The following is a 288,358-nucleotide window of genomic DNA, read 5'->3' as shown; positions in this document are numbered from 1 at the left end:
AGCCACTGGAGATGTTGTATCAGGATAAATGGTGTACGGAAGGGTTCTGCAGAGTGGCCTTTGTTGCTGGAGATCTGCTGTACGTGTACCTCTGACATGTCTTCACAGAAGGGAATGTCTAGCGTGGAGTCGTCAGCATGCCACTTGGACAGTCGAACAGTGGGCCAATGTTCTTTCCACAGACGAGTCCTGATTTGGTGTGGAGAGCGATTCTCGATGGATTTGCATCTGAAGGGAATGTGAAACAAGATTTTGGCGCTCAGATACTGTGGAAAGAGACTGATATTGAGGAGGGTCCCTAATGGTGTGAGCAGGGATTATGTTGACAACTCAGACACATCATTATGAACTTATGCCATTGAATGAGCAAGGTTTAACTGCTGTAGAGTTGTTGCGAGGTACTGTGGGCCCAGACTTCCTACTCATGGATGATTAAGCTCGACCTCATAGAGCAAAGGTGGTTGATATTTTCTTGGAAACAGAAGAATTTGCATTCATGGCGTGACCTGCTCACTCTCCTGATTTGAACTCCATACAGTAATTCTGGGATTCACTAGGGACTCAGGTTGCATCACGTTGGCATTCACCAACCACTCTCCAAGACTTGCAAGCGGCTCTGCATCAAGAATGTGCATTATTGCCTCAACATGAGATTGATGACATCATTTACAGCATGCCCCACCGTCATCAGGCCTGTACTGCTGCCACAGGTGGTCACACTCCATACCAAGCACATTAACCAATTGTTGGTAAAAAATGAAGAACATATTTGTCTACCCTTATGCATGTTGAGTATTTTGTGGCAAAATATGCAAATTTGCAAAATTTCTGTCGAAAATTGCTCTATGACCTAATTACAGATCATGATACTAAATACCACCAACCACAAACAGGATGTCAGCCTCCTTTGATCTTGCAGCCCCAAACAAAGCAGCAGGTGGCGGCATTCTGTTGATTGGCAAATTCCAGACTTGCTTCCTGTCTCTGTCTCTCTCAAGAGGCTACTTCCTGTTTTGTACATGAACCAACGTCTCCAAACACACAGACTGAGGTTTTCATCTCTCCTCAGATTAACGTGTTCCTATTGGCTAATGCTCAGGACAAAGGGAGACCTGACGCAACTTCAATATCAAATATAGACAGAAGTTGTCCAGTTGCAATGGCCTATCAAAGTAATTGTTTAACACAATCGCCTAAAACAATCACCACCACCTTACGATGATACTTCTTCGTAACAAAACATTTTCAATGTTTCAGAATCACACACAAATATTTTGCAAATCGAGTGATTAAAGTTCCACCACAAATAGATCCTAGTGATAAATATATTCGAGGTTCTGTATGTATCGATGTTTGACAACACAAGCACCCTCCTCCACCACAATGTTTCCACTAAACATATCTGGTGAAAAATTCCTACTGATCACAACTACTGAGAAACGTGGCCACGCCGCTGGCTGGGACACTGCGTTGTTGCTTGGGCGCTGATCAGCGGAGACCCGCACATGCATTGGCCCCACCAGCAGCTGCACACCCAGTCCCTGTTAACCACATGTCGGCCCTAACAAATGTTCAGAGGTTAGAGAGACTGCCACCAAATAGTCAACTGACCAATAATCGTCCAGCACAAACAACCATCCATCATACAGAAAGTGCCACTGCTGGGCAGCTGCGGGCAAGAGCTGACAGGTTGGTGCATTCTTTGTAACGAAGTCATGACTTCCGGTCGACTCAATATGATGTCATGATCACATGAGCAGAAGTGAAATAAAATTGGTAAAATTATGAAAATTAGTGGCAAATACGTATAAATTGAGGAAAATTATGACCTGCATTTTTGGAGGCACACACTGAACAGGAATCATTTCATGATGAAACCGGGAAAGAAGTGGCAAACGTAAATTCACAAGTTTTAATCAAGTTACATTTTTTTATGCCATTATTGGCATTTTAGTGTCTAGGTCGAAAACCCAATATGAAGCTGTGAAGATTTTAGGGTTTTTATAGAACCATTCAAAAATGACAGATGGTCAGGTCACAGAAGCTTGCAGGATGTTTGACAACACAAGCACCCTCCTCCACCACAATGTTTCCACTAAACATATCTGGTGAAAAATTCCTACTGATCACAACTACTGAGAAACGTGACTACCATAATGATGCCACAATGGATTTAGAAGAAGAAATTAAATATTTGAACAACTGTTTTGCCATCCGCCTCCATAAAATTCATTTTTTTTCACTTTTAACCAATTACTATTAACATATGTAAGTATAATCTGCGTTTTCATAAAAGAGAAAGGTTGGCCCTCAGTTTTAAAGAATATCACACCAGATCTAATGAGTGAATGAGAATAAGGTAATTTTATAGCAATAGCTGTTTTTGTATTAAGTGATACATAATGAGTGGCCTTAACGAGCAAGACACACAGACTGAGGTTTTCATCTCTCCTCAGATTAACATGTTCCTATTGGCTAATGCTCAGGACAAAGGGAGAGCTGACGCAACTACAGACTGAGGACAAAGCTGTAGAGGTTATGTTGTTAAATAAACAGAAGGACGTAAGTGAGATTGGTTCTGCAGATGATAGTGATTATAAATCAGACATGAATATAACTTTGAATGATGGGGATGAAAGTCTTGTTTTAGATAGAATGATAAAAGTGACATAGACATTGTATGGTGATGTGAGCGAAATGGATGACAACAGTACTGAACTGGATAAAATCTTTAAGGTTAAGAGGGAGGAACTTAGTAGTGAAAGTCAGCAAGGCCAAAATTTTATGGCAGATGAAAATTTGGAAGTGATGTTAAGGCAAATTATGAGTAGTTTGAGTTATTTGAGTAATATGACTATGAAAGAAGACATTAGTAGTATGAAAAAAGGCATTAGCAGGGTGGAAAATAGTATAAAAAATGGTTCAAATGGCTATGAGCACTATGGGACTTAACATCTGAGGTCATCAGTCCCCTAGACTTAGGACTACTTAAACCTAACTAACCTAAGGACATCACACACATCCATGCCCGAGGCAGGATTCGAACCTGCGACCGTAGCGGTTGCACAGTTCCAGACTGAAGCGCCTGGAACTGCTTGGCCACACTGGCCAGTAAAATAGTATAAAAAAAGACATTATTAGGGTGGAAAATAGTACGAAACAAGACTTTAATAGGGTGGAAAAGAAAACTGATAGCATTGGAACTGACATGGTTAGCTTAAAGGGTGAACTGTAGAAAGAAATTCAAAAGGAGATTCAGGTAGTCAGTTTTAATCTTTCAGAACTAAATAAGAAGGTTGAGGCAGTAGCTAAAGACTGTGATGAAAAGATAAAGAAAGTAGTACATAACTCTAATGAGTAATTAACATTAATTAGTAGTAAATGAGTAGAAGAGAGAAACAAACTTTGTGATGACTATAGTAGGAGGGTGGAGGCTTCCAAAAAACAATGTAAAGATGAAGTCAAAACTGCCAGGAAATTTTGTGCTGGAAATAGGGTTAAAACTTGAGAACCAAATCGATCAGATGAAGAATGATTTAGAAACAGAGGCAGAAACCAAGTGTGCAGCAGTGGTAGAGGAAAAACTTTTAAAAGTAAATAAAAATGTAGATTCAAAATTGGCTGGAATAGAGAAAAAGATGGAAGAGGTACAAAATCCAAAGCATAGAGTATGTAGTGTCCCAAACAGTCCTTCATTTGTTAGTTACAAGAAATGTAATAATTTTGAACCATATGGGGAAGTGCAACCTCTGAATTTCATTAGGGAATTTAATGATTTGCCTGAAACATGGAATGACAAAGAGAAAATGTCATTTGTGAGAGGATTTTTGAAAGGGGATGCTTGTGGATGGGCAGTTCATGTAGCTGATAGTTGTACTTCATGGAAAAGCTGTGAGAAAGCATTTTTAGATGGATATTGGTCCAAAGGGAAGCAGCAGAGAATTTTGAGGATATTTTTGGAAGAAGAGAGATTTGACTTTAGGAAGGGTACTGTGAAAGATTTCTGTCACCTTTGGATAAACAAACTGAAATATTTGGACAAGGAGCAAGGTAGTGAATCAATAATTATGGGTTTAGAAACTTAGTTGCCTCAGAAAGTTTGAGCATTGCTTGTACCTGCCCCTAGGGGCAATATTAGTGATTTCTTGAATTATGTTGATAAAGTAGACAGGGTGAAGCCCTCAGTGGAAGATTGTAGGAGGAATTTTGATGACAATAATCAATCAGGGAGATAATTTTTGGTAAATAGCATGAACAGGACTAATTACAGTAGAAATCCAAGGAATAGTTGGGTAGAGGATAGCCAGAATGTGCACAGAAATGTTAGGTGAAATTCTAGCAAAAGAAATGGAGGAGATGATTTTAATTCTGGATCAAACCATTTAAACTAGCTAATGCTCCAGTTTTGGTTCGCACTCAAGCAGGTAGTGATGAAGAGCCACTTGTATATAAATGTGCTGTAATCACAGGTAAGGGTTATGTAAATGATAGTGATAAGATGACTACAAGCAAGTCAAACTCTTCTACTATCCTACCTGTAGTTTACAAGTGAATCAGAAACATTTTATCTTCTACTTTCATGTGATTTTGTACAGCAGGATACTACTTAAGTATAGAAATATTTTAGAAAAAGTTTTTCCAGTGATATATAAATAAATGTGGTGTTAGCAGCTATAAGTAACAGAGTCATAAGAGGATGGAAGAAAGTAAACTGGTACCATGATTAAAGAATTTCAGTCAAACAAAGAGGTAAGGCAAACAGAAAATAAAAGGTGTCAGCATATGTGGAATATAATTAACATGTGAAGTAATCAGCTCATTGGTGCAGCAGCAGAGGCAATATGCAGCAAAAATCATCTTGAATAATAGCTCTTAATATTAATTGTGATAGAACAGAAGTTTTTGTGTTCAGTGCAATCAGTATATGGAGGTAACTATCGGTCTGTGTCATGGTACAGCCTTTTCAAAGAGTACAGAATTACAACTTTAAACATAGATGCCTGGAGTAATGTGAGGAAAGAATAAGCAAGGTTTGTATGTATATCACCCTTCAGGCTAGAGTCTTAAGCAATTTGATGGAATACACTGAAATAATAGTTTTTCTAAGTGAAAATTTTGTCTGATCAGTAATGAGAGTCAAGTTTGCCTTAGCATAAGGATTTTTTACTGTGGAGTGTTTTTCAGTAGAGTCAATTTTGCACTGAATAAGCAGAGCAGGTGTTTATTTATTAGTTAATGAAGTGATAAGGAAATAATAAAATAATGAACAATGTTAGGTCCTAATAGTTAGGGAGCCTGTCTCTGCAGTAGGGATACTTTTTGGGAATTCACTCTACAACTTAACAAGGTAAGAAGTGTAAGTAAAATAATGGAGCTGACAGACATGATTAATGAAAAAGGTAACTGTATACAAACAAATGAGGTGTAACTGTACAGAGGATCTATTTTTGAACTAGGCAACATTGGGTACTGTGTATATTGTGCAATTCATGACAATGCAGCTGGGAATGAGAGCTCAACAGAAAGAGCAATATTTTAGTGAGGTACATGTCATATAATGCTGCATCATTGGACCTATACATTATCTGAAAAACTTCTATTTATGTTCTGAGGAATTATGAGCATAAAGTCATAATACTCAAATGAAGAACAGTAAGCTTGACGATTAACTGATAACTGTGGTGCGAGAGAGATGTGAATATTATTCAGATAGGTCAACCATTTGGTATCACTTTCTGATTTTGTGATGACTTAAATTTTCTGGTTGAATGAGAGTAGTGCTCAGAGTGGAGTAAAGAAGTGGGGCAATGATCTGGTACAACTTCCATCCCAGTAATTTTAATTTGAATAGTAATTAAGTTACGTGATAGTGACTCTATTTCTTTTTCATAATGTAATGATTAGTAAATCTATGCTACTGCACATCTTGAGTTTTTGCTATTTTGCAAATGGAAAACATCTAAATCTTTCAAGTTTAACCTGTTTCAGACAGTTATGACTTAGAATAACATATTGTAGCATAATGTGCACTTGATTTTAAATTTTTTCTAATCCACACCTTTCATACTTTAGTCAATTTTATGGCTTATTATTGTGAGATTATCAGAACTGTGTAATGTATTTATTTATGATGTAATCATATCATTTGCCATTTGTGTTAAACATTTTTTCTTAAACTTAAGCTAGAAGTAAAAGTAAGTGTACTAAAGTAGGGAATTTTTTCTGATTTTTTTCCTGTACTGTGGGGGAGGGGAACCACCTCCAATGGAACTGATAGCAGTGCATTTCCTTACCAACTGCCACTTGGACCTGTTGAAGGTGCACGTCGACAACTTGGTGAGAAAGTGTGTTAAAGCTCATTAAATGTGCGAAAGTGCTTGTGAAAAATACTAAACATTGACCAAGTGAAATTTTCTGTCAAAAAATGTGAACTGCAATGTGCAGTGTAATTTAACTTTTTGCAACCTATGAGGATTCATTATTTAAAGCAAGACAGGACTTGTATAAAGTGATATTTATCTTTGAATGCAATCCTTGCTTACCCAAAAAGGACATCACTTATGATGAAGATGCATAATTTTTATTAAAAGTATAACTTGTACATATTTTGCGTAAATGTACAATATGCTGTATTTTGTGTAGGGATTTTTCATATGGCCAGTTCATATAAATAGGAATTTGAAACACATATCTACTTTAGTTTTGATTAGATTTTGTATGTAATTTTTTTTCTGTGTAGATTTTTAACCCACTGTCTATGGTCACTTGTGGTCATTGAATTGCCGAGTTAGCTATTTGCAATAACTATCTGGTCAGTCCAATGAGGGGGTGATGTGATGAAGCAAGCTGGAATATTTTTACTTCCCCTCTTGTTTTGCCGTCTGCCTCTTTAAAATTCATTTTATTTCACATTTAACTAATTACTATTAACATATGTGAGTATAATCTGCATTTTCATAAAAGTGAAAGGTTGGCCTTAGTTTTAAAGAATATAATGCCAGATCTAATTTTGTGCTTAGTTTTATGTATGTAATTGATTTTCTAATTTATTTTGACTATTCCTACTTAATATTTTCATTATAGGGTGAAATCAGTAATTGTTTCGCAACTTAAATTCCTTTGTTGACATATAAACAGATATAAATTCTGTACTAATTATAAACATTTGAAGGATCAACTAATAATATTATTAATGGATATATTTGGCTCTATTTGAAAATGTATTGGCAAAGCCAGCCCTTAATTAATTCCAAAGTAATTAACAGTTTTGTCAAAAGTATTGTTTGCGTAACTATATTAGTTAATTTCATGATTTAAACAAATAATTTGGCTTAACCCTTCTGGATGAAACTGTTAAAAAGAACAAATTTTTCGAAGTATTCAGTTAATTTAATGAGTTAAGTTTTAATTGTAATTTCTGTAAAATTAACTTCGAACAATGTGTAGTTTCAGTACCTATTATTGTGAGGATATATAAGGGGCCGATTTTTGGTTCTGATACAGTCAGTCCATGGCAGAGTTTCAGACGAGAAACCTGTGTTGGTTAGATCAACAACAATGCATCAACTTGACTGTGAAATAAGTGTAACACAATTAGGCCATGTGTTAAAACAATGACAGTGTCTGTTTCCATACATACCTTTTTATTCTTCAAGAAATGTGAACCATGTGGTTAGGCTTTTACTGCTCATAGATGTTCAACAGCAAACTATTGTAGCAGTTTGGGGATGTTTGCCTGAAACCTATTAATGAGACTTATCAAAAGATAAACAATAGTGCACTGGCCATGTTATTATTGTGTATTATTGGGGGGGGGGGGGGGGCTGTGAACAGTGAAAGTAAACATCTGTGAAATGCAAATGTGAATGTATGTGTTTGACTTGGCAGATGAGTTGCACTTAGATGTACTGTGCCTCCAAGAACCATATCCGAAGGCAGGAAAGATCCACAGTATGCCAATAACTGCCCAGATAGTCACACAAGGGTAATATTGCATGGTAGTGATTATAGTACTTAGCAATTCCATAACAGTGACAAAAATATCACAATACTGTTCAGAGCACGTAATCTGTATGGAAATGTAACTGGTAGGGAGAGCTGCATCTTGGCTCCCATGTACTTGCAATTTAGTGCTGAGATTAACAAATATCTGCTAACACTAAATGATATTTGTCACCTAAGACAAACTAAGCCTCTTGTGTACTCCATTGATGCAAATGTGTGGTCAGTATTATGGCATAGCTGCCTAAATGATGACTGTGGGAGACAACTAGAAGTTGTCATTATGAAAATAAACCTTCAAGTACTGAAAGCACCTCACAATCCACCAAACTATGAAGGGAGGGTCAGAGCAATCTCAAATATTGATATCACTTTAGTAAATATGGCAGCAGCATGTTGTGCGAAAGGCTGGAAGGTTGAGAGTGAAATGACATTGAGTGGCCACTATATCATACACTAGACCATTGCTGGAAGGGAAATCCAAAATGCATAAGTGTGCATACGTTCCAAAAATAAGATCAAGGACACTCACTGGGAAGAACAAAGAATGGTGTTGCAGTGTCCACGAAGTCCCTAACTGGGTAATAATGTAGATGTCAAAGTGCAAGAATGGACACTGACTATACATAAACAAATGGAGGTATCAATACATGTCAGCAGAGGTCATTCTAAACCTGTACCTTGCATCTGGACCAAGATGTTGCAGAAATTAAGATGTGAAATGAGAAGAGCAAGGAAGATACACAAGAGCAGCATGGCCCAAGAAGAAAGATTCCAAAGGTTGCATAGATACAGGTATGTTAAACAATAAATGATGGTTATAGAAAACAAAAATGGAATGATGAAAGCAACTTGTGGAGGCTAGCATGGAAACCAATCCCTGGTGTGTACCATATAAAACAGTTTGCAAGAAAATATGATCACCAACAGTCTTACTGATGCTCAAAAGGAATGATGGGATGGTAACAGAAAATTGGGAACAGTCAGCTGCCTTGCTAATGGAACCACTACTTGCTGACAATGGAGAAGAGGACGAGACAGATGATCATTGTAGGCTACAGAAAATGTTATGGGAAGACTCTGGATACAATAAACTTGTGCTCCCCTAACACAAGAAGAATTTACACAAATAATTATAAGACTGAGAAAGAAAAAATCTCCTGGGCTGGACGGGATCTCTGCCAAAGTAATACAAGCATTACGTGACCAATTAAGCAGTTACTTGTGGGAACTGTACAATGAGTGTCTCTTGCAAGGAAGAGTCCCTTCACCATGGAAGAACACTGAAGTGGTAATAGTTAGTAAAGGGCAAGATAGGGAGTCAGTGATACCCAAAGCCTACAGACCAATTTGTCCTTTAAACATTCTCAACAAGATATCTAAAAAACTGTTATGCAAAAGATTACAAGATCACAGACCGCTACATGAGATGAACCCTCACCAGTACAGGTTTAGAAGAGGCAAGTCAACCAAAGATGCAATTAACAAGGTGATTCTGCTAGTGACAGATACTTATTCTACATATGCTCTACCAATGGGGAATGATGTTGCTGGTGCTTTCGATTACTGATGGTGGCTGTCTTTTTTTATTCACCTAAGGGATCTGGAGTGTCCAGAAGTGCTGTACAGCTACCTGGTAGATTATTGTCATATGTTGACATGCTTCTTTAACATGCCCAGAAAAGAAAATAATAAAGACAATAACAAAAGGCTCTTTGCAGCGATCAGTGTGTGGTCTGGAGTTTTGGGATGTAGTGCTTGAGCCCATATTGCAGAAGTTACGTGACAGCAGTAACATAAGCAAACTGTTGATATTTGCAGATGACATGCTTTTTGTTGTAAGTAGTAACTGGGAGAAGAATTGTAGAAGACAAGTGTAATATGGCTCTCCATGAACTTGAGGGCTGGTGTCCAAGTGTTAAATTGTCACTAGCACCTCACAGAACAACATAATAATTAGGAGGAGCACAGTAACAAAATATCTAGGTGTTCTTCTGGATGAATGTAGTAACTTTGCACACCATGATGAACAAAATTATATCCATTGCAAACAGGCAATTTTAGCTTCCCCTGAAAACAATCAGAGTATACCACCAGTCTATAATAGGTTTAGTCATGGGATATAGTGTGAGTGTTTGGGCTCATAGAATGTAGCCAGTGTTGTGGATTGGCAAGAGAGCCAACCCACTATGAGAGGAAGCCGAAAGGCACGCGTTTTAGCTCACACAGGCTGGCGTGAGGTCTGGAACAGGTCAAGGAAATGGGACTAGCAAAAAAAGGACTTAGCTGTGGAACACTTAACTTTAATCCATAAATGGTGAACATTGCTCTTGACGGTACATATTTTACAGCATCAATAGTAACTGGTAATGGCGCCTTGCTAGGTCTTAGCAAATGACGTAGCTGAAGGCTATGCTAAATATCGTCTACATCTACATCTACATCTACATCTACATTTATACTCCGCAAGCCACACAACGGTGTGTGGCGGAGGGCACTTTACATGCCACTGTCATTACCTCCCTTTCCTGTTCCAGTCGCGTATGGTTCGCGAGAAGAACAATTGTCTGAAAGCCTCCGTGCGCGCTCTAATCTCTCTAATTTTACATTCGTGATCTCCTCGGGAGGTATAAGTAGGGGGAAGCAATATATTCAATACCTCATCCAGAAACACACCCTCTCGAAACCTGGACAGCAAGCTACACCACGATGCAGAGCGCCTCTCTTGCAGAGTCTGCCACTTGAGTTTGTTAAACATCTCCGTAACACTATCACGGTTACCAAATAACCCTGTGGTGAAACGCGCCGCTCTTCTTTGGATCTTCTCTATCTCCTCCGTCAACCTGATCTGGTACGGATCCCACACTGATGAGCAATACTCAAGTACAGGTCGAACGAGTGTTTTGTAAGCCACCTCCTTTGTTGATGGACTACATTTTCTAAGGACTCTCCCAATGAATCTCAACCTGGTACCCGTGTTACCAACAATTAATTTTGTATGATCATTCCACTTCAAATCGTTCCGCACGCATACTCCCAGATATTTTACAGAAGTAACTGCTACCAGTGTTCGTTCCGCTATCATATAATCATACAATAAAGGATCCTTCTTTCTATGTATTCGCAATACATTACATTTGTCTATGTTAAGGGTCAGTTGCCACTCCCTGCACCAAGTGCCTATCCGCTGCAGATCTTCCTGCATTTCGCTACAATTTTCTAATGCTGCAACTTCTCTGTATACTACAGCATCATCCGTGAAAAGCCGCATGGAACTTCCGACACTATCTACTAGGTCATTTATATATATTGTGAAAAGCAATGGTCCCATAACACTCCCTTGTGGCACGCCAGAGGTTACTTTAACGTCTGTAGACGTCTTTCCATTGATAACAACATGCTGTGTTCAGTTTGCTAAAAACTCTTCAATCCAGCCACACAGCTGGTCTGATATTCCGTAGGCTCTTACTTTGTTTATCAGGCGACAGTGCAGTACTGTATCAAACACCTTCCAGAATTCAAGAAAAATAGCATCTACCTGGGAGCCTGTCTCGGCAAATGAGAGCGTATTTTGTCAGTGAACCATCGATAGCAAAGTCGGCTGTACAACTGGGATGAGTGCTAGGAAGTCTCTCTAGACCTGCTGTGTGGCGGCGCTCGGTCTGCAATCACTGATAGTGGCGACACGCGGGTCCGACGTATACTAACAGACCACGGCCGATTTAAAGGCTACCACCTAGCAAGTGTGGTGTCTGGCGGTGACACCACAGCCAGTGAAGCCAGCCTAAGTAGTGAGACGAGTTGAACAAGAAGTGCTACTAAGACTAACAGGCACCTACTGCACTATCCTGGATGATGCTTTGTTAGTAATGCTAGGAATATGTCCACTGGACATGGAAATTAGGAAAAGGAGAGTCTTTTACTGGTTAAAGAAAGACAATCAAATGGAAGTACAAAGGGCGCTTGGAACTGATGCCAGTTCGAAAAAGGCAATTATAGATAGCTTATTACAACTGTGACAAAATGAATGGGTCACTTCAGATACAGGCAGGAGAACATACAAATTTCTCCCTGACATCAGGAAGAGATTAAACATGAGATTTCTTAGCCTATTGAGTGGATTGATTCATTACCTGACTGGCCATGGCCCTTATGCTACATACCTATGCAAAATTGGAAGACAGATGAATGATAGCTGCACCCGTGCAGTGTGGACACACCAGAACACATGTTGTGGAACTGCACACTCTCATAAAGATGCAGCGAGTAATGGACATCAGTTATTAAGGATGTTGGATCCCAAAGCAGCACTAAGGGGCAAGATGTCCTGGTGCATCTTGGTTGATACTACAGCCACAGGATTCAGGAATGCCAAGTAAAACTTCATGAGACCTTCAACCATAAGTCATCATGCTGCCACCCAGGCTAGACAACATACTCTGTAGATGGAGAGAATGTAAGTGAGGTTGGTAACCAGTAGATGAAATACTGCCCAAAGATTCTACACTGTGTTGGTGCAACTGATCACAGAAGTGTGAACTTTAAGACATAACAGTGATGGGTGGAATTACTTGCTATAGTGGAAATATTGCTGATGTGCTGCCCGACGCCCAGACAATGGCTGCTAAGCATGGTAGTATGAGGGCAGGTCCAGTAGTGGAAACAGCCATCTACAAGTTGAATGCACCCAAAAAAAATGAACAAACAGAGAACAGATTCTTTCGTGCTTGTAGATCAGTATTTGGGTAATTAGTTAAGGATTTCATTGTAGTTTTGAGGTACCAAAAGTAGTTTTAGTTTTTCTTTCTTCTTTTCCAAAAAAAAAAAAAGGTATCAGAAACAAATACTTAATACATAATTTATTACTATCCAACAAACTGTGATCTGTGTGGTCCATTTTAGCTATCAGATAATACGCTGTAATTGTGAGTAATAAATAAATAAAAATGAAGTTCTCAACAAAGCACTGTGCAAGCTGGTGGCGGCCCCATAATGGCGTGGGTTGTGTTTACATGGAATGTGCTGGGTCCTCTGGAAGTTAGGCTACTTTGAGACCATTTGCGGACATTGCGTTCAAAAATAACAATGGAATTTTTATGGCTGACAATGTGCCATGTCACCAGGCCACAGTTGTTCATGATTGGAGAGAGAGAGAGAGAGAGAGAGAGAGAGAGAGAGAGAGAGAGAGAGAGAGAGAGTGTGTGTATATAATATACGAGGTGCAACAATAAAGTAATGAGACTGATTTTCTTTGCAAGATGTGGTAACCCTGCAGGCTTGTGTAGGCACAATATCTTTGACCTTGGTCTATAAACTGCATGTAGTCCAAGCAGCACATCGATGCAACTGCTCAGTCGTGAGTTCTGCTGTAATAAGTTAACACGTGTTTGTGTCTCTCATCACAGAAATGGAACTACATAATATTGCACAATGGTGTGCCATTTCTTTTTGCAATAAATTGGGTGAAAAGACGATGACAACTTACTGTAAGCTTCAGAAGGCGTTTGGAGAGGAGGTTACATCAAGAACTCAAGTTTTTCGTTGGCATAAAATGTTTAGTAAAGGCAGAACAAATGTTGAAGATGAGGACCACAGTGGACCATCATCAACCTCTTTGATTCCAAGGGAATGGTTCATAAAGAGTGGGTGCCTCCTGGACAAACAGTTAACCAATATTACTACAAAGAAATTTTAGAAAGACTTCATAAAAGAGTTCTTTGTGTCTGTGCTAACATTGCTGATAATTGGATTCTGCATCATGATAATGCGCCATCCCATACTGCTCTGTCAGTACAGCAATTTTTAACCTCAAAACAAATTTCAGTACTACCACAGCCACCTTATTGACCAGATATCATTCTGTGCGACTTTTTTCTATATCCAAGAGTCAAAACGGCGGTCAAGGGACACCATTTTCAAACAACACAAGATGTCCAAAAAGCTGTGATGAGGGTCTTGGAGGATATTACAGAAGATGAGTTCCACAAATGTTACCATCAATGGCAGAAGCACTGGAAAAAGCGTGTGGCAATCAGAAGGGAACTACTTTGAAGGAGACAACACTAAACTTGACTAAAACGGTACTTTATTGTCGCACCTCATATATATATATCAGAAATGTGAATAGGGAAAATGTGCTCAGACAAAAATTATGTACTGGAGGCAAGAAATTTAATTTTCAGTGTCAGTTCTGTAATTAGGAAGCCCACCTTTCTGCACTTTTATAGAAAAATTTTTTATGAATTTTAATACTCAAAACTAAGTATACAAATTTCAAGAAGATATTCTGTGACTTATAACAACTAACTAACTTCAATAGTTCATCATTTCCATGGTAGGAATAATAGGTGGAAAAAATCATTTAAAATCTAAATAATGAGCACTGGCTTCTGTATAGAAAATTAAACATTTGTAGACACTGTATTACTGATAATTAATGTTTATATTCACTTCTTCCATGAGATCAGAAAATACAACTATTTATAAACTTTCTTCTGTGTGTTGGAACACTTCACATTATTTCTTCAGTGGTATCTGCTTTCTAAATACAATGCAGTAACATATCACAGTCTGTATAATCTCCTCAAACGTTAACAGGCTTTGTAATACAAAATAACACTTCATCCAACATGCATCCGGCCACTGTTGCCAAGCGGTTCTAGGCACTACAGTCCGGAACTGCGCTGCTGCTACAGTCACAGGTTTGAATCCTGCCTCAGGCATGGATATGTGTGATGTCCTTAGGTTAGTTAGGTTTAAGTAGTTCTAAGTCTAGGGGACTGATGACCTCAGATGTTAAGTCCCATAGTGCTTAGAGCCATCCAACATGCAACTCAACCTAGTGCTATTAATAGTGGTTCAGCAATACATATGTGTCAAGTACTGTGCACTCAACTTCAACTTATTGCACCATAAACAATACTTAATTCATTTGAACTCTGCCAGCATTACCTCATACAAAATATAGTACCATCGTATAAACTGCATTTGTGAATATATGTTTACTGTTTAAAAAGAAGTTATACTTATTCTGTATTTTATCCCAGTGTTTGTTTTCTTTTTTATTTCCAACACTCCCCCAAATTATATTACGTTTAAATTATGTCAGACTTTCTCTAAAATAGCAATAATATTGGACTGCTATAGTTGGAGATGGGGCCCAATTGCACATCCTGCCTGGGGTACAATGTTAGCTCTGAGTGGTCCTGCCAAATACCAATTGCACTGTATTCATTTTAGTTGCTCATGTAGTTGTAGTAGTAGTAGTAGTAGTAGTAGTAGTAAAAGGAGCAGCAGCAGCAGCATGATCTTTATTCGTCTGTGATCACTTTTACAAGAGTATTGCTCATATTATGGTGCTACAATACAAGACCAAAATACATAATTAATATGTTTGTTGTGGTCTTCAGTCCTGAGACTGGTTTGATGCAGCTCACCATGATACTCTATCCTGTGCAAGCCTCTTCATCTCCCAGTGCCTACTACAGCCTAAATCCTTCTGAATCTGCTTAGTGTATTCATCTCTTGGTCTCCCTCTATGCTTTTTGCCCTCCAGTACTAAATTGGTGATCCCTTGATGCCTCAGAACATGTCCCACCAACCGATCCCTTCTTCTAGTCAAGTTGTGCCACAAGCTCCTCTTCTCCCCAATTCTATTCAATACCCTCTCATTAGTTATGTGATCTACCCATCTAATCTTCAGCATTCTTATGTAGCACCAAAGCTTCTATTCTCTTCTTGTCTAAACTATTTATCGTCTATGTTTCACTTCCATACATAGCTACACTCCATTCAAATACTTTCAGAAACGACTTCCTGGCACTTAAATCAATACTCGATGTTAACAAATTTCTCTTCTTCAGAAACGCTTTCCTTGCCATTGCCATTCTACATTTTATATCCTCTCTACTTCGACCATCATCAGTTATTTTGCTCCCCAAATAGCAAAACTCCTTTACTACTTTAAGTGTCTCATTTCCTAATCTAATTCCCACAGCATCACCCGACTTAATTCGACTACATTCCATTATCCTCATTTTGCTTTTGTTGATGTTCATCTTATATCCTCCTTTCAAGACACTGTCCATTCCATTCAACTGCTCTTCCAAGTCCTTTGCTGTCTCTGACAGAATTACAATGTCATCAGCGAACCTCAAAGTTTTTATTTCTTCTCCATGGATTTTAATACCTACTCCGAACTTTTCTTTCGTTTCCTTTACTGCTTGCTCAATATACAGATTGAATAGCATCGTGGAGAGGCTACAACCCTGTCTCACTCCCTTCCCAACCACTGCTTCCCTTTCATGTCCCTTGACTCTTATAACTGCCATCTGCTTTCTGTACAAATTGTAAATAGCCTGTATTTTACCCCTGCCACCTTCAGAATCTGAAAGAGACTATTCCAGTCAACATTGTCAAAAGCTTTCTCTAAGTCTACAAATGCTAGAAACGTAGGTTTGCCTTTCCTTAATCTTTCTTCTAAGATAAGTCGTAAGGTCAGTATTGCCTCACGTGTTCCAATATTTCTACGGAATCCAAACTGATCTTCCCCGATGTCGGCTTCTACCAGTTTTTCCATTCGTCTGTAAAGAATTCGCGTTAGTATTTTGCAGCTGTGACTTATTAAACTGATAGTTCAGTAATTTTCACATCTGTCAACACCTGCTTTCTTTGGGATTGGAATTATTATATTCTTCTTGAAGTCTGAGGGTATTTCACCTGTCTCATACATCTTACTCACCAGATGGTAGAGTTTTGTCAGGACTGGCTATCCCAAGGCTGTCAGTAGTTATAATGGAACGTTGTCTACTCCCGGGGCCTTGTTTTGACTTAGGTCTTTCAGTGCTCTGTCAAACTCTTCACGCAGTATCATATCTCCCATTTTATCTTCATCTACCTCCTCTTCCATTTCCATAATATTGTCCTCAAGAACATCGCCCCTGTATAGACCCTCTATATACTCTTTCCACCTTTCGGCTTTCCCTTCTTTGCTTAGAACTGGGTTTCCATCTGAGCTCTTGATATTCATGCAAGTGGTTCTCTTTTCTCCAAAGGTCTCTTTAATTTTCCTGTAGGCAGTATCTATCTTACCCCTAGTGAGATAAGCCTCTACATCTTTACATTTGTCCTCTAGCCATCCCTGCTTAGCCATTTTGCACTTCCTGTCGATCTCATTTTTGAGATGTTTGTATTCCTTTTTGCCTGCTTCATTTACTGCATTCTTATATTTTCTCCTTTCATCAATTAAATTCAATATTTCTTCTGTTACCCAAGGAGTTCTACTAGCCCTCATCTTTTTACCTACTTGATCCTCTGCTGCCTTCACTACTTCATCCCTCAGAGTTACCCATTCGTCTTCTACTGTACTTCTTTCCCCCATTGCTGTCAATTGTTCCCTTATGCTCTCCCTGAAACTCTGTACAACCTCTGGTTCTTTCAGTTTATCCAGGTCCCATCTCCTTAAATTCCCACCTTTTTGCAGTTTCTTCAGTTTTAATCTACAGTTCATAACCAATAGATTGTGGTCAGAGTCCACATCTGCCCCTGGAAATGTCTTACAATTTAAAATCTGGTTCCTAAATCTCTGTCTTACCATTATATAATCTATCTGAAACCTTTTAGTATCTCCAGGGTTCTTCCATGTATACAACCTTCTTTCATGATTCTTGAACCAAGTGTTAGCTATGATTAAGTTATGCTCTGTGCAAAATTCTACCAGGCGGCTTCCTCTTTCATTTCTTAGCCCCAATCCATATTCACCTACTATGTTTCCTTCTCTTCCTTCCAGTCACCCATGACTATTAAACTTTCATCTCCCTTCACTACCTGAATAATTTCTTTTATCTCATCATACATTTCATCAATTTCTTCATCATCTGCAGAGCTAGTTGGCATATAAACTTGTACTACTGTAGTAGGCATGGGCTTCGTGTCTATCTTGGCCACAATAATGCATTCACTATGCTGTTTGTAGTAGCTTACCCGCACTCCTATTTTTTTATTCATTATTAAACCTACTCCTGCATTACCTCTATTTGATTTTGTATTTATAACCCTGTATTCACCTGACCAAAAGTCTTGTTCCTCTTGCCACTGAACTTCACTAATTCCCACTATATCTAACTTCAACCTATTCATTTCCCTTTTTAAATTTTCTAACCTACCTGCCCGATTAAGGGATCTGACATTCCACGCTCCGATCTGTAGAACGCCAGTTTTCTTTCTCCTGATAACGACGTCCTCTTGAGTAATCCCCGCCCGGAGATCCGAATGGGGGACTATTTTACCTCCGGAATATTTTACCCACGAGGACGCCATCATCATTTAATCATACAGTAAAGCTGCATGCCCTCAGGAAAAATTACGGCTGTAGTTTCCCGTTGCTTTCAGCCGTTCATAGTACCAAAACAGCAAGTTTTTTGGTTAGTGTTACAGGGCCAAATCAGTCAATCATCCAGACTGTTGCCCCTGTAACTACTGAAAAGGCTGCTGTCCCTCTTCAGGAACCACACATTTGTCTGGCCTGTCAACAGATAACTCTCCGTTGTGGTTGCACCTACGGTACGGCTATCTGTATTGTTGAGGCACGCAAGCCTCAATGGCAAGATCCATGGTTCACTCATATACAAAGGCATTAACATACTCTCAGATCTAGTATGACAAGTGTAGAGTAGTTTGATAATGGCCTTGCACACTGTCTAACAAAGAGTGAGGCACCCAGCAGACATGGTCAGATGTCAATGTAACTTTGTACACATACACATCATTGATGGGTATGTATGTAAATAATTAGAGTTGTAATTGTCTATGACAGGCAGGACAGCCACCTGAGTGCATTAGTATTCTTCACATTTAGTGTTGTTACCAGGCCTGGTAGGGAATATAAGGAGCACAAACAGTATCAGTTGTTCAGTGAGCACTGCAAAGGACTTACAGATGCTGTGCACTCATGTGAGACAGCATTATCAGTGCCTGACAGAGTTTCAAAGGAGCCTCATTATGAATCACCATTTGGCCAACTGATAAAATTGTGCGATATCTAGATTTGTGTGGTACGATGTTGGACGGTATGGGAATACGCGGGCGGGCATACTCATTGTCAAGGTCCCGTTTGACCATTTCTGACAACCACAGGGAGGAATGCTGTTCTGTGCATCAAGTACAAGTTAACCCTTTCACAACCGTGACTGCAATCCATGAACAATTAATGGACTCTCTGAAAGATTTTGTGTCATCCTTCACCATTGGTCAGAGGCTAGCAGCAGCTAGATTAGGGTATCATGGTCCCTCGGGTAGACTCTCACTACCACCACAACACAAACGATTGTGTTTGGTGTGGCACCATGACTGGAAGGCGTGGACTGCTAATGAATGGCATCACATTGTGTTCAGTGACAAATCTTGGTTCTACACTACCCCAGATGACTGTCGTTGCTGAGTGTGGCAGAGACCTGGGGAGAGGTCCCATCCTTCCAATGTTTTGGAGTGCACAGCAGTGTTACTCCTGGTGTCACGGTGTGGGGAGCCATTGATTATGATTTCAAGTCACAGCTTGTAGTGATTGAAGTAACTCTGAGGGTACAACGGTATGCCATGGACAATCTGTATCCTCATGTGTTACTTTTCATGCAGTTGTATTTTGGTACCAGTTTTCAACAGGATAATACTGATCTGCATATGGCACATGGACAGCAATATCCTCAAATTTGTTGCCAGTAGAACATGTGCGGGATGAGCTCGGATGTCACCTCCATTCGAGTGCCACTATCCAGGATACCAAGGGTCTTGTAGACTAGCTTGCCTCAGGAGAGGATATAATGGCTTCATAACATCTTTCCCAACCAAATCAGTAAAATGCATCAAGGCCAAATGGGGATGCAGCTTCATATCAATAAGTGGGCTCATACTGCCAAGTTCTTTGTAACTTTGACTATGCCGCTAAACAAGCAACCCTATAGGGCACCATTAGTTTGTCTGACGTCACACACCCATGACCCCCACCTCCAAAAGCAAAAATCACTATACCAACTGCCAACAGAAATAAAATATTATGATTATATTAAAACCTTTAATGTATTACATTGTTTTTATTGTTTATAAGACATTGAAGTCTCAGCTATGAGACTGCTTTAGAATATACCTTCAAACCATGTCACAGATTTTTTCAGCATCAAAGAATATACTTCTGAGCTGCTGCTCACAAAGGAAAGCTTCAAGATGGAACAGGTTATCAAGTGAAATGGCTTACTTTCTGAACCTGTGTGGGGACAAACTGGTTAGTTTGAAAGACTGAAGAACATGTTGGAGCCCCCTATTCCCTATGCAGGTGGTAAGTGCCAAATTACAATAGCTTTTTTTTGGCAGTACTGTTTTTGCCTTACTTGAGGAGAGGAATCAAAACTACCTCCTTCCATGCATCGGGAGCAAACAAGATTGTAAAAGCTCAGGACCAGTTCTTTTGATCAATTATTCAGATGCAACAGCTTTCAATTGTGTTTCTTATCAGGTCTTGAAACCTTACTACTCACAAAATTTCTCTAGGAGAATGGGATGTTTTATATCTCTTCATTGATACAACATAGCTCCAACTGACCTTCCCCACAGCCTCCTATTGATATACTAGGTTGGTGCTCAAGTTCATAGCATTTCTTCATAGGTTAAATAAACATGAGAGATACACATAACACAGACTTCAGTCATCAATAATGTATTCTCCTTCAGTATTTATTACAGTCTGCCAATACTGGGGTAACTTTTCGATTCCACAACTGTAGAAATTATGTAGTTTTGAGATGAAGAACTCTCATCAAGCCATGTTCAGAATTCATTTTCACCCAGAGAGGAATTTCCTTGAGAGAGCAGAAAAGGTGAAAATCTGAGGTTGCAAGATCTAGTGAATAAGGTGGGTGTGGAATGACTTCCAAACCCAACTTTTGTATAGTGTTGTTTGCTTGTCTATCAGAATGCAGGTGAGCTTTATTGTGGAGTAGCATCATTTGACACAGTCTTCCTGGTCATTATTCTTGGATTGCACCTACAAGACCTCTTAGTTGTTGACAATAAATGTAAGCAGTGATGGTAACATCTTCGGTAAGCAATTCATAGTACATCGCACTGGTGCTGTTCCACCAGATGTATAACATTATCTTTTGTGGAAGCATGCAGGTCTTTGAACAGAAAACTGCTGTCTTGTTTGGGCTCAACCATTCTTTCTTTTCCTTATACTAACATAAAGGCATGTTTCCCATTGCCAGGATAGGAATGCTTGGTGTCGTTCATGAGCCAGCTGATGATGAGCAAGCAGAGTTGCACTATCACCACCAATGATTTTTGTGATTTTGGCTTAGAGCATGTGGTACCCATACATCTGATTTTTTGGACCTTCTCCACTGCATGTAAATGTTGCATGATGGTGGAATGATCACATTTGCCAATTCTCAAGTACTGTGACATGGATCATTGTGAGTTAATGCATTTAAACAATCTTCGTCAAACCCTGAAGGTCTTCCTGAATGTGGAGAGTCACTAATGTCAAAATGATCCTCCTTAAAATGAGAAAACCATTTTTTTTACAATGCTCTGCCCAGCTCTGTTATTCCCACATATGGTGCTAATGTTTCTGGCTTCCTCCACTGCTGTCATCCTTCTATTGAACTCAAACAGAAAATATGTCAGAAATGTCCTGATTTCTCCACTTGGCACTCCGTTTTATAGTGTCCACAACTTCACTCACTATCTCCAAATGACAATATGTAAACTCAAAAAGCAACAGTGAACTACAAATAAAAAATGATAGTCAATAAACAAACACACAGCAACCGGGAAGAAAAAAAAAAAAAAAAAAAAGAAAAAAAAAAACAAAAAACTACAGTCTTAAGCACCAACCTGCTATTAAATTAGGTTCGTTATTGTAGTAGTAGTAGTAGTAGTAGTAGTAGTAGTTATTGTTGTTGTTGGTGGCGGCAGTGGTGGTGGGGATTATTATTATTATTATTATTATTATTATTATTACTATTATTATTTATTATTTCTCTCCTGTCTCAGACTTTATGTCTGGTTAAAAATGGAAAGTGATGCGGACCTTGATCAAGCGTGACTTCCTTTTAACTGTACAGTATATGTTACATTGCATTTAGGAACTTTTGGGTAATTGAACATGTATCAATAATTACAGATTTCTGTAGTTGTATATATACCTTTGGATGCAGCTGTATTGCGTTGATGTACTGGTGGATATTGTGTGGTATGACTCCTGTAGTTGAAAGTATAATTCGTATGATATTATTATTATTCTTTCTTTCTTTCTTTTCTCAGATGTTATGTCTGGTCAAAAATGGAAAGTGACGCAGACCTTGATCAAGCGTGACTTCCTTTTAACTGTACGGTATATGTTATATTGCATTTAGGAACTTTCGGGTGATTGAACATGTATCAATAATTACGGATTTCTGTAGTTGTATATATAAGTTTGGATGTAGCTGTATTGCATTGATGTACTGGTGGATATTGTGTGGTATGACTCCTGTAGTTGATAGTGTAATTGGTATAATGCCAACTTTATCCTGATGTCACATGTCCTTGACTTCCTCAGCCAGTTGGATGTATTTTTCAATTTTTTCTCCTGTTTTCTTTTGTATATTTGTTGTATTGGGTATGGCTATTTCGACTAGTTGTGTTAATTTCTTCTTTTTATTGGTGAGTATGATGTCAGGTTTGTTATGTGGTGTTGTTTTATCTGTTATAATGGTTCTGTTCCAGTATAATTTGTATTCATCATTCTCCAGTACATTTTGTGGTGCATACTTGTTTGTGGGAACATGTTGTTTTATGAGTTTATGTTGTAAGGCAAGCTGTTGATGTATTATTTTTTCTACATTGTCATGTCTTCTGGGGTAGTCTGTATTTGCTAGTATTGTACATCCACTTGTGATGTGATCTACTGTTTCTATTTGTTGTTTGCAAAGTCTGCATTTATCTGTTGTGGTATTGGGATCTTTAATAATATGCTTGCTGTAATGTCTGGTGTTTATTGTTTGATCCTGTATTGCAGTAATGAATCCTTCTGTCTCACTGTATATATTGCCTTTTCTTAGCCTTGTGTTGGATGCGTCTTGATAGATGTGTGGCTGTGTTAGATGATACGGGTGCTTGCCATGTAGTGTTTTCTTTTTCCAATTTACTTTCTTCGTATCTGTTGATGTTATGTGATCTAGAGGGTTGTAGAAGCGGTTATGAAATTGCAGTGGTGTAGCCGATGTATTTATATGAGTGATTGCTTTGTGTATTTTGCTAGTTTCTGCTCATTCTAGGAAGAATTTTCTTAAATTGTCTACCTGTCCATAATGTAGGTTTTTTATGTCGATAAATCCCCTTCCTCCTTCCTTTCTGCTTAATGTGAATCTTTCTGTTGCTGAATGTATGTGATGTATTCTATATTTGTGGCATTGTGATCGTGTAAGTGTATTGAGTGCTTCTAAGTCTGTGTTACTCCATTTCACTACTCCAAATGAGTAGGTCAATATTGGTATAGCATAAGTATTTATAGCTTTTGTCTTGTTTCTTGGTGTCAATTCTGTTTTCAGTATTTTGTTAGTCTTTGTCTATATTTTTCTTTTAGTTCTTCTTTAATATTTGTATTATCTATTCCTATTTTTTGTCTGTATCCTAGATATTTATAGGCATCTGCTTTTTCCATCACTTCTATGGAGTCGCTGTGGTTATCCAATATGTAATCTTCTTGTTTAGTGTGTTTTCCCTTGACTATGTTATTTTTCTTACATTTGTCTGTTCCAAGAGCCATATTTATATCATTGCTGAATACTTCTGTTATCTTTAGTAATTGGTCGAGTTGTTGATTTGTTGCTGCCAGTAGTTTTAGATCATCCATGTATAGCAAATGTGTGATTTTGTGTTGGTATGTTCCAGTAATATTGTATCCATAATTTGTATTATTTAGCATGTTGGATAGTGGGTTCAGAGCAAGGTACAACCAGAAAGGACATTTTATTTTGGTTGTTCCAATGTGATACATGTACCTTTGTGAACTTATCATTTCTGAGAAAGCATGCTGTCTCAGTGTGATTACCTGTAAATACCACATTAATGCAATAAATGCTCAAAATTATGCCCGTCAACCTCAATGCATTTTGCAATACGTGTAACGACATTCCTCTCTACAGCGAGTAGTTCGCCTTCTGTAATGTTTGCACATGCATTGACAACGCACTGACGCATGTTGTCAGGCATTGTCAGTGGATCACGATAGCAAATATCTTCAACTTTCCCCACAGAAAGAAACCTGGGGACATCAGATTTGGTGAATGTGCGGGCCATGGTATGGTGCTTCGACGAGCAATCCACCTGTCATGAAATATGCTATTCAATACCACTTCAACCACACGCGAGCTATGTGCCGGACATCCATCATGTTGGAAGTACATCGCCATTCTGTCATGCAGTGAAACATCTTGTAGTAACATTGGTAGAACATTACATAGGAAATCAGCATACATTGCACCATTTAGATCGCCATCAATAAAATGGGGGCCAATTATCATTCCTCCCATAATGCCGCACCATACATTAACCCACTAAGGTCGCTGATGTTCCACTTGTTGCAGCCATCATGGATTTTCCGTTGTCCAATAGTGCATATTATGCTGGTTTACATTACCACTTTTGGTGAATGATGCTTCGTCACTAAATAGAACGCGTGCAAAAAATCTGTCATCGTCCCATAGTTTCTCTTGTGTCCGGTGGCAGAACTGTACACAATGTGCAAAGTCATTGCCATGCAATTCTTGGTGCATAAAAATATGGTACGGATGCAATCAATGTTGATGTGGCATTCTCAACACCGACGTTTTTGAGGTTCCCGATTCTTGTGCACATTTGTCTGCTACTGATGTGTGGATTAGCCATGGCAGCAGCTAAAACACCTACTTGGGCATCATCATTTGTTGCAGGTCATGGTTGATGTTTCACATGTGACTGAACACTTCCTGTTTCCTTAAATAACGTAACTGTCTGGGGAATGGTCCGGACACTTGGATGATATCATCCAGGATACCGAGCAGCATACATAGCACATGCCTGCTGGGCATTTTGATCACAACAGCCATACATCAACACAATATCGACCTTTTCTGAAATTGGTAAACGGTTCATTTTAACATGGGTAATGTATCACGAAGTAAATACCGTCCACACTGATGGAATGTTGTGTGATACCACATACTTATATGTTTGCGACTATTACAGCACAATCTATCACAAAGCGAAAAAAGTGGTCCAACTAAAACATTCATATGTCTTCACGTACTACACGAATAAGTAATAAAAAATGGGGGTTCCTATTTTAAAAAATGCAGTTGATATCCGTTTGACCTATGGCAGCACCATCTAGCGGGCCAACCATAGTGCCATCTGCTTCCCCCCTTCAGTCTAGATGAGTTTTGTTCTTTTTAGTTTTTCAGTTTTATGCTTATTTCATGAGATATTTGGCCCAGTCACTATCAATGGAGCACCCCGTACATAGCATTTTCAGTTGAAAAACCTTTCTCGAAACCAAACTCACATTTTGTTAAAACTTTATTTTTACAAAGGTGTGAAGCTACTGTACAATACATTACTTTTTTCAAGAATTTTGGATAAGGCAGTCAGAAGACAGGTTGGGCAGTAGTTGTTGACATCAGACGTATCCCCTTTTTAAGCAGTGGTTTAACAATGGCATACTTCAGTCTACCTGGGAAAATATCCTGCTTCAGAGAGCTATTACATATGTGGCTAAGAAGCCCACTTAACTCTTGGGAACAAGCTTTTATTATCCTGCTGGAAATGCCATCAATTCCATGTGAGCTTTTATTCTTGAGAGAGTTCATTATCTTCCTAATTTCAGAAGGAGAGGTGGGTGGAATTTCAATTGTATCAAATTGTGTGGGTAAGGCCTCTGCCATTAACTGCCTTGCTTCTTCTAATGAACATTTAGATCCTATTTTCTCTACAACACTTAAAAAATGATTATTGTGCCTCATCCCGTACTTGCCGGGTTAGTCCCTTCTCCTCGCCACTGATGCCACACAGCATGGAGTTAGTGCAGTGCTCTCCCACCATGCCCCAATGGACCCAAACACCAAATTACTTTCATTCCCAAAACTCTCACACAAGCTCAGTGCAACTACTTGCAGACAGAGAAAGAGGCATTAGCTATTAACTATGCAGAGAATAAGTTCCACACCTATCTGTACAGCATGAAGTTCCAGTTGATCATGAACCACAAGCCATCACTCGTACTGTTTAGTCCTCGGTCCACACCACCAGACAAAACAGCACAAAGGCATCAGCGTTGAGCACTGTTTCTGTCTGCATATATGTATGACATCCTCTACAAACCTTCTGGTCACCATGCATACACCGACAATCTGTCTTGACTGCACACTGGCTTGGGTCCTGAGTTTGACATTCAGGAAGTTGTCATTTTTCAACTAGAAATGGTTCAAATGGCTCTGAGCACTATTAGACTTAACATCTGAGATCATCAGTCCCCTTTCAACTAGACTCTGACTCAGTACTGACCTTTCAGGAGTTCCCCCTCGATGTGTCAGCACTGGCAGCTCAAGCATGGGTGGACCCCATGTTTGGTTCCGTTGCCCAGTCGATTCAGCTAGGTTGGTCTAAGAGATTGCCCAGAGACACCCATAGTTCCATAGCCCACAACTCTCTCTTTGTGTCATGGCTCTCTTCTAACAGATGGCACAAGACTGGCCTCGGGTCAAGATTCCATCAGCTTTGCACCCCAAGGTCCTTAATCCACATACCATCCACTGGGGTGTTTCATGTATGAAGCACGTGGTCTGTCAATATACCTATTGTCCAGCTATCAACAGGGATATCAAGTTGATGGTTTGGTCTTGTACCACATGCAACTGCCAGCAGTCAGGAACCCCCAAGGTTTTTCACTCTGGCCCCAGGCTGACCCCTGGGAGAATCTTCAAATTGACTTTGCTGGCCCTTTTTGCAGTGGGTGTAACATTTTGGTCGACTTGTTCTCCAAGTTTACTTATATCAACCCACTCCCCTCTACCATGTTGGCAAGTGTCATTTGAGCCTTGTCCCATGTGCCTCTTATTGAGGTTCTTCCATCGCCCATCATCTCAGGTAACGGCCTCTAGTTTACCTCACAAAATTCGCCCATTTCCATGAACTCCAAAGGATTACACACCCACTCACCACCCCGTTCCATCCGCAATCCAACGGGGAGGCATAATAGATGGTGCAGACTTTCAAGAAGATGTTAACCACAGCCCACTCTGCTTCAATGGATGAGGCCCTCACACTGTTTTGGCCACCTATCAGGCCACCCTCATCACTGGGAAAAGCCCTGCTTAGTTACTAAATGGGCTGCTGCACCAGACTATCCTTACATGCTGTCTCTGCAGGACCTGAGCCACCTCTACCTCATGCTTGTCATCAGTTCAAGCTAGGCAACCTGGTAAGGGCATGATTGTTCGGTCACTATCCTTCCTGGGTTTCTGATACAGTTCATGTCTCTCACTGTCACTAGATGTATGATGTCTCCACAGAGTGCTATCTTTGTTGATGCAACCAGAACCAGCTATGCCCCCGATCAATGCAGTCAGTGGTGAAGGTGACCCAATCTTCAGCAGCTGCTCTGAGCATGGCTGTCACACACACACACACACACACACACACACACACACACACACACCACTGCTCTACCACCCATCATCATAGTTGATACCATAAGGGCCACTTCCGCTCCTGTATGTCATCTTCAGGGTTTACGTAACTGACACTGACAGTGAGCGGGAATTATCACAATTGTCCAAAGTTAGTCCGTACTTGCCACCTGCAATTCTGGTGGTGCTGCAAGCTATGCATGGCTGTCACAAGATAAAGCTGGAAAGAAGCGACACACTCAAAGTGACTGTCATGTCACCTGGTGGGATCCCGTGGCTTACCTGCCTGATGTAAGCAGGTGCAGCACCAGGAATAGCAGTACTCATTGGTGCTCCACATGATTGGCATATTTCACCAGCAGCCTTGTGATGAAAACTACCAAATTGAACCTGGACAACACTTGGACTGTGTGTTTCTGTGCTTCTTGTTCACTGCTTGTGTTTCCAGTGAATACGGGATAAAGAGTGTTAGTAAGTGTAAACCTCACCATTATAATTTTCTGTCTGATCACATGCAGCTCTTTTTCAAATATTGCTGAAAGAAACTGGTAACTGTGAGATAGATCTATAGTTTCCCATTTAATCTTGTTTGCCCTTTTTAAGAATTGGCCAAACTTCAGTATATTTTAAGCAATCTGGAAAATATTCCTCTTCAAAAGACTCATCGATTCTAAGGGAGAGTGGATGTGCAGTACTATGACAGCCTGTTTTTATTATTCTAGTGGGAACCTCACCCAAGCCCACTGAGTTAAAATTTATTGGAACATTATGATTTTCAGAACATAAGAGCTTGAAAGAGGGAAAACCTAAAACGCAAGCAGTTTCTCTCTGCATTACTAGGATTTGTACTTGCAGTGAGCAATCGCCAATATTACTACAACAAATGGAGAAACCATTAAAGGATTCACACATGACACTGAGATCTGTAACAGCTCTACCACTTATCATTAGTTTAGAGCAGCATTTTCTCTCCATTTCACTGCCAGCTTCATTTCTTATAAAAGACCAAACAACTTTGCAGTTATTTTTGGCATCTGAAATGAGTGTATTGTTTGTAGTGTGCTTTGCTGGTTTAACTACTTTATTAGTTTTTTGTCTGTGGTTACATATTATAAAAATTCAAGATTTTGATTAACTTCTGGCTTTACATGCAGTTTCTTCATTTTAATGCTACACAGTCTAATTTCTTTTATTACCCATGATCTCTTTTTATGAGATTCAATCTGTACTGTTACAAAAGGGAAGCATTCATTGCATGTACTCCTGAATTTGGTTGAAAAGTAGTTGTTGTCATTTGATGAAGTGTGTTTGCTGAATGACCACATGGCAAGGCTTAGTTTGTTATTAAATAATTCTACTTTTCTTGGCTGAAGTTCCTACATCCTTTTGTTGTGCAGCCTGAATTTAATTTTTACAGTGATACAAATAGTGCTGCATGGCCTGAGACTCCTAAATCTAGAATACAGTTTTCTTTGAGACTGTAATTATAACTCTTACAATATTATCAATACATGCTGAAGTGGGTGCTGTAACTCTTGCAGATTGATCATAATTTAGATTTATCCCATTTGAGGCTATCTGGTTCTTTAAATATGAAGTAAATTTAACATCAGTTCTTACACCTATGTTGAAGCCAGCACATATAACTATTTTCTTATGCAGTTTTTGATTTATGTCACAGTGTTCCAAAATTTATCTGTGAATATAGAGCTTACATGATATCCAGGAATGGGATATATACTGATGATTAACATGTTATACTCTTTAATTCTATTCTACAAATTTTAAATGTAAGTTCTTCATTTAGATGGCTAAAATTCTGTATAATTTCATAGTTTACTGAGAAATGAACTAGTATGCAAGAGCCTCCATACCCATTAGTTCTGCAAAAGTTGGCCAGTTTGTAGCCTGCAAGTTTATGGAGAAGACTGATATTTTCAGTTTTACGCTAATGTTCATTTACACATATTACTTTTACTGAATGTTCCATACTTTCTATCAGAATTTGCGTATCATAAAGCTTGCTGGTCATTCCTTCAGACCGACCTTCAATGTTCAAAGGCATAATGAAATTACTACTGCATATATTATCAGGTCAAGTATTTATACAACTAGTTTGATTACATGATAAGGAGACTTCCACCTGTGTACTGAATACTACTTCTGGGTTGTTAGTATTGAGCCAAATCCAGTTGGAGTGGGCCCCTTTCACTAGTTACCCCCCACGTGAGCACATAGGACAATGGCTTGTTTGTTTTTGCAGCTGCTTTCATGCATTATTTTGTCAATAGGCTTCTTCATATTGAATCTGAGTCTCTTCTTACCAGATCAATTCAAGTGGTTGGTTGGTTAGATTAAAAGAGGGGGAATGGGACCAAACTACGAGGTCATCAGTCCCTTGTTCCAAATAAAACAGTGCCACAAGTGTGAGAATAAAACAAACGAGACTGACAACTCAAAACAGAATGAAAGGAAAATCACAACAATGATGAAGGGCAACAAGCATGTAAATGGACGAAAGAGAACAAGAAAACCACAAAAACACAAGAAACAGGATGAAGAGATTAAAACAACAAAACAGGTTACCACAGCTGGCTGACCATGAGAATAAAAAAGGAGAAGCCAGCCACTCTGCAACACCTAGAAGCACTAGGGTGGAGGACACAGAGGGACAAAGGACATGTGCTAAAACTTAGATCAAATGATAAAACCCACCCTCACTAATAAAATGTAAAACTAAATCAGCCGATGAGGTATTGTCAGATAAAATTAGTGGCAACGAGTCCGGTAACCCAAGATTTTGTCACTGGGCAGTCAAAGTGGGACAGTGCACCAGAATATGGGCCATTGTTAACTGGGTGCCACACCGACACTCAGGCGGGTCTTCACGGTACAGGAGGTAACCGTGGGTCGCCCAAGCGAGGACAATGTGGTGCCGGCAGAGGACAACTGATTCCCTGTGAGAGGCCCACGTGGAAGACTTCCACACATTTGTAGTCCCCTTAATGACAAACAGTTTGTTGTATGTACTGTTATGCCATTCCGTCTCCCAAAGCTGAAAAACCCTATGGTGGGCGTAAGTCAGAATGCAGGTAAGGTTCAGAGATGCCCATCTCCAGAAGCGGTTTCCGCATAGCCTGCTCGGCCAGTCTGTTGGCAAGTTCATTGCATGGAATGCCAACGTGTCCTGGGGTCCACACAAACACCACTGAACGACGGGACCGGTCCAAGGCATAGATGGAATCCTGGATGGATGCTACCAAAGGATGGTGAGGGTAGCACTGGTCGATAGCTTGTAGGCTGCTCAAGGAGTCAGTACACAGAAGAAACGATTCCCCGGGGCATGAATGGATATACTGAAGTGCATGAGAAATGGCCACCAGCTCTGCAGTGAATACACTGCACCCATTGAGCAAGGAATGCTGTTCAAAATAGCCTCTGTGGACGTAGGAGAAGCCAACATGACCATCAGCCATTGAGCCGTCAGAGTAAACAACTTCAGAGCCTCAGAACACATCAAGAATTTCAGAGCCCCAGAACACATCAAAAATAGAGAGGAAGTGACAGCAGAGATCAGCAGGAGTAACTGAGTCCTTAGGATCATGCAAAAGGTACAGACAAATCTGCAGCCTAGGTGTAAACCATGGAGGTGTATGCGGCCGGACCTGGATGGGAGGTGGTAAAGTTCTGACAGAAGGGATCACATGTGAACTGCAATCATTAGCCCTGACCTGGGCTGGTGATGCGAGAGATGAACTGCCATTGGTGGAAAAAGGAGACAGTAATTCGGATGCTCAGGAGAACTATGAATGTGTGCAAGATAACTGGCGAGCAGTTGTGCACGTCGGATCTGCAATGGAGGGACTCCAGCCTCCACGAGGACACTGGTCACCAGACTTGTTCTAAAACCTCCCGTCACTGTGTGAACACCACAGTGGTGCACTGGGTTGAGTACATGCAACACTGAGGGCGCCGCCGAACCATAAATCAGACTCCCATACTCAAGGATTGAACAAGGGCTTTGTAGAGCTGCAGCAGAGTAGAGCGATCTGCACCCCAGTTGGTGTTGCTCAGGCAGCGGAGGGCACTGAGGTGCTGCCAGCACTTCCACTTAAGCTGATGAAGGTGAGGTACCCAAGTCAATTAGGTGTTGAAAACCAGTCCTAAGCATCAATATATCTCCACTACAGTGAGTGGCTCATCATGAAGATAAAGTTCTGGTTCCAGATGAATGGAACAATGCCAAGAAAAGTGCGTGACACACGACTTAGTGGCAGAAAACTGGAAGCCATGGGCAAGAGCCCATGACTGTGCCTTGTGGATTGCTCCCTGTACGTGCCGCTCAGCAACACCAGTGCTGGTGGAGCAGTACAAAACGCAGAAGTCATCTGCATACAGATGGTGATATGGATGGCCCTACAGTTGCTGCTAGACCGTTCACGGAAACTAAAAATAGTAATACACTCAATACAGAACCCTGCGAGACCCCATTCTCCTGGATAAGGAGGGAACTATGGGAGGCACCAACTTGGACATGTAAAGTATGGAGTGACAGGAAATTCTGGATAAAAATTGGGAGTGGGCCTCGGAGACCCCACCTGTATAATGTGGCAAGGATATGAAGTCACCAGGTGGTGTCATACACTTTGCGCAGATAAAAAAAGACGGCAACAAGGTGTTGGCATCTGGAAAAGGCTGTTTGGATGGCAAACTCGACAGACTCAAGATTATCAGTGGTAGAGTGCCCCTGGCAGAAGCCGCCCTGACATGGACCCAGTAGGCCACATGACCCCAGGACCCACCCCAACCACCGACACACCATATGTGGTGAGGCTGATGGGCTGATAGCTATCCGCATCAAGCGGTTTTTTACCGGGTTTGAGCACCGGAATGATGGTGCTCTCCCACCATTGCCAAGGAAAGACGCCATCGCACCAGATCCGGTTGAAGATGGCGAGGAGATGGCACTTGTAGTCAGACGAAAGATGTTTAATCATCTGACTGTGGATCCGATCTGGCCCAGGAGCTGTGTCAGGGCAATGTGCAGGGGCACTGAGGAGCTCCCACTCTGTAAATGGGGCGTTATAGGGTTCACTGTGGCGTGTAGTGAATGAGAGGACTTTTCTTTCAATCCACCTTTTGTGGGTGCAAAAAGCTGGGGGGTAGTTCTCCGACGCAGAGGCTCAAGCATAGTGCTCAGCAAAGTCCTCAGCAATTGCATTTGCATTGGTACATAGCACCCCATTGATGGTAATGCCAGGGACACCTGTTGGGGTCTGGGACCCAAAAAGACGTCTGATCTTCATCCAGACTTGGGAAGGTGATGTATGGCACCCAATGGTCGACACATACCCCTCCCAACACTCCTGTTTCCATCGTTTTATAAGCTGGCATACACGGGCACAGAGCTGCTTAAACGCTATCAGATCCTCTAGGGAAGGGTGTCGCTTATGTCACTGTAGAGCTCGCTGACACTCTGTAATTGCCTCAGCGACTTCTGGCGGCCACCAAGGGACTCTCTTTCGCCTGGGGCACACTAAAGAGCGAGGGATCGTGTTTTCTGCCGCAGAAATGGTTATGGTAGTCACCTGCTCAACCATCACATCGATGTTACCATGTGGGGCAGAGTCAATGGTGACAGCTGAGGTGAAAGTTTCCCAGTCCGCCTTGTTTAAAGCCCATCTGGGCAGGCATCTTAGGCCTGACGCCGGGGCAGTGACAGGAAGATGGGGACGTTGTCACTACCACACAGGTCGTCACGTGCTCTCCAGTGGATAGATGGGAGAAGTTCTGGGTTGTAAATTGATAAAACAATGGCCGAGTAACTACCCTGAGACACACTGAAATGTGTGGTGGCCCCAGTATTTAAGAGGCAGAGGTTGAACTGAGACAGTAAAGTTTCGACATCTTTGCCTCGGCCAGTAAGCATGGTGTCACTCCACAAGAGGTTATGGGCATTAACATCTACATCTACTACATCTACATCCATACTCCACAAGCCACCTGACGGTGTGTGGTGGAGGGTACCTTGAGTACCTCTATCGGTTCTTCCTTCTATTCCAGTCTCGTATTGTTCGTGGAAAGGATTGTCGGTATGCCTCTGTGTGGGCTCTAATCTCTCTGATTTTATCCTCATGGTCTCTTCGCGAGATATACGTAGGAGGGAGCAATATACTGCTTGACTCTTCGGTGAAGGTATGTTCTCAAAACTTTGACAAAAGCCCGTACCGAGCTACTGAGCGTCTCTCCTGCAGAGTCTTACACTGGAGTTTATCTATCATCTCCGTAACGCTTTCGCGATTACTAAATGATCCTGTAACGAAGCGCGCTGCTCTCTGTTGGATCTTCTCTATATCTTCTATCAACCCTATCAGGTACGGATCCCACACTGCTGAGCAGTATTCAAGCAGTGGGCGAACAAGCGTACTGTAACCTACTTCCTTTGTTTTTGGATTGCATTTCCTTAGGATTCTTCCAATGAATCTCAGTCTGGCATCTGCTTTACCGATGATCAACATTATATGATCATTCCATTTTAAATCACTCCTAATGCGTACTCCCAGATAATTTATGGTATTAACTGCTTCCAGTTGCTGATCTGCTATTCTGTAGCTAAATGATAAAGGATCTATCTTTCTGTGTATTCGCAGCACATTACACTTGTCTACATTGAGATTCAATTGCCATTCCCTGCACCATGCGTCAATTCGCTGCAGATCCTCCTGCATTTCAGTACAATTTTCCATTGTTACAACCTCTCGATACACCACAGCATCATCTGCAAAAAGCCTCAGTGAACTTCCGATGTCATCCACCAGGTCATTTATGTATATTGTGAACAACAACGGTCCTATGACACTCCCCTGCGGCACACCTGAAATCACTCTTACTTCGGAAGACTTCTCTCCATTGAGAATGACATGCTGCGTCCTGTTATCGAGGAACTCCTCAATCCAATCACACAATTGGTCTGATAGTCCGTATGCTCTTACTTTGTTCATTAAACAACTGAGGGGAACTGTATCGAACACCTTGCGGAAGTCAAGAAACACGGCATCTACCTGTGAACCCGTGTCTATGGCCCTCTGAGTCTCGTGGAGGAATAGCACGAGCTGGGTTTCACATGACCGTCTTTTTCGAAACCCATGCTGATTCCTACAGAGTAGATTTCTAGTCTCCAGAAAAGTCATTATACTCTAACACAATACGTGTTCCAAAATTCTACAACTGATCGACGTTGGATATATAGGTCTATAGTTCTGCACATCTGTTCGACATCCCTTCTTGAAAACGGGAATGACCTGTGCCCTTTTCCAATCCTTTGGAACGCTACGCTCTTCTAGAGACCTACGGTACACCATTGCAAGAAGGGGGCAAGTTCCTTCGCGTACTCTGTGTAAAATTGAACTGGTATCCCATGAGGTCCAGAGGCCTTTCCTCTTTTGAGCGATTTTAATTGTTTCTCTATCCCTCTGTCATCTATTTCGATATCTACCATTTTGTCATCTGTGCGACAATCTAGAGAAGAAACTACAGTGCAATCTTCCTCTGTGAAACAACTTTTTAGTATTTCGGCCTTTAGTCTGTCATCCTCTGTTTCAGTACCATTTTGGTTACAGAGTGTCTGGACATTTTGTTTTGATCCACCTACCGCTTTGACATAAGACCAAAATTTCTTAGGATTTTCTGCCAAGTCAGTACATAGAACTTTACTTTCGAATTCATTGAACACCTCTCGCATAGCCCTCCTCACACTACATTTCGCTTCGCGTAATTTTTGTTTGTCTGCAAGGCTTTGGCTATGTTTATGTTTGCTGTGAAGTTCCCTTTGCTTCCGCAGCAGTTTTCTAACTCGGTTGTTGTACCACGGTGGCTCTTTTCCACCTCTTATGATCTTGCTTGGCACATACTCATCTAACGCATTATGTACGACAGTTTTGAACTTTGTCCACTGATCCTCAACACTATCTGTACTTGAGGCAAAACTTTTGTGTTGAGCCAACAGGTACTCTGAAATCTGCTTTTTGTCACTTTTTCTAAACAGAAAAATCTTCCTACCCTTTTTAATATTCCTATTTACGGCTGAAATCATCGATGCCGTAACCGCTTTATGATCGCTGATTCCCTGTTCTGCGTTAACTTTTTCAAATAGTTCGGGTCTGTTTGTCACCAGAAGTAGGAAAGGTTTAGGGAGTTGATCAATCATTGAAGCTAATACATTCAGGGGTATTGCACCATCAGGAGGAAGATTACATTGCAGACAGTTATTTCCTGTGTCATGCGTATTCTGACAGCCACAGCTTCAAGAGGGGTTGGAAGGGGCACAGGTTCACTACAGACTGAATTTAGGACAAACGCAAACTCCACCTGGCACTCGATTATAGTTGATAAGGTTCCTGTAATACCTGTTATAGCCACGCAGGGAAGGGGTCCACATTGCTGGGAACCAGGTTTCCTGGAGGGCAATGCAGAAAGCAGGTGTAAAGCTTAACAGTTGCCATAGCTCAGCCAGGCGGTGTAAAAAACTGCCGCAATTCCACTGGAGGATGACATCATCGTGAGACTGGCAAGGCATGGAACATTCAATGAGGCAGTTTACGCCTCAGGGTCACCTGCTGCCACTGACGTTTTGCCTGAGCAGTCTATATCCATTGTGTCTGAGGGTCCGGAGAAATCCAGGTCCTCAGCAGATGCCAGAATCTCCACCCCATCGCCAGACACGGAGCTTGTAGGTAGGAGTGGTGTGGGTGCCACCACAAGTTCCATGTTCTTAGGGGTTTTCTTTTTCGATTTCTCGCTCTGTTCCTTGGGTTCTTGGGTTTTCCTGGCTGGGAGAATCTTACTGAATCAGTCTCCGGGACTGAAGATGAGCATGAAACCCTATGACCAGCTGCTTTTGAGCTCTTCAGCTGCTGGCAGGCGTCATCTTCCCCACTAGCAGAAACCCAGGAAGAGAGTGACCCAAGGGACCACTTCCTAGCGAGAGGGGCTGAAGAAGCCTTATGCTTCTCTGGCTCAGAAGCGGGGACTGAAATCCCCATTGGTTGGGGGGGTTGTTGCTCCCAAAGTACGTGGTGCGGGAGCAACAGGGAGGGAAGTGCCCCCCACCATCAAGGGGGCAGGTGCAGTCTCCCAGTTCTGAGAGGCGACAGGAATTCAAGGAACTGATGGGGCGAGAAGTGTTCTCGTAGCTGCGGCGTATGAGGAGGTCATAGCCACAGGATGTAGGCGCTCAAATTTCCTCTTAGCCTCAGTGTAAGTCAGTTGGTCCAGGGTCTTATACTGATTTTCCTCTCTGTCTGTAAAATCCTGCAGTCTGGCTAACAAGGTGAATGATGCTCTCCACAGTTGTCACAGATGGGAGATGGAGCGCATGGAGTATTGGGATGCAATGGACGTCCACAGTCTCAACAGGTGGGGCTGGAAGTACAGCGGAAAGACTTATGGCCGAACTTCCAGGACTTAAAAAACTGCATTGGGGGATGGATATATGACTTGACGTCACAGTGGTAGACCATCACCTTGACCTCCTCAGGCAATGTGTCATCCTCAAAAGCCAAGATGAAGGCACCAGTGGCAACCTGGTTATCCCTCGGACCCCAATGGATGCATAAGACAAAATGGACTCCTCACCGCTCTAAATTGGTGCGCAGCTCATTGTCAGACTGCAAAAGAAGGTCCCTGTGGAATATAATACCCTGGACCATATTTAAGATCTTATGAGGGATGATGGTAACAGAAACATCCCCAAACTTGCCACAAGCGAGTAATGCCCGTGACAGGGCATTGGATGCTGTTATCATCAAAACTGACCCAGAGCACATTTTGGACAAGCCCTCCACCTCCCCAAACTTGTCTTCCAAATATAATATAAAAAAAAAAAAAAAAACTGAGGCTTCATGGACATGAAAGATTCCCCATCAACTTTCGTACATATGAGGTACTGGGGCGAATAAGCTTCACTGCAATCCTTAGCCTGGCTTTCCTCCCATGGCGTGGCCAGGGAGGGCAACGACTTGGGGTCATATTTCTTAGCATTAAAGTTAAACTTTCCCCACTTAGAGACTGCTGGTGGTGGACCACCAGCAAGAGATGACATGGTGTGTCACCCACCCTGATGCCACCCACTCTGACCAGGGGCCCTCCCGAAGGGCTCCACTGAGTCGCAGCAAATGCCACCTGGCAGGATGGCCATTGCCGGGAGTCCCGATGCCCAGGGTGATGGGCTTCTACTCCTTGGCATACATGGGGAGTTAATGGTGCAGGCATCAGCAGAGCAATCCCTGTGTTGTCAGGGGGGCTACAACCAACGGGGTACATGGCGGCCCCACCACAACAGACTGGCTACCATGCTGGATGTGATGTACAAAGATGTCCTTGGTCACCGTCGGCACAGAAAGTGACACTGCATAGTGCATGGTGGAAAACACACCCAGGAAAGTGTCCTCACCAAAGAGATGGAGAATGCGTGGGGCCACAATGCGACGATGAGAAAGTGGGCTAAAGATCTCACTGCACGATGGACCTGATGCACCACGTAAGATGCCCTTCCCCAATTGGCTCGCTCTTTGGGAAAATTTTGAAAAATTGAGGTCAAACCCTACAGGGGACCATCATATACAGGCCAAAACATGAGAGACTCTCTTTAGTTGCAAGGCAGGGATACCTCGGGCCTATTCTTACCTACGGACCTGCAGGGGGGGGGGGTTCAAGTGGTGTCCATGGGTTGTGAAACTAGCTTTTTCCCAACTGTTGACATTGAGAAGTCTTACATTTTTACACTTCAAATCAAATTTTTGATTCATTCATCAAATTTCTCTACTTATGTATGACCAGTTCACTAGCTCAAACTTCATAGGTATATTCATTGTTATCACATTTTTAGTCAACAGGAACTGCAAGACAATGATCACTTTTTTTAGAAATGCTTTGGCCTCATTGCAGTAAACATTATTTGATCCTGCTAAAAGACCACCACAGTCACTTTTAGTAGAATCACTGCCACTAACCCCTCTAAGTACAAATGCACTCTTCAGTATACATAGTTAATTTGCTCCCTGTCTCAGGAACAGTCTACGTACAGGAGGCTGAAATGGGGATACTCTTGGATCACAGACTACAATGCACAGTGATAAATTGAAACCTACATCTTCTTCATTGCCATGCCAAAGGTTCTATCATTTCTACTGTTCAGATCAGCATACCACCAGGGTATGCATAACAAGAAGTTAGCATATACGTTATTATGGAAGGTGGTGGGGGGGGGGGGGGGGGGCAGCTGAACTTTGAACTTCTTATCGGAGGTCTTCAAGTTGTACTGCTGCTGGTCATCCTGTTCTAGGGCAGTTCATGAGTAACCACATGTTTGGGTTGTGGAATAACGTAGGATGACAGGGGTAGCTATAATCATAATTGCATAGTTAACTAAATTTTGTTAGCACTGCCTTTTCAGAGGTGGTATTCATGCTTCCACAAGGAGACTATCGAAAGGGCTCATGTGAAAAGCTCGAGTAGACTAATGTATTCCATTGTCATGGACAGAATCCAAAAAGGCTGGAGCTGCAGGTACTACTGACCCACAAACAACGTTTTTTTATCCTAAATGGGATAAAATTAGTGCTCTCCAGAATTTTAGTAAAATCATTCCATTCATTTCCTGGGATATGTCACTGAGGGAAAGGGGATTATTGAGCTTCTTCATGCAGGTTTTCTTGAGTTGTGTATTTGGTAGCCACATTTGTAAGTTCGTTATCAAAAATAAGTCCTAGAAGACAATAACTGCTTCACTGCCTCCAGAAGTTGGCTCTCCGTATACACGAATTGATGGCTGGAAGAATGTGGTATGTTACATTTTCCCAACATTGTGTTGTTTTCTTGTGGAACAGCAAGGTACGAGACCCCTCTGCATTGTGTCAATTTGTGGTAGTTCTAGGAGACATCATTAGATGGGTGTAGTACACAGAAGCAGTGAGTGTCCACTGGAAGAATATGGTGTGTCCAGTGAACAGGCAAGTTTAAATAGGTGGAAAAGGGCTGTAAATATATTAGAGTGGAAAGATAAGAAGCATAAAAATCTAAGTGACAGTGGCAAGTCCTCCAAGGAAGAGATTCCTGTGAAGTTTGCCCTGGTCAGTGTAAGTACTCTTGCACGACATCATTATTGTACTTCGATACTGAAATATTTATATATAGGAGTACTAAAGTTTTTTAAATCTTAATATTTGTGAATTTTAGGTATCACAACAGGGCTTTATAGTTTGAGCAGTTGTCATTCTTCCTCTGTTCCAGGCGTCACGCAAAAAAGACTGCAAGAACTTAAATATGGATTTTGTAAGTGACCTATATAATAAAATTTTTACCAACTATCATATGATGAATAGTCCTAAGTTCTCCTGAAATACATTGGTATAGGTGAACCTGTGAGAAGACAACTGGGGAACACAGAACAAACACCTAGAAGACAGGCTACATTCCATTACGAATAGGATGGCAAATGAGTTTGTTTAATGACTTGCTGTAATAGTTTTGTTATAAGCTGAAAGTGAGTAGAAACTCTCCAACAGAGAATTAATGAAAGTCACAACTGCTAAAGGCAGAAGATGGTTACACACAAATAGGCCTCATACAATTTAATACGAACAAATATGAAGAGCTTCCCAAAAATTCCAAGTTGTTACAGTCAGAATGTGTCAGTAAAGGACCACTTAAGCCTGATTTATCTATTAAAGAAATGTACAGACTACTCATTAATCAAAACCCTCAGCTCACAGCCAGACTGACATTGTGTAAAAGAATATTTGACCATGACTTCACCTTAAGGTTCTGTGTACCGAGGTCAGATACATGCAGACAGTGTGACTTATACTTTATAAACTTAAAACTGCTGAAAATGAAAATCAGTTACAGATGGAGGAGGAGAGTAACCTGCATCACTATAGAGCTGGAGAAGCCCGTAAACAAATGGAAATCCATGATACAAGTGTGAGTAGTATCACAATATGTGTTGACTTACAGCAAGTACTATACTGCCCTTTCCCTTATGCATTTCAGTATGCATGTTACAATTTTGCTGTTCATAACATGAATACAGCTTGTGCTTCTATGTATTTACAGAATGAATCAATTGCCAAATGGGGCTCTAAGGAAATTGCTTCATTTGCATTAAAACATATTATGACAAATTTTCAGAAACTAACCAATGGTGAAGAAAGGAAGTTAATAATTTGGTCAGACCATTGTGTTACTCAGAACAACAATTGATGCATTGTTTTCTTACACATCTACTCTATTTGTAGTGGGTATTTTAAAGAAATACACCAGAAATTTATGGTCTCTGGCCACAGCTTCTTCCTGTGTGACCCAAACTTTGCCCTCATTGAGCATCACAAAATGTTATTTAAACCTATGGTCCCTGAAGACTGGAAACATGTCATTGCAAAATCTCAGATGAATAAAGCATTCTCTGTGATGGAAACGAACCAAAACTACTTCAATGACAGTCAGTGCATGGTGGCTGGACTAAAAAAACACGAAGTGAAAATAACAGAGTTATGTGGCCCAGAATGTCCCAAGATGACCCTGTTTCACTGTACACAAGGTTATCACCCAACATTTTGCAACCATGGAATTGTCATCCAGTGTGTCTACCTACTTACAAGTTATTTGACCCTAATCAGTTAACGGTCTACCTGATGTTGCTTCTGATCTGCAAAGAGAAAAAAAATGGATCTGATAGATATGATGCAGTTCGTGGATAAATAAGAACAGCATGACTTCTACCGAAATCTGCCTGTTCTGTTTCAATGTGTGGAAATTAGAGGAAAGGCCTAACAGCAAGTTTGATGTAATTAGTTGTGTTGAACATTACTCGGTTGATGGACAAATAAGACCACCACCACCACCACCACCACCACATTCAGAAGAATTTTCTACCATGTGTGTGTTACATTTTAAAGTGTGCTGTGTCACACGTATTGGTTAAAGCTGTATTGCTTAAAGCTGTACTGTGCATTTGAAATAATACATCTCTGATTCTGAAATGGTTTTCTGTTACAGTATTATTCCTTACCACTTTCTAAAATTGGAAACATCCACTAGACTTGAATAACATGGTATGTTGCCACTGCAGCATTCCCCAGTTCAAGCCACTTAAACACAGAACAACATTTGATGCACCTATGAACGATGCTCAAAATGGTGCGCCCAAATAAGGTGCCAATTGAAACTTTAAGGTGCAACATTTAACTTAGAGTTTGATAGATTTCTACAGGATATTTGTCTGGTAGATTACGTAGACTGTGAAGTCTGCTGTTGTGTGGCTTTGAAATGCTTTCACTACATGAAGTTAAGCAGTAAAGTATTTTACCTGTCGACATCCTACTGCTATGGAAAGTCAAGGTGTTAAATATTTTACTGATAACAGTTACTACTGCTGTGTAAATCATTAATCACAGCAGTTGAGATGCTCATAAATTAGGCATAAGGAGACCACTGAGTGAAACTTGGTAACTGATTCCGCCTGCTCTCTGATCAAAGGTTTCAGTTTTATTCCATTTTTTCAATCAACGCTTTTCTGTTAACCAACATTAGTGAGCAAGTAAAATGCTGTCAATAGCAACAGGGAGAAATGCAGTACTTCCTTCTTTCACCACACACATCATCTTTCGTAGTATTTGTACAGTTCTCTAATGAAAAATCTATCAGGTTCTAAAATATTTGAGCTTTCTCATATGCATTTCTACAGATCAGAGAAATACACTGATCATCCAGAACATTATGACCACCAAACTACTATTACCCATTCAGACTATACCAGCATCACCTGGCAAGGAATGACTGCTAGTCACACACACACACACACACACATGGTGTGTGTAGTGTCAGCAAGTGTGCTGTCCATGTGCAGAAAGGGGAAGGCATGTGATCTACCCGAGTTTGATCGAGGGCAGAATGCAACATCCCAGAGGTTTGGCACAAGCATTTTGGAAACTGCATGACTTTTCAAGTGTTCGAGGAGTGCTGTGGTGAGTGTCTTCAACACGTGGTGAAACCACGTGCAGATGTCTTTGGGGTGAACGGCCACCCCTCATCACAGATGTCAGACGTCTTAGGCTGGGCAGACTGGTAAAACAGGACAGGCGGCAAACTGTTGTGTAACTAACACAAGACTTTAAATGCTGGGCAGAGTCCAAGTGTGTGTGTGTTCACACAAAGGGCACCGAACGTTCCTAATGATGGGCCTTTGCAGCTGGCAACCCACGCATATGCCAATGTTAATACTACGACATCAGCAACTATGACTTAAGTAGGTACGTAACCATTGACACTGGATGTTGGTGCAGTGACAGAGTGTTGCATGGTTTTATGAATCTCAATACCAATGGGAGGCTGAGAATCCATCATCTTCAGGGGGAACAGCTCCTTAATGTCTGTGCTGTTCAGGATGGAGACGACTGGCAGCAGCTCCATTATGCTCTGGGGAGCATTCACGTGGGCATCAGGGATCCAGTGAAGCTCTGCAAGACACCATGATGACCAAAGAGTATCGTACACTGGTTGACCACATACACCCCTTTGTGACACCTAAGTTTCCCGAAGGCAGTGGCATTGTTCAACAAAATAATGTGCCGTGTCACAAGGCCAGGAGTGTGTGGAGTGGTTCAAGGAACACAGTGGCGAGTTACAATTGATGTGCTGCCTTCTCCCCTCCCCCCAATAGCCAGATCTGGACCTGATCGACCACATTTGGGATGTGATTGAATGCGGCATCAGAGATTTCCCCTCCCTCCAGAGAATTTATGCGAATTAGGTAACTTGTGTGTACAGATGTGGTGCCAGTTCCCTCCAGAAACCTACCAAGGCCTCATTGCTTTTATACCACAACACGCTGTTGCTGTTATCCATGCCAAAGCTGGTCATACTGGCTCTTAGGTAGGTGGTCTTAATATTCCGGCTGATCAGTGAAACAGGGTACCTTCCATTCGGAAAGCAGTTGCACTCAGCGGCTGTTAATTGACTTGTAAATTATAGATTGCAGCAATCAGTTGTCCTTTTTAAATTTTAACATGCAGATCCAGATTTTGGCTAGCAGCTAGTCATTCTCAATGCACTATTATTTTTTTCGCTCAATGAATGTAAGTCCCTGTTGATCAGGCTTCACCACAGCACTCCTCGAACACTTGAAAAGTCATGCATTTTCCAAAATGCTTGTGCCAAACCTATGGGTGAACATTCATCTATAATTTACAACTGATCAGCAAATGTCTTAGCCGGAAATGAGCCCTGTGTGTCATTAATAACATCCGCCAGGCAAATATTTCCTGGAACCATAGAAAATTTCAATTTGAACATTGAATCAACAATGTGGTTGACATTGTTATGCAAAAATAAAGTATTTATACATTTAAAATCGGAAACAAAGAATCACAGCAGTAGGAATGCCCATATGTGAGTGATGTAGAAACAGCACTAAGTAGAGTCCATAGCTGGAGTGAAACTGCTCTGTGAGGTACGATTCCAGTTTTATTCTTTTTTTATATTCACTTTTTTTAATTGGGAAAAGTGAGTGAGCAAGAACAATGATGTAATCAGCATTTTAAGGCAGACATTACTTTTTATGCCAAAGGCATTCTCTTTCCTCATATTTGAAGGATTCTATTGAAAAGTTTTTGAGAATGAAAAATTAGTGGAAAGTTTTTGGCACAGGTGACAGAAATATGTCAAGGCCACACAATAGACTACATAGTCTGCATAACCTATCAGATAAATATTCTCTAGTACTCTTTACAATTCTAAGATTCTATAACAGGCAGTCAAATGAAAATGAGGCAGAAGGAAAAAAGTAAGTAAACTCTTTATTATTTCAAAAGTAATTGCCACAACTATTAACACATTTACCCAATGTGAGAAAATGGTCAATGCCTTCATGGAAAAATATTTGCAGTTGCCAACAGAATGATGATTGTATCCTGGTGTGCATCTCTTTGTCCGAAGCAAATCGTTGACCACTAATGTCTTTTTTCAGGGCTCTTAGAATATGGAAATTGCATGGGGAGAAATTAGGACTGTATGGAGGCTGCATAAGCACTTCCCAGAAAAACTTCTGCAGCATATTCAAAACAACTTTGGCAACACGTGACCCGTATTATAGTGTTTGTAGCATGGGTGGTGGTTTTCATTGCATCTTGTACTACTTGGTAGATTATCTTCTCTGCGTTTATTGTGCTCTGTATTTTAGCAGTGGCTCTTCATAGCGAGCAACATTATAAGAAAGAGTTATGTTGTTGGTGTGGGGCTAATACAATAATCAGATAGTGGTTACTATCACAAAGATCACCATGAATATGCCATTGGATGATATGTGAGAAGTTAGGGCTGCATATTGTCGGGTCTATTGCAGAGTATGATGCTTAGGCTGAAATGTGTTGAGGTTCCTGAATTTATTAGGCAGAGGTTAAGATCAAAAGCGGAGATTAATCTCTTCACAAGTTGCCCCCTACTAGTAATCATCTTGCTGCCACTTATGTGATTACGATTATCAAGGTATAATAAAATGAAACATGTAAGGTAATCGTTTCACCAGATCTTTCATCTCTTCGTAAGTGATTTTCTGGTCATGAGGTGTACATCACTTTTCATATCAGTAACACACTGTCCCCTATTTCGTGATAATACAGAACTAGCTGTCCCTCTTCCAACTTTCTTGGTGTCCCCCCGTCAATTCTATCTGTCAAGAACCCCATATCGTCGGCAGTACTCCATAACAGGGCAGACAATTGCAGTGTATGTATCTCTCTAGTAGATTTGTTGCATCTTCTGAGTACTCTGCCAATAAAATGTGGCCTTTGGTTTGCATTCCCAATATTTTCTTTGTGATGGTTCCAATTTAAGTTGTTTGCAACTGTAATCTCTATGCATTTAATTGACACTACAACCTTTAAATGTGTGTTATTTATAGAGTAGCTGAAATTTAATGAGCTCTCTCATCAGGGAGGATTCTAGCTCTGGCAGAACTGATGAATTTGTTATTCATTTCTTCTATTCTTCTCTTTTACTTAGTGTAATTTTTAAGGTTGGAGATCTGGGTAGGAAGCAGATTGGACACTTCCACCACCCAGCATCTTAGTTTCTTTCATTCAATGGGTCAGATTTGGCAATGGGTCTATCGATTTCTGGAGAATGATGCCACGGAATGCGCCTTCCTGTCTTGTGACACCAGAGGAATGCAGTGCGTCCAGCTGTAGCAGCTGAAAGATTCATGCTAGCTCTGTAAGACTGGCAGTCAAGGGAGACAGATATCTTTCTTTTGGGCAATTTTTCGATCTGGTTGGTTATAGTTGGTGGTTTACAGCACATGGCAGACATGATTTTGAAAATTTTGTGGCAGGTATGGTGAAAGCAATGACCTCACAAAACCTGTGATCAAGTCTACCAGACTGGCATGTTCACACATTTTCCCACTTGTTTTAAGTGCTTTATATTGTGTAGCCGTGGCTGCTTTAATCATCAGTGATCAATTTTTCATTTTTTCCAAAGTTTAAACTCCTCCAAATTTACCTTCTATTTGGTTCATGAAAAATAATGGTTTAGTAGCTGTAAAAAAATCTGTTCAAGTGAATAAATTGTTTCGTTCCTTGTCTCCTGGCTTGTTCTTCCTATAGAGTAGCCAGGGTAGGGAAAGCCAAATGACTGTAATTTTCTGCTTTGAAGTCTCTAAACTTATCCGCCAAGACAGGCAGATCAGTACATCACTGTGATATAATTTAGTTCATTTCACTTGTGAATCATCAACACTGTTGCCATCTTCTCCAATCAATGACTCTCCATACTGGTGCTACACAACTGCAGCAAAGGCCTTCTGGCAGGAGCCCAGGGTTCCCAAGAAGACTGGCATCTACTCCCTGGTATGTGTTGAGAGTTGATCACTCTGGCATCAGAAGTGCAATTCCTGTATTTTCAGAGTACTGTACCGAGTGGGAACACAGCGATGTCACCACATCAAATTGGCTTCCGCATTGGTTTACAAGTGCATTTTTGTGTCTCAGTAGTTATTGTAAATAAAAAGATCTTTTATAGCATTATTTAGTTGGTGTTACTAATGAATCTTCCCCGGAACTGGTCTGTACTAAAATAAACAATTTAGGCAAGAAGTTCTGTACCAAAACAGGGGACTAAAAATTACTTCTGTCAAAAAGTCTGTGATGGAATGCGAAGTGTAATCAAAAGAAGTATAGCCAAGAGCATAGCCGCGTTGGCATCAATGACTGTCATAAAGGGTTTGAACATACAAAAAGTAAGAAAACTGAAAATGGGATATTGCAAAACGAGAAATGAAGGAAGTGCTTCAATAGCTGCAGTTCTAAGTTCACAACACTTGCAGTCGTGGAAAGTTGTGAGGCCACTGAGCTAAGGTTCCCTGTCTCATACGCTGATACACCAAAACGTTATGACCACTGCACACCATGACATTGGATGCCATCTGGTGGCATTGTGGGCATGTGATGCTGTAACAAATGTATGTAAGTGGAGCTGACATGGATGGGGGTTCATCCTGGTGAATATATGGGCTGCAAATGGGGAAATCCATTGAGATGAGCAATTTTGACAAAGGGCAGATTATTATTATTATTCATCTACATCTACATCTACATTTATACTCTGCAAGCCACCCAACGGTGTGTGGTGGAGGGTACTTTACGTGCCACTGTCATTACCTTCCTTTTCTGTTCCAGTCGCGTATGGTTCAAGGGAAGAACGACTGTCTGAAAGCCTCCGTGCGCGCTCGAATCTCTCTAATTTTACATTCGTGATCTCCTCGGGAGGTATAAGTAGGTTAGGTTAGTGTTTTTTTTAACATCCCGTCGACAATGAGGTCATTAGAGATGGAGCACATGCTCGGGTTAGGGAAGGATGGGGAAGGAAATCGGCCGTGCCCTTTCAAAGGAACCATCCCGGCATTTGCCTGAAACAATTTATGTGATCATTCCACTTCAAATCGTTCCGCACGCATACTCCCAGATATTTTACAGAAGTAACTGCTACCAGTGTTTGTTCCGCTATCATATAATCATACAATAAAGGATCCTTCTTTCTATGTATTCACAATACACTATATTTGTCTATGTTAAGGGTCAGTTGCCACTCCCTGCACCAAGTGCCTATCCGCTGCAGATCTTCCTGCATTTCGCTACAATTTTCTAATGCTGCAACTTCTCTGTATACTACAGCATCATCCGCGAAAAGCCACATGGAACTTCCGACACTATCTACTAGGTCATTTATATATATTGTGAAAAGCAATGGTCCCATAACACTCCCCTGTGGCACGCCAGAGGTTACTTTAACGTCTGTAGACGTCTCTCCATTGATAACAACATGCCATGTTCTGTTTGCTAAAAATTCTTCAATCCAGCCACACAGCTGGTCTGATATTCCATAGGCTCTTGCTTTGTTTATCAGGCGACAGTGCAGAACTGTATCAAACACCTACTGGAAGTCAAGGAAAATAGCATCTACCTGGGAGCCTGTATCTAATATTTTCTGGGTCTCATGAACAAATAAAGCGAGTTGGGTCTCACACGATCGCTGTTTCCGGAATCCATGTTGATCCCTAGAGGGTAGTTTCTGGGTTTCCAAAAACAACATGATACTCGAACAAAAAACATGTTCTAAAATTCTACAACAGATTGACGTCAGAGATATAGGTCTATAGTTTTGCGCATCTGCTCGACGACCCTTCTTGAAGACTGGGACTACCTGTGCTCTTTTCCAATCATTTGGAACCTTCCGTTCCTCTAGAGGCTTGCGGTACACGGCTGTTACAAGGGGGGGCAAGTTCTTTCGCGTACTCAGTGTAGAATCGAATTGGTATCCCATCAAGTCCAGTGGACTTTCCTCTGTTGAGTGATTCCAGTTGCTTTTCTATTCCTTGGACACTTATTTCGATGTCAGCCAATTTTTCGTTTGTGCGAGGATTTAGAGAAGGAACTGCAGTGCGGTCTTCCTCTGTGAAACAGCTTTGGAAAATGGTGTTTAGTATTTCAGCTTTACGCGTGTCATCCTCTGTTTCAATGCCATCATCATCCCGGAGTGTCTGGATATGCTATTTCGAGCCACTTACTGATTTAACGTAAGACCAGAACTTCCTAGGATTTTCTGTCAAGTCGGTACATAGAATTTTACTTTCGAATTCACTGAACGTTTCACGCATAACCCTCCTTACGCTAACTTTGACATCGTTTAGCTTCTGTTTGTCTGAGAGATTTTGGCTGCGTTTAAACTTGGAGTGAAGCTCTCTTTGCTTTCGCAGTAGTTTCCTAACATTATTATTATTATTATTATTATTATTATTATTATTATTATTATGTAGAGCCTGTGAATGAGTATCTCAAAATCTGTGAAGCTGGTTGAATGTTAACATGCTACTGTAATGAGCATCTACAGTAGGCGTTAGGACAGTGAAACTACCACTAGATGCTAAATAGTTGGACATCTACAACTCTTCATGGAGGCTTGTCTGCTCTGTGCAGGGATAGATGCCACCTAGTAGCTACCCATTCTTCTTCTACTGTATTTCTTTCCCCCATTCCTGTCAATTGTTCCCTTATGCTCTCCCTGAAACTCTGTACAACCTCTGGTTCTTTCAGTTTATCCAGGTCCCATCTCCTTAAATTCCCACCTTTTTGCAGTTTTTCAGTTTTAATCTACAGGTCACAACCAATAGATTGTGGTCAGAGGTCGTACAGGATTTGGGGTGGCAGTCATCCAAACAAAGGCATTTCTCATTGCGGAGGACCTTCACATGAAATTTCAAACACCAACTTTCTCTCAGAGTGTGAAAATATTCTGTTGGCACCCACCCACATAGCCAGAAATGATCATCATAAAAATCCACATCTGCCCCTGGAAATGTCTTACAATTTAAAACCTGGTTCCTAAATCTCTGTCTTACCATTATATAATCTATCTGATACCTTTTAGTATCTCCAGAGTTCTTCCATGTATACAACCTTCTATCATGATTCTTAAACCAAGTGTTAGCTATGATTAAGTTGTGCTCTGTGCAAAATTCTACCAGGCGGCTTCCTCTTTCATTTCTTTGAGGGATGAAGTAGTGAAGGCATTTCTTAGCCCCAATCCATATTCACCTACTACGTTTCCTTCTCTCCCTTTTCCTACGCTCAAATTCCAATCACCCATGACTATTAAATTTTCATCTCCCTTCACTATCTGAATAATTTCTTTTATTTCATCATGGTATATGGGTTTTTTCTCAGCAGCACAGCAATGAACGGCTACTAGCATCTATGCTGAAAAAACACAATGCTACTGCACAGACTAGTGTTCTGAAGCACTCTGTTCATCATACATTGTTGAACATGGAAGATTTTTTAAAATAAATGTTTATGCACAGTTGTTTCTTGTTTCAATGTGACAGATCTAACACACACACACACCCCGCCCCCTCCCCCCCCCCCCCCCCCCCCACACACACACACACACACACACACACACACACACACACACACACAAGTTCATAAAAAAATTTGTCATATATTGTATAACACTTCGTTTGCTTACAAAAAGACAAATCTGATCAAATTAATGGTTATTTAGCATTATTTAGATGCCTTCCATTATTTAACATTGAGTAACAGATAAATTTCCACAAATGTGTGTTGAAGGCTAAATGTTTTGGGTTGTTAGTGTGGAGTGTAACCCAGGCCCTGAATTCGCCTACATGAACATGGTAAACTTCTTGAAACTCACACTAAAATTGCCTGGTAGAACACACCCTTAACAGCTCAAGATTAAACCAAGACAACTCTCATATCCCCAGTTTAACACATTGTTGAGTGACTATATCAGTGACTTCTAGAATTTCTACCTCTACACTATTAACAATGTTGTCACCTTGCCACATTAACACTCCTGTATGTGAGACTTTTTTGAAATAAATTAAATTTTCAATATATTATGTTTTTTCACCTATACAATAGAAAACAGCATGGGCCACTTCTGACATACATTTGTGCCCACAGATGAAACACAGATGAGTAAACCTACTACATGTATCACATGGCAGCGATCAGACTCTACAACTGTTTACAATGTAGTCTCAGTAACCCGCCATAGGTCTTGGCTGTGAATCGTGGAGGGGTATACAGGAAACTGATGACTTACTTCATGCACTGGGATGTCTGAATCCTGCAGCTCAACAACGACATGTACAAGAGGCAACAGAAGAGTTTGGCACTGTTCTGCAAAGGCTTGCATCTGTTTCATTGTAGGGTGGCACCAAACTGGTTCCGAGCCAAAGAAAATAGAATAATTTATTGTGAACAGCAGGTGTCCCCTTCATATTGGCCTCCCTTGCAGATGTGTAGGGTTTGGGTACAATAAGAGATAAAGTGAATACAGTGGCATGTCTAACCAAAACTGGCTGAAAATCAGGGATGAGAAGCAATGTTGTAAATGTATCCAGATTTCAGGAGAGGACAAATGCCACCCACCTCCCTTGCATATGCCTATGCATCTGCTGAACCTTTGCCGCCAAAGCCTAGGCACTGTCAGGTTCTGTTTGTTGGTCTGAACCAGAGCTACCAAAACATCACCAGATTATCCCCATTTATAGAGCGATATTCATCATTCTGCTAGGGACCAGCAAGTCTCCCTAACTGAGCAGGAAATTTGAAGATGCTGGTGATAATTTCATGTCGTTCAACAACTTGGTGCAAGTCTTTCAATTGGATGCCATGACATTGATGACGATGACGACGACTTACATGTCCCTAGCCTACCCCACTAATCCTACTGAGGAAAGGGGACCTATAGTTTAATATAGAATCCAAAACACGGGTTGTTCCTGGCAAATCTTCAGACTGCTGAGAAGTAAAGGCTGAAGTTGACAGTTGTCATATGGTGACTCAGATTTTAGATGCATCCATTGTGTTCCAATGTAATTATATTTCCTATAGAGCATTCTATCTGCCCTACTTTGAGTCCATCTGGGTGGCTTCACATCTAGCACTTGTGTGTGTTGCAGATGGAGCCAGATGAGAAAGCAGTTGTTGGAATGGAGGTGAGCAGGCACTTCCCAAACAGCACTATTAGTGATGAAATGCGAAGTAAGTCCAAGTTTAACAGCAGAAGACAACTCACAGGTAGTGCTAAAGTGCCACCCCTCTGATTAACAGGCAGACATAAGCATAAATTAATGTGTCATTTATCTAGCCTTAGAGTAGAAATACATAGAGCTCCACAGTCTTTGAAGTCCATCAGTCAGAGAAATGCTTGAAGCTGGTCAATAAGTTCTGTAAGAGCTCACGTGATAAATGGAACAGACAGTGATGTTTAGAGATATGATGACTGTTTTTTCCAGTTCCTTTTTCAGTCAAAACTCATCTCATTGTACATTCTTATGCCTTTTACAGAAATGCACAAATCATATGACAGTACAAACTGTGGAACCATTCTGGGCTTTTACTCATTATTAGACAAGTTTACCCTAGCTGAAAGAGGCTGGCAGGCTCGATAACCAGTGCAAACGTGCTTGTAAAGGCAATTCAAAGTAGTGACCAAAGGTAGTGATGGAGATGGTATTCACCTGTGGATAATTTTTACAGAGATATTAGACACATAATTACAGGTTAAGAATGAGATACATAATTAATATATACATACTCTTCTGGTATCAAATGAGGACAATTTCTCACAAATAGCTTCTTCTTGTCATGCAACAAAAATAATTGTGTCACTGTGCCATAACAGCTAAATTAATTTCCATATTAGTGGAAAAGTGGTCGGGGCGCTCAACTATAAAGCTCTTGTTTCTTTAGAGGGCAGTATCCTCCAGATGCACATCAATGGAAGGTCGGAAATTTAAATTTAAGGTACCATTTTGTACCCACCAAACAGCTATGGAATAGTATGCTAGCCTAGACAATGCTCAATATCAAATCTAGTGTAATATAAATGGAGTGCAGCAGGTGCCCCAAAGCTCCTTCACTACTGACTTTTTCAATCATTCCTCAATACACCACAAAAATCAAATTCTCATTGTTTTCTGATCAATCAACAAAATTTTATTTCAGAAAGTATTAGTGTTTTTTTTATATTTCTTGAGTTGTTCTTACACATAATATATCATCTGCTGATAAAGATACTGAATGACCTACTCCTTCCTCTGTTAGCTATAAATATTTCTGCTTCTCTTTAGCCATTTGTGAATACTAACTCCTTGATATTAAAAAATTACTTAATGCATGTTTGCAATTTCTGCTGCTATCAGTAAAACATATTCATTTGCACAATTAATGAACTTTTCTCAAAGGAGAGAATTTATGAGCAATTTGACCACATTTAATGAGATTGAACAGTTTTTGTGTAGTCTGCAGCCTGTTATGTAACACTGGTGTTTCATTGTGGTTAGAATGTAATCTGCTACTGTAAGAGACATTATATTTCTCAAAAATGATGTCAGATTTTATGGGAGTGAAAGCACAATTGGTTGATAAAATATCATAAATGTTCTCTATGAACATGATAAAGCATCTGGTTTTCTTCTTAATATTTTAGTCTTTAATGGCTAAGGGAGTAATGTTAACTAATCAGACACTTCCCATTTACTCATATTTGTTTATCATATGCAACAGAAATACTCAACAGCAAAATGAAATAAACATACACTAACATTTTTAGTACAAAATGGTGCTATGAGCTGCAACACACAACACTTACTGTCACTTTCATGTATGATTTTTACAATTATAAAGCTAGACAAGGATTTGGAAAAGTATGTTTTGTAACTATTTCTGCAATCACTCCATTCACTTTAAAGATCAGAGCATTTGTGAATAATGGCACATACAATTAACACATTTTAATCATAACATAGGGTTGCCAAAAAATTTGCAAAGAGTTTCACTGCTGAATGTAGCTCAAAGTTTATTTTTTTTATTAGAAATAATAATACAGTCTCTGTTCACTTGATGATGCCTGCCTGCCTGCCTGCAACTGTCCATTCCTGTGTGAAAATGGGAAACCAAATCAACCCAGATAGAGATTTGTATTACAAAATTCCAATTCATAAATGTTTCAAAATTACCAGATATCTGTGGGCATGTAACATAAATGTATGGCACTAACAAGTAGGAGGTGCCCACAAGGCAAAGATGTTGGATAACAATCAATATGTAGACTTTGCATCTGTGACAATCCTGAATTTTCTGAACCACAGACAAGACGTAATATTGTAAGACAGTAACAGCTTAGAAAGTATTTAATAACTTCCATGTTTTTTTTCTAGGTTTTGCTCTGTGTAGAGCTGAGTTCAAATATATGTAACAATGTGGAGCACTTGGTTCTGTAAGAACCATGTGCTGCAAGACAAGAGAGAGGATCTCTTAATCTTGACACTCTCCACTGATCTCATTATCAATGAAACAGTAAACCTCAAACAACACACTTATTAACATTGAGAGTCAAATGTGATTCACATAATGATAAAGAGAAATTACAATTGTTCAAAAGCTATATAAAGAATAAAAAGGAAATTAATAGCAAATGTAAATGACAGGAAGTTTTTTGTGTAAATTTCCTAGTGACATTAAAAATTGGTTACTTGGTACATCAACCAGTCAGAGTATTATTTAAACAGTACACCAGTCAGTGCATCATTTCAGTAGTTATTCACATTCATTTAGATAGCTACTATGCTACCTTCACCCCTCACCCTTGCCCAACTTGCATCTAACATACAATGACACACAACTGTGACAGTATACACCATATTTCTTTTCCAGTAAGCAGGTGTGACACGTCATGACACCTGGAAAAGTGTCCTGAAACCAAAATTGTGGTCAGAATAAATCATCTTAGTTGAATACTTCATTGACAAAACCCAAAATGGTACTAATGAAACACAGGAATTTGTTAGACATGGACAATTTCAAACATGAAAACAATAAAAAATGGAAATTATTGTCTGTGGCTTCACTGACCTATAAAACTTTCTTCTCCTGCCACAAAACACAGTCATATTACTAATTCACCTGAGAAGACCCATGAGGTTCACATTGTTGTTAGAGGCCTGGTCCTTAGTTTAAACCCAAACAATGTGACTCATTTTCAGGGTGTTTGAGACACACTGAGATATAAGAGTAGGGTTCATCTTATTCCTCAGCATAGTGCAAAAAGTGTATCCCTGTGTTGCATGGATAATTTTTAATTTTTTTAATTTTTTATAAGCACTTGCACTTGTGTTATTACAGATGTTTACACAAATAGAAGACACAGAGAAGGTGAAATCCACTGAAGGTATATGGCCCACGCTCCGATAATAGCACGAAGAGGGTCATAGTCTCAACACTCCCACCCAGTGGGCTGATAACCATTAACAGAGGCACATGAAGAGACTGCAGATGTTTGGGATTTAACCCAGGATATTGCTGCACAGTCTGTGAAAATAAATTGTACACAGTTAACTCTCCTCCCATGACCAGCCAAACATTTACTGTGATGAAAATTCCTTCTACCATGCAAAATTGAACTAGCTGCTCCATTCAGTCATCAATGTATGATTGCAGTTCATGAATGAGGTCATTAACCCACAATTTTGTAAAAATCTTTGGCTCAAAGGTAACTGATTCAAATGCTAGTAGTGGAAGAGAGTTTTAACAGTAGGATTTAGCCTACTGATGGTGACTTGTGTGTTCTATGCCCAGCATCCTCTTGGTGCCATTCATGAGGAGTAAGCTATCTAAAGCTACAAGTTTCCATATGCGCCCTTCTCTCTATCATATCATCATGAAGTCAACACAGATGACACAACATTCCACATGTACTCTACATGGTCAGTTACTCTGAACAATCACACACGGCAAACTTGATACACAAGCTGCCAAAATTACAGCAACTAGATAGATTTACAGCACTCAGTGAGCCACAGCAATAAATATAATGCCATTTTAGTTACACAGACAGCTTTTGTAGTAATTAATACAAACTTTTCCTCCTCAACAAATGAAACTGCTGATCTGATCATAAAATCTCTTATATACAGAATCAGATCACTGGAAAAAAAGTGTGGTATCCACTTGTGAAATATGAATTAGAGGATATGTATGTATGGAACTACTGCTGTTCAGAAGTGGAACATGTTCACAGTTGCCTATTCTATTTTCCAGATTTGGGAATGAAATAATGACACTACATGACAATTCTGTTAACTGACAATATATATTTTTCAAAGGAAACGGCAATTGAAAATTCTCATTACTTACGGTAAGTCATGCCTGCACAATAAAATGTATATATAAACACAATCTATTCAATAGCCTCATAAAATCCTATAGAAGTAATGTGATTTGTTTGATATTTTGAAGTTGTATAATGAGATAGTAAACACATTTCACAAATAAATTTGAATAACAATCTTAAAGAGAATAGTAAACAGACAAGTAAAATTACTTGAGTATTTTGAAAAATGAGTCTTCTGTAAACAGAAAATTATGTTTATCGACTAATAAAATGGACTACAAAAAGAACAATGATGGTTCAATAACAAGATCCAAAAAGGTCTGATAAAATAATGTTTGGTGCATCTGTGATAAAAATAAAACAATAATTACTGAAGATACAAAAACATCTAAGAATGAAAGTAATGAGTGTGGTAACCACCCTCAGAATTCACATAATTTTCTGTTGTATGAAAAAGGATTACACAGAAGTTTCGAACTTCTAACATTATCAATGACACCTGAAAAAGCCATGAATAATTCACAAAGTAATAACAGTGATTTATAAAGATCTTGGAAACTTCCATGGTGTCCATTGCCTTGTTATCAGAGCAGACCCAGTTAATCACATTTATGTTACAACAGAAACTATTATGTCTGTCAAATATCATGGACAAAGTTGTGATATTTCAACAAAAATCAATATGATGAAGCTATTAAACCATAAAATTTCAAGCTTCCCTAATAAACAGCATAAACATGGATGCAGATATCTGAACATTGTAAAAAACTGTTACTGAAGTTCTGGAAGTAGACAGGAATGACTTGAAATACAAGGAAATTTGAAACAATGAAAATATTGCAGAACATACATAGAAAGGAAGATACATATTTACATCAGAAACTCTCACACTCAAAGATGTAAGACCTTACGTAATTCTTTTTCCCTGACGCAAATACTAGTAAGGCAGAATCTCTTGATACTTAATATTTCAGTAATGCTATTGAGTTTCAGGCAAAGAACACTGTTTCCTTATTGGGGGGGGGGGGGGGGCGCAACAAGAATCCTGTTATTGTTTAGCACAAAGATTAATTTGGTGCCCCAACTAAAGAGTATTTCATTATATTTGGTTTCCAGGCAGATCTGCTTTGTATTGTGATTAAACAGGAAAATAATTTATAGAAAAAAGTGATAATGAACAAAAAAGAATGTTATTAATGATCCAAGGTAACAGAAATGTTATACAGATTTAACTTACATTTCATAGCTTCAACTGAATACTGATATGGCAACAATACCTCTGGTGGCACGCAGGGATGTGTGCAACTTATGCATAACGGTAACATTTTAAGCTGCCTCTCAAGGTAATAACTTTTGGTAAGTAATAAGTTACTTGAAAAGAAAGCTACAATTGTTTGTCAGCTGTAATAAAACACACATGATGACAAAAATGTGTCAAAGTTCTAATCATATTCTAACAATGATATACAGCAGGGCAGCATAGTATGTTCTATTAAAAGGAGCTTCAGTCAATGTTGAGAACATGAGAACTACAGTCACTAAATATTCAAGGAAATAGCACCATTTGGATAGCATCCAAAGTAAGAAAAACATTCATATAACATAAATCCCATGATCAAAATCCATCATCAGTAATTTGCTATGTGTAATAAAATAAATGAAGCAATCAGAACTCCAAAGATACACACAATGGCATTAATGAACTAGCTACCAGCTGCCCAGTACTGAGTTTCATCTGTGGAGATGTCAATTTTGAAGTAGCTTAAAGTTTGCAGTCCACACACACTTTCTTGGCCAGTTTTATAGAAGTGCTGTAGGGAGAGAAATATTTTGGGGGTGAGCTCCATCTCCTTCACTGAATGTTATGAAGAACAAGATGTGGAAATAACCAAAACTTAAAATTTCTCATATATCAGGCTGAAATCATGTGATTAATATAATTTTTCAGAAAAATCCGAAATTAAAAGCAAAAATACTGAAAATGGCATATCGGTGCCCAGTCTCCTGCCTAGTGAGGAGTAGGGAGTCAAGTCACAAAGAAAAAGTGTGTGACTGTACACACGTTGGACAAAGTACACATCGCAATGTAGCAATTACAGTGACAGCTTTGATAGCATCAGTTTTTGCAACAGTAGGCATAGGGAGGATGGACAAGGAAATATTTCCCTTTAGTGTCTCACTGAAATGAGTACACAGCACTACATATGGGTGTAGAACAGCAGTGGTGAGGACCTGAGAAATAAAATGTTGAAGTTCTCCCAAAACCATCCAGGAACTCTAACATCATTTTTAAATATGAATCTCACATCCACACCTCTGTCATTCACATTAGTTTTTCAATGGAAGGAAGAAGATGAGATTACAGTCTTTATCCTGCCATTTTTGGTGTGTGACAGAGGGGCAACACCACTGAATCTCTGTGCACTTCCAGTGTCCATAGCTCTTGCTGCTGCACGCATGTGTATGTTCATTGTATCTCAATTAACTTTGTACTTAAATAGGCTGCAGGCATCAACGCTACAATCTCAGTGTCAGTTCACACAAACAGCACAAATATAACACTATCATACACCATTATGATATCTTGTAGGCGAATGCAAAAGGTCCGCGTACTGCAGTAACGCTTCACGAAGCGAACTTGAAACTTGTGTTGATTTTGTAGTTGTGCAGTCCACTAAATAGGGGTACAATGCAATCAGTTGTTCCCATGATGATTCATTCACTGGAAAAAAAGTTTGAAGTATTACATTTGCTTCTGCATACCTACAGAATGTTTGATTAAGGAACATAATATTTAGAATGCTTAGAAATTTGAATAATAACACTTGAATTAACAATTTACCTTTTCCTGGTGGAGCTTTCTTCAGTGATAATACCAAAGTTCCAACAGCTTTCAGTACAAAAGATATCTCTGACAACCTATACCTGCAAATACAAGTGCTTATAGAATATTGTATGTAACAATTCTCATATCCTGATTGTCATTAGTGTTAAACTTTAGCTACTGTAAATATCTCAAGAAAGAACAGTTACACCTACAGCAACAGCAACAAAAATGAAACACTTCTGAATACAATAAACTGTAAAGGGCTCCTTAATAGTGGTTACAGTGAATGGACTGCATGCATGCAATGAATTCTATTTATTACTCATTATTTAGAATTATTGAGAGAGAGAGAGAGAGAGAGAGAGAGAGAGAGAGAGAGAGAGAGAGGTGACGAGGGAGGGAGGGAGGGAGGGAGGGAGGGAGGGGGACAGAAGTGGGAGGCTAGGTGATTAGCTGATAGTCATATGTGCAATATGCATGCTTTCTCATATTTGCACTGTAACAAAGAAATATATGCACAAAGTTTATATTGAGTGCATCATTGCATGTAATAAGCAAAGCAAATTACCTTGGCAATGGGCAATTTCCGTTCTTCCTTTCATCTTCAACATACTGGTGTAGTACTTCTTGGAACCTTGTTAGAAGAGCAGTGACAGCTAATCTTCCTGCCACACCACCTTCTGTTATTTCCTCAGCACATTCATCAGCACCATCTTGTAATGAAAACTGCAGCAAAGTCTCAAAACAAGTTTTTGCAAATTCTTCTCTTAGTTTTGGTTCAGCCACATAATCTGCAGGAATAAAATATCCCTTAAGTACATTAACATATCATTTGGTCAATAGTGTTCTCTCTCTCTCTCTCTCTCGCTCTCTCTCTCTCTCGCTCTCCCCCCCCCCCCTCCCCCTATCTTCCCCCACCACCCTCCTATGTAGATAAACTTAGTCAATCAACAATATGAAATTGCCAACAAGCCATATGGTGGGAAGATATATAGTCAAGAGCAGTAAGCTGATTTGTATACGATAAAGTCTGATCTGCTTTTGTGAACTAAGCAGATTACTGATGACAAGCCACAGAAGCCGAAACAGAATTCATGGGTGGAAAAGGACAGAAATAAAATTTTCAAAACAGAAAGCAGTGTACTCCAAAAAGGACAAATATATATTTTAAATCAAGTGTGACTCTTGAGTACAATTTATATATTTTGGGAACAGAAGCAGATTTACACATAAAATGCACTGAAGAGGGCTAGGAGGGTGGGGAAGGGGATGAAGAGTGTGTCCTATGGCATAGAAAGTACCTTGAAGGTATGACATGTAGAACAGAAAAAAAAAAGAAATGAAACTAGAAAAAATGCTACAGTAAAACAGAGGGGCAAGGTTGGTAAAATAAATTACCAACTGAAAAATAAGAGAGTTCACAAACTTACTTACAACGGTGCTAACAAGACATGATGCACCCACAATAATATTGTCCTCTGCCAAAACTATGGCACCGTAGTTCTGGTACCCTAAATAAAGGGTGTAATAAATGGCAGTATTACAAGTAGTATTGGGATCATTCGAAGGGAAAGAAACATCAATTAATGTGTAAGAGAAAATTGGGTGTCTGACGACTTCTCTTTGTTTGTTTTGCACATAGTTAGAACAACACATCAGTGTGTCACTCCATTGTATATTTTAAATCCTTACAGAATATAAATTATATTTTATGATTAGTAAAAATTATTTGATCATGTCACTTCTGCTCTTCTATGTAGCCAAAGCAATTTTTCCTGTAGTTATTGACAAATGCAAAAGTTGTTTATGAATAACAGAAACATGTTTTATATATGTTCAACAAAGTATTTGAGGAATATCTAATTATATATATTATATTTGTGGAAATTGCATTTTCTAGTGCCATACAGTAAGTCTGTATTGTTTCCTTTATTTTTACTACAACATCCCCATTTCACCATTCAAATCAACAATTTTTGAATAAAACCTGAACTAAACAATGACAATTTCAATTTTGCTATAAATACTGTTTATTTTTAAGTAACAGACAGGAAGATTACTATGTAGAAGAAAGATATTCCATACATTAGCTGGCCCTTTATACATCCTCACTCACTTTCTAAGACAATTCCCGCTTCCAGTTTTTTGTGTAATGTAGTAAGACACTGATCACATACATAAAGAAAGTAATACCCAAAAGGAACGCAACACACCTAATGTACTGGGTATGCAGGTATGACCTTTATTGATTAAAGCTAGCAGGAGAACTACTGTAGTCCATGCTTACTTATGATAGCTTATAGTAGTTTAATTCTAGCCTAGAATGATGCCGCTAATATGAGGTGTAGCAAGGGAGCTTAAATCATTTAATAAAGGCAAGGGATCCGGTCCTTACTGTATACCAGTCAGGTTCCTCTCAGAGTATTCTGATACAATACCTCCATATCTAGCAATCGTATACAACTGATCACTCGCTCAAAGATCTGTACCCAAAGACCGGAAAGTTGCACAAGTCACACCAATTCCCATTTAGGGAAACAGGATAAATCTGGTAAATTACAGATCCATATCACTAACGTTGATTTGCAGTATATACTGTGTTCGAACATTATGAATTATCTCAAAGAAAACGATTTATTGACAAATACCCAACACAGAGTTATAATATACCAGTCTACTGAAACACAACTAGTTCTTTATTTTCATGGGGGTAATGAGTGCTACTGATTGGGAATGTCAAATTGATTCCACATTTTTTAGATTTCCAGAAGGCTTTTGACAATATACCCACAAGAGACTTCTAATCAAATTGTGTGCCTATGGACTATTGTCTCAGTTTTGTGAATGGATTCATGATTTCATGTCAGAAAGGTCACAGTTTGTCATACCTGATGGGAAGTCACTGAGTAAACAAAAGTAATATCTGATCTACATAAACGATTTAGGACACAGTTTGAGTAGCACTCTTGGAGGCTGTCTCCAGATGATGCTGTCATTTAATGTCTTATAGAGTCATTAGACGATCAAAACAATTTAGACAAGATACCTGTCAGGTGTGAAAAATGGCAAATGACTCTAAATAATGGAAAGCATGAAGTCATCCACAAGAGTACCAAAAGGACTCCCCAAAATTTCGGTTACAAGATAAATCTCACAAATCTGAAGTTGTAAGCCAACTACATACTTAGCAATTACAATTACAAATAACTTAAGTTGGAAAAATCACATAAATAATGTTGTGGGTAAAGCAAACCAAAGACTATGATTTATTGGTACAACATTAAGAAAATGCAACAGGTCTACTAAAGAGACTGTCTACACTACGCTTATACATCCTCTTCTGAAGCACAGCTGTGCATTGTGGGATGCACATCAGGTAGGATCGACAGAGGACATCGAAAAAGCTCAAAAAAGGGCAGCTCGTTTTGTACTACCGCGAAACAAGAGAGTGAGGACCATGGATATTATACATGAATTCGAATGGAAATCATTAAAACAAAAGTACTTTTCATTGTAGCAGGATCTTTTCATGAAATTTCAACCACCAGCTTTCTCCTCAGAGTGTTTATATGTTTTGTTGGCATCCACCTACATAGGGAAGAATGATCATCATATTAAAATAAGAGAAGTCAGGGCTCGCACAGAAAGATTTAAGTGTGTGTTTTTCTCCTGTGCTGTTTGACAGTGGAACAGTAGAGAAAGAGCTTGAAGGTGGTTCGATGAACGTTCTGCCAGGTACTTAATTGCCAATTGCACAGAATCATGTAGATGTAGATGTAGATGTACTCCAGTCAAGGGCTCTCCCCACCATCACCTGCCAGCAACAGCAACGTCCACCTGGCTTGATAGTCATTGCTCAGAGTCACAGTGCCCCAAAAGGACAGGCACCTACTCCTGGACTTGCACAAGGAGGTACCAGCTCAGGCATTAAGCATGTGGGCCCTGTATTGGCAGGGAACTGCAATCAAGAGTACCTGATAACCTCACCATGTCAGACTGGCTATTATATTGGCTTTTGGGCTGGAGTAATTGCTCATGTAATAAAGAAGCATACATTATCTTTGTACACCATGGATAGGGTGCCATACAACATGTCCTTCCCCAAACAGCATGCACTACTGACAAAATTTATAAAATAAACAAATAAAAATTGAAAAAGTGAAAGAGAAACCTGACAGTGTGAACTAGTCAGTTTTACTGAATAGGTAATAGAGGGCAGAAAGCAAGAACAATCCCAGACCAAGAGTCAAAACTTAAGGAATGGGCAGGTTGGCTCAATAAGCAGAGTGTCACAGGACTGCAACAAAGGAGAGGGAAAGAAAAAAAGTTGCAATGGCTCTGCCCCCCCCCCCCCCCCCCCCCCCATGCACACCACACACATGTACTCGTGCAGTGCTGTAAGCCAGGAGGGTGGGGGGATAATTTTACATAAATCTCATTCCCCAGAGAGCCTAAATCACAAAATGCAGCAGACAGTCTTTGCTATCTAGGCAGCAATATAACTGAGGATAGCTAAAGCACTATGGATATACAATGGAGAATGGCAATGGCAAGAAAATTGTTTTTGGAAAAAGAGAAATATTTTAACTTCCAATGTAAAATTAAGTATTAAGTAGCCTTTTCTCCAGGTATATGTCTGTAGTGTAACTTTATGCAGAGATGAAATATGAATGATAAGCAGTACAGACAAGAAGAGAACAAAAGTAAGCAGTACTATGTCAAAAAGACTTCGTATTTTCAAAATTAATATTTGGTTACTCTGATGGCACTTTAATATATTGCAACTATTTTTCTCAGTTTTACTTGTAAAATCCTAAACATTATGTTCATATTATGGAACCACACAAATTGTTAACCTACACCAACAATCTGCTGGGCTTTGCATAAACTACAATGAACAAGTTAATTAATTATAAAAGCAGACATATCTAATGGCACATTACAACTGCGTCAGAACACTGCGGTTTTGTGAATTGCCTAAAATGTGTAGATAGATAATTTCATGGACAATGGGCACAGTAAGTGTTTCATCATCATGTTACCAACCAGATTCACTTTTCAAATATTAGCAAATGCAGCAAGATAGTTTACCATAATATTATAGCCTGTAATGATGATATCATTGATACAGTGACTGCCTTACAAACCACTTTTCACCAAACACAGCAAAGTTTCTTCCATCCACTTTAACTTAAACATACTAACTACAAATTACAAATACTTATGAAATGATTTATCACACACCTATGAGCTTCTTATTATCAGCAGCCATGGAAAATTTCTCCATGGCAAAGTTTCAAGATAACCTTTTGAATTTTGTATCACCTCATTAAACTTTGTTTTACTGACATGCAGGCAACAAATAGTGCCCTTCTATTTTAATCACACAAAGAGCACGTAGCACATATTCGAGGGTAATCCCAAAAGTAAGGTCTCCTATTTTTTTATAAGTACATAGACCTGTTTATTTCTACAATGGTTTACATCAGTTTACAGCTTGAGCATTTGGCTATTTTTTGACATAATCACGATTTCTGTCAATGCATTTTTGTAGACGCTGTGGCAGTTTTCGTATGCCCATATCATACCAGCTTGCCGCCATGCTGCGAAGAAGGATGCTGCCACTGGCATGATTGTTGCTTGGTCTCAGGTGTAAAGCGGTATGCCCAGGTTTCGTCATCCATGACAATTGAGTCCAGAAAGCTGTCCTGTTCAGCTGCAAGGCAGTGAAGAAATTCGCAGGAAGCATCAACTCGTTGCCACATGTGGTCCTCAGTCAGCATGCGTGGCACCCATCTTGCGCACACCTACCAGTAGTTCAATGTTTCTGTTAAAATTCTGTAAGCGGTGCTTCGGGAAACCACAGGAACCAACGTGCAGAGATCATCCAGGGTGATCTGCTGATCTTCACACATGCTTTGCTCAACCTTCAATACTGTCTCCTCAGAAATTGACGGTCTCCCGTTCCTTTGTTCGTAGTGAATTTCGGTCCGACCAGCTGATAACTCTCTGGCGCAGTGCCCTTTTCGTTCAAAAACCGAATAACTGTGTGCAATTCGCATTTGGCGGTAACATCCAACGGGAGCTCCATTCTCAACGGCTGCCAACCCAAGACTGAGCAGCTCAGCGCGGCGTGTGCATGTTTACACACAGTGCGTGAAGCACTCTTCACAACAGTGTGACCAAATGCCACACAAACAGAGTTCTGTACTTATAAAAAAATAGGAGACCTTACTTTTGGGATTACCCTCGTATTAATATAAAGATCACTAAGAAAATGAAACATAAGCTACATTTTTAAGTGCATTAATGTAATGAAAATTCTTTGACTATCTCAGGTACTCTGTGTGTGAAAAGCATACTCATACAGACCATACTCCATTCACTCTACCCACATTAAATCTAACATGAACACACTGACACATTGAATCAAGACGTTTTCATATTATGAACATGTGTTTGAATTAAAAAATCACAACCCTTTCCACTCTAATGTAGAATCTTGTCTTACATAACGTTTTCTGCTTCTGTTCTGATGTCAGATGTGGTCCGAAACACCATTTAGGTTTTTTTTATCATCTCCCTGTTCTGCTTCATCCCACAGAACTGATTCTGCCCAACAAATAGTAGAAGCTGTCCACAATATTTCACACCAGCTCATGTGCATCAATGTGGAAAAGCGACTGTGGGTTACGACACAATTGTTGCTTGTACAAAAATGGTAGACAGAAGATGTGTACTTGATGATCATAGGTGGCTTTTGGAAGATACTTAAAGATGAGTAACAGTTCAGTGATGAGACTGAACAAGAAGGTTCTTTTCTTGTGTGTAGTGATGTAATTGTCAGTTAATCTTACCGTAATGATTTAGAAGGAAGTGATGACAATGTGCAATCTATCACATGTTAATGGCAGGTTTATCATGAGAGTGATATTATCAAGTTCTTATACACTGAAGCACCAAAGAAACTGGTATAGGCAAGCGTATTCAAATACAGAGGCATGTAAACAGGTGTAACACAGCACTACGGTCGGCAATGCCTATATAAAACAAGTGTCAGGTGCAGTTGTTAGATTGGTTACTGCTGATACACTGGTAGGGTATCAAGATTTAAGTGAGTCTGAATGTGCTGTTATAGTCAGCACACGAGCGATGGGACACAGCATTTCTGAGGTAGCAATGAAGTGGGCATTTTCCCATGTGACCATTTCACGAGTGTACTGTGAATATCAGGAATCCAGTGAAACATCAAATCTCAAGACATCACTGCGGCCGGAAAAAGATTCTGCAAGAACAGGAATGAAGATGACTGAACAGAATCGTTCAAAGTGACAGAAGTGCAACCCTTCCGCAAATTGCTGCAGATTTCATTCCTGGGCCACCAACAAGTGCCAGCATGAGAAACATTCACCAAAACATCATCAATATGGGCTTTTGAAGTCAAAGGCCCACTCGTGTACCCTTGATGACTGCACGACGCAAAGCTTTACGCCTTGCCTGGGCCCATCAACACTGACATTGGACTTTTGATGACTGGAAACATGCTGCCTGGTTGGACGAGACTCGTTTCAAATTGTACTGAGCAGATGGACGTGTACGGATATGGAGACAACCTCATGAATTTATGGACCATGCATGTCAGCAGGGGACTGTTCAAGCTGGTGGAGGCTCTGTAATGGCACGGGACATGTGCAGCTGGAGTGGTATCGTACCCTTGATACGACTCTGGCAGGCGACACGAACGTAAGCATCCTGTCTGATCACCTGCATCCATTCATGTCCACTGTGCATTCTGACAGTCTTAGGCTATTCCAGCAAGGAATGAGACACCCCAAATGTCCAGAATTTCTGCAGAGTGGCTCCAGCAACACTCTTCCGAGTTTAAACACTTCCACTGGCCATCAAACTCTCCAGACATGAACATTATTGAGCACATCTGGGATGCCTTGCAAAATGCTATTCAGAAGAGAACTCCACCCCCTCATATTCTTACGGATTTATGGACAGCCCTGCAGGATTCATGGTGTCAATTCCCTACAGCACTACTTCAGACATCAGCTAAGTCCATGCCACATCATGTTGTGGTACTTCTGCATGCTCACGGGGGCCCTACACAGTATTAGGCAGGTGTACCAGTTTCTTTGGCTCTTCAGTGTACTTGTTACGAAAGAGAGATTCACTCTTCCTTGAAACACATACCCAACAATGGAACTTCAATATTTTCAACTATTTTTCAGTACCATTTTATTAGCAAAATTCTGACTGCAATAAATGTACCAGAAAGTGTCGCTGCACACAGAGGTGCAGTATCGGCTGTAATTATCATATGGCAGTGAAACTTGGTAGATATTTGATAAGAAACTGGACATGGCTAGGAAAGGTCAAACAAGTGAGAAAGGCATAATGCTGATTATATTAACTGCTGCTTACATAATTTGTTCGATACAAGCACCAGATGTCGACAGACAGTCCCAGGTATGCACCTGGTGGTCTAAATTGGAACTTATGTTTTCCAGTTTTAATCTATTCCACATTAATGCATTAGAATATCCACCAAGTTACATTGCCATATAATAATTACAGCCCACACTGGACCTTTGTGAGTAGTTGCACTTTAATTACAAGCATCTGGAATGGAAAAAATACAAAAGGTGGCTCCACTGACAAAACATTTAATGTGACATTTATGGAAGAATGTTTCATGGGTACGAATGAAGGCATCCTTGGTCTTACATTAAACATACCCCCCAATTTGAAGACAGATTTAGGTAACTATTTTACTGAAGATTGGCTAGACTGAAGTCTGTTCTACAAGTACGTTTCCTCTGGTCACCGATTTTTCCAGTTATTTTGGACACTGCATTTAGTTTCTCCCATCATTGCTCAAGCAAGTGTGGATACTAGGAAAGGCAAAGTGAAGTTTGTCAGTGAATATATTGCTAGTAAATGTAAAGAACTTTGCATAGCAGGAAGATGAGACCATAGATGGTTTTAAAGGCAGGATTCAGTTGAAGAGCTATAATCTAATGAAGCCTAAACATTGACGTCTTCAAATTTTTTTTTGCCTCCACGATATGCATTTTCTCATATTCCATTTACAGTGACACAATGACTGACAGTCTTATTCATCATGATTTGCCATTTATCTCTTGAATAGTGATTTATTTGGCACAAGATCTGCCTGCACACACAGGTGGTACAGGTTTTCACATCTACACTGACAGGTTCTACACTTACCCTAAGCTTGCTCATGAACCAAGCAAAATGAAAATGCATGAAACAGGGACAGCTGTGCCATCTATGAATGGTTTTCCACTTGTTCTCAAAAAGAAGCAGCTTGAGGAATACAATGTGTGTGTTTATCAGTCTAATACACAAATGATGCACGTATCCCTTCACAATAAGAGGTTAGTGACCATACTGAGACATTATTTGGTCCTGAAACACAGCTGATCACTGGTTACACAAAGAAACAACCAGTTCAGATGAGAAACCTAGAATTATTTTAGAATAAATAAAGTTTACAGAGGAATGGACACAGTGTTTTGTGCATGTTACGGCTTTACATGGAAGTCATACAAATGGTGCAGTTTTTTTCTCTGGATTGTAGAAGTTACAGTTGTAAAACAGCTACATCTTTTACTCAATAGATACGGAGAAGAGAAGAGAGAAGAGGAAACATATCTTTTCTATTAGAGAAATCTCATCACAAAGCTTGTGGGCACTGTTAGAGACATTCAAGGAAGAGAGGGAATCATCTTCTGATGTTGAGGAGAGGCTGGATGGAAAGATGCATTTTGTAATGTAAAATGAAAAGCAATCTACAATCAATTGTATGGCCTGCAGCAGACAAAACGAAAAAGATTGGAAGAAAGAAACCATTATCTACCTTGAGACATGCACAAGGGGGTCTTAGACTTCATCCTGGAGACTTGTTTCAAAAAGTATCAGACAGCAAACAGTTTTAAAAAAAAATAAACAAAAATGCACATAATTCTATGCAACAGACAACAGATAATAAAGTTATCAGGAGAGCTCATATTCATGTCTTTCTCACTTCAAAATACCATAATATTGCAAGCAATCCCCTAGCCTATTCCCTGATAATATTAATCAGAGATGAGGAGATGAGAGCTGGCAAAAAAATTGAGTGGAAAGGGTTAAAATTGTGCCCAAAAAACTTGGCCAATCACTGTATGAAATAATGACAGCATTCAAAATCAAATGCATGCAAAACTGATAAAGGCCCAGGAATATGACAAACCACGCGATCTCCTTCCGTTTTGTGGTCACCATAGTTACTAAAATCCCATACAACTCAGTAACTCTGAGAACAATGGCAAAAGGCGGCCACTTGGATGGCAATAAAAATTCAATTTGTAAACACTAGTATTAGCATGTACATTTGTTTATATACGAGATGTTTCTAAATCCAGAATAGTTACAATATATTCAACAAAGACAGAGACCACTAAGTACTTGGTGGAAGTCAATTTCATTATGAATTTGCACAGACAAAATTTGCCCACTCCAGTACAACATGAGCATTTTCAGTGAAGGACAACAAGGCTACTGTAAGTATGTACATACAAGGACATACATGCAACGGCATCAGAAAGTTGTGCTTTTGATGAACAGGACAAGGATATCTTTTTATTTATTTTGTGTTTATATTGAGGTTTGTTGCATCTCATTAACTAACAATCTACTCTTCATTCAGAATCAAGGAGAGGCAGTATGCTACACTCATTACATACCCCCCCTTTGTTTCTACTTCAGAAATGTGTAGCCATCTTCTATCCACCGAGACAAATTAGTTGAGATATCCTCTTCCTTCAATGGGCAGTGACCTTTTTTGTTGGTATGTCTTGAATATTTTCATAATTAAGGATTAAGGCTGCCATTGCACCAGTTCCTAAACTGTAGGCTGTGATGGCTGATATACAGCTTTGTCTACCTTTTTCTAACACAGAGTATGGTTATGTTTATCAACAACACTGACAGTATTCACTTTTTTCACTTGGACACTGTTACTGGCAAAATATTCTACAATACATCATGGTAGTGTGACAATAAAAGGCACAACCTCCTTCTAAATACAATTAGTAGTTTAATATGTTGCCATTAATATACTTTAAGTTGTGGTAGGCTAGTGAATGAATCCTCTGCAATAGGCTGATGTGACATCAGACAGTGGGTGCAGGAAGGACTAAGAGGAGCAAGGAGCATAGTGCCAGAAGCAGGGTTATTCCGTTTTTGGCGGACAGGAGGGCAAAATTTACTGTATGTTATACTAACGAATGTGCTTAATAAAGGATCACAGTATAAGCAAACCTTTACTTAACCTATCGCAACAGTTATTCATGTATTTGAAAATGTTTACCAGTTTTCATCTATAAAACTATGGTAGATCAGGATACTATCCACTAAACTTAGTGAAAGAAAACAAAACACTATTATAAATCAGTGAACTATGAATAAAGGACTAAAAATTATGGTAATAAAAAGAAGAAGAGAAGAAGAAAAATAAGAAACATACATTACATTAATTTACTTCATTTTATTAGTCTTAAAAATTAATGAGGAAAGCAAAAGGTTTCAGTCATATCCTATTAGTAGGAACCATCCTCCAAGTAATCAGAAATTGTGGGAAAAACCATCATAAATCCATTTTTTTTTTTTTTGTTGGTATCTGGTAAATCAGCTTAAGTCCTCCTTAAATGGACAGTTACTATTCTTCTGAAAGTATTTAAACAACTTAAAATTGTTACAGCAGATTCAAGCAGAATTCAAACCCTCACACAGTAACAGTGTCATCTATTATTGCATTCATTTTAGTGAATTATATTTCCATTTCTGTGCCATCGGTGTTTACAAAAGTTATTGAAAAGGCTGTATATAGAAGGGTTATTGATTATTTCAGTTAACATAAATTATTGTCAACATAGTTTAGTTTCAAAAGTAGTTTAACAACTGAAAACCTTATATTCTCTTTTCTCTGTGAGGCACTGGATGGATTAAATAGGAATTTGTGAATACTATTGTACCTTTAACCAAGGCATTTCACTGTGCCCTCATAAGTCGCCAATGTGGTGTCACCTAAAAAGGACTTACAATACAGCAGCCAACAATGCCATACGATCATTTTATTTCACTGTAGAAAATGTACCATTATGGGATAAGAGGAGTTGCTCATCACTGATTGCTCTAGTACTTTATGGACAGACAGCAAAAAATCATTCTCCACACTAATGAGAAAGGCTATGAGGTGGTATCTGATTGGGGCATGGTTAAGTGGGGGTGCTCCTAATATTACAGGTAATTCTAAAATACTTTTGTTTGTCATCGACAATGGCTTAGAAGTGAAGGACATTGAGTAAAACATATGTAATGTACCAAATACTGCAGTTCAAGGCACACACAGTCCAGTCACATTAATATGACCACCACCTATGCTCGTCATCAACATGCAATAACCATTCAGAGAGGACAGGTGGCAGCACTAACAGTGGATGGTACATAAAGCGTTTGGGGAGGCCCATGGAAAACAGTGCAGTCGTTGTTGTAATGTGGAAATGAAGCAATTTCTCTGATGGCCAAACAGGCATGATCTTGGCTTTCGTGCCAAGGGTGGAAGTATTTCCAAAACGGCTAAGTTTGCAAACTGTTTGCATGCCACCATGGTTGAAGTATATGGTACAGGTCAAAATGGCACTACCCAAAACCAGCGTCCACACAAGTGTGGTACACCACAGGCCGTAGATGACTAGCGTGAATGATGGCTGTGGAGATGTGTATAGCCCAATAGATGCGCAAATGTAAAGCAACTGACCACCCAGGTGAACTATGGAACAACCAACAGTGTCTCCTCGACAACTGTTCAGCAAATGTTGCTTGCTCCATATGGGCCTCCACAGCTGGCACCAGGTTCCTGCACCTATATGCAGATTGTTGATCATTGGGGATGAAGGATGGAATTTGCATACCAATACCACAACTGGACATCCAATGAGAGGTGACAGGTAATCTTTTCAGATAATCATGTTTCATGCTCCACTGGACACACACTACAATTATTGTCACAAGGGTTCAGGCCAGAGGAGGCAGCATTTCATTCTGCAGAATATTTTCATAGCATTCCCTGGGTGATCTTACTTCGGAAGGCACAATGGATCAACCCAAGTATGCAGCTATCATTGAGGACTATGTCCACCACTACATGCAGTTTGTTTTTCCTTGGCATGATGGCATCTACCAGAAGGACTATGCATCATGTCACACAGCTCACAGTGTACGTACATGCTTCAAGGAGGGACAGGATGAATTTACTGTACTCCATTCACCACCAAACTGGCCGGATCTAAACCCAGTAGGGAATCTGTGGGACAGCCTCGATTGGGCTGTTTGTGCTGTGGATGTTCAACCAAGAAACCTAGTGCAGCTGGCCACAGCACTGGAGTCGGCATGGCTCCACATCCTTAACGGTACCTTCCAGAACCTCAATAACCCTTCCTGCATGTCTCGCAGCAGTGGTTATTCAGGCTCTTGACAGGTGGTCACAGTAATGTAACTGGACCAAGACTCAGTTTTTACAGTTTATACCACAAAATTCAATTAAAACTGATATTCTGATTACACAGGATGAGTATATGATTAGCAAGTCTGAACAATTATAACTCCTAGGTGCTCTGATACACAGTAAGCTGACAAGGAATGCTCATGTTCAGAATCTCATTAAAAAACTGACTGCTTCTAAATAGGGTGTTCGGAAATAACCATTACAAACTTCTAAGACTTTCAGAGAGAAGTGAGTATGTCATATTTTGAATAGGGACCCATCTCCAGAAATTTACCATTTCATTCTACGACTGTTTAAATTCAGATGTTTAACTCATCCATTCCTGCGGGAGGAATTGAATTAGGCATGACACAGTAACAATTTGAAAGAAAACTTAAAGCATCCATTTATCACTTAAGCACATTTGTTTGTATTACCACTTGAACATAATGTATTTACATTATTCCAAAACAACAAAAGAACCCAGCATACTGTACTGTGTGTACAGGTCAGTACTGATGCATTACAAGAGCAGGTCAATGTGGTTACCACCAACGTTGTTACTACAGACATTGGACCTACAAATATTTTCTTTTTCACACTCTATCTCACCTGGTGTCTGCTCAATTTCTAGTGCAGTGTATCTTCCTCTGTCTCTACAGGAGTTCTGCAGCAAGGCAGACATTAAATCATGATCAGGTGACCATCTGACATAGTACACATCATCTTGTCTACCCTACTGCATACCAGGACAAGTAATTTTCTCCTTCCCTCCACAGATGTGGATGCATTACATATCTGAACTGAAACCATTGTACAATGGAAATGGTACGTTTCTGGACATGGGTTTCAGTTCAAGATATTACGTACTCAATCCCTACTACATGTTTTCTGCATGTTTGTAATGGGAATTTCCGAACACTCCATATTTACCATTATAACAGTATATGCAATATGTGATAGTACAACACAATTATATTAGTCTACATTGCTTATTTTCAACGCTTATGACATATGGTATTATATTCTGGAGTAACTTTTTCCATTTGCAAATGCTGTTAGCTCAGAAAGTGGAAGTTTGAACAGTATGTGGTGTTATTTTGTGAATCTCTTGTTTACAGGCAACAGTTGTTAGAAATTCACGTACCCATAAGAACATCGAGCGTGAAGTGTTCAACTTCCAGCATCATACCTATGCAGAAGATCTCACTGAAAACTCTAGAGAATTCCAGTCATATGTAAAAGCACTGAGTGGATTAAGGCTTCTATTCAGTCACTCACTGACCTGTCTGGGGTGGCAATAGAAGACAACAAAATGCAAACTGAAGTTTTAAATTTCATGTTTAAGAAATAATTCATGCAGGAGGATCATACAAACATTGTTTGACTGCATCACAGACTCCCACATGGGGGATATACAAGCAGCCATCCATTGCACGGAGAAGCAGCTGAAAGAGTTGCAAACAAGTAAGTTGCCAGATCTGGATGGAATCCCAGTTCGTTTTTACAAAGAGTACTCTGTGGTACTGAACCCCCACTTAGCTTGCATTTATCACAATTTCTCACCCAGTGTGACGTTCCAAGTGACTAGAAAAAAAACACATGCGATTCCTGTATACAAAAATGGAAAATATATGAATCTGCATATTTACAGACCTATATCCTTAAGACCAGTTTGGTGCAGTATTCTCTAACACATTCCGAGTTTGAATATAATAAATTTCCTTGAGACAGAAAAGCTTCTATCGACAATTCAGCACAGATTTAGAAAGCATCACTCGTGCGAAGTTCCGCTTGCCCTTTCCTCATATGAGATCCTGTGAACCGTGGATGAAGGCAACATGCAGATTACATACTCCTAGATTTACAGAAAGCATTTGACACGGTGCCCCACTGCAGACTGCTGATGAAGATCCAAGTATATGGATTAGGTTCCCAGATATGAGAGTGGTTTGAAGACTTCTTAAGTAATGGAACACAGTATGTTGACCTCGATGGTTAGTGCTGGTCAGGAGTGCCCATGGAAGTGTTATAGGACCACTGTTATTTTGGATATACATAAATGATCTGGTGGACGAAGTAAGCAGGAGTCTGCAGCTGTTTGTTGACAATGCTGTGATGTACGGGAAGGTGCCATCATTGAGTGACTGTAGGAGGATACAGGGATACAGGATGACTTAAGACAGAATTTTCTGTTGTCACGATGGATGGCACCTGCCTCTAAATCTTAAAAAATGTAAGTTAATGCAGATGAGTAGGAAAACCACTCCTGCAATGTTCAAATAAAGCATTAGTAGTATGCTACTTGACACAGCCACATAATTTAAATATTTAGACATAACATTGCAAAGCAATATAAAATGGAACTATCACGTTAGATTGGTAGTAGGTAAGGTGAATGGTAGAGTTCATTTTATTGGGAGAATTTTGCAAAAGTGTAGATCATCTACAAAAGAGACAGTGTATAGAACACTTGTGCAAACCATTCTTGAATACTGCTTGAGTGTTTGAGATCCCCCACCAGGTCAGATTAAGAAAGACACTGAGGCCAGTCAGAGGCATGCTGCTAGATTTGTTACCGGTAGGTTCGATCGGTACACAAGTATTATGGGGATGCTTCATGAACTAAAATGGGAATCCCTGGGGAGATGATGATGTTCTTTCCATGAGGCACTGTCAACACTACTGAGGAAATTTAGAGAATTAGCATTTGAGGCCAACTGCAAAATGATTCTACTGCCACCAATGTACGTATCGCCTGAGGAGAGCCAAGATAAGATGACAAATAATATCTTTAATTGCTGTTTGGTTCTATTTACCTGTAACATGTATGTGTAAAGTAGGCACAAAGCTGTCCAATTTTTATCAGATAAGATTCATTCCATTTCTTTATTGCAGTTATAGTCTCAAATCAGCTGATTGCAAAAATATAATTTGTTTTCTTTAAAATAAAGCTTATTAAGAGTTATGCACAACTAAAAATTCTACTACAGCAAGTAATAGCGAATTTTGTGTGAGCTAATGTGTATTTATGGACTTAGTGACATCACTCATTAGAAAGACTGGCATTCTGATGTTTCAGTAACATATTTCAATTTTTGTGATACTAACATCTCCACGTTCCTCTCTCATGCGAAAAAAATCGGTGCTTGAATATTATCATGCTAACATCTCCATGAAAGTATGAGGATCAGTATCCACAAAAACAACAATGTTGGGGCCAAAGAGCTCACTAGTTAATTCTATAGCGCAAGTCTGCAATTATCTTAGCTAAATTGTGTTACAAGTAACAGAAAAGCTGGACTATCATTGTAACTGGAACAACTGATTACTGTACGTTAAGACTTCCATTAAGGACTGACTAAGTGAAATATCTCTGTATAACTTTCTTTTGATGTATTACTGCAAGATACTATGTTTACTATGGTGCATGAGGTAAATGTGAACTGTGTTCTGTGTCGCACACTATTTTGTTCTGAAGATTATAATTTATCTGATAAATTCTGTCAATGGACTGTTGTTGGGTGAAGACCTAACCTGATTAAGGCACTATTATTATTGCAAAATTAAAGAACTGGTCCTTGTCCAAACAATACGACAAAGCTTAACAAATGTGTGAAATACTGAATCCAAAAGTGTAGATTTTCATACATTATTAAGTAAACACCATGTACTGTTCATTAAGGTTTCTGGATTCATGGTTACAGTTAGGTGCGCTACTGAAGATGTAAAGGTAAATAGATGAGAAAAATGTGGTTGGTTACCTTACACACTGTGGTAAGACATTTGGTCAGTACAGGTGGAACTGTATTTAAGGGTTTACTTATTAGCTGTAGATGGAGAGTTGCTTCTCTCCAGAATAAATTGTTATACTATTCAGTTTCTGAATTGAGTCTGTAACAAATATGCTTTCATCAGCTGCAAATACAGTAGTTCAGTGGGACGCTAACTCTTTTCTATCACAAAAGGAATGTAAAGCAATTTTTATTCATTGCTGCTGTGATGAAACTGGAAGTTACCGAATGCATTACCCTCAATTTCACAAAAAACAAAAAAACAAAAATCTGTCAGGGCAAATGCCTAGATGAAAATTTGTTTTACACAAGTAATTATGAAAACGTGCTGAAAAGTACTGCTTCCCAATTTTTTGTGTGTGAGCTCTCAAAACTTTTTAAATAAAACAAACTTTTTTTAGCATTCTAAATCTTTATTCTTCCTGTCTACATATTTATTCCTCAACAGTGTCATCCTGGCAACAAACACATTTCTCCCAATGAGATACCACTTTGTTGATACTGACACTGTAGATTGATTGACTCTGTTGATGGAGCCACAACTTCACCTCTGCTTGCACTGCTTCACCACTATCAAAGTGAAGATCTCCACTAATTCAAGGTTTGGAAACAGATGAAAATCAGATGGGGACACGTCGGGACTGTACGGAGGATGATCAATGACAGTGAACTCAAGGTGTCAGATTGTTGCAGATGTCGCAGCACTTGTGTGGCCTCGCATTATCATGCTGATGGAGAGCGTGCTCCGTGTGCGAATGACCTTTTGTGCTTTCAGTTTTCTGATTGTCTCAGAGTTTATGGTGGTACCTTTAGGCATGAATTCCAAATGCGCCACGTCTTGAACATCCTAGAGCACTGTGAGGATGACTTTGCCTGCTGATGGCATGGTCTTAAACTTTTTTGGCTCTGGTGGTCCTTTTTGGCTGAACATCACTGATCCTCTCTTATTTTTGGGGCCTAAATGGTGAATCCAGCTTTCATCACCTGTCACAATGCTGTTAAGGGACCCATCACTTTCATGCTCAAAACACAAAAGAAATTGTCGACAGAAGTCCAATCTCCTCTGTTTCATGTCAGGAGTGAGCATTCGAGGCACCCACAGTTTTTTGTAATGGAGTTATGCAATGATGGTCTGTACATGCTCTCGTGGTATGCCACACTTACCAAAGAGCTGCATCTATGTTAGCTGACAATTTTCTCTGGTAAGGTCATCAATCTGATTCCAATGAGTCTTGTCAATTGTCATACATGGTCATCCACTCTGAGCTCTATCACACACATGAGGTTAGCAATGCCATTTCCTTCATTAAAAGCACAAACAATCCAACATCACCAATTATTGATGTTGATACAATCATCACTGTACACAGCTTTCCTTCTTCTATGGATTTCAATTGGAGGCACATTTTCTGTGGTTAGAAACTCCATTACAGCGTGCTGTTTTCATGCTCTGACATACCGTATTTACTCGAATCTAAGCCACACTTTTTTTCCAGTTTTTGTAATCCAAAAAACCACCTGTGGCTTAGAATAGAGTGCAAAGTAAGTGGAAGTTCTGAAAAATGTTGGTAGATGCCCCCACAACTAACTTCTGCCGTCGAATATATGTAGCGCTACACAGGCATGCTTTGCAGGCAGAAAGATAAATACTAGAGCCAAAACCTCTGCGTCAGTAAATAAATTTAAAAAAAAAGGTGAAGACGAGCTTTTTTCTCCGCCCCAAGTTTCGACCATTGCATTTTCATACATTATCCAACGAAGTAAATACAAATGCCGTATTGTTCATCTTCGAATGTGGCAGCATTTCAATGTACTACGAAAATCTGACTGGCAAGACTGTTTGGAATCTTTGTCTGTCAATATGGCTAACTTTACGTTCTGAATTTTTTTCCTACATGTGAAAAGAGATGGTTGCAAATAGGAACTTTTATGAATTGTGAATCACATGCAGTATTCTCTTCACCATAAGAATAATACAAATATAAACATTTTGCCATGTATTCTTTCGTGTTTGCTGCTATCTCATTTAAATCCTGTCTGCCTAATAAACTACGAAACTAGAGTGAGACAACAGCAAACGTGGAAGAATATACATATCATGTCATGTTTATATTCATATTATTCTTATGCCTAATAGTGATACAGTCAGAAATGAAGCACGGCAATTGACTAGATTTTTAAATCTAAGACGACTCTAATTTCTGTGCAGAATGTAATGTACGAAAGAGGCGTCTGCAAAGATTTTCAAATGGAGAAAAATTTTCGCTAAACTCTCATTCAGAACATCATCTATCATATGCAGTCTATTATTTGGTTCTTGCTGATCATTATCAAAGAAAGCAGCAAAGAAAACAAATAGCAGTCTCTTGCCATTGTTTCGCTGATGAGACGATTTTTTTTTTTTTAAAAAAAAAAAAGGAAAGAGCGGCGGTAGCGCGCAGAAAAGCAAGCCATGCCGCGAGCGGCGGCAGGTCATAAACACTCATTATCAGAATGCAACAAACAATGCATGACACAGTAAAATAATGCATTTTCAGCTTAGAGTGACGTAAACACCTATAACAAAGAGAACAGCACTTATCAGATCAAAGAAAAATAAGCAATCAATTCAAACCAGACGAAGCACGTGATAAAGGAAGGGTACCTGTATAAATATGGACGGAGCGCCTGACGCATAGCAATGGCTACCTGGTAAAGCTTAACTGCTAAGCTTACGATTCGAACCAGTAGCTGTATCGTCATTCATTCGACCTAAATTGTGTCTCATATTACTATGGACCAACTTTGTTTCGATTTGGAGGTGCGGCCAAAACTTTTCTCTCCCCTTGAATTTCGAGTCTCAAATTTCAGGTGCGGCTTAGATTCGGGAAATTTTTTTCCCCTTGATTTCGAGTCTCATTTTTCAGGTGCGGCTTAGATTCGAGTGCGGCTTAGATTCGAGTAAATACGGTAGTTACATTACACATCACCATGTTACAAGCTACAATAAGGAGTCCTCTAGTGGCAGAGGGCTGCAACTTGCATGAGCAAAACAGGAAAATCGACTGAATAATATTCCTGACATGCAATACCTCAACCAATTACAGGAACAGAATAAAAAATCCAGAGGCATTAATTTTCAGCATGCCCTCATACATGCTAAGGCATGGTCCAAAATTCTTCACTATCCTATTTCGTACCTGTTCATAATACGCTACTTCAGAGACTTTCTCAACAAATCACCAGTGTTAAGAAAGCTTTTGATAGTCTCTCTGTTTTTACTTCCCATTGCTCTCTATCTCTCCCTCTCCCTCTCCCTCCACGAGCCTATCATCCTTCCACCACATTTATTTTGAAGTGTACTTCTTTGTTGCTATTATAAATATTTGAGCAGTACGGCAGAAAAAAAAACACGAGTTCAGCGGCCACAAAATAATTACTGGGATAATGTATTTTAGTCACTACTGGCTGCTTCATGTTTAAGATGAAGCATAGCATTACTACTTAAATCTGACATTGGAAATCTATACAGCTGTCTCCTTTGGATGTTTCTGATGTAACATTTGAGAGAAAGAATGAGAATGCTGTATGGAACAGATCTTGACCTACATTTACATAATACTGCACAAACACGTAATGGTGTGTGCCGGATGGTACTTCTGGTACCACTAACGGATCCATCTTACTCTGTTCCATTCGTGAAAGGCACGTGGGATGAATGATTGTCAGTAAGCCTCTATATTGGCTCTAATTTCTTGAATTTTGTCTTTGTGGTCATTACATGAGATGTACGTGGGAGGATGTAACATGCTGTCTGACTCTTTCTGGAAAATTCTCTCTTGAAATACAATAGTAAACCTCTCCCTGATGCACAATACCTCTCTTGTAATGACTGCTGGAGTTTGTTGAGCATCTTGGGAATGCTCTCACAGTGACCAAACAATTCCATGCCAAACACTACGCTCTTTGTTGGATCTTCCCTTCCCTTCCATCATTCCTATCTAGTAAGGAATCCATATTAATGAACAATATTGAAGAATAAATTTAACAAATGCCTTATAAGCCACTTCCTTCATGGATGAGTCACATTTCTTTAAGATTCTTCCGATGAATCTCAATCTAGCATTTGCTTTTCCACTTAAAGGTCACTCTTGGATAGTTACTCCTATATATTTTATGGCAAATACCGTTTCCAGCAGTTTCTCATCAATAGTGTAGATTTCTTTCCCTACGTATGCACAGTATGTTATATTTATTTATGTTCAGGGTCAACTGCCAGAGCCAGCACCATTTACCAATCCTCTGCAGGTCATTATGCAAATCAGTACTGTCTTCTGGAGTCACTACTTTGTTACAGACAACAGCATCTGAACAGTCTTAAAAGAGCATCCGATGCTTTCTAGTAGCTCATTAATATACAGTATACACAATAATGGTCCTATTACACTTCCTTGGGATACTCTGGAAATTACCTTTACATCTGTCAATTTTGTTCTGTTAAGAATGACGTGTCGAGTTCTATCTGCGTGGAAGTCTTGAATCCAGTTGCAAATCTGGTTCAATACTCAATAAGTTCATTTTTTTCACTAAACGGTAGCGAGAGACTGTGTCAAATTCCTTTCTGAAGTTAAGGAACACAGCATCAACCTTAGCACCATTGTCAAAAGCAATGGAGGAATAGAGTGAGATGATTTTCACACGATCTCTGTTTGTGGAATCCATGTTGATTTTTATGAAGGAGATTTTGTTCCCCAAAAATGTCATAGTTCTTGAGCATAAAACATGTTCCATAATTCTACAGCAGATTGATGTCAACGATCTAGGTGTGCAATAGCGTGCATCTGTCCTGCGACCCTTCTTGGAAACTGTAATTACCTGAGCTTTTTTCCAGTCACCAGGTACCTTTTGTTGCTCCAGCAATCTATGATAAACAGCTGGTAGAAGGGGAGCAGCAAGTTCTTTTGCATAATCTTTGTAGAATCTTGTAAGTATTTCATCTGGTTCTGATGCCTTTTCACAACTGGGCGATTGTAGTTGCTTTTCTATTCCGTGATCAGCCATTTCAATATCTGCCATTTTGACATTCGTACAATGAATGAAAGGAGGGACTGTGTTACAATCTTCCACAGTGAGGAGATTTTAGACGATCAAATTCAGTATTTCAGCCTTCTCTCTGTTACCTTCTGTTTTGGTCCCAGTATGGTCTCTGAATGAATGAATAGATGATTTCAAACCTCTTAACGATTTTACATAAGACCAAAACCTCTTAGTTTTTTACTTGGATTGGGTGACATAATTTTACTTTCAAAGTCATTGAGCACTTCTCTCATTGCTCTCCCTATGCTCAGTTTCACTTTGTTCAGCTAACTCTTGACTTCTCTGGAATCTGTGATGCTCTCTTTCTTTATGTAGCAGTTTTGTAACACTGCTATTAAACCACAGTGGGTCTTTCCTATCCCTTGTGACCTTGCTCAGAACATACTTGTCTATGGCATTCTGAATGGAGCTTTTGAATTTTTTCCATTTAGCGCTAATCACTGAATATTTTATGCTGACTACTCAGAGGCTCTGTAATCTGCATCCTATCACTCTTGCTAAGCAAAAATATCTTCTTACCTTTCTTCAAAGAATGGAAAATCCAGGACTTAATGTAACAATACGAGAGAAGGAAAGTTGTCACTCACAATATAGCGGAGATGCTGAGTCGCGATAGGCACAATAAAAAGATTCCCACAATCATAGCTTTCAGCCATTAAGGCCTTTGTCAACAGTAGACACACACACACACACACACACACACACACACACACGCACACGCACACGCACACGCACACGCACACACGCGCGCGCGCGAGTGTGTGAGTGTGTGTGTGTGTGTGCGTGTGCGTGTGCGTGTGCGTGTGTGTGTGTGTACTGCTGACAAAGGCCTTAATGGCAGAAAGCTATGATTGTGTGAATCTTTTTATTGTGCCTATCGCGACTCAGCATCTCTGCTATATGGTGAGTGGCAACTTTCCTTCTCTCGTATTGTTCCTGCCTTTCTTAATATTCCTTGTAAAACCAGTAGTCATAGCTGCTGTCATAGCCTCATGATCACTACATCTTCCTCTAGGTTAACTGATTGAATCAGTTCAGGTCTGGTTGTTGCTAAGATATTTAAGACATTACCTTCATGATTTGGTCCTCTAACTAACTGCTCATAGTAACTTTTGAACAAGATGTTCAGAATTTCATCACATGAATCCCCATTTTAGGCAACAGGTTTGATAGCATGACTCTACCAATCTAAACTCGGACAAGTTGAAATCTATTCCCTCCCCTCCCTGCCACCCTCCTAACAGGAAAATTGTGAACAACATTCTTTAAGTTCACTCTGGGGCACTCTACCACTGCAGCTCCTGACACAGACGGTCTATAAAGGCATCCAGTTACCATTTTTGACTGAACTTTGATGCTTAACTTCACCCAGATTAATTCACATTTGGGATCTGTGATAACCTTGCTAGATGTTATTGAGTTCTTTATTGCAATAAATATGCTGCTAGCAATGGTGACTAACATATTGTTATGATAAATATTCCAATCTGAACTTAGGATTTTGTTGCTATTCACTTCCGGTTTCAACGAGCTTTCTATTCCTAATAATATCTGGGCATTGTAACCTTCAATATGAGATCCTATAGAAAAAAGTCCAACTAAAATTACTTGACAGTTGACATGTGTCACTTGCCACTACAGTGTCACCATGTAGTTTGCCTCCTACCACTTGGTTGTAGGTGACACACAAACATGGCAGATCAATTCACAAGTGCTGTTAATGTGCAACACAGAGCAATGTTGGAAGCAGCCACTGTGAAATATGATGGAAATGAGAGATGCGCTGTTGACAGTTGATTTTAGAAGACCATTGACCAAACTGTGGTGGTAGATGCGTTTTGTAGCCCTGAATTTAAACCTGTGCCCTAACCTAACAACCACCTTGTGATGTGCAATGTATCCGAGAAAACGGCGGTCAACAACTGGTGGCAGAAATAAAATCAGAATTGCTTTGTTCACAGCCATTAAAGCTAACCTCATGCACAAACTCAAGACAGAAAATTTTCTGTTTAAGCACTAAAAGCAAACTGCAATTTCTCACTATCATCAGTTACGTAACATTGACCTCACTCTGGATACACGGGCTGCCATTTTACCAACCAATGAGCAGCCCTGGTTGGCACTTGGTTGCAGATTATCAGGGAATCAAAGCAGATTCCAAACGAGGGAGGGAGAGAGAGAGAGAGAGAGAGAGAGAGAGAGAGAGAGAGAGAGAGAGAGAGAGAGAAAACAAAACCACAATATGATGATGAAAATGATGTGGCAAAGTATTAGATATAAAGAAATTACATTTAAACCAATTAAATAAATAAAGATAGTTATTGAAGTCTTAAAAATAAAAAACAATAAAAAATCACTGTTTTGATGAGATTCTAATCTACAACTTTCTACATGTCAGGTTTATATGCTGAACACTGCACTACCCCACTCCGCAGGATTAGAGTGTTATATTTATGACTCTGGTAACCCAGTAGCAATGATGAATTGCAGCCTTCGAAATTCAGTTTCACGCAAATGTCATACGGAGCTTATCTAATGTAATCTCTTTGATTACAATATTTGTCATGTGATGCTGAATCGAGTCTTGTGTGGAATGATCCAGCATTGTTTGGTAAGTGCCATGTATGAAATGAGTGTACTTCGTTAGCATCACTGTGTGTGTGGGGGGGGGGGGGGGGGGGTTGGTGTGGGTATCATGTGTGATGAAATACGAAATAATAGAGCCAGACCCAGGATTTGTGATACAAAACTCAAAGGAAGAATGCCGGACGAGAAGTTAGAAATGAACTGACCAGTTGTTGTGGAAGTCTGGCAAAAGTGAATGGTTTGGGTGTGATGTGATGCTGGAGGGAACTAGCTCCAACACATGAAGTGTCAACTATCACATAATCGGAATAAAATTCTAGGAACTTTCCTTGGATGCTCCTGCTGTTTACTAATATTATATTACCTTTTCCTATATATGATCATTACAATAATTTTGCAAAGGAGCTATAGTTTATATTCTTATATGCTCTTGGTATATTTTTGAATTGTAAGAAAAGGTATAAAAAATACAGTATAGGACATGTTTAATATTCTGGTTACAACAATTGTTAAACTTACCAGAGCTGGGACTACTTGCAGAATGAATTGAGCCTTTGTTTAGCAGGACGACCACTTTAAGAATAAACTCTTTCTGAATAGAATGAACATGAGGTAATACTTCATCACGCAGTAATTCTATTACTTTGCAATCCACTGCTTCATCTGCCTGGAGCTCTTCAGGGCATCGATCACATGTTGGTGCACTGAAAATTCCCACGAAATGGTTAAGATTTGTAGTACACACACTATTTTCTTCAGCAATATGTTCTTGCCTTGGTGTAAATAAACATCTGATTTGCACATCACAAAAAAGAAAAAAATATATTTCCATGTCATGCAAAACAGACAAAAAAAAAAAAAAATAATATCAGTAAGGCATATTTTGTACACAAAGTATCTCAACCAATGTGTTATCAAACACACATATGAAAATTACTTATGTTTGGAAAGCAAGAAATTTGTAATAAACACAAAACTGTTCTGAATGCTGCATCAGTTGTGGAATAAAATGCAACAGTTCTCCACATTTCTCAGTCATGACAGGTATCTGGATGTTAATAGAGTCATCTGCAATAAATAACTGATAAGTGTCTTTCATGCACAGAATTCCTTTACCAGTACAAATTTATCTCCATATGACTGCTTTATAACTATGTTTACCACTGCTGTAAATATTCTACCTATGAAATTACAGCAAGAAATTGGTGGTACATGATTTTAGCAAAACTACTACAAATAACATCAGTAACAAAAACAAACAAATGAATGAATAAACAAGCAAATAACAGCAAAGAAATAACACTGAAGACAACAACAAAAACTACTCACACCAAACAATAAAGATGTATGAAAACACCTGACATTCAAGTTACACAAATGCAACAAAAGATGTTATCAAATAATACACACATAAGACAAAAATTAAAGCATAGATACCTAACACTGTGTGGAGATCATCTCCAACTTGGCAAAGTGCAGCAGCTCAACATGTCATTAACTCAGCAAGTGGGTGGAAGACCTCTGGAAAATAATACTCAGCCACACCATTGCAGTTGCTTCATAAAACAACCTGCCATTTTTAGTACAAGTTCCTGGGTATTAACAGACCACTCAAATACATACGACAATTGCTTTGCATCATACAAATGTGGTATCTAACCATTTGTTTGAAATTATTCTGGAAGCTCATTGAGAGCAAACTCCTGCTGGAATAACCCATTGTTCCAAGGATTACAAAACTTCACATGCTGCAAATGATCTAAGCATCAGAACCCCATCTTCTTCCACACGCACCTTGCAAGCAGCTTGACGAATTCTTGTTGATAATCATGATCTAGGATATCACGTAGTTTGCATCAAATGTGACTCCAATTATCAGTTAGAAACAACTACTGTTACAGTTTGTAAAACCAAAATAAATATTTCTTGTCATCTATGGCACAAAAAGTGACTTCATAGAGTCCAGTTAAGTCCTTGGCTCCTCTACGTCAGTCTTACAATAGATAGATCACCTGTTTAATATGCTATGAAAGCTATCAAACAGCTTACTGCCCTATTCATATAAATTCCTGGCAGCTGTTTAGCATGTTAGCCAGCATTGCCTGTTGACTGATAGTGCCATTCTTGCCTGGTTGTTGATGAACATGAATGCAAAGTGCCCATGATTCATCACAAGTGACATGTAATTGCAACAAAAATAATAAAAATAAATTTAAAAAATAAGGTGCAATAATATGCAACACTACCAAAATAAAAGATTAGCAGCCCACTGAATAATTTCACATTTCAAAGCAAGCTTAGCTGTGGATTTCCCCTTCAACACACAGTGGAGTATAACAAATATGCCTCAAAGGAAACAGACATTCATTCAGTAGCCTCCAATTAGATAAAACCTTTCAGATTAACCTTGGTGATGACTATCATTGTGTGGTCTCTGGAACTATTCAACCAGCACAATTCTAATAGGTGTCTTTTTCACATTTTATGTCAGTCTGAAGAAATAAAAGCATACAGTGTTAAAAGCAAGCTTCTGTTACTGAAAAGAAGGAAAGGAAAATTGATGGCAAGGGCACAAAAAAAGTCTCTATGGCATGGGTAGAAAAAAGACACAAACAGAGGTACTGACATAGGGAAATTGGTAATCCAGTTATGCAGTCACAGTCTGACAGAATAATGAATGATTTGATCTTAAATCAAGACAGTAGGTATTGATAAGATACAGTCAGAATTACTATGATCAATGGGAAGTACAGGAACTACAGAACTACTCAATCTGTTTTACACATTGAATTAAAAATGACACATAATCAGATTTCCAGTAAAGTCCCATTATCATACACCCAATGCAGGTACATGGAGATAAACTTCAGACCTATTCAATAACCACACTGAAATTATACATTTACGAATTGTTGACTAGAATAATACACAGAAGAATTTAAGAGATGCTAAGTAAAGAAAATTTTGGCTATGTAAAAGGTAAAAGTATCTCATGCTTCATAGGGGAAGGAAGAATAAAGAAAAGTCAGGATGTGTTCATGGTATTTGTGGTCCTAAAGAAAGCCACTGAGAATTCTGGGTGAAAGACAATATCTGAAATCATAATACCACTGAATTGGCTGTCACAGTTCAGGAATAATAAACACTCCTGCTTGAAGGCCAGAATGACGGCATCAGTGTCACCACTTGTAAAATGGCATATTTCTCGACACGTCCCACTTCATCTTGTCTACACAAAGTAAAGCTGCCGCAATGCAAAGGTCAGTCTGAAAGATCACTGCGCTTTACTAGTCACAGTCCTCTGACTGCTGAACTGAGGTAACCAAACACTTATAGGGGGACCTACTGTTTAATGTTGACGCTAAACCATGGTGTAACTTGGCATTTTTTATGTTAAGAGGGCATTTCCACATGTGAAAGCAGTGAAAGGGAACCAAAAAGATATTCAGAACTGACTGTGGGTCGAACCTTACCTTTTTGGATTTGCAGGCTGACATTTTAGCACACCACATATGTAGAAACTGAAACCCTGAGAAAAATACATAAGACTGCAATGACCTTTATACTGCAGAGTCAGTCCTCAGTAAAACACAAGCGATTAAGTATACTGAACTGTACATGATCTCTGACAGGGAACTTAGAATAGTGTGAAGCATGCCCCTCCCCACAACCACATCATGAAAGGGCTGGGGGAGGGGTGGGGGGTTGAGTGGAAGAAAAAGCTTTTGTGATGTTGCAATTTCCACAAATAGCAAAGCAAAAATATTGTGCTAACATCAACTGGGAGAAAGAAAAGTGGGGAAAAATTAGAAATGCATTGTGAAGTTAGTATGCAGTTTATAACTACTGTTATTCCAAAGCAATGATGGAAGGAAAAAAAAAGTTCATAATAGGTGCATGAAAAAGAGGGATTAGAGCTTAGGTTTTCAAGTGATGTAGGCCTTGCAGCTGAAGCTAAGGAAAATTTAGAAGCTTTGTTAATAGAATGGACCACCTACACAGCACTTAATTTGGTGTCATCAATTCAAACAGCATAAGATACTTTTTTCACTTCTGGGAATTTAATGTCTGTCTCTGATACATTTTCCTTAAATAGAATGCTAAAGATACGTTAGCTAATAACTGTTTAGTTTAATTATTTTAATGCAAACAATTGCAAAGTATTTTTTTTTATGTCCAGCATTATATTAAACTTTTGACTAGCTGTTTTCTCCTCAGCCAATGTCATATGAAAAGTGTTTTGTCATGCAGGATGTGGCCAACTAGAGGTATGAGAGTCCAAGGCTTGTGCGAGAAAAAGAACAAAATGTTAAGGTACTAGCTGCCTAGTGCCACTTCCTAAAACACAAATTAGTTGTAGCCTGATGGACACAAAATGCATAAAAATTGTTAATATAATAATTATGCAGGGTATACTACAGCAATCACGTTATTCTTTGATAACAGCACCTGCAGATACAAGATAATCTTTAACTTTATTTATTCCATTTAGTCTTTTCATTGTGCATGTCTGCAACTCACTGTGGCATCTTTACGATGAGCAGTAATCTATTGTTTTCCTATATTGTTTATTCCTTTTGTATTATTTTTAGTTACTCAGACTAAATCACCACCTGTGTTTGTGAGAGAGGTGAAATCAGCAGATTGTCTGTACTCAACTCTTCACTGCCATGAAAATTATGATTTATGCTACCAGTATTCAGGTTAAAAAGCTATCTTTAAACCATCCATAGTTAACTAGCCTATCACACTACCCGCTGGCTTCTGTACCAACTTCTTCAGTTGACATTTTAAAACTATTTTTCCTAATGTTTAGGCAGCACTACTGGCTCGCTTTATTAAAGGTTCACCCTTTATTGCTGGTGGTGGGCTCGACTTGAGTGGTAGGCTGGACATGAGCTCACAGGTGGAGATTGTATATATCTGCGCCACCAACACTGAGGGCTTTTCCCTAGTCATTACTGCTTTGCATTTCTACCTGCAACAATTGTTCACTGTGTCACAGGTGGTAGGTGACTGGAGAGTTAAGGCACAGGATATCCATTTTTGTACAAGGTTGGGAGGGTAATATTTGTCTGTGAGAGGCTCAGTGAGACCTTTGGCACATTTCGAGAGGGACTGCTCATCACTACAGATGTGATGGCAACAGGTGGCTAGGCTGTATGGAAGGGACTTCTTGGTATGAAATGAGTGGCAGCTGTTGAAGTGGAAGTACTGCCAGTGGTTGGTAAGTTTGATATCGATGGAGGTACTGATATAGCCATCTTTGTGATGGAAGTCAACAATGAGGAAGGTGGCTTGTAGGGCTGAGGAGGAACGGATGAAGCAAATGGGGGAGAAGGTATTGAGATGTTGGGGAAATGTGGATATGGTGTTCTCACCCTCTATCCAGATCATGAAGATGTCATCAATGAATCTGAACTAGGTGAGTTGTTTGGGATTCTGGTTAGTTAGGAAGGATTCCTCTAGATGGCCCATCAACAGGTTGGCATAGGATGGTGCCATGTCACAGATTTATTTGTAGGTGATGCCTCCAAAAGGTGGGCATGACTACTAACAAGTTGTCTGTCCACATGAATGGCCAACAAACAGCTGCACCACACACTTGCTCAGCAGACTGCCTAACACAACATTCTACACTTCAGTGACTGCTCTACGGCCTATGCCATCTTGATCCTTCCTACCAACACCAAATTTTCTGAGCTGCACAGGTGGGAATTCTCCCTGCAGTATATCCTACAGTCCTGTAATGCCTCCACCCCACTCCCGGCCACAACCTTTTTTAGTCACTGCACTGTCCTTCACCTGACCTACCCCTTCCCTGTTCCCACTCCAGCACAATACTGCCTTCTATTCCACCAATGCACCCACAGTCTTTTTACTTCTCTCTTTTTCCACTCTGCCCTCCCTCCCAACCTCCATATAACCTCTCGACTGCAACTAGCTGCCCTACCCTCTTCCCACCATATCCCTGCACGACCATATCCCTGCATGCTACTATAAGCAGCACTTTTACTGTCCACCACCCCCACCCTGCTATCCCTCCCACTACCCACCCCAGCCTCCTCCTTACCCCCACCACCCACAGTGCCTCACAGTCTACTTCGGAAGAAGGACTTTTACTTGTTTAGCAGTCTTTTTGATGTGCCTGTTTGGAACTCAACATCTCGACTATACAGTGGGTAGCAACCTACCCTTTTCATAATACTGTCATCATTCCATCCTGGATTTTCCATGGTTTGATTTTGCCTAATGACCTTTCTTCCATCCTGTAACCGAGTGCTTTTTCCCTTTGTTACTATTTTCTAACACATTACTTTACTCTTTACTTACTGCTTGTCCTTTTCTTCCTCTTCTTCTCTGTGACTTACACGTCAACTTTCAAACTGCACCACACACACTGACTTATGAGCCATACTTTCTCAGCCATCTTGTCCATGCTCACCACATGCTATGTAACTGCGCTGATGGTTGGTTGGTTGGTTGGTTCGAGGGGGGGGGGGGGGGGGGACCAAACAGCATGGTCATCGGATTAGGGAAGGACGAGGAAGGAAGTCGGCCGTGCCCTATCACAGGAATCTGGATTCTTCCTACCATCATCAGCTTTTCTGAATTGCACCTACTTTCCTGTAACTCCTTGCCTCAACCTCTCAACCTGTGTTAGTCTCTGTCCTTCACCCACCTATCCTCTTCCCTCTTCCCTCTTCCCACTCCAGCACTACACGTTTTTGTGTTCCACCAATGAAGCCACACCACAGTCTTTTTACTTCTCTCCTTTTCCCCTCCGTCTAACCTCCCAACTGCATCTAGCTGCCCTACCCTCTCCCGAACACATCGCTGTATGTTCCCACAAGCAGCACTTAACTGTCCACACCCATACCCTGCTATCCTTCCCCCTCTCCACCCCAGCCTCCTCCTTACCCCCACCACCCAGATTGTTTCTCCAAACATGCACAGTAGCTCAGAATCTGGCCTTGGCAGACAAACAATGGACATATTTGTGCATTTTGTGTTTTGCATAAATGTGTGTGTGTGTGTATGTTGTCTACTTTATCAGAAGGCCTTTTACTTGTTTAGCAGTCTTTTTGTTACATCTGTCTGTGACTCAACATTTCCACTATATGGTGAGTAGCAATCTGTCTTTTTCATAATATTGTAATTATTCCATCCTGGATTTTCCACTGTTTTATTATATGGTCAATGTCACACAGTGTGTGCTCCACAATGGCCCATTTCTCAATCTGTCCCAACTTGCAATACCATTTATGTTGGGTGATCGTGATATTGATGGATCGTCCAGTGATTCCAAGACAGAGGTTTCCACGTGTACATGGTATGCAGTATATTCCTGACACTATAAGTGGGACCTTTTTTTTGTACATCTTAGACACTCCTTGATCATCTTGATTATTTTGTAAAAAGTCTATACACCATATCCATACCATATACAGTCAATTTTATCCATCACCCTGGGGATGTATGGTAAGAAGGCTGTACTGACATTTCTTCTTCTTCTTCTTCTTCTCACTTATCACTTTGTCAAGAGTTAAATGTCATTACATTTATCATGCAATGAGTACCCCTCGCTGCTCAGAATGCACTCCAGGTTATACCTTGGTCCGAGGTGCTGCAGTTCATATATTCACCTTGTGCATTACGAGCATATTAATCATTCCTCTTTTGTGGCTCAGGTGACGATTTGACAGTTTGTGCAGGTATTGGGCAATGCATGTCGGTTTTTGATACATGCTGTGTTCCAGATACATGCTATGTTCCAGGTTCTCATTCCTCATAACTAGCACATCTAGAAATCATAGCAGTTGATCCTTTTCTACAACAGTAAATTTCATGTTGGCTTGAAGACTGTTCAGATATCTTAAGGAGCCATAGGGCTATTCCTCGCCATGGTTTCACTCGACAAAAGTATCATCATTGTACCTGTGCCACACGTTAGGTTTTCAAGGTGCCAAGTTCAGCACCTGTCTTTCAAAATGCTCCATGAAGACTGGCAACCAGAGGACTACGTGGACTGCCCATGCTGATGCCTTCCAGCTATTCGTAGAAATCATCATTCCACACAATGTGGCTGATTGTAAGTTGGCGATCCCTGAGGAAAAAAGGAACCAATCTGCTTCAGAGTGTCTCCAAGTGTCACTTTAGTAAACAAAGGAATAACATCATAGCTGACCAGGACACTGTTAGGACCAAGTTCCAGTTTCTTCAGCTTCACAAATGAAATGTCTCAGCCCTTTGTTTGTCTTTCCCCCACACAGCTCAAACAGAGTGGCCAAGTGTCTCATCATTTATACACCAGAGAGCCAGGAGTACTTACAGTCAGTATCAGTGGTTCATCACCTTCATGGATTTTTCAGAACGCATAAACTCTAGGTGGTAGGTCTCCTGTGTTGCACATGTTCCTCTGTATGTGCTCCCTGCCGCCGTTGGATAAGCAGCTGCAGCAGCAACTCGTATACTCCTAGCTCACTCATTTGTTACATAGTTTAATTCTTAATTTCTTTGCGTGTTTTTGTTACTTGCATTGTTTAATTCATAAATTTCGTGCGTATTATAGTATTTGAGAGTTGTAGCATCGCGTTTTAGTACCTGAATAGTGTAAATTCGCGTAGTCGTCTGTCTTATGTTTTTGTTTTGAACGGCCAGTGTCGGTTGGTCACAGTCAGTGTGCTCCCTGCCGCCGTTGGATAAGCAGCTGCAGCAGCAAGTCGTATACTCCTAGCTCACTCATTTGTTACATAGTTTAATTCTTAATTTATTTGCGTGTTTTTGGTACTTGCATTGTTAAATTCATAAATTTCGGGCGTATTATAGTATTTGAGAGTTGTAGCATCGCGTTTTAGTTCCTGAATAGTGTAAATTCGCGTAGTCTCCTTCCGCCGCCGAGCAGTGTGTCAGCAGTGCACAAGTTACTGCATTTACTAGGCAATCTCGTATTTTAATAACCGCTTAAATTTTGTGTCGATTTGTTTGCGCTCTGTGTAGATTAGTTCAGACGTTCTTTGCACAAGTTTTTAGCATGGATAGGGACTGCAACTGCTGTGTTCGGATGCAGGCTGAGTTGGCATCCCTTCGCTCCCAGCTTCAGGCAGTGTTGGCTTCGGTCACACAGCTTGAGGCTGTTGCCAATGGGCATCACTGTGGGGGTCCGGATGGGAGTTTGTCGGGGACGGCCAGCTCGTCCCACGCATCCCCCGATCGGGCTACGACTGTGGTTGCCCGGGATACTGCCCGCATTGAGGCTGATCCCTCACCTGTGGTAGAGTGGGAGGTCGTCTCAAGGTGTGGCAGGGGGCGAAAGACATTCCGGAGGGCTGAACGGAAGGCCTCTCCAGTTTGTCTGACGAACTGGTTTCAGGCTCTGTCTCTGGCTGATACTCAGGCTGATACTGATCTTCGGCCTGACATGGCTGCCTGTCCTGTTCCAGAGGTTGCCCCTCAGTCTGCAAGATCCGGGCGGTCGCAGAGGGTGGGCTTACTGGTAGTTGGGAGCTCCAACGTCAGGCGCGTAATGGGGCCCCTTAGGGATATGGCAGCAAGGGAGGGGAAGAAGACCAAAGTGCACTCCGTGTGCATACCGGGGGGAGTCATTCCAGATGTGGAAAGGGTCCTTCCGGATGCCATGAAGGGTACAGGGTGCACCCATCTGCAGGTGGTCGCTCATGTCGGCACCAATGATGTGTGTCGCTATGGATCGGAGGAAATCCTCTCTGGCTTCCGGCGGCTATCTGATTTGGTGAAGACTGCCAGTCTCGCTAACGGGATGAAAGCAGAGCTCACCATCTGCAGCATCGTCGACAGGACTGACTGCGGACCTTTGGTACAGAGCCGAGTGGAGGGTCTGAATCAGAGGCTGAGACGGTTCTGCGACCTTGTGGGCTGCAGATTCCTCGACTTGCGCCATAGGGTGGTGGGGTTTCGGGTTCCGCTGGATAGGTCAGGAGTCCACTACACGCAACAAGCGGCTACACGGGTAGCAGGGGTTGTGTGGCGTGGGCTGGGCGGTTTTTTAGGTTAGATGGCCTCGGGCAAGTACAGAAAGGGCAACAGCCTCAACGGGTGCGGGGCAAAGTCAGAACATGCGGGGACCAAGCAGCAATCGGTATTGTAGTTGTAAACTGTCGAAGCTGCGTTGGTAAAGTACCGGAACTTCAAGCGCTGATAGAAAGCACTGAAGCTGAAATCGTTATAGGTACAGAAAGCTGGCTGAAGCCAGAGATAAATTCTGCCGAAATTTTTACAAAGGTACAGACGGTGTTTAGAAAGGATAGATTGCATGCAACCGGTGGTGGAGTGTTCGTCGCTGTTAGTAGTAGTTTATCCTGTAGTGAAGTAGAAGTGGATAGTTCCTGTGAATTATTATGGGTGGAGGTTACACTCAACAACCGAGCTAGGTTAATAATTGGCTCCTTTTACCGACCTCCCGACTCAGCAGCATTAGTGGCAGAACAACTGAGAGAAAATTTGGAATACATTTCACATAAATTTTCTCAGCATGTTATAGTCTTAGGTGGAGATTTCAATTTACCAGATATAGACTGGGACACTCAGATGTTTAGGACGGGTGGTAGGGACAGAGCATCGAGTGACATTATACTGAGTGCACTATCCGAAAATTACCTCGAGCAATTAAACAGAGAACCGACTCGTGGAGATAACATCTTGGACCTACTGGTAACAAACAGACCCGAACTTTTCGACTCTGTAAGTGCAGAACAGGGAATCAGTGATCATAAGGCCGTTGCAGCATCCCTGAATTTGGAAGTTAATAGGAATATAAAAAAAGGGCGGAAGGTTTATCTGTTTAGCAAGAGTAATAAAAGGCAGATTTCAGACTACCTAACAGATCAAAACGAAAATTTCTGTTCCGACACTGACAATGTTGAGTGTTTATGGAAAAAGTTCAAGGCAATCGTAAAATGCGTTTTAGACAGGTACGTGCCGAGTAAAACTGTGAGGGACGGGAAAAACCCACCGTGGTACAACAACAAAGTTAGGAAACTACTGCGAAAGCAAAGAGAGCTTCACTGCAAGTTTAAACGCAGCCAAAACCTCTCAGACAAACAGAAGCTAAACGATGTCAAAGTTAGCGTAAGGAGGGCTATGCGTGAAGCGTTCGGTGAATTCGAAAGTAAAATTCTATGTACCGACTTGACAGAAAATCCTAGGAAGTTCTGGTCTTACGTTAAATCAGTAAGTGGCTCGAAACAGCATATCCAGACACTCCGGGATGATGATGGCATTGAAACAGAGGATGACAAGCGTAAAGCTGAAATACTAAACACCTTTTTCCAAAGCTGTTTCACAGAGGAAGACCGCACTGCAGTTCCTTCTCTAAATCCTCGCACAAACGAAAAAATGGCTGACATCGAAATAAATGTCCAAGGAATAGAAAAGCAACTGGAATCACTCAACAGAGGAAAGTCCACTGGACCTGACGGGATACCAATTCGATTCTACACAGAGTACGCGAAAGAACTTGCCCCCCTTCTAACAGCCGTGTACCGCAAGTCTCTAGAGGAACGGAAGGTTCCAAATGATTGGAAAAGAGCACAGGTAGTCCCAGTCTTCAAGAAGGGTCGTCGAGCAGATGCGCAAAACTATAGACCTATATCTCTGACGTCGATCTGTTGTAGAATTTTAGAACATGTTTTTTGCTCGAATATCATGTCGTTTTTGGAAACTCAGAATCTACTATGTAGGAATCAACATGGATTCCGGAAACAGCGATCGTGTGAGACCCAACTCGCTTTATTTGTTCATGAGACCCAGAAAATATTAGATACAGGCTCCCAGGTAGATGCTATTTTTCTTGACTTCCGGAAGGCGTTCGATACAGTTCCGCACTGTCGCCTGATAAACAAAGTAAGAGCCTACGGAATATCAGACCAGCTGTGTGGCTGGATTGAAGAGTTTTTAGCTAACAGAACGCAGCATGTTGTTATCAACGGAGAGACGTCTACAGACGTTAAAGTAACCTCTGGTGTGCCACAGGGGAGTGTTATGGGACCATTGCTTTTCACAATATATATAAATGACCTAGTAGATAGTGTCGGAAGTTCCATGCGGCTTTTCGCGGATGATGCTGTAGTATACAGAGAAGTTGCAGCATTAGAAAATTGTAGCGAAATGCAGGAAGATCTGCAGCGGATAGGCACTTGGTGCAGGGAGTGGCAACTGACCCTTAACATAGACAAATGTAATGTATTGCGAATACATAGAAAGAAGGATCCTTTATTGTATGATTATATGATAGCGGAACAAACACTGGTAGCAGTTACTTCTGTAAAATATCTGGGAGTATGCGTGCGGAACGATTTGAAGTGGAATGATCATATAAAATTAATTGTTGGTAAGGCGGGTACCAGGTTGAGATTCATTGGGAGAGTCCTTAGAAAATGTAGTCCATCAACAAAGGAGGTGGCTTACAAAACACTCGTTCGACCTATACTTGAGTATTGCTCATCAGTGTGGGATCCGTACCAGATCGGGTTGACGGAGGAGATAGAGAAGATTCAAAGAAGAGCGGCGCGTTTCGTCACAGGGTTATTTGGTAACCGTGATAGCGTTACGCAGATGTTTAACAAACTCAAGTGGCGGACTCTGCAAGAGAGGCGCTCTGCTTCGCGGTGTAGCTTGCTCGCCAGGTTTCGAGAGGGTGCGTTTCTGGATGAGGTATCGAATATATTGCTTCCCCCTACTTATACCTCCCGAGGAGATCACGAATGTAAAATTAGAGAGATTAGAGCGCGCACAGAGGCTTTCAGACAGTCGTTCTTCCCGCGAACCATACGCGACTGGAACAGGAAAGGGAGGTAATGACAGTGGCACGTAAAGTGCCCTCCGCCACACACCGTTGGGTGGCTTGCGGAGTATAAATGTAGATGTAGATGTAGATGTATGTCCACCAACAGAGAACATCCCATGACTAACTGACTCATCTTTCATGTGATCAGTTGCACTGGATCTAACAGGTCATGTGTCTTCTGCTCACAGTCTTTGGTCTTCTTTACAACTGTCGCATTTCACCTGTCAGCAGGTAGTACCAATACGCTCTTGTCAACATTAAAGCTCTAGATAGCATGCAACTCGTCTTTTTTCAGGTTCCCAGCTGGTGGTTTCATTTGGTGGTGTGTCCTGGTGGTCTCAGTGCATACTTCTTTAGATTTTTCACAAGAAAGAGTCTAGATGATTGCTTTGGTGTTAGCAATGAGATCCTCTATAGGTAAAGTTCTCGGGATGATGGTAAACTTCCCTCCTTTTTGAAGGACAGACAGTTCCTCTGAGGTCAGTGTCAGTTTGCTTAGGTTGACAACTGTGATTGACATGTAATGAATCAGCCTGTCAGTGTGCTTTCTGGATATTTTGAACTTTTTCGTCAATCACTTGGTGCAACGGTCAAGTTCATTTTGCATGCTCCTTGAGTGACGCTGTCGATCTCATCCCAGTTGTCTTGGTGCATGCTGCCACTAAGTTGACAGTGTCCAAAAGTTGCTCAACAGTTTTTACCAAGTCTCTCCATATTGCATGAATTCACTCATGAAGAAATTAATTCAGTTGTACGATATGACACATCTGGGCAGTAGTGATTAGGTGCTGAGCAAGGTGGTGCAGTGGTTAGCACACTGGACCCGCGTTCACGTGGACAGCAGTTCAAAAATGCATCTGGACATCCCAATTTGTGTTTCCTGTGATTTCCCTAAATTGCTTCAGGCAAATGTCGAGATGGGTCCTTTGAAAGGACCCTGATCCAAGCTTGTGCTCCATCTCCTATGAGCTCATTGTTGATGGGACAATGAACATTAATCTTCTCCTCCTCCACCTCCTCCTCCTCCTCCTCCTGGTGGTTCCGTGCCTACATTTCACAAACTTTAATGTGGTCCCTTCAACCCAGCACCAACAAAAGAAAAGCAGAAAGGACTTTCTTCTTCTGTTATTGGTCAAGGTGTTACTACAATCTTGAAAATTGTCAAACAAACATCAGCTCGATAAGCCAATGGTCAATTTGTAATTAGACAATGTATACAACTGTTGACAAATGGAATGCTTTGCAATACAGAAGCATCTAACAATCATGTATAATCAAAAATAAGAATCTCATATACTAACACTTAAGCCAAATATTATTTGAATGTTCATGGGTCCTGACACTTTTTTGTGTTTCAAAATAACAACATACATTCGTATAACAATGTAAGAAAGTGAATCTAAATTATCTTTTTTCATTTTGCACAATTTCTCTTCACCTTTTCCCCTTTGGAGCACTGGGTTCCAGAACTCTACATATCTTTGTACTTCCATTACTTGTGCTAATGTCTTAGAATAGTCTGATATGCACAGCCATAACATAGTGGAATTTTATAGGGGACAAAAAGATCTTTATAATAAATATTTTACAAGCCCTATAAATTGAAACATTATAAAACCTGAATATACCTACAGATTGATAGAGCACTGGAGATACATAAATACAAGCAATAAACACTATATTTGAGAAATTTCTAGTTTTGAATGGCTACATGTAACAGTTTCAAAGATGATGACATTGCATGAAGAGAAGTCAAAGTGGGAAAAAAAGTGCACAGACATATTTGTCATACAAGTCATTGAGAATCTGACTGATAACTTGTGGGTGTTGTCCATAAATTTGGACTATGGAATAAAAAAATTATCACGCAAGCACCTTGTTGGCCACTGCTTATTCTAAACTGAGTAAAGCTGCTTTCATTCATCTCTTCATGTAATATTTTTATATAATATTTTTATGGGAACTGATAAAGTAAAGTTTACAATTATTTGGTCACCTGAGCACAACAGCTGCAAAATGAGCAGGCATAAAGCATGATAATATGATTAAAATCACTTCTGGAAAAATGATCATATCACATAAAAACTGGGAGTTAACAAAATAAAACAGAAAATACTGGAGTAAATTTCATTTAAGAGGTCTTTACACAGAGGTCAAATGGGACTAACAATGAGAAACTGATCTTCTAATACCATTTAGTCTTTTTCATGAACGATGTGCCGTGTATTTATTTACCTCATTTTTAACCACCACAATCCCGCCCCCCTCTCCACCCCTTAAAAATCTTTAAAAAATCTTCTTTACATTCATGTTTCAGCCCAGACTCATGCAAGAAGGCAAGCAGTGTTTTTCTACATGACTTGATGCTACCTGTGTCACTGAGACTGAAACCAAGATAGTAAAAATATCCTTTTAGACTGATAAACTGCCTGATTTTACAGGGTATTTCTATGCATATCTGTCAGGCAATGATGATAACATTCAAGAACAAGATGTCATCAATTACTGTCAGAAAACAGAAGGCACTACAAGGTACGAAAGTAATATTTCCAAAGAAAAAAATACACCATTAAAATGCACATGCATACATTTGAAATACTGCTTGGAGATTGGTTGGGATTGGGTAGGAATAAGATGGAGAGGATCCTAGTGATAAGTGGGTATCGCAAAACTTTCCACAAGATACCATCAGCAACATATGCACAAAATATAGCAAATAAAATTTCCTCCCTCACAGTAAGATAGGAATACTGTGATCCAGCTAACAGAAACATGAGAATAATTACACAAATTCAGAAGACAGACTCAATTTCTGAATATGACAACTCCCACCTATTTGACATTTTAACATTCAGAAAAACTCAAAAACTTTCATACATATGATGTGGTTTAGCTCTTTTCTGTACCTGTAATTCACAGGGCCTGATGTCACCTCTCAATGTAGTAGTAAGCTAAACACTAAAGTATGTGTATTTCCCAAAGGTTTCAAACTTTTGCAGTTCATAGGGAGACAAATCATCATTATGGTTGTGTCACCATTATATGGGAATAATCGTAGCAGAGTCATTTTCACATTAAATTTTTATGTAAACTGTTTTGATTACCTGAGAGTGAAACTGAATCCAAACAATTTGGAGTAACTCACAGAAAACATAATGACAATAATAACATTTCTCTTTAAATTGGGAAAATTGTGTTGCTAAGAGAATAACCATAATTTTTTGTGGTGTTTCTATACCATCAAAAATGTAGTGAAATGTCTTGATTCCGTAGAAAATTCATGAAAAATTGAAACTTAATCTCTTGCCATGAGCTATGTTATATAATCCCACACTGACATTTACCTTATATGTGACAAGACTGTATTTCTTCTGATAGGGTGATTTCATTCTCCACTAAAACAACATGACAAGTTTATTTGAGTTCTAAATCAGCAAGAGTAGGATACAAGACTAGACTGTGTTGATTTAATGTTGATTCTATGATGCATCGTTGCACCACCTCTCTAAGCTCAGAGGATTTATTGGTTTCTCTATAGTCAAATTCCGCTAGCACACACCACACAGATTAATAAACAGGAAGACAGGGGAAAGAGAAGATTATAACTAATGTATAAATGTTTATTGTAAGTAATGAGCGAAAAGTAAACAATCCATCATTTTTTAAAATATGAATATCATCCATAAATTAAATGCCACATTTTCAGAGCAGGAAATAAAACTAGGCAGTATAAGTGCTAAAAAATAAAAAGAAAGCTCATGCCAACACAGTCACTGACAACAACAACAACAACAACAACAACAAGTGGCGGCAGCAGCAGCAGTAACAACAACAACAACAACAACAACAACAACAACAACAGGTGCTTTTCTCCCTTTCTCTTCTCTTTACTATAAAAAGTATCTGATAACTCATTACAGTATCTGAGTAACAGTCTCTATAATATTTGGCCTATTATTCAGCTCACTTTACCATTTCCGTCATCAGACACATCCTTCATCCAAATATCTAGGGTTACTGGTTCACAGTGATTTAAGGCGGAACAGCCACATAAACATGGGAAGACAGATGCCATATTCAGATTTACTGAAAAAATCTTAATGTAATTCATGCAAGAAAGAAGTCGTGTGAACAATCCGTGAGCACTATTTGTTGGTCTGAAGTCTTTACGAAGTTGGATTTACAGAAGAGATAGAAATGATTCAAAGAAGAGCATTCTGATTCTTCACGGATTTGTTTACCCAGCATGAATGTGTCATAGAGATATTCAATAAACTACAGCAGAAAACACTACACACAAGACATTAGACATCACTAGGAGCCTTAGTCACAAAAGTTCTGAGAGTCACATTTCAAAGTTACAGACTACATCCTGCTACATATATCTTGCACAATGGTCACAATGGTAAAAACAGACAAATGCAGCCTCATACAGAGAGGTGCCAACAGGATTTCTACCTGTGTACCACGGGTAAATGCAATAGGAATGACTGAAAATAACACCACCACACTTTGTAGCCTCTGTCACATGCCATATGGCAACTTGTGGAGAACAGGTTTACATGTAGATAAAGGAAGTGACTCAAAATCAAATAGAATATATTTGGACAATTTTTTATTTTTGTTTACCCATTTTTCAAAACTTCAATAATATTGTGGGTGGCTATTTTTATTTCTCCTTGGCTGTGTCATCCTATATTTTGCACTATACTTCATTATAGAAAAGTATCTCAGCTTCTTATTTATTTCAGCGATTTCCTCTAGATTTTCACTTACACCATTATGTTAAATATTCCTTCAAATTTCCCATCTCATCCTTAAACACTGTACCTTTCTCCAAGAAGAACAGAAGACACACAAAAGTCAAAAACACTCCATTATGAACAGTTTTGAAGATCATCAAAAGCAACTGAAATAGTTTTTACAGCTTCTTTTGATTAAATACCTCTTGAATATCTAATATACAGCAATGCATAGCTCTCAATGTGGGAACACAACACTGCACTGAAACTGGACATCAGAAAAAGAAACGCCAATTTTAAATCACTTTACCACCCCATGTTATAATTAAGACTTTGAAAAATTTTTGGAAACCTCTAATATCAATATTTAATGAAAACAGCTATGAACAATGCCAAAAATACATTCAAAGCAGATAACTACATTATTAAACAGGTTGTAACCATACAACACAGATTCATACTTTATCTCTAATCATCATCATTCACTATCTGTCTCACACAATCTTTAAATCTCATGAGAAGTTTCCATTATGACTGACAATTTTGATAGAAATGCTTGGTCAGTTGACAGTTATATATGGGCAGAGGCATCACAAGTACTCGAGAACCACAGAATTCCAGAAGACCACCGGCCGGCTGACAATCCCTGTGCTGCAAGTGAGCTGGCGAGACTGCCACAGCTGAGAGAGAGAAGTGTTGAGAGTATCAGAAGTGCAGGGACAGGAAAAGGTGTGTAAATAAAATGCCAAATACAGTAAGGCATGCGGCTACTCTGGCACACCGATAGGCAAATTACGAAGATTACTGATGTGGAAGGACAGACGGGCACGGTGGCGAAGAGGTGAAGGCCACTCACGTCCAGCGCGCCCCTCCAGCAGCGAGTCCCGTAACAGTAGTGACTACGTGCCGAGGGACCGACACTGTTGCAGAACGGCTTAGAACCGATTCTCTACTGCCAATGGATCTGCGGCGTTCCAAATCGCGTGTAGTGACGTGTTGACAACAGTGGAAGCCAACACACCGTCTCGCAAGGTGGCTGCAAGGCAAGCTTAGCTCAGGTCAGGTCAGTGGCAAAAGCTCCTAATTGTAATAGGCAAAACAAAACAAAAAAAGTTGCTTTGATTTTGCTCAAGATTTTTTTGCCCCAGTAACACTGAACACATTACAGATGAATTTAAATTAGCTTACATCTAACTTATTGTAGCTTAACTTAAAGGAACAATGTTATTGTCATACCACCTGTCTGTAAAATAGATAAGTTCCATCAAAATACAAATCAAATTACATACATATGTGAAGTGGCTTGCATTGAAACTCGGCAGATAGGTGACTATTTCCATGGACTTGTCTAATAAACAGCACAAAAGGTGCATGTACTTTGGATTAGTGGACGAATCAGGCTCACTCTCCCAGCATGTGGCTAATGAAGTTGGTATATGGCAAAAATTAGTATTGTCGTATTAGACAAGGACATTTGAGATCTTAAAGAGAAATTCTTTCTATAAATTAAGAATACCTGTACTACAGTACCACTCACAATGGTATGTAATAATTTGGAGTTTGTAGTACACGAGCTGTTCAAAGAATAAAGAAAAGAGGACTGCTGATGAATGTAAAGCTAACTAAATATGCATATCTAACTAAGAGAAAATAAATACATTTTGTTGGTGAGTAAGAGATTTGTCATGATTTCAAAGCTTAGCTAGTGTATACACAGAAATTTTAGATGAAGCCATGGAAAGGAAAATCAAGCGGTGAAGAAGGAAGGAAGGAAGGAAGGAAGGAAGGGAGGAAGGAAGGAAGATTAGAGTTCAACGTCCCGTCCACAGTGAGGTCATTGGAGACAGAATGGTGAAAGGTAAACTGTACTCTTTATGGTTGTATTTATTGTCATTTAAATGTAATGAAAATAAATGCTGAATATAAAACAAACTAGGTAAAGCATTTTGATCTAATGTAGTGAAAACCCTATGATAGGCTATCAATTAAAATTTTGGAAGGTTACCGGTTATTTTTTAAAATGAATCCATAATGGTTTCACATGCCACATAGAGACAAATCCGAAATATAGACAGGGAATGGGCTTTTACTCATTAAATATAATCATGATTAATACTAAATGTGGGATATATACAGACAGAAATTAGAAAAAAATTAGAATTCCAGGATACTGTTGCACAAAAAAAACATGTTTTAATTTAATGGTAGAAACACATTATGTATAATATGAGGTGTCACATGAACAAGCTCCCTGATTCTAACACCACAAAAAAGCATGAGCACTAGACTGACAATGGAAAAACATATCATTGGGGAAAAAAAAGCAAACTCGTGTTCAAAGCAATCTCTGCATCATAATGTATGAGTGTAGAGAGAGGGGGGAGAAAATAAATAGAACCTGAAAATCAGAACTACTAAATGAGAAATTTAATGTATAATTTACATTTAACACACTATTTCATTCATTAACACTTCCATTAAGTGGAAAGTATTGCTATTTTCACATGCAAGTTTGTGAAAACAGACATTTAGCAGCCATTCCACTTTCTCCAGTAAGAGTTACACCTACATAAGTAATTAAGAAATAGGAGTTTTGGCATGTCATGCCTAAAGCTTCTATAATGTGTTACAATACATATATGAACACTGGCTGTGATTTTATATGCTCGACAGAAAACCAGAAAGCGCAACCATTATTGTATTATTTGCTTGCCATATTGTGACAAATGGGAAAGGTGCTTGCACAGGTTTCTTTCTTTCTTTCTTTCTTTCTTTCTTTCTTTCTTTCTTCCTTGCTTCCTATATTGTGATATGTTTGCTGCAACTCTACTTAGTGAGTTTCTTTGTTGTTGTGTTGTTAATGGAAAAGTGAGCATACCAAGAATCTCATCAACAGAGACATGGTGCTAGTGTTGAGAACACAAGTGTGCAAAAGCTGTGAAAATTTTAACAGACTGATGAACAATATCTATTACACTGGCACAGAAAATGGATCTTAATGACTGACAGTCACATTTTCAGAACTTATTATGATATGACAGCTGGGGCACTGCATTGAGTAAGACTGAATAACTCAATATCCATGAGGAATAATGCAGTGGACACTCTTCTTTGTGATAGGTTATTTTGAAGAGCATTGAAAATATGAAGATCAAGAAGGCAAAGCAATCTACCATTACTCACTTGCACAGTCAGTTTTTAATCAAAATTTAATCTTTCCACTAAGAAAGCAGCAATACAAGGAAAAACTGAATTCTTTGGTGATCCAATGATTTTTACACACCTGAAAATGACAATGAGCACATACTTTTTTTACAGCAGCATACAGATTTTAAAAGTCTGCTGTTAAACTGTCAGCAGCGATTAAGTGTTGCTCGTACCAGAAAGTTTTGCTGTGTAACTAGAAACATTTGTGTTGCACAACATGTGAAAAGTTTACGCTAAAAAAATCAGGCAACAATCAGTAAAATATGCTGGGGATCATAGAGGTATCACATTAAAAAATGTTTATTCTCAAGGAACATCAATAAAATTTTCGATCTTACACTATGTTTGCACAAGAGAGAACTTCTGGGAGACGAGAGGCGAATTTCAGAAATCTTTTTTTTATACATTAGTGTTTACATTTTAATGTCTTAAGCAGTTTTGCTAGACTGGTCAAATATCCATCCTCTGATCATCAGCTGCCTTACCTAAATAGCATCTGGAAATCACCTGTGCCAGTTTCTGATTTAGTCAGCACAATGGCCACTTCTCTTTAGTTAAATATTAGAGGTAGATAACTTCATGCTCAGTCTAATATTTCTACTTCTCCCTCACTCTGTCTAGATTAGCTGAAAGTTTTAAAAATAAAATGTGAACTGACAACCCAAGTACATTTCAAAAATGGCTGTGCATTTACATGAAAGCAAAAATTGATAGTTGAAAAGGAAATCCAGCAGCTATAATCACATTTCCAGAGTAGATATTTGAGCATTTACACCATGACCTACAAGCAGTATTGGGAGATCAGTTTACAAAATCCAATTTGACAGCCCTATGTAAACCTAATGTTAATGTGGAGTTCTCCCAACTGCAGTTATCCCTTTGTATTGCTGCTTCCTACCATCAATAAATAAATAAATACATGCCACTAAAGTAGTTTATGTGATACATTTTTAAGAATTTTGGTATGTTTTTCTCCTTAATCACACTGATCATAACTTTCTTCTTTTGCTTGCATGTGTCGTGAGGAAGTGGTATCTGGAGAGTTGCCAAGATCTAATGGAGTGCAACAATTTTCCAAAAGACATGGCTATGAGCCATGTCAAGAAAGGAACAGAAAAACTGATGTGACAACAAGACAAGCCATAGCAATAATAGTAGTGACTGAAAATGAAAAATTGTAATGTACACACAAAAACTGTGCCTTTACAATTATGTGGCCACTTTTGTTTACACTATTATGCCAGTAATGCTTGTCAGAGTATTTGTTTCTCTTTACATAATCTCACATTACAGAGGAAAAATCCCAATAATTAATGACAACAGAACATAACAACTATGGGACATCATATTCTAAAACAAAAAATTTTTGTGTCTTCACTGAATGTATCCAACATCATCAGCTAGAAGCCCAAAACCTCACATGAGCTTTCTACAAATACAATAACTGGGCCACTGATTTCATCATGGCTGTCATCCCTCCTCATTTTATTTAAATCTTTATTCAGGTCATGGGCTAGGTAATGTTGGAAATTATCTACATATTGTACGAGCAAACAAACAAGGGTGAAAATAATTCTAAACATGAAGTGAACTGCAATGCATAACTTTAATAACCGCATATCTCATCATGAAGCTCATCACAAACTCTATTTTCAGCTACATTGTTTAGTATATTTTCTGAGTAAGAGATCTGTCTCCTACTTACTCTATATCTGAAAGTGATAACCATTTTCCTTATAATTATAATTTTATTGTTTTTCAGTCATAGTTTTACCTGAGGTCAATCATTCTGTTCACATTTATGACTGGCTGAAAGTTACTGAACTGTTGGAACCAATTTATTATCACAACAGTATCACATTTTCCCCATACTAAAAGTTAGTTAAATCAATCTAAAATACGTATGTTTTCATTAAATTTGATTCTACTTCTCTTTTTATCATCAACAAGAAAGAATTTCAGTTTATCTTTAAATTCGTTTCATTGACAGTAAATATTTAATTAACTGAAGATGGTAAAGATTACTAAAGCCACAAATTTCATTCTGTTTTCATCCTTTCGTGAAGTTACATAGTGAACTGTAGCGTCATTTTCTCCTAGCATTATATTTAAGAGTACTTCTGTTGTTTGAGTGTTTTGATCACATGCAGGGAGTAATTTACAGTTAGGACACTGCCATTATGCCTTGTCACATAAATGATTGTCTACAAGAGGTTCCAGCAAGTAAATGACATATTATTCTCATTAAATATTTTTGTGGAAGAAGGTTATGTATCTTCCACTATCAGTCAACATTTTATACTCTCTTTACTTCTGCCAGTGTCAGTTGTTTTGCTGCTCAAGTAGAAAAATTTCCTGATCTAATTCCCTCAGCATCATCCAACTTAATTTGACTGCACTCCACTACCCCTGTTTCACTTTTGTTGACATTCATCTTATAACCATTTTTCAAGACGTTATCCATTTTGTTCAACTGATCTTACAAGATTCATGGAGGTGTATTCTGTCTTTGCAACCAAATAAAAGGCAGCTTGTTTTTGGGCATACCGTCAAACGGGGTGATTTCTGATGGTTTTGTCGTTATTTTGATTGTAACTTTCGTATATATTGTTCGATTAATTTGATTGTTATGGAAGTGGTAGGGTATATGTATAACGAATAAAATATTCCAGAACCAGAAAGTGTATGTGTAGGTATATTTATCTGAGGCAGTTAAATGAAGTGTCCGAAGTCACCCCATGGATTGGGATGATTTTGGACACATGTGTTTTTTAAATCTCTGTCTGAAGTTACAGTATATGGAGGGCGAATTCAGACAGTTACTGCCTTTCTTTTTTAAATTCTACATGCTTTTTATTTGATTTTGGTGACATTTTGCACATTTTAAAGTAGCCCTTTGTTACGAATAAGTGATACGGAATGATATATGTAATATATAAAACTCATTATAAGTTTTTATTTTGCAAGAATTTAAATGAAAGTTTTTTACAGTTCTTAACTGAAATATTAGAAACAGACAGAAACAAACAAAGTAATTTAACTGAAAGGTCAAAATAATTTTCCCCACTCATCATTCTAAATTAAGTTGCAAACACTTTAAATAAACGATTGTCTTCGAGTCTAAAGCACATCTTCTCGAAAAATGAACATTCCTCTCTTCTTAACTGGTGTGCGAAGTATTTTCCAAATTTGCAATTTTTGTATTGTGTCTTCATCGGGGACATTAGGAAACGCAAATATGTTTTTACTGTTCTTGTGTGGGCGGAAGAATTTCACACTTACTTCCGTAGCACCAACATTTGTGGCCACTCCAACATAATGCCTTGTTTGCTCCTTGTTTCCACGTTTATATTTGTACTCTTCAACAAGAAAAGACTCTTCTTTCTGCAGTAAAACTTCACTGGATGATGTGTCGTTTTCACTTTCACTAGTGCTAGAAGCACTGTCACTTGTTTCAGCACTGTTTTCGTTTCCTTGAAAATCTCAGCCAATGATTGATTTTCCATGTTAAACGTCTAGTTTGTGGTGTCGGCGGGAGCTACCAAGCTTATTTGGAGGATAATGAATTTCTTTGAGCTTCTCTTCAAAAGTGGAAGACAATGCATCTTGATTGCTTTGCTGGCTCTCCACATTATCAGGCATTTTTGTAAGACATGATCTGGATCAAAAGGGATTAGGCCCATGGCGTGAAATCCACCCTTTATGTTTTCCTCGGAGTTTGCTGAAATCTTAGTCAGTGTCTGCTTCAGAAGAGATGGGAAGGCATCCTTGGAAATGGTCCCACGAGTGTGTTTCTTCCAATCAGTTAATACAGCTCACCACGCTGCTTTCATTGGACTGAAGAAGCTTACATCGAGCATTTGGAGGAGGTGCGTGCTATTGGGGGGAAAGAGAATGAATGAAATATTTTTCTGCTCACACTCTTCAATAACACGTACAGACACGTGACTGGATAAGTTGCCTCCAATCATGACTGTTGGCCCATTTTGCCTCTTCAAATAGGGCAAAGCAATTGTAAAGAACCAGTCTTCAAATACTGGCAGGTCAAACCATCCACTTTTGTTCCTATTGAAACGGGTTCCTTGTGGTCCACCTTCTTGCCACGTGTCCCACAAATGCTCTGATTTGTAAAGGATGTACGGAGGAAGCAGTTTACCATCAGCACTAGCTGCCATCATTATTGAGACACTAGATTTTGACAAGTCCATCACTTTTTCAGCATGCTTACTCCCTCGTTTCGTAATTATCTGCTGCTTGCCTGGATCATCTGACATGTTGGTTTCATCATAGCTGATCATGTTGCTAGGTGGAAGATTTTCCAGCTTTGCCTTGATATTGGAGAAAAACATCTTAACAGTCTCTTTGTTCACTTCTGCACAAGCTCATTTAATATTTTCGCTTGAGTAAACGGAAAGATCTTCCGACTGTCGTTTGAGGAATAAATGCACCCACTCTTCTCCTGGCAAATTATTATGAAATTTCTTCTTTTTTTGGCCAGATTTATCAAGGTAGCCTTTAACTAAATATATAATATCCAGTTTAGTGAAGGGAAATCCCCAATGTGAAGCCCTCAAGATACCTTGCTTCAACATTTCTTCTTCTTCTTCTTCTTTATTTAGCACTGACTGTCCTCCCACTTTCTTTTTTAATTCGGATGTGTTTCCCGCACTTTATTTTGTAGGGTTGATTTAGGTATACCATACAAATCAAATGATTTTCTGTACAATAATTTACCACTCTGAACATCATGAACAGCTTTATCTAAAAGTTCTGGGTCATAATTACACCGTACTGTAGCACCTCTTCTGCTCTTATACGTTCTTGACATTGTCTGAAATCACCCCACACAGTACACAGTTTTTGTTAAGCTGTCGTTATTTTATAACCTTGCACGAAAAACGCGACAAACTTGTGCAGAAATTGTCTCAATGCTGTTAGCTACTAAGCGCGTCGACAATTACGGTTACAATAACTTCCCACTCGGCGCAACAATAGACAGTTTCCACTTTACGATAATGCATGGATTTTTAACACTCAGACTGTTTGTCAATTATTCACCAAGGGAAACAACTGACGAAAAATGAAAGTTGTGGAAAGTGATAAATGCAATCTTGCACTTAAAATAACTGGCGCACGGATGTTAAAATAAGTAACTCTTTGTTTCTATGCAGTGGAAAAGAGCAAATAAGCCATACTGTCCGAGTTCGCCCCGGTGTCCGAAATCACCCCGTTTGATGGTACGCATTCTGCTTCTTTTATTCGTGAAGCATCTTCAGTAGTGTGTAATATATGTTTTTTATGTACCATATGTAATAAATGCATACACACTAGTTACAAATATGTTACCATATTTAAGGCTTCTCTTGTTTTTCATTTTAGAAATAACTTTTGCAGCACAAGGTTCATAAGGTTAAATTATCATTTTGTGTTACAATTTCTGATATTATTATTATTATTATTAATTACTGTGTGTCATTAACAACATCAGGAATCATAAGAAAAACCAAATGATAGTCTAACCTTATGAAAACTCTGCTTCAAAAGTTGTTTCTAACCTGAAAAAACAAGAGAATAATAAGAGAAAACCTGATATGGTAATATACTTGTAACTACTACATGTGCATTTATTATATACTTAATCAATCATGTATTATGGGCCACTGAAGATTCTTCACAAACAAAAGATGCAAAACACGTATGGCAAATAACAAACTGCCTTTCATTTAGCTGCAGAGGCAGAATAAACCTCCGTGAATTTTAGAGCAACTAAGAAACAATGGAAAATGGATAAAATGTTGATCTTACAAGACCTTTACGATTTCTGAGAGAATTACAATGTCATCGGCATATAACCATTTCCTGAATCTTAAATCGTTTTCAAAATTTCTCCTTCATTTCCTTTACTACTGACTATTTATCTCATATTAACATACCTAGCTATATTGGGGATAGCATATATGCACTGAAGGACACTTTAATTAGTGCAGGCAGGCGCAAAGAGACTAAGGTTAAAAATCACAGAGTAATAACTGTCTTGTTTGAGTAGTCATTGTCTGGTTAGTTCTCACGTAATTCCAAGCATCTATGACTAGCTTCTTTTCCTGAGTGATGCACTTTTTTCCCCGATGTAGAATATATTGTGCCCCATGTAAGATATACTTATGCCTACTACTGTAAGCTTTCACATGTAAAGACTTGGTTATTTAAAATTTATATTCATTTCACGCTTAAATCGCAATATATATAACAATATCATTTAATCATAAAAGCCAAATGAATTCAACATAACTGATTAATGCATACTGATTTTTCCTTATCATAACAAAAATCACTTGGCACATGGGTACCTTTTACTACATACATGAGTAAACTGTTACTAAACCAGCAGCATAATGAAAATTCTGAGCATATGGCACTAATATAGTTAACTAATAACAATGTTGAAAGTAGCTTTCACAGTCAAAACTTGCCTTGTTGGAAACAAAAATTTATCCAAGGTTTCAGCAAGCTGTGGCCACATCTGCTGGAATTCTTGACGATGCTTTCTTGCCAGCGGAAGACCAATTTGAAGCACAGTTAACAAACCTGTGACCGCTAACTTCCATGTTGTAGGAGATGGACAGCTATACTTCATTGACAATGGAACATGTAATGCCTGCACAAAAAAAGTAAATGAAAAACAGGATTATAAATAGCCTCCAAATGTCTCCCTCTTTACTCAACATCATCAGTTCTATGGAGCATATATCATTTAGTGTCTTACACACACAATACACACTATGGAAAGTCAAATGAGTAAGAGAAAAAATAAAAATATTTTATTATTAATTTAAAAGCAAAACATAATAGCAGAAATTTTTTGTACGGCAATCTAAAATTTCTTTACTGTTAGAGTTATATATGTTTAACACACGATTTATTTGAGTACAAGGTTCACATTCTTAAGGTGCGATCAGTACAGTGACTTTCACGTTACACAACGAGTCCATCTCCATTATCAAAAAATACAGAAAGAACACTATACAATGGACAAAAATTTACGAACATTTGTTGTCTTATGTTTATACTTTGAAACTGCCTTCAAGAGTACAGTCCAATATGGGCAATGTAATACTTTTAAAAACTATTATACACATTTTGTGTAGTTTTGGAGGACATTGCCGAGTGTGGCAGAAACAAGTAGTGAGGGAATAATTCTGTTCAGATTTGAAGCTTCTGTTTTTCTGAGTTTCCGATTTAAAATTTGGCTTCTTTTGTAAAATCCACCTTATGTAAAACAATTTTATTTTATTAGTTTCCCCATTCAGTCACAGAATGACAACTGCATTTTTAGAAGCAGCTGTCAAGGAGAAAACTCATTACAAACATAAATCGCCTGAATACTGTAGATTAGTTACGGTGCAGCAACAGGCTGATCATCAGAGTGATCTAAGTTGAAGGTTACGTTGGAAGAAGACAGTTTGGTTGTGAGAGGCAAAGTAGTAATGAATGCTTCAGTTAATACAACTTTCCTCCTGCAAATGTAATACAAAGCTCTGCAACGTAGCACTACAAGATGTAACACTACTGTACTAGTGTGTTCATAAAAATGCGGGCAGTAGGGCAACAAGCAGTGGCAAGAAGCAGTATACCACATGATGCTCCTCCTGTAGCATGTTCTTTGTGATGTACAACATTATTGTTGATTTTCATGTCAGTTTAGATATGGTGAGGTTACTTATCTGGTGTAGTGTTCATTATGGATGGCATAAAGCAAACACAACAGGTATTACATGAAGAAGCAATAGCAATATTTTTCTGAGCCCATAAATTCTACTGGGTAGAGCCAGAAGCTGACACAGTGCCCTGGTGTAGCACTCGCCCTTGTGTTGCTGGTTACCAGTGTAGGCAAAGGATGAAGTGTGAGGCATAGAACAGACACAGAGATCACACTGGCACAACTGAAAAGTATTCTCTGTCCTCCTCTGCGCATAATGCCTTCTTACGTGAAGTCCACTTTCATTATGCAGACTTCTAGGATGTATTTTGTGCTTTAATGATACCAAGAGGAACAGCAGCATTGCCCTACAAGGTGAAGTCTAGAATGAGGAGGCTACATGAGAATATGAAGTAAAATCTTTTCTAAAATTGCCTAATATTCTAGCAGTACCAACCTCTACTCATGGTCTTTATGTTGTGGCTATTATTTTAAAAAGAAACATCAAAATGAGTGACTCATCAATGAAAGTAGTATTTTTTAAATAGGTGTCACATGAGGGCCAATCACTTTGGTGACAGTCTCAAAGGCACTCATTTTGAAAATAACAATACATTTCTGATCAGAACTCCTGTAACAAATTTGTCAAAAAAAATCTGGTAAGTTTTCAAAGTGTTCCTGCTCTTACATCTTCTTCTGCTTCGTTAGGATCCTTCTGGATCATGTGTGGCTTGTTTTGCATGTCTTATTTCTTCCCAATACCTTTTCATTCTCTGGCTTCTTCTACTTCTTTCTTCTTCTGTTAACACAACTTCGATTGTGACTGTCTGCCAACCTTTTATACTTCTCCCTGTCCTGTACTACTGTCTGCAGATTCCTTTCTTTTATTCCTACAGCCTTCCAGTCATCTCCGACTTCCTTCACCCAGTTGTTTCCCATATGACGTGTCGGATTCCGTATCTTCTTAGTCAACCTCTCCTCGTCCATCCTCACGATGTGCCCAGCAAACCGTAACCACCTCTTCCGTATCTCACTCGATATGGGTTCAATATTTTCATACTGTTCCTGTCTTGTTCTGTGTATCCAGATATCCCCATGTTTTTTGGTGCCCCATATGCCTCTCAAAATTTTCCACTCCTCCTCCTCCTCCAACTGTATACGAGCTCTCTTGCCAAGTGTGATCGTTTCTGGTGCATATAGAGCAGCATTTCTTACAGCTGCTGTGTAATGTCGCAATTTGGCATTCCGTGAAAGATTTTTCTTGCCGTATGTTGTTTTCACCAAAAACCAAAGCTTCTGTAAAAGTGGTGCCCTATCTATTGCACTACTGTTGCTCTGTATGCCACCAGTTAGCTTCTCGCCCGAATAACGAAAACTGTTGACTTTTTCAACCACTTGGTCATCTATCTTCCAGTCAGACTCAGTGTTCAATGTCTTGGTCTTCTTATATGCAGTCTTGAGTCGGACCGTTTCTGCTAGATTTTTTAGTGCTGTCTTTGCCTCTTCTTCTGTCTCATTTAAGAGTGCCACGTCATCTGCGAATTGTCAGGCAGTCCACTGTTGCATTATGTTTGACCTCGTACCCTATTCGCACACCTTTGATCTTCACGTTACTATTCAGTTGTCTCCACTGTGTCTCACTAGTTCGTCCAGACCAGGTTAAATAAAATTGGTGACAGTCCATATCCTTGCCGGACTCCCGTTTTTATTTCGAAGCTGTCCGACAGCGTACTGCGATGCCCGATACTGGCAGTAGTGCCGCTAAACATTTCCTTTATTATTGCACGTGTTGTAGCATCCAGTCCTCTATCTTCTAACATATCGAGCACAGTATTTCTGTCATCTGAATCGTAGGCCTTTCGGAAGTCCACAAATGTCACTATTGTCTTCTTTTCCTTTCCTGTGTCCGTGTTCTATTATCTTTTTTTATTTCAAATATCTGTTCTGTAAAGTTCCTACCTATTTTAAAGCCACACTGGTACTCTAATATTGTTGGCCCCAGTTGTTCGTCAACTCTGTTCAGCAAGATTCTCGACAAAACCTCGTACCCTATGTTTAAAAGAGAGGTGCCCCTGTAGTTATCTAGTGCTTTCTTGTCCCCCTTCTTGTGTAGTGGTATTATAATGGCTTCTTTCCAGTCTATGGGTATTTTCATATTTCTCCACATATCCATCATTATATTGTACATACTTCTTTCTATTTCAGGACCACCTCACTTGATCTCATCATTGCCTGACGCCTTGTTGTTTTTGAGGTTTTTAACTGCCTCTGCTACTTCTGCCCTGGTGGGCGCATGGTCTAGATTATTCTGCTTTCATCCCTAGAGCATAAGTGTGTCCACTTTACTGTCAGTGGTGCTGCATTCAGCAAATCCCTAAAATACCTAGCCATTTCCTCGAACACCTCTTTCTCGCTAATTTTTATTGTGCCATCTTGTCCTATTACAAAGGGTTCTTTTGCCTTGAAGCCTTTAATTCTGCTCTTCATTTCTCTGAAAAAGACTTGTGATTTGTGTTTCTTGAAGGCTGTGTTTGCTTCTTCAAGTTTATCATTCCATCTACTTCTCTTGGTATTTCTTATCATTTTGCTAGCAATTTTTCTTGCATTCTGGAACTTTGACCAGTCTTCTTGCTTTTTACAGGATTGCCATTTCATCCACATTTTCCTCGTGGTCTTAACTGTGTTCTCACATTCATCTGTCCACCACTCACGCTTCCTTTTCTTGTTGTTCGTAGCCAGTCGCACTGCTTCTTCTTCCATCATATGCCTCACTCTCTTCCAACCACTCTGAACTACCATTCTCTTTGCATACTCTGCTCTGTGTTTTTTCAGAAGATCTAGGTCGATTCTGTGAGTGTTTATGGTTCTCTGTTTCCATGCTCTGTTGGGTATCCATCTGCATTTTATTTCGACAAGGTAGTGATCTGATTCCATCCTGCTATTTTTCCTCACTTTTGTGTTCATAATCTCTCTGTGATTCTTGTCACAGATTGCTGCATGGTCTAGCTGTTTTTCCCCAATCCTGTTTCCAGGGCTGACCCACATTCTTTTCTTGCTTACCTTAGTTTTGTAAAGGGTGTCATTATTCTCATCTTGTGTCTCCTACACAGGTCCACTAATCTCTCATCATTCTTGTTTGTTCTCTTGTGGGCTGGATAATCTCCCACAGGACCTCTAAACTTCCTTTCTGTGCCTATTTGCGCATTAAAATCTCCACGCAAAATAGGACACCTCTTTTGTCCACATCTGTAACTACCTTATCCAAAGTGGCATAAAAATGTTCAGTTACTGCTTTATCTTTTTTGTTCTTATCATTTATTGGTGCATGTGCATTTAATATTGTATAGGTTTTGTTTCCTGTTTTAATTGTCCGATATGACAGCCTCTTGCTTATGCCCTTCCACGCAGTGATACTATCCAAATATCTATAATCTACTACAAAGGCTGTGCCAAATATAAATGGTTGCTTTGGCCCCCCAACACTGGGGTTCCCTTTCAGAATTACATACCTCTTTGATCCCATCATGCTTTTGTCCCTGAATCTTGTTTCCTGTAGTGCCAGTATGCCAATCCCAAGTTCTCTCATACTGTCAAGAGCTTGCTTTAGCTTGCCCACCTTCATCATTGTATGTTTATGGTTGCCATTTTAAAAGCCTGTTTCAGTCTGAGTTTGTGTCCGTGATTTAAATTGGATTTTGAGGTACTGGCAGGTTCACACTTTTGTTTCGCACATGATGCAGGCTCCCCAGAATCCACTAGCCTGCTTACATTGACCTCGGTCAACGAGGGATTATTAGCCCCCTGGGGTATATTTGTGATTATCATATGCTTCATGACAGCTTCACAAGCCAAAGTTTCAACTTTGGTTACTGCATTTGCAGTAGTGTGGTTACGATGGAGGTGGTTAGCCCTAGAGGATGTCATCAGGCCGCCCCACTTGGGTCGGACGACTTTTGTGGCCGCTCCACTGGAGTACAGACACCACTCTGGTTCATCCGCCTTAATGACCGTTGGGATTTGCCAAATCTGCTTTTGAAATGACTGGCCATCTTCTTCTGCTCTTACATCAAAATATTATAAAAGCAATTACAGTTTGACTAGGTTCGGTGTGATTTTCCAGGCCAAAAATTAGATGCACTATTCCAAAATTAGACTTGGAAATCGAAAGAATGTCTCTCCTGTCTTGAACATCACTTTCGGCAGCCCAACACAGATCATTATGGTACACTACATAATAGTTTAGATTTCATCCTGAATGTTTGTAAAACATTAACAGTCCAATAAAAATAGCACTCATCACTGACCTATGAAAGCTTACAACCTACTTTAACTATAAACACTCAATAATGTCACTGAAAAAAGATTTTCATATGAGTGAGTGATACACACACACACACACACACACACACACACACACACGTGAAACTAACACACAAACTACGAGAAAAATCCAATATGTAACAGGAAATTGAGCTACTTACACAAATAATTTTGTGCAGGACACAGGCATTTATCACAGACATATCACTAGCAGTGATTCTGTACAACTCTATGGCCATAGTCAAAGCCTTTTCACCAAATGGAATGTAATTCACAGCCATCCACTCTCCCTGAGACACAAATAATAATAATGATAATAATAAAACAGTTAAAACATAATACCCTTTATATGTTTAGATAATTTTATAGAAGGAAAAAACTCAGAATAAAGGTTTTTGATAAATTTTCTGATTTTACATGTTAACTTGAGGACATTAAAGAATTTTAGACATGTTTCATTACTCATTTATGTAATGAAACATGTCTAAGTATCAGAAGGTCAATAGTATCATCTGAAATTGCATAATATGAATCATCATGGGATTAAGGCTTGAAAGTGTTTGCTGTAACCCAGTTGCAGGCTCGTTTAGCTACCATTCTAGCTGAGTTTAGTATCATTGTGTTTAGGTACTCGATTCATGTGAGTGGGTTACCAGTAAATTTATAATTTTTGAGCCATCAGTTAAAATTTATGAAGGGCACTCAGATAGGTTACAAATAATGAAAGAAGTAAAGGTAACCACTCACCATTCAGTCAATGCTTCAAGTGGCCAACAAGCACAAAAACAAGATAGAAAACATCGCTAAACTTTCAGGTAATGCTCTTCCTTGAAGCTAAAAAGCTAACAAAAGCACACATGTGGCTTCATTGTCCCATCAAGCTATAGTTTTCTGGCATCACATCTCAAATAGGGTGAGGGGTTCTGTTGGGAGGAGTGAATGAAGGAATCAGAAGATGGGAAAGTAGAGTTGGAGGGCAGGGAGTGTGGTGACTGGAATGGAGAGACACTAAGGAAACACAACACTAATGTGGTACAAGTGAGCAGACAGGGAAAGTTGCATTTTGAAGTGGGATGCATGGGGACACGGGCGTAAAAAAGGGGCTAGAGGAGATTTAAATCTGGTTTTCACAGGTTTGTATTACATACAAGTGCACGCCCCTACCAGTACATATGCCAACACCCTACTTGCAGACTGTCATGCTAACTTACACAATGTTATGGGCTTCATCTTCAATTGCATAAATAGATTTTTTGTGACGTGGCAAATTGGTTTCAAATTGTATAATAGGAATCTCATTATAACATTCAGCAATTCCTTATTATCACTAACTTGTAATAAAGTTTACACCATTGTTTAAAGTGATGAAATGGATCCTAAAAGTATTGTAACAGAGTATGAACTTAGTGAGATTCATGTTGCAGCAGAACAATCAATACCTTATAGATATTTTTTATTTCAGTATAATAATAATAATAATAATAATAATAATAATAATAATATAATGGTGAAATGGAAATATATTTTGTGGTTTTAGAAATTTAAAGCTATCCTTGACCCATATTGAAATTCTATGTAAATACAACAATTTCCTATTCCTGCTTTCAGTGAGTAATGACTGTTCAGCTGTGCAAATTTGGTTACAAAATTAAGTACTGTACAGATAAAGAAAATTTAATATTTACAGCACCTGTGGCCTGTCTGCACATTGAATAACTCTAAAATTAGATAGCATAGTATTTCTTGCAGCAGAAACCTTGATTTCCAATGTACATTAACTATATTGTAGCTAACATCCAAATTTAGAAATAGCACACTTTGGAATGCTATACTCTTATTTCTGTTGTCAGATATCACCATGTTACTTAATGTGAGCTGGTGCAGCATCTCACATACATGTATTGCACTTCTGTATAGAGTCAGAAATGTAACTCAAAACGATTTCAAAATTGATAATTCTTATTCAAAAATGATTTTTGAACTAAACACCATCCTGAGCAGATAGCTTCCTTAGTAGCTTATTGGATGTCCCCAAACAATTCCTACAAGATACCCATTGCCATTCCCAATATTTGTGAGTCTGTGTTTTCCTATATCAATGGCATCTTAAGTTTCTTGGTCAGAAGTTATACAACTCCCATACAAATAACTTCACTTGCCGCCATCTTTAAAGTGGTGTAAGTAGTGTTTCCTATTCAGCATGTCAAAACACTAACTTGCATGTGAGGGTGGGGTGGCGGCAGCAGCACGGATGGTGGTGGTGGTGGTGGTGGTGGTGGTGGTGGTGGTGGGATGCATGTGTAAGTAGTTCATGCCAGTGTTGTACACAAAATTCCCACCTACATCTCAGTGAGCTGTTACTGGGGCAGGGGAGGGGAGTGGAAACTGAGGATAGATCCACAAGGGATGGATTGTGAAGCAACCACAGAAGTCAAGCAAGCTGTGCTCAACAGTATTCTCTGCCATTGTGCTATCAACTTTGCTCTTGGTCACAGCTGGACAGCAGTCTTTATTCAGGTGGACTACTGGTTGGTAGCGAATCCCTCATAAAAGTCTGTGGAGAAGTTATAATATAGTTTGGAACACGACATGTCTACCTTCCCTGCCTCTGACATGTTCCTGGGCTGGAATAGGTCATGTTAGGTGAGTGAATAGTGCAGGTCTTGCACCCAAGTCTTCCACAAAGATAAGCTATGTGATCAGAAGTATCCGGACACCCCAAAAAACATACATTTTTCGTATTAGGTGCATTGTGCTGCCACCTACTGCAGGTACTCCATATCAGTGACCTCAGTAGTCATCAGTCATCATGAGAGAGCAGAATACCAGATTTCCACACTCCTAAAGTGCCATAGGTCCACCGTTTACAATGAGGAAGTGAAGTGGAAATGTGAAGGGACACATACAGCACAAAAGTGTACATGCCAGAGACTGCTGACAGTTGAAGAGGGTTGTAATGTGTAATAAGCAGACATCTATCCAGACCATCACACAGGAATTCCAAACTGCATCAAGATCCACTGCACGTACTATGACAGTTAGGCGGGAGGTGAGAAAACTTGGATTTCATGGCTGAGCGGCTGGTCATAAGCCACACATCATGCCAGTAAATGCCAAACGACACCTTGCTTGGTGTAGGGAGTGTAAACATTAGATGACTGAACAGTGAAAAAACATTGTGTACCGCGATTTGTCACTCCACTCAACGTAGTGATCTGATGGCAGGGTGTGGGTATGGCGAATGCCTGGTGAATCGACATCTGCCAGCATGAGTAGTGCTAACAGTAAAATTCGGAGGCAGCGATGTTATGGTGCGGTCATGTTTGTCATGCAGGCGACTTACACACCTTGTTGTTTCATGTGGCACTATCACAGAACAGGCCTGTATTTATGTTTTAAGCACCTTCTTGCTTCCCACTGTTGAAGAGCAATTTGGGGATGGCGACTGCATCTTTCAACATGATCGAGCACCTGTTCACAATGCATGGCCTGTGGCAGAGTGGTTACATGACAGTAACATCCCTGTAATGGACTGGCCTGCACAGAGTCCAGACCTGAATCCTCTAGAACACCTTTGGGATCTTTTGGAACACCAACTTCATACCAGGCCTCACCGACCAACATCAACACCTCTCCTCAGTGCAGCACTCCGTGAAGAATGGACTACCATTCTCAAAGAAACCTTCCAGGACCTGACTGAATGTATGGCTGCAAGAATGGAAGCTATCATCAAGGGTAAGGGTGGGCCAACACCATATTGAATTCCAACATTACTGATGGAGGGCACCATAAACCTTTAAGTTATTTTCAGCCAGGTGTCTGGATACTTTTGATCACATTGTGTATGACCCTTCTGGTGATGGGCCGAAATAGGTGTGAAATACAGGACTGTCTGAGCTTAATGGGGATTTCAGGTTTGTTTATGTGCCTGTCAATCGCACATCGTCTGAACTATATAGAGTGTTATTACTGTTATTCCTTCCATTATTTGTATTCTACCTAGGACTTTTCCAGCACTTAATGTATGTAGGTTGGCAACATTAGTGGCTCCAACATTGAACCTCATGGTAGTCCCTATTTTATGGTGTGTGTGTGTGTGGGGGGGGGGGGGGGGGGGGTGAGCACGTTCAAGCGCGCTCAGTATCCAACCCTAAATTTTCTGATGCAAGGTAATGGCAGTCTGATGATGTCATTATCCATAATAGATGTAGGCACTTTTGATTTTTCTCTGTCATCAGCTTTGTCATTCACTCATGGACTACAGTTGTGTCACAAAGTGTTTCACGTATTTATTGTACGAGATGACTAAATGTGTTTTGTAAAAATTCTGCACCATGATGATTCTCAAAGGAAAACAATTTGTAAAAGTCAGTAAAAGTTTGAAGATGATGTCATGGTGGAACACAAATAAAAAGATTGGTATAAAACCAGTTCCAAAATGGTCACACCCCAACAGAGTAGCCAGCAATATGGAAGGTCAAAAAATAACTCACAAAGCAGCTGTTGTTGAGAAGGTGCAAAATCTGATAATGGCAATGGGAGACATTCTTTCCTTGCAGCTTCTGGTTATTTCCAAAATTTAGAACATTCTTGAAGGTTCTAATTTTGAAAGTAGAGACGAGATAATGCAGGAGGTAAGAATGAAGCTATAGACTGTTCCCAAAGAAATCTTTCAGAGAAGTTTCCTGGTGAGGAAGGATCAGTGGCCTAAATATATAGTGGCACAAGTGGATTGTGGTCTAAATCCCACCAAGTATACAATATATTTTTCACACTCAAAGACTGGGTATGATTCAGACAGACCATGTGTGCACTTCAATGAAATTATTCAAATTGACACACTGTTTCCTGTTATGAATGCAAAACTCCATCTGCGCATGTATGCCAGTAAAGGTACAAAATTTTTGTTTTCCAAGTAGAATATTATTGGACAGGTAATTAAAAGTTTGGACAGGATCGTAGACAATACAACCAGGATAAGTTTCCATGTTTTATTGTTACTGAACAACACTTGTGTTGTACCACATATGGGTTTATACATAAAGCAATCTTCATAGAAGTCAAACTGAGAAGCACTTAATACGTTCCACTAGGAAAAAGAAGCTCAGTATTATGCAAACAGACCAATTCTATGTTCTATTTACGACACAACCAACAGAATGCACTTGCAGACATGATGACAGCTCACTACACACTCTCTCAGTTTCCTAAAGGCATATTTTTAGATCTATCAGAGACCTGTGACTTTGTTGAAAACATATGGAGATAATCTTAGAGATTTAAGTATCACTTTGGAAAAATAAAGTTAAATAATTTTTTTTTTCCTCTCATACGTCGTGTCTGCAGTCTTTAAACACAATGAAATTCTCATGCCACAATACTGTAGCACACCACAAGAGGAGCGAAAACAAATGGTGCAGTTCATCTCCAGTTTGTCAATGGGCTGTGTCATATTCTTTTCATTTTCCTGGCAGTGTGCTACAGTACCGGGAAGTAAGGATTTCAATTTATACTAGGACTATAGATGTGTACCTGCAAAACAAAAAATTAATTACATTTTTTCTGGGTGATAACTGCATATTTTACAACTATCCTTTATAGGAAAGTATAGTGGCAAATGAATAGTTCTGATCATATTTGGAAAACATGGTAAAGGGGGAAAAGAAGGCATAGGCAATAGAGTAATTTTTTGTATTAACTATTTCTGAGATACAATACACAGTATCATAAGCATTTCCTTGAGATAGTTTCTTGGGATCACTATAGTTTGATACACATCAGTGACTTTCCAGACAATGTTAAACACAGCCAAAACTATTCTTTACTGATGACAACAACACTGTACACATAAAAAAAAGAACAGCAGACTGCCTACTAGCAAAAGTAAATGAATCTTTCAAGGATGTTCACTGCAGGCCAATATGTAGTAAACTACAGCAATAATGAAAATGAAGAAAACAAGAAGCATAAATTTTGAATCAAACAAAAAAAAAAAAAAAAAAAATAATTCTGTCAAATTAAGCACAATTCTAGGACCATAGATTCTGGAATAAATAAAATTTTGAGAGATGAATCTTGGCTGTCAATGGAAGTGAAATGAGTGAATAAAGATATTAGCATGGGGAATGTCATCAATCTGTTATTCCCTTGTAGTCCTGTCATCTGTGAGTAACAGCAATCGCCTCACAGTTAAAACACTATTCCCATGTACGCTTCACTTCATACTTAGCAATGATGGTTCACTTTGCAAAGACAGTCGGCTAACATTTCTGAATTAAGTACTCTGAAATGTATGAACACTTAAAAGGACATACGAGCAGAAATTGAAACAAACCCTTTTCCTTTTATAGATAAAACCCAATCAATAGAACACCATCTGTGAAAGAGGAAAGAAGTCCAAGCCCAGTGCAAAGCTTTTATCTGTCATAAAAGATCAACAAAATGTCCTTGATGAACATAAAATATTTTATTTGAAAACACAGGTTACTTTGAGTAAGGGTCAGCTGATTACTGCATCATGGAAACACTGGATATTGTTGAGCAGAAAGATATAAATTAATACCTGTGAAAACATATGGTTACACAAAAAGATATGCTCATTAGACAGAAAATAAGGTTACTGCTTATCACACACATCCTTCTAGCTATAAATGCAGGCACCAACTTAAAACTTGGCACAAAGACCAAAACATGACTTGAAAAAATTATTTAGGAGTAAAGGAGACCAATCACCCCTGCAACAAGTGGTTGGGAGTGGTACTGGCATAGAGCAGTACGCCATTCCCATTCCCTTGCCATGGGGATCATATCATCACGGAAAACCCAACAGTAAGACCTGCCAACTTCACCCGCCCAGCTTATCCTACTCCAGTTCTGTATCACAGGCTCATCCTATCCCATCAGAGGCAGGCCCACCTGTGAAAGCAGCCATGTCAGTTTCAAACTCTGCTGCAATTTCTGCACAGCATTTTATGTGGACATTATCACAAACCATTTGCCCAACAGAATGAATGGCCATCAAAATACTGTGGCCAAGAATAGAGTTGACCATCCAGTGGCACAACATATTGCTTAGCACATGTTCAAGTTCCATGACTGCTTTACAACCTGTGTCATCTGGATCCTTCCCTCCTGTACCAGAGCTTTTCTGAACTACACTGATTGGAGTTATCTTTGCAATACATTCTTTGCTCTTTTAACCCTACAGGTCTCACCGCTGCTAACCTACTAGCCCACCGACTTCTCACTGCCTCCCAATCCACACCTCCACAGTATCTTCTTCGTATGCTGCACTTCAATGGCTCCAGTACCCACGAGTCACATACCTAGCCCATGCACCAGCATAAGACACATAATGAAAAGAGATTATGAACTAAAAAGGTGCTATTTCAACAGATACATTGAACACAGCAAAAATGATAAAACTGAAAGACCGAGCAAGTAGCTTAAGAAGGGCACCGAAAAGTACATTCATGTAAGTTACTGAAGCTCACAGATAATGATGAGAAATTAGGTGAGTAGTAGCTAACAGGTCACAGTATAAATGAAGAAATCCACAGCATATTCTAGGGAAGGGAAATCAGACCAAACAAGAAGACCACAATAATTGTGATTAGGGGGATGAACAGAGGAATCTGGTACTATGTACAGCATAACATACAGAATGAACAGACAAAAATGTATCTAGAGATGTAAAATGCATGTAAGGTGCTGGATACAAAAAATTAATAAGGAACATAGTGCAAGGACAGGAACATGGAAAACAAAGTATGCAGCTAATCGAGCACAAACCTTAGACAACTAGGAATGCACCATAATTAAAGGAAATGACGTTTCTTACACAATGATAAAGGAAAGTTAATGAAGTACTGTCTAGATAGGGAAGAATCTAGCAAAGGAGCAAATAACACAGAATAATGGGAAAGAGATTTTCCAGAAATAACAGCATAAATAAAGAAACGTTATTTACATCTATGTTGCAGAACATTTATCAGATACATGTCTTCTTTTGTGTATCCAGTATGAGAGAAAAGCTCATTACTATTTAGAGAAATGATGGTTTTCAATGTATAATATGAAAATTTTGAAATTTCCAAATTTTTTTTGTTTCAAGAAAGCTGCATAAAACAGGAAGTAATCTGAGCTCAAAGAATCATATGGCACAATATGTGTCAGTAATTATGCCAAGTTGTGGCAAATGAAAACTTGGGCTAGACCAAGATTGGAATTCGGAGCTTCTGTTTGTAACAAGCAGTTGTCACAATCAACATCTACATCTACATCTACATGGATACTCTGCAAATCACATTTAAGTTCCTGGCAGAGGGTTCATCGAACTAGGGCATTCAAGCATGCCTTCAACACCAGCCCATATATTCAATGCCTTTTACATTATTCTCATAATTTTCTGAACACACAACCAGACGTTCTCTTTCAGGAATAGCACCACTAGATGAATGGATATGACCCTACCATAAATATATACATCAACCAAATTAAGTTAACTGAAATGAAATGGGTGTAATGTGGTGCGATGGAATTAATGAAAATGCAGTGACATGGATAATATTCATGCTATCCTGTTCAAAAAATCGGTGCCGGCAGATGTTATGACAAATGAAAACTACATTAAATTACATTAGTCGTATTCCATGGAATTTGCAGAAAGTGATCTCTGGAGTACAAAGAAGTCAAAGGTATACATCCAGTTTAGGAGTAATGCAGCAAAATGGTTTAACATTACTAAACACTATTGTACAGTATTTTAGTGCTACTTCTAATTATAACAACTTTTCTTACGTCTTGGCCACACTTTGATTATTTCCAAAAATACCTTGCACATCTCGACATTCCATCATTTTCAAAGGCAGTGTTATGTCAGTCATACAAAATTGTTCATTAGATACATTGTATCACGTTAACAGTCTCAGACACCGAACAAGTGCAAATGTTGATCGACAACTTGATGTGATAAATGTATCTAATGAATAATTTTATATGAATGACATAACACTGCCTTTGAAAATGACAGAATGTCGAAATGTATAAGGTGATTTTGGAAATAAAAATGTAGTCAAGACATAATAGAAGTTATTAAAGTGCATCCAAATGGTTGCTTTGTTTCATGCAAATTGCAGCTTCTAATTGTAACATAAGCAAGAACATTACGTTGTATGAAAGTAATATCCCCCTACAATGTTTAATTAGATTAAAAGTTTACCTTTGCAAACTGTGAATTCATGTATCCACATCCTTAATTGTTCCAGTCAGTGTATCAGCAATAAAAATTGCAAGACAATTTAAGTACTGAGAGAAAATAATTCCTACTTCCAAGTCGCATTCGACAGTGACTTGCGGTCAAGGATACGCAAGGGAAATAAGATAGATTAAGACACAAAGTTTCTGAAGCTGGTAAAACATCTTCACCCCACTTAAACTTTAAAATATCCTAGTACATCTTTACGCCACTTCTGATTCTGACCCCTTGGCACATGTGTCATACCTATGTGAAAGACAGAGGTACAAGACTTGTTTCATGCACACACCCAAGACATCTTACGAAGGTCATTCAATGACTAATGCCCCACATTTTTTTCTCAGAGCATATTTATTGTTAAGAGCCAGAATTTGGTGACTATATACACCAACATGTCTTGTCCATGTCCTATTTTTATATGTAGTCTCCATCACATTCTATGGCCTTACACCAACATTATGGGAGAGCATGTATTCCCTGCTGGTAAATGCTCTTGTCCTGTAGGTGTAGTCATGTTTTCACTGCTTGACTGACACTCTTGTCGTCTTCAAGGTGTGTTCCCTATAGAGAATCTTTAAGCGGTCCAAAGAGATGGAAGTCTGAGGGTACCAGATCTGAACTGTACGGGTGGATGAGGCAATTATGACCAACCCCACAACTTTTGTGTAGGCATGCATTATCGTGTTGGAGCGAGATTTCTGCTGGATTTTTGTCCAATAGAACATGTTGGAAACAGTTCTTGAGTTTATTCAGTCTTCGCATAAGCCTCTGAATTGATGGTTGACCCTCTTGGCATCACACCCACGAGAATGACGCCATCACAATCCCAGAAGATTGTCACCATGACTTTTCCGGCAGAGGAGGTTGTCTTAAATTTTTTGTTTTGTTGTGAATGAGGATGATGCCACTCCATAGACTGCCTTTTTGTTTCTAGCACAAAGTGGTGCACCCAGCGTTTGTGCCCCGTCATGATCCATGACAGAAAGGCCTCTCCGTTGGTCTCAAACTGCCCCAACAATTCAGATGAAGTGGCCTTTCTTTGAATCTTGTGGTCTGCTGTGAGCATTCGTGGAACCCATCGAGAGTACTTCTTTGAATATCCAAGAGTCTCGATCATTGCAGATGCACTTCCAATGCTGACGGACAACTGTAGAGCCAACTGTCCAGTTGCGACACGCTGGTTGGCACGAATAACTGCATTCGCACGATTCAGCATGTCTGGAGCAGTGGCTATGACAAGATATCCCAAGCATGGCTGATCAGGGAGCTCTGTTTCTGCATTTCCTGAAGCTGTAACCTGCTTTACCCATTGCCCAACTGCACTCCTATCAACTGCAGCACTCCCATGCACTGCACACAAACATTTACGGATGTTCACCACGGTTTCTTTTTCTGCACATAAGAATTCAATAACAGCATGCTGCTTGTAATGTGAGTCAAACTTCACCTGTGCACAGAACAATGTGAAGCACCAACTAACATGTTTGTATATTAATGGCTTTTTTAAAAAAATGTGGGGCATTGCTTATTGAATGACCCTCTTATTTTCACCCTGTCACTGGTGAAATCAATCCCATTAAAAAATGCCGCTGCCTATGAAAGCAACATAGTTTACAAGCTCCACTGCAATTATTTCATGGATGTTTTATGTGATAATAACTACTATCTGTTCGTTAGTTTCTATGGATGGCCACTGCCAAACTGGAACCAAGAGCAAGTTTGACCACCCAGTAGCAGAATATGTACTGCAAAGCACAGCATGCTTGACCTAAGAAGCTGCTTCACAACTAGTGCCATCTGAAACTTATCCCACAATACCTGTTTCACTGAAATGTGTAGGTAAGAAGTGCCCCTCCAACACATCATTTGCTTATGCAATGCCCTCAGTCTTTGACAGTTGCTGTTCTGCACACAACTTTGCTAACCCCGTCCCATGCAACCATCAGCTTCAACACACAGTTTCTAGTACCATCTGTTTAGTTGAGTTTACAGCTCTATGAACACTTAACCACATTATTCTCCCAGTGGCTCCCCTCTCCCTCATACAAGTCAGACCACAACATTGGGGTAATCTAGCTGAAGGTGTAGGTGTGTTTTGCATGTCCTGGGAATTGAAGTTCGCAAGCAGAGCTACTTAGTTCCATTTCTTGTTTATGTGCTAATTCAATGTTTGAATTGTCCACCATATGGCAAATGTGTGTTTTTGCTTATTCATTAGTGTGATTCCTCAGAGAACTGTTTACTCTGTTTACCCACCTGCAAGATATGGATTTTTCTGAATTTATGATTCGAAAAAATACAGCATTGTCTTACATTTGCTGATAAAGCTTTGGATGCTAAAGTCAATGTTTTTATGTTGTATAACAGCTTACATAGGGGTTGTGTCTTACATTCACAGATGAAGTTTTAGTAGTTGAGGTCACACACAGATTTAGTTTGATGGTGTGAGGAAGGTGGGTGGGGGTACAGTAGCACCAGCATAGCCGAAAGTGGACAGAGTAGTGGCAAGTGGGCAGCAACCATGGGAATACATCTCACATACCTTGCTTTTTATAAACATCTACCATATTTAAATTGTAGTTCATGTGAATCTAAATTTAGTTGAAATCGACTTTACAAATGGATAAATGTCCAGTAATAGTACACATTTCTATAAGAGATACAGCAATTCTAACATAAATATTTTCACACAGGACACCTGACACATGGCATAATGCATAATGCAGGGACCACAAACAACTTGCAGTAGGAAGAAAATGAGATATCACAGAAACAAGTGTTGGCAAGTGGCATCAGATGAAGAATTATAGTTCACCAGTTCTATGTGCTGAACTTTCAGGGGACCAAATTAGGGAAAGTTTCATGAATTGGAGTGGCACGTTATATTGCGAGAGAAACACAATTAAGATTTCCCGATTACCTGAGACATTATCCCAATGAAGCTGCTGGAGATACGAGGAATTTTCCAATTCCATGTGTGGCAGAATTCAAAGCAAGTACAAACTGGTGCATAATGATGACAAAGAGGGTGGGGCTTACATTAAGATGCAGAACGATATTAGCTCAATGACTTCCCACAGGTTTTAATGAAAAATGAATTGCCTTTCAGTATCACATACTCTATCAAAGAAAACACCATGACTATTTACAACAGATAGCATTAACTGTTTAGGCAGATTTTAAGATACTTCACATTAATAACAGAGTTTGTAAATTTGACTAGTCAGAATGCTTTAAAAATAAAAATTCCTTGAGAATCCACTTAACAAAGAGAGGGGGGGGGGGGGTGTCATCCTATACTCAGGGTCATCTTACCGTCAGGTAAATAGGGTAAGTAGACAGCTGAAAAAAAGCAATTTCATTTTGTCTAAAAGTCTGCAGCTACCAGCAAAAAATTGAAGTATATGAAGCAGCATAAGATTTTTATAACATACATCAGTTATACAGTTGTGAACACCATTATTTCTTTATCCAATGTGAATACTAACCATTGCAGCCCCTTTTACTTGCGTTCCATTCTTTGTGTCTGCCTTCCCAAAAACGGGAGGTTGGCAAGCATATTTGCTAAAAGCTAGAAGCTGGTCAAATATTGGTGCAATCATTTTCTTCATATTTTTTTGGCCAGTCAATGCTTCCTGGAAAAGCACAGCATGAATCAGTAATAAGTTCTTATACTGGAAATAGTATTTCACATGCTGTGTGTATTTTGTACAAACCTTTTTCAGCAGCTCAATACAGTGAAGAACACCTTCTTGAAGTTGTGTGAGCCCAGCATCACTAACAGTAGGGAGAACAAATGGAGATATGTCACCCAAAACAGGAATAGCCACTGCATTCTGCAGAATCTCACAAAGTTTCAGAAGATCTGTTGTTGAAAACCTAGATATGAAAAAAAAGAACAACAAAAGTTGAAAGCATAAAACAATAACTATATTTCAGTTTCAATTAATATGAAACATTAAGCCCACAGTTACAAGAGCTTCAGTTTTCACATTACCTTCTAACTTTTTCACTCAATTGTTTAAATGTTGGCATTACATTCTTACTTGAGCTCCGACATACTGACTATTTATTAGTGGCTTGTAACTGGCATTTGTAACACACTACTGCCAAAATGAAGAACCAAACAACCTATAGGGTGATCAAAAGTTCAACTGCCAAACTGACAGACATGATTGAGACAGAAACAAATATATGTCTGCTTGTGTCTGTATATGTGTGGATGGATATGTGTGTGTGTGTGTGTGCAAGTGTATACCCTTCCCCCTAAGGTAAGTCTTTCCGCTCCCGGGACTGGAATGACTCCTTACCCTCTCCCTTAAAACCCACATCCTTTCATCTTTCCCTCTCCTTCCCTCTTTCCTGATGAGGCAACAGTTTGTTGCGAAAGCTTGAATTTTGTGTGTATGTTTGTGTGTCTGTCGACCTGCCAGCACTTTCATTTGGTAAGTCACATCATCTTTATGTATATATATACAGAAATGCATACTGCGAGAATACAGAGTATCCAGGGGGTTGCTGGGTGTGATCAAGAATAGAACAATGCAATGTTTAACATGGTTCAGCCCTTTATAATCCTGATCAGCGTTACAAAACATATTTAAAATGAGCACCATTAACTTCAGCACGTTCAGTATGGATGTTACAGGATATTCCATGTTCGATGGAAAATGTGTGATGTGTTCTGTATATGTGGGGCTGCTGCAAGAACTTTCAGATCTAATTCCTCCTCCAAGTATGCAGGAGTAGAATACACTTTGGTTTTCATTTAGCTACAGAAAAAGAAGAAATGAGGTGAGGTCCAGAGCTCTTGCAGGCCAATCTACAAGTCCTACCTGGCTGAGCCACTGACTTCTGAAATTACAGGTTAATGGAGCATGTGCTGGTTCTCCGAAGTGTGCTGTGGCACCATCGTGCTGGAACCACAGCCTCCCTTTCAGGCAGATGTTCTTGCAAGAAGTGTCTGTACACTGGCCATCTGATTTGAAGAGGCAATAAGTAGTGCCCAAACAAGTAGTCACCCATGATACCGATCCACATTTTTACTGAAAACTGTCACTGATGACCCCACAACTGTTGTATGGGGGTTTTCATCCACCCATACATGCAAGTTGTTATAACTGTACATGCCTTCCCAAGTACATTGAACCTCATCATAAACAAATCAGCTTCCACAAACTTAGAGTCTTTATTAGCCTGTGGCAGACACCAGCATACAAACTCAAGCCAACGTGGATAATCATCCAGTCCCAGTGCCTGTATTGAAGAAGGTTAAGAGGGATAAAGCAGCTATTCACACAACACATTCAGCAATAAACTACAGTGAATTACAAACTTGGCAACGATGGCTCATGTACTTGCCTCAGGCCTGTTATCAAAGTGTAACAGCATGTCTTCCTTAAAGGTAAGCATACGCATCACCCATGGTCTGCTTGCATTGAGCCTGCGTGCTGTCAATATTCTGTTGATCACGGGTTGCAGTAAACACATCATAATGCAGACATCTCCGTACAAAGTGATGTTCATGGTACATTCACTGAGCTCTTCAACCACTACTTTCCACTGCTCCATAAACAAGGTGGATGTTTCACAGTTCTCGTAATGTGTGTGGCTCCATGTCTCCATATTACATACTGTGACCATAAAGCACGGTGCTACAGGCTGTACAATGGCACAATGATGGTGTCAAAACATCACAACATTATGTTCTTCAAAATAACTTTTGTGTACAATACCTGTCAGTATGGAAATTGAATTTTTTAACACTCTATAGAATCTACACACCCCATCTAGCTATCAAACAGAAACCTACTCAAACAACGAAGTGCTTGTCAGTCCATTTCTCCTACAGAAGAGAATTTGTTCGGGCCATGCTCCAATTCATTACCATTAAGGTCCAGTGTCACAATCCGGCAAAAAAGTAGATGATGTTTTCATTTCTACAACAAATTATATACTTGCTGGGCTGCTTTCTCATTTATGCATCTGACATGCATTGTGTACGTGTCAAAGTGGGTTGTAAGTAAGGATATGGCATTTGTAAATGAAGTACAATGAGTAAGATATTTGAAGTGAATCTTCTGCATGGAGGAATATTTTAGTATGCTGAAAAAAGTCTACAGGTCTTTAGGAAAAGGGCACCTCCCATACAATGGGTACAGCCAAAATTATGAAAAAAGTCTCAGAATGACACATGGAAAACTGTACAGGTTTAGATTTCAGTTATTAAAGTAGCTATCTCTGAATGTACAGGAGTTCTGGGGGAGTTTATGTATCCACTATAAGCACTTCATGAATGTGAGTAAAAAATGTACATAACCCACATACATGATATACAAAACTCATCAAAAAACCAGTTTTTTCCACCTGTACGTTCTACTGGTTTCATACTGGTTAAATTTTTATAAGTTTAATGCCAGAACAAATTTTCAACAAAATAATGTGTAGGGGAAAACTACTTGTGCAGATAAATATACAGCATGTTACACTGTCCTGAGGTTGTATGTGTATTCTGTGAGGTATGAAGTAGGAGTCATCTGAAGGCTAGCAACATCTCATTTTTGTGCCTGTCAATGACTCACTGCCTCAACTATATGGGGAGTCGTTAGCTTTATCCCATCCATTATTTATACTCTGCCATTACCATATTTGTTATATAAAATTACACAGTTATAAGAGTTTAAAAATTCGGACAGAGAAAAGTTTTATTGACATGTTTCTGAAGTAGTAGGGGTGGTAGGACTAAAGATAACATGCAATGTGGAACTTCTGGTTTGTTGCCACCTTGGAAAACTGCATACCAAATCAGGATGAATCCATAATCACTATTACAATGTGGCAACAGTACTGATTACTCATGTTTGGCTAGTGAACAACATGTTAGGAGATTCTGTATAACACTACAATTTTTCACAACACTCCCAGACTTCCATGCCACAATGATATTTTCACTGTGAATAGTCCACTCAATAGAACCTGATTTAACTGCAATTCACCATGAAAGAAAAGAAAAACAGAGGGAAAATAAGTTTTTCAAGGCAGTTCTACTATCAGAAAACCTTCCCCTTTTGTATTTAAGTGTTACTTGGCAGCTTCACAAATAATACAAAAATATTGAGATCTACTAAATACATTCATATGTAGTGAAAATTATTTCAGATAATTTCCCCTTAGAAACACTCAATTGCAACAACAAATGATGTTTTCTACAAGCAGTTTAGGGAATGGGACAAACACAAAATTATATATATTGGTGGAAAGACAAGCTCTACAGTATTGTCTGTTACAACATTAAGGTATTTTAGAAATTGTTTAAACAGAGTATTCCCGGACAAAATATTAAAGGAAATCTCTACAGTGCCAAATGCAAATTACTTTTAAGTTCTTTTGTACACAACCCTCTCCATTTTTCAAGTATTGTAACCTTGCATTGTTACATAACTTACTGCTAAAAACGAAAATCAGCTGTAAACTAATGTGATATATTTTAATCAGATATGAGCATAACTGACCCAACAAATGCATATAAAATTACATCTTTGTCATGGCAGATGAGACATGAATACATTCAAAAACAAAATAAGCACATGAAATTGTCTATCAAAAGTATTGACTTGCCTCTCTCTAGTGTGTTGGAAAACAGCGGGAAATATCTGTATCAGTGCTGTTAGAAATGGCTGTGAAGGAACATAGAACTCTTTCACATCAAAACATAATTTTGTACTCTCAGCACCTATATTACACCACACTTTCCATGCAACATCCCATATATCTGGCTCTTCGTTGGTTACAGTTGCTTGATTTACTGTCACTAATTTTCCTTCACTGTCTTGGTTCCAATACAATATATCCTGGAAGGCTTTCAGGGCAGCTAAGGAAACCTATAATCACAGAGAAGAAAAACATTAATTCTCTGATAAACAAGTATTTTAAACATTATGTTCCATTCCAAGTAGGACACAGGGACTGACCTCATCATTTTTACTCAATGCAGAGTTTTCAATAAATTCAAGGAGAAGTGACCAGGCACGAGGAAAATCACCAGGAACAGCACGTAAAATCTGCCTCTTTGTGTTGAAAACCCTTGCTACTCCTGATAATGTAAGCACCTTTAAAACAAAAGCAGAAATTAGAATAATTTTACAATTACAATTATGTAACAAGAACTCAGTTGCAGTTCTTTTACCAAATTTATGATGAATTTCCATGTCTTGTTTTATTGTGATGCTTTGAACTTCAAATATTTTATGTAGAGGAGCACAATGGCATTTTATGGCCCAAATACTGCAACATTTCAGTACTCAAGATAAGCCTGAACTAAAATTATAATATCTGAAACTCATGGTCATTTCTTCCTTGTCTTTAGCCCAGTCTCTACTATTTAAGAAAATTAATCTCACTTCCAGTTCCTCGAAAAGTAGAACTTTTTTCCCTTACAAACTCTAACAACTGCTTTTCTTTCTTTTACAAGTGTACTTTATTTAATTTACATATTTTATATTCATTCTGTCAACTCAATGCCATTTTTTCCATCTGTCAGTAACAAAATACAATATTGTCTGAAATCCCTACTAATCTAAATCCTTTGAGACTCTTCTACTTACACTTCATTGCTGTCACTCTGCAAACAGTGTGCACTTTATGATTCTTCAGTTGCTCCTGGCATATTTCTTGCTCGAACAGCCCACGGGTGTACTGCTGGTCCAAAGTGTCCAATGGGCACAATATTTCCATCATCAGACATGTCGCCATCATCAGGTGGGAGTTCGTCAGCGCACCTGATGATGGCAACATGTCTGATCGCCAAAATATTGTGCCCGTTGGACACTATGGACTGGCAGTACACCCGTAGACTGTTGGAGCAGTGTGCACTTTGCTTGATGAAATTCATGTTCTTGTTTATGTATTTCTTTTGTCTCTATCCATATTATACAACAACAAACCAACAAAAAGTGAGAATAAGGTTTACCTCTCGTGCTCACAAACAGCTGTAAAACAATATTTTACAGAAGAATGGATAGTGTTGTATTTGAAATACAAAAATGAAACATGTCTCCACAAATCTGACAGTGAACAAAAATGGGTGATAAATAACTCAGAAAATGGTGTAGTAGGTCCCACACATTCACACATTTTGAGTGGAGAGCGCTGAGTAACTGACATATTTATGCACACCTCAATTGTAAGTTTTACTTGTTGGTAAGTCACTTTAACTTTCAAAAATTAGACAAAGGCTCTCTAGCACTCCTTCCCAGCTTAGTGTCTCTGGAAGAAAGGATATCACAAAAGATAAGTTAGCCACAGCATAATGGTTGTTGCTAGAAGAATCTTTCACCTTTTAGTGCAGTGAAGCTTCCTGAGATGTTAAATGTATCTATATGGCTATGCAAATAAACTTCTATTTTTTTGTTTAGTTCTTATGTCTGTTGTTTAAAGATAAATTCTTTCAATGACTGAGATTCAATGTGATGACAATACAAAAACAAAAATCTTTTTTATCAGAAATTCTCCTACTAATGTCAAATTGAATAGCAAGCAAGAAACTATCAAGATGTTATCAAGCAATGGAATTTACATAATGATTAACTTAATGTGCTAGCTGTAAACATTCTAATACTAAACCTCATCTGAGTAGAGTAATTACTTTCACCTAGAGAGATGAAAGGATACCGTACCTGTGTTTCTGCCCACTGTTTCTGGGCAGTGTTTCTAGAATGATGGATTAAAATATTTCCTCCTGTATCCACTTTCTCATTGCTTGCTGAACTTGAAAGTCGCCTGACATTGTCCAGCAGTGGGAACAAAACCTGCAAGAAATACAATATTTAATAATTCACTAGTACTAACATCTTAAGTAAATCACATTTAAACTGAACAATTAAGTCAGAAGCAGAGAGAAAAATCATCAAACATGCTGTGGCAGCATTGATATTTGGAAAAATGTACAAAATGAATTACAAATTTTCCAACCAATTAGATGAATAAATTAATTTATTAAACATAATGGAGTAATAATATAGTACAGATGCAATACACGAGTCTAGCTTCCTCATTGTCAGTTACTTTTACAGTTTATTGCCAGTACATAATGATAGACTTGAAGTTTAAAGATTTGTTTTAGAACTATTTCTTAAATAGACTTTTTACATTTCTCATTAGGAATGAACGTTGTAACAGATACACAAATAAAATGACTAAGTACAATTAGCGAAGTTTAGCTATTGAAGCTGTTCATTAATAAATGGTCCAGCCACACGTGACCACCGCCTATGTTTGACATCAACATGCAATAACCACTCACAGACAGCAGGTGGCAACACTAGCACTGGACAATATATAAAGTGTATCCGGGAGATGTGGAAGATAGTGTGGTCACTGTTCTATGTAGTCCAAAAGGACACAGTCATTCACTTTCGGGCCAAGGGTGGAAGCATTTCCGAAATGGCCAAGTTTGTAAAGGTATATTTGAGATTATGGTTGTTTCGGACATGTCCCAAAGGAACAGCCACCATTGTTGATCCTGCAGCCTTATATGACAATTAGTCAAAGGGATAGTGACATTAGCTGCTAGTGGGCAGTGAAATTAATCAATGAGGAAAAATTGAAAATTTGTGCCAGACTGTGAGAAATGGAAAAATCCGGGTTCAAGTCCTGGTCTGGCACTTATTTTTAACACCCCCTAGCAGCTAATGTCATTATTCCTACCGTGCAAGGCAAAATGGCACTATCCAAAACCGGTGCCAAGGCAACAGTGGTGTACCACGGGCCCTAGATAATGGGTGAATGATGGCTGCAGAGATATGTATGGGCAAATAGATGTGCAACTGTTGAGCAACTGACCATCTAGAGGAACCAAGACACTACCAACAGTGTCTCCTCAACAACCATTCAGTGAACATTGCTGCGTTTGGGCCTCTGTGGCAGGTACCTGGTTCATGCACCCATGCTGACTGCTGTTTATCAGTGACGAAGGCTGGAATTTGCACACAAATACCACAACTGGATGTCCACCAAGTGGCAACAGGTGGCACTTTCGGATGAATCACAGTTTACCCTCCATCAGACAGACGGCTGTTGGCATGTACTGTGTGAAACATCTGAAAGCAAGCACCCTGCTACCAGAAGAGAGTGTTATGGACTGGGGAATGTTTTTGTGGCATTCCCTGGGTGATCTCTTCATTCTGGAAGGCACAATGAATCAACACAAATATCCATCTATCCTTGGGGACCATGTCCACCCCTATGTGCAGTTTGTTTTTCATCAGCACAATGGCATCTACCAGCAGGAAAATGCAACATGTCACACAGCTCGCAGTGTACGTGCAAAAGTTTACCGTAATTCCCTACCCACCAAACACCAAGAATTTAAACCCAGTCGAGAATATGTGGAATCACATTGATTGGGTTGTAGGCACCATGGATCTTCAACCGAGAAACCAAACCCAGTTGACCATGGCATTGGCGCTGGGATGGCTCCACATTGCTGTTGTACCTTCCATAACCTCACTGATACTATTCCTACATATCTTGCACTGCAAAAGGTGGCTATTCAGGCTTCTGACATGTGGTTACAATAATGTGACTGAACATTGTATATTAGGTTGCAAAATACTGAAAAAAAAACAACATTACTTAAGAAGAAAGAGTTGAAAGAGAAACACTAATTTACTGGTAAAACACCAATTTAATAAAAAGTGCCCAAATTATGAAGAGAGACCATTTTTGTGCTAAAGACTAATGTTTATCTTCCCTTGCACTCCTAAATGGTTCAAATTTCCTTTCATTGAAGCAGTCCAACAACTAATTTTGCTCAAACTTCTTGTGAAATTTTATAAATAAATGAAGACAATAAGCAAGAACCCAACTGAAAAATAAGTACTAGTATATGCAGATTCCTCACATTTACTAGCTCTACCATTTCATTTTCACTAAAATATCTTAGCAGAAATAAAAATTAATAACACTCAACAATTGTTTCCAAAAATGCAAATGGATGAAGATTTCACAATTAGATGCAAAAGCTTGTATTTTTATTTATGCAACATGTTCCAGGTATGTAATCTTTCTGTATTTTATGATATTCAGCAGTTCTCTCTTGCAGTTTCCTCTTAACATAACTTGTTTACAATTCTTCTTAGAGATGTTGAATTCACCTGGAGAAGAGGTGTGTCAAAGTATGAAAATAAGAAGACAAAACTTATGGTTTCCAGAATGAGTGGTAGAACAGTTGCCTGTGAAAGATCAAGGTTGTGGGTACGAGTGCTGGTCCGGCACAGTGTTTTAATCTACCAATAAGTTTCAAAATTAATTGAATTTATCGAAGGAAATCTGAAAGCTACTCCAAAACATAAAATTACGAACACAGTAACAAGCTATAAATTGTGGTGGCACACACACAAGCCAGGACCCAATGTCAAAATCCAAACATTTGCTGATACCTGCAAGGTTGGCCCTTACGCCATGCCAGAAACTCCACAACCATGACCCTGATACTGAGGCAATGACAAGCATTTTGAGACATTTCAATGGCTTGGTGGGCCATGTATGTGACCTCAACATCAACAAGACCTGCCTTCACTTGCATAAAATCTGGCTCCCCAGCCAGGCTGGGCATGTCAACACAGCCGGGCTTTGAACTGACTTCTACTGTGTAGTGATTTCTGTTGTGAGGCTATCAACGTTCTTCTTGCTGCAGGCCACCATCAGATGGGATGAGGGTAGAACCTATGCCCTTTTGATAGTCAGGATGGTGATAGTTCTCCCACCTGATCATTGCGGGTTTGATGGGCTGGCAAGGGCTAAGAGAATTCATCTGAGGTGAAAGTGGCTGCAGCAAGACAGACGGCATGCACAAAAACTTTATTATTCCAACAAGCTGCAGTACTTACAGATGTGTGCCCTCATCCTGTCACACGGCCCAGTGTTAACTGACAGCACCCATGTTCCACAGGCGTCAATCTCACGGCCCATGGTAGTGAGAAACAGTGTCACGAGAACATCAGTAGCTACTGCCCCAGTAGTGCCTACACCTCACACAACTGACATGCCTCAGTAGTGCTGTGTCAGATGCAGCAACCTTATGTTCTTGTTAAGCTGCTGGCAGGGCGATTGTGTCCCACCCACCTGAAATGAATGTTGGGTGCCAGCATGCTGCAACCAGATTGGGCGTGGTTCAAACCAATGCCCTCCTAATGGTCACGGCAGTGCTAGCTCTCCCACCTGAGCATTGTGAGTTTCATTGATTGGCAAGAGCTAGGAGGGAACCGATTCAACTCTCACCCCATCTGGTGGCAGCTTGCAGCAGGAAGAAAGTTGGCGAACTCACCGCAGAAGTCAATACACAGCAGACGTCCGTTCAGAGCCCGGCTGTTTTTTTTTTTTTTTTTTTTTTTTTTTTTTTTGTGGTTTTAGGGCGCACAACTTCAATGGTCATTAGCGCCCTGACTACTCTAAAAATGCACCGCGAGCCACAAGTTGACAACAACAACTAAAAGGAAAAACACAATAAAAGACAGACTGACAGGCATAGGATTAAAAAACTTCATCAAATGTCCTTAGCAAGGTGTGTCAAATTGATAAAACAAAGAACACGAGCAGCTGCTCGTGGGTCATCCGCTAAAACGGCATCGAAAGTAATAGGCAGGTTAAGATCGAGGCGCAGTTGGTTAAGATCGGGACAGGACATTAAAATGTGTCTAACCGTCAGCAAGTGCCCACATGGGCAGAACGGCGCCGGCGCAGCCGTCAGCAGATGGCGATGGCTGAACCGGCAGTGTCCAATCCTTAACCTTGCTAAAACGACCTCCTCCCGCCGAGAAGGGCGTGAGGAGGACGTCCAAGCCACGGGAAGAGGTTTTAAGGCCCGAAGCTTGTTGTCGGTAAGTGCAGCCCAATCGGCATGCCACAGCGACACAACGCGCCGACAAATGACCCTGCTAAGATCGGACGAAGGGACACAACAAGAAGCTGTCCGAGGCTGGAGGACCGCAGCCTTGGCCGCGGCATCTGCAGCTTCGTTCCCAGGGATACCGACATGGCCGGGAACCCACATAAAGCTAACCGGCGGACCGACGTCCACCAGCCGCTGAAGAGAGCGTTGGATCCGGTGTACGAAAGGGTGAACCGGGTACGGATCACTGAGGCTCTGGATGGCGCTCAGGGAATCTGAGCAGATGACATAAGCAGAATGTCGGTGGCGGCAGATGTAAAGAACAGCCTGGTAGAGGGCAAAGAGCTCAGCTGTGAAGACCGAACAATGGTCATGGAGCCGGTATTGGAAACTTTGTGCCCCGACTATAAAGGAACACCCAACCCCGTCATTGGTCTTAGAGCCATCTGTATAAATGAAAGTCATGGTGATGAACTTCGAACGAAGTTCCAAAAAACGGGAGTGGTAGACCGAACTGGGGGTGACCTCTTTTGGGAGCGAGCTGAGGTCAAGGTGAACGCGGACCTGAGCCTGGAGCCAAGGTGGCGTGTGGCTCTCGCCCACTCGAAAGGTTGCAGGGAGTGAAAAATTAAGGTGTTGAAGGAGACGACGAAAGCGAACTCCAGGGGGTAGCAGGGCAGAGACATACAACCCGTATTGACGGTCGAGAGAGTCGTCAAAAAAGGAACGGTAAGACGGATGGTCGGGCATTGACAGTAGCCGACAGGCATACCGACAAAGCAGTATATCGCGCCGGTAAGTGAGCGGCAATTCGCCAGCGTCAGCATGAAGACTCTCTACGGGACTGGTATAAAATGCTCCGATCGCAAGTCGTAAACCCCGATGTTGTATGGAGTTGAGGCGGCGTAAGATGGATGGCCGTGCAGAGGAGTATACAAAGCTCCCATAATCCAGCTTGGAGCGGACGATCGACCGATATAGACGAAGTAGGACGGTTCGATCCGCTCCCCACGACATACCACTGAGAACACGGAGGACATTTAAAGAACGGGTACAACGGGCGGCCAAATATGACACATGTGGAGACCAGCTAAGTTTCCTGTCAAAGGTAAGGCCTAAAAATTTGGTTGTCTCCACGATTGGGAGAGCAACGGGACCAAGTCGTAAGGACGGTGGGAGAAACTCTTTGTAGCGCCAGAAGTTAATACAGACCGTCTTCTCGGCAGAAAAACGGAAGCCATTGGCGACACTCCAGGAGTAAAGACGGTCAAGAGAACGCTGAAGACAGCGCTCCAGGACACGTGTACGCTGCGCGCTGCAATAGATGGTAAAATCGTCCACAAAAAGGGAGCCTGATACATCAGCTGGGAGGCAATCCATTATTGGATTGATCGCGATGGCGAACAGAGCGACGCTCAAAACTGAGCCCTGTGGCACCCCATTCTCCTGGCGAAATGTGTCGGACAGGACAGAACCCACACGTACCCTGAACTGTCGATCCATTAAAAAGGAACGAATAAAAAGAGGGAGGCGACCGCGAAGGCCCCATGTATGCATGGTGCGGAGAATGCCCGCCCTCCAACAGGTGTCGTAAGCCTTCTCCAAATCAAAGAACACAGCCGCGGTCGGGCGCTTCCGCAAGAAGTTATTCATAATGAAGGTCGACAAGGTAACCAGATGGTCAACAGCAGAGCGGCGCCTACGAAATCCACATTGTACATTTGTAAGTAGGCGTCGAGACTCAAGCAGCCAAACCAATCGAGAGTTAACCATTCGCTCCATCACTTTACAGACACAGCTGGTAAGTGAGATAGGTCGATAACTGGAAGGCAAGTGCTTGTCCTTCCCCAGCTTAGGAATCGGGACAACAATAGACTCGCGCCAGCATGCGGGAACATGTCCCTCAATCCAGATGCGATTGTATGTACGAAGAAGAAAACCTTTACCCGCAGGAGAAAGGTTCTTCAGCATCTGAATATGAATAGAATCAGGCCCTGGAGCGGAGGACCGTGATCGGCCAAGTGCGGTTTCGAGTTCCCGCATGGTGAATGGGGCATTATAACTTTCACAATTCGAGGAGCAAAAGTCAGGTGGCCTAGCCTCCTCTGCCTGTTTGCGGGGGAGGAAGGCAGGGTGGTAATGAGCGGAGCTCGAAACCTCGGCGAAAAAGCGGCCGAAGGCATTGGAGACAGCCTCAGGGGCCACAAGGACTTCATTCGCGACCTTCAAGCCAGAAACTGGGGAGTGGACCTTAGTGCCAGATAGCCGGCGCAGGCTACCCCAGACAACAGAAGAAGGAGTAAAACTGTTGAAGGTGCTTGTGAAAGCAGCCCAGCTGGCTTTCTTGCTTTCGTTAATAATACGACGACACTGAGCACGTAATCGTTTATAATTAATACAATTCGCCACTGTAGGGTGGCGTTTGAAGGTGCGTAAAGCACGTCGACGAGCACGTAAAGCGTCTCTACATGCTGCGGTCCACCAGGGGACCGGTACGCGACGTGGAGATGAAGTAGGGTGAGGGATGGAATATTCAGCAGCAGCGATAATGACTTCCGTGAGGTGTGCGACTTGACGATCGCAGCTTGTGAAGGTTTGATCCTGAAAGGTCGCCCTGGAAGAAAAGAGCCCCCAGTCTGCCTTGGAGATGGTCCAACTAGAGGAGCACGGAGAGGGAGTATGCTGCAGGAGATGGATAACACACGGGAAGTGGTCGCTCGAATATGTATCAGCAAGTGCATACCACTCAAACCGGCGTGCAAGTTGGGGAGTACATATAGAGAGGTCTAAATGGGAATAGGTATGAGATGTGTCCGAAAGAAAAGTAGGGGCGCCAGTATTAAGGCAGACAAGATTGAGCTGGTTGAAAAGGTCTGCTAACAAGGAGCCCCTCGGGCAGGAGGCTGGAGAACCCCAAAGGGGATGGTGGGCATTGAAGTCTCCAGTTAACAAAAACGGTGCAGGTAGCTGAGCAATAAGTTGCATCATGTCTGCCCTGGTAACGGCAGATGACGATGGAGTGTAAACGGTACAAAAGGAAAACGTAAAAGTGGGGAGAGTAATGCGGATGGCAACTGCCTGCAGGCCGGTGTGCAACGTGATGGGATCGTAGTAAATATCATCCCGGACCAGCAACATAACCCCTCCATGAGCTGGGATACCTACCATAGGGGGTAGGTCAAAACGCACAGAGGTGTAGTGTGCCAAGGCAATGTGATCGCATGGGCGTAGCTTCGTTTCCTGGAGGGCTACGACGAGCGGACGATGCAAGCGGAGCAGCAACTTCAAGTCCTCTCGGTTGGAGCGAATGCTGCGAATATTCCAGTGAATAAGTGTCATCGTAAGAAAAGGAAGATGAGAGAAGGGGTCACCTCGAAGGCCGCTTAGGGCCTGGCTTCGAGCGAGCACTGCCGCCGCTATCAGTAGGCGGACAGTCATCGTCCATGGGGTCTATAGGGTCATCGGCCATCTCGGGAGGATGGCCGGGAGGGGGAGCTTCCTCCGCCGGTGAACGGCCAGATGTACGGCTACCGGCGGTGCGGCCAGGCGAAACGGATGACGGCCTGGGGCGGCAACCGCTGGGTGGCGCAGGAGAAGAGATGCGCCGTGGCGGGGAAGGAGAACTGTGCTTCCTATGCGCCTTTTTGGAAGGACGTTTGGTGGAAGTATCGGTCGAAGGCTGGGAGGTCGAGGGACGGAGGAAGTCCGCACGGGATGGTTCCTTCTTGAAGGACCGTGCATCTGACTTCGGTGTCTTCGACTTAGCAGAAGCTGAGGAAGTGGCTGGTGTCTGTGGTGTGATGGGAGGAAGAGGAGACGTCGACCGCGCGATCTTAGCACTGGCCGAACGGACGACCGTGGTGCTGAAGGTCAGATCGCATGTCTGGGTTGCGACCTCCCGGGTAGTCCGAGGAGAGGCGAGGACAGTACTATATTTCCCCGCTGGGAGCAGCGTGGGCTTCCTACTAGCCAATAGCTTGCGAGCAGCCGAGGTTGACACTTTCTCTTTGACACGAATTTCTTGGATGCAACGTTCGTCCTTATAGACAGGACAGTCGCGGGAGGATGCGGCATGGTCACCCTGACAGTTCACACAATGAGGAGACGGAGGTGGACAGTCACCCTCATGGGCATCCCTGCCACAAGTGACACATTTAGCCGCATTGGAACAAGACTGTCGAGTGTGATTGAAACGCTGACACTGGTAGCAGCGCGTAGGTGTCGGGACATAGGGGCGAACAGAAATAACCTCGTAGCCCGCCTTGATGCGCGATGGCAGCTTAACACTATCGAAGGTCAAGAAGAGTGTCCGGGTCGGTACAAGGTCGTTGTTGACCTTTTTCATGACCCGATGGACAGCCGTCACGCCCTGCTCAGCGAGGAAAGATTGAAGCTCCTCGTCAGTCAATCCGTCGAGGGAGCTAGTATACACTACACCACGAGACGAATTCAAAGTTCGGTGGGCCTCCACCCGGACAGGGAACGTGTACAGGAGGGTGGCCCGAAGCAGTTTTTGTGCCTGAAAGGCATTCTCAGTTTCTAGTAATAAGGTGCCGTTACGCAACCTGGTACAAGATTTGACAGATCCGGCTATGGCATCAACGCCCTTCTGAATAACAAAAGGGTTGACAGAGGAAAAATCCTTTCCGTCCTCAGTGCGAGAAACTACGAGGAACTGTGGGGCAGGCGGTAGTACTTTTGTCACTGTTGGCTGGTCACGTTTCCGTTTTTGGGTCGAAGTCGAAAGCGATGGAGTAGAATCCATTGCGGAGGAATCCCCCATGATTGCCAGCGTCTCCGATGGCGCGCTCCTTCCTTGTGGGGACCCTCTCAGAGGGCACTCCCGCCTTAGGTGAATGTTTACACCTCAGGTCACACCTCCCGAGAAACAGACGGAGGGACCAATCGGCATGGTCAGAAGGTATCAGCTCAGGCAATCACCCCTCCCCGGGCCTGGCCTTTACCAGGGGGTACGCGCGTGCCTTACATGTCTACCCAGGGCGGGGACTTACGCGTTACCCCGTCACCGGCTACGCGTGCGAACGCGTGGGTCGGCCTTCAGACACGCACAGGGAGGAAGGAAGAAGAGGAAAAAGAAGAGAGAGAGGGAGAAAGAGGACAGACTGTCTCAAACGCCGAGGCGGAGACCAGAGAAGGCAAGGAGAAGAAGGCAATGAGAAGGCAAGGAGAAAAAGGCAATGAGAAGGCAAGGAGAAGGCAAGGAGAAAATGGCAATGAGAAGGCAAGGAGAAAATGGCAATGAGAAGGCAAGGAGAAAAAGGCAATGAGAAGGCAAGGAGAAAAAGGCAATGAGAAGGCAAGGAGAAAAAGGCAATGAGAAGGCAAGGAGAAAAAGGCAATGAGAAGGCAAGGAGAAGTCAAGGGAAAGAGTAAGGAAGACAGTGAGGTGGAGAAGAGCAAAGAAAGGGACCAACAAAAGGAAGGAAGAAACGAGAAGTTTAAAACCAAAAAGACCACGATTATAGGTCGTGAAGATCGTCCGTCTCCGGACGCAGGCGCTAACTACCCCCGTGAGGGGGATGGACTCCTTTTAGTCGCCTCTTACGACAGGCAGGAATACCTCGGGCCTATTCTAATCCCCGGACCCGCAGGGGGGGGAGCCCGGCTGTGTTGACATGCCCACCTTGGTTGGCCAGCCAGTTTTCTTAAGAAAAAGGCAGGTCTTGTTGTGATTGAGGTTACATTCACAGTCAAGCTGTCAAAATGTCTCAAAATGCAGATTAATGTCTCATCGCCTGAGTCATGGTTGCAGAGCTGCTAGCATGGTATAAGTGTTGAACTTGCAGGTGTCAGCAAGTGTTTGGATATCAGTATGGTGCCCTGGCTAGTGCCCATGCCACCTGTCACTCAAATTGGTGCAATTGTGCCAGGACTGATACATTTAGAAATTATAAATTTCTTTGTTAGAGAACCTGTGGTTCACTCATTAGATGCTAATGGTGATACAATACAATGGAACTAATGTAGGAAAGATATAAAACAGTTAAAGGATGACTTTGAAGTACAGAGGGATACACGAAGGTTTTGAGATGGTACTGCATATCCCATCCCTTTATATAACATTCCTTCACATCTGCCCAATTTGCTTCCCTACAACTTAACATGTATGTAACGTCTCAGTGAAGGGTCCATGAAAACTTGTTGACTAAAACTATTCCTAGGGATGGTTGTTTTCAGCTTTGATGTGAGAGAGAAATCACAAATGGCCAGATTTCAACCAAGGATATAAAAGTGTATCAGCACTGCAGTCCTTAAGAAACCCTGGTTTTGCTACAATCTTAGTATAGATTTCAGAGAGAGAATTTACATTAAGTCTGATTTGGAGAACAGCACAACTGAGGATCATATTAACAAATTTGAGAAATGTCGTAAATGATATTTTATTAGCATGACTAGTTCCTGAGACTACTGCTCCATCAGGTGCTACAGAGGTGGGACAGATGGACCAGTAAATTGGAATACTGTGATTAAACGGTCCACCCATCCCAAACCCATTACTTCACATACAGTGTGATGTGTAGCACCTGATGATGGAGCAACATTCCCTGAAACTAGCCATGCTAATGAAACATCATTTACAAATGAAGTACAATATTGGGATTAAATGGCATGCCCACCTCACACCTATGACTTGACATATCACATGATGATGGAGATACAGTCTCTGAAACTATTTGTGCTAATAAAACATCATTTACAACTGAAGCGGACTTCTCAATCTTATCAGAAAGAGAGTTAAACCATTATATGTCTCCAAGTGGATCACTTTGTGCAGAAGTGAGAATCACAGAAATGCAAGAGCAGTTTTGTAAAACAAATCTACAAAAGCACTTAAAATTGAAATCACATTTATTATGAACACTAATAGTAGAACTGAACTCCTTGGCAGACAGTGCTGCAATTTATACGAACTTTGTATATTCCAGAATATACAAGCGTTACAAATATATTTCAAGAACCTTCCAGAAATGATAAATTCATTGGACCAAGTACAGTACCCTGGTTCTTGATCTTCTCAATGCTTGTCTGTATGGTAGCACTGGCAGATCCCCGCATTCTAGCCACGCTGTCAAATCTCTTCATCACGATGAGCACTGAAGCTTCAGGTTCATCAAGTGGGTGTTAGTTTCCTTGAACAAGAAGCTTCCATCATTGATCTGCACCTCGGGATTGTAGTAGGACTTCATATGGAGGACAAAAATGATGTCTCTTTGCTTTTGACTTCCTGATGAAGGGTCATAATTCTTGACTTTGTATGTGATATCCAATGAGCAACAAAGGAGATGATACATCCCAGAGTAGTGGTTTAGTAACTTTCCTAATAGTCCCACTTTCTGCACAGGTGTAAAAATCCAAGAAAAGAGTCCCAGGCTGTATCTCACTGCCCAGTGCCAGGCATTATAAAGCACTTGGTCTTTATCGTGAGAGTCCATGGTCCATACACAAGAAAGCTGTATTGATTATGAGGTGTTTCACCTAGTCATCCTGAGTATCAGAGGGTTGAAATGGAAACAGAATATTCATTGTCATTGTCATTTCAAATTTGTGAGTTTGGAGTAGGAAAAATGGATCTAATACTGTAGTGTCTTGCTTTGCTGTGTTGTATGCAAATACCACAACAGGCAGTATTGTATCCCGATCAGTCTCTAAGACATCAAGGTATACCAAGAGTACATCTGTGAATTTCTTATTAAAGCGTTATGCGAGACCATTCATCTATGTGTGATAGGCAGTTGTCATCCTGTGGGTAATATCACGACATGAAATTACCACTGACAGTCTCAAATGGAAAACTTTTCCTTTATCAGATGAGTCTAGGGATGCTTCTTGTTTCAAAATGACGAACTCTGCAGTTTCCGAAGCTTCAGCAGTTGCCACAGCTTTCGTGACAGCATAGCAGGTGAAGTAGTCAGTGCACACTATTATCCACTGATTCCTGTTTGTTGACTTTTGGAACCTCCCAAAGAGATCAGTTCAAGTACAGTGAAATGGTGCTGCTACAGGCATAATTGGGCAGCTGCTCATGAGGTAATTGTGGCACCTGCTTCCAACAAAGTTATTCCTTACAGTGGCTCACACAGAGTTTAATGGACCACTAGAGACCTGGTCAGTGATACCTGTGTCTGATTCTGTCTAGAGTCTTCATTAATCCTAGGTGATCAGATGTTGGAGCATTGTGGAAATACTTCAAAACAGCTGGCTGTAGATGTGCTGGGATGATGAAAAATTATCTCCACCTCCTTGGATCACAGTTCCTATTACACACTGTTCTGTTTATTAATTGGAATTCTCCTTTGATTGGTTCCTCCTCTTTCAAGACTTCTATAGTTTTCAGTAGTACTGGATTTTCCATCTGTCTAGCAGCAATGTCATTTAATGCAGAGATGACTGAGATTTCATTCATGCTTCTGTATTCTGCCAAAGGATTCCTTGAAAGGCAGTCAGCATCCTCACATTTGCATCTGCTTTTCTACAACACTGTGATGTTATACTCCTGAAGCCTCAGTGCCTGTCTTGTCAGTCGACCCAACAGATCCTTAAGGCTAGTCAGTCAGCATAGAGAATCGTGGTCCATCACTACAGGTAATACTTTGTCAAATAGATATGGCAGGAAATGCAGGACATTCCTTTGGGTTGTAGACTAGTTCATCTCAGATTGCAGATGTGTAAGTTATCACCTTCTCAGCCCCTTCCTGAATTTTCACTGAACTGGACCTATCCCATAACCAACAGCATTGGTGCGAAGTTCTGTCTCAGTATTATAGTCATAGAAGACTATGACTGGAGAAGATGTTAGTGCCTCCTTAAGGACAAGGAAAGAACTTTCTTGCAACATGTTCCAGAATAATTTGGCATCTTTCTCCAGTAGTTCTTGCAAGGGACATGCCTTGGCAAAAAGTCCTTGATTATCAACAGTAGCATGAGCACTTTCTGAGAAAACTTCTCACATCACAAATGTGCTGAGTAGATGGAAAATCTGTAATGCTATTATTTTCTCTGGATCAGGATGGACTCCATTGCCAATCACTAGATGCCACAAGATTTTTAATTCTGGGGCAGCGAAAAGGCGGTTTTTTGGATTCAGGCAGAGGCCTGCGATCTCACTTCACCATGGCTTACATGGTCTTCAAGCAGTCATGTGATGACCTTAAAAGTCTTAAAAAATAATGTCCACTGTCATCCAAACAGTAAAGAAACATTGTCCATTTATAGTGTCAAAGTAGGTTGTCCGTCATATGTTCCTAGTTGGCTGGATCATTACACAGTTCAAATGGCATACCTTTCAACTCAGAGAGACCACCAGGAGTTATTTAACAGTCTTATCCCTGTCAGCCTCATCAACTTCAATTTGCTAGTAGCCTCTGTGCATGGCCACAGTTGACAAATACTTTGCTCCTCTCAAGCACTCTAATGTGTCATCAATACACAGCAATGATAGACATATTTTTCCCAGATTTTGTTCAGTCTTCAGTAGTTGATGCAGACATCCCATGTGCTATCTGTCTCCTCCACAAGGATCAGAAGAGAGAACTGATGATTCTTTGAAGGTTAAATGATGTCATCTTGCAGCAACTTCTCCATCTCTTCCTGGATTATCTGCTGTTCAGCCAGTGACACACACTATGAGCACTGGATAATTGGTGGATCATTCCCAGTGTTGATACAGTGTTTTTCCATGGGGCACTTGGTCTGTCTTTCCTCTACTGTGGATTTGATAGCATCCAAAAACTGATGCAGAATGGCTAACATGATGTTTCTCTGTCAGGCCAGAGCCACTGCCAGTTCGACAGTAGCTTCCTCCCCTGAACTGTCTGCCGTGGTAGAGGAGCACGATTGCTCATTGATGACAGTAAGCTGCTCTTCTCAGGCTGTTTTTACTGCCCCTATGCAAATACCTTTAGAAATGAGTTGTGGTTGCTCATGACAATTAGCGAGCCAAAATCCTCCTCGAACACCTACAATTTTTATGATTGTCACTGGAACATACATTTCTTTTATGAGCCTGAGTAGCATTTACAAACATCAAAACCTTCCCAATTTCACTGAGTATCTAGACTGACGGCGAACTCGTCTCATTGATGTCAGTGGGATAACAACATCTTCAACAGCAAACCACCACCCAGGGCAATATTTGTTGTGTGTACTGCTTGTGATTCCTGCAAGAAGTCCCATCTGAGTATAACATTGTGACTACTTTCTGTTAAAATAGAAAGTTTGAAAGGCTGTGTTCTGTCACTGATAGTTATTCTCTCAATACATGTTTCTGTTGGCTGGACGTTTTTCTGATTTGCTACCTCCAGCGAAATCACTTTCATATCATGGGACGGTCTTCTTTAGCTGGGGATAATGCACATTATAAAAAGGAGCCACTCAGTTGAATAGCATCCAGACAGACTGGCCATCATTGATGACATCAGTGAGATTTCCTGTTGTCTTGATAACTGTCACCCATGGAGTATTTTCAACTGTGGCAGTCTCACCTCTGCAGGTGGTCACCTCAATTAGTTTTCCTGACTGTAATCATCTTCAACTGACTGGTTACAATATGACTGGTTACAATATGACTGTTGTGACAGTTGACATGTTGCAGCATAATAAACATCAAATACTCATCTTCATTTACAAACTGGCATGTTAGCATGTCATCCTCCATCTCGTTAATGTCTGTTCTTGTGCAAGGTGTTAAACTTGGAAGAGTTGGTTGTAATTGCACAGGCAGATTCTGTGTTGTAGTTTGATAGTGATGGCAGCCTAAGTCCAAATTGGCAAAGTCCATTCTTCATGGCATGTTTGATTGGTGCTGGAGATTGGTGTCAATCATCAATAAACCTGTTCTTCAACATGATCTATTACCTCCTGACATATGGGGCCAACATTCATGGCTGCTATCTCTCATGTTCTCCATACAACAGTTCTGGCTACCATAAAATTATGTCTACCTTCTCTTACAAACTAGCATTTGAGAGAAATGAGATAATGATGGTCTTCCACAACTGCCACAGGCACCACATTCAGGAGTCAATCATACCTTTTTCATCTGACTATATTCTGTTGCATTTCCTCAATTTCCTGGTATCGCTTGATGATTTTTTCTGTTCTTGTGCCATCCTTTATCAAAAGAGATGTGTAGATGCCTTCTGCAACTCCTTCCATACAATAACAATTTTTCCAGCTTCTGTCAGATTTGGATTCACAATCTTGCAACGACCCAAAACATTCTACATGTACGATTGTGTCTTTTCCCCATGATGTTGGGCACTGTTGTTCTAGTAAATGGACTTCCTGTTGATTGTTGCTTAGTACTTTTTTCCCCATTTTGACTGGAAATTGTTCCAGTTATAGGCCTTCTCTTTGTTGTCCTTCAACCATTGCCAGGCTACGCAGTCCAAGCAGAAGTATACATTTTCCAAACATATTTTTTCGCACCAGTTGTATTTGATGACTTGGTCATACCCTTTCAACCATTTCGTCAGTTGCTACCAACATTTCTGGAAGATACTAATGGATGCCTACTATGCCGATGACTTGGAATCCACTGGTCTCCTGAATATACAGACCTTCACAAAAATGTACTGCTTGTATTACAGTTCCTGTTCATGTAGGCGGCAGCTTTTGTATTGTCTAACTGGAGTCAGAGTGATGTAGATGTTTTGGAATACACAATGTCTCCACCAAACAGCACCATGCTGTAACTAAACTCAAGTCTGAATCCGAAACAAGGGTTGTCAATGAAATACAACACAGCACTGAGCAAGTTTATTACGAACACCAACATACAGACAGAGCAGAACTGAACTCTTGAACAGAGAGGGCTGCTGTTTATAGAATCATTGAATATTTCAGAATATACAGGCGTTAAAAACATAATGTATTTCAAGAGCCTTCCAGGAATGATAAATACTGAGTAACTGCTACTGGTACTCAGTTTTGAACTAACAACCCGCCAGCCAGCAACGCTAACCACTACACCACACTGCATCTATCACAGCTCGCAGCTGTATCAGTATCTCAAATTCTAGCCAGATAAGTATAAGATAATACAAATAGGACAACCTGCCACACAATTGACTGCCACGTAATCTGACTCAGCAAACCTCCATGAGCTGATATTGTAGAAAATAATGTCTGTCCAGCTGACTTGCGTACAGCTGGTCTTGAATCAACACACAGATCACCTGTAAGAAAACACAAAGTAAATACATTAAAAATATCATTACACACAGTTAAGAATTTGAAGCTTTGTCCATTTTATTCCAAATTCAAAATAAAACATAAAAGATACAAGCCTGCAAAATTAAGATTTGTACTAGAGATATCAAACAGCAGACAGAATAAATAAATGTGAGATTGAATTGGTTTTTTAAAACATCACTGCTACTAACTGAAATTTCTACATTCATATCAGGCTTCACGCTAAATAAGGTATATAACGTGGTGTAATGTTTCCATTTGTAGCCATATATAAAACAAACCAACAAATTATTCCATCACACAAATTAGAAGTAGATCTCTGGTTTACAATACTTTGTATTGAGCTTATTACAGCACAGATTTACTTATAAACCTGTAACATTATTGGAGTTCTGCGAGCCAAACATCTGGATGAGCTCAGTGGCACATTAGCTTAGTTTTTGTCCTGTTCACTCCTGCAGTAGAAATTTCCACTGTGCCACAAAAGTGCCTCATACAGTGAGGTGTGTGGAACACAAGAGGGAGCTATCCTGGGGTAGCTTCTGATTGTGTAGAATATTCAACAAGAAATAAAAATGATTAAAAAAAAAGTAATGAAAGTAAATGAGATATGATAAGGAAAAATATTGTGATGTGTGCAGTACAGCATTGTCAATAACTATATGTATGTAGAAAAAATCATGGCCAACAAAGTAATTGTAAATTAACTACAAAGTGTTCAAACAGATGAGAGGACCCACCTACAGGGAAGATTTTCCCCTAGCTGAAACACAAATCATCAACCAGTGGCAGAAGAGTGAAAGAAGATAAGAAGACCTTGATGGAGACAGATGCATCACTCACGATGCAGTGGTGTGGGCAGGAGAAGAGTTTAATTTCATTTGAAACAATGTGAGTGAGCACAACACTCTAAGTGAAGGCAATGTAATCCAAATCAGTTGACGTGCACTTATATTGATAGTTTGTGAAAGTTCATTCTTAGTGGTGTGTAATTCAATAACTGGAAGCCATGTTATTTATTACACACAGTCGCTCAAAAAGTTTCAAGGCCCTTATCGACCATATGCCTGTTCTACAAACCTCTTCCATTTCCTTCTGTTGAGTGCACTGTTTGTCGATTCAGTGTCCGTGTTCATCCTAGTTGTGTCCTCCCAGATGTTATCTCTCCACCTATTTCTGGGTCTTCTTCTTCCTCTTGTTCCATCTATTGTCCTTCCACGTGTATTTTAGGTAGTCTGTTTTCTGTCATTCTTGCTATATGGCCTGCCGAGTTCAACTTTCTCTTCTTTAGCACATCAACGATGTTACAGTGTTTGTACAGCTCTCTTAATTCTTCATTGTTTCTTATCCACCATTACATGTTATCTTCAATTACACACAATAGTACAGATAATTAAGGCTATATGGGTTTACCATTATGAATGGCTGCTGCTGTGATATCTACATTTACATACGCCACAAGCCACTGTATGGTGTGTGGTGGATGATACCATGTACGACTATTAGTCATTTCCTTTTCTGTTCCACCTGCAAATAGAACAAGGGAAAAACTACTGTCTATATGCCTCCACCCAAGCCCTAATGTCTCTAATCTTATTTTCATGGTCCTTACACCGCTTTCCCTCGGGTGATTCCCATATGAGTTCCTGAAGCATCTCTGTAGTACATGCATGTTGTTCAAACCTACTGGTAACAAATCTAGCAGCCTGCCTCTAAACTGCTTCAATATCTTCCTTTAATCCACCCTCGTGCAGATCACAAACACTTGAACAGCACTCAACAGTGGGTTGCACTAGTGTTTATATGCGATCTCTTTTACAGATGAACCACACTTTCCTAGAATTCGCCCAGTAAACCGAAGTCGACCATCCATCTGCCCAACTACAGTCCTTACACACTCATTCCATTTCATACTGCTTTGCAATGTTACACGTAGATATTTAATTGATGTGACTGTATCAAACAGCACACTACTAATACTGTATTCGAACATTATGGGTTTGTTTTTCCTACTCATCTCCATAAACTTACATTCTTGTACATGTAGAGCTAGCTACCATTCATTAAACCAACTATAAATTTTGCCCAAGTCATCTTTTATCCTCCTACAGTCAGTCAATGATGACACCTTCCCATACACCACAGAATCATCAGCAAATAGCCACAGGCTGCTGCTTACCCTGTCTGCCAGATTATTTATGTATATAGAAAAATAACAGCAGTCCTATAACACTTCCCATGGGCACTCCTGACCTCATCTCTGATGAACACTCACCACTGAGGAGAATACACCGAGTTCTGCTACTTAAGAAATCTTCAAACCACTCGCATACCTGGGAACCTATTCCATATGTTTGTACCTTCTTTAACAGTCAGCAGAATAGCGCAGTGTCAATCGCTTTAGGGAAATTTAGGAACATGAAATGTTGGTCTTCATCAATGGTTCACAAAATCTCATGTGAGAAAAGGGTAAGTGTGTTTTGCACGAGTGATGCTTTCTAAAAGCACGCTGATTTGTGGACACAGGATTTTCCCTCTCAAGGAAATTTGCTATATTTGAACTGAGAGTATGTTCTAGGATTCTGCAGCAAACTGGTGTTAAAGATAATGCTCTGTAATTTTATGAGTCCATTCTTTTACCTTTCTTATATACAGGAGTCACCCACACCTTTTTCCAGTTGCTTGGGACTTTGTGCTGGGCGAGAGATTTGCACAGTAAGGGGTCAATACTGTAGAATCCTCTTTGTAAAATCGAACTGGGATTTCATCATGACCTGATGACTTATTTATTTTCAACTCTTTCAGTTGTTTCTGTACACCAGTGATGCTTATTACTATGTCCTCCATACAGGTGTCTGTGTGATGGTCAAACAATGTTATGTTTGTACGATTTCTTAAATGCGAAATTGAGAACTTTGGCTTTACTTTTGCTATGCGGTAGTGCCGCACCGGACTGGTCAGTAAGTGAGTGGATAGAAGCATTATGCTCACTTAGCAATTTTACGCAAGACGAGAATTTTCTCAGGTTCTCGGCAAGATCTACTGCTAAGGCATGACAGTGGTAACTGTTGTAAGCTACATGCATGTATCTTTTTATAGACATTAAATTTTTATTAACTTTTGACTGTTACCATTTGTGCATTCCCTTTTGAACCGAGAGTGCAACAGCCTTTGCTTCCTTGGATTTTTTGAATTTCATTGTTAAACCCTGGTGGGTCTTTCCCATCCTTAACCCACCTTCTCAGCACATATTCCTCCAGAGTATGATTTACAATCTGTTTAAAGTATGACCATAATTCCTCTATGTCCATCGTATTGGAACTAAATGATGTCAATTCCTTGTTGAAATGGGATGCTAACAAATGGCTATCTGCTTTTTCGAGCAGAAATACTCTCCTAGCCTTCTTAACTGATTTATTAACTTCAGTAAGCCCTCTAGTGAAAGACTTGTCAATGTTGCAAGTTGAATTCAGCCTCAGGGAAAAAAGTATCTGACCAGAGTCAATATGTTTCCAATACTCCTTATTCCACCGACAAAAGGATTATACTGCACCACAACTATTTGTGCAACACCCATCCAAGTCATGAAGAGAATTGTGAAAGTCCTCCAAGTATTAAAGCAATGTCAAATTGTTCATTAATACTGGCTTAAATGTAGAGGATTTAAAAAGAATAAGAAGATTTCATTTCACAAATTAGTCCCTTCCTTGTTGCATTCTTTTCCTTATTACTGTAAGTTCTCCCGTCACCTTCACCAGTAACATTACAAGATGCCAAGTTTGTTTTGTTTGCAGATGATACAACCATTGCAATAAATAGCAAATCAAGTGTAGTCTTAGAAAGATCATTTAATGAAATTTTCATGGACATTAGTAAATGGTTCCTAACCAATTCTTTGTCACTAAACTTTGAAAAAAACACTACATTCTGTTCAGAACTTTTAAGAGGTTTCCCAACAGCATAGGCCCAAAGTACGATGACAAATGGATAGAAGGTGTGGACAGTGTTAATTTCTTGGGATTACAGCTTGATTATAAATTCAACTGGGAGGAGCACACCACATAAGTGCTGAAGCAACTAAACAAATTTCTGTTTTCAACGTGAATGTTGTCATTCCATAATGTCATATCTTTATTTTCCGGGTTAATTCATCAAGCCAAGCTAAAGTTTTCCAGGCACAAAAATGTGTAATAAGAATTATTTGTGGTGTGAACTCAAGAACATCCTGAAGAGGCTTGTTTAGGGAACTAGGAATATTAACTACTGCTTCCCAATACATTTATCCCTTAAAGAACTTTGTCATTAAAAATATATTTTGTTTTCTAGCACCAGCTCAGTTCATGGAATCAGAACTAGAAATAAGAATAAGATATGAAGTCACTTATTTTGGTCCAAAAAAGTGTTCATTATTCTCCTCAGTATGGATCAATTGGAACAAAAAGAACATCTAATTAATTTAATCTGTATGTCAGCATTGGCAATAGAATTTCAGTGCTAAAGTACCGTTACTGAATAGGACAGAATAGTTAATTATTTTGCTTAAGATAAGCTACAATCATACTGTACACTGGAAAATGATAATTGCAGTTGAGGGAAAATTTACTTGTATAAATGGCTCATTCGGTAACAGTAAATTCTAGTACTGGAAAGTGTAAATGACAACAACCATCAGAAGTAAAAAAATGTACCATGATTAATACTGAGCAAAAGATTCATTTTAACAGTTAATATTATTCATGGGACATACTGTTGAGTGTGTTAATTATTTAGACTGTGTTGTTGAAAGTCAAAGTAACTGTACTGAAAAAGTACAGCCACAAGCTGAGTGAGAGTATCTGTGAAACATTATGGACAGTAGTATGTTGGTACTAACAACATTTTGCTTTTGTGGGATTACATTGTATTTCGGCATTTTGTACTAACAACGTCTAGGGTGAGGGATTTGGAGGAAAAAAAAAGAGAGAAGAAGAAGAAGAAGAAGAAGAAGAAGAAGAAGATGATGAAGATTTCAGTACCCGTAGCGTTGTGGTTCTGTTTCAAGCAGCATGTGAATAGAAGGCTGCACGAATGATATGAGCACAGCTCATAGATAGCACAATTGGATAGTGGTACCAACCAACTCTTTGACGAAGAAGTAAGAGTGTGGAGGATGTAGAAGAAAATACACTCGTAGCGAGGCACGAAGTCTCAGTCCCTATCATATAGCCAACTATTTTTTGGAGACATGAAAGTTGATAGTATGCTATTGACATGGTCATAACTACATCTCAGTTTAGTAGTTGTTCCACGAGTGATAGATGGGTCACATCTACCACGAAATATATAGAAGTGTGATAATCATTATTTGGAACATATTCAGATAATCTGCTGCCAGCAGTGCACATCACAAGATAATATCAAAAAATTCTTATCATCTGAACATCCCATCCATCCATCAACAGGATTACTTTGCAATGCTAGTTGCCTTTTGATGTATATTTCAACTGGCATCCTTGTGGTATATTTCAATCATATTTTGTGCTAGTTTCATTACAATGTGTACCATTCTGAGTATCAATTTTCATATGGCTGACTTGTAAGTACAGAAGGTTTGCAATAAGATTTTGTTTGAAGCCAAAGAAAACTGCAGCTAACCCCGAAAAGTTAGAGGAAGCAACTAGTGAGTAAGCTTTGAGCCAAGTAAGAACAGTTTAGTGGTTAAAGCATTTCATATGTGTTTATATCTGTGGAGGAGTTGTAAGGGGTCAACTGCCCCTTATGTATTGAGAACAATATATCTTTGCCTCACACAGGTCGCAGTAGGTACTATTGATAGTCGAGTGCCCAGTACGCCAGAGAGTAGCCAGTGTTGAGAGTCCGAGCAAGTAAATTGTTGGCTGCTAAGTGAGCAGGGCAGATTTCAGCAAGAGGGCCGACCATGTTTACAATGTTTAACAGCTGTGGGCCTGACCTCTAGCGAATACGTAAATGGCGTTAACTGAGTAATTTGTTTGATGTATGTAAGTGTTCATTTGTGTACCAGGATTACGCAACAACCACGTCAGACACCACGATTTGGATTGCAGTGAGGACTGTGTATTCAGCGCCACACGAATAATATTGGTGTGTGACGACATCAACAGGCGACCTGTGATGAGTTAACCATTATTACTTTGTCCAAAAAAGGGAGTAATTGCCTCATTTGTGCTGTTTAGACAAAAGATATAGGACATTAACAACAAAGTATGTATCGATTATTGCTACCTGACATCCTAATTAGCTTTGTTGGATTTGGTATGAAACAACTCCCGTGCAAACGTTAACCAATCAGCCTTTATCAGCTGCGCATGGTCAAACTATTTTGAACTGTTAGGCTATAATCCTAGTCTATAACGGAGGGTTTAATAGGGAGTGTTCCAGAGTGATGGTACTGGATCCTACAGCTGGCATGTACAGCACTACAAACAACTGTGAAAGCACAAGAATTGATCTCCGAGGACAGGACACAGACCATGCATTATTTTTGTGATATCAATGGCCAGTCACACAAAAAACAGTGTAAAGGATGACCAGAATTCAAGATAACTGGTAGTGAAGTTTGTTCCTCATATTTAGAACTAAATTAATGAAATTATTGATTCAGTTTAGCAAAGCAATAAAAAGTTTGGGATCATCCAATTATCTTCTTAACCACAGAAGATTCTGTCCTCTCTGCTACTGAAAAAAATGTTCCAAGTTCACAGAAACATAAACACAATGTTTACTTTTTTTTAATGAATACAATTGTCCATAAAGAATTTGTTTCAACTGATCAGGGTGTTGAATAGAAAGACTCCTTCAATATTTTGAGAAGGCTGTAGGAAAATTTTAAGTTAAAATGGCTTGCCAGGCGAAAAACTAGGAGTTGCAGAATGCACACATCACAAGTCACTGTGAGGGACTACTTACTGGAGAACCACTGGTCTTCTCCCCTTCTCTGCCTCACTCCACCCAGGTAACTATCTAATCACTTAAAATTTTTCTCTCTTCCTTAAAAAGTCAATTGAATACATGACAATTTAACACCATCAAAGAGACTGAAGTTGAATAAGTTGAGTGACATCTTCCCCCTTCCTTGTCCAAAAATGAAGTAAATTATTATATATTTATTGTTCTTTTATTATTATCTTCATTATATAGTTCAGAAGTTCCACATTTTACTGTTCTATTTTGTTTTCTTTTAGTAGGTTCTATGCATGTTGAAGGTATACTGAAATATTGTGCCTCTTGATAAAAATAATAAAACAGGAAATGATTAGCAGACAATTTTGTGACAAAACTGCCTCTTGAAATAGCACTATGTTAACTGCAGCCTTTGTACAGATGGACAAATGTAGACAGGAGGCACCTCTGTCAGCAGCTGCTACAGTCACTAAAGTCAGATTGGCCAACTGGCAAAAAGATTGCTGACCACAGTCATCATATATCTCCAAAACACTATTGCTGCTCAACAGCTACAACGCAATTCAGAACTCAGTGGACCTGTGAATTATCATCATCTTTGTGTTTTTAAGCTTTGTATTCACTTTGTTAGACAATTTTGTAACTTTGAGTTGTAATATTGTGGCAATTCAAGGTATCAAGAAGCAATATAATTTGTTAGACTTGTGAAATGTTTATGCTTGCTTTAGAGCGCAACAGCATAACTGGTGACACACAGTTTCGTTAGAGTGAGAGAGACCATGAACTTCACTGTAACTTAACTGCTTTGCACTACCCATGCAAATTGACAGCATGTCTAGCAGCTGCTGGAGAGTTAACAGATATGCAATTATAAGATACGTTTTTTACTATACAGGCAGAGCAACTGCTATTTTCCAATGTTTCTCAGAACATTTAACACAGCATATTCTGTTCTGCGTAAATTACGTGGAAATTATTGACATATGCAAGACAAAAGAAAAACCCCCAACAGTTTCTCAGTATTTTTTTTTTTAATTTAATAGAAAAATAATGATCTGCGGACAGGCATGACTTGTTTGGCAGAGATAGAATCTCTCTGGCATATTTTTGCTAATTTCAAGGCAATAAGGCAATAAAACAGTTGCTCATCTGTACAAACAAAGAAGAATAGTGTTGTTTCCTGGGAAAAATTATGCAATAGGTCAGATTCATGTGATGTGGCCACAACTGTAGTTCATCCATTAAAGAACAAGGTCCTGTTCATGTAATTGCCACACTGTTATGCTTATGTGTAACTGAAGGAGCACGTGAATGATTTTTGGTGAACTCTGCACATGAACACACATTTATTTTCACAACTCTCATCTCCCACAGAGTGGGGACAATTTAAGTGCACCACAATGACAGTTGCTCAGAATCAATAATCACTTTGAACTCCAAGGTGCAGACAAATGCAATGTATCTATTACCAAATTAAGTAGAATATCCTGTCCACTGCAGATGAAATATTCTATGTTAGGTACAGTATTTACAGCAATGGGCACATACTCTACTCATCAGGGGCTATCACTACAGCATCCTCAACAGACCCACTTGTAACATTAACTCATCTTGCAACACAGCAACTTAAAACTCACTGATGGCCTTTGTTTCTCCAGAGGAATACATGACCGTCATATATGCCACTAATCAGATGTCTGCAGCTGGCATTTATGCTCACTCAAATTGCTCAGTGCATGTCGTTCCACAATAATCTAGGCAGACATCAGTGTAGCTACTTTGGACACAGGGAACAACTGCATTCGACAACCTTCATACTTATTGGCTGCAGGATCACAGTGTGTGAAAGTAAGACTAAGGACAGCGTGAAAGCAAAGTTTAGCAGTCTTTGAGAAAAATTTTCATTAGTGACTGATAATGCTGGAAATCATGTTAGCTCTTTGTGCCCTGGCAGGTACTCTGTTCTCCTGTCTCACAGTACCACTATGATGCATCTGAAGACAGAAGTCTGCACAACACACCAAAGATTAAGTTCTGAAGTGTTACTAGTTTCTCCGAAAGATGTGGTAACTAAATAGCACACTGAAATGTATGCCATAGATCTTCATCCATTTACATTAATATCAGATGGGGGATTCACCCTTTAAGTCAGGTGCTTGGTTCAGAATAGGTCATTCAACGACAGTGGCACAACACATCGAAAGACAAGCCAATGAAATATGGGTGATTATGATACACAGCCAAAGTCATGAATGCTTGTACATGTAAACAGATATGTGGACTGATCCATATTGGGAAAGGTGCAACTTATCTATTACTGCACACACTTGTTGATCAAGATCGCACACAGTGAAATGTGGTATTGGTGAAACTCACTATTCCGAGAAGAAAACATCCCAGGAATTTATTAAGAACTACACTGCAGAAACATTTAATTTACAAGTAAATCCCAGCACCTTGATAAAATTTCATTTGTCACTGGTCAAGAAGTTAATATGTGCAAGGCACTGCAATCCTTGTGGCAATAGGTGTGTGTTAGATAGGATTTGAACAGTCCTGAAACACATTTTTCAATTATGGTCATTTGAAAAATGAGGCTGCAGTGGTTTATTCCGTGATTTATGCTGCCTATCAAACTGCCCATTTCATAACAAAAACTGGTGACATGAATTCTTTACAAACAAGATTTAAACAAAAACAGGAGACCAGGTCGAACATCTTGTTTCGATAGGTAGTTTGTAATCACACAGTACAATAAAATCATGGAAGTACTTCCAGAGAAAGGTGCATCTGAAAAACTTACTGGTTATAACAATGACACTGCGAAAGAACTCATGACTTTTTAGAGGTATTCAATGATGCAACAAAAATGCTCAAAGGTGAGTAGTATTCTATAATTCAGTTTGTTTCATTATGGATGCATAAAATTAAGTCGCTGCTTGCAGGGTCTAAGAGAGAGAGGTACATTTCATTCAATTACTGCAGATACAGTTTTCTCGTGTAATACATGCTGAATCTCCAGCAAATGCAAATTGCACTTTGTTGCAAAGTTGTAGTTTCAGTATCACTGGCATCTACAGTACAACTGTCTTACCATTGTATGTTAATCATAGATACGGTTCTTGTTGTGATAACCATTGTTGTCTTCAGTCCAAAGACTGATTTGATGCAGTTCCACACAGAAGTCTACCCTGTAAAAGCCTCTTCATCCCTGAATAACTACTGCAAATTGTGTGACAAATTTCTTTTCTCCCCAATTTGATACAGTACTTCATCAGTTAATGGAACTACCAGTCTAATCTTCAGCATTCTTCTATACCACCACATTTCAAAAGCATCTATTCTTTCCTGTCTGAACTATGTATCATCCAACTTTCACTCCTGTACACAGTTAAATTCCAAACAAATACATTCAGAAATGACTTCCCAAAATTTAGATTTATATTAGATGTTAACAAGCTCCCCTATTTCAGAAATGCTTTTCTTGCTCTTGCCCGTCTGCATTTTATATCCTCATTACTTAAGCCATAATCAGTCATTTTGCTGCCCAAATAGTTAAATTCATCTACTGCTTTCAGAGTGTCATTCCCAATCTAATTTCGTAAGCATTAATCAACTTAATTCAACTATATTCCATTACCTTTGTACTCCTTTTCAAGACACTATCCATTCGATTCAACTGCTCTTGCAAGACAGAAGCACAAGGTCATCAGCAAACCTCAAACTTTTCATTTCTTCTGCCTGCACTTTAATTTCCTTTCCTAATTTCTTCTTGGTTTCCCTTTACTGCTTTCTCAATGTGCAGATTGAATAACACCAGGGTCAGACTATAAACCTTATTCCACTCCTTTCTCAACCACTGATTTTCTTTCATCTCCTTTGACTCTTGTGATTGCAGTCTAGTTTCTGTGCAAATTGTACATAACTTTTTGCTTCCTCTATCTTTTCTTTGCTACCTTGAAAATTCCAGAGTGTTCATTATTATAACAAGTTACAATAGTATGAATGAAAAGTATTTACAATAGAAAATTTCTATATGATCAATATAAGGTTTCCAGGTTGAACACAATAAGAAGTACACCAATAATTATATTCACAACAGTAAATTTCTGTATGATCGATATACGGTTTTCAGGTAGAACTTTTTTTTTAACTTTTGGTAACATAAAATTCCTGTGTGTTGTCCATTCAACACTGTCAAAAGCTTTCTCTAAGTTTACAAACGCTATAAATATAGGTTTGCCCTTTCTTCATCCCATGTTCTAAAGTAAGATGTACAGTTGGCATTGCCTCATGTGTTCCTACATTTCTCCAGAACCAAAACTGATCTTCCCTGATGTCAGCTTCTACCACTTTTTTCCAATATTTTGCAAATAGTGTCAGTATTGTGCAACCATTACTTATTAATCTGATGGCTTGGTATTATTCACATCTGTCACCACCTAACTTCTTTTGTATTAGAATTATTACATTCATCTTGAGGCCTGAAGGTCTCCCCTCCATCTCAAATATCTTGCACAGCAGGTGGAATACTTTTGTCGTAGTTGGCTCTCCAAAGGATATCAACAATTCTGAGAGAATTCTGTCAACTACAGGGGCCTTGTCTTGATTTTCAGTGCCCTGTCAAATTCTTTTCACAGTATTATATCTCCCATAACACGTTCTCTTCTCTTTCTGCAATATTGCCCTCAAGTTCACTTTGTTTATATATAAGGGGTGTTCAAAAAGAAATAAGCTGGAGGCATAATTGCAGAAACCAGTACCTGTATGTTAGAAGTATTGACCCTGGCTGTTGAGACACTTGTCCCACTGTGACACAAGGCAGTGAATGGCTGTCTCATAAAATTCCCGGGGCTGTGATGTTAACCAGTCCCGCATGTACAGCTGGATGTCATCGTCCAAGGTGAATCATTTGTCCCCTTCTCGACATTCTTCTTTTACCAAGATGACCCCTTCTTATTCACTTCCTGCAGTACGGGACAACAGTGAATGCCCAGTGTTACTCACAAACCCTGACCACCCTATGCCAAGCAATCAAACGAAAACGACCAGGCAATCTCACCCGTGGGGACATTCTGCTCCACAACAACGCAAAGCCTCATACAGCCAACACAGTCACGGCACTCCTACAGACATTCAAATGGGAGGTTCTCAGCCACGCTTCACACTGTTTGGACCTCTCCCCCTGTGATTACACCATTTTTGGTCCCCTTAAAAAGGCTCTGAGGGGCAAACGATTCACCTCAGATGAAGACGTCCAGCTGTACGTGCAGAACTGGTTAACATAGTAGTCCCGTGAATTTTGAGACAGCCATTCACCGCCTTGTGTCACAGTGGGACAAGTGTTTCAACAGCCAGGGTCAATACTTCTAACATACAGGTACTGGTTTCTGTAATTATGCCTCCAGCTCGTTTCTTTTTGAATGCCCCTGATACATCCTCTGTGTAATCCTTCCACCTTTCAAGTCTCCCTTCTTTGCTTAGCATTGGTTCACCATCTGAGCTCTTGATATTTATACAGCTGCTTCTCTTTTCTCCAAAAGTCCCTTTAATTTTCCTACAGGCACTATCTATCTTTTCCCTAATCATGCATGCTTCTACACCCTTACATTCATCCTCTAGCCATTACTGCTTAATAATTTACATTTTCTGTCACTCTAAGTTTAGTGTTTCCTCCATTAACCAAGGATCTCTACCAAGTCTCAACTTTTTACCTATGTAATCCTCTCCTGCCTTCATTATTTCATCTCTCAAAGCTACCCATTCATCTTCTATTGTCTTCCTTTCTTCTGCTTCAGTTCAACATTTTCTAATGCTCTCTCTAAACAACCTCTGATTTTTTTCAGTTTATGCAGGTTCTGCCTCCATAACTTCCTGTCTTTTGTAATTTCTTTAGTTTTACTCTGAAGTTAATAAATTACGGTCAGAGTCCACATCTGCTCCTTAAAATGTCTTGCACTTAAAAATCTGGTTCTGAAGTCAAGCTATGTATTATCATTATATAATCAATTGAAAACTTTCCTGTCTCTCCAGGTCTGTTTCACATATATGACCTCCTTTCATGACTCTCAAACCAAGGGTTAGAAATGATTAAATTATGAACTGTACAAAATTCTACAAGATGGTTTCCCCTTTCATTCCTTTCCCCCTAGTCCATATTCTACTATTTTTCCTTCTCCTCCTTTTCCTACTATTAAATTAAAGTCACAAAACACAACTAAAGTTTCAACTCCTACAACTATCTGAAAAATTTCCTTCATTCCTTCAATATATTCTTTAGTCTCTTCTTCATTTGTGGAGCTATTTTGCATGTGAAATTGTACTACTGTGATGCATGTTGGCTTTGTGTTTATTTTTGCTGTGATAATGCAGTCACTACATTGTTGTAGTAGCTTACCCCCATTCCTATCTTCTTGTTAATTATTAGGCCTACTGCATCATTACCCTTTTCTGGTTTTGTATTGGTAACCCTGTACTCACCTGACCAGAAGTTCTGTTCTTTCTGCCACTGTTATCACTTATAACCACTATATCTAACTTCAACTCATTCATTTCCATTCTTAAATTCCTTAAATTCTCTAAGCTACCTACCTGATTAAAGGGATGTAAACATCCTCTGACCCATATAATGCCTGTTTTATTTTTCCTGTTGACAAAAACATCCTTCTGAGTAGTTCCCACCATCCCACCAGAAGGTCAAAATTGGGGATAATTTTACTTCCAGAATATTTTAGCCAAGAGAATGCCATGAAGTAGAGCTGCATGCTCTTTTTGGGGAGGGGGGGGGGGGAGATATTTGCTGTAGTTCTGTAGTTTCCCATTGCTTTCAGTCATTAACAGTACCAGCTTAGCAGGCCATAATGGCTAATACTACATCACCAGATCAGTGAATCATCCTGACCGTTGCCCCTGCAACTACTAAAAGGCTGATGCCCTCTTCGAGAACCACAAGTTAGTCTGGCCTCTCCACAGATACCTCTCTATTGTGGTTGCACCGTCTGTATGGCAATCTGTATTATTGTGGCATTAAAGCCACCCTACCTCAGCAAGGTCCACAATTCATGGTGGGCTGTACACACTGTGAGTGGTGGAAGACCTTTGTCTCCATCTCGCAGAGGTGATGGTCAAAATTCCAATGTTGTACACAACAACACTTCTGTGGCCACCCTTCTGATTATTAAAAACGAATTATGTTACTGATAGATATGAGACATTAAATACTGTGCACCAAATGTGTGATGAAATATCCGTTCCAGGTATGCTAGAATTAAACTGTAAAGTGACAGAAATATCCCTTTTTCTCTATGGTTTTATAAGATCTGTAAATATTTATTTAGGGTAGCCTAGAATGTATCTGAACCAACAGCCTTGCCACAGTCGTAGAACCGGCTCCCACCAAATAACCAAAAATAAGTGCTGTTGGGCTTGGCTAGCACTCAGGTGGGTGGCCATCCAGGGCTGTTGAGTGCTGTTGACAAGCAAGGTGCACTCAGCCCTTGTGAGGCTAATTGAGGAGCTACTTGATTGAGAAATAGTGGCTCTAGTCACAAAAACTTACATCAGGCAGAAGAGCAGTGTGCTGACCACGTGTCCCTCCATATCCACATGCAGTGATCACTAATGGCTGAGGATGACACGGCGGTCGGTCGGTCAGTATGAATGGGCCTCCATGGCCTGTTTGGACACAGTTAGGGAGTATTTCTGCCACACTCAATGCCAAAGGCAACAGCCTAGCCACAGTGGGTACACCGGTTCCCGTGAGATCACCGAAGTTAAGCACTGTCGGGCGTGGCCGGCACTTGGATGGGTGACCATCCAGCCGCCATACGCTGTTGCCATTTTTCGGGGTGCACTCAGCCCGTGATGCCAATTGAGGAGCTACTCGACCGAATAGTAGCGGCTCCGGTCAAAGAAAACCATCATAATGACCGGGAGAGCAGTGTGCTGACCACACACCCGTCCTATCCGCATCCTCATGTGAGGATGACACGGCGGTCGGATGGTCCCAATGGGCCACTTGTGGCCTCAAGACGGAGTGCCCTTTTTTTTTTCAATGCCAAAAATATTAAGTTTCTGTTTTCACAGTCATTAGACTGTGGGCCACTCAGTCTACCAATGAGGCTGACTTGTATTTAACCCAGATGCATAGTGGTGATGACAGCAATCCACTAGAGTGATGTAAGCATAACAGTAATCTCCTCTTCAAGTTATCTGTTTTAATGAAAAAAGTGTTTTGTGTTCTAGCCTTAAATGTAGCTAATGAAAGAAATTTCAGTAAACAGTTTAAGGAGACCTGAACCACAATGAGTCGATAATATTCTAACAATTCATTGTAATTACAGTGCTAACAGAGAGTAATTTGATTGTTAGATTTCTAATTTTTTTATGTGGTTCCATTCATGTATGTGAAATTGCATCAATAAAACCACATAATGTTATATAAACAAATAGTAATATGATTTTCCATTTTCAGGCAGATCATCATCACAGAAGTTGTCGATTACCTGGTTTTTCTGTGGAAGTTTTAACTGTATCCAAATTTCTGTTTTTGTTTTTTTTGTTTTTTTAGCAAGCTATATTCTCTTATGGGTCATAATGATGTCACCATGAGATACTACCATGCGCAACATAACTGATCTGGGTATAGTTCCATCAGCTGGTGGAAATATATCCAAAGCAGCACCAGCCTACAGACACTCAGAGCTGCTGCTGTTCAGTTGTGGAAGCTAGTATTTTCAACAATTTTTTATTTTGTGTGTGCTATTCACACTTAGAATTAATTTTAATGGCATAATTAACAGCAGTTAATTTTTTTGTCAGCCTTGAATTTCAACTATTTCATTCTACTTATTGCCTTTTTGCCTTCTCTTTTAACATTTCATATTGTTTCTTCTTGGCTAGAGTTCTTTCTTTAAATAGGTCTCTAAAGAGAAGAAGAAACAGGAGCTATAGTGCTTCCTGAATTTTATGTACTAGCATAATACACAAACCAAATGAAGTTTTTCATCACCCTGGTTCTCAGAACACCTGAAGACAGACTTGCCGGTGGACACTGTATCACAGACACAGTCCCTTTGACTGTTCAGAGATGTCACTAAACCCGCCCAAAGATGTAAACAACCATGTGTGAGCAGCACCTATTAGACAGAGGGGGTCCAGAAAATTGTTCAAATGGCTCTGAGTACTATGGGACTTAACATCTGAGGTCATCAGTCCCCTAGAACTTAGAACTACTTAAACCTAACTAACCTACGGACAGCACACACATCCATGCCCGAGGCAGGATTCGAACCTGCGACCGTAGCGGTCGCGCGGTTCCAGACTGAAGCGCCTAGAACCGCTCGGCTACAACAGCTGGCAGAGAGGGTCCGACAGCCAATCAATTCCGGTCATTCCACCAGAAAGGAGGTACACAGCTCGTGTTGTCTGTAGTACTGCGGTTTGATCACATGTGCATTGTTACTTTGTGCCAGGAAGGGCTCTCAACAAGGGAAGTTTCCAGGCGTCTCAGGGTGAACCAAAGCGATGTTGTTCGGACATGGAGGAAATACAGAGAGACAGGAACTGTCAATGACAAGCCTCGCTCAGGCCGCGCAATGGCTACTACTGCACTGGATGACTGCTACCTACGGATTATGGCTGGGAGAAATCCTGAAAGCAATGTCACCATGTTGAATAATGTTTTTTGTGCAGCCACAGGACGTTGTGTTACGATTCAAACTGTGTGCAATAGGTTGCATGATGCACAACTTCACTCCCAACGTCCATGGCGAGGTCCGTCTTTGCAACCACGACACCATGCAGTGTGGTACAGATGGGGCCAACAAAATGCTGAATGGACTGCTCAGGATTGGCATCACGTTCTCTTCACCGATGAGTGTCGCATATGCCTTCAACCAGATAATCGGCAGAGAGGTGTTTGGAGGCAACCCGGTCAGGCTGAACACCTTATACACACTTTCCAGCGAGTGCAACAAGGTGGAGGTTCCCTGCTGTTTTGAGGTGGCATTATGTGGGGCCGACGTACACCGCTGGTGTTCATGAAAGGTGCCGTAATGGCTGTACGATATGAGAATGCCATCCTCTGAACAATGGTGCAACCGTATCGGCAGCATATTCACAAGGCATTAATCTTCATGGACGACAATTCGCGCCCCCATTATGCATGTTATGTGAATGACTTCCTTCAGGATAATGACATCGCTCGACTAGAGTGGCCAGCATGTTCTCCAGACACAAACTCTATCAAACATGCCTTGGATAGATTGAAAAGGGCTGTTTATGGATGATGTGACCCACCAACCACTCTGAGGGATCTACGCCGAATCACTGTTGAGGAATGGGACAATATGGACCATCAGTGCCTTGAGGAACTTGTAGATAGCATGCCACAACAACTACAGGCATTTATCAATGCAAGAGGATGTGCTACTGGGTATTAGAAGTAGCGGTGTGCACAGCAATCTGGACCACCACCTCTCACTGTATGGTGGTATGACATGCAATGTGTGGTTTTCATGAACAATAAATAGGGCAGAAATGATGTTTATGTTGATCTCTACTCCAATTTTCTGTACAGGTTCCGGAACTCTCGGAACCGAGGTGATACAAAACTTTTTTTGATGTGAGTATATTCATGTCATTATCTTAAGTTCTTGGATCTATATTCCTTCCAGGTACAGCAGTTTGTCTCAGTTTTAAATAGGGAGATTATCAGTGCATCTAAAGCCCACTTGCTGAACTGAATATGTAGTTCCTTGGTTGTACCACAACCTCTCTACAAGTTGCCTCACTATTATACATCACAGACATATGAGCAACCCACTGTCATTTTTAACAAAGTATCGAGGTTCATGCACAGTCCCATACTTAATGACCAGTGACCTGTCCTAATAGATTCTGGCGGTATTAATGTGCTTGTTAATGTTTCCAGTAAATTGTTCTTTACTCACACTCTTTCTGTATTAATTTCTCTACTTGCATTGATTTTATACAACTATATTACAAAGGATTAGGATATTACACAGTTAAGTAACAAGAAAATAAACCAAGTGGTTATGCTTTACAAAATACGTTTGTTTATTAATAAGTACCTTTCTACAAGAAAGCTTCTGTGCCATGTATACTGTTTGTTTCAAAATAATTGACTCAACTGGAAATAGTTCTACCTCCTGAACCATATAATGAATCTGAATGAAATATGTATCATTTGAAGAGGATGTCTGAAGGTTACAAATGATGCATTCATGAACTTTCTGTACCACAGCTAGTGTTTCAATTGCCAGCATTCCTAGCACACAGCAGTTTCAATTTTGAGGAAGATATTTACTATGGGGTGCAAGACTGATAACCACAGTGCAGTACACATTCCCCTGTCTTTTCAATATTCCATCATCAACAAGGAAGAACATTTGTTGGTACAATACACAACTTAAGGAAACTGGCTCTTTCACCAAAAGTAGAAGCACCAGGCCAATCTCCTGTATCACAACAGAGCATCATATGTATTATGTAGTATCCCAAGTGTAGCTCAAAGATCTCCACTGTCCAAGCTAGTAAAAACCTTCAGACTACTTCACCCAACTGTCTAGAACTTTTGAGGCACTGTTTACTTCTCAAACCATACCTATTACAGCTGCTACAAACTCTTCAAGCTAACAAGGTAAAGTGTGTAGACTTCTGTGAAAGTACAAGGGTAGTTTGAAAAGTTCTTGGAATCAACACGAGAGGTCAGCGCTAGCATAACAAGTTGTTCACATGATATTCATTGGACTGTTACCTGTACACTTGCGCCACGTCAGTGCTCTTGGAATAGAGCTGTGGCGGTTATGTGGCTGTTTGTCATTCCCGGATAGTAATTTGCAAAGATGGGAGGGAAAAAAAAATTGAGATTCGAGCAGTGATTAAGTACTTCGTAAAGAAAGGTATGAAAGCAAAGGACATTCATGCTGATTTCAAGAATACGTTGGGGGACTCTGCTCCTTCATATTCAACAGTTGCCAAATGGACAAATGAATTTAAATTAGGTCAGGAGAGCTTAGATGATAACCCATGCAGTGGTCGGCCAAGATGTGTCACTACTCCAGAAATCATTGAAAAAGTGCACAAAATGGTCATGGAGTATCACCGATTGAAAGTGTGTGAAATTGCTCATGTTTGTCAAATGTCGTCTGAAAGGGTATATTACATTTTAACTGAAGAATTAGAAATGAAAAAATTATCTGCAAGACGGGTGCCATGACTCTTGATGATGGATCAAAAATGCATGAGAATGGACATATCAGAACAATGTTTGGCCTGTTTTAGGAGAAACGAACAAGATTTTTTGCGCCAGTTTGTGACTACAGATGAAACTTGGGTGCACTACTATACCCCAGAGACAAAACAACAGTCAAAGCAATGGAAACATGCTGATTCTCTGCCATGAAAGAAAGCGGGAAAGGTCATGGCATCAGTGTTCTGTGATGCGAAGGGGATTTTGTTTGTAGATTATCTACCCACAGGCAAACAATTACTGCAGAATACTATGTTAACCTCCTGGACAAATTGCAACAAAAGATACGCAAAGAAAGCCCAGGTTTAGCATGGAAGAAAGTTATCTTCCATCAAGACAATGCGCACCCGCATAAGTGCTGTCGCCATGGCAGAATTACCCGAACTAACATATGAATTGTTGCCACACCCATCTTATTGACCTGAAACGGCTCCATCAGACTTCCATTTCTTCCCAAAACTGAAAAGTTTTCTTGGTGTACAAAGATTCACTTCAAACAAAGAATTGATACCCAGAGTTGACAATTATTTTGCAGGCCTGGAGGAAACTTATTTTTGAGATGGGACCAAGTGCATTAATCTACAAAGAGACTATGATGAAAAATAAAAAAAGTTTCAGTAATTTAAGTACTTTTTTCTATTCTGACCCAAGCACTTTTCAAACCACCCTCGTATATTCAATACATTGAATAAGATGACAAGTTTCTGAAAAATGTGATACTTAGCATCAAGTTGGACCTTCACCAAAGATTAACATCAAATGAAATCACTGAAAATGGGCTATTTGCCATATTTCCATTGTATGGTTTATGGATTTTTCTTTTTTCTGCATAACAAGCTTCTCCCTGGAACCAACAATATTTACCAGAACATTTTTAAACAAGATGGGGCTCCATTCAATTTCCATAAAGACATATGGAGATTTCTCAGAGTTGCTACCATAACAATGGATAAGATATATGTGGAAAGCATATTTAGTGCTTCTGTCCCAATCACCAAGATTTCTTCACATCATGCATGCCCTGTGTCCCCCCCCCCCCCCCTAGTGAGGGGATCACAGAAGTTGTTTATGTGTCACCTCAAGCAACAATGGTGAAGGAACTAAAATCCCATACCACCACTGTCATGGACTCAGTGATGCAAGATATTCATCATCACATGTTGGATGAATTCAGTTACCATCTCAATGTATATTCTGCGCATGTTGAGGGAGAGACACTGTTCATTTATAAATATCAATACAATTCATTGTAACAATTCACTCTAAGTAACATCACTCAGTTAACATGCACAATTAACTGCATGCAGAAATAGGAATTTTGAACTGTACTGTAATTTTATGACTTTATAAACACCAATTATTGAAAGCTAATTGCTTCACTTATCTCCAGTGGTTTGCATATCTAATTTATTATGGGATTCCACTACCTATATCGTTGAGTACATTGTAAATCTATTCAAGTACATTAAACCACAAGAAGACAGACACAAATGCATTTCAGATTGACTGGAGACATAATACTCATGACATACCGAGCCTGGAGTAAAGGCACATCCACAATTTATCAAAGTGTGGTAGATCTGATATTCCAGGAAAATTTGGAAATACGGTATTATCACCCGTCAAAGATTGGCACAATTTATCTTGGTTCTGGAAAAAGTAGTCAGAAATATTCCACTGCAAGAGAAGAAACTCAATTAGTGAGAACTGTGATTAAAATACCTTTCAGGTGCCTATGATTTACAGCTGATCATGTGACACACATTAACATCTGTGACAGTTGCAAAATTAAAGAAAGATACATACACAAGAAACAAACTTTACACTAAAGATGAGTACACAAAAATACACAACTGATCAGGGTTACAGAAATGTGCACCATCTCCAATTTTGAGAATTTCATATTTTATGAACCTACCATGTACCACAAGCAGAACCTGTAAACATTGTGATACAATATCAGAGTGTACCTGAATATGTCCCTTAGAATCTCCTCCCACATTGTTTCTATAAAAATCAACAAAATACCAACGGCAGTAGCTCAAGGACTGTGATAAACACACCAAGCACCATATCCATCAGTGGTACTGACTGTTCTCTGAAAAGGCTTGCAAATTCCAAGATATCGGTGGGCTGATTGAATGTTGTTCTATTAAAGTATGGTATGTGGAGTTGCTTGAAGAAGTGATACCAACATAGGCTCCGAGTTTGCTCTTTAGTCCCCCCCCCCCCCCCCCCCTCAAACGTTGAGCTCACATAGTGTATGAAATAGCACCCAAAACTTTGACACAACAGGGCTCAATAATGCATGTTGCTATAGTGCAAGTACTAACTGGTTGCACTGTTCCAGTGTCACACCAACACTGTGGCTAAAGCTCTATGTTTCACAACAACCCAGTTGAAAAAATAACATTTGTCCCATTTCTTCGCCAAATTGTGCACTTCATCGCCTTCTCTTGTTAAATACGACCCTCTTCTATCAAAACTGTGACAGCAACATATGATATAGGTAATGTCATGGTAGGGAAACTCCATTTACCAGAGATGGGTCATTTTGTCCCATTCTAACTAAATCACATGTTAATATTGTATCATTTGGCACTGAAGGAAGGAAGATAGGGCTTAATGCCCTGTCAGACATAGTTCAGATTTGGAAAGGGTGAAGAAGGAGATTAGCTACACCTTTTCAATGGAACCATCCTAGCATCTGCCTTAAGCGATTTAGAGAAATCACAACAAACCTAAATCTGGATAGTTGCACAGCAATTTGAATCACCATCATCCCGAATCCAGTTAAGTGCCTCACTACTGTGCCACATCACTCAATGACAATGAAAAGGCATAGTAGTTTTTGCATTTTCACTCACATTTTGACGGAAGTTCACAGAAAGAGCATAATGTAATGGTGTCATTTCTGGTCAAACAGGAGACAACAATCTTGGATTGAGTGAGGCCATTCCTTTAAGCTGTTGCAGTTTTCAGAAACTTCAGTATAATTTCCTGACAATTACATTATTTATGCATAATGTCTACAGAAAAATGTAATTATCACTTACAAAATCAACTGTACAGTTTCACAACATATAATGCGTCATAACTACAGTCAATCTCGGTTCTAAACTGGAGTATCATATTACCTTCAAAAGCAAAATGGCCTCCTCTATGGGCAACCACATCGTACTGAAACTAGAAATTAAGTTACACTGACACGCATACATAGAGCATGATGTCCTTTTTCAGTTCTAAGCTAACATTGCAAAAACTTTCAAAATTTCTGAGTTATAATGGAATGTTTATATGTTGAAGGTAGGAGCACTAGCAAACAGAAACAACTTTGGCACCATTCATACTGACCAAATACACACACCATGCACATGTTAAAAATGAAAATATATTTTCTATGGTGTCTGACTCACCATATTAAACAATTATCAAGTCTGCTGTCTAACCAGTATGAAAAACATATTTTGACACAGCACATGCACAAACATTGTAAAATAAACTCTCAGTACACAGAGAATGTTAATAGCTTACCATGAGGCCAACTGCAGTTAAAGAAATATTAAGTTCTTGAGTCTGAGAACCAAATTTTGCAGCTGTATCAACACAAAGCGGCAAGCACCTCCATGGCATCACCGGCAAGAAATCGGTTACAACTAACTGGAGACACTGGAAAGCTATTCTTATAAGGTTTTCCCTGCAACCAATTCATATGGCATATTGTATTACTAAGGGAATACTAGACTATTCATATTACACAATAATACATAAAAACATAAGGAAAAAATTAGCGCATTACATTAACACAAATTAACAAAAATGTGTAGTGTATGACAAATAATTCACTGTGTCAAACATTTAATACTGGACAGTACAAAGGTGCTTCACAAACTGAAATATTATAAAATGTATGGCACTACAAGACACTTTTCACAAAGAAATTAATTCCAAATTGAGCTTCTTATAGTGAAAATTGAAACCAAAATTTTCTTCATTAAAACACTTGACTCTCATTCAGTATCAGTTTATCAACTTTAAACCAGTCTGAACAATATTCAGAATGCTCCCTTCAATGAAGTAATGGCCAATTTCCCCCCTTTTCCTTAATGAACCAGGCCTGCAGCTAAAGCACCTCAACATCTTTAGTGTCTCAAGGAATCTGTTTGCAAGTTCCTTAAGTGTGGTAACCATGTACATTTACTTCTACATCTATACTCTGCAAGCTGTATTACAGTGTGTGGCCCAGGAACAATACAGGCTGTTTCAAGCCCAACATGGTGTAGTCACATTATCAACACATGTGAATTAAATATGGCCCATGTACAATTCAATTAACACCCTTTCCTCTGCTTAAAAATTGATGGCAGTATTTACTGCTGCACCAACCATTTTAGTATTCGTTACAACTGGCATGTTGCTGTTCCAGGGTGTGAGGAGAAAGCTATAGGAAAATTGTGCTCAAGTATGAAGTACTTCACTGACTTCCTGATCAAGGGCATTATGCTTTCAATGGTGCGGTCAAATACAAAGATGTTTAGCACATTTTCTTGTGACACACTTTTCTTCTGTTCAAACTAGTATAACAGGTCTTCTCGGACTTGGTTTGAAACAGTGCCAAGAGAGGAAATATAGTATAAAAACAGGGAGACAGCCACAGAAGTTAGCTCCATTGGTGCAGCTTTTTGAGAATATTATGCCTTCAGGTGGCACAAGCATTCATATTTAAAAACAAACAAACACACACACACACACACACACACACACACACACACACACACACACACACACACACACACACGTGTTGCTTGGGCAGAAAAATCTACGGTTTAGCCCTGCCATCAGGATCAAGTTATCAATGGAATGATATATCCAGACCACACAATGCTGACAACAAATAAGCAGCAGTTTGGATTGAAGGACTAACAAGATAACAGTTCACCACTTGTTCCAATGTATTTCCTGTGTAAGCAAGGAGGGCAACGTTTACGTAATCACTTGGGGTGTACTGTTCTTCCCAAGTTACAAAAGCATAGTTATGATGGCGTTAAAACTTTTATAGACAGATGTCACATTTCCCAACACTTTAGCACAATAAACTGTACCAAGAATGATGCATATTGGAGATACCTTTAATATGATGTATCACTGAAACTTCATATTTTTGTAATATGCATGTATAAATACGAAAATCGCCAAACATGGCAGGTTAGCTTCAAAACCACCGAAACCAAAGAGTGGCAGCTCAGTTTATTTCTTTCAGAAAATTACAGCATATAACAGGACACACGACTCAGGTTGTGGTTAGGTTGGGTCCTAATAGCATAGCTTAAATTGCTGTGAATAAAGCAAGAAGCAGTTAGATTAATATCTTCAGTGTGCAACACCTCAGGTCCCATGTTCTGTGCAACAATTGACAAATTCAGTGACATGTCATCTGCTGTGATCAACTGACTGATACAAACCAAGCAGCCACTATTTTTATCTAAATGTTTGAAGGCTAACATGCTGTACATGTTTTTCTTATATACACTTGCATATTACGAAAATATGCAGTTAAAGTGATACGCCACATTAAAAATCTCTCCAAAGCACAACATTTTTACTGTGATTTGTTGTGTTAAAGTGGTGGGTAATGAGACATCGGTCTACAGTACCAGAACCAAGATGGCCTCCATCCATAACCCTTTCCGCTTTGGCCCACACAATCGTGCGGGTTCGGATATAAATTTTTCGTGTTTCAACTACATCACCTTTCTGCGTCACTCCAGACTGCAGCGATGGTGCGAGCTCCCAGCTTTCGTTCGGCATCTGTTTTATTTCATGCCTTGACCACCAGAGTGCAACAGATCATTTAAAACTTCAACGACAAGACAAAGCCACGCATTACCGAGATAAATGCATTCTGTTTTCCAACATTTCATTAGTTTAAGGAAATTCCTGCATCATTTTAGACTGAGAATGCTTCACTCAAGGTGTGTAAGGGTCTAGACACTTTCATGAAATGCTATTTGCATTTTATACAAGTTTGAATTTTGAGTAGTATGATAATGCTGGTGACTTCTTGAACAAACTATCACTATGCGAAATTTTTCAGTATTTTTACCTGATTCTACACATAATAATGTATGGTGATTGGTACATATCAGATAATGTTTTAAGAAATTTTCTCTCAGGGTGGAAAGGGATAAGGCACAAACTACTTATGTTTCCTATATTCTGGTGAACATGACAAGGAGGATTTCTTGTGTGTAGCCAGTATTGTGTAATATCATCATACAATGAACTTTACTGTGACCATGTGCCATGTCATGAGTCACAGAGTCCGATCCATTTCCCACACTGAGAGAAAGAGACAGATCTTTGGTGCTGGAACTGTAGTCCCAACTTCTGCTCTCAGTGATAGTTTTGTGACGGTGGAAGGCTTCATTCTGGTTGGTCATTTCTGCAAAATGTCCCTTCATTATCTGGCCTGTGTCTCATGGTCTAGTCTGGAGGGTTTTACTGCACATTACACTTTCAACTGGGTTACACCAAATTTTCACCGAAATACCTCTGATGGACACTCATAGTATTTCAAATTTTGCGGAATTGTTTATAGTGAACAGGAACACACACCATGATTTCTTCCAGCAATCCTTGAAACATTTGTCACTTAAGTACACTGCTAGCCAAAAGGCTGTGATATTCTCAGATGTTGCATTTGAACCTATGTATAGTTGCACACCTGCTCTCCCCCTGCCCCCTCCCACCCAGATTCCAGAGCAGTACTCTTCACTCTACCAGCAACCGCCATAGTTGTCCTGCATTCTTTACAATGAATTCATTAACAGTCTGGTGGATTACGTTCAAAATGTGAACCACCCGTTAAGAGAGACTGTTTCCATGTTCAGTCACAGATAGTTGGCTGCACAGTCTCCAGTTAGTTTTGGTGAGTATCCATTTTGGCAGTTTCCTTTTGAACACTGCTTCACCTGTTAGGTGTAACTGGATTGAGAATTGGGCACAAAAGTGCAAGTCACTCGCTACTCCTCAATGACCAGTGTCAACAGCAAGGGATATCGTGTAGCCACACCTACGTGCTTGTTGCCATTACTGATAAAACTTTGCTTCTCATACATCAAAAGGTTCTCAGCTGCTTTCACTTTCAATAAGATGTTCAGCACTCTAGCATGATGTGTGTAGACTATTGCAGTATACAAAATGGACAGGGAAGGTGAACAATAATATTTCTCAATTGTACGACCAGTTAGTGCACATGGCACATATTTCCTGTAGAGACACACTATTACCAAATGATTTCTTATCTATCATGTAAGGTTCAGACAATGAACATGCTGAATTAAGTTCTTGAAGTGAAATAATAAGTTTATTGTCGATAACTATTTATATTTTCTTTTGCTGATATTTCTTATTTCTCTATCTACCTCTCTCTCTCTCTCTCTCTCTCTCTCTCTCTCTCTCTCTCTCTCTAAACACAAAAGTGAATCTACACGGAAACTTCTCCTGCACGGCATCTGCAACCTCTTTTCTGTGCATTTTCTTAATTTTGTAGCAGCACCACCATTTAGTATAGGGAAAGTTAGTTTTGTGCAATATTCTGAGCACAAGTTACAGCCAGGTGTGGGCTGGATTGCAGTGAGTTACGCATACCAACAGTTGAGAAGTAGAATAGAGGCCACAGGGCCGTCAAATTCCTGAAAGAGTATACATAGCGGTTTTGCATGTCACAAATCACAGACATCACTGGCCAACCTAGCGTGTTACGAGTACGTGACACATAGCGGCGCATATGGCGAAACAGAGGTGCACAGCTGTGTATAAATAGATGCGGGTTTCTAATGAGATTCATTCAAGTGTGGCAGCTCTCCTGGGCGGCAAGGCGTGTCACTACCAGCTACACGCATCAGCAGATGGGGCGCCAGAGTTCCAGTCCATGGCGGGTTGTTGGTTCGATCCTCTGAGGTTGACGCGGGGTCTGTAGGCACCCAGCCAGCCAGTGGCGGGCCACTCTTTGGCTGACTACTGCGGGCAGGCGTCCTGGCTTCCAACACACGCCAGAGGCATCCCGAGGCGAGGGCCGCAGACTCAGACACCGGATTGCGGGTGCCTGTTGTTGCCACGATCTCAGCACCAAGTGGCGCCAAGGCGGCAGCGATACCGAACACTTAGTCAACTGCTGGCATCCTGACGACACTGCAACTCCACTAGTGTATAATGCCGACACACAGTGCGTGCATGGGTTGCTGAGGCAGCCATCCTGTACTAAGCCGTTTCACAGAGAGCGAAGTGATGTCCTCAGCATTGCGGGACCCGGTCATGCAGACCGAGGGGAACACGGCACTGTAGTTGGAAACAATAAATCACTTGGAAAGCTCGAATTAGTCTTAATACAGAGCCTTCTACCTCTTCCCGCTTCATCTGGTCCTCCTGATACATTCGGTGGTAGAAGTCCCACTACATTTGGTGTCAGAATAACGGATGTCGTCTGTCCAGTACGACGTTCGAGCCCACCACCCGCATTACATTCACAAGATGTGGTGAGTTTCGATCAGTTTTCTTTTCAGTATTGGACATTTTCTTTCTTGTTTGTGTTTTGAGTATGGCCTGCCATGAGCCACATTTTAGATGTTTTGCGTAGACATTTTTTGTCAGAATAAGTGTTAAGTGTATTTGGGGCAGTAAGATTTATTTTTCTTCTTGGCATTTAATTACTTTTGTATTGGTTTGAGTATGTTGTTACCGAGTATGATGATACTGAGGTGTAAGGAGTCAGGTTATTCTTGTGCTTAAATGTTTTGTTTCGGGACTAACTGGGAACGAAAGCAATACAATGGCAGAGTCAGGGACGTGAGGTGTGTCGGAACCAGAAGCGATACAGATTTAGTTGGAAAAAGTAGCACAATTGACAGCAGACAATACGCAGTTGAGAAATGAATTAACACCTAGAGGTGAACGGGAAACCCACATCTGATCAGTCATTGTTGTCTATGGTGTGGGAGATTGCTCCAGCTGCTGCGAGTTTGATTATTCCGTTTTCTGGCAAGACATCTGAGGATGTGGGTTCATTTGTGGAGGACTTGGAGACTTCAGTGGTGATGAATGGTTGGTCTGATGAGCAGTTGTTACATATAGCCATGATTAGATTAACGGGTAAAGCAAAAACATATGTAAGGTGTTCTGAGGCCTCAAGGAAGGCATGACAGTTTAAGGAGTTAAAGGAAGGGCTTTTACAAAGATACAAAAAACAGAATAGCGCTCGGTACTTTAGAGAGAGGTTAAGTACAATGTCAAAGAGACAGGGGGATACAATGGAGAAACTTGCGGACAGGATAAGGGAAATTAATGAGTATACTTACGAGTTGGGTCACAGCGATGAAGCGAATAGTGTTCTGTTGCCAGAGGCCGAGCAAAGGGTACTTGATGCGTTTTTGAGAGGGTTACCGGCACATATGTCACGGGAAGTGTATTCGGCCATACAGCTAGCAAGTCAATGTGAGGAAATAGACATGGCAACAGGGGTATGTGATAGACAAGCAGTGTTTGCAGCGGGTATAAAATGTTATAAGTGTGGCCGTACGGGGCATGTGCAGAGGCATGGTGAAGGAATAGAGGAAGGGGGTGGAAATCAGCAACATGGAGGATGGAGAAGTGGAGATAGGAGAGGTGGACAAGCGTTAAACGGCAGAGGGGGGGCCCAAGACCAACCTAAGGGAGCTCCCGTTTAATTTCAATGCTACGAATACGTATGCAGAGGTGGAATGTTCAGTAATAGGATCCACAGGAAATAAAAAGTATAAGATTTTGTTAGACACAGAGGCGCAAGTGTCAGTGGCTACTAGAAATATAATGGGACGAAGGAAGCTAGACCCACCACATTATAGATTACGTGGAGTGCGGGATAAGGTGGTCATGTCTTTGGGGTCAGTGACAGTTGACTTTCAAATAGAGAAAGTCTGATTTATTGCATGCATGGAGGCAGTACCATGGGTAAGGGAGGGCTAGGACATGATCCTAGGAATAGATTTCTTGCATCAACATCAAGCCAAAATTGACCTTGGACAACGAACTGTGGAACTGTTCTCAATGAAGAGCTGTCGTGAGGGGCGTTCAGCATAATGAACAAACCAACTGCATACATTAGCATTACGGCTTAATTCGCATGAGTGTGTGTCTAGTGGCACCAGGAAATTGCTTTGGGTACGTGTGGAGTCAAATGTACCTGTAGGTACAGTATGTGTTATTGAACCATTGCAGGATAATGAAGTTTTGGGTCCATTGGGTTGTTTTGTGAAACATAGTGTTGTACGCGTACAGGAGGGGAACAATGGGTGAGTAGTTCCTGTGAACGTGCATAATTTTAGCGCTGTAGATGCGAATTTGAGAAAAGGAGTTTTAGGAGCAAATTTCGATGTGGCAAATGACGAAGACTGGTGTTCAAGAGGTAGGCGAAGCAATCAATCACTAACTGCTGATAGAACTGCATTGCATGACAAAATTAAGCATTTGAAAGGAGGAGAAAGAGAGCATATGGAAGAATTATTGTGGGAATTTAAGGATTTGTTTTTTCCACAAGGGCCGTTACCAGCAACTCCATTAGTTCAACATAGGATACCAACAGGGAATGAAGCACCTGTTTACCATAAACCATAAAGAATACTGAGGTATTTGCAACTGATTGTGGAGGATTTCATTGATCAGCAGCTTGCAGATAGTATTATAGAGCATAGTAATAGTTGCTGGGGAGCGGGCATTGTCATTGTGCCTAAAAAATCTACGGATGGAACTAAGAAATACAGGTTCTGTTGTGACTACCTATACCTCAATAATAAGACAGTAACGGATGCACGCCCCATTTCCAAACATATTGGAGACTTTGGGTCACTTGGGACAGTGCCAGTACTTTTCTACAATGGATTTGGCAACTGGTTATCATCAGTTAGAGGTGACTTCAGAGGATAGTCCAAAAACTGCCTTCTCTACTCCTGGAGGCCATTACCAGTACATTAGAAAGCCATTCGATTTGAAAAACGCTCCAGCAATGTTTCAGAGGTTGCTAGACAATGTCTTGAGGGGTTTGAAACCACGGCAGTATCTGGCCTATTTGGATGACATTATAGTGTTTTCAAGTAGTATGGAGCAATATAGACAGCAGTTCAGGGAAGTCTTTACGAGGTTAAGAGCAGCTCGTTTGACACTGAGCCTGGAGAAGTGTCAGTTTGCGTTAGAAGAAGTAAAATATTTGGGTCATATTTTCAGTAAGGATGGAGTGAGAACAGATCCGAGGTTGGTACAGGCTGCAAGGGATTTTCGAGAACTGAAAACAGTTAAGAAAGTGCAGTGATTCATCGGAATTTGCAATTTCTATCAAAAGTTCATGAAGGGTTTTGCAGATTTTGCACAGCCATTGACGCGATTGTTACAGAAGGGTGTGAAATTTGAATGGACAGAAGAGTGTCAGAAAGCATTTGAAAAACTGAAAGAAGTGTTAACAACAAGTCTGGTTCTTGTGTTTCCAGATTTTGAAAGGGAGCTTATACCCGCATGCGATTCATTGAATCAAGCATTATGGTGTGTACTTAGTCTGGAAATTGATGGGAAAAAACATCCTGTAGCCTATGTGTCTAGGCAGTTGAATGCAGCAGAGAGGGATTACTAAACAACTGCGAGTGAGATGCTTAGCATAATCTATGGAATCACATATTTTAAATGTTATTTATATGGGAGAAGATTTTGGGTAGTGACAGATCATGCTGCATTGAAGTGGTTGTTGGGGTTGAAGGATCCATCCACTAGACTCGCTAGATGGGCTGTGAGGCTTAGTAAATTCGACTACGAGGTGGTGCACAAGACTGGGAAGAAGCATGGTAATGCGGATGCACTCAGTAGGAAGGTGGCAAAAATAGAAGTCATAGGTTATGACCTAGCAGTATGGCAAGAATTACAGGACGCGGACAACGATTGTAAATTGTATCGGACATAGCCACAATTTAATATGTACGACGGCTTTCTGTGCAGGCCAACGGGACAGAATGGGTACACAGAATAATCGGGAAGAAGCTGAGCTTTTATGTGGATTCTCATCATCAGTGGGTCAAATATTTGAAGCATATTGTATGTGCATACAATGTAAAAGTCCATACAAATACAGGTTTGTCTCCATATGAGGTAATGTACGGGTGAAAAATGCCATCACCATTTGATATGGTGAGGTTACAGAAAGGAAGGACGAGTGAATCTGTACGTCAATTCGCAAGGACAATTCGGGATGTTTGAAAACAGGTGCAAAAGGTGAATACAAAGGCTTTGGAAAGGCAAGACGATGCAGTAAAGAGAAAAGGAAGTTTACCACAGTATAGAGTGGGGCAATGGGTAATTCTGTCCAGCCCCTATATGTAAAAAGGGAAAATGGAGAAGTTCCTCATGAGGTATCAAGGGCCACACCAAGGTGCTGAAATCGCATCCCCCATTAATGTTAAGCTTCAGCTGCCAACTAGAAAAACGATAGTATACATTGGGCGGTTACGGCCATTTAAGGGTTGCCTAGATGTGATTCCAGGCATGTCACAGGAAGGAAAGAGGAAGAAAGAGAGAGTAAAGAGAGGTGCTAAGCACAGAGAAAACCAGGAATATAGAGTACAGCATGAAGTACCGTATGCTTTGCGATCCAGAAAGTAGTGCAGTATTTGCAGTTTTGTTTTTTGTGTCATGTATCATTGGGTTTGAATAGATTAATTAGGCATTGTATTTTATGTGTGTTTTCAAGTACAGGGCTATTACAAATGATTGAAGCGATTTCATAAATTCACTGTAGCTCCATTCATTGACATATGGTCACGACACACTACAGATACGTAGAAAAACTCATAAAGTTTTGTTCGGCTGAAGCCGCACTTCAGGTTTCTGCTGCCAGAGCAGCTCAAGAGCGCAATGAGACAAAATGGCGACAGGAGCCTAGAAAGCATATGTCGTGCTTGAAATGCACTCACATCAGTCAGTCATAACAGTGCAATGACACTTAAGGACGAAGTTCAACAAAGATCCACCAACTGCTAACTCCATTCGGCGATGGTATGCGCAGTTTAAAGCTTCTGGATGCCTCTGTAAGGGGAAATCAACGGGTTGGCCTGCAGTGAGCGAAGAAACGGTTGAACGCATGCTGGCAAGTTTCATGCGTAGCCCGCGGAAGTCAACGAATAAAGCAAGCATGGAGCTAAACGTACCACAGCCGACGGTTTGGAAAATCTTACGGAAAAGTCTAAAGCAGAATGCCAGTTCGGCATTTCTTAAACAGGAGATTGGAAAACCGATGGATCGGTCGTGGTGGAGATCATGATCAGCAATTCATGTCATGGGCTCCACGCTCTCCCGACTTAACCCCATGCGATTTCTTTCTGTGGGGTTATGTGAAAGATTCAGTGTTTAAACCTCCTCTACCAAGAAACGTGCCAGAACTGCGAGCTCGCATCAACGATGCTTTCGAACTCATTGATGGGGACATGCTGCACCGAGTGTGGGAGGAACTTGATTATCGGCTTGATGTCTGCCGAATCACTAAAGGGGCACATATCGAACATTTGTGAATGCCTAAAAAAAACTTTCTGAGTTTTTGTATGTGTGTGCTAAGCATTGTGAAAATATCTCAAATAATAAAGTTATTGTAGAGCTGTGAAATCGCTTCAATCATTTGTAATAACCCTGTATTTTGAGCCTGCTAGGGGCAGCAGCCCTTTTGAAGAGGGAGGAAGGGTGATGGTGATCCCTGTCCTCAGGTCACTGAAAAGAGAAGCGTAGCACCTGACGTATGTGGTGGGTTGTTCGAGGAGAAATTGAACACAGTTCTGGAGAAATAAATGCGTTGGAGTAAATTTTGTGGCAAAGCCATAATAAATATGATTTAACGATGTCAGAGTCATACGATTTCCTGTTTAAATTTTTTTTTATCAACAGTGCTGGGTCAGGAAAGTCGTGTTTATTGCACCAGTTCATACAATATAAATTTAAGGATGAAAGTAGTCACACAATTAGTGTTGAGTTTGGATCAAAAACAGTGAATGTTGGAGGAAAATCTGTGAAGCTACAAATATGGGACACATGCACAGTGCAGTTATTTTTAGCCAGGAGGAAAGGAATAGACTGTCCAAGGGTCATCGTGGAGCAAAAATTGAGCTTGCAAAGGGTCGGAATGCATTGGATCTTCTCCACCTACGAGAATTTGGTAGTAGTAGCAAGTTGTTTTGAGCAGGGAGTATTTGCAGAAGTGAAATGTATAGAACTCGAGGGGAGCGGAATTTTAATCAATGGAACTAAGTGTAACATAATAGGACCAACTTTCCACCTGCCAGCATCAATTTCTGGAGTCACGCAATTGCCCACTTTAGAGTTTTTGCCAAGGCAGAATCTGACCATGTTAAATCAAACTCTGCCAGCAGGTCTGTTGAGATCCTTAAAGCAGGTCATTTTTGAGCAAGAGGGGCGCATATCAGCCTAACATCTTGTGCAACATACCGCTCAGTATAGGGAAAGGCAACGGCAAATAACGATCATTTTGAGCACCTCTGTGCCAAGTGTCATGGTAGTCCAAGTCCCAGTGGATTGGATACCGAGGGCGTGAGACGCGTATGTAAGGGGTTGACGCGGCAGTGGTCATCCAGTAAGGAATTTTTACATTTTGTTTCATGTCATGGTTTTAAGGGGCACTAGACCACATTTAAGTTTTCTAATAGTAAGGACATATGCCATAGGTGCCGATCCAAACAAGTTATGAGGTAGTTAAGGGTCAACCTGGTGACCAGGTCTTTCCGAAGCGGGGAATAATGTAGCGACACGACCATTTAGGATAGGGAGAGTTAGTTTTGTGCAATATTCTAAGCACAAGTTACAACCACGTGGGGGCCGGATTGCTGAGAGTTATGTATACCAACAGTTGCGAAGTAGAATAGAGGCCACAGGGCCATCAAATTGCTGAAAGAGTATACATAGCTGGCCAGCTGCGGTTCACACCGAGTGCTGCTGGGTTGGCAGGGATGCCAACCATTGAGTCGACTGTTGGCACCCTGATGGTGCCGCAACTCCGCTGATGTACAAGGTCTACACACAGTGTGTGCACGGGTCACTGAGGCAGCCATTACGCTTCAAGCCATTTCACAGAGAGCGAAGTGACGTCCTCAGCATTATGGGACCCGGTGACGCAGACCGAGGGGAACACGGCACAGTAGTTGGAAACAATAAATCACTTGGAAACCTCTGATGAGTCTTACTATGGTCCCTTCTACCTCTTCTCGCTACATTTGGTCATCCTGATACATTCGATGGCAGAAGTTGCCACTACAATGTACTTGTTTGCATATTGCGTATCGGGATCAATTTTAAATCAATTCTGCAGACTTAATTTAGATATATCCTGGCAAGTTCATATACAAGACACTGCATCACTGACATTGCATGTGGACTTCTCCAGACCTATTTAGTTTTCTATTTCAAAAGCCCTAAACAACAGCAGACTGCTAAGTCCATGACTTGCCTAAATTGCAGCTTCCTTATTGGCCCTAAAGTCTCATATGTATTCAGTGTACAATTGCAGACATTCATCATCATCTGTTTCTAAGAACACTGTTGAGAGCAACTAAAAGCAGCAAGTGCATGTTGCTTCATGAAAATGGAGACAAGTAAATTTTGTGTCCTGACATAAAGTACTACCATGGCCTGATACAGGGTGAAGAACTCAGCTGTAAATACAGAGCAGTGTGCCAGAAGCCAATATTGAGAGACACGGGCGCCAATGAGGAAGGTACACCCAACCCCAAGGTCAGTCCGAGAGCTATCAGTGTACACAAAGGTATTATCTCGAAGTTCCACGCGAAGGTCGTGAAACTGAAGGCAATAGAGCGAGGCTGGAGAAGTGTCCTTAGGAAGCGAATGAAGGCCAAGGTTAACATGGGCCGCTTCATGAAGCCAAGGTGGTGAAGGGTTCACATCCACCTGGAAAGTTGCAGGTGGGGTGAAGTTAAACCGCCGTAGCAAGTGCCGAAAGTGGACTCCAGGAGGACACAGAAAAGTGAACCACACCCCCTACTGGTAATCAAAGGAATCATTGAAGAAGGCAGCATCGGATGGGTGGCCACGCATGGCAGATGAACAGCATGCATCCCTGCTGAGGAGAAAGTCAAGGCTGTAGGACAGTGGTAGTTCAGCAGCTTCAGCATACAGACTCTCAACCGGGCTAGTGCAAAAGGCGCCAGTGGCCAAATGGATGCCATGATGGAGGATAGTGTTGAGACAGCGTAAGAGGAACCACGTACAGCAGGCTGCCAGGTAAGATACATGGGAAGACCAAGAGTGTTTCCTATCGAGCATGAGCCCCAGGAATTTCGTAGTTTCAATGAACAGAAGATGTAAAGATGGTGGGAGAAATTCATACAGATGACGGATGAAACTGTGGATTCACCAAACCTAGCAGAAACATGTCAGCTACAAATTGGGTACCAAAAACTGCATGATCACTGTGCAGTGCACGATCACTGAGCAATGCATTACCAATGCAGAATGAAAAGGTCATTTTGAGGAACACTATGAACAATGCCCCCACAAATAATGGATATTTGGAGCAACTAGACAACCAATATATTCAAAGTCCACTTTTTGATTGTGTCATGTTTGCAGTGCATCAGACTTCTGCCATTATTCCAATGGTGCTGACTTCTGTACAATTTTTGCACAGTAAATTGCATCATTGCTGATGGAATACAATTTTAGAAATTGACCCTGTTTCCTGTATTGTAATATTTGTCTGATTTGTAAAAATCTTGGTGTGACAGACTTTGTACATAATCCTGTTTTGTGGGAGCTGTAAAGTAATACTTGCTTTCTGTGCAGTGAACAGCACTGAGCCCATACCTCAAACATTTTAGGTCATAACTTCAGCATTATCCCTATAAGTGTATGTAAGTAAATGTTTACTGACAGGCAGTGAACAAAATTAAGGGAAACTCCAAACTTTTAACTGTAATGCATCCTGAAAAGCTACTGAATAGCTAGAAGGCAACCAATATTGTAGATTCATATTTTGGCATAATAGTGCTGTATGTCAAAAGTAAAATGTTTCCATAAACATTTTATATTTAATTCATCTGAAATTAAATATATTGCAATAATCAGTTTTTCTATGAGAAATTTCTTCCTCCAGAAATTTTATCACCAAATGCAGCTGTCAGCTATCAACTGCAAAAATCAGAGATTGAAGCACTAAATTCACAAGAGATGAATCACATTTGCAGGCTACTTGTTTGCATATAACAAAGGATATATCCAAAAACAAAGATGATGTAACTTACCAAACGAAAGCGTTCGTATGTTGATAAAGACACTAACAAACAAACAAACACACACACACACACACACACAAAATTCAAGCTTTTGCAACCCATGGTTGCTTCATCAGGAAAGAGGGAAGGAGAGGGAAAGATGAAAGGATGTGGGTTTTTCCAATCTCGGGAGCGGGAAGACTTACCTTAGGGGGGAAAAGGGACAGCACGCGCGCGCACGCACGCACGCGCGCACACACACACACACACACACACACACACACACACACACACACACACACACACACACACACACACACACACACACACAAAAAGCAGACATATGTCAGGTATACACTCGTGCACACACACACACATATCCATCCACACATATACAGACACAAGCAGTATACCTGTCCCTTTTTCCCCGTAAGGTAAGTCTTTCCGCTCCCGGGATTGGAATGACTCCTTACCCTCTCCCTTGAAACCCACATCCTTTTGTCTTTCCCTCTCCTTCCCTCTTTCCTGATGAAGCAACCATGGGTTGCGAAAGCTTGAATTTTGTGTGTGTGTTTGTTAGTGTCTCTATCAACACACAAACGCTTTCGTTTGGTAAGTTACACCATCTTTGTTTATAGATATATTTTTCCCACGTGGAATGTTTCCCTGATGTGACTTACCAAATGAAAGTGCTGGCAGGTCGACAGACACACAAACGAACACAAACATACACACAAAATTCAAGCTTTCGCAACAAACTGTTGCCTCATCAGGAAAGAGCGAAGGAGAGGGAAAGACGAAAGGATGTGGGTTTTAAGGGAGAGGGTAAGGAGTCATTCCAGTCCCGGGAGTGGAAAGACTTACCTTAGGGGGAAAAAAGGACGGGTATACACTCGCACACACACACATATCCATCCACACATATACAGACACAAGCAGACATATTTAAAGACAAAGAGTTTGGGCAGAGATGTCAGTCGAGGCAGAAGTGCAGAGGCAAAGATGTTGTTGAATGACAGGTGAGGTATGAGTGGCGGCAACTTGAAATTAGTAAGTCTTTCCGCTCCCGGGACTGGAATGACTCCTTACCCTCTCCCTTAAAACCCACATCCTTTCGTCTTTCCCTCTCCTTCCCTCTTTCCTGATGAGGCAACAGTTTGTTGCGAAAGCTTGAATTTTGTGTGTATGTTTGTGTTCGTTTGTGTGTCTGTCGACCTACCAGCACTTTCATTTGGTAAGTCACATCATCTTTGTTTTTAGGTATATTTTTCCTTCGTGGAATGTTTCCTTCTATTATAACCATATATATATATATACACCTAAAAACAAAGATGATGTGACTTACCAAATGAAAGTGCTGGCAGGTCGACAGACACACAAACGAACACAAACATACACACAAAATTCAAGCTTTCGCAACAAATTGTTGCCTCATCAGGAAAGAGGGAAGGAGAGGGAAAGACGAAAGGATGTGGGTTTTAAGGGAGAGGGTAAGGAGTCATTCCAGTCCCGGGAGCGGAAAGACTTACCTTAGGGGGAAAAAAGGACGGGTATACACTCGCACACACACACATATCCATACATATGGATATGTGTGTGTGTGCGAGTGTATACCCGTCCTTTTTTCCCCCTAAGGTAAGTCTTTCCGCTCCCGGGACTGGAATGACTCCTTACCCTCTCCCTTAAAACCCACATCCTTTCGTCTTTCCCTCTCCTTCCCTCTTTCCTGATGAGGCAACAATTTGTTGCGAAAGCTTGAATTTTGTGTGTATGTTTGTGTTCGTTTGTGTGTCTGTCGACCTGCCAGCACTTTCATTTGGTAAGTCACATCATCTTTGTTTTTAGGTATATTTTTCCTTCATGGAATGTTTCCTTCTATTATAACTATATATATATATATATATATATATATATATATATATATATATATATATATATATATATATATATATATATATATATATAAAAACAAATGTTCTCTTGATCATGATGTACAGTTAGTTAGAATAAATAACATAGTGCCTTACAGTGTGGACACTCCTCAGTGGAAATCAGTTTGAATAATTAATGACTCCAGGACAAATTCCAACAGCGGCCTTAAGGCTATAGTGAATGTTGTAAAGCAAGAGACAGGATGACCCATCAAAGAACACGATAGCATCACTATTCAATTAAATTGAAGGGCTATAAATGATAAGTCACAGACAGCAAATATATTCAATAATCATTTCTTGCCAGTTTCTTGATCCTCTCACTCACTGTACCTGAAACTAACTCCACACAAAAGTTGGCTGCAGTGCCTTTAAAACGAAGTTTAGCAACAATTTCTATCTTGTTTACGTGCTTGTCAATGGCTAAAAACTTCAACTATACACTGGGTAAGTCCTTTTACTCCTCTTGTTATTTGAAAGATCAACAGAGGTACTTTTAGTTTACATACCCATGATGATCAGAGACAGCTCCAATTATCCCAAGTACCAATGGCCACCCATGAGACAATGTTTCTCCAGCCCCATGTAACACATGTAGAACACATTCCAATTGCCTCTGCCGAACATCGCCATGTGGTACAGAAGAAAGCTCAGACAGAGGTCCAAGGAGGAGTGTCTGAAGCTTCTGAAATGAAAATATAGAACTGAGGTATAATAAAATGAAACAGAAGAATGTAATAGCATTACAAGCTTACACATCTAACTTCACAGTTCTCTGTATCATTACTCATACTGTCATAAACAGGCATAAAATAGCAAATCCACATGCAAAAGAAGAAGCTAAAAACCTTAAAACCACAAATTAAAACTATGGGAACTACTTTCAAGAACACAGAGAATAATCTCTTATCAACTGCCTTTTCCATGTTTGTAATACTAAAATAAGGTATCACATGGTCAAAATTTTCTTGTGTGGTTTTAGAGTGGACATCCTTATGCTTATACCACTTTCTCAACCAGAGATATAGTTGCAAGTTATCTTTACTTTTATAAATAGTACTTAACAGCCTGTGATGTGATTAACTTCTACCTAACATGGCACACTGCACAAATTAATTATGATTCTGCCAATATCTGTGCTATCAAGTACGTTAGGGATGCTTGTTCAGGAGCAAAAACAGCTGAACTTTATCCTCAGGGAAACATTTAAAGCCAAAGATACCACAGTGCATACAGATCCCTGGTGCATTACATAGCTGGTTCAGCAAAAATGAATTTTGGGCATCATTTTTTAATCTATACTTTTAAGTACATCTCTGTTCACAAGTAGACCAAATTTCATTTCTTTTTGATGATTCATACATAACGCTGCTATTTACACTGGTAGAGTGTAGTTTACATAGCTCTGTGGCTAAAATCTGAATATGTTCAATGAAATCCAATATAATGATACACATGTGTCACTACGCTATGCTCCAGATGGGTCAGTTTTAGTGTATACAGGCTTGGAGTTAGTTTTCTGAACAGGCTGAAGGGAGTGCAAGGGGCACAGCAGAATGTTTGTGATCCTGGAATTGCCACCGGGTGTCCATAGAGTGTGAAGTGATGCAGTGCAAACCAAGGTTTTATACTGTTAAGTTGTACTGTGCAAACTGTGTACAATCAAAAGAACATTGTACAATAGGGACCAACTAAATGAGGCAGTGCAGTTGTTATGACACTGACCTCATATTCAGGAGGATGGAGTGCTCTGTCCTGATTTCCCATGGTTTTTCTAAATCGTTTTAGGTAAATGCAGGGCTGGTTCCTTCAGAAAGGTCATGGCGAACTACCTGTCTTATCTTCATAAAAACATAATTATATATTCTACACATATGTATATTTGAGCCATTTATTTTGGTGACAAATCCTTTATCACTGAGGGATGATACCTGGATAAATAAATAAACACAACATCAGAAGTGACTTGAAATCTTTATTAATGTTTATATGTAATGTTTCAGCAACTCATGAAAGAAAAAGTAAGTAGTGAGATCAGAAAATAATGTGTTTGTGGAGAGGAGAGGTGGGGAGGGGGGCTATGTTTGCAATAGGCACAGCTACATGTGGGAAACTATTTGAGATTTAGTTATTTACTTTAGTTATAAATTCACTGATGCATTTGATACTGTGTCAAATATGACTTGATTATTATTATTCTCAGTTTCTTAAAAAAACACTAACCCAATCAGGGCACAGAAATAAAAAACTAACAAGACTAAGTTGAACACACAATTTTTTGTAGAAAAGAACTAGGATAAAACATAAGAAAACTTAGGTTGTTGTACTGGTCATTCATGAGTTTTACTGCACATAATACAGCAGGTGATGCCTATAACTCAGATATTGACTTCGTGACACCTATTGCACACTAGTAGACGCTGAATTCTATTCTACACATCTGTTACCAATTACTGCAATATTCTTCTGAAAATAGGTTATCTGTAAATACATACTGAAACAATTTTAAATAATTTTATTTGTTTGTATTTACAGACAATAAGTATATTATGGCTCTAATTCCTGAACTATCAGCCATTAAGATGTGCCACACATTTGAAACGTGTTGAGAATACAAACGTTTTTAAAGCCCAAATGAAAGGTGTTTGAATTATAGATGCTTTCGCTGTCTCCAGTAACATTCATTTTTTCTCTCTAGATATGAGAGAATTGGGAAAAAAAGTTTTGTCAATTTTTCCAACCACACCAGAAAGATGCAAACATCCATTAGAAAACAGTTTATCCTGCAAAATTTGTACACAAAACTATCTACAAAATATTGCTCATAGGTAAGTCTATCCCTGTAACATTTTTTATGTTAAGACACTGATACTAACCTGGTTCTCTCTTAGTGGAGGTTGGTATTTATGTTGCATTGCAGCTTTAACAAGGTATGTAATAGCTTCAACTCCCCACTCCCTCATCCGAATATGAGGATGTTGACAGACTTCCAAAAGATGATTGGTTAGAGGTCTCCACAAGACTTCCACTCTAGGTAAATTAACAAGTCCTGTTTCCAGAAGTTTGGCAACGGCAAACAAAGATGGTTCCTATAAAAGAAAAACTGATTACATAATATTGTTATTGTTATCATTGCTTGATGAAGGTTGAAATAACGCAGTTACCTTACACACACAAAAATTATTATTCATCACTATTCCCAAGAACAATTTCAATAAGATTATTTTTATGGTGCCATGTATAGTAAAGGCTTTTGTGGCTCTATTTGGGGAAGGATATCAGTGTTGTGAATAAATTCACACCCTTGTGACTGTTCATGAATAACTCAGAATAAAAAACAAATATTTAAAATGGGGGTAATATTTTGCTGTTATGTTAATAACCAGACCTTGAAGCAACTACAGGATGGCACATATTGTATATACAGAGTTCAAATAACACAAATATGGCGAATGCAAGTAATAATTTAATACAGTTATAAGTACAATGAAGTTGTATAGCACTATTGGCCAGGGGACCCTAAGAGATGGGTTTGGCCACCTAGTCAGAAATGGTTTTCTTCCATCACGCACAATGGCCCCTTTTGTTGCAGATATGTGCGAGGTGTGACATATGTGTATTTGTACATTGTAGATGAGTATAATGGCTGCACGTATAATTTAGCGTTATGTCTGTGGTGGTGGTGGGGGGCGGGGGGTAACAGTGCCAGCACATACATTTCTTGAGTAGCACCATGGAGGTCGCTTAGAGTATTGTCTCCCTCCAATGGATGGTGCCCCATGAAGAGTGTCACATGCCCTCACTTCATGAGACACTGCAGAGAGGTTTGGAATTTAATTCAGAATACCAGTGCAAATATTTGTAATCAAGAACTTGACACCAGCAGCTTTCCTCTTCTTGCAAGCCAAATACCGGCAGTGAAAATTTCATCCGTCATCAGGACTAGAACCAGCTTACCTCCAAGTTGAGCACTACTGTACAGGCTTGTGTCAGCAAACTCAGTTATGGAGGCGGGTTTAATATTGTTATTGTCAAGGTGTAGTGAGGTCTGCTGATATACGTTACATACTGTAGTAATTGTCAACATATGTACCTTTGTACTTGAATTTAATACAGTTATGATATACAGTATGTAAATGTATCACCACTTTGAAAATACACTCCTCCAAATGTCACTCCATTTGCTTGGATGCAATGCTGAAGGCATCATGGGGGCCTTCCATAATACACCTATACACATATTATGAAAGGGTGCTTTTTTCATCTTGAATGGCTGTCTTAAGTTTGTCAGTTGTTTGCAAATGATTGTCAAAGACCAGTTACTTCAAATAACCTAACAGAATGTGACCCAGAGTTGTTAAAACTGGGGAATGTGATGGCCACGTCACATCGCCACAGTGGGATATTACATGCTTTGGAAATGGTTGTTCAAGTATATCATACTTTGGCATGCTGTGTGAGTTGTTGTACCATTCTGACGAAATAAGATATTATTCAGTCTTGTCTGCAGTTCTGCAATGAGGACACACGGCAACACTGTAGTAGTTTGGCACTAGGTCTTGTGTACATGTGGCCCGTGAATTCCTTTTCTGTTTACATATTTGATGATTTAGTTTCTCTATCATATGGGTATCCTAACCATTATCCACTGCTATTTGTTTTATTGTGTTTAGCTCCTGTGTGTAGTTCAGTTTACTTATGGGTATTCTGTTTAATCTGTGGAGAATAGCTCTCAAGTTTGCTTGATTGTGTGTTAAAAGGGTGTTTGACTGATTGGGAGTGACAGTAATCGTGGTTGTCAGAGCACAAAAAACATGTAAAAATGTAAAGCAATGACGACAACAACAAACAAATACTGATTTTAAGCCTAATTTTTGTAGAATAATTATTTCTTAAATAATGTTCATATTTCACAGGTCTGGGTAAAATAAACCCAGTGATAATGGCACAAAAGTACTGAAAGATATTTTCATCTACATGAAAAAATAGTGTTTGCATAACAGGTGGAGATATCTACTAACATTATCTGCAAACATGGCCACTGCAAGAACAGCAAAACCAAATGCTTAATATTGCACAGTAACAACGCTTTTCAAAAATTGACCTAGTGGAAGCATATTTTCAGCAGGACCTTGATGATAGCTCGCGTAAGCTCATGGTTAACAATGCCCCATTACGCTTGTATGAATACTGTTATGTAGAATTTGGAATCAAATATCCCCTATGAAAGCAGGGCCATCAACAAGAACTAACACTCGAAACTGAACGCTTGAGCATGCACACTAAACTACACATGAAGTTGAACTGCCTGACTCAGGAGAAAGTGCTCTTGTTTATACACACAAAGAATGTTCAGGCAAATTTCAATAAATAAGAAAGTTTCAGAAATAAAAAATGTTAACTGATTAATTATTGCAGAAGGCAGAAATCAATAACTGTTACACCATGGCAGACAATGTACAGCACATGGCAATATCATACGCTGCCTTTCAGCATTGTTACCACATGAACTTCTTAACAGTTTCTGCAATAGGTATGTCTTATATCATACTAAATGAATTACCTCAATTACCACTGCCAGTCAAGCTGACCATCTGATAGGTTTCCATATCATTACAGCAGATGAGCCTATACGGGTGCTGGTTCTCAAGTCAGGTTCTTCAAGTATATTTTCCAATGGGTAGGACAATGTAAATTATCAAGCAAAACCCACCACATCACAACCAAACTATAATCAAGACTCAGATGAAAAAAAAATAATAATTCAACCAGGCCCAGAGAACCATGAAATGCTGACCGGCCATGGTGTAACCATCTGTCATATGGTATCATTCAAATGGAATACAGAGGGATGAGAGTTCAGAACACTTGTGTCCCAGCCTCTATCAACTTCCCAGGTTGTAGAATCACTTCTTTTCATTGAAGTAGCTCCTCAATTAGCATAACAAAACTGAATGCATCCTGTCCCAGTACATCCACAATAGTAATAATTTTAAAAAAATAAAAAAAAACCTTGAAAGTATGAGGAATTGAACTCTGGTAGTCTGCATGGCAATCATGCACACTGACCATTCTGTTATTGAGGCAGACATAATCAAGACCTTTGGAAGTTAATTATTATCTAGTAGTAATTCTGGACACCGAAAATGATGAATTAACTCCAGAAACTCAGGTCTGCAATTGTTTGGACTTCACAATATGAACAGGACTTCACTTGGCTGCAGCACACTTAATTTTTCACTAATTCCTGCAACAGATGCTTCAGCATACATCCTTGGCACAAGATCTCGCATCACATACCATACAGATACAAACCTACAGCACTACAAATTTCAAATACCTCAAAGGAGTGATTAAAAACACTTATTTTCTTCGGTATCTGTAACTTCCACACTTAACACCATGATGTCTCATTTAAAACAACGGAAAAAAATCACAAAAAATTGTAGAATAATCAAATTTTAGGGACACATTTGTTTAGGTAACATATTTATGTGACTGACATTCCAAGATCACAAGTTAATGTAAGTGAGAGATAAGCCCTTGCAAATGTGAAATGTCGGTGCATTAATAACCGGTGTAACTGGCACAATGTTGAAAGCAAGCATACAAATGTGCTTCCATTGTGTTGTACAGGTGCCAGATGTCAGTTTGTGGGATGGAATTCCATGAAATTTGCACTTGGTCGGTCAGTAAAAATACAGTTAATGCTGGTTGTGGACGACACTGGAGCTGTTGTCCAATATCGCATATGTGTTCAGTTGGAGACAGATCTGCTGATCGAGCGGGCCAAGGCAACATGATGACACACTGTACAGCATGTTGGGTTACAACAGAGGTATGTCGGCTGACAGTTATCCTGTTGGAAAACACCCCTGGAAATCTGTTCATTAATGACAGCACAACAGGGTGAATCACCAGTCAGAGTGTGTGGGACAATCATGAGAGTGCTCCTGCTGGCATACGAAATTGCAACTCATACCACGACTCCATGTGCAGGTCCAGTGTGTGTACCACACAGGTAGGTTGTTTGCAGGCCCTCAGCTGGCCTCCTCCTAACCAGTACACAGCCATCATTGGCACCAAGGCAGAACCAGCTTTTATCAGAAAACACAACATACCTCTACAATGCCCTGCAATGAGCTCTTACTCAACTGAAGTCAAAAATGGTGGCGGCTTGCGGTCAGCGAAATGCACGCTAAAGGGTATCTGGCTCGGAGCTGTCTTTGAAGTAACCAATTTGTAACAGTTAGTGGTGTCACTGTGGCGCCAACTATTGCTCAAATTGCTGCTGCAGATGCAGTACAACACACCCGAGCCCCACACTGAACATGTTGGTCATCCCTCTCAAAAGTGCTACGTGGCCATCCTGAGCCCTGTCTTCTCGCAACCACACATCCTCGTGACCACTGTTGCCAGCACTCGTGTACAGTTGGCTACATTCCTGCCAAGTCTTTCTGCAGTATCACAGAAGGTACATCCAGCTTCTTGTAGCCCTATTACATAACCTTGTTCCAACTCAGTGAGATGCTGATATTGGCCTTCTTTGCCTCCTTAGCGGCATTCTTGGCTAACATCAACTCACCATGCCCAATCTCAAAGGTAACTACCACTCACAACTATTAGAGCATGTATTTAAAGCAAACCTGATTTGCAGTGCTGCTACTAGCATCACTCTTATGGAATCGGTGTGAAATTTGACTAGACATCATCTTTCAGATTTAGAAACAAGCTACCAATTTTTGTTTATGTCACATAACTTCTTATTGGTGTTGCAATTTTTTTCCCCATAATTGTAGATAAACATAGTATGCATATCAGAAACATGGCTGGTATCTTCAGAATGAAGAGCAATAGGTGACCGACGACCATTAAACACTTAGCATAAGTTTCATACTGTCCCAAATCCCTCTGAAACTGCACTACAAAACTGCCTCTATCCCTGAAGTACCAATTACAACTGCACTCAAGACATGGCATGTATAAAACGTTTCAAAAAAATTAAAGAGTCTGAAAATAATCTGCTTGGAATTATTTTCCAACATTTCCACCAGCCATGAAGTGAAAAATTTTTACAAAAAGTATCATTTCCATTAAGATTTTGAACATTATGACTGATACTCATGGCTACCATTTGGCATGAGGTTGATGTTTCAGGTGTAACTTCTGTAACAAACATTGTGGGTTGCCTTTACTGTCAGTCTTTCTTTGGTGCAACTGAAAGTATTAATTGTAAGCCACTCAACTTGTAGCTGTCCTAAGTGGATTAAAGCAGTGGTAAGTTTGTCCTATGCCGTGAAATATTGGTTTGGAATTACTTTCATCAGTTTTTCCATTAATTTGATTGCTAACAATTTTTTCAGTCAGCACTTAAATTAATACCTCATTCGTTATTTTTTCCAAAATATGGTTCACTTCACTTCACAAATTTTACTTATTTTAATCGCATCTGTGCCTCTGTGTATTTTGTGATGTCAACAACTACAAAAGTAAGTGCTTACACACAGCTTTCATGCACTAAAAAGTAATCTTTCCCTTTGCTCTCTGCTTTGCCAATAGTTTAAATCTGTTTAGAAAGAGATTGAGCATCATCAGTGACATTCTTGGCTGCCTAAAACATTCCCTCATGTTTTTATGTCCACATTTACACTGTCATTAGAAAACTTCATAAAGGAATACCTTCTACTGTATGAAAAAGATATCACCAACCCTAGTATGTTTGCTATATCTACATGCTATCTATAATGTTTCATTCAGTGTCTTTCAAAACATCTCTAGCCTGAACTGATTCATAAATATGTCTGTGACACCTCAGTTTTTAACATTTATTTTCATTCAAATCATTAAGATTATTTTTTGCTGAGTCATCTTTAGTATTCCTTGGCTACTGTTACAGTTTCACTGCTACTCCTTTAGTATATACTCTCTAGTGGGGCAGTAGCTTTCAATGCTATTTACACTTTTTGTCCAGCACGTGGAACAAGAAATGATATATGGATGACTATGGTTTAAATTAATATATAATTTACTGAATCTTACACACACTGACATCCCAGAGAAAAACTGAATTTATTCTGAATACAGCACAGATTCATGTTGTGAATTTCTTAACATATGCATTACTTAACACACACAACTACATGGTTACTCATTCATGTATACCACACTCACAACATTAGTTACTGTTTCCAAAACCATCAACTTGAGTAATAATTCAAAACATTACACATCAAGGTAGAAGATCAAAACAAGTTTTTTAATGATTTCCAACATCCAGCATTACACCTGCTAGCATCCTAGTGGTTAATGCTGAAGTGGTCTGTGATTTAACTGTGGTCATATTTTGACAGATATGAGAAATTACTTACACGATTGGAATATGCTAGCTCCATTGCCTCATGAGAAAGCTTACAAAGTGCATCAATAAGGTGATGCAAAGCAACATCATCCAAATACTGACTGGATTCAAACAATCGGCTCAGCATAGCTGAAAGTACTGGTAAATCAGCCATTACCGCTGTTGTTATTACAGCATTGGAATCAGCCGTTGTTCGGCCAGCTTTCAAACTACCACCTGTAGAAGGCTTCAGGCCCAAAATCCATACCAGATGCTGAAAAAAAAAAAAAAATAAATAAGCAAGTATAATTGGGAAGACAACAGCTTAATGATTGAACTGTGACACATATCCATCCAACCTACTTTACACCAAATATCAGTTTTCTCGGGTGGTCCCTGTTTGCAGCAGGTTCCATATATAATTGACTGTTCAAAAACATTTCCATACATAAGTAACACAAAAATTAAAATTTAAATACATTTTGTGATAAAAAGACTGGTAGAGGGCTGGGAGGAAATGTGGGGAAGCAAAGAGGGGGAGGGGACGGGGAAAGGGAGGTGGTGGGAGGGAGGGGGAGGGGGAGGGGGAGGGGGAGGGGAGAGAGAGAGAGAGAGAATCCAACAACGAGTAATTTCATCTTTAAAAGAAAATGTTTTCCTCACAAGAAATTATACATAATTATATACTGAAAGACAGGATACTGGATGGATTGATTTTAGTCCATGCAATACGGTGCACACCTGACACACTAGGAAGAGTTACCACCCAATAGTGCATGGTGTCTCATCAGCCATAGCATACAGGCGATTTGTGGAGTTGGATTTAGAAGGTCCTGTCATCAGATAAATCCACTCATGGTTAACAGCATTTTACAATATCCTGATCACCATGTTTTCATAATCAAGCTTTGTGCAGCCAACTACTTTGTTGCAGTGGAATGACCTGCTACCATGACACTTTAGAAGGCATGGAAGTTCACCTTCAAATGTGAGACCCAGAAACCTCACTCCGTTTTTCAGACAAAAATTCTGTCCTCCCATCTTCACATAGATTGAAAGTGTAATAAATCTTAAAATTAAGATATAAAGAGTTTTGCTGAAGCAGACGCAATAACAATATTATTTGCCCATTCTTCCAACCTCTAAATTACCACTTGGAAGTTCATAACATGAACAGAAAAGAGCACTATTGCACATGAATGGAGCACTGCTCTTCACATAAACAATGCATCAGCTGAAAAGTTAGCACTGCTTTAAACAGATTTTTCTGGGACACCACACACTTGCTGATAGTCTTGCAAGAAACTGCTCACTCTGTACAGGAACAGAAAACATATATCAGATTTAAACTGTGACCACAAAGGCTAAGAACATGAAACAAAATACTAGGAAGAAGATAGTACTGCTGTTGTCACTGAGATGGAAAAATGTATGCACCCAGCTGCAGAAAGACTAGGGATGCATTACCAGGTCATCAGCATTATCAAACTGAAGGAAGGAGGTAAGGAAGGAAGGGTTCAATGTCCCAATGAGAATGAGATATTTAGAGACTGAGCACAGGCCCAAATTGAGGAAGGAAACAGGCCATGCCCTTTCAAAGGAACAATCCAATCATTTACCTTAACACTTCAGGGAAATCATGAAAAGCCACAATCTTGATGGCCAGACAGTGATTTGAATAACTATACTCTTGCACAAGTTCCACATTTTATTACTGTACCACCGTGTTCTGTAATTTTCAAACTAAATATGTACCTGGTTCAAGTGGAAGATGAAGTGAGGTCTTTATGTAGGGACATCAGAAATGAAAATGAGTTGTGGTAGGAAACAGTGTGGACAAGAACTTAGCTTATGACAGAGTCAGTGACCTGAACAAGACAGCCTCTCTGACTTGTGGCATAAATACAAACTTTGTCAAGCTTTTCTAGTGTCACTACCAGCAATGTCATCATAATGCTGCAAATCCTATCACTGTAATGCTGGACATGAAACTGCTATGCTGCACTGGTATCACTTGGGGCTACTGATAGATTGAGTTTCACAAGGTAGGGCCAAAACTTGAACAGGACTGAAAAAGGAAAGTGGACTGAGGTAAGTGAAAACTTTGGGATTGTGTGTGACATTATCAAATACCTGTTGTCCTAGGTAAGATAAAAAGAACTTTTAGCATAAACCCAAACAACGTGTGGCCTTTCTTAAAGAATGTCTCCACCAACCCACAAAAGGTAGATTTCAATAAAAAATATATTATTATTACAAAAAGTATTAGAAGGAAAAAGAAGTTCATAGGACAAGTAAAACTGGAAATTATACAGGCAAACATCCCCTCATCAAAGTAGTTACTAACAGTAAATTGAAGCAATTTGAGCTTCAGTTCTCGAACAACACAATAATATGCATCACACAAGACTAGTGAGACAAAAATTCAATATTTACTTTTATCTGATGTAAATGGGCAAGTCATTATTGTAGGACTTTCTTAAAATGTTGAGAATCGTGCATTTATGTCAAATCTGGAACACAGTATAAAGATCAGGAACATACCTCTGTGATGATAAACATTTTGAAATATGAGGTATTCAGCTGACAGAGAGTTAACTGAATGGGTTTAAGTGCATCAGCTACCACTCTAGGCCACTGCTTTTATATAATGGTGATACTTTATTATCAAATAATCCTCATCCACACATTCTTACCATAAACATGTTCTGCCAGCATCTCTAAGAGAAGGTTGATCAAGACTACCTACACAACAATGCAAACCCTTGCTTGGGAGTTTTTACTCGCTAGAATTGTGTCCATTCCACTGGAACAGAGAGAGAGAGAGAGAGAGAGAGAGAGAGAGAGAGAGAGTGTGTGTGTGTGTGTGTGTGTGTGTGTGTGTGTGTGTGTGTGTCAGGCAATACAACATGATCACATGGTCAGTGATATAAGACATAGAAAAATGCATATTTCTGGCCAAGAAACTTACGTTTAGTAGTCTGCAGAGGCATGCAAAAGAAAATAAGTATAGCTTTGTTCCTCTGCTGTACAGAAACTATTTTTCTCATACTGCTCAAAGCTATCCGTAATATTTTAAGCTTAATTATGGCAATAAAACTGTGTGTGTTTAGTACGCACCTGCAATGTTGTCAGCACCAGGTGCCATGAAGTGCCTAATATACTTCCATGACAGTGAGCTACACTCAGTAAGGCTCTCATGCACTGTAGATTCTTTGCTGTCAACATGACTGGACCCTGCTGGGCACCTGAAGAGAATAAACTACGCATTTACAGAAAATGGAACATTGTTAAAATAAAATATACTGCAATAACATTAATGTATATAATTTTAATTTCATTTGTGTTTAGTTATATATATTAAAACTGTCTGTATCTTAGACTGATTAAATGGTGAACATGCTTGTTTAAGAATACAAACTTTTGAAGGCAAGCAGAAAAAAGGTGGTAGAAATTTAACAAATGTAAACTTTCATCCCAAAAATACTAATTTGATGACCAAATTATGACATAGCAGCACACCAATAAAAATAAGAGCAACATGTGATATATGGCAGTCCCTATGATTACCTGAACAGAGATCTTCATTAAAATGTTAAAATTTATATAGGCAGTTTCAGAATTTTTTTAAAAAAATTATAAAAATATTTTATAAAGTAAAATTAATACCTCACAAAATTTATGTTCAGATAAAACAATGGTTAAAGAAGAATCAAGTAATAATATCAGCTAAATAATTGCATCTGTCTTCAGAGTTTCACACCCATTACATAAAATCTATGTTAGTCTGCTGACAACTTCATTATTATTATTATTATTATTATTATTATTATTATTGTTGTTGTTGTTTTAGGGTGCAAAACAGCTATGGTCATAAGCATCCATTCTGTGGCTCAGTGAATGGCAAAAACAGGATTTTAAATCAGCAGCAACGGCAGCAAAACTCAAGGAGGAGGGAAACTAAAAACAGAAGGAAATTTTAGAAAATTACTATTGAAGGGGAGTTGTTTTCCCTAAAAGGAGCTTCAAATGACCAATGTCATCTCACTAACACATATAAAGTCAAGGACGTAATCGGCTGAGCACACATCACCTGCTAAAAGGGAAGATACATCAGGCGACAGCTGTATACGCGTGCATAGTGGATTAAAATAGGGGTGTCTCACCATCCACGATTGAGAGCAGTGGGGACAAAGCAGGGGAGGATCGCCACTTAAAAGATGTCGATGGCTAAAAAGACAGAGCCCAGTATGGAATCTAGTTAAAATTATCTCCTCCCAATGACGAGGCCTGGAGGAAGAGGTCCAAGCACAGGGATGAGGTTTTATGTACCATAATTTATTACCCTGAAGGGCAGACCAATGTGTGTGCCATAAAAGAGCAACACAACAACATAAAATGATCTGTAGATTGGCAAAGGGGACCACACAAACAGCAGGTTGAGGAAGAGAGACAGCAGTCTTTGCCGCTATATCAGCTGTCTCATTTCCACATATACCAACATGCCCTGGGATCCAGAACAATGCCACAGAGATTCCCCCCCCCCCCCTCCTCCCCCCATGTGGAGGCAGTCCTGAATCCGGTGGACCAGAGGGTGGAGCTTTGAGGTTGAGAAGAGAGCTGAGTGAATCCAAACACATAATATACTGGATCTGCTGATGGCAACGGATGTATTGGAGAGCCTGGAGAACAGCGTAAAGCTCCGCAGTATAAATTGAACACTGGTTGAGAAGTCGAAATCTAATAGGGGTGTCATCAAGAATACAGTCACTCCCTACACCTTATTGGTCTTGGAACCATCAATGTAAATAAATGTGTCATCCTCCATTTGTGCGCATAGAGCAGTGAATACCTGATGTTAAACTATATGGGGCGTACTGCCCTTGGGAAGCTGACATAGATCATGGAGAAGGCAGGTCTGGGGGGTGAAGCCAAGGTGGCATGGTACCCACATTTGTCAAGAAAGTTTTAGGAAATAGAATGGAAAGTGAATGTAGCAGTTGACGGAAGTGGACTCCCAGTGGTAATAGAGAGGAAGGGCTGCCTGCATACTCTAAATCCAAGGAGGCGTTGAAAAAAATGGCATGGGTCAGATGAGCAGGCATGGAAGACAGACAACTAGCATAACGACTCAGAAGGACAGCTCATCGACTGGACAGCGGAGGTCCATCAGTCTCAGCGTAAAGATTCTCCACGGGGCTAGTGTACTAAGCTCCAGATGCTAAATGCAATCCACAGTGGTGGAGAGAATCTAGATGCCGAACAATAGACGGCCATGCAGAGGAGTAAAATATCCTTTAATAGTCCAATTTTGAGCACACTAAGGTGTGATATAGGTCGAGGAGGACCACTTAGAACACGGAGGGTGTTGAGGGATCGCAGACAGTGAGCCAAAAGATATGAAACATGGGAAGACCAGCAAAGTTTTCTGTCAAACATAAGTCCCAAGAATTTGGCAACATCCGCAAATTGAAGGTCAACAGGGCCTAGATGTATGGAAGGCGGATAAAACTTCGTACAATGCCAAAAATTTACATAGACAGTCTTACTGGGAGAAAATTGGAAGCCGGTTTCGATGCTTTATGAGTGGAGGCATTCCTGAAGACATTGTTCAAGCAGGCTGATCCGTTGAGAGCTGTGGTAGATTGCAAAATCATCGACAAAGAGGGAGCCCAAGACATCAGGAAGGAGACAATCCATAATTGGATTTATGGCGATGGCAAACAGTATAATACTTAGTAAGGAGCCCTGGGGCATTCTGTTTTCTTGGGAGAAAGTATGGGATACAGTAGTGTTCACCTGCACCTTAAATGTGCACTCTGTCATAAATTCATGGAGGAAGAGGGGTAGTCGACCTCAAAAGCCCAAGAGAACAGGGTGTGGAGGATGCCTGTCCTCCAACAGGTAAACAGGTATCGTATGCCCTCTCCACATCAAAATATATAGCTACTGTTTGGCGTTTCCTCAGAAAATTGTTCATGACATAAGTGGAGAGAGCAACAAGATGGTCAACTGTGGGATGATGCTTTTGGAAACCACACTGGACAGTAGTTAAAAGGTTTCGGGACTCCAGTCACCAACCTAAACGGCAATTTACCAAACCCTCCAAAACCCTACAAACACTACTCCTGAGAGAGATTGGGCGATAGTTGGAGGGGAGATGTTTGTCCTTCCAGGTTTTGGAACAGGAATGACAATAGCTTCTCCCCATCTTCTGGGAAAGGTACTGTCAACCCAAAGTTGATTATAAAAGTGAAGGAGGTGGCACAGACTAAGGTATGATAGATGCAGTAACATTTGGACGTGGATACCACCCAGTCCTGGAGAAGAGTGAGAGGAGGAGAGTGCATGTCTGAGTTCCTGCATAGAAAGAACAGCATTATAGCTTTCAAGATTTTGAGAGGAGAAAGCGAGAGGTCGCTCTTCTGCTACCTACTGACAACTGCCTACTGTCAAGATACTATGATAGAACCTACAGTACATTAATAACATAACTCACAATCATGGTTATAATAATAAAATCATATTCAAATTATTTATGTACATAGAGAATAAGAGTGCTCCTGCCACACTTCCCTGGAGTACTCCTGACGATACCCTTGTCTCTGATGAACACTCATTGCCAAAAACTACATACTGTTTTCTGTTACTTAAAAAGTCTTCAAGCCACTCGCATATCAGGGAACATAATCGGTATGCTCGGACCTTCGTCAACAGTTTGTAGGGGAGCACCATGTCAAACGTTTTCTGGAAATCTAGGAATACGAAATCTGTCTGTCGCCCTCCCTCCACAGTTTATAGGATCCCATGTGAGAAAAGGGCAAGTCGAGTTTATCATGAGTGATGCTTTCTAAATCTGTGCTGATGTGTAGACACAAGCTTATCTGTCTCAACGCAATTTATTACATTCAAACTTAGAATGTGTTCCAGAATTCTGGGGGGGGGGGGGCAAAGGAAGGGGAGAGATGGAGGAGGAGGAGGGAGAGAGGGGGAGGAGGAGGAGGGAGAGAGGGGGAGGAGGAGGAGGGAGAGAGGGGGAGGAGGAGGAGGGAGAGAGGGGGAGGAGGAGGAGGGAGAGAGGGGGAGGAGGAGGAGGGAGAGAGGGGGGAAGAGGAGGAGGGAGAGAGGGGGGAGGAGGAGGAGGGAGAGAGGGGGGAGGAGGAGGGAGAGAGGGGGAAGGAGGAGGAGGGAGAGAGGGGGAAGGAGGAGGAGGTAGAGTTGGGAAGGAGGAGGAGGGAGAGAGGGGGAAGGAGGAGGAGGGAGAGAGGGGGAAGGAGGAGGAGGGAGAGAGGGGGAAGGAGGAGGAGGGAGAGAGGGGGAAGGAGGAGGAGGGAGAGAGAGGGGAGGAGGAGGGAGAGAGAGGGGAGGAGGAGGAGGGAGAGGGGGGAGGAGGAGGAGGGAGAGAGGGGGAGGAGGAGAAGGGAGAGAGGGGGAGGAGGAGAAGGGAGAGAGGGGGAGGAGGAGAAGGGAGAGAGGGGGGGAGGAGAAGGGAGAGAGGGGGGAGGAGAAGGGAGAGAGGGGGGAGGAGGAGGGAGAGAGGGGGGAGGAGGAGGGAGAGAGGGGGGAGGAGGAGGGAGAGAGGGGGGAGGAGGAGGGAGAGAGGGGGGAGGAGGAGGGAGAGAGGGGGGGGAGGAGGGAGAGAGGGGGGAGGAGGGAGAGAGGGGGGAGGAGGGAGAGAGGGGGGAGGAGGGAGAGAGGGGGGAGGAGGGAGAGAGGGGGGAGGAGGGAGAGAGGGGGGAGGAGGGAGAGAGGGGGGAGGAGGGAGAGAGGGGGGAGGAGGGAGAGAGGGGGGAGGAGGGAGAGAGGGGGGAGGAGGGAGAGAGGGGGGAGGAGGGAGAGAGGGGGGAGGAGGGAGAGAGGGGGAGGAGGGAGAGAGGGGGGAGGAGGGAGAGAGGGGGGAGGAGGGAGAGAGGGGGAGGAGGAGGGAGAGAGGTGAAATGCAAAAATCACAAGTATAAGATTTGTAACCCACTAGCTACAAGCTAACAACAAAAGCCTTACCAATGGGTAAAGATGCTGTAGGCAACGGAGTTCCCACTGCTACCACTTGCTGCCTGAAGTCAGTTTCATTGTAAGCACTGACATTGTACTGGGAATTCATGTCCTGGCTGCTAGTGCGGGAATGACCTGCAATTTAAAGAAACTTTTGTAAGATTATGAATGTGTTGCTCACGTTAACACTGAAAATCAATTAAGTATCAGTATGAGAGATTAAAAAAGTTTAATAGTGCACTTTAATTCAAAAAATTAAGTACACAATAGTTACAGTTTCTGGCATTAAATATGTTACATTGTTTCTGCACGTTCCTGCTCACTCTCTGTTATTTCAAATGTTAATAGAAGGAGTCTGGAGATAAGCTAATCATCCTGTTAATCATTGTAAAGCTATCACTTGTATAACTGAACACACTATAGGATTTGCGTAGCATCGTATCACATCTACCTGACTATAAGACGACCGTAAGTGCAATGTGGTCCCATGCTATTTTGAACAGACTTTTTGAGAATTTTCTTACCAGTTACAAATTCAAAACAATCAAAATAGCAAAGCATAAAATATATGCTGTTGTCTATGCTTAATATTATTCCACTCTGATCTCAATTGATATGAAAAAAAGAAGTAAACTTCAAAGCACTACAATTGCTTTAGTAGAGCATTTATTCAGATTATCGGTTTTGGCAAAATTACTTTTCCATCTTTGGATATTACATGCCACACTTCAGAGTATCTCGTCCACATGCACAATAATTTGTGTCACACGGTAGACAGTCCAAGAATACATATGGCATAGTGTATTGGCATGTCAAAGGTAAAACAATCATTGTATAAAATATAATACACAGTGCACTAAATATGTATACTCAATACTTTCTTAAAAGCTGCTTACAGATTGCATTGAGTATGATATTTTATGTAATGATTGTTTTTGCTTTGCTATGCCAATATAATATACCTTGCATGTTTTTGGAATGACTATTATGTGACACAAATTATTATAGACATGGATAAGATGCACTGAATCTTAATACATAAAATACGTAGACGGCGACATAGTTTTGTTGAAACTGCTTATCTGAATAAATGCTCCACTAAAGTGAATATGGCATTTTGAAGTCTTTTTATATCCATTTTCATTTGATGTTCTATCAAAATAGACTACGCCTGATCAGAGTTACTTGCTTCAATAAATTTGTTGGGAGGTTCTGAAGTTGAGAAATCGAAAGCAACCACTCTGCTGGAAAATTATCTGGTAAAGCAACTGTGGAAGACATAACATTTTGGCCATGTAAAGCCTCCAGATTTTCTTCAGCACTGCCAGTGTTCAGTACTCAACCCCAAACAACCCGAATTTCTATGTATAAGCACTCTGTTTCAAGGCACTAGCATTAATTTTCTTCAAGATACTACTTCTGCTATGACATATCTAGCATTATAGTTGCCAGGTCTTGATTCCTATAATTATTTTACATCTGCCTGAAGATAAAATGGTAATCAAGTGTTTACTGCACTGTCAAGAGATGCAGACATAGCATAAGTAACTAGATCCCATCCACATAACATTTTTTCCCATGAAGTAAATGTACAATGTACTGATACTCATATTGCACAGCACATATATTATGTGGAAAATAATGCATCTGCATACCCCTCACAGTCAGCTTTTTGATTAAAACTATTGAAATTGTTTATTGGGTTTACTGCAGACTGTGCAATCAATTTAATATAGGATCTCTTCACTAGTTTATATGCATTCTATTGCTTGTATTGAGAAACAGATACTAGTGTGTGCATGGAGCACCGATTTGCCAGAAGTATTTAAGCAGACATTTCACATATACTACTGTACTTTCACATCTGACAATAACAGCTACATACGGAGTTCTAGTTATCACAATGTTTTCAACACATTCATCCATCTTGTCTGATATTCTGAGAACAAATGTTTCATTCATTCAGTGAAAAAGAAAGAGAATTGTGCCAGTTACAATTCCACAGAAAATTCATATGTATTTCTTAAGTTAGATAATGATATCGTGTACAACTTTTCTGGATACACTGAGAGAAAAATGAGTTTTAGCAAATGTTACTTATTACTTTAAAAATAACTGCTATGTGAAATAAAATAATGAAATTTTTGTTCTTACCCCTTCCAGATCCAGCTCCTTGTGGTGCAGAATTTAGAATTGTCAGTGCATAATGCGGTGGCAATGAAGCTTTGCAGATTGCAGTAATGAAAGCATCTCTCGGTATCTGTAAATCCAGCATTCCACACAGACTGGCAAATGTCTGTATCGCTTTTAAGACATTTTCGGAAGCAGATTCATCAGTACTGAAACAACAATTGGAGATAGTTTTCAGTAACAGTCATGTTTAAAAGTGCAATTGTATCACAACAGGACTGGCACTCTAACACACACACACACACACACACACACACACACACACACACACAGATTTGTCGCTGCACATATACTGCAGCACTGAGCACACCTACTTGTTATCTTAACATTTATGTATTCCTGTCAGCTGGCTGCACTGTTTCTTGTTGGTTATTGTATGTACTACACCTAGCTCCACATTCACGCTGGGATGTTGAAAACATGTTTTCCATAGACCACATGATAATTTGTAACAGATCTTTATCAAATATTGCTCTCTCACATAACTGTCTAATTTGTCTGTCATATAGTGTTTCATTTAATGGTATGCAAATATCAAAGAGTCTGCTTCGTACTTCTGCATTTTGATACCTTCATTATATCCTGCTATATGCAGAGAAATCTTGGACGACAATAATGAGTTCCTTGAATATAACAATGGACTTATGCACCGAAAAATTTGAAAGTTTTTTAATTTTTAAAATGAATATGTGTAGCAGCAACTTACAACTTACCTAGCATCTATCAGGGGACTGAGTGCTGCTAGCAGACCACACCAACTAGAATTTATAAGCTGGCAATGAAGAACTTTTTCCTCTTCTGACCCACTGTACTTTCCTGGTGCAGGCTGCTCTTCGACTGTAGGTGGTGTACCTTCTATTATGATTGCAACAGAACGGATTATATCCAAGAGGCAAGCATATGCCACAGATATGCCATACCCATCTGGAATCACTGGTGGTTCTATTTTATCCAGCATTTCAAGGCTGAAAAGTATATTTAGAGCTACATGTTAACCAATAGGTTGTATGAATAATCCACAGCAATTTTTTTTCCTTTAGAAAAAGGTAAGAGTTAAATCAAAAACAGTGCCACAATCAGGTCCACTGTTAGGTAAAATATGGATACTAACAACAAGAAACAAACAGCATGCTTTGGAGTACTCACTATGTTGCTCTTGCCTGCCCACTTGAGAAGGTAGCTACAACAGGGAGCCATACTCCTCTAGAGAAGAATCCGGGCTGTGGAGACACCCCAGGTCCCACTGGCATACCTGCTAGCAGTGCAGGCGGCTGGCCCTGAGCAACAGGCACTGCTGCACCTGCCAAAAGTTCAGGCTTATATCAATAAACTAACACTGTTGTAACAATACATATTTAAATATTACATGCATAGTCCGTTACATTAAAAATTTAAATCAGGCATCAGTAATTGCAGCTCTACAATTGATGACAACATGATTTGAAGAGAACTTCCATATCTGTAACCAAGTCACTATTCTTTTGTTCAGTTAGCAAACAAAACAGGAGAGCAACGTACTTCAGAATGGCTAGAAATGAAAATATTTTAGCACTTAAAACACATGTCCATATGCCATATGGGCCTGCACACCCCTGATGAACCAGTTTGTGCCCCTATGTCATACAAGTCAGAGAGTACCTGCTGCCTCATGGATATTTAGTGTGCCACCAAAGCTGCTTTGGGTTATAATGTGGAAGCAGTTCCTTTTTCTGTAACTAGAGGGCTGCACTTAATGAGCATTTCACTTTCGTAGTTATTTAAAGAGTTACAAAGAGAGAGCCCTTTGCAATTCACTCGCAGGTAGGTATAAAGTTAGAAGTGATGCACAAGCTGTTGGAGCCAGAGAGCTTTGATGTTTTACATGAGGGATCAGAATTGTAAATAGAAGATGCAGGCAGAGATTATTCATACTTGCAAGACATGCATTTGTCTATATTTCAGTTCCCTTTTTAGCAAGTAGTTTAATCCCACTTTTGTGCTGACAGTAGCATTTACAAATCTGTTTCCTTTTGTGTTCTCAGAGTACTGATGCAAGCAGTCTAAAAGATGTCATAACTTAAGTAGTCTGTAGTGAAGTTACATAAAATTAACTTTTTTTCGTATTATTATGTGTGGGTGTGTCCTCAAATTAACAAAATTCTGATTATTGGTTAACAGACTAGTTTCTGTAACTAGAGTGTGTTAGTAAATTGCCAAATCACAACTGAACTTATGCTACAGATGGACCACCAAAATGATCATGACATGTTCCTGGGCACATTAAGTGTTCCCACTTCCCTCATCATATAAAGGTACGTAATGCATCCGGGTACACTATCGAGCATTATTATTTTGGTGGGACAGGTGTTATAGTGTAAGGAGGCATAAATTTGCAAGTAACCTCCAAGTCTTTGATCACTCTGTAGTCAACATTATTGTGGCACTGTACTCCTTCCCTGTGTGTATCTTTTCAGGGTTGCGTTTGGCACTGATTTCATTTTTATTACTCACAGTGAACAACCTCACTGAAGTGAGGTGGTAGAGAAGCTCTTGAAACAGGAGAATATTCAACAAATGGACTGGCCTGCAAATTCAGCCCCCCCCCTCCCCCTCCCCCTCCACCACCACCACAACCACCGGCCCACTACATAAATCCCATCGTGCTTGTGGGATGCGATGCGGAAGACATCGCAACACATACACATGCACAAACAGTCATCCTGCAGTTGCGAACTGCACTGGAGGAGGAATGAAGTGCCCTACCACAAGAACTCATTACCAACCTTGTGGCAAACATGCGAGCACATTGCAGAGCATCCCTGGTGATCACACATCCCATTAAGAACAATGTCCCACCTTTTGTAATGTCCAGGGGACCACCATACATCATGGTGACTTCAGTGTAACTATTCTCTTTTAATTTCTGTTCATCTCATTTTGTACTTTCTTCAGTTATCTCCTATACTATACTTTAGCAGCTCTTTCTATGTAGGGTCCAAGTTTCATCAAGCAATTAGTTGGCATGCAAAAGTTACTTTCGTCCCTAAGTTTCACGTAACAGTGTATTTATACATATACAGAATATTACTGCAAATTACAATATCTGATAAATAAGAATGTCCCAGAACCTTCGAGAAATCAGAAATGTTAAATCATAAACACCTACAGAAAGCAGGAATCAAACCACTGAGCTGCACATCACCAGCTGGCAACTACAATCTCTACATCACAGAGTGTGATATGGCAGTACAATTCTTGTGGACCTGAGCTGCTTCAACAACTGCTGCAGATAATTTTTGGAAAATACATTTAGTACAATGCTGACACATCTACACTATTTGCATCCTGTTCTAAATGCATACGTATCCCAGATGGTAATTAGTAGACTGGTGCCTTCCCTTGGATGACTGAAATATCAATTGTTTTCATTTTAGGCCCATCTTTGACACTTACCTCCATTCAGATAATCTCACAGTATGACTACAGTTACCTTATTAGACACTGTGGAGTAAGAGGATATTAAACAAATGGACTGATCTGCCTGTTCCCCATCCTCCCCCCCCCCTCCCCCCATTTAAATCCCATCGTGTGTATGTGGAACATGGTGACGAGACATCACAACACATCCACACATATTTGGTGTACATACAACCTACCTGTCCTATATACATTCAATTCACAATTTAATATTTCTCTTCTGTTTATTTCTGGTTTCAGCAGCTTTCTGCACGAAGTTTTGTGTCCAGAGGGTTAATATTAATGGATGAGTAATTCTGAGACCTTATCCTAATGCTTCTGTGATTCTATTTTAGTTTTCTGACCTGTAACATTTACAGCACCTTATTGTTCATCTGATATACAGAGAGGGTCCTCCAACATAAAACACCCTGTGTGTTGCTTCCAGAGTGTAGTGCATGGTTAATGTATACACGGAGAAAACATAATTCTCCACTCAATGAGAATCGACAGGGCCTATGATTTAAGGCTTCCATCCTGTTACGAACCAGGAGATGATTGAATTGATTCACTCCCACATTACGTGATAGACAGTCAAGACTGTACAACAAAAATCAGGTTTTCAAAATGCCAGTACCAGTTATAAAACACACACAAATGTATGCTGTTTGTATTTCATTGCCACGTTTAAGATGGTGTTATGCATTTAAGACCTTAATTTATCAACAAATGACCATTCAGAGTTTAATATTGCACTGACTTTTTATGCTGACGATATCAGTTCTGACATGACATCAAAGTGTGACATTCTGCAGACTGTTACTGAGATTTCACTTCTGTTACCAGAGGACTGATCAGTGAAGGACAAAGAATTGTAGTGCAATTAGAATGTGATCAACTGTGAATCCCACCAGAAAGGACAAAGTGCCTCACCCCCCCCCCCCCCTCCAATGTGCATCAGCAACAGTGTAAGATGAAGTAGCTACAGAAAATAAATAGTCAACACACAAATATTTATAAACCAGTCCTGCAACAGTTAATGAATTGTGTGTCCCTTGCCTAATGGGAAACAATTCTTGGGGAAAGGATAGCAGTTATCAATATGAAGGTACTGTTGGTGGTCTGTACATGAAAAAGTTTGTCCTGTAATGAAGATTTTGCAGTGATGATCAATCCCTTCCCAAAATGCTGAAAGTCTGTTTGAGGCTTTCATAAAGAGGCTCTGCTATCCCCCCTCCCCCTTTTACCTGCCAGCCTACTCGACCAACAGATATTATATGGCATATTCACACATGCTTCTAATTCTCCAGTCACTTCCAGTAACCAGCATTATCCATTACCATCCCCCCCCCCCCCCAAACAACTTATCCACATCCTCCAGCAGGACTCTTGACTACCTTTAATCATGCCTTGAAAAGGAGGAACACTTTCCCCACCATCCTTGACACCTACCCCACAGTAGTATTTAACTGCATCCCCAAGCCACAAAATTATCATTGTGCATCCTTAACCCACACCTAACCCACCCAGCCCCTTGCCACATCCACAGCAAAGACTCACGTATTAGAGCTGTCACATGCACCAAACAAGCGCATCATATTTCAGTTCTCAGTTTCAGACATCATCCCCGTCAGAGCCAGGGCCACTTGTGAAAGCAGTAGTGTCCTATATCAACTCTGCTGAAAATTTTACAAAGCATTTTAAGAGAGTATCACCACTGACCAGCTGTCTTCCAGAATGAAAGGCAACCACCAAACTGTGGCCAAGTGCAAAGTTGGCACCCAGAGACAGAGCATTCTGCTTAGCACAACATGCTCAACTGCTTTACAATCAGCATCATCTGGAACATCTCCAGCCCCCTATCGAAAACCAGTTTACACAAATTTCATACATGAGATTTGTCCCAACAACACATCCAGCAATGCTGGAATTCCCATGGTCACAATCTCCAATAGTCACTGTCCTACACACATCACCACACCTGCCTCCATCCCATCCCTTAGTCGCCCATCCACCTCCCCTCCCTTCCACCTCACACTACTTCAGTCCATATATTCTCGGTTTAGACGAACACAGTTGGTTCTTAAGTGTCCCTCTTCCTCTGTTCTATCCTACTCCCCCCATCCCCAAAACCTGCTACTTCATCTTGGACCATACACAACACTCCCTGCCTGCAGCAGTTCCTGCTCACTGGTGCCATACTCCTTTCCCATTCTCCTCCTGCCTCTCCCTTCCCTCCACTATCCATAACCTTCCCTTCAACCCTCCCCCACTCTTCCTATCTCCTTGTTCCTCTCAGTCACCTCACCTGCCACAACCCCTCACTGCATATGCATAGCAGTGTTCCAACAATGTACCACACGAATAGGAGGAGAGAAAGGGGGGGAGGGAGAGAAAAGGGGGGGAAGAGGGAGAGAAAAGGGTGGGAGCTCACCTATGAGTACAATGTTGCACTGCTTCTGGCCTGGATGCAACCACTTATTCGATTGGGAAAAAGTGTCATAATGCTGTTGTATTCCCTGCAGAGGCATTCTGACCCTCAACTGTTGTAACTGCTCCTTCATATCCTGGATACTGACACTGGACTGCTGTTGACCACTGAGCCAGTCCCACACTGTTTTATCGTGGACAGATCTAGGAATTTTCCACAGAAGTACCTTAACATCACACAGACAGTTCAGTTCATAGAGAGAAGTGTCACTTGTGGACAAGTATTGTTCTGTTTAAAAATGACACAATGATGCTGTGGCATGAGAGGTAACACATGAGGATACAAAATGTCCGTCACGTACCACAGAGTTCCCTCTATCACTACCATACGTTACCTGACATCACCCCCAACATCCCCACACACCACGATGCCAAAAGTAACACCAATGTGCCTCTCCAAAAAACTGGAAAAATGGAACCTCTTTCCAGGTCACCACCATACTTCGACAATTGCCGTGCAGGGTAGTGCAAAACTGTGATTCATTGTTGAATGATGCTGTTCATCAACAGTCCATGTTTTCCAATCACAGCACAACACCAAATACATCTGTTTGTTTTGTGATGTGATTTTAACAGCAACCTACCCATGGGACAATAATTCCCTAGTCTGGCTATTGCTAGTCTCTGATTGACAGCGTGGGACAACAGAGAACATTGTCGAGGGTCCACGACTTTTTCTCAGATTGTAGGCACAGATGTAAACGGGTAATGATGAGTCTGATCTACATACAATATGGCAATTCTCCCTTACAGTAGTCGGACATAGTCGACTTGGATCTCAATGGCAAGTATGCCTGCCAACATGTTCCCATGCTGTCCCACACTAGGCCACAAAAATATGGATATTGCACAATTCAGTCTCCTGATTAAATAAAGACCCACAATGAGACTCCGTTGGGTGCTGGTAATGTTGTTTCACATAAGGAAACAGCATCACCATGTCCTTCACTGTGATCAGTCAACATCTGATGATGTTCATGTCTCTTATATACTACACAAGTCCTGGTAACAACATTAAATACGGAAAATATTAATGCAGTCTAGTGGCCATTTACCTGTCACAGAGAACTGCAACTTTAATCATTTACATTCTTGTCTATGTAGTGACTTTTCTAGTAAGGTAGTGTACGTTCTTATGGGAATTTAATAATCCTGCAAGATAACTGTGGTGTCACCGCCAGACACCACACTTGCTAGGTGGTAGCTTTTAAATCGGCCGCAGTCCGCTAGTATACGACGGACCCGCGTGTCGCCACTGTCAGTAATTGCAGACCGAGCGCCACCACACGGCAGGTCTAGAGAGACATACTAGCACTCGTCCCAGTTGTACAGCCGACGTTGCTAGCCATGGTTCACTGAGAATTACGCTCTCATTTGCCGAGACGATAGTTAGCATAGCCTTCAGCTACATTTGCTACGACCTAGCAAGGCGCCGTATTCAATTGCTATAATACTTCTGTATCATCAAGAGCAATGTTCTACAAATGTGGATTAAAGTTAAGTATTCCAGAAGCTACGTACTTTTCTTTATAGCATTCATTATGTATCCTGTTTCAGACCTCACACCAGCCTGCGTGAGCTTATAGCGTGCATTTCGGTCTCCTCCAACAAAACAGTGTTGGCACGTCTGCCGACACTTCAATAACAACACTTAACCACATAGACACAAATTTCACACAAGACAGTTCAGTGCATGGAGTAGCCAGCTTCATCTCCCAATCTCAGTCTGGCCGAGTACAATTGGCTGCACACGGTTGGCAAGTTTTTCGCATTTCTACATGCCACACTGTTCCTGTGATGAAAGCAGACTTACAATGATAATGACATTCACTCATAGATGAGCTGACAGACACCAATATTAATGACATCACACACCACTGTGTATGCTATATTTCACCCTAGACCAATCACATACTGTACTAATGTTACTTGTGCTATACCAAACCGACACATGCATTTTGTACATTTCAAATATCTGCTATTTTGGGTTAAATTTCTTGACTGGACCACATTGTTATGTTTTTTTTTTTCAAATATCTTCTATTTTGGGTTAAATTTCTTGACTGGAAAACACTGTTGTGTTTTATTTATGTTTTTTTTCAACAATTCTGCCAAGTTGTAACTCATCTAAAGCAAAATTTTTTAATGATTGTTATTTTGTAAGTTTTTCCTTGATTTACAGAAACAAATGTACAATACATCTATAAATAACTTTCAATACAGACACAAAAAGCTATAGGCGTTGCACGTACCTGACACAGATGCTTGGCCCATTAACTGTGGATTTACAAAGAGTGACTGGACATAAGCACCAAGTGAATTAACAATGTCTTGAAAAATATTTGTAGCGTGTGCTTTAAGGTCGTAACATTCACAGAATGACTTCAATAATTCTGGCTGAACAGTCATTTTATGCAAGACTTCCAATGCGAGAGAACGCTGCCAGGCTGGTTTATCCGGATCCAGAAATTTTACAATCAGTGATAGGAATATTTCACATTCTGTAACCTGCAAATAAAGTTAAGATTTTTACAATTTTTAGTGTATAAAAGGATTGCACTATATTTAGCCATGCATCACTATCGTCAATTAATACATTTGAATTTCATACTAAAGTCTTAGTTTATTATTGCTAGCACATGAAAAACAGTAACCATTTTTAAGTGGTTAGTATTTCATTTTAATTTCTGAGCCCAGTCTGTTTCTCATTCAGTTTGAAATGAGCACACAAAAGCAAAATTCTTTGGAAAGCATAAATATTGACAGTATTATCCCGAATATGATTTCAGAAAGATCAAGCCATCTTTATTCAGACAAAGGATCAAGTTTTATTATGTTCTGGTCACATCACACTGTCTATAGGAAATGGAAAGTGGTATCCTTGCTAATACTCTGAATAATATATAAACCATTACTTCAAAAAACTTAGTGCAAATTGATTTAAGTAACTTTAAAATTGATTTAAGTAACTTTAAAATTAACAACTGCTACAAAAGCACACTAGATTCAACTTTTGTGAGAGATAATTAAATTCACCAGCAAAATTTATAAAATCTCTATAAATATTTGTTTTCCTGCATTGCACTACCACAGCTAACCACCTGTGTTTCATTTGTCATGAGGTTTTGCAACCTATGTGCACACGAGCATGAATGATAAACTGTGCTGACACGAATGCATCAGTAGATGAGGTATTTTGTCCTACTCCCAATAGAACTAGTGGTTTAAATTGAAGTGGTTTCATAAGCTGTAATCGACAATGTTGCTTAAATAAAGTGTCTCATACACCCTTGCAAATGAAAGTTTTTCTTTGTGTTATCCCAGATGATGCACATTTTAAAAAAAGCTACACTACACTATCAGGCCCTGAAGACCGTGAGATGTCTACCGATCAATGTCTCATCCTCCGCTCTGTATAACTGTGAGGATGCACTCTCAGCCGTTGCCAGCTTTCCACACCTTCAAGCCATTATTTTTTATACAAGTAGCTCCTCAATTGGCGTCACGAGGCAGAATGTACCATGTTCCAGTCCTTCCAGCAAGGACAAAGCCCTAACAGTACAGGAATTGAGCCCCGGTCCTCCACACGAGAGTCTGATGTGCTGATCACTTGGCTATGGAGGCAGAGCATTGTATCCTTTGGTATGGGATAAATTTACAAATAAAATGATTCTGAATTCAAAGGTGGGGTCAGGGCAACCCACTAACAATGTGCAGCTGCAATGTCAGATGAAGTGTAAAACTAGGACATCAGCAGCTAAAATTGAGGGTAATGAGTCATCTAATGTCAGTGTTTGCATTATAGTGGTAAATGTGGGGGCACGCTATTAAAATATGCACCACTGATACAGGGGCACTCAACTCCAGTTATGTGGAGCTGATAAGAATGTATTCATGGGTCAGTCTAACATGGTTGACGCTGTGAAGCAGAGTTGGCAACAAAATCCAGATTCTCAGTGGAATGTTCAGCATGAAAACATCACTGCAGTTATAGAATCTTTTATGGTGGGCAGCATTTTGGTGGTATCAACAGCACACAAATCCCTATTCCACAATGCTGTAAAGTTGTTGGGATACAGTCCTCCTTGAGTCATGGCACAGTGTCTTTAATTGTTGGGGATCCTTTTTTGTAGCCTCCTTCATGAAACAATATTTCCTGCAACTCTGGCATGGTTAGGAGTCCAGAGAAATATGGGGGACATTCATGTACAAATGAAATAGTTTGTAGGAAGAGTTTTGTTCTTTCATTACTTTACATTAGAACAGCTGACAAATAAAAATTGTTTTGTTTTAATTGCAATATTGGATTTAATGATGATGTGTCTGCTTGAAGTTTTCACATTAGTTGAACAACATTCAGTGATTGGTTTTTGCTTTCTGCTTTCTGAAGGTGAAAGAACTACTAAAATATTTTCTTAAATGATTTTACAGTATATTGAAAACTGTACAAACTGGGAACGTTTTTATAAGTCAGTAAAACCGTTTAAAAATAGTCGAACCTCAGTGACTGACAAGCAACATACTGGCCAGCCAGTTGAAGAGTCATCTCTTTCACTTGAAACACACACTGATGACATTATTCCTGAAGAACGACATGTTACAGTTGTTGTTTTTTTTGGGGAAGGAGACGAGACAGCGAGGTCATCGGTCTCATCGTATTAGGGAAGGACGGGGAAGGAAGTTGGCCGTGTCCTTTGAAAGCAACCAACCCGGAATTTGCCTGGAGCGATTTAGGGAAATCACGGAAAACCTAAATCGGGATGGCCGGACGCGGGATTGAACCGTCGTCCTCCCGAATGCGAGTCCAGTGTCTAACCACTGCGCCACCTCGCTCGGTGACATGTTACAGTTGAACATATAGTAAAAATAGTTGCAATATGTGTTGGCACAGTTCATAACATTATCAGTAACAAGCTCAAAGACAGCAAAACAAATGCAAGGTGTGTCCTGAAAGAGTTAATGCAACAACACAAGAAAACAAGAATCGAAGAGTATACAAACTTGAAAGAATGTTATGAAAGGTATAGTGACCCTTTTCTAAACAAAACAAGATTCTAGTCAATGAAACTTGGGTACAGCATTTTGAACCAGAGTCCAAAATAAAGCATTTAATGTAAGCACACCAACTCATCTGTCCAAAGGAAATTCAGAATGCATCAACAGGAAAACTCATGTTGGCCATCTTTTAGGATGCCCTAGGTGTCATCTTTTCAAAAATGAGGTGGACAAAGAATTTATGGAGAAAGTGACTCAAACAACAAGATAAAGACTTCTTTGGATCAGGTATGCAAGAACAGCAGAGCAGTATGTTGATGATATTCTACGCCCCATTTTGTTGCTCTCCATGGCACACCATCCTGGGCCTACATTTCAACCAGATAATGCCCGCCAATACATGGTGAGAGTTGCTACTGCTTGTAAATCGTACCTTGGCCAGCAGTGTCAGTGGATCTCTCCCCAACTGCGAACATTTGGAGCATAATGGACGGGTCATCCACCTACTCAGGATTTTGACAGAATTTGCCACAATATCCCTAACAACTACATCCAACAACTATCAACCACCTACAAGCCAAATGACTGCTTGTGTAAGGACCAGTGGTGGACCAATGCGTTATTGCCTTGCTCAATTTGTGATGCCCTTTCTCTTGAATAAATCATTCAACTTTTCTGAAATTGTAATCATTTCTTTGTCTGTCTGTACATGTACATCACCTCTACTGATTTCAGCCCCATTTGGCTAATTCCTTCATGGCGCTCCTTGTTTTTTATCTTAAGAGTGTATTTAAGAGCTCACATAATGGTTATTAGTTCTTCAGTGAAGACATTACATTCCTATGATGGGGTGTTGTGCAGTGTTGCCTGTATGTGTGAAGACATAACTCATTTGGAAAACTCACACTTGAACCATCAGCGTAAATGGTTTCCAAATTCTGTAACTAGTTCACCAATGAACAAAACAGTTTTCATAGAATGGATGCGTCCGATACGTCTTTTTTGCTGAAGGAGAGCTCTAGACAAAGTTGTGAGTAATGTTACTCTAAGTTGTCGTGAGAATGATTGTGAGAGATAATTCAGGAAGGTCACGTGTAGTTTAGAGAGGATGGGTTTTAAACATGCTAACAGAGTCATACCAGAGCATGGGCTTTTTTGTGAAGGTTGTGTTCTTTTATCTGGGAATAGACTATGATGATTTGAACAGCCCTTGAGGTTACATTTATCGACAGTATAGTTTAGCAGTAGTTGAAGCTGTCAAATCTGTATGAGGGTACTCTTGCCTCTGTCAGGATGCTATCATAAATGCACCAATTTTGAGTCTGATCCCACAATGATGTATGGTATCCAAAAGACATACATGTAGATGTTGAGGCTGTTAATCCATAGGCCAGGCTACCATAGTCCATAGGGGCATAGTATGAGAGTGTTATCAACATTGCTGAAGAGTGGAGCAATCAGCACACAAAGAAGAGTTCCTCAGGCAGCACAGAGCATTAAGTTTCATTTGGCGCTTCTGTTTCAGGTCGTGTATATGTGACACATCAAAAACTAGTTCCAGGAAGTGGTAAGGTTGTACTACCATCAGTTCTACCAGAACATGGAATCATCATGAGGTGATAAATGATTTTTCACAGTTAAAAAAAAAGGACAAAAGAGAGAGAGAGAGAGAGAGAGACGGGGGAGGGTACAGACGGGGGAGGGTACAGACGGGGGAGGGTACAGACGGGGGAGGGTACAGACGGGGGAGGGTACAGACGGGGGAGGGTACAGACGGGGGAGGGTACAGACGGGGGAGGGTACAGACGGGGGAGGGTACAGACGGGGGAGGGTACAGACGGGGGAGGGTACAGACGGGGGAGGGTACAGACGGGGGAGGGTACAGACGGGGGAGGGTACAGACGGGGGAGGGTACAGACGGGGGAGGGTACAGACGGGGGAGGGTACAGACGGGGGGGGGGGGGGGGGTACAGACGGAGGGGGGGGGTACAGACGGGGGGGGGGGGGTACAGACGGGGGGGGTACAGACGGGGGGGGTGGTGGTGGTACAGACGGGGGGGGGGGGGTACAGACGGGGGGGGGGGGGGGTTACAGACGGGGGGGTTACAGACGGGGGGGGGGGGGGGTACAGACGGGGGGGGGTACAGACGGGGGGGGGTACAGACGGGGGGTACAGACGGAGGGGGGGGTACAGACGGGGGGGGGGGTACAGACGGGGGGGTACAGACGGGGGGGTACAGACGGGGGGGGGTTACAGACGGGGGGGGGGGGGTTACAGACGGGGGGGGGGGGGGTACAGACGGGGGGGGAGAGGGTACAGACGGGGGGGAGAGGGTACAGACGGGGGGGGTGAGGGTACAGACGGGGGGGGTGAGGGTACAGACGGGGGGGTAGAGGGTACAGAAGGGGGGGGAGAGGGTACAGACGGGGGGGAGAGGGTACAGACGGGGGGGAGAGGGTACAGACGGGGGGGGGAGAGGGTACAGACGGGGGGGGAGAGGGTACAGACGGGGGGGAGAGGGTACAGACGGGGGGGGAGAGGGTACAGACGGGGGGGGAGAGGGTACAGACGGGGGGGGAGAGGGTACAGACGGGGGGGGAGAGGGTACAGACGGGGGGGGAGAGGGTACAGACGGGGGGGGAGAGGGTACAGACGGGGGGGGAGAGGGTACAGACGGGGGGGGGAGAGGGTACAGACGGGGGGGGAGAGGGTACAGACGGGGGGGGAGAGGGTACAGACGGGGGGGGAGAGGGTACAGACGGGGGGGGAGAGGGTACAGACGGGGGGGAGAGGGTACAGACGGGGGGGAGAGGGTACAGACGGGGGGGAGAGGGTACAGACGGGGGGGAGAGGGTACAGACGGGGGGAGAGGGTACAGACGGGGGGGAGAGGGTACAGACGGGGGGGAGAGGGTACAGACGGGGGGGAGAGGGTACAGACGGGGGGGAGAGGGTACAGACGGGGGGGAGAGGGTACAGACGGGGGGGAGAGGGTACAGACGGGGGGGAGAGGGTACAGACGGGGGGGAGAGGGTACAGACGGGGGGGAGAGGGTACAGACGGGGGGGAGAGGGTACAGACGGGGGGGAGAGGGTACAGACGGGGGGGGAGAGGGTACAGACGGGGGGGAGAGGGTACAGACGGGGGGGGGAGAGGGTACAGACGGGGGGGGGGAGAGGGTACAGACGGGGGGGGGGGAGAGGGTACAGACGGGGGGGGGAGAGGGTACAGACGGGGGGGGGAGAGGGTACAGACGGGGGGGAGAGGGTACAGACGGGGGGGGAGAGGGTACAGACGGGGGGGGAGAGGGTACAGACGGGGGGGAGAGGGTACAGACAGGGGGGAGAGGGTACAGACAGGGGGGAGAGGGTACAGACAGGGGGGAGAGGGTACAGACAGGGGGGAGAGGGTACAGACAGGGGGGAGAGGGTACAGACAGGGGGGAGAGGGTACAGACAGGGGGGAGAGGGTACAGACAGGGGGGAGAGGGTACAGACAGGGGGGAGAGGGTACAGACAGGGGGGAGAGGGTACAGACAGGGGGGAGAGGGTACAGACAGGGGGGAGAGGGTACAGACAGGGGGGAGAGGGTACAGACAGGGGGGAGAGGGAGAGAGAGGGGGAGAGGGAGAGAGAGGGGAGGGGGAGAGAGAGGGGAGGGGGAGAGAGGGGGAAGGGGGGAGGGGGAGAGAGGGGGGAGGGGGAGAGGAGAGAGGGGGAAGGGGGAGAGAGAAGGAATGGAGATGTTGGCAGCAAGTGAAGTAGTTCTGGTAGTTGCTTGTGGTATGCTGGTTGGTCACTAAAAGGGTAACAGCTGATGGCTGGCCACTTCGTGAGGTACTTTCCTGGTTTTACTGGCATAATTCAGGAGGTGACGTGCAAAAACTAACATGACCACTAAATCCAGTTTTCCTTGGTCTAAATAAAACTTATTTCAGACATAAATATGAATGAAGATAACATATTTCAATACAAACACCTTTAATTTTGTGCCAAAAGTCATTTCATATCTGTAAATCAAATTTACAATGAAAACATTCCTTTAAAAATATATTTAAATAGGACATGTTCTCATTGGCATTAATCATTTGGACATGTTCAGCTCTAAACGGTTTTCAAAAGCAAATATCTTTTTTTTTTTAATTACTTCTGTCCTATTGTATGTGATCTAGTATATCACATTACATATTTGTAATAGTTCAGTATGTGATATCATGGAAACAATTATAAACTGGCAACAGTAAAATTTATATTCAGCATTTTACCAAAAGTTCTGATTTTATCGTTGCTTCACACTTACTTAAAATATTTCAAATCACTGTAACAGAAAACAATGAGGTAACAACTGCATTACCCATTGTTAGAATGGCTCTTTGATGTAACTGTTACACGTAAAAATATAAACCAGAAGCATCATATAAACAATCACAAGCAATTTCCTCTCTCTTTGTGTTGAACAACATGGTATATCGTCAATGATGGATGTATACCAACTTAAGTCCTCTTAATTTTGCGAGTGTGAGATTGGATGGCTGAGAAGTACTTGAGCTTATGGTTAAGAAAACAGTTTCGTACTGGCCCATGCATGTTTCGAAAGAGACTTCTGCTCTTTACATCTTGCTGGGACCTCTAGAATGCAGATGCCTCCATAACAATATGAATGTTACCCTTGTATATGAAAATTAGTTTCATTTCACTTATGTGATCTAAATTTTGTAGGCCTTTAGATATGGATTTCACATATATCACTGTCCAATAATCACCAATGTTTCTTACTTCGCCCACTGACTGGCAGACCTCATTATGTTCCTCTTTTGTTACAACTGTTGTCCTGTTTCGTAGAAGTGTCTCTACTCTATCAAAAATGTGGTCAGCAGGTAAGTGACTGTTTCCTCGTAAGAATAATTACTACTTCTCAATATTATTATGAGGAAGCACAGAAGCAAAAATTGATGCTAAAAGCTCCACTGCATGGAAATCAAGTGACTGGAATAAGAGTCTTCTATTGGCCGTAACGAATTAGTTGTTCTTTGCATGAAATTTATGTGTGGCCTTTGCAAGAAACAAATGTGATTCAAATGTCTAAAATCGATCTCTCACAGTGAGGAGGAAACCTATAAAATGACACATTCACTCAGTCCCACCTCACTTGCATTAGCCCACACAATCACTGTATCTCACAGGCCTTAATACAATGGAGGAGGGTGGAAGGTGATATACAAGGGATTGAAACAGAACTAAAACCACAGAAGAGCTACAATAAAGGCACAGGGACTCAGTAAAGTATTGGGAGGAATCTGTTCATAGCAACTGGTTTCGTGGACCAATGTACAAACTCTACCCAATGCCCTGCCAGGGTCAGCTCAATTTTTATAAGCAGCTTTGTAATTTCACAAGAGGATAGTGTTCTGTTGAGGATCTGGTTTCCTATATGTCTATCCAACCTACAGGTGGAATGCTATTAACTGTTTAATAACAGAGGGCAGAAGTAGCCATTACAATTGCTGCATAGAGGGGGACAGGGGGGAGGGGGGGGGGGGGAAGAAATCAAAAGCAACAACATTTTTTGTCACAAATCAAGGTGAGCCAATACTGTGTATTGTGGGGGATTGTTGTCAATTTGCCCAATTTCTGTAGGTAACAATGGGGATCCAGGACCACTGGAGTTACTGGGTCTGTCTTTCCTTACAGTTTCTTGTTTACATCCTCTCTCATCCTCCTTTTAGGATTTTAGTTCCAGCTGGGAAATGTCTAGATGGCTTACTGGAACTGAAGATGAATGGTCCATCCTATGGCCCAGTTCCTACACCTCCTTCAGCTACTAGTTATTGTCAGGGTGTTGGGATGAGGTTGATCTGTAGGGTATGTGTAGGGGTGGGAGGCAGCACTCCCTGAAGAGGGATCTGTTGAGGAGGATATTGCTCTGCTTTGGGAGACAAGGTTGACATCTTTGAGGTAGATGTAAAAGGGATAATATGGAAGGGAAAGAGAGAGGGAACAACTTCATTTCCCTTATGGGGTGTGCTTGGAAGGCTGATCAGGCATATTACTGAGCGAGGGAGGGTGAGCAATCTTTTTCACTGTAGATGATACCTTTGTTAATAACTGTCTGAAATTTTTCATCATTTGTACAGGATGCAAGCATTCATACTTCTGAGCCTCAAAGTAGGTTTTTGGTCAAAGGATTTAAATTCTTATATTTTGCATTCTTTTCTGAAGACATGGCAAGGTGGTGAGCGAGCAGAATATTGTTCTCGACAGTTAAGGTAAATCTTTGGTTTGCACATAGCGTGTTCTTGTGTACTGGTTCACCACAGTTTCCATAAATTGTGTCATCTGTACAGTGTGAAAATATGCATCCCAGTTCATAAATTTAAAACAATGGTAGTGCATATCATCTGAGGTAATGCTAACAGAATATTTCCTTCTCTTTGTCTGAGAGTATGTCACCTTCAGAAGCCAGGATGAAGGCACACTGGACATGAAAGACAAAGCAGACTTCAAATCTTTCTATGTTGGCATGTTATTTTTCAATCTGTTAGTAGTATAATGTCACAATGAAAACTTTTCTTTGTACCATGTTGAAACTCTTTTGGGATGCAATTATGACTGAGATATCTTCACACTTGTTGCACTACAGCAAGATTGGCGACTAGGTGGGAGATGATGTTTTGATTAATACTGATCCATTTCCTACCAAGGTGACTTTGCTGTACTTATCTTCAGTTGTTCTACAAAGAAAAATGGTTCTCCATCCGTTCTGGTATAGACCAAGTATTGTAGAGTGGTTGTTCTCCTTGTTTTGTAAATAAATTTTCCTCCCATGGTGTAGATAAGGTAGGAAATGTGTCTCATCTCTGTAACTATCTGATCTTCCATATACGACTACTAGGAGCATATGACCACCAGATGGGAATAGTCTGGAGCTCTTCACTGCAAGTTGTTCACCTTGGTGGCACTCCAGCTGAGGTTTGTCCCCATCAAAGCAATGGCTACCAACAGTGTGATTCCTGCATGGTCAAAGGGCTACAGCTGTGCAAGTACTCAATGAATCCCTCTATGAAGGATTGGCTACCATGTTGGGTTTTGGGCACGTTCAATGTATCTCATATATATCAGGTGAATAAAATGGAGTATGAAATCTAGTAAGACTTGTTTTGAAAAGTGGACTTTCAAACCCAGTAACAGGGATCCTACATGACTAGTAAAAAAAGATAAGGAATACGTTAAGATGGTGGAAGAATGTCCCAAATTGGAATCCTTGGGTAAGCTCTGGCCACATCAAAGGAGCCACCAGGGGGGAAGGATGGTCAGAGGGCGGAAGGGGTAGGTGGGTAGGAGAAAGGGAGGGGGAGGAAGAGGAGGGAGGGAAAGGGGGGAGGGAGGGTGAAGGGGACAGAGGGGAGGGGAGAAATGCAGCATGGCATAAGATGAAATACCATAATGGCTCAGGGCACGGCCCATGCTCACTATGCACATGCTCACCAAAGAGTTGGAGAGGAGGGGTCAGAAAGATAGAGTAGACTCAGGTGTTGGTACATTTATTGTAAAATGATGCAGAAATACTAGGTTCATCAAGGCCTAATGGGAATCTAACTGCAAATTTATATGAAAAAAGTAACTGGCATTGGTGTAAATGGCTCTGAGCACTATGGGACTCAACTGCTGAGGTCATTAGTCCCCTAAAACTTAGAACTAGTTAAACCTAACTAACCTAAGGACATCACAAAAATCCATGCCCGAGGCAGGATTCGAACCTGCGACCGTAGCGGTCTTGCGGTTCCAGACTGCAGCGCCTTTAACCGCACGGCCACTTCGGCCGGCGGCATTGGTGTACTTCAATAAATATTGGCTGTTTCTACCACCTGCTAGATTCAGCATATCAACATGTATACTGCCACCACTGTATACCTCATGAGGATAAGACAAGTCACACCAGTGCGTGCATGGAAACACCTCTCCCCTCCTCCCTTACACACACACACACACACACACACACACACACACACACACAGAGCCTCTATGTGAGCATCAGGAAGAGGGAATCAGTGAGACATTTATGTTTCAAGTGCACATTGTACATAAACATGTGCAAATGTAAAGACACAATAGTGTGACAAAAAGGTGATATGTCCATGGCCATATGGTGTGCAAAGTTGCTGGATTTGTTGGTGTTTCATTGTGGATGGTTACAAGTTTCTAGAAGCAGTGTAGTAACACACAGTCAAAAACACGATGTCAAAATTGTAATCGGAAAAAGATACTGACAGAGGGAGTGGAGATGTATTTCATGGCCTTGTGAATCAAAATTGCTTTCAAATCCAACATGAATTTCTGCATGCAGTGAATGAAACTCCATCCCAACCTGTTGGCAAGAGAGCACTGGAACAGGAACTGCATGCAATGAACATTTGGAATTGGTCACCTCGCAAAAATCCATTGCTCACACAAGCACATACTGCTGCATATCTTCAATGGGCTAGATATCATCGAACATAGACAGTAGCCAACAGGCAAAACATAGTTTGGTCTGATGAATCACATTTTTACCTATATTCAAATGAGACATGCATCACTGAGTGCACTGAAGGTCAAATGAAGCAATTCAGCCTGAATATGTGCAAGCCAGAGGTTTTTACTATTATGAACTGGTCCTGCTCACTGAGGTGACCACAAACATGAACCAGCATGTTTATTTAAAAATTCTGAATTATCACTTGGTGCCTTTCAGTCAACATCTGCATGACGAGTACGCTACTGATACCCCTGTTTTTCAAGATAACAACCGCAAAGTTCATCAGGCTGGAAGAATATGTCGCTTGTTATTTGAACACTCCCCCACTTTGTTATACCATGAGTAGCCTGCAATATCACCTGACCTGAATCCCATAGAATATAAATCAGCACACCCAAATTTGGGGGAACTGCATGATCAAATCCTCAGTGAGTGATTTAATCTGGATGCGATGTACCTGCACAACCTTTTGGACTAACTTCCCAACCGAATCCAAGTGGCTATCAAGTCCAGGGGCAAAATTACATGGCAGTGAATCTTTCTGTGAGATTATGTAGATTTAGATCCAGATGTAGATCAAATTGACTGTAATTAGTGTGAAGGCTGTCAAACACATATCCAATATTTACATTCTTCAGTTGTTGCATCTCAGAGTGAGCAACTGTAGACTGTTCAGAATACCATACATACAAGAGATAGCAACAACCTGATATATATACTCTCCAGAATATTTGCCTACAGCATTAGGAAAAATAACATTGTAAATGGGAAAATAAACTTAATAGTGTACGACTAAGAATGGAATAAAAGGTCACACTATGTATTAGAAGTACTAAATTAGCATGCTGCACTGGATTATTTTCACAGAAATCACCTAACAATAGATTCTAGGTGTTAGCTTTTGATGATGAAAATTTAAAAAACTAAATTCAAGACAAAGAACTTTATTACTCCATAATACTATTTCATGACAGACTTACCAGCAAGCTGTGATATTTTTGAATTAGAATAGAAACTACCCTTAGCAGTCTCATGCTTATTGGAAAATACGGCTTGTCTAATGGAGTTGCTTGTTGTATACTCTGTGGTACAGAACTTCGATACTTTATATTTGGGGAAAACAATTTTATAACCAATGCACACACTCTTTCCTTTAACAAGAAACTGAATTCTGGATGCTGCAAGTAAGAAATAGAACAAAATTATTAGTTAGTAAGCAAATTGAAACATCTACATTTCTGTATATGAAGTCTGAGTCTCCACCACTGCCAAAATTGGGAAATGAAAGATACAATTTTCATAGAAAACAAACTAACTACTATTCATGAAATAGTTCAATTACTTATTTATTTAATTTGAAAACAGAGTTTCAAATACAAATAGTCCTTATAGATCAACTACATAAAGTCCAAACTTGTGTATTATATTATGTTTGTACTTTTTCCACAGTTGGGTACAATTAAAGTCAAGAAAAGCCTATACCACAATATACGAGAGTAATCCCAAAAGTAAAGAACTCTGTTTGTGTGGCAGTTGGTCACACTTTTATGAAGAGTGCTTCATGCGCTGTGTGTACACATGCACACGCCACGCTGAGGCGCTCAGTCTTGGCTTGGCAGCTGTTGAGAATGGAGCTCCTGTTGGATGTTACCGCCACATGCGAATTGTGCGCAGTTATTTAGTTTTTGAATGCAAAGGGCACTGCACCAATTGAAATCCATCGCCAATTGACGGAAGTGTATGGTGAGTCATGCGTGGATGTCAAAGATGTTCGTAAGTGGTGTAGAGAGTTTGCAGCTGGTCGGACCGAAATTGACGACGAACAAGGGAGCGGGAGACCATCAATTTCTGAGGAGACAGTGTTGAAGGTTGAGCAAAGCATTCATGACGATCGGCAGATCGCCCTGGATGATCTCTGCACGTCGGTTCTTGAGGTTTCCCGAAGCACCGCTCACAGGTTTTTAATGGAAACATTGGACTACCGGAAGGTGTGGGCAAGATGGGTGCTACGCATGCTGACTGAGGACCACATATGGCAATGAGGTGATGCTTCCCGTGCATTTCTTCACTGCCTTGCACCCGAACAGGACAACTTTCTGGACTCAATTGTCACGGGTGACGAAACTTGGGCATACCACTGTACACCTGAGACCAAGCAACAATCACGCTAGTTCATAACTTTCTGAACAGCACGGCGGCAAGCTGGTATGACATGGGCATACAAAAACTGCCACTGTGTCTACAAAAATGCATCGAGAGAAATGGTGATTGTGTCGAAAAATAGCTAAGTGTTCAAGCTGTAAACTGATGTAAACCATTGTAGAAATAAACAGGTGTATGTACTTATAAAACAATAGGAGACCTTACTTTTGGGATTACCCTCATACGTATATAGGTTATGAAACAGTTTGATCATGAGATTCTCTTTTCATGTGAAACAATTTCAAACTATTTTCTTAAGTGTGTCATTCATAGTTTCTTAAAAGTGATCGACAATAGACATATTTTAGGTGACTGGTTAGATTCCATACAGCATGTAACAACTACTGATAGGAAATGTTTATTGAGCATTTTGCACCACTCTGATGGCTCACTAATAGTATTACTTTCTCCACAGCAGTAGTGGGATATATTGATCAGCTATCCTGATATTCCTTTCAGAACAGATTATATGACTTTAATTCTGCCCTAAAAGCTGCCTATTCTCTTGGTGTAATGCTTGGTTTTAGGCAGTGCAATAACATTCAGCATTCTGAAGTACTGTCTGTAGTGAAAGCTTTGTAACTGCTTACTGTATGACTGACTATGTGACGGTAATTATGTGATGAATAAAAGAGTGCTGATTTCTTGAGACTATCTTTCTGTATTAGCACTGATGTACTTAAAAATTAACTCTTTCAGCTAGAGACAACCAAGAATAAAGTTATATGGCATAAACTGTGCAATTGGCACCATGAACATGGTTTAAAATCATTTGAAAATTTTCAAACCCAATCATTTTTACAGTATGAAGCTAAATTTAGCAAACTAAGCAGCTGCCGAAAGATTTCTTTTTCTTTTTTTCTTTTTTTTTTTTGCATAAAAAACAATGTCTGTGCTAATATATTCAAAATGTACCTGGTAAAATACAGATGAAAAATTTGTCAGAACTGACTCCAGCAGTTCCAAGCCAAATGTGCGTGTCATCTCAGTCATTCCAATTAACCAATATGGTTGATCAGCATTTACAAGCTGCACAAGGTCCTGATCAAAAGAAAAAGAAAATTCAATTTTACCTACATTTTTAGACTTAATACATTTGATTAGAGCATATAAATTACTAATTTAGTTTATAAAAATGTCATTCTTAATTAACCCTTTCAGGCCCTCTGGCTAAAATTGTGTACATTAACTTTTACTGTGTTTAAGCTGCAACAGAAGTATTTTTTCCCAATGGAAACCTGAATGTTCAACCTTTTCATCATGCCCAAGTGCTGCCAACTGTTGGGCATCACTATGAAAATATCAGCAAGTCAATACAGCAGTGTGCAGCATTTCATGAACACCAGAATACACAGATGTAGTTGGTTCGCTATATTCCACTGTATAAATGAATATTTTCATTATTATTCTGCAGGTAATTATTGAATGATCATTTTACTATTTATTACAATATAGAATATTTCATAATTAGTTATTTCAGTCCATAAAATGAAGCCAAGTGTACACAGTATGTTTTCAAAATGGGTACACATGTTTGTATAAATCTTTCATCTAATGGCATTACGGACCTGTGTAAGAGCATTACCATATAAAGAAAAAATTTCCTTCCACCAGAAAAAAACTGGTCTGAAAAGGTTAATGTAGGCTATAGTGAGCACACTATGACAAAATATTATCATTTTATTATGTAATAACTCACATAAAATTATTCTGCCCACTTTTTATTTCATGCACAGGTGCAAGAAGCAGCTGAGTGTTGCTTGTAAGTTTCATCTGCACTACAGACAACAAGAACTATTATTAACCTAAAAATTGTAAGAGTAAAATATTTGGAATACAGAAAGTAAGGCGAGAAAATATTTTGGAGGTGAGGTTTTGTGGACAGCCTTTCCCTTCTACACATGTAACAGTTATGTTATATGCTGACAGACGATCTTGTTTTCATACTTCCTTTTTACTTTTTGTTTCCCACTGAAGTTCTTTCTATCCACTAAATTCATGCCAGCCGCTTCCCTTCCACCATGAATAGATGACAAAACATCGTAACCATAACATCTGTTTTGGAAAACCCTCATCAATACTTCATTCTCATTCTTACACACGCATGCACGCACGCATGCACGCACGCACCCACGCACACACCATATGTATGAAAACAAGATTATCTGTCAGCATATAACTATTAAAGATGTAGAATGGAAAAGATTTAAAAAAAATAATAATAATAATCGAAGAATTGTATAATCTTGCACAATGAGCTCTAGAAAAGACTCAAGGCACATAAAGTAAAGGAATAAGAAGAAACATCTCACTAACCTGAAACATTAGATATGCATCAGCAGCACATAGCCTTAAACCTTTAGGTGCAACATTACTAGGAACTTTCAGCTCCTCCAGATTAATATCTTTCTGCACTCCTGTGTCACGATCGTAGTATGCTTCATCTTCGGCAACAACTCTTTCAAATACTAATGAAACTAATTGTCTAACAGTTGCTCCAGCAGTATTAATAGTTGTTGAATCTTTGGTAAAATGTAAACGAAAACAAAGAACCAAATTCTGTAAAGAAAGAACATTTAAAAATTTTCAGCAACAGAAACATCAGTCAACCTCTACACAATATTTTCAAATTTACAGTAATATGGCACAGACCAGTGCACCTAATTCAACCACACCAGACAATAAAATTCTCTCACTCAGAAAGTCAAAGAAAAATTGTAATACTTCATACAGCTATTTTTTTTAATTTTACACAAACAAAAACTTCATAAAAATAAAAGAAATAAAGACAACTTTTTCAGTTACATTTACAAAAACAGTTGCATTGAATTGTTTGTTGAGTTCTTGGTTATCATTCAAGTCTGAGGAAATCTTGGTTTTCATCCCAAGAGATTTAAATACAGAAGTCCTGAAACACAACAAAGTTTACATTTCAGTCAAGATCTCAGTCTAACCATATATTTATTAATTCTGAAAAAATGGATGTTGCAGAGGCTAACTAATGACAGACTAATTTTGAACCCCACTTGCAATCAAATAGTGCACTATCAACAGGCAATATCAAAGATCCAGTGGAGCTATTAATAGTCTGCAAAATGGGTATCTACTGACAACTCAGATGGTATTACCTGACTACTCAAGTCCATATTACCATGAAGAAATTCCAGTGTAACTTACAATTACGTTACAAGATTTGTTCTTGGGAAAGGTATGTCATGACTGGAATTAACATTTACTGTAACATCCATCAGTACTTACTCTAACACTGTTGACATAACAACCCAATGTTAAGAAGTTTATCAGCTAAAGAAAACGCCCCTGGCTCAAATCAATTTTCTGGCCAAATTAGGCCCTAATTTTTTTTAAAAAATTAGGTCAATCCTCCCTTTCTGCTATCCTGCAAAGGTTCATTTTATTTACTTTTGTATGTACACTCATGAGCAATTGAATCAGACATACCTATTTAGTCACCAGGTAGCATTCCCTTTCACCCTAAATATGTCAACACCACATTGAGGGACTAACACTATGAAACACCGAAAGTGCACTGATCCACAGCCACTCTGATGCCCACAGCTCACAGAGGTCTGTCAGAGATCGAGCCAAGACACACACATTTTCCTCAGATATGCTTAATAGGATTGAGGTCACATGACTTCATGAATTATGTAAGCATTGTCATGCTCATGGAGTACACCTCAAACCATTCTGACAATTTCAGAGTGATAGGGTGGTGCATTGTATGTGTGGTGCTGCAGGTGAACCAAAAGACACACTCAGACCCATTCCTATGTTGTTCACTGGGAAAAGAAAAGGGCAGTTGGATTGAAAGCCACGTTTGCACAACTCTGACAGACCACCAGTTGTATTATTTTCCCAACAACAGAACTGTGATATGTTGAGTAGCCAGCATCTATCCTGATATTCCTTTCAGAGCTGATTATGTGGTTTTAATTATGTTCTGAAGGCTGCCAAGTCTCTTGGTGTAATGCTTGGTCTTAAGCTGCCCAGTAGCATTCAGTACTTTGAAGTACTGTCTGTAGTGAAAGCTTGCCATATGATTGACTGTGTGACAGCAGTAATGTGTTTGATTCTCCATGTAAGTTCCATCAGTTTCCAGAATGCTGCCCTGTTCTCAAGTAGGATGCATCATCTCTACAGCTACATAAGCACTCCACAGCCTGTGTACAGTGCATGACAGAGGGTACATAATACCAACATTATCAAGTTTCTTTCCTTCCATTCATAAATTGAGCAAGGGAAGAAAAGACTTTAAAATTCCTCTGTATGTGCTCTAATATGTATTATCTTTTTCTCACGATCCCTATGTGAGATATACATTGGTGGCACCTCTGAAAACAGGTTTTCTAAATTTAAACAAGGTTTGGTGAGAATGACATTGTCTTTCTTCCAAGAATTGCCATTCAAGTTCTCCAAGCACTTCTTTTACACTTTCATGTGGGCTATATCAAACTGTTATAATCCTAGCAGCTTGTCTCTGAATTTGTTCAATGGGTAAGTGGCAAGATGCCAACAGTTTTGAACAACAGTACCCACTACAAAGGAAAGTTTGCCCATAGAACTTGGTGCAGAAAATATTGTTCATTGGTGAAACTCTACCATAGCAGTACTTCAAGTATAAACTACACAATTAAGCACTTCTGTTCTGATTGTGAGAATCACCTCACTTTGAATGAAAGAAGAGGGTGGTGTAATCTGGTCTCTCTCTCTCTCTCTCTCTCTCTCTCTCTCTCTCTCTCTCTCTCTCTCTCTCTCTCTCTCCCCTGCACACATAGACACCCCCCCCCCCCCCCACACACACACACACCATAGAGAGTATACTACGCATTATATTGAGAAAGAGACAGTAAGTAATTGTATGTAGTAAAAATTTAGCAATGAATACTGCATGATGTCTGCTGAAGTCTCATTTTTCTCATTTCTAGATATTTTATACATAATTGTAGACATATGTTCCAGATAACATTCACATTGACTCTTACCCTTGCAAGCGTGTCACCATGTACAACAGTATTTGTAGTCAACAGCAAAGTGACACTCTGCAAGACCTTAACCTCCTCAGTCCCAGATTCCATTAGCATCCAAAGAGTATCAGTTATGTATCTTGCTCCTTTCTGATCAACAGCCTGCTGAGTCATCAGCCGCTGCATTATTCCCAGGCATAACTGTAATAAAGTAACATTGATGTAGATATGACAAAATGTAATTCTCTAATGCCATAAAGAAGACAGAGTCAAAATGAAAACAAAAAACCTTACTTTAGGCACGGAAATACATAGGTGAGCTATGTATAAAAGAAGCTGTGAATGGTCTACAGCTTTAAGTACCAGATTGGAGGGTTTGATGGGAAGTGTGAAGTCAATAGTTGTAGTAAAATGAGTAAAAGTGTACAAGGAAAGAAGAGGGTGGTGTAATCTGATTTTGAGTTTTGAGGTCAAGAAACCTTCAGAGATTCAAGACAAAGTAATAGGAGTTCAGTTCAATTCAATTTTTTTTATATCTGTTATCAAGAAACTCTAAACAGTTTGTACATATTCATCAACCATGATAAAATACAATGCATTATACTACATATACAAGGTGTTTCACAATTCCAGTTGCAGGCATCTGGGTGGCGTAGAGGGGCTTTATAGATAAAGCTTTGATAAGAAATCCATATCCAGAAATATCCAGTTTTGATATAAAATAAATGTGAAGATCAGATCACTTTCAAGTATCCTGCTTCATGCAATGCACCCAGAAGATATAATGAAGGGATAAGAAAGATTAGAGCTTAATGTCTCATTGACACTGAAGTAATTAGAACGAAGCACTAGCTCACCCTGATTCAAAGCTGGGGAAGAAAATCAGCCACGCCCTGTCAAAGGAACCATCCTGACACAAACAGCAGATTTTTGGGACTCACAGAAAACCTAAATCAGGACAGTCAGATGTGGATTGGAACCACTGTCTTCATGTCTCCATCAAGTGGGAGATTTAAAGACTTTCAAATGTATTTTACAGCCATATGGTACATTTCCAGACATGAGTTTCTTATCAAAATCTAATCAACCAAGTCCCCTCTGCAATCCCCAGAAGCCGGTGGAACTCTTCGCATAATCATAAATTACATTAACAGTAACTATTGTTAATATATCAGATAGAAATAAAACATGAAATTGAAAATATAATTAAATAAAACAATGTAACAAAGGAATTTAATTAAAGTTTAAGTAAATAACTTTCAGCTCATTGTATGTCACCTGTTATTGGTTGCCTTGGAAGAACTCAAGGTCTTTCAACTACAACTATACCAACTACACATATTGTTGCTACATTCCTCCACATTGCCGATAATGTGCCGATAAGTGCTGGCTCAGCAATGCCCAAGTCTATGCATAGTCATGTGGGAGGGCATTGCATTCTTCTTTACTTCTTTTTATTTTATAATGCCTCCAAGTTCAATAATAGTTGTGGTTGGGTGGTTGACTTTTTTTTTTGGGGTGGGGTGGGAGGGGGGGGGGGGGGGGGGTAAGGGACCAAACAATGAAGTCATCAGTCTCTCGATCTAAGGATGGGGCATCCAGGAGTAGAGATGTCCACCAATATGTTTTCTTATCTACTGGGAAGATTCATAACAGTACAAGTTAGACAGCAGAAAATGTAATAGTCTAGACATCTTTTGTACCATCAAAAATAAAAACAAGATTAAGGAGGTAGCGAAGTCGGCAGGTGGGCATCTCCAGGACTCTGCATGCGACAAGAAACGTCCCACCCACAGCTGTCCCACCCCTGAGCCATTACTGCAAGAGCGCCCATTATTCAACAAAGTGTGACACCCAGAACAGAAAACTGAGTGCAGCAGAAAGGAGGCAAATCAAATCTAAAAACGATTAAAACAGAATAAAAGAGGGATGAAACAGTAGCCTGGTCAACGAGGTAGGGTTGGGGACTGCCTGACCTAGTATATAGCGTGAGACACCCCATTCCCAACCACTCTTGCCCTGCTCCAGTGCTAGATTAAAACCTTATAACTGAGAATAAAAACCACTTTCATGGAGAAAAATAAGAACCAGTTCAACCATCCATGAATCATCTGCCAATATTAAAGGCAATGATTCCAGAAGTCCATATTTAGCATGGATGGTAAAAAGAAGGCCCCCAAGCATCCATCAAGATACGAGCTACTGTTTGTAATGCTCCATAACCACAATGTGAGGGTGGCCCATTACACAAAAGAAAGCAACGGGTTAACCTGGTATGACCAATGCGGAGATAGCATAGGACTGTGGATTCCCTCCATGGAAGCAAAAGGAAGGGAACCATGCTGCAGTAGTCTCCTCGATTGTGATGAGTGTGGTGTCACCGCCAGACACCACACTTGCTAGGTGGTAGCCTTTAAATCGGCCGCGGTCCGCTAGTATACGTCGGACCCTCGTGTCACCACTGTCAGTGATTGCAGAACGAGCGCCGCCACACAGCAGGTCTAGAGAGACTTCCTAGCACTCGCTCCAGTTGTACAGCCGACTTTGCTAGAGCTGGTTCACTGACAAATTACGCTCTCATTTGCCGAGACGATAGTTAGCATAGCCTTCAGCTACATCACTTGCTACGACCTAGCAAGGCGCCATTATCATTTGCTATTTATCTTGTGATGCATGTACTGTCAGACCGATGTTCACCAATTATGGATTAAAGTTTAAGTATTCCATCAGCTACGTACTTTATTTGCCAGTCTCAATCCCTTTAACTGTTCCAGACCTCACGCCAGCCTGCGTGAGCTTAAACGCGTGCCTTTCAGCTTCCTCATAGTGGCTCGGCTGTCTTGCCAAGTCACAACAATGAGTTTATTAGATGGAGCAGTAGCCCACAACATGCCTTTCTACCTCCGAGTGAGCAGAGACCTTATGTGCACCTGCAAATCTGCACCGCGTGTCGGCAAAGTGAACAGGCAGTGAGTAAGTGCTCCTCTAGCCAAACGATCAACCAGTTCATGCCCTGGGACAGGTGCATAACTTGGGACTCTGAGAAATACAATTTAGCAGGCAGCATAGCAAAGGTTAGTGAGAAGTTCATGAATAGATGATACCAAAGGGTGGCAAGAACAGCATTGGTCAATAGCCTCTGCGTCAGTACATATTAGAACACAGTCAAGGGAGGTGCGTTTAGTAAAATGGAGGGCTCTGCTGCCTGCTGTCAGCTCTGCCATAAACATACTACACGTTCCCAGCAATAAATGGTGTTCCACACTGGCAGGAAATGTAAAAACATAGCCCAATTAATCCACAGTTTTAGAGCCATCAGTGTAAAAGATGATATCACCATGAGTCTCTTGAATAACTGGACATAACAGATGCCAAATGGTCATGGGGGTGACCATGACTATAGGACCTTGGAAAAAATCTGTCCTAGTCTGTGGCCTGGGCACCATCCAAGGGGAAGTGCATGGGAAAACATGAAGAGCATAATCCAGGAAGCAGAGCTGGAGATCTTGGCAGAGGGAAGAGTGGCAGATTCCAACTGGTAGTTCCACCTAAGGGCGGCTATCAGGATGATGACACCCTTCGTATGTAAAGGGAATGGGACACATGCGATGACCAGGCGATTGAATAAGAGAGTAAGAGCTGGTACCGCTGAATCTGAAGGGGAAGATCCCCTCTTCAGCAAGGAGATTGTCTATGGGACTAGTCCGAAAGGCACCTGTGGCCAGATACACGTCACAATGGTAGACTGGGTCTAGCAGTCTTAAAACTGAAGGAGCCACTGAGCCATAAACCTGGCAACCATACTCCAGTCAGGACACACCAGGGCCTTGTAAACCTGCAGAAGAGTAGCATGATCCACACCACAAAATGCGTGGGCAAGAAAGCAGAGCACATTAAGCTTCCACATGCTGCTAGTCTTCAGGTGATAAACGTGGGGCAGCCAGGTCATATATAGTGCTGTGTACCTAGGTAGAGCCATTACAGCAGAAATGCATGACCCACTTTTTGAGGGAGAGAAGTGGCAACCATGGGAAACAGCCCATGCAGAGGCCCTTCGGGTGGCACCTTGGAGCTGATGTTCAGCAGATGCTACTGAGTGGGAGCTGTAACAAATGCAAAAATAATCAACAAACAATTCAAGGGTGATCAGCAGTCCAACAGACATCACTAACCCATTAATGGCAGAGTGGGAAAGAGTAAAACTCAACACACACAGCCTTGTGGGATGCCGTTCTCTTGGACCCATAGGGAGCCGAGTGAAGTCCCGATTCCATTCCTGAGCAACCAGTAGGATGAAAACTGATGAATAAAAATTGGTAGGTGGCTTCAAAAGCTCCAGTCACGGAGGGTGAGTAAAATGTGATGACTCCAAGTGGTGTCATATGCCTTATGCAGGGGGGAAAAAAAGAAGACTGCCACAAGGTACTGGCACTTAGAAAAAGCCTGTTGAATTGCTGTTTCCAACCTAAACAAATGGTCAGTTGTGGGTCATGCCTCCCAGAAACTACACTTATAGGGGGACAAGGGCCCCCCAAGATTTGAGAACCCAGCATAATCTGTGGAGAATCAGCCTTTCAAGCAGCTTACAGAGTATGTTGGTGAGGCTAACCGGACAGTAACTGTCAAGAGATGTTGGGTCTTTGCCTCGCTTAAGGACTGGGACAACTATGCTATCTTTCCAGTGTGAGGCGAAGGCACCTTGGAGTCAAAGACATCTTAAGACCCAGAGAAGATGTTGTCTTTGGCGAACATTCAAGTGTTGCATCATCTGATTGTGAACTGAATCAGGCCTGAGACTCTGTCGTAGGTTGAGATAAGAGCCTGAAGTAGTTCCCTGACAGTGAAGGGTTCATTATAAGAATCAGCCTGGTAGGGAGTGAAACATAATGGGACCTCTTCAATTTGTCACTTCTGCAGTAAAAAGGTAGCAGGATAGGAAGAGGACACCAATGCTGTCACAAAGTTGGTCGCAAGATGTTCTGTAAGAACCGGCGAATTGGTAAAAAGTCCACTCTGTAAGACTAGACCTGGAACAGCTGCTGAACACTGGCGACCCGTAAGACCATGGAGCTTGGCCCACACCCAAAATAAAGGAGACGTAGCACTCCCAGCATTCCTTCTTAATGTGTTTTATTATTTAGCGAGCCTTAGCACGAAGTCGCTTAAAAGCGATTAGGTTGTTCTGCGAAGGATGTTGTTTGCATTGCTGCACGGCTCACTTGCAATCCTGAAAAGGTACTGCAATGTCTTTGATCCACTACGGCACTTGCCAACTCAGAGTGGGCAAACTGTAGAAAGGGGAATAGCAGTTCCAGCAGTGGGGGTGACGCCTTCCACAACCTCATCAATACGATATGACAGAGAGGTGGAAAATGTAATAGCAGAGGCATACAAAGGCCAGTTGGCTCTGTGAAATGCCCAATGTGGTTGTCTTTTCATTTGGTGATGACACGGAAATGAAAGGATCGCCAGAAAGAGGCAATTGTCACAAATTCCATCATGAAGTAACCAATGTAGCTAAGCTACAAGATTAGGGGAAGAGACTGTTAGATTGATAGGTGAAAAGGTGCCAAGGTTAGCACTGAACTGGGTAGGAGAACCATCACTGAGGTGGCACAGATCATGGTCTGTGAGAAGCTGGTCAATTAGAACATCCCTACAGTGGTGCTTCCCCACAGGGGGTGGTGTGCACTGAAAGTCCTCAAGCAAGAGAAAAGAGGGGAAAAGATGCTGGATTGATGTGGTCAAATTAACATAAATGGCCTGCCTGGCAGTAGGTAAATGTTGCAAAGAGTAATTGCCGAGGTCATTCGCACCCACACCGCTATTGCCCCCACAAGGTACGAAAGGAAATCCATTCGCCAATGACATATGTACAGGCCAAAGTACAGACCCCTCCAGCTGCCCTTTCTGGACTGGCGCAGTTCCGACAGAATGCACGATAACCACCGAGTTTTGAAGAACAATCACCAGTGAAGTGCACAGCTAAGAGAGCAATGCAAACTGCAGAAGAGGAAGAAATAAGATATTCTAGTTCTGGCAGGTAACAGCAGTACCCATTATAATTCCACTGAATGATCATATGAAAGGTCGCTAGGTTAGATGTGAAGTGGACAGGAGGGCCATGACACCACATGATCATTGCCTTTCACCACTGAGAATCGACCCACATCCACAAACATCAGCTCAGAATCCAACTGCGTAGGTGGATCTGGTGCCTGCAGGGCACCGGAGTAGCCTTGTCCTTCTTCTTCTTCTTCTTCTTCTTCTTCTTCTTCTTCTTCTATAACCTTTGAAGGGCAAGGTTCCTGAAGGGGCTATCAGCATTGAGTGAAGTGACAGATGAAGATCGGACAGCCCAGGGACCTAGAGGCCATGGCTCCTTCATGCATTGATTGGTGTCGGACCTCCTTTACTGTGGAAGAGGAGGGTAGTGGGAGATTTTGTCTTTTTTTTTGGGGGGGGGGGGTCTAAATGTTAGCATAATTGACTGTCATATCAACCGATAATATTAATGCATGAAACACATATGGACAGCTGTATGTAAAACTTTGTACACTGTTCTACACTGCTACAGGGGAAATTTGATTCTCAGTCATCCTGTACCACAACTGTAGCATTCTTCTGGGAAAGGTAACTCTCTCCCCCACAGACAATGCTGACATTTAGTTCACAGACAGGCTACCTTCTCAGCATTTCCTGTTCAATTCTCCTAAGTAGGTAGACAAAGTAACTTGTCTTAGCTCCTGTTTATACAGTGGAGTTATTGTCAGTTTATTAACTGAGTACATATTTGCAGTTGTGAAGTGAGTTTTTATGAAAAAAAAGCTCAACAGCTGGACCTCTCAAATGCCTACAACACCGAAGAGCCTGCCCCACGCATGACATGCTGTCAATATGTATTCAACAATGTTGATTTCATCGTCTCCACTCCCATTGGCTGGAATATATTTCCTAGCCTGAGGGATATCAAATTCACCGCCCCAGCCTCAATCTCCCAACATCTGAAGAGTTCCAGAGGCTTAAACTGTCTCCCTCTGCAACACAAGGAGGTCACCTAGCTGTTATGGAACTTCAGATAATTCAGTGTAAGACAAGCAACGCCTTACAGCAGATCACTGTTCTAGTTTTGAACATTCCAACTCCCACCAGCTTGTAAGATATACTGTCACTGTGTGGAAAGTGCCATGAGTTCCTGAATGCATGAGATTTATGCAGTCTACCAGTAACACAATTAATCATGAGAGAAGTGCAGTAACTTTCTGGTCATTCATTAATTCACCACAAAGTGAGTACAACATAAACACACCGCTTTACAATGTGCTGTCAATGACAGCAGCAAGGTGCCACATTTAACAATTCTCTCTCTTTCCCACCAACACTACATACGTCACTGGCACCACACACTGAGATTAAATACTTCTCATTCATTGTTTATAGGAAAATATTTTACATAAAACCTCACTTAGTAACTGCAGATATGGACACAATTGAAAATAACTATTATATATAAACAAGATCTGTCAAGAGAAGTAAACAGGAAATACTGGGGAGGGATAGTCTGTCTGTGAACTAAAAACTGAGCAACACTTGTGGTGTGGGAAGTTGCCTTTCCTGGATGAATGCACCAGCAGCTGTACAGTATGACTAAGAATCAATTTCCCCTGCAGCAGTCTAATACAGTGTGCAGAGTCTGTCCATATGCATTTCTTGCTTTAGTGTTATTAGTAACTCATATACTCACATCTTTATACTACATAGTGTTAACAGACTTTGTGGAAAATAAACAACCCTGAGCATGTGTGTGCACTGCATCATCAGCATATTATAAGCTGTGCTGCGGCAGGTTGGTACAACTTTGTGAAACACCCTGCAGTTGCTTCTGGTCATACCATGGGATAGACAGAGCAAGGAATAAGCTGCTCATTCTTCAATTTGCAGACCTATGAAGGGGGGAATTACATGACATCAATCTGGCAACCAACAATCCCTCGCACTTCTACCCCCGCCCCTCCCCTCCAATCCCCAGCCCTCGACTGTATTACACCCACAGAACATAATTTATGCCTTAATATGATTCTACAGCACTTAAACATGCTCAAGTAATTACTATTTGTTCTTAATCCATTTCATTTAACAGTAAACAGTAATTTTATACCACTGAAACACTATTTTTAATAATCTGCAATTCTTCCGTTCCCTGCAATGTGGACTCTCTTAGTCCTAGTGAAACAATGAATAGGACCTTTCTTGTCGGAAATCTGATTTAGTTTAATTTTGTGCTGGGAAACATTTCCAATAGAATCCATGCTTCTCAAGTTATTTTTAAAACAACAACAACAACAACAACAAAGTGGTCTTTAAATGGAATAAGCTGCTCATTCTTCAATTTGCAGACTTATGAAGGGGGGAATTACATGACATCAATCTGGCAACCAACAATCCCTCGCACTTCTACCCCCGCCCCTCCCCTCCAATCCCCAGCCCTCGACTGTATTACACCCACAGAACATAACCCTGCTGGTGGGGATTATTAGAATGTTGTTCATGGCCCTCCTCCTACCACTCTACAAAAAATTTGAGAGTACATGAATTTTTTCCCCTAATTTTCCTTAGTTGACTGGACTAACTGCTCTTTGGATATAGTGGCATTACTTTCACATTTCGAGAATCACCAGTAAATCCTCAACAGGTGTAGCATTTAAGGAACAGGTGACCCTCAGTAGTACGCTTCACTATATTTGTTGCAGTATCGTTCGCTAGCTCTCCAGTTGAAGACACTGCACCAAGACACTGGCAGCAAAGCCCACATTAGCACTGAGGGTAGCTTCATGATATGAGCACACAACATACAGTGGTAATTGACAGTTGGCAGTGCCATCACGGGTAATCTTATCCACAATTCCAACCACTTTCTGAGAAACAGATTTTACATGTTCTAGTAAGTTCCTTTTCTCGTCTAGAAGAATGCCTGCAAACAGTGCTGCATTTTATACGGGTCCTGGTGAGAGAAATTCTTCCCTTAATAAGCATATCAGTGGTTTTATGAATGGCTACAGCCAATTTGTCAACTTTGCACCACCACTGCATCTGAACAAGCACATCATTTGTGTTTTCCTTAAGTCTCGCTCTGGAGCCAGCAGACACAGCTACTAGGATGTCATCCGCATATGCAGCACCACCTTCAACATTTTCTTCCCTATCTAAAAGACAGAAGTGGAGTTCAATGCTAAGTTCCCAGAACAATGGGTCATTCATGGAGTTTTTGACACAGCCTTTGGTAATCTTTTTTATTACCTTGTTCTGCCTCAAAAGTCATTGGATGGTTTGTCCACTGAAATAATCAACAACACTCTTGTATAGACATTTAAGGACCCAGAGATCTCCAAAACATGCAGACATAGCAGGCCACCGAAGATCTGAAGAGCTCTATTAACCACATAATCTACGAGTTTCCATGTTCTGAACCCATACTGGCGTTGGTTCAGCACCAAGAGCTCCCATGTACCTACAACTGGTCACAAAGCACATGCTCCTAAACCTTGGCCAAGGTATTTAACAAGAAAATGGGTTTGTAGTTTGTCAGTGTTGCTGCATCTTTAAGCAATCTATTTTTAACCACTACTGCCTCAGTTCTTCCCAAATCAGTGGTATACCACATCTTCGCAAAGTTTCATTTACAAAAAGTGTCAAATAAGGCACTCCAGTGGACTGATCATTTGCACGACAATGTAGATGCCATCAAAATCTGGTGCCTTTCCAGTTTTCAGCTTGAAAATTGCAATAGCAACATTTTCCTGAGTAAAAGGTAACACCAACACCTTATTGCCACATTCATTATATAGTTCATTTCAAATGTGTACATGTTTTTCTGAGTGTGTTTTCATGTTATCAGGAAGTTCAGCTGACTCCCTTAACCCAACAACTACTGATCCAGCCTCCCTGCAAATTATGGACATGGCAGTAGGTCCCTTAACCTTTTCAGTCAACAATGTATGCGATCTTCTTCATATGTCAAATTCTAGTTGCCTTATAAGAAACTTCTCCCCGATATATTCTTTCAGTTTCCTACAACAATGTTTTTTTAACACATCTTAACTGCCCTGTACTCATGGAGACTCACAGTGCACTCTGGTTGAAAGTGTGTTGATAAGCTCTTCTTTTTGACCTTACCCTTCATCACAATATGGGAAGGTCCAATTCCCCAGGCCTTCAGCCTGACAATTTATCTGTTTCTTGGGAACATGAATGTCCTGTGCTCTCTGCAAGGGTTTAGTTAGAAGCTGCGCACCCAAGTCTACATGGATTAGAAGTGATTCCACTGGAAATGATGTAATGTAGGCAATTAAGCCACTCCAAATTGCTTTTCTGATACCTGATGTAGAGAATCATGCTCTTCTGTTTGTCACAATCTATTGTTGCCATTTTCCTCTTTGGTGACAACTGCATAATGCTCACTCAATGACAGGTGCTAGAGCACTTGCTAGCAATTAATCTTAGCTGCTGTCATCCAGTCTGCTAAACTGACAACTATATTAGTGGCAACATCTGCTCGTCCCTCAAATGTATTTGACAAACCCTCTAGCTTTGAAACAATGAAGTCCATCTCCTGTATTACGTCCTCTTAGTATCTCATCCATGAGCTTATCTATTCTGTCACAGAGTGGATTTTGCATCCATATCTGTTGCCCCAAGGAGACATGCAACTCATCCACAGATAGCTACTGCCCTGAGCTTATCTATGAGGGACATTTCGAAACTAAGTTTTGTCACTGTTTTTGACATGGAAACTTTATTGCTAAAAACAAATACACCATGGCACCATGAACTATACACCTCGCATTGTTTTTTTTGGTATAGTCACAATCGGCACCCCACACTGAGACATTTGTAATAATTTACAATCAGTTTGAAGAACCTAGTCTGATAAAACTCTGTGCCCCATGATGCAATGAATTGTCTCACAGCCTGCTCCACCTCAACACTGGTTTGCATCTGGCACACAGGTCTGCTGCTACACTCTCTTCCTTGGCACTCTGTACATTTATCATTCCTCCTCCTCTGATGTCTCTTCAATTCCTGAACCAACAATGCATGTGGATTCATAAGGCATTTATTTGTATTACCCGGTGTACCAGCTTCTCTTTCAAAAACAGAGACAAAACTTATTTCCGACATGTCTGTCATATAAGAGGTCTGATAGGATGCGAGTACTGCATTCATATATGCTTACTAAAATCCACGCTTTCTTCACATCCTTCACTTCTACTGTGACCATATGCTTGTCACACTGCTGTGCCACCTTGGTCTTCTGAACTTTCCCCACTTTTAATGACATTGGCTTACAGTGTCTCATCGTGGCCAGTAATTGTTAACATATCTGCAGGAATATGTGGGAGCCTATTGCTTATACATTACAGTTGCTGCAGACTGTATGAAAACTGAACTCTTTGGTTAGTTTTCGTATTCAGTCGGAGCCAGTTTACTTCACACAGCATTAAACTGTAATATCTTTATCATTCTGCAAGTACTGAGTGTGAAAAAATCACTTTGGAGAGGAGAGGCTGGGTCAGAGAGTACACGTCCATATGTTTTAATAAAATCACTATATGTTGCTTGATGCTGATTGGTACATTTATTCTTGTGAACAGCTGCCAAAGGAGGTCACATAATTGTTTAACCTCTGTTGGTAAAGCATTCCTCCCAAAGAAACCTTTCTTATGCCCCAGTTATGAAATAGATTTCACTTTAGGATGCCCAACTCAGATAACATGTCTAGGGGCAAACTGCAGGACACTGAAAAACTCTAGTCAACTTAACTGCACCTTAAGTTATAAATTCTTGTAAAGTCTGTTTGAATGCTTTCAAGTATGATTTTTGGTAAGGTTCAAAATATTAGAAAGAGTTTTCATGTTAAATAAGAAGTTCTGATTTTCACTAAACTTCATTTTTTGAGATTTTATGCCCTCCAGTGCTACCACAGGGAATGCGGCAGAGGGGGAGGGGAATATGCAGATGGCGATGCTGCATGGGCATCTACTGCTACAGGACATGCGGTAGCAATGCCATCATATTCATCAGTGTCTTTATCATAGACTCTGGCAGGAGATTCAGGAAGCTGCAACACCAGGTTGGACAGCTACAATGTAAGGAAGTCCCTCATTGCAGGCATTACTGCAGCAGGAACATTTCTCTCATCAGTAGCCCTTGCAGTCTGAGGAGTGGATGCAATGTTCCCCCACATGGTCTTTCCTTGGAATCAAGTTCGTGAACCTCATCTGGTGTGAGCCTGCCTATTTGTCTTGTGGGTAACTCATTATGAGTCCTACCATCTGAGTTTAAGCTTCCTGAATGTTCAACTTCACTTACACAAAACTGCTGTAGCTCAAGTTTGTTTATCATACAACACATATTAGCATGCATCATTATCCATTTAAAGAACCATCACCTAAGTTCCTTTGCAATTGCTGTCTCTAATCTCCTCTGTAGTATCTTGTCATCTATGAAATTCACACTGCTCCTTCACAAACCCCATACTGATTGGTGCTGGAATGCTCTCAAAATGTGATGCTGCTCTCCTTCACAGTGCAAGACAAGTTGCTTATGCCAAGCTATGGCACAATGCCAGTTCCTGGCTGCTGTTGATAGGGACAAATGCTCCCGTATCCTTATAGTGTGTCTTCCATTATTTGATTTACACAGATCTCATATATAGTTGTTGGTCACCCCCCTTTGGTGTTGTTTTAGAACAGTCCATAGTTTATTCTAGCTATTTCACATTTTATCAGTGTTTCATACATTGCACAATCTTTACCAAGTCCGTCACATTTTCTGGTACTGTTGTGACATGGAATGCAGACAGGTTTTTCTTTGATTTTGGTCATCATAAGAAATGATTACAAGTGGTCACTGATTGCACAGAGACTGGGTGATTACACAGAGAGATGCACTGCACTTGGACATAAATAACTTTCCAGCTACAGCAGCAAAAGGGAACAGTTCGGGGTATGTCAATGTCTACGTCTCTAATTCAGTGCTGCGTTTAGCAGCGAATATCTTTATTTGTAAAGCCGTCATGAGGTACCAACTTTTCCATGATACCTCACATTCTGTGAAAGACATCACAATCTCAATGAAATTCTACTATAGGAGTTAACGTTAATAATGGTTCTGTACATCATAACATGCAGAACACGCAGCAAGACCAAAACTTTCTGTTTAACTTAAACCTGAAATAAAGAATGATATGTGGGTCTCAGTGAAACATTGATACAACCTTCAGTGACTGAAGTGAATGACTACTATGTACAGATAACTTTCAGCCAGTAACAAAACGAAAAAAGCCAGGAATGGTTATTTTCATCTTTGGAAAAGTCCAAGAAATTCTGCACAGCTTCTTCCACTGGAAAAAAGTGATACCTTTTAGGGATTTCAAAGTGTAACTGTGGAACACTTCATAAATAGGACACACAAACAGGAAAAAGTAAATCATTTAGTTATCTGCTTGATGAATGTTTGAATCCTTCAGTTACATCAAACCCAATACAGTTTTCAGAGTACCAGCATATGGTAGTATGGTAGTATGACTTTTTTAGTCAAATTAAAGTTGTAATTGTTCAGTCAACATATCCATTACCGGTGTTAGACCTTTCTTGGTTCAGACATGCCTTATATGCTGGTAGCTCCGCCGCATGGTACTGCTGTCATTTTTTGGTGGCAGTGCTTCACACATTCACAGCATTAGAGCAACCAAGTGCAATTCGTTTTCTATGGAGCAAGGGATGAACATCCATCGAGATCTACAGGCTGATGGAGCCCACATATGGAGAAAACTGTCTCACTTTGACAACTGCGAGGGGATGGTGGAGCTAGTTTGGCAAAGGCCATGAAGTCTTGCATGATAATGAATGGTCAATCAGTGACGACAACATTACCCACATGGATGCAATAGTGAAAGCAGATTGGCGTGTGCACATCACGGCCATTTCCCAGGAGCTTGACATATTGTATGGGAGTGCTTACAACATCATTCATGGGTCCTTAGGGTACTGGAAGGTTTCATGTCCGTGGGTGTCTAAGCAGTTTGATGCCATGATGAAATGCAAGTGAACGGTGTCTTCACTGAACCATCTGGAATGGTATTCCAAGGAGAATGAAAGTTTCCTGGATCACATTGTTACTCACGATGAAACATTGATACTGCATTTCAAGCTGGAATCCAAGCAGCAGAGCATAGTGTGGAAACATCTGGGTGTGCCTGTGAAAAAGTTCCATTCACCGCCATCTGTTGGGAAAGTGATGTTACAGGCCTTCTGGGATAGCCACGGACCGCTCTTGCTGGATTTCATGCCACAAGATGCAGCCACGTATGCCAAAAGTTATTGTTTCACACTGTCATATCTGAGGGCTGCCATCTGCTGAAGGCATCGAAGGATTCTTGATGTGGACAATGTGACACTGCTCCACAACAATGTGAGACCACATGTGGCAGTCGGAACTGCCGAAAAGCTCCAGGAATTTCACTGGGAGGTTCTAGACCACCCACCATACAGTCCGGACCGCAGCCCTGGTGATTTCCATGTTTTTGGAATGCTGAAGAAGATCCTGGCAGGATAGTAATTCATAAGTAATGATAAAGCCAAGACAGCAATCCGTTGGTGGTTCCACAGTCAGCCAGACGAATTCTACCCCAGGAGCAGCTCAAATTTAGTGCTGCAATGGGACAAATGTGAGACCCGGTGTGTGGCTAAGGGGAAAAATAGTGTAAGATACGCAGAACATGATGTATATTTGTCATTATCTGTATGTACCTTAGTTTGGCTACTAAGAAATATGGGTAAAGACTTTCTGATTTGCCCTCGTATAATAACATGCTGCAATAAGCTAAATTACTAGCATAAAATATTAGGGATTTTTGTTTTGAATGTCTACCACACCCTGCATATCTGTCTGACCTAACCCAAGAGACCGCAATGTTTGAAAACCTCATAATTATCTCAAAAGGGTGTCTGAATAATTATGCAGTAAATCTGAAGGTTTTTCCTACAGACATTAAACTCTGAATTAATTAAGTGACGACAAATTTGCATTGTTTACAACAGTGACTATGTTGAAAAGTGACTGCCTTTGAATAATGTTACACTGACACCATGAAAAAAATATTGTTGCACATCAGTAGTTATAATAATAGGTTTACAATAAAATCTGTTGGCTTTTAAGGTGAATACAAAAAGAAAGAGAACAAAAGAACTATCACATATCACTTAACAAAATCATATTCAGTATCACTAACTTTTAACGAAACTGTTAAATACCATCACAAGAAAACAGTGAAAATTTAGAGCTAAAACACACACACTATTCCTGAGCATTGGAGCTCCAGTGCCTGGAGGCTGTGGCCACGTGTATGCGAGTTGTGCTTGTGTAAATGTGTATGTGTTTTCTATTCTGGAAAAAGGACTTTGTCCAAGAGATTAATTATTTTAGCAGTCTTTCATTGTTCCTGTCTGCAAGGCAACAGGTCTAGTATGTGATGAGTAGCAACCTACCCCTTCCCTAGTGTTGTTATTCCATCCTGATTTCCCATTGTTTAACATACAGCATTTAAATGATATAGCAGTAAACATAGAAGTCCTAACATCTCAAAAAATGTGCTCTGTATAGATTAAAATGATCTATGCACCACAAACTGGGTTGACTGGGGTTAATGGACTAAAGAGAAAGGCACTTACTTGAGAGAGTGTTCATCTGTAGTTAGTGACATCAGCTAGAAATTTGATTGAATTGTGACAGTATACAGGAGTGGTAAAATCAATGCACTGAAAGCATTATTGATGCCAGAGATGAGAAATAATTTAAAGAGAGGTAAAAGTATATAGGTTGTGCCGGAATGCAGATGAAGGCTCCCCCAGAGTTCACCTGTTGGAAGCTAAACCTCACCACCCCAGTACTCAGCCTGACCTGACCAAATTCCCCAAGGTATTCATTGTTTCGCTCAACATGCGGAGCATTTGTGGGTGTGGTCAGAATTGCCCTCTGCAAATGGTTCCAAAGTAAACAGTGCAGGTGATTCTGTGACTTCTGTAAACAACAACTGACTACCTCATGTTTATTGTAAGTGCAGACATTATAGCTGAATGCTGAGGAAGATCTCTAGCTTCATGTATAGCAATCACAGAATGGTGGATACTACATATCCAATGGCACTGTAGAATGTGACGGTATGTATGACCCATCTGCTTACCATAGCCAGGAAGCTTTATGAGATATAGATACCGTTCCTTAGTCTGCAAGAGGCCAGAATTGTCATCACGACATTTGGAATGTGCTAGGAAGAAACCTACTCTAGCATTAACCACCACCAGGTACTGCATGATACAGGAATGTCGCTGCAGTAAAGAAAGGTTAAATGAGCCTCAGGACATCTCATGGAATCTTCATGAAGGAGAATTATTTGTGTCGCTGTGAGAGGAGGCTCTGCCCTCATACTAAACTTTTATCTGGTGCCCTTCCCCTACATCTCTAGAATGACAACTGCAACTTCCTTCTGAAAATTACATTTTTCCACGAGTATCACATGTACTCTCACTGGCAGCAGACAACTTCTACTTGTTGAAAGATTTTGCATATCTACCAGCATAATCTGATGAGTTCATGTACAATCAGTTTTGTATTTTTACATCTAAGAATCATTACGTCATCATTAGACTTTTTTTCAGTAAATATTTATATACTGCATGACAAACTCTGTGTCATTGAAGCATGTGTGTACACAGACAGCTGTTATTCTAGAGCCAGTGAAATTACCAGTTTCAAAGTTTACACAAGTGGTGTCAGAACAACGATTACCAGAGGTACTTCGCTTGTACCCTGATATTACTGAAGAGCAGTGGTGCGTACCTAAGCTGATATCACATTGCTAGTAACAACTGACTAGTAAACTTGAGACTAATACACTCCACATTATCAAGTGTGTCGCCTGAAATGGCTGACAAATATATTTATAAAATACATAAATTTGAACAGAGAGAATGAGAGGAAAAACAACACTAAAAACACCTACCTTCACAATCTTTGGGTCCTTGGTCTCACATCCCTGAACCAGTGGATAGAGTATTTGGTTCACAACATAGTAAACTGGTGTCTGAGGATGTGCTGCAGCATTACGGAGCTTTGCAATGCCTTCTTCACATGACTGTAACAGACATGTTGTTCTCATTACGTGTTTTCCATACAAACAGTATTTAATACCAATACATAATACAAGTAAATATTACAGTTAATTTCAATTACATAAACGATTAAAATTCTCATAATTACAAATTAAAAAAACAGGGGCCGAAAATGTGACATTTCTTGCACATAGTCCCAATTGTAAAAACAGAATGTAGTCTGAACCTACAGGTCATGGACATCCTAGCCCTAATTGATCTGGTCCTGGTATTTCTCTCTTTGTAATTTACATTTCTGCTTACTTTCCCTTCACATCCACAGTTATTTATAACAATTAACATACAGAAGGCAGCTCGCAAGAATACCTGTGAGGGATGAGTTTGGGAGCAATGCCCATAGTACTTTCCCTATCTCCATTCCATTCTGCAATTGGTGAAGGAATGTATCACTGGCTGTGAAAAAAAAAATACTGCCTTACTAATGTATCCATTGTCAATGTTAGGTTTCATAGTGCACCATTTGTGCTCTCCGATTTCCCCTTATTCTTAATTTGCAGCACCAGTGCCAAAGAGAAATATTCTAGTAAAATGATGCTGACATCACACCTCCACTGTAATCAGGAAACAGATGAGAACACAACACTGTTGGTAGTTTTCGAACTTAATGAAATGTTTATCAAGTAAAAAAAAAATCATATTACACAATTCCATAAACACTACCAGTATCAAACTATTTGTACAGAATCTACTGAATCCATGCACAGGCACATTAATAATATAACTTATTCCATTCCATAAGTATTAGAACAAAGAAGGAGTAAGAATTTAATATATCTATGTTGCTCAAACCTCACCAATTCCGTCGCAATGTTGATGTAATTGTCTTCACGAAAATGTTTCCAAAATGATGTGTACTGTTCTGCTCTAGACCACATTGCAATGCCTGCCTGACTCACTGGTGCATTCTTGTCACGCCACATTCTTCTTGGAAGTGGGCAGTAGTCCCTTAATTCTACATCCCTCTAAAACCCAGCAGCTGTCACTGATTCAATAAATATTCTCATTTTAATTACTTTTTTGAGATTATTTCTCCTCCTCTTCAGTTCTGACTTTGCACATCACAAGGAAGAAAAACATTTAATCAACATCTGAGGTGCTGATAACTATCAGTACGTAACGAAAAAATACAGACATTCTTCAAATAAAATCTGGCTATCAGAGGATATTAAGTGTAAGAAAACTTACTGCATAATCACCAAGAGCTTGGTGAAATTTGCAAAGTTGGAATCCTGTCTCCTGAACACACACTGAAAAAGACTACGAAGTTTACAGAATTCAAATGTCTAGAGTAGGTGGCAGTCGACTGTCTCCTCTAAGACCTTCCATGAACACTATATGGAATGAACAATTTTATAACTGCTGTAGTGTGTATAGTTATAGCCCAGTTGCAACTTAGGGATCAAGAATTCCTCCTCCTAAAACTATCAATATAATTCCATTTTAAAAGTTTTTTCAATTCCTTTTAAGTGCCTCATCATTCATTATTGAATTGGATAGTAACAATAACTGAACAAAAATTGCAAGCTTAGGACAACATTAAATCCAAAGTTCTTTCACTTTTATCAGTGGCAACTGTAAACTCTGGTGATGGTGAAACTGACTTTTAACTAACCCGCTCATTTATAGCTTCATGGATGAAAGTAGCTGTAATAGTCGCAAAATATTTTTTCACTGTTCACTTTACACCTACATCAGTTCTCACACAGTCACTACTGCTAAACTCCCTCGCCAGGGGAAAGAGGACATTTCTCAGTCTAGTACAGAGATGATGTTGACATCAATGACATTATCTTTGTTATGCTGGCACTTAAGAATATAAGACTAGTATAAAATTAATCTGTGGAATAACTTTGTTTACACACACTTCTAAATCAATAAACTGGAATACCATGTCATCTTACAATTCTATATCTTTGACAGCTGACTGCCAACAGAAATACATCCAGAGATTGTGAAGCTGTATCAGAAATCTGCTAAATTCCTTCTGACACAAACTTGAAGTTCAAATTTCTTTAGCAGACAATCCACATGAAGAATATGTCAAAACTGCAAGCACAGATTAAAACACTGAAAATGTGCAATACAGTACTGGACAATATGTGATGAAAGGTGTACAAAATAGTTGGCAATGTACGCATATCAGAAAACAGAGTATACTACATTTACATGAAGAACTGCTATCACAAACCTTTGTCACAATGGGTGCCATATATGCTGAATCATGCCCAAAAGCAAATGCATAATAGCCAAGTTTGAGCTGTTTTGAAAAAGATTCAACTGGTTTTGTGCACTGATTTGTCACTGTGCATGAAATTTCATGTCATAAGTAAGACAGATTTTGATTACCTGATTATGAGTGCTGTGAAAATTTTCCCTGATAACTTCCATTTTAACTTTCATTTGACACAGTTTTTGCATCAAGAATGTCATATATGACTGATTATTGTTTTTGTGGAGATGCTAAGCCATTATTTTGCCCGACATGTATTAATTAATCATGCATAGGTGGATACCCTCCCCCATGAACCATGGACCTTGCCGTTGGTGGGGAGGCTTGCGTGCCTCAGCGATACAGATGGCCGTACCGTAGGTGCAACCACAACGGAGGGGTATCTGTTGAGAGGCCAGACAAACATGTGGTTCCTGAAGAGGGGCAGCAGCCTTTTCAGTAGTTTCAGGGGCAACAGTCTGGATGATTGACTGATCTGGCCTTGTAACATTAACCAAAACGGCCTTGCTGTGCTGGTACTGCGAACGGCTGAAAGCAAGGGGAAACTACAGCCGTAATTTTTCCCGAGGACATGCAGCTCTACTGTATGATTAAATGATGATGGCGTCCTCTTGGGTAAAATATTCCGGAGGTAAAATAGTCCCCCATTCGGATCTCCGGGCGGGGACTACTCAGGAGGACGTCATTATCAGGAGAAAGAAAACTGGCGTTCTACGGATCGGAGCGTGGAATGTCAGATCCCTTAATCGGGCAGGTAGGTTAGAAAATTTAAAAAGGGAAATGGATAGGTTAAAGTTAGATATAGTGGGAATTAGTGAAGTTCGGTGGCAGGAGGAACAAGACTTTTGGTCAGGTGATTACAGGGTTATAAATACAAAATCAAATAGGGGTAATGCAGGAGTAGGTTTAATAATGAATAAAAAAATAGGAGTGCGGGTTAGCTACTACAAACAGCATAGCGAACGCATTATTGTGGCCAAGATAGACACAAAGCCCATGCCTACTACAGTAGTACAAGTTTATATGCCAACTACCTCTGCAGATGACGAAGAAATAGATGAAATGTATGACGAGATAAAAGAAATTATTGAGGTAGTGAAGGGAGACGAAAATTTAATAGTCATGGGTGACTGGAATTCGTCAGTAGGAAAAGGGAGAGAAGGAAACATAGTAGGTGAATATGGATTGGGGGGAAGGAATGAAAGAGGAAGCCGCCTTGTAGAATTTTGCGCAGAGCATAACTTAATCATAGCCAACACTTGGTTCAAGAATCATAAAAGAAGGTTGTATACCTGGAAGAATCCTGGAGATACTAAAAGGTATCAGATAGATTATATAATGGTAAGACAGAGATTTAGGAACCAGGTTTTAAATTGTAAGACATTTCCTGGGGCAGATGTGGATTCTGACCACAATCTATTGGTTATGAACTGCAGATTGAAACTGAAGAAACTGCAAAAAGGTGGGAATTTAAGGAGATGGGACCTGGATAAACTGAAAGAACCAGAGGTTGTAGAGTGTTTCAGGGAGAGCATAAGGGAACAATTGACAGGAATGGGGGAAAGAAGTACAGTAGAAGAAGAATGGGTAGCTCTGAGGGATGAAGTAGTGAAGGCAGCAGAGGATCAAGTAGGTAAAAAGACGAGGGCTAATAGAAATCCTTGGGTAACAGAAGAAATATTGAATTTAATTGATGAAAGGAGAAAATATAAAAACGCAGTTAATGAAGCAGGCAAAAAGGAATACAAACGTCTCAAAAATGATATCGACAGGAAGTGCAAAATGGCTAAGCAGGGATGGCTAGAGGACAAATGTAAGGATGTAGAAGCTTGTCTCACTAGGGGTAAGATAGATACTGCCTACAGGAAAATTAAAGAGACCTTTGGAGAGAAGAGAACCACTTGTATGAATATCAAGAGCTCAGATGGCAACCCAGTTCTAAGCAAAGAAGGGAAGGCAGAAAGGTGGAAGGAGTATATAGAGGGTTTATACAAGGGCGATGTACTTGAGGACAATATTATGGAAATGGAAGAGGATGTAGATGAAGACGAAATGGGAGATAAGATACTGCGTGAAGAGTTTGACAGAGCACTGAAAGACCTGAGTCGAAACAAGACCCCGGGAGTAGACAACATTCCATTTGAACTACTGATGCCCTCGGGAGAGCCAGTCATGACAAAACTCTACCATCTGGTGAGCACGATGTATGAGACAGGCGAAATACCCTCAGACTTCAAGAAGAATATAATAATTCCAATCCCAAAGAAAGCAGGTGCTGACAGATGTGAAAATTACCGAACTATCAGTTTAATAAGTCACAGCTGCAAAATACTAACGCGAATTCTTTACAGACGAATGGAAAAACTGGTAGAAGCCGACCTCGGGGAAGATCAGTTTGGATTCCGTAGAAATGTTGGAACACGTGAGGCAATACTGACCTTACGACTTATCTTAGAAGAAAGATTAAGAAAAAGCAAACCTACGTTTCTAGCATTTGTAGACTTAGAGAAAGCTTTTGACAATGTTAACTGGAATACTCTCTTTCAAATTCTGAAGGTGGCAGGGGTAAAATACAGGGAGCGAAAGACTATTTACAGTTTGTACAGAAACCAGATGGCAGTTATAAGAGTCGAAGGGCATGAAAGGGAAGCAGTGGTTGGGAAAGGAGTAAGACAGGGTTGTAGCCTCTCCCCGATGTTATTCAATCTGTATATTGAGCAAGCAGTAAAGGAAACAAAAGAAAAATTCGGAATAGGTATTAAAATTCATGGAGAAGAAGTAAAAACTTTGAGGTTCGCCGATGACATTGTAATTCTGTCAGAGACAGCAAAGGATTTGGAAGAGCAGTTGAACGGAATGGACAGTGTCTTGAAAGGAGGATATAAGATGAACATCAACAAAAGCAAAACGAGGATAATGGAATGTAGTCAAATTAAGTCGGGTGATGCTGAGGGAATTAGATTAGGAAATGAGACACTTAAAGTAGTAAAGGAGTTTTGCTATTTAGGGAGTAAAATAACCGATGATGGTCGAAGTAGAGAGGATATAAAATGTAGACTGGCAATGGCAAGGAAAGCGTTTCTCAAGAAGAGGACTTTGTTAACATCGAGTATAGATTTAAGTGTCAGGAAGTCGTTTCTGAAAGTATTTGTATGGAGTGTAGCCATGTATGGAAGTGAAACATGGACGATAACTAGTTTGGACAAGAAGAGAATAGAAGCTTTCGAAATGTGGTGCTACAGAAGAATGCTGAAGATAAGGTGGGTAGATCACGTAACTAATGAGGAGGTATTGAATAGGATTGGGGAGAAGAGAAGTTTGTGGCACAACTTGACTAGAAGAAGGGATCGGTTGGTAGGACATGTTTTGAGGCATCAAGGGATCACAAATTTAGCTTTGGAGGGCAGTGTGGAGGGTAAAAATCGTAGAGGGAGACCAAGAGATGAATACACTAAGCAGATTCAGAAGGATGTAGGTTGCAGTAGATACTGGGAGATGAAGAAGCTTGCACAGGATAGAGTAGCATGGAGAGCTGCATCAAACCAGTCTCAGGACTGAAGACCACAACAACAACAGGTGGATACACAGACTTCAGCTCTCTTAGTTGATGGAAGCTGAAGACAGTTTTCAGAACTGTAACTAAGCTCTTGATACCAATTTTACTTTGTGGTGGAGGGTGATGTGATACAAACAAGGATCATATCATACAATGTCTATCTACTTAATTCGAGGTGATTCATAGTTTTCCTAGATTCTTCTGTGTGAATGTCACACAGCAGCTTTGAATCTTTGTGCTCATGGCACTTGTCTGCATTTTCATTAACACAGCCCATCATCATGACTTGGATACCTTTCTTAACAGCTGATGCAGTAAAAAAGGAAAAAAATTAATCTTGAGTTTGCATTTATTCGGTTAATATAGTGCACTATGTACACACAAGATGTGATCTTAGCAGTTTTTGCAGACCTGCAGTGAGAAAACTTCATTTGAGCTTCATAAGTAATTCCAAAACTTCCACAAGATGTCTGTTCCATACACAGTGTTATAAACCTTTGGAATAATGCTGTACTTTTATCACAGATAACTTTGGTGTGTAACTCAATCACAATGAGACACATAGCTTTCTTCTTCTCCTCCTCCTCCCGCAACTGCTGGTTCTTTTTCTTTCTCCTTGATTTCCAAAACTTGGTGACCTGAGATGAATTTGTTGTTTCATTGATCAGTTTTGCAGAGGTATGACTCATTCACTCAATTCAAGTACTTAAGTTAAGCCTCTACTCTAATTCATGGGAGAAATGTGCAAATACTTTTATGTCAATATAATGTAACCCCCCCCCCCCTCGACTTGGTTACACAATGCTTAGTACGCATCAATTTGACACTTTCACCAACAAAATATGGAAATGTGCAGACAAAAATTTCTCAGAAAAAACCTTGTAGAAAATCTATAAGGGGCAGTCAAATGAAGGTGAGACAGATGGAAAAAAGTAAGTTGGTTGGTTTGGGGAAGGAGACCAGACAGCGTGGTATCGGTCTCATCGGATTAGGGAAGGATGGGGAAGGAAGTCAGCCGTGCCCTTTCAGAGGTTCTTTTTTTTTTTTTTTTTTTTTTTTTTTTTTGGTTTTAGGACGCACAACTTCAATGGTCATTAGCGCCCTGACTACTCTAAGAATGCACCGCGAGGCACAAGTGGACAACAACAACTAAAAGGGAAAACACGATAAAAGACAGACTGACAGGCATAGGATTAAAAAACAGCATCATCAAATGTCCTGAGAGAGGTTTGTCAAATTGATAAAACGAAGAACACGAGCAACTGCTCGTGGGTCATCCGCTAAAATGGCATCGAAAGTACTTGGCAGGTTAAGATCTAGACGCAGTGTGTTAAAATATGGACAGGACATTAAAATGTGTCGAACCGTCAGCAAGTGCCCACATGGGCAAAACGGCGCTGGCACAGCCGTCAGCAGATGGCGATGGCTGAACCAGCAGTGTCCAATTCTTAACCGGGCCAAAACTACCTCCTCCCGCCGAGAAGGGCGTGAGGAGGACGTCCAAGCCACGGGAAGAGGTTTTAAGGCCCGAAGCTTGTTGTCTGTAAGTGCAGCCCAATCGGCATGCCACAGCGACACAATGCGCCAACAAATGACCCTGCTAAAATCGGACGAAGGGACACAACAAGAAGCTGTCTGAGGCTGGAGGACCGCAGCCTTGGCCGCGGCATCTGCAGCTTCGTTCCCAGGGATACCGACATGGCCAGGAACCCACATAAAGCTAACCGGAGAACCGACGTCCACCAGCTGCTGAAGAGAGCGTTGGATCCGGTGTACGAAAGAGTGAACCGGGTACGGATCACTGAGGCTCTGGATGGCGCTCAGGGAGTCGGAGCAGATGACATAAGCAGAATGTCGGTGGCGGCAGATGTAAAGAACAGCCTGGTAGAGGGCCTTTCAGAGGAATCATCCCGGCATTTGCCTGGAGTGATTTAGGGAAATCATGGAAAACCTAAATCAGGATGACCGGACGCGGGATTGAACCGTCGTCCTCCCGAAAAAAGTAAGTAAACTGTGTATTATTTTAAAAGTAATCACCATAACTGTTGATACATTTATCCCACTATAACACAAGCTTGCAATGCCTATGTGGAAAAATGTCTGCAGTTACCTATTAAACTATGAGTGTATCCAGGTTTGCAACTGTTCATCTGAAGCAAACCGACAGCCATGAACGCCCAAAAAAATATGGAAATTTCACTAGGAGAGATTGAGACTGTAGGGAGGATACGTAAGGACTTCCAAGTGAAACTTCTGCGCAGCATAGTCGAAACAACCACGGCAACATGTGGGCCCTTACACATCCTCCATACAGTCCCAATTTCTCCCCATGAGATTTCCATAGTTTTGGAGCACTAAAGAAAGGAATTTGTTGCCGTCGATTTGCTTCAGCCGGGGAACAATCAAGATTCTGTAGGCAACCACAAAAATAATTCTATGAAGGCACTGACAGAATTGTATTATAGTGTGATAAATGTATCAACAATTATGGCAATTACTTTTGAAATAATAAACAGTTTACTTACTTTTTCCCATATTTATAATTTTCCATTTGACTGCTCCTTATATGAGATACACTCAATTAAACTGCCTATCAATATGCACACTGAAATGAGCAGAAAACTGAATCAATAACTTTAGTAAGACTCATCTCTTGGCAGGTGTAACATCACTAATGTTATGAGACTTTCTACGTATTCTTAAAACAAGTTGGAGTATCACTCATGATTGCTTAATGTATCCCACAGAAAATGTTACCTGTGTCATAACTTAAGTAAACCATTAACCATTACTATAGGAGATGGAAAAGTTCATTCCACTCAGCTAAACACCTGACTAGAGCCTGGATTTTAAGTAATATCAAATTAAAAAACATGTACACAAATAAGCAACTGAAACTGGTGAAATTTGTAAATAAATATGTAATGAGACAATTATATGTACAATCCCAATTTTTGTCTGGAAAATATAAGTTCACACGTAGGCTAGTCAAATATCTATCTGAATTCTTAATCGGTAGTTTTGCTACAAAGTATTGAAGTACAAGTGCCTCCTATTCAAGGATTTAAGTCACAATGGAACAGGATGCACAATTAATTATAATATACTTTTCAAAATGTTCTGTCTGACAGTATGTTTTATGATGACAGAAAGATCACTCAACTTTGCAAGATGTCTATGGTGTGTATTTATATGGAGAGATTGTATTAGGAATAATTTTCTCAGAGGGTTCTACAATCTTATCATTAAATAACTGAGATAAAACCCACAAGATTTGAATACCCAGGGTTCTTATTCAGCGCACATTGCAGTTTACTGGAAACTGCAACACCCACTTCACCTGATACAACACTGACCTTCTGAACTGCAGATTCCATTATTCCCACAGCCTCTTGGAGAGGCAAATTGAAGTGTCTGATTTCTTGATACTGTTGGGAAGCCAGTTACAGTGGCTTGCAATCTACGAAACTGAACTGAGAACATTAGAATTGTTGAATGCTGACAAGGATTCACTCAGAGACACTGCAGGATCACAAGAAACATTCTGAATCATTGACTTCATATGGGCAATGGGGTTACTACAGAACACCACAGCTGAATCCATGTTGTCCACCCTGTTATCACTGGCTCTGGAGGCAGAGGTACATCATGGAGCTGCTGATTGTAGCATGGTACATGAGGAGGACATTTCAAGAAAACCTCCCTTGTTGCTCGTATCAGGGTATTTACTTCTGGAAATTTGTGCGTCTCTGTCCCTGCCACTCACTGCAATGCATGAGCTGCACATGTAAAATGCACTAAGCTGGGATAAAATACATTAAGCAATTTCCCCACTTTCAACACGCGTGGAGCTGTATCTGTACATCAACAGGACCATCTCTTCTTTCACGCCATCTGGCCAAAGTACCTAAGTCCATAATTAATGAAGCTAGCAATTGTTGAACTATTTGTTGCCTTCAAAGGTTTACAGTATATTAAACAGGGTTTAGATGCAGCCTCAGAGTCCAACTTGCCCACAGATTAGCAGTGAAGCAACCTACAACATATGTCATCTCACCAGCAGAAATCCATATATATAATTAGCTAATGTCAGCCCAGATTTTTTCTAATATGTCAACACAGCAAGAATCCAGGTAATTCTTACTGAGAGTGAACTGATCAAGAATATTGCAGTTGCAGTAATTCTTTAAGAAATGTTAAATTAAGATACCTGAAGTTTGTGGCAGAATATGTTCCCTGCAACCAATGTAAAACACAGATGAAACTTCCTGGCAGATTAAAACTGTGCGCCAAAGCAAGATTCGAACTTGAGACCCATACCTTTTGCAGGCATGTGGTGTACTCTACCAACTGTGCTACCCAAGCACACAACTCATGACCCATCCTTACTTCTGCCAGTACCTCGTCTCCTACCTCCCAAACTTCACTGAAGCTCTCCTGGGAACCTTGCAGAACTACCACTTGCAATATCCTTTCTTCCAGAAGTGCTAGTTCTACAAGGTTTGCAGGAGAGCTTCTGTGAAGTTCGGAAGGTATGCAAAAGACAAAGGAGCTGAGTTCAACTCTCGGTCTGGCACACAGTTTCAATCTGACAGGAAGTATCATATCAGCACACACATTTCATTGTACATCCTTTACATTTATCATAAATTTGGCAAAGGACTATTTTACCATCAGTGGTTAAAGCTGTGTCAATAAAAACCTATGTTTTTAGTTTTGGTGACAATGAAGACACAACCGGTGACATGGTTAACTTAAATGCAACTGATTGTTACACTCTGTGAAACATTTGAGAACAATAAAGAAAAGTGTCACTGTTGTTTGCATCAAATTTGTGCAATTTAGCTTTGGGTGTAATGAGATTGACAACAGTACGAGAAACACAACAATAAAACTTAGTTTATTTTCCTTTATTGTTCTGTAATGAAAATGCAGAATAATTCTTCTACAATATTAAAACACGTAAAACTATGTAATATAATGTAAAAGATATATTATAGCTCAAAATATGTAATTTCAAATTCTGTAAGAAGATTCCTTTTGGTGTAATTTGTTGACTTTTAGTTTTTCTGATAACTACATATAATGAAACAGAATATGTAATTACATAAAATCCAGGCTCCACATATAGCATATATGAGTAATATGTGGATGCACTGCTGGTATGTGAGATCCAAGAATGTGTGTTTGATGCTAGTTTTATCTTCAAAACAAGTACAGGTTGATTGGTTAGTTACCTACATTTCCACAGATGACAATTGTGACCTCTCACTATGATGCAGAACAAGTCAGTTTTCTCGTTACAGTACACTTTAGCACTAAACAAGCATAGGAACAAGTTGACCATTTACACGATTTAATTTTTGTAATGCACATACAGTGATGTATACTCAACTATGTTCAATCTCTCTCTCTCTCTCTCTCTCTCTCTCTCTCTCTCTCTCTCTCTCTCTCTCTATCTATCTCTATCTCCCCTCCTCCCCCCCCCCCCCACACGCACACACACACACACACACACACAGAGAGATCAAAGATTTATATGGCTTAATACCTCACTCATGTCTGTGCCACTTTACAGCTGAGTAACGGATCTATTTCTAGTATCATATTTATGAGTGTTACCAAACTCTATAAGAGAATAAATGTAATGTGAGCCTGTTGTTAGTACATCTACATCCATACTCCGCAAGCCACCTGACGGTGTGTGGCGGAGCGTACCTTGAGTACCTCTATCGGTTCTCCCTTCTATTCCAGTCTCGTATTGTTCGTGGAAAGAAGGGTTGTCGGTATGCCTCTGTGTGGGCTCTAATCTCTCTGATTTTATCCTCATGGTCTCTTCGCGAGATATACATAGGAGGGAGCAATATACTGCTTGACTCTTCGGTGAAGGTATGTTCTCGAAACTTTGACAAAAGCCCGTACCGAGCTACTGAGTGTCTCTCCTGTAGAGTCTTCCACTGGAGTTTATCTATCATCTCCGTAACGCTTTCGCGATTACTAAATGATCCTGTAACGAAGCGCGCTGCTCTCCGTTGGATCTTCTCTATATCTTCTATCAATCCTATCTGGTACGGATCCCACACTGCTGAGCAGTATTCAAGCAGTGGGCAAACAAGCGTACTGTAACCTACTTCCTTTGTTTTCGGATTGCATTTCCTTAGGATTCTTCCAATGAATCTCAGTCTGGCATCTGCTTTACCGACGATCAACATTATATGATCATTCCATTTTAAATCACTCCTAATGCGTACTCCCAGATAATTTATGGTATTAACTGCTCCCAGTTGCTGACCTGCTATTTTGTAGCTAAATGATAAAGGATCTATCTTTCTGTGTATTTGCAGCACATTACACTTGTCTACATTGAGATTCAATTGCCATTCCCTGCACCATGCGTCAATTCGCTGCAGATCCTCCTGCATTTCAGTACAATTTTCCATTGTTACAACCTCTCGATACATCATAGCATCATCTGCAAAAAGCCTCAGTGAACTTCTGATGTCATCCACCAGGTCACTTATGTATATTGTGAATAGCAACGGTCCTATGACACTCCCCTGCGGCACTCCTGAAATCACTCTTACTTCGGAATTCGGAAGACTTCTCTCTGTTGAGAATGACATGCTGTGTCCTGTTATCTAGGAACTCCTCAATCCAATCACACAATTGGTCTGATAGTCCATATGCTCTTATTTTGTTCATTAAACGACTGTGGGGAACTGTATTGAACGCCTTGCGGAAGTCAAGAAACACGGCATCTACCTGTGAACCCGTGTCAATGGCCCTCTGAGTCTCGTGGACGAATAGTGCGAGCTGGGTTTCACATGACCGTCTTTTTCAAAACCCATGCTGATTCCTACAGAGTAGATTTCTAGTCTCCAGAAAAGTCATTATACTCTAACACAATACGTGTTCCAAAATTCTACAACTGATCGATGTTGGATATATAGGTCTATAGTTCTGCACATCTGTTCGACGTCCCTTCTTGAAAATGGCCACTTGTTTAAAGGGCAGACTGAAGTGATTTTGGAGTGTACACAACATTCCATCCTTCTTACATGATTCTGTGCAACTACTACTTCCTATGCTGAGTTACCACAAAATATGATTTCGTAAGACATTTGTGAATGAAAATAAGAAAAATGAGTGAACTTTTTGACAGTTTCATCTCCAAAATCTGTTATCACTAACGGAAAACTGGCAGAGCTTACTCATATGATACGTGACGTGTGATTTCCAATTTAGGTTCTTCTTAATATAACACCCAAACATTTTGAACTTCCATTTCATTTCTTGATTTACCCTTGTGCATTATTTCTAGTACTGTGGTTAGGGCTTGTGCAGTGCTGAACTGCATGTGCTGTGTTTTATTTAAATTCAGTGACAGTCCACCTGCAGAAAATCAGTTATTAAATTCAGGAAAATATTATTTATAACTTCAGATGTTGAAATTACTCCATTAGGTTTGATTATAACATTTGTCTTGCCAGTAAAAATAACTATTTCTGCTTCTTGGATATATAATAGAACAAAAGTGGACTCAATATCAATCCCCGTGGTGCACCTGTTTTGCTTATTTCCCATTCTGAAGATGCAGTTTCATTGTGTACACTCGCCAAGTTTCTTACTGCATGACTCTGCAACCCTCTTAGTTAGCCGATTAGGGCAAAAACCAGTTATCAGCAAAATCTCTGATGCCATAATATTTAAGCTTCTCTATGAGAATACCGTGAACTGCCCAATCTAATGTTTTTGATAAGTAGCAGAAAGTAACGATTGATGATTTGCGTATATTTGAAGAACTAGATTTTAGTACCGAGCTCGATATATTGTCAACTCCACACTGAGATTTTGGTTTTGAGGGAATTCATTTCATTCTCAATTTCTTTGGTGGAGCATAGAGTATCTGTGACTTGCCTGCCTGTATGTATGTATGTATGTATGTATGTATGTAGCATTGATTCTTGCATTTATTCTATTTCTTTAATTCATGAACTATCAGTGCCCATCATCAGAGCTGCTTCAAGGAAGCGATTATTACATGCATGGCTACTACCCTACTTATATATGAAAAGATCAACAGATACACAGTGTATAGAATATATATTTAACATACTTATAAGAAAATATGTTCACAGGAAACTGCAAAGGCAATACTTCTTAGAAATGATAATGTAATAAAAATGTCAGTCAACAAATCAAAATCTGTATAGACACTGTAAAAAGTGAAACACTGAAGATAAATGAAGTGAAGGAAATTACACATACAAAACATGATGATATCAATATTGGCAAAAAGTACCTGCCAAATTATATAGATAATTATTTTATAAATGCTTCCCAAACACTTAACTTAGATTTCACAAATCAGGATCAACTTAGGTTACTTCCGACTAGTGAGCATGAATTATTACAGGTGATCAAAAGCCCTAAATGCAAAATGTCATCTGGTGTAGGTGAGTATTAGTGTCACTTATAATCCACATCACTTCACAGGCTGCAAAGTCCTTGGCTTGCATTGTTCCCCCAAAGACTAAAAATATTGAATGTGATATCTTTATTCAAGAGTAGTAATAGGTAAAAAGTTGAAAATTACTGACCCATTTCCCTCCTCTCGGCATTCTCTAAAGTAATTGAGAGAGTACTGAAACAACAAATTGTCACAGTACTTAGATGGCCACAGCCTATTGAATAATAATCAGCATGACTTTCAAACTGGTAGAAGTACAGAAACAGTCATACAGCATTACACCAACAAAATAGTAAGAAATTTGGTTAACAACAATAGTGATGAAAGAGAAATACCATCAGCCGCATGAGGGCACTGAAAGAATTCAATGGTTACAAGAAAAAAATTTGTGCCACGCTAGAACTCTAACCCAGATTTCCTCCTAACACAAGTAGTCACCTTAATCGCTTCAGCTACCTGAGCACAATTCCTGTCCAACCCAAATTCCATACCTGTTGCACACTACACCTATAGCGTCCGCACTGTCCAGTTTCCTCATTGCTCACAGCAACTCGGACGATTTCTGCAAGAGGTCGACCTAGGGTGCACCCGCACTGAAGATATCATAAAATGCTGTCAAGGCTTAGATACTACTATTTTCTGTGTAGTGTGCCTTCTTTTGCACATTTTCAGTCTGATCTCTTGTGGGTCCCTGATGGGGCCACCTGTGAAAGAACCCATGGCATATACCAACTCTGCTGCAAACACTACACAGCTTTGGATGTTGATATGACTACCAACCAGCTGTCTGCCAGCATGAACAGCCACCATAAAACTATTGCCATGAACAAAGTTGACCACCTGATGGCACAATATGCTCAAATTCAATGGCTGTTTCACAATCTGAGCCATCTACATCCTTCCCACCACCACCAGCTCCTCTGAACTATATAGACGGGAGTTTTAATACATCCTCCACTCCACTAATCATCCTGGCCTCAATCTCTGGTAACCGAGTGTCCCCGCATCACCCATCCAACAGTTTCACCTTCTCCTCTCCTGTCCCCTCTTCCCAATTCCTGTCCCCAGGTCGTCTTCAGCATGTACTGCTCCCCACTGGGCCCTATAATAGTGCATTACATGCTGAGCCCATATACTTGCCACCCCGCCTTCTCAATTTCCAAGTCAGTAAACCGATCTTTTATGTGTGACACTTCATTTATGTGGACCTCTTGTAAGGAAGTTGCTCTCAATAATATATTAAATGTAAAAAAAAAGCTTACCCCTCACACTTGCAATAACAGAGATTTTGCCATTGTGGAAGGTGGCCCTCTTATTTTCAGCAGACCTTTCATCCTCCCGTTAAGGTGAAGGTTGTGCCTTATGTATCTCCATCTCCCACTAACAGTACCTGCCACAGCACCAATGTGAAACCCCTACAGAGTCAGTAACAACCCAATCAGTTCATCCTGGATTGAGTGTGCCACTGAGGTTGCTGCACCTAGCTTTTCCAGGTTCCTACTGATACTGTATTCTTTTTTCTTGGCCTGGTTGTTGCCTGTTATCCTAGTATCATTAGCTGGTCCTCTTCACTCAAATCCTCACTCAGTGCCTCAATATCCCATTCTACCTAGCCAATGCAGACTGGCAATGGCAAGGAAAGTGTTTCTGAAGAAGAGAAATTTGTTAACATCGAGTATAGATTTAAGTGTCAGGAAGTCATTTCTGAAAGTATTTGTATGGAGTGTAGCCATGTATGGAAGTGAAACATGGACGATAAATAGTTTGGACAAGAAGAGAACAGAAGCTTTTGAAATGTGGTGCTACAGATGCTGAAGATTAGATGGGTAGATCACATAACTAATGAGGAAGTATTTAATAGGATTGGGGAGAAGAGAAGTTTGTGACACAACTTGACTAGAAGAAGGGACCGGTTGGTAGGACATGTGTTGAGGCATCAAGGGATCACGATTTAGTATTGGAGGGCAGCGTGGATGGTAAAAATCGTAGAGGGAGACCAAGAGATGAATACACTAAGCAGATACAGATGGATGTTGGTTGCAGTAGGTACTGGGAGATGAAGATGCTTACACAAGATAGAGTAGCATGGAGAGCTGCATCAAACCAGTCTCAGGACTGAAGACCACAACAACAACCTAGCCAAGGCTTGCCCTAGGATTTACAGATCTTATGACCTGGTACTCTAAGCTTAGTTTTTCCTGCAGCTGTTACTCCTACCATGACTTCTACTAGCAGAGAGATCTTTCTTTTCCTACTTTTCTTATTAATGGTCTGTTGAGCCCTAATTTCTTCTACAGTTGGAGAAGACTCCTCCCAGCCAACAGGTAACAGGTTATACCTATGCTTTAGCTCAATGATAACTCAATTACCCACACTATTCCCTTTTTGTCCTTTTCTGGTTACCTTCTACTACATCTCACTTTCTTTTCCCCTTTCAACTGGCTCAGTTAAGTTTTTGCTGCATCAATCTCTGCCTGATGGTCAGAAATCTTATCCTCTTGTTCTGCAATTCTCGTAACTTTTACATACAATCTACATATCTGTGGGAGATCCTCACTGGGAGCCCCTTCTGTGCCATTACTTTTACCTTGGTGAAATCACAATTCGCATCCCGATTCTAACTCTGAATCGCCTTATATAAACTTTATCATACTCAAACCTGCAATAATACCTGTATATAAGCAACAAAAACTCAAACTCTGATAAACAGCCTTTCACATGAAATAGAAACTTAAACAAATGAATCAAGAAATAGTTTGTTATGTGTTTATTGTAAAAAAAATTAAAACCTGACTTAATTTTCACTCTTCAATGATCTGTGCACTGATATGAAGTATCCTGAGGGATTAAAACTGTGTGCCAAACCATGACTCAAATCTAGAACCTTCGCCTTTTCAGGCAGGCATTCTACAAATTGAGCTAAGCACACCTGGACAGTAGTGGATCTGCCTGCGAAAGACATAGACTCAGGGTTCAAGTACCAGTCCAGTAAAAAGTTTTAATCAGCCAGGGAGTTTCAAATTTAAATCTGGGAGAGTAGTTTCCCTTCTTACAAACTTTTTACTTTTAAAGACTAATGCTACAGGACAAACTTCTGTAATTTACAGTTGGTAGAATGTGTCACCAATATGATTTTAGTAGACTGTGGCAACAATGTGATTTAACAAAATCTGTGGCATTGTAAACCATTTTGTGGAGGTAACAAATGTCATGAGAGACTTGAAGTGAACTGATAATCTACAATACACTTTTCATCAAAAGATATTATTCAAAGAAATGTCAACACAAGGTCATACATAAGCAACAATCCATTGAATTTTGGGTCTGCAGCTGTGCAAATTCCAACTCTTCCACCAAAATGTCAGTACTGTATCTTCCAGGTTTCCTCAGAGAGTCTCTTGGCTCACTGTAATGATGACTAGAAGATACACAGCCACAATATCAGTGGAAGCATTAAAATTTACATGGCTGCAAGGTAAAATTTAAGGGATTATTCATAATGCCATGAAAGGCTGAAACTGCACATCCATAAAAACATCCTTATTTGACTATTGAAATAGGTCACAGAAATTTCTGTTGTGCCTTGCAAACATCAAAATATAAACTCAAACAATCCACAAAGTTGCATCGAAGCACATGAACCCATTGTACGAGTTCCATTAACAACGCAGCACCGTAGTTCCCCAAAGGCAGTGAATGGAGGAATATCACAGGTCAGGAATACCAAAAATGGTGCATGTTTCATTCCCTGATATGCATCTATTCGTGTTGAGACTGACAAATGGTGCTTTTAGATTTGGAGAGAGCTTGGAAATGCTAAACAATCCTACACTCCTGTGCAGAAAAGTCCAATAAAATGTCAGTAGAATTATGGTGTGGGCAGGAATCACCATTTGTGGACACTGGGCCTTCATGGTTATAAGGTATGGCTCTTAGGTGGTTCAAAGTTCAAAAGACAGTAGCCGCTGATCATTTGATTTGTGACATGCTGGCACCACTAACAATTCTTTTGTTTAGTAAGAATGAAGGTTTACATCCTCACATAACTCTGTTGGTAGGCAGGAAGTTCCAACATTATGGAATCACTTGAATGCTACTTTCAATGTGTTACTTGGATTCTAATCACAATGAATATATCTGTAGGTCATCTAAGAGACATGCAGTAGCTAGCCCAGGACCTCACTTGTCTGTTCCAGAGCTGTAAATTTTCATCCTTGGGTAGTGATACATGTTACTTGAAGGTAATCATCACTAACTACAGTGAAAGCATGCCAGGTATATGTCTTGAAATTGTCTTTGGTTTGTAACAGCTTAGGTACTGAAAACATTATACCATGTCATTGTTCACTTACAAAATATTGAATTCAGATTTAAATACAAATATCAGTTACATCAAAGTTACTGAAATGAGGTGAACAGAATCAATGGAGATGAAATCAATGAAGGCATCAAGATATGAACTGCTATCAGTAAAACCATTCAGATATGTTGAAGCTGTGATGTAATGAATATGTGGTAGGGCCTAACAAAAATTTGTACCAGACCTGAAAGCAAACACAGATTTCCTGTTTATTGCAAGCAGTCTGGTCCGTGTACATTTCTGAGCCTGACTGGAACTTTCACTGTCACTGAAGTTTATTTCCATTACTTCCGAATACAAGAGCAAGAGATTCTCCTGTTGGGGGTGTGATTATGGCAGCACTGGGAGAGACAGTTTGCTCAGGATTGTGGCTTATACTACCACAAGGGATATACATAACCTGAATTAAATCCACAGAAATCAACTGAATAGAGTCAATGACATATTTCCTTTTGTCACAAAATATTCATAAATACAAACAGCTCATGTAAACAGTAATGGCAGTAATACATTTCTGAGAAAATATGTTATTTTTATGAATCAAAACAAACATTCCACATCAAACTGATGTATGAAAATATTGATCATGGACCGTATTAACTACCAAGCAAACAAACATATAGTTGATGTCGTAGGCATATCAGAAGGAAGAGTACAGTACATTTTAAATGAAAAATTTGCTATGAGAATGCTTTAAGTGAGATGTGTCGCACATTTAATGAATGCAAACGAAAAGTGGATACAAAAATGAAAATTTTGTCAAGTTTTGACTCATCTTCAAGAGAATCCAATTGATTCTGTGCATTAAATGTGCTTTTGGATGAAATATACAATACATTAAGCACATTTTGGTGCTCTACTCTGATATGTATTGAACTAACTACTATTCTGTGGATTAAAAAAATATACTGTACATAAACCGTAACTGCTTCAGGTTCAAATTACAGCATATCACCACTGTTCATTAACTGCAAATTTACACTTATAAACTGTACATTAATCAAACCAATGTTTCAAAGAACTAATGGTATATAGTATTAACTTTCTTTCGCCAAAAGTGAGGAAGAGAAGTATCTCAATTTAAGTTGTGGAATGCAAGACTAGTTGCGAACAATGCATGCAGCGGTATCTAATATTCTTTCCTCAGCGTTTCGAGAATCAGGATTCAATTTCTCATGACTATTTATTGATTTAATGGAACAGAATGGGCCAGAGCAAAAACCATACAATCTTCGCAAGCTAACTGAGGAGAAAATTTATCTAAGACACAGCAAATTATGATTTAGAAGTTGGCTACAACAGCAATAACTTCAAATCCCCTTCTAACTGGATCTTCAGAACTGGAAATAAGGACTACAAGAGACTGATATTGGGTGTATTCTTGCCCCGTTATATACAAATTACCGTCCATCATATATCCAAGGAGCAGAAATAGTTATCTTTACAGTCAATGCAAGTGTTACAATCAAATCTAGTGGAGTAATTTCAACATTTCAAAACATAAACAACATTTTCTGGAAACATGTCAGTAGTTATCTGCAGATAACCGGGCACTGAACTTGGATAAAAAACAAGACATACAGTTCATTGCAGCCCAAGCCCTGATCACATCGTAACAAATAATGCACGAGTGTAAATCAGTAAGTGAAACAGAACAGTGATAATGTTTGTGTGTTGATTTTGACAAGAACCTTAATTGGAAGCCACACCTTATATATCATTTTAAACATTTCAGTTTTGCGTCTTTTGTGTTATGGATTCTAAGGGAGTTTGGAGATCAAAATAAGTTAACTTATTTTTCTTATTTTCATTCACTAGTGTCTATGGCAATTCTGATGTATTAAATACCGAAGACAAAAGCTTTTGTTCCACAGAAGTGTGTATAAGAAGTTTTATATACCCCAGAAAATCTTTTAGCCAGCTCTTTTAAACATTTGGGCACACTGATAACAGGCTGACAGGACATTTACTCCCTTATGGATTTTGTAAACCTCCAACAACAATTTGAAAACTGCAATGAACTTAGTTAAATGTAAATTACTTTGTGCATATATAAAAAAAAAAACAATAGTGTATGAGTATTACTGTTGTCATAAACAGGAAGAAAGGGAGGGAGAGGGAGAGGGGAGAGAGAGAGAGAGAGAGAGAGAGAGAGAGAGAGAGAGAGAGAGAGAGAGAGTGGCCATGCAGGTATATCGTTGAGAGAGCAAATGAGGAGTGTAAAACTACCTAACTTTGTATGCTCAATTGTTCCAAGTATGTACAAAAATGAGAGAATAGTACATTTGGGAATACCAAACAAAGAAGTGCATTTGTTATGATAATGGCCTCACGTTCTGGAGGAAGGAGACTCATGCTCTGTCCAACCATCATAATTTAGATTTTCTGTACTTTTGTAACACACTCCAGCCAAATGCCAGGACAGCACCTTCATCAAAGGCACAGCAAATGACCTATTCTCTACTCACTAAACATACGTGTATATTCAGATGTCTGCATACTGACTGATGTTTCTCAAACACTGCAGGCTACTTCTGTAAATTATACTAACAACAAATAATAGCCTTTGCTAATCCACTGAATGTTAATTCCAGACTACAGATTAGATAGTATATGTATATTAGGAGAAAAAGTATCTGCTTTGGAAAAAAAAAACACAGCTCCCCCAATTACACTTTTTAGATACTGGTTTCAAACACTTCAAAGTCTTTACGTAACTTGACACAGAATAACAACAGTTGTCTGTATACTGTCGAGGACAAGATCTGTTTAACACAAGATACGTGGAATTTATAGGACAAAAGTTAAAATATCCAGGTAAATCATACGAGTTGATAACGAGGTATTCTTTTACGCCTGTTTTGCTTTTAAACATCCAGTAGTGGAGTCTGCAGTTTTTTCAAATATAATAGCCAAAATTACAAAATATTACTATTATTAATTTTTTTAATTTATATAAAGCAAGATGATGTTTCGAAAGATTCAGTTTCCTCAGGGATCTGACAAGTTTTATTCTCTCTAGGGAAAAAAAAAGCACAGCGTATAGGGGGGCAAGATGAGCTACTTTTCTCATTCTCTGTGCCAAAAGACATCACTAGCATAAAAAATTAAAATATCGTAAAATGTCTTAATTTCTGAGCAAAAGTTCGTATACGATTTAAAAAAAAAAAAGAAAGAAAGAAAAGAAAACAAAATAAGAAAAGAAAAACTGTTGCGCGGTTGGCATGTTACGTGGAGGAAAACAGTTTACAAAGCGTTACAACAGAACGGCAATCAAGCGACGATGGTAAACCGACCGGATATTGTTGGCTACAATAATGATCTGAAAGCATTCCTGTTGTTGAACGCAAAACAAATATCTAATTAACGCACAAACTGGCGACGCTTTTCTCCGACCGGATTATTAGAGTATAAATACAAATTGCAACGCACCTAAGCGTCATGCACACAACTGAGAAAATACAGAAAAAACTGTTCTTACCTCCTTAATCTGCGGAAATTTTTTCCTCGTCTCTATTGACAAGTTCTTCAGATCATTTTGCAGACTATCCAAGAACCGTAAAGCTTCCTCGTTCCCAGTTGACAAACTTCCACAAGCCATGTTATGAACAGCTGACGCGTCACAAATCTTTGGAGCATGACATTTCACTAGACACTGTCTGTCACACACTTAACACTAATAACACACAGACACAGGTTTTCATTTCGACAGCAAACGCACGTAGTACAACTTCATTTTCGATGACACAAGCCTCAAAAACGCGTCTACAGGTGAGCTGGCACAGATGACATTTGTTCATGTGTTATATTCAGTGATGTGGTTATGATTTGTCAAACGTCTTTGCAAGTCAAAGACATCCTATTCTACTTACCATTGCTCCACCGCGAGGACATGGTAAAGGCACTAACATAGACTGTAGTGAAGGTCTATCCTTGTGCAGCGAACTGTCTGCGCCAGTCTACCGTTCGCCCGTCATCCGTCGTTGTAGAAACGAAATTTCAGTGACAAGCGACTACGCTCTTCTAACCTCGAAGATTATTTCATTTACTGAGAAATGGAAGGTATTCTGCTAAGATCTGCGTTCTCCACTTGTGCTGAAAAAAAGACAAAATGCAGGAAACAAAATGATCGACCAACATTGCCTACACAGTATTTGCTTAACCGAAGGTAATTGTCGCACACAGATTTACTTAACGAGTTGCAGGGCGAACCCAACAAATGAAGTAATTATTTAGGTGGAGATTTGGAAACGTGTAATTATCTTTTGACTTTCATAATCCCTCGCATAAGATAGAAAAAAACTTGTATGAGGAAAGCAATTTTTCCACATGAGTGGCTGACAATAACATTAAGCAGTTCAGTTTAGTTTATTAGCATCCTTTGCATCACTTGTGTGAAACACGAATTGTCGTAATAAAGTACAGCATATGCACAGCACAATTCTGCATATTAATACAATAAATATGAAATTAACATTTTACAATATATTTAAAAAATTCACAATGAATTAATGCATTGGTCTTATTCAAGCTCTCTGTTGGTTTGACATATATGCAGTACACTTTGAGAGACTCATTTATCAAACCATTTACAGTTAAAAGAGTACACAAATAAAATATAAAATTTACAATGAGAACAGCATGGGTGAATAACAATGAAAAAAATACAATTGTTAGTTAGTGATTCAAGAATTATAAATATTTGTCAATGTCATAAAACATTTATTAACAGATAATTTTTTAATTCTGACTTCAATTTTCTCTCATCTTCAGTTCTCTTGTGCAATCTGGCAGATCATTATACCGATTTATTCCATAATGGCACACATATTTTTGAGTTTTGTTTTTCTAGCCCTTTTTATATACAGGTTACGTAAATAGGAATTCATACATAAACTACTCAGGCGTGTTCTTGTATACAGTATACTTTTGAATATGTACAAAGTTGATACTGTAACTATTTTTAAATTTCCTTTACTTCACGTCTATAGTGAAGTCATCACACTACTGGTTTCGGTCTATGGTGACCATCTTCAGATCTGCAGCAAAATATGGGAAAAACACAAATACAACTAGCAGACTGTCCACAGCTTAAAACAATGAAATAGACCATGATGAAAAATATTACTGACATATATGTGCAATTGTGTAGCTCTAAATATGATAGGACATACCTGTTTTACAAAAACATGTCCTAATATACTGGAGCCATAGAGGCATCGTGAAATGCTAAACGCAAAATCAGCGCCAGCATCGTCAAAGACAAATAAATAATAGTAAACACTGCCATACAGTAGCCACACAATATTTGTGTTTCCAAGTTCGCCAGATGTCGCTACTGTAGGCGTACACATGTTCTTCAATGATAATTGTACAATGTAAAATACAATCAGTAAAGTCTGTAATGGGCTTATAAGGTGTAAGAGGCATTACAGTAATAAAAAAACAATGAAATAAAACACATCAAAAGTTAGATTGTTAAAAAGGAAAAAGTTAAGAGACAGTAACTCACATACGCTCGAGTGGCGATATTATAGATAATGACATAAATAATAAACAGCTTTCCGAGTACACAGAATAATATAGAAATTTCAAAACAAATAGCTAAAGAAGCCCAATGAATGAAAACAAACTGCTGCATATAATCAGCCTCCTCTGTTGGCGCTAACGCTAGAACACCGCATAGGCGAGAAGTGGTTAGAGGAATGTGACCACCAGATGGCCCCTTGTACCCTGCGGCACGTCTTTCCATGTAAAGATTGATAAAATCCCTACCAGCGCATGAACAAGATTATCTAGTTAATGAAGTATGTTATATAAACAGAGACGGAATAAGAAAACAGAAGAGTTATGCATACAATGTAAGAAAACGATGTAAATATGTAAGGAACTCTACACTTTGTGGAACTATCAGCAAGATATATAAAACAGAGGCGTTCAATGATTCCCGTTCCGCTCATAATTCTATAGGACTTGGATTCGGGCTATGACTGCCGATAGTCCCAATACGACCACGTTTTTCTGTCCATTTCACACAGTCACTAGCAGTGGCCTGTTCTCGTCCAGCCACTTTTTTCCTTCATCATAGATTTGGCGCATTACTGTACCCCCTCCTCCGTATTTCGACCGTTGGAGGGTGGCACAGAAGTTAAAGTTCCTTCGCCACACCTCAAAGTGCTATGTTCGGCTGTTATTCAGCCATTGCTTTGAGTCACCTCTCACTTGCCCACCGAGACAATTGGACCGGATCTGAACCGCTGACGCTGTGTAATAGTACACTGCCACAAAACAAAACAAAAAAACATAAAAACAGTGATTAAAGTAGAGCCCAACATACCCCCTTCTGACATTATCTCCCTATCGTCCCATCTGCCTCACCTTGGTGTTCAGTAAGGTTTTCGAGTCTATCCTCGCTGGCCGTATTCATCACCACCTTAACCAGCACCACCTCCATCCCCTTACCCAAAGTGGCTCCTAACCCTCCTTCACAGCTGACAACCAGCTCCTTAACCTTACCAATCTTCTTTTCCACCAACTTAACTACAGTCGCTCCTCTATCTTTGTATCCCTCGACTTCCAGAACGCCTATGACCGTGTCTGGCATCCCGAGCTCCTCTTTAAACTCCAAACCTACGCTCTTCCCATCAATTTCGCCCGTCTCGTTGCTTCCTTCCTCTCCCATCATCCCTCCTATGTCAGTATCTGCAATACCAACTCCCGTACTTCCTATCCCACCACTGGCGTGCACCAAGCATCCGTCCTTTCTCATCTCCTCTATCTCCTGTATATTGCAAATATACTCAAACGTCGCCTGCTTGTTCACCCCCTCCAATTTGCTGATGACACCGCCTTCCTGGCCCTTAATCCTACCCTTGAAAGACCCCAATCTACCCTTCAAACCACCTCAGCCAGTTCACTGCCTGGTGGCTCCTTTGCATCAACCCTTCCAAGACCTAGGCAAACATCATAGGTCGTACCACCCACTCCTTCCAGCTCCACGATTTTTACCTCACGATTTGTGGTCGTCCTATCCACCTCACTCCTATCCTGAAATACCTTGCCCTCACCCTCGACTGTCACCTCACTCAGACTCCCCATCTTCTTATGATGCAACACACAGCCCACCATAGACTCTGCCTCCTGAAACTCCTGTCTGGCGACCATGAGGACTGCATCCTTCCACCATACTTCACACCTACAAATCCTTGATCCGCCCCATCCTTTATTATACCAGCGTTGCCTAGATTTCTACCCTACCCAGATTCTATAAAGCCGAGTCCTTGAACGCCATGCTCTCCGCCTCTCTTTCTGTATGCGCCTCCCGTCCCCCACACGGATCCTCTACAGCCTAATCCACTTCCCACATCTTTTCTTTTTTCTCAAACACATCTATACCCTGTACATTGTCCACAGAGTCGATCACCTCCAAGCCCTGGTGTCGTCTATTCTTTCTACCCCAGCCCATTGCCACACCTTTACCATGATGTCCCGCCCTCTCTCCATCTCCACACCCTCCGCCTTCTCCCCCAACCCAACTACCAGCACCTACCGCTCCTGAATGATGAGCTTTGCCCTGATATCTAGCCTTCCTACCAACTCTAACCCCATCTTCCCCCACTCCCTCCTCAGGAGTCCCCTCCCCCTCATCCCTTCCCCTGAGTGGTTGTTTCCTCCCTCCTCTGTCCCCTCTCTTGCCAGTGCACCCCTTCTGCGTCTCTGCACTCCCCCTGACTTGCCTTACCTCTCCATCTCCCACCCTGCCCATCTCCTGCCCTCCTTCATTTCATCCCACCCCCTCCAGCTCCCCTCCCCCAGTGCCCCTTCCTCTCCCCTCTTTTTTCCTCCTATAAGGCTCCCCTCACTGGGCAGGTCCCTCCCTGCAGTTTTTATTCTTCATTGTGTGTGCTCTGTTTGGTGCAATGGTTTTAAAGTGTCTTCGGTCTGGAGTGTTTTAATACTGTAACCAACTTTTAACATGTGTGTGTGACCTCAGTGTATTTTATGTGCTCCACAAATAGCCAACTGTGTGTTTTATCTTTATATGAAGTTTTTGTAACTGTCCCACATGAACATCTCAATGTAAGTGTATATTTTAACCCCCACTGTCTCCACTTATTATGTTCTTATGTCCCCCTTTTTATCGCCTTTTATATGTAATGTATTCTTCTTTTTATTAAATGTATCCCTCGGCTGAAGAGTGGCAGATTGTGCTGCTGCCAGCCTCCCCTGCCTATATGGTGCACGGGAATGAAATCACAATAAAAGGAAAAAAGTGAATAAAGTAGAACGTCATCAAACAAAGCAAGGTAGGCATTAGACACTTTTGTTGTTACACACTGTATGACAAATGTGATGACTCTGGAGTATACAGCATTGATTGTAGTAACTGTGATGAATATTAAATCAGTCAAATGGGCGACCCTTTCAACGTAAGCCATGGAACAAACCTGCTTCATGACAGCATTTATCTGAAACTAGTCATTCTGTAGGGAACATTGAGAATAGCATGCATATTCTCAACAGTGTGTAAAATGGCCACGCCCTTAATTTCTTAGAAGAGATTGAAATATATAAAGCGAAAAAACAAGAGGCAAGAAAAGTGCTTAATTGACAGAGCGACTTCGTGCCCAATGCCTACTTTGCTTTGTTTGACAATGTTCTACTTTAATCACTGAGTTTTTCCCTTTATTGTCATTTCATTCCCCTGCTCCATGGGGTATACATAAAATACAAGAATAAAAGATGAAAATTTCCTGGCAGATTAAAACTGTATACTGGACTGAGACTCGAAGTTGGGACCTTTGCCTTTTGCGGGCATGTGCTCCACCATCTGAGCTATCCAAGCACGACTCACGACCTCTCCTTACAGCTGTCATTCTGGAAACATCCCCCAGGCTGTGGCTAAGTCATGTCTCCGCAATATCGTTTCTTCCAGGAGTGCTAGTTCTGAAAGGTTCGCTGTAGAGCTTCTGTGAAGTTTGGAAGGTATGAGACGAGGTTCTGGCAGTATTGAAGCTATGAGGACGGGTCGTGAGTCGTGCTTTGGTAGCTCAGATGGGCGAGCACTTGCCCGCGAAAGGCAAAGGTCCCGAGTTCGAGTCTCGGTCCGGCACACCATTTTAATCTGCCAGGAAGTTTCATATCAGTGCACACCCCGCTGCAGAGTGAAAATTTCATTCTGGATAAAAGATGAAATTTACACAGGAGCAAGGAAAACAATTGGAGTTAAAACATACTAAAAAGGGGAAGTCTGATGAGGTACATTTACATAAAATCCACATTCAGTTAAAGTGGCACTCGATGTAGATGTAACACATAAACACTGGCGGCATGAACAGCACAATTAGAAATAGCGTCCACAGTATGGGATGATGACAATGAACACACACTGCACATACGTCACATACATGGCGAGCACCAAAACACGACAAAGCAATTGCATTAAAATTTGAAAGGCCTGTCAAGGGAAGGGAGGTCAGAGAGGAGGGAGAGAGGAAAGAGAGATGGAGGACTGACGGAGGAGGGGGAGCAGGAAGGGGTGGAGTTTGTAGCACACCAAGAGGCAAGAGATAGGGAGGTAGTGTAAGGACTGGGGAAGAGAAGTGAGAAGGACAAGGGGAGAGGATGGAGAAAACAGCAGAGGGAGGAAGGGAAGGAGAGGGAGCCACCTGGATGAGGGGAGGGGAAGAGGAAGGTCAGAGTTGGAAGGAAGGATAAATATCAGGAAGAAGCATATCATCCAGGACAAGGCGTCATTGGAAGTCCCACTGGGAGAGGAGGGAGGGTATGGAGATGGAGAGAGGATGGGACACATCGGTAAAGTCGTGGCAGCAGGTGGGGAGTTGAGAGCAAGGGTGACACCAGGGGGTGAGTGGGATTGAGGCGGCGGTTGCTGTGGAGGACATGGATGTGTTCAAGGAAAAGAAGGAGATATGGGGAGGGCCGTAAGGTCACAGAGTATCCTCGTGGGGGATGAGAGACGGATACGACAAGCAAGGCACTTTAATCTTTTTTTCTTTCTTTATTGTAGTATTTCGATCCCTCCATCCCCTAGAGGGGGGACGGGCTGGCAGCGGCCTACAGACAAAGTTAAAAAACATAATGAGGAGACATAACAATAAAAGAGGTGATAAAATGATGACTGTTTAAAATTGGTACATGGCGAAAAAGTTGTGAAGAAAACATAAAAAACAAATAGGTCAGCTATGCTGATTAAAAACACTTAGGAAATAGCCAGGCACAATTAAAAAACACAGTGACAGTCTGGTTTCTGTTGGCAGCACTTTAAAAAGGGGCCGCACAGCACTAAACACTCACAGAAAACACTGCACTATAGAAAACGAAGGCATATGGGTATGGAGGGGGGGGGGGAGAACCTGGACAGATGGGGGGGGGGGGGGGGAAGAATGATAGCCAATGGAGGGAGAGTGCACAGAAAAAGGGGGGAGCATGGTGGACGCAAGAAAGGAGTGGGGAATACAGTGAAGGGGAAAGAAAAAGGACTCAGGAAGAGAGAATGGAGGCAAGGAGTGGGTAGGTGGAGAAAAAACAGGATGGAAAGGGTGGAAGGAAGCCCGAGAAAAGGACAGAGGGAGGGAGGGGGAGATGAGGATCATAGTTGATAGGAGGGATAAATGGAGGGAGAGAGGAGGGTGCGTTGATGGAAGTCACATCAGGAAAGGAAATGAAGGGGGGTAGAGATGGAGGGTAGGGGGTACACAACGGTGAAGGGCGCTTTAATCTCTGAAGGCCCATGTTTTATATGTCTTGCTGATAGTTTCACCCAGTATAGAGTGCCTTACATATTTAATGTTTTTTTCCTTATATTGTGCGCATAACTCTAGTGTTTTCTTGTCCCTTTTCTGTTTATATAATATACACTCCTGGAAATTGAAATAAGAACACCGTGAATTCATTGTCCCAGGAAGGGGAAACTTTATTGACACATTCCTGGGGTCAGATGCATCACATGATCACACTGACAGAACCACAGGCACATAGACACAGGCAACAGAGCATGCACAATGTCGGCTCTAGTACAGTGTATATCCACCTTTCGCAGCAATGCAGGCTGCTATTCTCCCATGGAGACGATCGTAGAGATGCTGGATGTAGTCCTGTGGAACGGCTTGCCATGCCATTTCCACCTGGCGCCTCAGTTGGACCAGCGTTGGTGCTGGACGTGCAGACCGTGTGAGACGACGCTTCATCCAGTCCCAAACATGCTCAATGGGGGACAGATCCGGAGATCTTGCTGGCCAGGGTAGTTGACTTACACCTTCTAGAGCACGTTGGGTGGCACGGGATACATGCGGAAGTGCATTGTCCTGTTGGAACAGCAAGTTCCCTTGCCGGTCTAGGAATGGTAGAACGATGGGTTCGATGACGGTTTGGATGTACCGTGCACTATTCAGTGTCCCTCGACGATCACCAGTGGTGTACGGCCAGTGTAGGAGATCGCTCCCCACACCATGATGCCGGGTGTTGGCCCTGTGTGCCTCGGTCGTATGCAGTCCTGATTGTGGCGCTCACCTGCACGGCGCCAAACACGCATACGACCATCATTGGCACCAAGGCAGAAGCGACTCTCATCGCTGAAGACGACACGTCTCCATTCGTCCCTCCATTCACGCCTGTTGCGACACCACTGGAGGCGGGCTGCACGATGTTGGGGCGTGAGCGGAAGACGGCCTAACGGTGTGCGGGACCGTAGCCCAGCTTCATGGAGACTGTTGCGAATGGTCCTCGCCGATACCCCAGGAGCAACAGTGTCCCTAATTTGCTGGGAAGTGGCGGTGCGGTCCCTTACGGCACTTCGTAGGATCCTACGGTCTTGGCGTGCATCCGTGCGTCGCTGCGGTCCGGTCCCAGGTCGACGGGCACGTGCACCTTCCGCCGACCACTGGCGACAACATCGATGTACTGTGGAGACCTCACGCCCCACGTGTTGAGCAATTCGGCGGTACGTCCACCCGGCCTCCCGCATGCCCACTATACGCCCTCGCTCAAACTCCGGCAACTGCACATACGGTTCACGTCCACGCTGTCGCGGCAAGCTACCAGTGTTAAAGACTGCGATGCAGCTCCGTATGCCACGGCAAACTGGCTGACACTGACGGCGGCGGTGCACAAATGCTGCGCAGCTAGCGCCATTCGACGGCCAACACCGCGGTTCCTGGTGTGTCCGCTATGCCGTGCGTGTGATCATTGCTTGTACAGCCCTCTCGCAGTGTCCGGAGCAAGTATGGTGGGTCTGACACACCGGTGTCAATGTGTTCTTTTTTCCATTTCCAGGAGTGTACTTCATTAACTTGATGATCTTGCTCATGCACTGGTACAGGGTTTTATCAATCTTTTCTTGGAACAGCATGTGGCAGGGCATGAGGGGCCCTCTGACCGTCATGTTCCTCTAACCACTTCTTGTCTATGCGGAGTTCTAGCATTAGCGGTAACAGAGGGCACTGGTAACTTATTGGCATGAAACCACTGTTGCATGCACTTCAGGACTTTTTCAGCTGTAGTGGATAAGGATTTTCTGTCATCACCTATAATTGTGGCTGTATCACCTGTAAAAAACATAATTTTGGACAAACTATTGGGGCTTTTAATGTCTCTTATATAGATCAAGAATAAATGGGGGTCAAGGACACTGCCCTGTCGAACACCTGTTTCCACTCTCTTAGCATCTGATATCCACTTTATTTTTTGCCTATTTTGAGATCAGATGAAAAACTGAGTAAAATTATACCCAACACGCATGGAACTTTTCACTGACCTGAAGGATGATTTCAGGAAGGCAAGCAAGCCACTGCACCTTATTTCTGACATTTTAAAGAGCGTCGTTTTATAGTTTTAGACGTTTTTTAAACTTGACCAACGAAATGTAGTTTAGTTTCTGAGTGGGGATTTTCAGTTCCCTGGCTGAGGTCTATCAGCAACATAAAGACTCTTACATCATAACATAAAACACCATTCTGAACTATAGATGGGGATTCATAGTGTGGTAGTGAATTCTATGCTTTACCTTCAAATTACCCTTGTTTTGAAGCACATACTCGTATTATACACTGAAGAGCCTAAGAAACTGGTACACCTGCCTAATATCATGTAATGTCCCTGCGAGCACACAGAAGTGCCGCAACACGATGTGGCATGGACTCGACTAGTGTCTGAAGTAGTGCTGGAGGTAACTGACACCATGAATCCCGTACGGCTGTCCATAAATGCGTAAGAGTACTAGGAAGTGGATATCTCTTCTGAACAGCATGTTGCAAGGCATGCTCAATAATGTTCATGTCTGGGGAGATTGGTGGCCAACGAAAATGTTTAAACTCAGAAGAGTGTTCCTGGAGCCACTCTGTAGCAATTCTGGTCCTGTAGGTGTCGCATTGCCCTGCCGGAATTGCCGAAGTCCATCGGAATGCACAGTGGACGTGAATGGATGTAGGTGATCAGACAGGATGCTTACGTACGTATCACCTGTCAGAGTCGTATCTAGATGTATCAGGCGTCCCGTATAACTCCAACTGCACATGCCCCACACCATTACAGAGCCTCCACCAGCTTGAACAATCCCCTGCTGACATGCAGGGTCCATGAATTCATGAGGTTGTCTCCATATCTGTACACGTCCATCCGCTTGCTAAAATTTGAAACGAGACTCGTCCGACCATGCAACATGTTTCCAGTCACCAACAGTCCAATGTTGGTGTTGTGCAGTCATCAAGGGTACATGAGTGGGCCTTCAGCTCTGAAAGCCCCTATTGATGATGTTTCGTTGAATGCTTTGCAAGCTGACACTTGTTGATGGCCCAGCACTGAAATCTGCAGCAATTTGCGGATGGGCTGCACTTCAGTCACACTGAACGATTCACTTCAGTCGTCGTTGATCCCATTCATGCAGCATCTTTTTCTGGCCACAGCGATGTTTTACCAGATTCCTGATATTCACGGTACACTCGTAAAACTGTCATACAGGAAAATCCCCGCTTCATCACTGGCTCGGAGATGCTGTGTCCCATCGCTCATGCGCCGACTATAACGCCACGTTCAAACTCACTTAAATCTTGATAATGTTCCATTGTAGCAGCAGCCAGGGACACGTTCCACATCATTAAGAAATGTCGTATTCCTGTTCTATGGAACGAGTGTTAATGTATGTATGTATGTAACTGATCTAACAACTGCGCCAGACACTTGTCTTATACAGGTGTTGCCGACTGCAGCATCGTATTCTGCGTCTGTGTTTAATAGGAGTATGCATGCCTATACCAGTTTCTCTGGAGTTGCAGTGCATTTGGTAATAGTGACTTCTGTATTCCTGAAGGTACTGTTGGAAGATCTTTCATTAGAGTAAATTAGATTTCATTAGATCTTTACTGATTCAACTAACCCTGTAGTGCATAAAAGGTACATTCTGATATAGTACAAGTCAGTGTATAACAAAATACAATACTGCATGATTAAAATTTATATTATTTACGGTATTTTTACGTTAAATGTGCATTGCCTTTTCATGTGCAGAGTATATATTGTACAAGTGGGAAGAGCATATACTGTAAAAGCAGAAAATGCATGTATTGTTCAAGTAGTTTGCTATTTGTAATATAGTAACAAATAAATGGTGGATCAATAAGGTACTTAAGGGCTAATAACATATATATAATACATCGCTAAGGTACAGACACAAATATTTAGTCTACTTCCTGAGAGTACTCATGCAAGCTAGAGAAGCAGTGGTGAGTCAAATATGCCTTAGCAACTGACCTGAACTTTATCAGGTCATTTATTGATTTAATTTCTGGGGATACCTTATTATAAATAACTTTTGCTTAATACAGGTTCCTTTTTTATTTAGGCTGGTGTTCACTGTCTCTATTTGAAAGTCTTCTTTTTGCCTTTTGTTATGAGAAAGAATGTTTTCTTTTTTTCTTTTGGAAGAGAGCAGGATTTTGCATTGTACACATTTTTACAAAAATAACAGTCTCATACACATAGACAAATGAAAGTGGAATAATTTCCAGCTTTTTAAAGAGTGGTTATCAGGTTTTATTCCATTTTACACCTTCCATTATTTTTGTAATTCTTTTTTGTAGCTTAAAGAAATTTTGGCTGCGGGAAAAGTCAGCCCAGGAAATTATTCCGTATTTCAGTTATGAGTATGTATGGGCGAAATTGTTTTCAGAAATCTTCTTTGCAGCATCCTTCTAATATTCTTATTGAATAGCATACAGTGCGTAATTTCTCATACACTTTCAATTTGTGTCCTACATTTAAGATTATTTTGGACCCAGAAACCTAACTTTATGTTGTCTGCGCTCTGAATCTCCTTATCAGATATCTCAATCTCAACAGTTTGCCTATCTTTTTTCGATTTATAGAAATTTAGTGCCACTGTCTTAATTTAATTTATTATGAACTTGTGACTGAATCAGTTTTCAATATTTTTAAGTGTCTGCGTTGCAGACTTCTGAAGCATTTTCATTTCTTTCCCACTAACTATCATACTAGTATTGTCAGCAAACTGAATGGTGTTCTTGAAGAATTTGTTCAGGTCATTCACATATAACAGAAATAGGAGAGGTTCCAGCTCAGAGCCTTATCACACTCTGTGTCTTAAAGCTGCATGCTCTGAATAATGTTGAGTTAATTTATTGAAACTTTAGTGTTGCATTTGAACCACTTGCTGTCATCTGCTTAGGTAAGATTTTATCCAGTTGTTGGATGTTCCTCAGATACCCATGTTGTTGCGCTTAGACAACAGTTTAGTATGATCTATGATGTCAAAAGCCTTAGAGAGATCTAGGCAAATTCCAGTGACTTTTCACCCTTATCTAATTTTAGTAGTACTTCACTTAAAAGGTCAAATACTGTTCTATCAGTTGATCAGCCCTTCCTGAAACCATGTTTTGTTGCAGATAGTATTTTGTGTTTTTTGAAAAATAATTTCTATGACTTTTGAAAATACAGACAGTAGAGCAATGGGCTTGTAGTTAGCCACTTCA

At 40.4% G+C, this 288,358-nt stretch overlaps 1 protein-coding gene across 2 annotated transcripts; it reads right to left on the bottom strand.

The window, feature by feature from the left end:
* Positions 1–53,616: 53,616 nt before the first annotated feature.
* LOC126183231 (protein MON2 homolog) lies at positions 53,617–276,140 on the bottom strand. Of its 2 annotated transcripts, XM_049925015.1 has the most exons (30): positions 275,836–276,140; positions 253,570–253,701; positions 236,526–236,708; positions 233,839–234,081; positions 232,438–232,563; positions 230,301–230,498; positions 218,064–218,319; positions 211,033–211,186; positions 210,600–210,851; positions 209,851–210,035; positions 207,706–207,831; positions 202,825–202,952; positions 199,736–199,978; positions 193,244–193,456; positions 190,877–191,052; positions 174,671–174,833; positions 172,669–172,813; positions 151,804–151,925; positions 135,515–135,646; positions 133,811–133,948; positions 133,458–133,720; positions 129,557–129,719; positions 129,329–129,475; positions 116,746–116,874; positions 111,039–111,223; positions 102,218–102,397; positions 84,316–84,500; positions 59,351–59,573; positions 58,798–58,880; positions 53,617–58,677 (listed from the first exon to the last, which is right to left on the bottom strand). In XM_049925015.1, exons 1-30 carry the CDS (start codon positions 275,953–275,955, stop codon positions 58,520–58,522), a joined length of 5,151 nt encoding a protein of 1,716 aa, XP_049780972.1. In that variant the 5' UTR covers positions 275,956–276,140; the 3' UTR covers positions 53,617–58,519. The 2 variants fall into 2 exon arrangements, with proteins under 2 accessions (XP_049780972.1, XP_049780973.1); XM_049925016.1 differs by lacking the exon at positions 102,218–102,397.
* Positions 276,141–288,358: the final 12,218 nt, after the last annotated feature.

This window comes from Schistocerca cancellata, chromosome 4, assembly GCF_023864275.1.
Source record: "Schistocerca cancellata isolate TAMUIC-IGC-003103 chromosome 4, iqSchCanc2.1, whole genome shotgun sequence".
NCBI lineage: Eukaryota > Metazoa > Arthropoda > Insecta > Orthoptera > Acrididae > Schistocerca > Schistocerca cancellata.
This window is presented reverse-complemented; position numbering and strand designations above follow the sequence as displayed.

Bases quoted from the DNA above. Each gene is read 5' to 3' on its own strand.
- LOC126183231 (XM_049925015.1), bottom strand. From the start codon at position 275,955: ATGGCTTGTGGAAGTTTGTCAACTGGGAACGAGGAAGCTTTACGGTTC. The intron at 172,814-174,670 runs GTAAGCTATTAA...CTTCTCTTGCAG, and splicing joins TAACTGCAGTTGGCCTCATG to TGGAATATTTCTGACTACTT. The intron at 129,476-129,556 runs GTTTGTACAAAA...GTGCTTTTCCAG, and splicing joins GTATTGAGCTGCTGAAAAAG to GAAGCATTGACTGGCCAAAA.